The 254,005-nt window shown below is 48.2% G+C and overlaps 5 protein-coding genes, 1 long non-coding RNA gene and 2 pseudogenes across 13 annotated transcripts; 3 read left to right on the top strand and 5 right to left on the bottom strand.

The window, feature by feature from the left end:
• Nucleotides 1-8,974: 8,974 nt before the first annotated feature.
• Nucleotides 8,975-81,802, top strand: EP300 (EP300 lysine acetyltransferase). 2 transcript variants are annotated; one of them, XM_082420557.1, is made up of 31 exons: nt 8,975-9,212; nt 30,288-30,925; nt 36,473-36,649; nt 37,889-38,150; nt 39,498-39,611; nt 40,536-40,781; nt 45,535-45,628; nt 46,196-46,333; nt 47,980-48,097; nt 48,760-48,934; nt 51,338-51,415; nt 51,878-51,987; nt 53,413-53,550; nt 54,180-54,617; nt 56,046-56,225; nt 56,447-56,591; nt 58,489-58,607; nt 59,809-60,048; nt 60,470-60,558; nt 62,421-62,501; nt 64,438-64,494; nt 65,140-65,217; nt 69,129-69,196; nt 70,350-70,500; nt 70,621-70,767; nt 71,440-71,553; nt 72,523-72,688; nt 73,478-73,642; nt 75,221-75,382; nt 77,879-78,160; nt 78,428-81,802. In XM_082420557.1, the coding sequence occupies exons 1-31, from the start codon at nt 9,119-9,121 to the stop codon at nt 80,645-80,647; spliced, it is 7,284 nt and encodes a 2,427-aa protein (XP_082276683.1). In that variant the 5' UTR covers nt 8,975-9,118; the 3' UTR covers nt 80,648-81,802. The 2 variants fall into 2 exon arrangements, with proteins under 2 accessions (XP_082276683.1, XP_082276684.1); XM_082420558.1 differs by lacking the exon at nt 75,221-75,382.
• Nucleotides 20,184-30,280, bottom strand: LOC309641081. The gene is made up of 2 exons (XR_014252511.1): nt 26,634-30,280; nt 20,184-23,788 (listed from the first exon to the last, which is right to left on the bottom strand). It is a non-coding gene; the product is annotated as an uncharacterized lncRNA (long non-coding RNA).
• A 16,104-nt stretch (nt 81,803-97,906) lies between the features above and the next one.
• On the bottom strand, nt 97,907-120,000 carry LOC309641048 (glycine cleavage system H protein, mitochondrial-like; annotated as a pseudogene). The gene is made up of 4 exons (XR_014268579.1): nt 119,388-120,000; nt 118,782-118,821; nt 110,778-110,989; nt 97,907-99,250 (listed from the first exon to the last, which is right to left on the bottom strand). The product of XR_014268579.1 is annotated as a glycine cleavage system H protein, mitochondrial-like (transcript).
• Nucleotides 120,001-126,820: 6,820 nt separating this feature from the next.
• On the top strand, nt 126,821-144,906 carry L3MBTL2 (L3MBTL histone methyl-lysine binding protein 2). Of its 2 annotated transcripts, none has more exons than XM_082420607.1 (17): nt 126,821-126,963; nt 129,218-129,452; nt 130,745-130,878; nt 132,171-132,294; nt 133,079-133,158; nt 134,714-134,831; nt 135,229-135,363; nt 135,648-135,736; nt 138,469-138,700; nt 139,066-139,142; nt 139,330-139,434; nt 140,069-140,216; nt 140,619-140,701; nt 140,946-141,180; nt 141,675-141,740; nt 142,598-142,714; nt 143,166-144,906. In XM_082420607.1, exons 1-17 carry the CDS (start codon nt 126,940-126,942, stop codon nt 143,276-143,278), a joined length of 2,115 nt encoding a protein of 704 aa, XP_082276733.1. In that variant the 5' UTR covers nt 126,821-126,939; the 3' UTR covers nt 143,279-144,906. The 2 variants fall into 2 exon arrangements, with proteins under 2 accessions (XP_082276733.1, XP_082276732.1); XM_082420606.1 differs by having other exon boundaries at nt 135,229-135,486.
• On the bottom strand, nt 141,757-157,401 carry CHADL (chondroadherin like). 4 transcript variants are annotated; one of them, XM_082420604.1, is made up of 6 exons: nt 152,838-157,401; nt 151,138-151,306; nt 148,884-150,578; nt 148,214-148,380; nt 147,375-147,573; nt 141,757-142,208 (listed from the first exon to the last, which is right to left on the bottom strand). In XM_082420604.1, exons 1-6 carry the CDS (start codon nt 152,978-152,980, stop codon nt 142,188-142,190), a joined length of 2,394 nt encoding a protein of 797 aa, XP_082276730.1. In that variant the 5' UTR covers nt 152,981-157,401; the 3' UTR covers nt 141,757-142,187. The 4 variants fall into 4 exon arrangements, with proteins under 4 accessions (XP_082276730.1, XP_082276729.1, XP_082276727.1 ...); XM_082420603.1 differs by lacking the exon at nt 141,757-142,208 and adding an exon at nt 142,679-142,787; XM_082420601.1 differs by lacking the exon at nt 141,757-142,208 and having other exon boundaries at nt 143,950-147,573.
• Nucleotides 157,402-157,518: 117 nt separating this feature from the next.
• On the bottom strand, nt 157,519-184,124 carry RANGAP1 (Ran GTPase activating protein 1). Its single transcript, XM_082420609.1, has 16 exons — nt 183,859-184,124; nt 181,649-181,798; nt 177,372-177,499; nt 173,959-174,018; nt 172,368-172,547; nt 170,022-170,156; nt 167,886-168,044; nt 166,744-166,857; nt 166,283-166,382; nt 166,114-166,198; nt 164,866-165,043; nt 163,728-163,847; nt 162,019-162,121; nt 161,003-161,091; nt 160,611-160,732; nt 157,519-158,541 (listed from the first exon to the last, which is right to left on the bottom strand). Exons 2-16 carry the CDS (start codon nt 181,758-181,760, stop codon nt 158,472-158,474), a joined length of 1,755 nt encoding a protein of 584 aa, XP_082276735.1. The 5' UTR covers nt 181,761-181,798; nt 183,859-184,124; the 3' UTR covers nt 157,519-158,471.
• Nucleotides 184,125-196,477: 12,353 nt separating this feature from the next.
• On the top strand, nt 196,478-253,562 carry ZC3H7B (zinc finger CCCH-type containing 7B). Its single transcript, XM_082420599.1, has 23 exons — nt 196,478-196,758; nt 220,451-220,509; nt 223,651-223,684; nt 223,818-224,015; nt 224,910-225,068; nt 227,508-227,588; nt 228,416-228,472; nt 234,105-234,147; nt 234,753-234,946; nt 235,294-235,615; nt 236,471-236,529; nt 237,351-237,450; nt 239,268-239,429; nt 241,050-241,255; nt 242,262-242,362; nt 243,351-243,532; nt 245,640-245,725; nt 249,061-249,194; nt 249,304-249,409; nt 249,549-249,657; nt 249,890-250,023; nt 250,157-250,320; nt 250,669-253,562. The coding sequence occupies exons 2-23, from the start codon at nt 220,457-220,459 to the stop codon at nt 250,913-250,915; spliced, it is 2,931 nt and encodes a 976-aa protein (XP_082276725.1). The 5' UTR covers nt 196,478-196,758; nt 220,451-220,456; the 3' UTR covers nt 250,916-253,562.
• On the bottom strand, nt 211,742-219,580 carry LOC309641054 (large ribosomal subunit protein eL31 pseudogene; annotated as a pseudogene). Its single transcript has one exon. The product of its transcript is annotated as a large ribosomal subunit protein eL31 pseudogene (transcript).
• Nucleotides 253,563-254,005: the final 443 nt, after the last annotated feature.

Here is a 254,005-nt window from a genome sequence, read left to right as displayed (position 1 = left end):
GTCTCATGGAGATGTACCTGAAGTCCTACAGAATGAGATGTCTGTAGGTTGGCAGAGTGGGGGACACTGGGTTTGCTGCCTTGTCTGCCTCTAATGACCTCAACACCCCAAAACATCTTATGTCACCAGGTGATACATTCAGCTCCCCAGTAAGCCACATTACCAGTGGCCATTGTCCAGCTTCTAAGCTTTATGTTTGCTGTGCCAGCTCTGGGCACTCTCCTCTTACCTGTGCCTAGACTACAGAGCCAAAGAGGAGTTGCTCAATTATTTCCCATAGGCCTCTCCTTTTTTTTTTTTTTTTTTTTAACAAGGATAACCACTCTGAATCATTCAAGACTCAGCTCCTCCTAGGCTGTCTCCTAGAGGGACATCACAACTTCCAGGCCAAGGTAGTCACACCATCAACTTTGCGAACCCCTGTGTTAGCCTTCACTACAGAGTATTGTAACTGATCTATTATATTCACATTTCTGTTTCTTTCACTCCATAGCAAGACCCTCCAGGGCAAGGACCGAGTTTGATTTCCCTAAAGACCTGTACATCCAGCTGTCCATGGGAGATCTCCATATGGGTTCCCACAAGCACATCACCATGTCCAAAGCTGACCTCACCTGAAGCACCCCCTCTGAGTGTCTGTACAGCATCCAAGCCTCTTTCATTGCATCTTGTATGTTAGATTGTAGTTTCCTGTTTACAAAACTCTCTCTCCCATTAGATAGTGAGCAACTGAGGGCAAAACCATGTGAATTTTATTTATCTTTCTATCCCTGGAGCCCAGCACAGTGCCTCCCATATAGGAGTTATTCAATAAATGGTCACTGAACTGAACTGGATATCTGTATCTTCAGGGCCAGGGACCGTGCGGGAATCTTGAAAATGCTCAGGACACGTTTGTTACATTAGATTCTGGGAAAGATGCTTCTCTCAGAGCCCTCTGCCCGCCCTCCTTCTCTAGCAGGCTTGGATTAACACTGAGAGCCAATAGTTTGTCACATAGCAACAATAGTAAAGAATGAGCTACTGCCGAATAGAGCAGAACCTTGTCTGCCGCAGACAGCAGAGCAGAGCTATTTTGAGATCCTTTAGGTAGCGTCACAGTCTGATAAGCCCACACGTTTTGGTGATAGTTACACTCAACTTAGGAGTACAAGGCATTGAAAACATCTTATTTGTATATCTGTCTCTTTTGCCATCCTTTGGAGCTCCCTTTTAGAATACAAAGTACCAGATTTTAGGTCATCGTTTTTCTTATTTTGCAGTCAATCAAATTTTTATTTGCAATACTACTAACATTTTAATATTCCACTGACTTACTGTACAGATGTGCTAATTTATAGATCAAATGACCACAAAACCCAAACAAAAAAGCAGGACTTAGGTCTCAGCCCAAACTTCCCAGCATGGCACACAGGGTCCTTTGTGGCCTGGCCAAGCCCACTTTTTTGGTATCCTCTCCTTCCTGGCTGTTCTCATTAGCATAGGCTCCAGCTTTGGTGAGCAATGTCGAGGCACCAATGTGACAAGTGCTTTCGCTCATGAATTAACCATCCTTGTTTGCCTTGAGAGAGCCTCTATCACTCTGTCCAGGAACTTTACCTCTATGAGTTTCTTTCCAACCAGATAGTGTGCCCAGAGGAGAGGAATAGTGTTTTTCCCGTGTTGGAATCCACAATATCAAGCAAAGTGCTGGGCACAGAGAAGATGCTCAGTAAAGGTTGCTTCAGGGTATAAGGAATGCAAGTTCCTCAGTTACCTTAGCCTATGCTAGCCCACTTCAGTCTTAATGGTGGGACACTGTGCCTAATGACATGGACAATTACAAGTTCTGTGCCTGCTTTTGTGGCTTTGGCACTCTGTGCTCTGATTTTATAGAAGAGATACTATGAGTGTGTGTTTATGTATAGAACTTTCTTCTTCCTTTATTCATTCATTCATTCATTCAACAAACACTCATTGGCTATGAATTCTGTGGCAGTTCCTGTATGAGGTGCCAGAGATATGAGGAAGCTGCTTCCCACCCTAAGTGTTCAGTGCTAAGAGGCCTGTATGTCATGCTGGAAGACCTGAGCTCAAGCCTTCCCTTTGCCTCAGTTTGGGGTCTCATGAGGGACATTTTATTTGCTTTAGAGCCCCAGTTTCCCAGATCATTAATGAATACAAACATTCTCCTTCTGTTGTAATTATAAACAATCCAGGTCAAGACATTCAAGACTTCAGGAGAGCGGAAGATTGGCTGGCACCCTGATGGACAGAGAAAAAAGACCATCTCTTTTTCAGGGCCAGAAAATCCTTGTCGCTGCAGAAGAACAGATGAGGATGGGCAGGGAGACCCACCCACCCAGACCAGATTCACAAGTCAATGGTATCCATTAGTTTGTTCAAGAAATTTGTGTTGAGTTCTAACTATGCATCAGGTCCTAAATTAGGAGCTGGGGAGAGAGAGATGGACGACATGGTCACCCTTCCTGCTGCCACAGGAAAGGCCAACAAGGACTGTAACAGTGTGAAACGGGGGGCAGTTTAGAAGCGTAGGATGGGAGGGCGTGGGAGGACTCGGTAACCTGGACTCGGGGGGACTGGGGAGGACTTTCCAGGAAAAGGGATGTGTGAGCTGAGACCTGAAGGGTGATTGGGAATTAAGTGGGGAAAAGGGATGAGGGCGGTGAGTGTTTCAGACAGAAAGAATGTACGTGTGACTGTCCCAGGGACAGAGAAAGCATGGCACAACAGAATAGAAATAATTCCACTTGGCTGCAAGGAAGGAAGTTGAGAGGAATGAGACAGGTAGGCAAGGGCCACTTCTTGAACATGAAACTTTACGCTAACGGCAAAGAGGAACTATTGAAGGTTTTTGAAAAAACACTTTTTGGTTCTGATTTCACACACCACAAAATTCATAATGTAGAATGAAATCTCCCCAGATCACTGCTCTCACCCCGACACTGGTAACAGTTGGGTGCATATTCACTCTGTTTCTAACCCATTATTATTATTAATTACATCTGTAAAAATAGAGCCATTCTTTACTTGCTGTCCTATAATTTTCTCTTTGTCCTTAGCAATATATGGATATCTTTCTATGGTACTGCATATCTACCTACTAGTTTTTTTTTTGTTTTTTTTGTTTTGTTTATTTATTTATTTATGGCTGTGTTGGGTCTTCGTTTCTGCGCGAGGGCTTTCTCTAGTTGCGGCAAGTGGGGGCCACTCTTCATCGCGGTGCGCGGGCCTCTCACTGTCACGGCCTCTCTTGTTGCGGAGCATAGGCTCCAGGCGCGCAGGCTCAGTAGTTGTGGCTCACGGGCCTAGTTGCTCTGCAGCATGTGGGATCTTCCCAGACCAGGGCTCGAACCCGTGTCCCCTGCATTGGCAGGTAGATTCTCAACCACTGCGCCACCAGGGAAGCCCTACCTACTAGTTTTTAAATGACTGCATAATACCCCATCATTGTAAGGCTGTTTGTTTTTTACTGTGATAAAATATATATATACACATCTATATTTAAAACAAAATGTATATATGAAACAAAATTTATCATTTTAACCATTTAAAAATTTTTAAATAAACGTTGGTAAAATACACATAACATAAAAACATTTACATAATAACATTTACATTTACTATTGTAAATTTTATGTGTACAGTTAGTGGCATTAAGTACATTCACACCATTGTGCAACCAACACCACCATCCATCTCCAGAAGTTTTTCATTTTCCCAAACTGAAACTCTATACCTTTTAAACACTAACTCTCCATCCCTCCCAGCCCCTGGCAACCACCATTCTACTGTCTGTCTCTATGAATTTGACTCCTCCCAGTACTTTATATAAGCGGTATCATATCCATAGTTTTTTTTTTTTTTTTTTTTTTAACCATTCATGTAGAGATGGGCTGTTGGTTTGTCTCCCCTTTTTTGGGTGGGGTAGGGGCTGTCACAAGGCTGTGGGGACATTCTCATCTCTGTGTACTTGTAGAATACATCCTAGAGATACTGGGATTTTCAAAGTCTGTAAACATTCAGTATGAACCTAAATGTTTGTACCATACTCTATGCCCACTAACAGTGTATGAAAGCACCAATTCTCCACATCCTTGCCAATATCGGCTATTAAAAAATTTTTTTTAAGAACAGATCTTATTAAATGTGTGATATAAAAAAAATGTGGAGACTTCCCTGGCGGTTCAGTGGTTAAGACTCTGTGCTCCCACTGTAGGGGTACGGGGTTCAATCCCTGGTCAGGGTAAGATCCTGCATGCCGTGCAGCGTGGCCACAAACAACAAAAAAAGTGTTCTTGCAAATGTCGACAACACTTTACATGAGTATCTAATATATAAATCAATAATTCCTTGTGAAGGATGTGCAGCCACTTTCACAATCCCGTCCGCGTTCACATCTGCAGGAGCAACCCAAGTTCATGAACCACTTTTCTCTTGATGACAGTGCTTTGGAAAAACTTTGCTGAGGCCACACCTATAAGAGGGTTTTTTTTGTTTTGTTGTGTTTTAAAGATTCATTTATTTATTTATTTAATTTATTTATTTTTGGCTGCATTGGGTCTTCGTTGCTGCACGCGGGCTTTCTCTAGTTGTGGCGAGCGGGGGCTACTCTTCATCGTGGTGTGCGTGCTTCTCATTGCAGTGGCTTCTCTTGTCGCAGAGCACGGGCTCTAGGAGCACGGACTTCAGTAGTTGCAGCACGTGGGCTCAGTAGTTGTGGCTCGTGGGCTCTAGAGTGCAGGCTCAGTAGTTGTGGCGCACGGGCTTAGTTGCTCTGTGGCATGTGGGATCTTCCCGGACCAGGGCTCGAACCTGTGTCCCCTGCATTGGCAGGCAGATTCTTAACCACTGTGCCACCAGGGAAGAGCAAGAGTATTTTTTTTTTTTAATTTTTGTGAATAGGCAATACTTGCACGTGGTTCAACATCCTTGATTTGGAAGATAATTCAGGAAGTAGAATCCACAGGACTTGACTGGGTGTGAGGAAGAAGGAATCGGGAGGACTATGTGGATTCATGGATGGTCCCCAGATATCCAGCTGGACAAATAGAGGGACAGTGGGGACAAATACAGGGACATAGGAATAAGAAACACAAAACAAAAGGTATAGATCCTGGGGAAAGAGGGCAGAGATGAACTAAGGCTATCGTGCCAGTGGGTCATATGGGTAGCATCTCGACCAGACGCAACTGAAGGATTCACCCTGGGGTAATAACATTCTTCTCCTATTCTTGTGCCACTATCTAGGGGTCTCCTTTTGGCAATCAGGGCACCTGGGAAGCTGGATTAGTGATCAGATGTTTCGAGGTGAACAGAGAATGTCTTAAAGGAGTTGGACGACCCTGTGAGACATTTCCTTCTGACTATGGAGAGGCCAGTGTGGTAGCCCAGGAGCAATCGCCAGGCTCTGGGCACTGCTAATCACTTTACATGCAGTGATCTCATTTTCATTCTCCTAGCAACTCTCTGAGTTAGGTAAGACATTTTCCCTGTTAGAAGGAATGACCAGAAACAACTAAGGTGTATTGTGTACTTACTGTATGCCAGGCACTGTGTTAAGCATTATTCATGAATTATCCTGTTTAGTCTTCACAGCAGTAAAGTAGGTCTAATCAAGAAATCCATTTTCCCAATGAGGAGCCAAGTCACACAGCTGCCAAGTGACAGAGCCAGAATTTAAACCCAGCCCTGGCTGACTTCTTACCTGCCAGAATCTACTGTCTGGTGTGTCTCCCTTCCCCACTCTTTCCCACCACCCAGCCACCGACAAGCAATTTCTTCTTCAGGAACGCTCTCTTCACCTACACGTAGCACTCCACAATTGGCTAAATTTTCATTTGATTAAGCTAGATATAATCCAAGCTGAAGATTCAATTCTGTGTTTTTGAAAACATCTGCAGTTTCACCTTGATTGCCTTTTGTGTTGATAACATTCCTCCAGCTACTCCCAACAGGACTGACTTCAGTGTCAGACTCAGGGTAAAGACCCAGAGGAGCCAATCCCAGGCAGGAGTGCCACGCTTCAGAATTCCCCATTCACAGCAGGCAGAGCCTTCCCTTCGGGGCAGGTCCATGGCCCCTGACTCCTCTCTGCAGAATTTTCTCATGAGATGTTCCTCAGATCTTCCTTGATAAGTTTCCTGTACCTAGTCCCACAGTATTTGGGGCTAGATGCGCCAGGGCTGTTTGAATGCTGTTTAGCCTCAAGCTGCATCCTCTGCAAAACTAGGCAAATCTTTTCCCAAAGGTCAGGAACTCTTCAAAAAATCGGATGAGCCACCTCCCACGAGGAAATTACAGGCAAAATTTCCAGGTGTTGTCCACATTTCTTTCCTCTGTCCTCTTTACTGTGAATGTGGGTATGAACTATTAAAGATAATTGAATCATTCCTGAAGGCCAGTTCTGACCTTAGCCCAACATGGTGAATCCATCCTGTAACAACTTTGAGGTAAGTCGGTACTGTCCTTTTCAATTTGCCTGGTTTTCCACTGCAGTTTGGGGTAAATTAGGCCTGAAATCGCAGGACAGAATTCATCCTTGCTGGCAACCTGAGTTGCTTCATTAAGATTTTCACTCCTAGGTTTTTATTTATTCTCCTACTCATTCACTTAAAAGGCAATAAACAGCATCAACAAAAACCAAAGTACACTGGACAATAAGCATACATCACCTAAGGAGCATGAGATTTGAAATATGTTTAAAAGCTTTTAACTATCTCCATAGATACTGGTTTGGGGGTTTCCTTGGGGAGATCTTGCCACCAATTTACCCAAGGCCAAACACAGAGGAATCCTGTAACCTGTAGGAAGGTGAAAGAATGCTGGCAAGGCCCTCCTCTGCAAAACAGTTATCACACACACCACATTTTATTTATATTCAAGCATTTTCCTTCATTGTTACATTTTTGCTTTTTTCCATCCTTACATTACCTTTAGCACAGTATGTTTTTGCTTTTTTCCCCTAATTACGTTATCTTTAAGGCACTGCTTAAACATGGTCTTTTTTTAAGCTGGTTTGAGAGTGGGTTAAAAGAAACACCCTAAAATGTCATCAGGTCCTGGACGTGGTTCAGAAAAATAATTCAAGGCTCCTTTGGTGAGAGTGCTAACTGGTAGGGGTAATGTGGATACACGGTGGGTAAGAAATGAATTTAGATCTGGTATTAAAACATCTTCCCACTGCTGTGATTTTTGTTTCCTGGTTATCAAAATAATATATGTTCATTTTCAAAAAACTGTAAAATTAAGAGAAAAAGGAAACAACTCGTAATTGGTGTGATTTTTGGATGTGAGCCCTTCCCTTTGGGAAAGCGATGGAGAGGAACGCACTGTCTCTGGCCTGGAATACCGGGCGGCGGGGTTCCCCCTGCCTAGTAAATTCAACGGGCTTCGGAAGTCCGGCCGCCCAAGGGCCCGGGGCGCAGGGCCATCCCCATGGCGTTCCCACTCGGCCACCTGTGCGGCGACTTGGCGCCCTCCCCGAGTAGCTGCCAACCCCGTCACCCCCCAGTTCTCACCGATCTCCTACGCAGAGACCCAACCCAGACACAGTCCCCCGTAACTGTCCACCGACTGAAAATAGATCCCGAGCCCGCCCCTGACCCCCCCTTCAAATCCTCCCCTTTAAAGGGAGCCACCGGGTGACGCCGGGGGAGTTTGCGGAAGCGCCAACCGCGTTGGGGCCTTGGGCGGATCCCGTGATTGGAGCCGGCCCCGCCCCCAGGTCCTCTTCCCCCATTGTGTGAGCAGCTCGGGCCCAGGCCCCGCCCACTGCCACCTCCCTCCGGAGGCCCAACCCCTCCCCTTTTTTTCACCCCCCCCACCCTTGGCTCATTTCCGGCCGCCGCTGCTACCGCTAGCCTGTAAGGAGGATTCGGCAGAGGGAAGAAACAACAGCCGCCATCTTGTTTGTGTGCTAGGCTCGGGGGGAGAGAGGGCGAGAGGGAGCGGGCGAGAGTGGGCAAGCGGGGCGTCGGGCTGAGTGCGAGCTGCGGGAGCGAGAGTTCGAAGGGAAGTCGGGCCGGAGAGAGGCGGCAGGGGCCGAGACAGTGGCAGGGGGCCCGGGGCGCACGGGTTGAGGCGACCCCCAGCCCCCTCCCGCCTGCACACACCCCCATCGCGGCCCGGGAGCCGGGCCGGCGTCGACGCCTAGGGGGGACCATTACATAACCCCGCGCCCCGCGGCGCCTTCGCCCGCCGCCGAGGGCGGCCCCGAGCGGAGCCCCGGGGGGCGGGCGCTCCCGGCATCTGGCCGCCGGGGGTGGGGGCCGTAGCGGCGGCCGTATTTATTTATTTTCCGCGGGAGGGAGGGCGAAGGAGGAGAGCGCGGCGCGAGAGGAAGCCGCCTGCACCGCCCGCCAGAGCGGGGCCTCCTCGGTGGCCTCGGCGTCGGCGCGGGCTGGCGGCGCTGCTCTGCCCGGCCCCCTCGGCCCTCTGCGCCGGCGAGCTCCGCGCCCGGCGTCCTCGCCGCGCCTCCGCCGCCCGCCGCGCGATGTGAGGCGGCGGCGCCAGCCTGGCTCTCGGCTCGGGCGAGCTCTCTGCGGCCATTAGGGGCCGGTGCGGCGGCGGCGCGGAGCGCGGCGGCAAGAGGAGGGTTCGGAGGGTGGGGGCTCAGGTCCGGGAGGGGGCACCGGGAGGAGGTGAGTGTCTCTCGTCGCCTCCTCCTCTCCCCCCTTTTCGCCCCCGCCTCCTTGTGGCGATGAGAAGGAGGAGGACAGCGCCGAGGAGGAAGAAGCTGATGGCGGCGGCGGAGCTCCGAGAGACCTCGGCTGGGCAGGGGCCGGCCGTGGCGGGCCGGGGACTGCGCGTCTAGAGCCGCGAGTTCTCGGGGATTCGCCGCAGCGGACGCGCTCGGCGCATTTGTGTGCCTGTGCCCTCCTCCGGGCCTGGGCTCAGGCCCGGCCCCTCGCACTTGCCCCTACCTTTTCTATCGAGCCCGCATCCCTCTTCAGCCACCGCGATCCGGCGAAGAGAAAAAGGAACTTCCCCCACCCCCTTCGGGGGCCGGCGGAGACCCCCAAGCCCACCCCAGGGATCCGGGCGGGGACCCAGGCCTGAAGAAGAGATTTCCCGGGGATTCTCCTTTTCCTCGCCCGTATCTCCGAAAGAATTAAAAATGGCCGAGAATGTGGTGGAACCGGGGCCGCCTTCAGCCAAGCGGCCTAAACTCTCATCTCCGGCCCTCTCGGCGTCCGCCAGCGATGGCACAGGTTAGTCTTGGGAACCCTGGCCTTCCACCTCCTCCTTAATCTTTTCTCCTCGCAGCCTTATTCGTCCATATTTTCTTTCTCTCTCTTCCTAGTTCTCTGCCTCTTGATTGATTTTAAAGGTGTTTGAATGAGCTGGTCGAAGGCGTCCAGTAGCCCAACCATTTTCTTTGCTTCCTAATACATTTATTGCAATACTATGTCATATCGCTATGTGTTCTGGAATTAGAGCTCTTGAGTGGTGCTGCAGAAATGGCCTTTATTGTTTTTCCCATGCAGTTTAATTTTGGAAATGCCAGTGCATTTGAGTGTAAGGGCCTTTTTTGCAATTTTACTTTTTCTGTTGTTGATAAATGAGGAATCGTGAATCCTTTCTTCCTGATCGCACTTGTCCCGTTTCCTCTGCTTTCTACTCTTAAAGAATTTCTCTTTACATAAGATTTTCTGTTGAGGATGAGGGTGTAAAAAAAATCTTGGTTTTATTTATTTGTGTGTGTGTGATCCAGGATTTCAGGTTTGACGTGAAGTTGAACGTCAAACCCGAAATTTGGTATGAATTATTTTACCTACCATTCCCAGCTTTTTTGCCCCCCCCCCCCCCATTTGCTTTAAAAGTCAATATGGAGCGCTGTTCATTTTTCATTTCATTTCTTTGGTGCCAGACCAAAACGTCTGAAACTCTGGGGTTTTTAGGTTGGGAGAGAGCAGAAGCATTTTCTTTGCAGTTTGCAGTTACTTTCTCTTTGGGGAGGGCTGGATGGGGGGGCTAACTGATTTTATGGAGTTATGTACTTGGAAATCAAGATTAAAAGTTGAAAGAGTCCCAATCATGAACTGCAAACATGAACTGATAATACGAGAATTTTAAATGTGCAGTAGGTTTTGTATTTGTGTGTTTTGTCTTTTTTACACTTTAAACATGTGGAGATCCAGATTTCAGTTTAAAAAAGCTGTTTAAATTTTTTACTTCACTCATTTGTGGACTAGCCCTTTTATTAAGAGAAATTCAGGGAGACTTCTTTCCATCATTTCCTTCTTACAGTTAGTTTGATGCTATCCTGATGGCCACCGACCTTCTCTTTTGCTGTCTTAGTTGTTTGAGGTGCCAGGGTAATGAAGACGAAGAATGGCTGGCCATCTGACAGTCTACAAGATGTTCCCCCTTACTACGGAGCATCTCTTTAACTCCCTGAGAAAACAGGCTCAACGTCATTCCTCCATCTGCCAGTGAGAGTGCATAATGGAGTTAAATGTACCCTTGGAGTTTGTAGAGAACTTCTAAAGAAGAATGGTTCTAAGTAGGCTTCGTTTCTGTGGGTGAAAAACGTAAGGATATGGCAAATGCTTTGGATTCTTTGCTTTTATAAGAAAGACGTATCGTGAGTTTAAGGTAACCTGCAAAGATTGAGGATTTTTGCAGAGTTCCTCTGCTTCAGGCTTGTAACGTTGGCAGTACATGAACTTTGATCTGTCCTCATTCCTTGAAGTTTCTGTAGTCTTCAGGGATTTTTTTTTTTAAACCTGAGTTTTTTCCTCAGAATTCATACACATATGGAGTATTGTATTCCTTTTTACTTACTAAAATGTCACTCGGTAGGACTTTTAGATCACCTTTAGACACATTTTTCACCTGTAGATTTTTGTTTTGTTTCTTTAGTTTTTGTGTATTGTGGAGGTTTTTGCTCTTTAGTTCTTGTGTAATATGGTAATGGATTTTACATTTGAGTTAGCCAGTGACTGGGAATATTGTAGAGAAAACTTTTTACTTGTACTGTTTTGATGACTCCTGATTTGAGCAGTTTAGTCTTAGAGTAACGCAAGGTCTGGAAGGGAGGCTGTCCTCTCTTGTTCAGATATCTCTGTTCAGGTGCACTGCTACAGTCTCCATATTTGATCTGTGTATTTGGTAACTTTAACTCATTTTGATAGTGTCGCACCTGACTAATGCACAGAAACTGTTTTGCTACTTGAAACATCTTTGAATAATTGTAAGAGTGCTAAATGTATCAAGTGGGTTTTTATAATAAAAAACCCTCAGCACTGAGATTAATTCAGTCTTAGTCCTAAGAGTTTATCTTTCTCTAAATTTTGTAGTATAGGTTGATTTTTGTGCACCCCCCCCCCTTAAGATTCTACTCCAGGAATTCTTTGGTATCCAATTTTTAATCCTAACCAGTTTCGATTTTTTAATGGGGGAAGGGGAGAAATGAGTATTAAGAATATACTGTCCCCCTGTGAACTTCAAGTTGGACACCATTACGTTTTGATTTTTATTTGCATCCAGCACTGTGTAGTATAAGTTTGCAGTCAACTTTTAACAGAGACACTTCACTTTTTAAAACATTACATTTTAAACTTGTAATTTCTACATTTTTACTTCTGAGTTGCTGTGTATTTTATAAATGTGAATGTAAATTATTCCTTCGTATTTGATGATTAATTTTATTTAGAACTGTTCAAAATTATCCCAAAATTCTAGATTCCAGAAACTTTTTTTAAATGATTGAGGGCTTGCAGTTTTAGTAGTGTAAGTGTACCTGCCAAGAGTGTTTGCATGTGCCAGTTTTATAGGAAAGAAAATTGGAACCCAGTTGGGTTGACATGCTAAACTAAAGTGTCACAAAACAAATTAGTGCTTAAATCCCAAAATTTGATTTTCTAAGGTTATCCACTGATGCAGAATAAAAATGACTTATTTTAATTTTCAAAGATTCTTCTAAAAAATTTCTAGGTTGATTAAAATAATTTGAATTACATTTAAGTTTTACATGTTAGAATGGGGAGAAAGACTTACCACTTTTGCTTTTTTATGTTCCTGTTTCAATCTTTGCACTTGATCCATTGAAAATATTATTTAACTTGGCATGGTTAGATCAAAACTATTTGAGAAATGACTTTCTGTCCTACCACCTCCACTACCACCCCATCATAAAAGCCATTTGCAAAAATTTTTTGGTAAAATTATTGACCAGAATAGTTAATACATTGTCCTTCAAATATTTCTTGAACCTGTTTCTGATAATAACCTGAGTGATGGAATGATGAGGGTGATATGTTGCCTTCATTGCTCACAGAACATGTTCTGTCACTGCTTTGTAAACACTTGATGCTGTTGTATGGGCTGAAAGAACAGACTCTGGAAAGAGGTGTGACAGCATTAGGATCTGGCATATTTAGTAGGGTAAAAGATTCTTCTGGTCTTGGTATGATTTTGTGGCCCTGCTGTGTACCCATGTGTCAAAATTGGCTTGGATTTTATGCCCGTTTTCATTTTGAAGGCACAGGGCAGATATATCTGCATTTTGACCATTAGATTAGTGTACACAATAGATTTTTTGTGACGAGAATTTTTTTTTAACGTCTTTATTGGAGTATAATTGCTTTACAATGTTGTGTTAGTGTCTGCTGTATAACAGAGTGAATCAGCTATATGTATACATATATCCCCATATCTCCTCCCTCTTGCCTCTCCCTCCCACCCTCCCTATCCCACCCCTCTAGGTGGTCACAGAGCACTGAGCTGATCTCCCTGTGCAATGCAGCTGCTTCCCACTAGCTATCTGTTTTACACTTGGTAGTGTATATATGTCGGTGCTACTCTCTCACTTCTTCCCAACTTACCCTTCCCCCTCCCTGTGTCCTCAAGTCCATTCTCTACGTCTGTGTTTTTATTTCTGTCCTGCTCCTAGGTTCGTCAGAACCTTTTTTTTTTAGATGCCATGTATATGTGTTAGCATACAGTATTTTTTCTCTTTCTGACTTACTTCACTCTGTATGACAGACTCTAGGTCCATCCACCTCACTACAAATAACTCAATTTCATTTATTTTTATGGCTGAGTGATATTCCATTGGCAAGGATTTTTTAAATGTCAGTTTTACTTTCTCAGAACACCATTGTGTCTCAGTGGTTTGTCATCTAACTAGAATATTTTTATTGGAGATCATTTCTTTGTTAGCTCTTAAACCTGTGATACTGTGTTTTAATTTTATTTTTCGGGCATCAGCGTTTACTTGAGAGTTCTGCTTCTGAAGTTTTTGAGTTACCGCTCTTTGGTCCAGCGAGGTATTGCCGACCTCTCTGTTAAATTGCAAAACGTTTTACTAAGTGTCTTGAACTCTGTCAATTGCTTACTCTCAAGGCTTTGTAAGTTCATTTATAGGGCTTCAGGAAAGCTATCTGTGGTTGATAGTGAGTTAAGGTGACTTGTTACGTTGTAAATCTTGTATGTGTTACAACAAGGGTTCCCTTTTTCAGCTGGAGTTCATATTCTGTTACAGAGGTAAGAAATGTATTCGCATGTCCAGTGATTGGATGATGGGGAGGGAGGAAAAGGTTTCTGCCTTGGTTGCTTTTTGGCATTGTTTTCTCTGTTTTACTTTGCTTTCTCCCTTTTCCTTAGTCTATTCTATAAAGTTGGGGGGGGGATTAAAACAAGAAGTTGAAAATTAGTGCCTAGTGGTGTTTGTAAGGACATTAAGTGGTAAATAGGAAAGAAAAAAAGAGTAGGAAGAATGTTGCAGATACAAGTGGGAGTGTAAAGTTCTTCTTCCTGGTATATTTACGAAAACAATTCAAGAGTTATTCTGCCAATTCTTACACCCAACAATTAATGGAAAAATAAGACAACTTGTTTTGTGTGTTTCTGAAATTTTAGGGTTTCTCTTTAGAGAATTTCTGAAGTTGAATTTTTTTTAGTGTGGCAAGCATTAGAGAAATTAATGGGCAAGTTGAAACTTAAATTATGCCACGTGTAAAATATTTAAAACATTGTCTTTTGCAGATGATTTTTTTTCATGAAATGGATGGTAATTTTCTTCTGAAATTTTAATGGTAAAATATTTTATTGCTCAGGTCTCAAAAAATGTTTAAGAGAATAAACATTGAGGTTTTAAGCCTCTTCTGAACAATTTGGATATCATTTGTTTTTAGATGTAGATCTTTTTTTTAAGATTATTTTGATGTGGACCATTTTTATTTTTTAATTTTATTTATTTATTTTTGGCTGCGTTGTATCTCTGTTGTTGCGCGCAGGCTTTCTCTAGTTGCGGCGAGTGGGGGCTGCTCTTCATGGCGGTGCGTGGGCTTCTCATTGCGGTGGCTTCTCTTGTCACAGAGCACGGGCTGTAGGCGCACAGGCTTCAGTAGTTGTGGCGCACAGGCTTAGTTGCTCTGTGGCATGTGGGATCTTCCCGGACCAGGAATCGAACCCTTGTCCCCTGCATTGGCAGGCAGATTCTTATCCACTGCACCACCAGGGAAGCCCGTGGACCATTTTTTAAGTCTTTATTGAATTTGTTACAGCATTGCTTCTGTTTTATGTTTTGGCTCTTTGGCCGCGAGGCATGTGGGATCCTAACTCCCTGACCAGGGATCAAAACCGCACCCACTGCATTGGAAGGCGAAGCCTCAACCACTGGACCGCCAGGGAAGTCCCTAGATGTAGATCTTTTTAAATAAATGCCCCAAAAGGCAATTAGGAGTAATTTAGTTGAGAGAGAGTATAAAATTTAAACTACTGGAAAAAAGTGAGTGGTGAGAGAATTTGTTTTGGAGTCAGACTAGTAGAGTTAAAATTCCAGACCTGCCTTTATTACCTGTGAACCTTGGGCCAGTTACTTAATCTCTCTGTCTCAGCTTCCTCACCTGTAGTACCCACCTTGTAGGATTGTGGTAAGGAATAGTAAATGAGAATTGTCTTTGTCAAATATTTAGGATAGTGCTTGCTGCAGTATAGTATGTTTTCATTAAGTGTTAACTGTTTTTAACTTTACTGCTAAATATATCCCAGAAAAGCAGTGCTAGATTTTTTAATGGGTATACAGATAGATTGGGTAAAGAGAAAACCAAGTGTGTGAAGTTGAGAGTGGTCTTAAAAGTAAGGCTTACAGAGCCTTACTTTTAAGGTGCAGAGTTAGCATATCCATCATCTACTCAAAGATTAAGTTTTTTGAGAGTATAAGAATATGGCAGCAGAGGTTAAATAAAAGTATATATATTGTCACATAGGGGAGTCTTGTATATGTAATTGAAATGAACATAAATATTTAAGGCATAATGAGAAATAAGAAAGTAGATTGTTCTTATTGGAAATGCTCAAGATAAGAATGGCTTTTTTCTAAAGAATCATGTGGTTGAGCATTATTTTTTATTTGTTTATCTGGGTCTTTTTTTTTTTAATCATTTTATTTTTGGCTGTGTTGGGTCTTCGTTGCTGTGCGCGGGCTTTCTCTAGTTGTGGCGAGTGCGGGCTACTCTTCGTTGTGGTGTGCAGGCTTTTCATTGCAGTGGCTTCTCTTGTTGCAGAGCTCGGGCTCTAGGCGCGCGGGCTTCAGTAGTTGTGGCATGTGGGCTCAGTAGTTGTGGGTTGCGGGCTCTAGAGTGCAGGCTCAGCCCAGGCTTAGTTGCTCCGCGGCATGTGGGATCTTCCCGGGCCAGGGCTTGAACCCGTGTCCCCTGCATTGGCAGGCGGATTCTTAACCACTGTGCCACCAGGGAAGTGCATTATCTGGGTCTTAAAAGAAGACTTTCTTAAAGAAGGAGGAAGAAAAGTAGAAGGGGCAATGCAGAGCTTTTCAATATTTTTTGACCACACCCAAGTAAGAACTGTATTTTACATGGAGAACCAGAGACCCTGTCTCAGCAAGTGAGCAAACAATATTTATCCTACCTAGCCTTACTACTTATAATATACTCTGATATTTTCTATGGCATTTCATTTTTTAAAAAGTGGTGGTTGTGACTCACTATATTGATTTCATGACCTACTATGGCTTGTGACTCACAATTTGAAAAATACTAGTTTAAAAGAGTTGACAAGCTGCCGGTTGTCCTGTATTGGACCAACATCCTGTATTGGACCAGCGTTTTCTGTATGCCCGGCATTTCATCTCAAAACAGGGAATACTCTGGTGATCCAGAGAGACATGGGCCCTTCTTTCCTGGGGTTTGTAGATAAGGGGACAGAACGACGTTCAAGTCTGATGTGACCAGTGTTGTATATGTACAGTGTACAGTGTTGTATTTGCACAGTGTACAGTGGGAGAAACGGGTACTTAACCTGTAGCTACTGTTGCTCTGGTGGCTTTTTTTGAGGAAATTGGTGTCTGATCTTGGGATTTGAAGGATATAGGGTTTCTAAGAGTGAGCCCAGGTTGAAAACAAGAGATGGTCTGTCATGGAATCTGTAAATTTCATCTGGCTGGGGTATAGCAAGAAATATAATTGTAGAGGTGAGCAAGGGGCCAATCTTGCAGGACTTATTGGAGTTACTGCTTATTGGAGTTTAGATTTTTTTAGCTCTTTTAAATGGATGGACAGAATTGTACCTTAGATGACTGACTAAAGCGAGGAATGGTTTGGAAAGAAACAGGGGAAAATAGGCAGGGAGACCAGTGAGATGACTGTTTCAGAATTCCAGCTCTGATGAGGGTGGCCTGGATTAGTACATGGAAAGAAGTGAAAAGGTTTGAGAGAACATGGGTGGCCAGCAGAACTTGGTGATTAATTAGTGTCAGGATATTGCCGTAGAGGAGTCAAGGGTAATTCCCAAGTTTCAAGCTTGGGTAGCAGGATTGGTGAGGATGTCATTTATTCAGTACTTAGAGAAGTGTTTGTGTATGGATATGGATGAGGGGAGGGGTTGTGATGAGTTAAATTTGCATATTTTGAAGTTGTGTGATTCTCCTGAATTGGGTAGTCACTATTTTCATTTGGAGCACCTTTCATTCAAGCCAAGAAACATTGACTACCCACCAAGTTTTAGGTATTTGGAATGTAAAGATGAATCAAGGTGCAGTTTCTGCTCTCAAAGCCTTTAGGATCTGGTGGAGTTGGTAGTACACATATCCACACAGTTTTCCCATAAGTTATACTCTGATAAGTTTTAAATGTTTTAGATAAAGGCAGAGGATAGGGATTATTTCTGACAGGATGGGTTTGGAGTATTGGGCGGAAACCTCATATAGAAAATGTGTATTTGAAAGGGGGTAGGAGAGCATGACCTACCTTTTCTTAGAAGTTGGGAATTAACCTGGTGGTCCAGTGGTTAGAACTTTCACTACCGAGGGCCCGGGTTCAATCCCTCCTTGGGAACCAAGATCCCGCAAGCTATGCGGTGCGGCCAAAAAAAAAGGGAAAGTTGGAGTGGTATTTCAGGTGGAACAAATACAAGTGGTTTTTATGTGACTGGAACAGACTATACGGTGGAATGTTTTCATGGGAGACAGATGGAAAAGGATGTGAGGGTCCTAATATGGAAAGACAGAAATATGCTAAGGAATTTGACATTCATCTCACCATCTGGATAAAAATTTTATGAGAAGAGTGACATGGTCAGGGAAAGAGTAGTGCTAGTGACACTGCAGAGGATCAGTAGCAGGGAGGGAACCTAATGGCAGGAAGACCTAGGGTTTGTCTTTTATCTCTTGAAATGCACTTATCATTTGTCTTTGTAGTTTTTGGTAAATTGTAGTTAACAAAGTGAATTGTTTATTTTCTTAAGATCCAAGTTTTGTTTACCAGTTGTCATACATGTAGAAAATGTAGCAGATTTTTTTTAAAAGTCACGCTCCCCTTTCTCTTTACAGATAGGCAATTTCTAGGAGACTTTTTTTTTTTTTAAGAGATAGTACGATAGTTTCACCATCTAGGATCCCCTGTAGGCATTCCCTTGGAGCAAACCCCAATTAGGCAAACAAATCCAACCCTCACTGCAAAGCTTCTCTCAAAATGTTACTGTACTCGGGTTTTGCTGGTGGCGCAGTGGATAAGAATCCGCCTGCCAATGCAGGGGACACGGGTTCGAGCCTGGCCCGGGAAGATCTCACATGCCGCGGAGCAACTAAGCCCGTGCGCCACAACTTCTGAGCCTGCTCTCTAGAGCCCACGAGTCACAACTGCTGAAGCCCACTCGCCTAGAGCCTATGTTCCGCAACAAAGAGAAGCCACTGCAGTCAGAAGCCCGCACACCGCAACGAAGAGTAGCACCCACTGCCGCAACTAGAGAAAGCCCGCGTGCAGCAACGAAGAGCCAACACAACCAAAAATCAACCAATTAATTAATTAATTAATTAATTTTAAAAATGCATATTTTGAAAATTAACCTGTACTTTTGCCCTTTGGCTCTATTAGCTTTCACAGTTCACCAGTTGCCAACATGCAAAGCTATGTGATCCTGTGAAACTTAATATTGATTATCATCTTTGATCAAATTTGTATATAACCCACAGGTTGTTACCAGTTGTTTTTTGGTTTTGTTTTTTTTGGCTGCGTTGGGTCTTCGTTGCTGCAAGCAGGCTTTTCTCTAGTTGCGGCGAGCGGGAGCTACTCTTCGTTGCAGTGCGCGGGCTTCTCATTGCGGTGGCTTCTCTTGTTGCGGAGCACGGGCTCTAGGTGCACGGGCTTCAGTAGCTGTGGCTCGTGGGCTCTAGAGTGCAGGCTCAGTAGTTGTGGCACATGGGCTTAGTTGCTCCGTGGCATGTGGGATCTTCCCGGACCAGGGCTTGAACCCGTGTCCCTTGCATTGGCAGGCGGATTCTTAACCGCTGTGCCACCAGGGAAGCCCTCGTTACATTTTCGTAGTGTCCTTCAAATTCAGTATTGTAGTTTTAAGTGTTTATGTACCTTTTCTTCCTTGATAGGTGGGTTTTTTATGATTAGGTTAATTCTGCTTCATCTACAGAGTATTAAATACCATTTCTGAAATAAAGTACTGGATGAAAGTTAGGATGGTTATTTTAACCTGAGAAATTCATGAAATTTAGAAAATCGCCTCATTTTAAAGGCCACGGTGTTTTAAAACGTCATACTTTGTTAAGCACCCAAAACAGCTGAGTTAATGTAAGAGTAGAAGTGCCCTAAACCAATAAGGAGAGATCGTTGTGAGATTGATAGTTTTCATGTCTAGCCAAACTGTTTTCAGAATTATTAAAGTTCTGTACGTTTGACTTTCATCTCTAATCCTTATTTTTTTAAATCTCAGATCTCTGCCCACCTCATCACTCACCTGGCTCCCCGTCCTTTGAATTCCTTCAATTGCTGTGGCTCAGCTTGAGTTGTTCACCTGTCCTCCTTTTCTCCACTCTTCACTTGTCTAGTTCCTACTCGTCCTCTGGTCTCACCACTGGGATGAAAGAAAGGTTTTGAGATCCGTAATGTTCATTTTTTAAAAAGCATTTTTAATGCCACAGAGAAAACTAACTGAAAGGAGGAGAGTTGATGGATGAATTCTGTCTTTTAAGTGGATACTTGAGAATTGACTAGTTTTAGAATAATTCTTATGGGTATTTTGCTTAATGTACACAGTTTAAAACCCAACTGAGTTTTTATTTGAATTCAGCTTACCTGAAGTACAAAAATAAGCCTGTTTATTCAGCAAATAATGTTTGAGCCTTCTGAATGGGAAAAAAATTTGTAACTGGAAGAGGTACTGTTATGCAGTAGAATTAGATTTTGAGCCAAAATTATTTGTTTTGCATCCTAGTTTGTAACTTTTAAAAATCTTTTTTTTATACTCAGTGCAGTATTTGGGATTATATTGTTAGTAATCCTAATTTTGAATGTTATACTTCACTTATACATTTCATGGTGGGAAATATTTGTCTAATTTCTCATGTATCGTGGAATTGTCTTGATCTTTTGATTTTTTTGGAAAGGCTAAGTGAGTTGAGTATTTATTTTACAAGAGATGATATAGCTAAATCTGCTGTGAGGACCACAGAACTAAGAAGACACCAAGGGTGACCTACAGAATCAATATGTAATAATGAAAGGATGTTTTGACTCAATACTAGTTTCCCACATGCTCAATCCAAATTCATTTTTGTTTAAATTATCACATTTCTAATACACAGTTCATTGGATAAACCTAATGTATTATGCTAAACTTTCCAAATCAGATTTAATTCTGTCCTGTCAGTCACATTTTGTGTCACCGTGTTTGGACTGAATGTACACTCAGATGAAGAAACTTTCTTTCTTTGGCCTCTCAGCACGGCACGCAGGATCTTAGTTTCCTGACCACGGATCAAACCTGCACTCCCCTGCAGTAGGAGTAGTCTTAACCACTGGACTGCCAGGGAAGTCCCAAAGCAACATTTTACTCAAAGTCATTTTGTAATTGAGCATCTGGGAACCATATATGGGAATTTGTCAATAAACTATTTGGTAGAAGTAGCCTGCGGATGATGTTATTAATTAGTTGATATTTTAGAAAGTAAGCAGGAAATGTCTTACTGGAGATAGTGTGAGTTTGTTCATTTCAAGTTGTTTGTGATACTGTCTTGAAATGTTTGTCATAGGATAGTTGAAAGGTAATGGGATAAATTTCAGATTTGTAAATGTCTAATCAAAGAGAAAGGGGGGGGTCAGCAAATCAAATATGTAAGAACTCACCTTAGTATCTAGAAGAAGTACTCGCTGTCATTTATTTTCTACTTCCTACTTCTCAGTCCATTGCAGCCTGGCTTTTGTTGTTACTAAATATCTCCTATTATCTATTTTTAGTGAATTTTCTGTTGAGCATGGAACACCGCTAACATTTCCTTCTTGGAAACTGATTTCCGGGATTCCTGGTGGATGGGCTGGGGAATGTTGAATTTTAGCATCCTTTGCAGGTTAAGATCATGTCCCTTAAATACTGGCATTTCTAGTGGTCCCCTTAATGTCTGATGGTGACTTAAGCTCCACATTTCTCTCTCACATTGCCATGTATTCCTCTGATTGCCCATATGGATAACTGCACTCTTAGGTTATCCAAGCCAGAAGCTTAGGAGTCATTCTTTTTTTCTCTCCTTAACTCCCTAACTATAGTCAGAGAGTCTTTTGATTGGCCTCTTTGATGCCCCTTTAGCAGCAGCCTCCTCACCAGTCTCCCTGACTCTAGACTTGTCTGTCCAATTTATTCTTCATCTTGTTTGTTTCAGTGGACCCTAATAAATGCAGATTTGTTCATATCATATTTCTGCTTAAAATTGTTTAGTAGATCAATTTTCTCTCTACAGTAAAAATCCCAAGCTATTATGTGTAGGACCCTCTAGGTTGCTTCTTTTATTTGTTGAACATGTAAATTTTATTCAACTGATCTGAACTAATCCCTATGAAGAGCAAGCTGAGATGGGGGCCTGAGAAGGGGATTTATTTGAACCTTTATTTTTTCCCCTTTCCTTGAACAAAAAGGAAGAACCTGAGGAGCTTTAGTAAGAGGGGTGGATTGAGGCTGGTCAGTACTAAAACCCACTGTTCAGTAGGATTTGTTTAAATTATGGCCTTTAAATTTCTAATTATTTTTCCCTTGCATCTTCATACATATTGCTTTTAATTTGAGACTTGCTTTTCTACTAGTTTTAGACCATTGGGTTTTATTTGCTATTTATGACAAACTGGTTAAATACATAGTCTCTTATTTTTAGTAGCCTTTTTCCAATATGCTGCTCGTGAGCTTGCGGCCAGGTTTTTTTCTGGGAAGCCCCTTGCAGAAGGACCTAATGGGGAAAGATTGGAAATTTGATGGCTAAAATAAAATCCACATATTAGGTTTTTGAGCTTTAGTACTCTTAATCCTACCAGTATAGAATTGATTATTTACAGTTCGAGTAGTTTTTCTTAGTCTGGAAATACTTAAATTTCGTTTAAAAAATTGTTTTCTCAGTTTAAGAATGTTTAGAAAAGTTATAGTTCTCATAATGTTGAATAATCTAAAACAGCTGCTAAAAATGAAGTCTGTTTGCTTACTTACATAGAAAGAATATTCGACTGGGATCCAGGGACTTTATAATAGAGTCCATATTCAATAACAAAATAGTACAGTCTTAGGGAAGCCAGTGATGCATCAGTTACTGCATCTATAATATGAGAGAATCAGTAATTTTCAAACTTGGGCCCTCCCTGGGAGGGGCAGTGTTCTAAGAGGCCTGAGGAAAATCCATCTTCCTTCTCCCAATTCCTCCTCACCCAGTATGGTTCTGCTTTTTATTCTGTCTGTGTTTCCAAATAAACACTACTAGATGATCCTAAAGGATCCTTTGCTCTGTCCCACCTGGTGTGTATAACTTTTAAAAAGGGGGTTAATAAATTTACACATTTTTTATAGACGCATAATTTATATGCTTTAGAATCTATTAAAATATTTAAGACCCATCTCATTTGTTCTTAAAACAACTCTATGAAGGAGGTAGAATAAGTTTTACTGCCTTTTGATAGAAGAAGTAGCATGAGCTCACAGTTGGAAAGTAACTGGTAAATGAAGTCAGCTTGTAGAATTGGGTTTAAATCCAGGTACTTGGACCCTTTGAGCTGTGCCAGGTTAGATACCAGTGATGGCTGATGGCATTTAGGAATCGTAAATGTCCAGAACTTTGAGGCACAATCAAAACAGCTTAGGAGTAATAATGACAGTCAGTGATATCAAATGAAATAATAAGGTCTGCTTAATCATGGGTCAAAGTATATATGACTTTTTTACATAATCTTCCAAATCTAATTAATATAGTCATTGAAAATTACAAGTTTTAAGGAAAGGTTAAGAGAACTTTTATAAACCACCAATCAGATATAAATAATTATAATATTACAATTGTAGAATTGCTGGAAATGTTTATTATCAAATTTACTCCTTGAGCATGTGCTAGGTGCTATGGGAAATGTAAATGTCTGTTAAATGAGACCCTTATCTTTCAAATACTTATGATTTGGTAAAGAAGTAAGATGCACACAAATACTTAGCTATAACAAAAGATAGAAGATATAAAGTGCATAGCTGAGGTTGTAGCAAAGTGAGCCATCTTAGGAAATAGTATTTGAATCTGTCTTTGAGTTGAAACCTGAGTGGATCTTTTGTAGTGGACACTACAGTTAAGTCTGTTGAAAATACAGAATTGCCATTAAAAAACAACCCTATAACCTTTATTGTCAAGGTCTACCAATGCCAGCCTTCCTGTCTGCTTCATAATGGAGCCTAACTTTATAATGAGATGTTAAATGTTTTGCATAATAAACATGAAACAGCAACCAAGTGCAGCAGATTTGGCTATAGTACAGGTTAAATTAAAGTCCTCAAGACTAGGGCCTGGAGTAAGACTTTGGTATTACTGAAGTTGATTTCTCCTCAATGGACTCTATATATGTGGCTATTAACTACTTCTGAGGTTGTTAGAGGATTAATGAGAATAATACAGTTATTGAGGAGCCACAGAGACAATGCCTGACACACTGAAAGTGCCTGATAAAAATTTGTTCTCATTATTATGAACTAGTCTTATCTCTTCATAGAGTGATGATTCCACTAAATAATAATAGAGGTAACATTTTCGTAGTGCTTAATATATGCCAGGCACTGTTCCAAATACTTATATTAACTCATTGAATTCTCACAAATAACCTATGAAGTGGGTACTTCCCTGTTACACAGAGGTGGAAACTAGGTTCTTCTGTGTATACTTTAGAATCATCTTGTCTGGTTCTTTGAAAAACTGTTAGAATTTATTGATTGATTGATTGCCATGTTGGGTTTTCGTTGCTGTGCACGGGCTTTCTCTAGTTGCGGCAAGCGGGGGCGACTCTTCGTTGCGGTGCACAGGCTTCTCATTTCAGTGGCTTCTCTTGTTGCGGAGCACGGGCTTTAGACACGCAGGCTCAGTAGTTGTGGCTGGCGGGCTCTAGAACGCAGGCTCAGTAGTTTTGGTGCACAGGCTTAGTTGCTCTACAGCATGTGGGATCTTCCCGAACCAGGGATCGAACCCTTGTCGCCTGCATTGGCAGGGGGATGAATAACCACTGCACCACCAGGGAAGTCCAAACTGTTAGAATTTTGATTGGCATTGCATTGAATCTAGATCAATATTGGGGAAGCATTGATGTCCTTATATAACATTGAGGATTTGTACCCAGACACTTGTGATTTTGTGATGTTATTTTATTTATTTAGGTGGTCTTTTTTTGGCTGTGTTGGGTCTTCATTGCTGCACGCAGGCTTTCTCTAGTTGTGGTGAACAGGGGCTGCTCTTTGTTTTGGTACGTGGGTTTGTCATTGCGGTGGTTTCTTTTGTTGCAAAGCATGGGCTTTAGGCACACGGGCTTAGTTGCTCCGCGGCATGTGGGATCTTCCTGGACCAGGGCTCGAACCCCTGTCCCCTGCATTGGCAGGCGGATTCTTAACCATTGCGCCACCAGGGAGGTCCTGTTTAGGTGGTCTTTAGTTTCACAGTTTACACATATTTTCTAATAACGTTGTCAGATCGTTTTTCCCCCTATTTTTAAAATTATTTCTAATCATTTTTTGCTCATGTATAGAAGTACAATTTAATTTGTCTGTATTTGTGGTATGTTCAGTCACCTTGCTACCCTCTCACTATTTCTACTTCTTTGCCTTGGATTTTCCATGTTGACAGTTATATCATTTGCATACAATAAGTTTTGTTTCTTCCTTTTCAGTCTTGACTCATGAGTGTTTCTTATATTATTTCTTTGGCTAGAGACTTCAGTTCATACTGAATATAAGTGGTTGTTATGGGTATCTTTGTCTTGTTTTGATGCTAAAGAGGCTACTTTTAATGTTGGTCCATTATCCATATTTGCTGTCAGTTTTTAGGTTTTGGAAGAGACCTTTTTATCAGTTTAAAGAAGTTCCCATCAGTTTTTTTTGTTTGTTTTAATTTTTATTTTATATTGGAGTATAGTTGATTTACACTGTTGTGTTAGTTTCAGGTGTACAGCAAAGTGATTCAGTTATACATATATATATATCCTTTTTCCCATCAGTTTTTTTTTATTAATTAATTTTTGGCTGCGTTGGGTCTTCGTTGCTGTGTGCGGGCTCTCTCTAGTTGTGGCAAGCGGGGGCTACTCTTCATTGCGGTGCACAGGCTTCTCATCATGGTGGCTTCTCTTGTTGTGGAGCACGGGCTCTGGGCACGTGGGCTTCAGTAGTTGTGGCACACGGGCTCAGTAGTTGCGGCTCTCGGGCTCGAGAGCGCAGGCTCAGTAGTTGCAGCCACGGAGCAACTAAGCCCGTGGCCGCAACTACTGAAGCCCCCCTGTTCTGAGGACTGTGCGCCACAACTACTGAAGCCCATGTGCCTAGAGCCTGTGCTCCACAACAAGAAGAAGCCACCACAATGAGAAACCTGTGCACCACAAGGAAGAGTAGCCCCCAGTCACCGCAACTAGAGAAAGTCCATGCACAGCAACGAAGACCCAATGCAGCCAAAAAAAAAAAAAAAAAAAAAAAATTGTGATTGGGTATTGACTTTTATCCAGTGCTTTTATTATAGTCATTGAGATAGATCTAATGTTTTCTTTCTCCTTTGTTACTGCGGTGAATATGCAAACCCCCTCCTTCTGGATTCCTGAGAAGATCCCAACTCGATCATGATATGACATCTATAAAACACTGATAAACTTGATTTGCTCTTCTTTTTTTTTTTTCTTTCTTTCTTTTTTTTTTTTTTTTAAAGGATTCTTGCTTCTGTGTTCATGACTTCCTTTTCTTTTACTGGCCATGTGTGGTTTTTAGAGTATTTCTATTTTCTAGAAGTGTTTGTATAAGGTTGAATTGTCTTTTCCTTGAAAGTTCAGTAGGACATGCCTGTAAAGATATTTAGATCTGGTCTTAATGGGAAAAATTAACCAATGAGTCTTTAATAGTAATAGGATTATTCGGCTTTGTCTGTCTCCTTTTAAAGTTTTTTAAATGGGATAATTCAATTTAGTAGAATAGTAGAAAGAACTCCCATGTGCCTGTTACTTCAAGTTACTGATCATTTTGTCCACCCCCCCACCCTTGTTTTTTTCTGCTGGAGTTTTTAAAAGCAAATCCCAGACTTGTCATTTCACTAGAAATACTTAAATATATGTCTCTTAGGACTTATTTTAACTTAACTATGCTATTGTCATACCCAACAAAATTAATAATTTCTTAATATTACTCACTCTTCAGTCTATATTATCCTGATTCTCTTCAAATGTATTTCCAGTTAGTTTGAATCAGGGTCCAAATGAGGTATGTTTGGTTGTTGAATGATAACAGCTTCTCTCGTTCTCTTTTTTTTTCCTTCCCCCTTTTATGCCATTGATTTGTTGGAGAAGCTAGGACACTTACCCTATGTAATTTCTTTTTGATTGAGGTTTATTGAGTATTTTATGAGGAATTTATTCATTTTTCTCTCTTCAGGTTTTTTGTGTGAAATTGATTAGTAGGTCCACTTTCTCTTTTTATTTTCTTTTTTCCTTAACTTTCCCAGAAGTTTATCTTTTATTCCTCTCTTCAAAGAACCAAATTCTGATTTTGTTAAAAGCCTCTCAGTTCTATCTCCATTTTTCTATTTTGTTTAATTGCTTTTATATTTGATCATCTTTTTCTTACTGTTCTTTTTTTAACATAATAACTTGGATACTTGTTAATTTCAAGCTTTATTTTCTAACATAAACCTTTAAGTTTTGTTTTTTATTTATTTATTTATTTATTTATTTATTTATTTATTTATTTATTTATTTATTTATGGTTGTGTTGGGTCTTCGTTTCTGTGCGAGGGCTTTCTCCAGTTGCGGCAAGCGGGGGCCACTCTTCATCGCGGTGCGCGGGCCTCTCACTATCGCGGCCTCTCTTGTTGCGGAGCACAGGCTCCAGACGCGCAGGCTCAGTAGTTGTGGATCACGGGCCTAGTTGCTCCACGGCATGTGGGATCTTCCCAGACCAGGGCTCAAACCCGTGTCCCCTGCATTGGCAGGCAGACTCTCAACCACTGCGCCACCAGGGAAGCCCAACCTTTAAGTTTTGAAATGTAGTATTTTTACTATTTCTCAGTTTGTGATTTCTCCTTTATCACTTACGTATGTGTGTAGTTTTATTTTTTATTTTTTATTAATTTTTAAAATATTTATTTATTTATTTGGTTGCACCAGGTCTTAGTTGTGGCAGGCAAGCTTCTATAGTTGCAGCTCGCCGGCTCCTTGGTTGCGGCATGTGGGCTCCTTAGTTGTGGCATGTGAACTCTTAGTTGTGGCATGCATGTGGGATCTAGTTCCCTGACCAGGAATTGGACCCGGGCCTCCTGCGTTGGGAGCACAGAGTCTTAACCACTATGCCACCAGGGAAGTCCCTGTGTATTTTTGATTTTTAAAAATTTTTTTTTCTTTGGCTGTGCTGTACGGCTTGTGGGATTTTAGTTACCTGACCAGGGATTGAACCCAGGCTCTCAGCAGTGAAAGCACAGAGTCCTAACCAGTGGGCTGCCAGGGAATACCCCATGTGTATTTTTTAAGTTTCTAAATAGGTAGAGATTATTTTTATTTTTTCCTAAATGTTAAATACTAAAAAGATGCTGACGATGGAATGTTTCCTTGTATACTCCAGGGGGAAAGTAGAATGCAAAATCGCTTAAAAGTATATATGGGGACTTCCCTGGTGGCACAGTGGTTAAGAATCCGCCTGCCAATGCAGGGGACACAGATTCGAGCCCTGGTCTGGGAAGATCCCACATGCTGCGGAGCAACTAAGCCTGTGTGCCACAACTACTGAGGCACGTGCCACAACTACTGAAGCCTGCGCGCCTAGAGCCCGTGCTCAGTGATGAGAAGCCACTGCAATGAGAAGCCCATGCACCGCAACTAAGAGTAGCCCCCATTTGCCGCAACTAGAGAAATCCCGTGCGCAGCAATGAAGACCCAACACAGCCAAAAATAAATAAATAAATAATTTTTTTTAAAAAAAGTATATATGATTCCAGTATTGTGAATTATGTAAATAGAAGGAAATGATGAAGGAAATATATCATTATATTGATATTAAGCAGTTGCCTTTTGAGTAGTGATGTCAGGTAAATTTTATTTGAAACCTTGTTCATATTCCACAACTATTCATAAGACATTTTATTTTTATGATGGAGGGGCACATGATTTTTCCAAAGGAAAGAGAATTAATTCTGTAAAAATCTGGACTCTAAATCATGTCCTGAGATCCTGGGATATAATTCAGTTCAACTAAAATATGACCAGTTGCTTATCTCTGTTGGGCATTAGGCAAGGAGTTGGTATGTAAGTGGTAAGACATGTTATTCCCGGAGTTACAGTCTGGGTGCATAGGTGGGGTGAGGGGTGGTGATGGGGAAGAGATGGCAGGAGAGGAGGAAAGATAGACACACGTGTTCATTTCAGTGCCATGATAGAATGCAAAAGAACAGGAAGGACACATAGAGGAAGAATTGTACTTATGGACCAACACGATCATATTAAAGTGGTATCTTGTCTTTGATGGATGGGTTATTTTTTTTTTTTTTTTAAATCTGTTTCACTGCCTAATAATTAACACTGACAATCCAAGGAATTGAGCAAGTGCTGGGAGAAAATGCCCAAGTGGGTTTTCTTCCCTAGATGAGAGAGACTAGAGATTTCTTATTTTTTTTTTTTTAATTTTATTTATTTATTTATTTATGGCTGTGTTGGGTCTTCATTTCTGTGCGAGGGCTTTCTCTAGTTGCGGCAAGCGGGGGCCACTCTTCATCGCGGTGCGCGGGCCTCTCACTATCGTGGCCTCTCTTGTTGTGGAGCACAGGCTCCAGACGCGCAGGCTCAGCAATTGTGGCTCACAGGCCTAGTCGCTCCGCGGCATGTGGGATCTTCCCAGACCAGGGCTTGAACCCGTGTCGTCTGCATTGGCAGGCAGGTTCTCAACCACTGCGCCACCAGGGAAGCCAGATGGGTTATTTTTTAATAGGATTATCAGTTGTGGATTCAAGTATATTTAATTTTTAAATACCCAGAAGTGCCTTTTTAATGTTAAAACTACTTGGAGAATTAAAACTCAAAACACCTCAATCTATATAATGAGTTAGTACTGTCAACAGGTCAACCAGGGACAATTTTGCACCTCCAGGGAACATTTGGTGATACATGGAGACATTTTTTATGTCACAAATGGGTTAGAGCTACTACTGGTATTAAGAGGAGAGACCAGGGATTTGCTGAGTATCTTAAAATGCATAGGACAATCTCCCCTTCCCCCCAAAGAATTATCCAGCCTAGAATGTTTAATAGTGCCAAGGATGAGAAACCTAGGTTAATCCATAATTTCTGCATCCTCTTTCTCAGGGATGGGGCAGAGGTAGAATGGTAGTGGTTTGTCGGTTGTTGAAGAAACTAGAGGCATGATTTTGTATCCTGTTCAGCTAGATTTTGGTTAAGGAAAACTAATCTGTAGTCTGAAGTCAGGTCAAAGCAAATTCATTCAGCTTTGTGGCAGGCACTGTGTGATGGGAATTTGGTAAAGAGTGGTAAGCAGCTCCTGTCTTCCTGGAGCTTACACTGAATGGTTTACAAAGGGGAGATCTTTTTTATCAGTTGTCTTTGTTTATTATTATATTTTAAATCTTTTGTTCTGAATTTATTTTGTGTATAGATAAGTTATTTTAAGCTCTTCTAAGTAATTCTGGAATAGTATACAACTTTTTAAAATTTTAATCTATTTATTTTTTATTGCTTTGGGTCTTCGTTGCTGTGCGCGGGCTTTCTCTAGTTGCGTCGAGCAGGGGCTACTCTTTGTTGCGGGTGCAGGCTTCTCATTGCGGTGGCTTCTCTTGTTGCGGAGCACGGGCTCTAGGCACATGGGCTCAGTAGTTGTGGCTCGCGGGCTTAGTTGCTCTGCACACATGTGGGATCTTCCCGGACCAGGGATCGAACCCGTGTTCCCAGCATTGGCAGGGGGATTCTTAACCACTGTGCCACCAGGGAAGTCCGGTATACAACTTAATTGTGTTTCTTTTTCATGACTGTCAGTGCAAACTTTTGGCAACTCATGTAATGGGGGTTGTACTAAGATGTATTCCTCTTTTCTCTGGTCTTATTTTAGGTACAGTTTATAAGTGTTCAAACTTGTTGGCATGACAATAATTTTTATATATATATATACATATATATATATATATATATAACCTTTTTTTTAGTATAATATGAAAAACTAATACAAATAGTATTCCATGAAGTGAGGTTTAGAAATGATATTTAGTGCTTATCAAGAACAAAGTATAGAGAACTTTGTAATTTTGACTCTGTCATACTTTAACCTTTATCTTTCCTCTTTGTTTTTAGATTTTGGTTCTCTGTTTGACTTGGAGCACGACTTACCAGATGAATTAATCAACTCTACAGAACTGGGACTAACCAATGGTGGTGATATTAGTCAGCTTCAGACGAGCCTTGGCATGGTACAAGATGCAGCCTCTAAACATAAACAACTGTCAGAATTGCTGCGTTCTGGTAGTTCCCCTAACCTCAACATGGGGGTTAGTGGCCCAGGCCAAGGCATGGCCAGCCAGGCCCAACAGAACAGTCCTGGATTAGGTTTGATAAATAGCATGGTCAAAAGCCCAATGGCACAGGCAGGCTTGACTTCTCCCAACATGGGGATGGGCACTAGTGGACCAAATCAGGGTCCCACACCATCTGCAACAGGTATGATGAACAGTCCCGTAAATCAGCCTGCCATGGGAATGAACACAGGGATGAGTGCTGGCATGAATCCTGGAATGTTGACTGCAGGCAATGGACAAGGGATGATGCCTAATCAAGTCATGAACGGTTCAATTGGAGCAGGCCGGGGGCGACCTAATATGCAGTACCCAAACCCAGGCATGGGAAATGCTGGCAACTTAATGACTGAGCCACTGCAGCAAGGCTCTCCCCAGATGGGAGGACAAACAGGATTGAGAGGGCCCCAGCCTCTTAAGGTAAGTGCAGTTCTGGTTTCTGTGTACCATCAGTATGTTTTTCAGTGCTCCAGTGATGGAGGAGGAGGGCTTGAGGTCAGTTATTCATTTATTCTTTACTGTTCATGTTTAATCTTCTTACATCATGTAGCATTTCCCACATATTATATGCCAGGGATCTACTGTGTTGTCACAAGTTTTATGAAGCTCTTATATTAAATGTAAGTAATTCCTTTTTTTATTTTTTTACAAATGATTGCCAGCTAATTCCTGTTCCCTGTGGCACAAGTATTAGAATATTTTCATTTCATTTCTAATTCATATCATTTTAACCTTCATAGCCTTCCTTAAAAAAAACAACAACACAGTTTTGAGATAGCCAGCATTATACTATCTTCAGGTAGACTTTATTTGTTCCCATTGCTTGGAATGTCCCTGGTTTTTAAGAGATGTGTTATTTTTCTTCTTAATGGTTGATGGAAGTTAAGGTGCATTAGTTTACTATAAAGCCTCAACCAACATTCCAGGTCTTCCAATTATCCTGATTTTGGCTGTTATTTGAAAGGTTTAGAGAAAAACAGGTTTTGTGTTTCATAGAGGGGCCATGCAGTGTGAATTGTTCTCTTGGCCTTCCCCATCCCCGGGCCTGTCCTGAGTGCTGTGTTGGCTCTCTCGCTCCATCTTCTGTTCCCTGACCAGGGATCGAACCCATGCCCCCTGCAGTGGAAGCACGGAGTCCTAACCAGTGGACTGCCAGGGAAGTCCGAAAGGCTTTTCTTTTTTAAAAAGCCTACTTCTTAGCCTTATTAAGTAGAGAATGCTAAATATATTTTTAAAAACCTTTTAAATGTGTACTCTATGTATAATTAAGATGTTATAAGCATATATTGGATGTTTATTCCTCCATATTTTTCCTACACATTTTATTCCTTTTTCTTAAAATGGTATCACACTATGTTTGCCAGTGCCTGGCATGTAGTTAGTAAATACTTGTTGAATGAAGGAGATGGCTTTGCTTGGAAGGTGATACTAGAGATGGGAGAGATTTTCACAAGGAGTCAGGAGCAAGCTTGCTCTGTAAGAGGAATAATTTGAGCAGGCATTGGGACTTCTATATTCCTGAGAAGAATGATGGTGAGAGTTCAAGGATGAAATGAAGACATACGGATGAATTGGGAGTGGGGGCACTGAGGTCACATGTAGATAAATGAAAGCCCTTAAATATTTTTTTTTGCTACAGGATAAAGAATATTGACATCTTGACTTAGGAAAAAATTCTGTTTGGCATCACTATCTACTCTATAGGTTCTCCCTTCCTGGCACTTTTATGTTGCTGTTTTGATGTGGTTTACTTAGAACACTTGGAGTGAGAACCTGAAACAAGAAGGTAGAATATTTATTAGGTACCTCTTCTAGATTTCTAGGAACCTGCCTGTGAAGAATCCCTGCCCTCCTGATGTTTATATGGGGGGTGGGGGGGCAGGGATGACAGACGTTAAACCTTCACGGATTGAACAAATATTTACCGAGTCCTAGCGTTGATGCTGAAGATAGAGCAGTGAATAAACTCACTTCATGGAACTTTCTTTTTTTTTCTTTTTTTTTTTAATATAAATTTATTTTATTTATTTATTTTTGGCTGCGTTGGTCTTCGTTTCTGCGCGTGGGCTTTCTCTAGTTGCGGCAAGCGGGGGCTTCTCATTGCAGTGGCTTCTCTCGTTGCAGAGCACGGGCTCTAGGCGCATGGGCTTCAGTAGTTGCGGCACGCGGGCTTCAGTAGTTGTGGCTCGTGGGCTCTAGAGCGCAGGCTCAGTAGTTGTGGCGCACGGGCTTAGTTGCTCCGTGGCATTTGGGATCTTCCCGGACCAGGGTTCGAACCCGTGTCCCCTGCTTTGGCAGGCGGATTCTTAACCACTGCTCCACCAGGGAAGCCCGGAACTTACTTTCTAGTGTACACGTAAGATATAAATTCATAGTATTCCAGGTAAGTGCTGTGAAGAAAAATGAAGTAAGGAAAGGCGCATTGGGAGAAGGCCTAGGTTGAGAGTGGGGCACTGTCCTATTTCTAATCTAAATCACAAATTTCTGCATCAACATTGTTTCAGGGACTGGATATATAGCAGTAAATTAATCAGACAAAAATTCCTGTCCCTGTGGAGCTTATATTTTCATGGAAAGGGGCAATTCAAATATAAAAACTTAATTATTAAAATATTTCCTTGTTTTAAATGAGTCCCACATATATTTTATATTTGAAAGTTGATGTAAATTGTTACTTTTGGAGCTCTTCTCTTAAAATTAACATCAGTTTGTGATGCACTTTGGCATGTGATGTTAAAGAGTGTTTAACCTATAAAGTTTTAAAGTAAGAGCAATGATTGATTTGTTGCATCTTTGTCTTTCTTGGGTGTTCTTGGATAGGCAAGGAGTGAAGCAGGTAGGAAGAACCAGTTAGGAGGGTATTAAGTATAAGGCAGGGAGGAAGAATCCATGTTGAGAGAGAGAAAGACAGATCTTAATGCCATATCCTGATGGGTTCTAAAGAGGAAGATCTTATTCCCAAATTTACAATTTAGATGGGTGTGGTTTTAGGTGTACAATATCAGTTTGAAAAATAGTCCCTATGGGGTGATGACGCCCACCTAAACTAAGGCAGTGGTATAAGAGTAATAGGACTGAGTCTAGAAAACGTTTAGGATTGGTTGTCGGTTCTGTTCTGAGAGATCCCTAGTCTTCCTTGTTTATCATTGTACATGCTGCCCTGCCCCCGCCATGGTTAACATAGTGCCTGGCGAATGACTTGGATATAAATGTATTTATCAAATCTGATAGGCTGGAGGACGTGTCAGGATGTAGTTTAATTTGTTATTATTTGGTGAATCACGGAGTCACATTTTCACATTTAGTATCGGTGTGCACTACTGTTGATGCCTGCAAGTCTTATTAAGGGATTTTTGTACCTATGGTAAATGTTCCTAAACTGTTACATTTGTTGTATATTGGGCACTACTTTTTTATTTGTCAGTGTTTGATACCATGGTGTGTCTTATATGTTCCTGTGTTCCCTTTTAATGTATTGAACACTAAGAAACAACCTGTAGTGTCAGATTTATTTTTAAAGAAAGATAAAATAGTCCCCTGTAGGTCCTTTGGTTTTAGTTGCCTGGAACTGTTTGTGGCTTCCTGGTCCTCTGCCTTTTCAGTTTAGGTAGAGATCTGTATCGCTGCTGTTCAGGTAGGTGGTAGTTAATTGGACATCTGGCTCACATTAGCTATAGAGAAGGGAACAAGATCAAATAACTAACTACAGTGTAGCAGAAATTAAGTACAGTATATTCCCTTCCTATTCTATTTCGTGGGGGAGTAGTGGGGGGTAGGTAAATAGAAAGGGTAGCGGTGGGGTGTTGGTTGCATTTCATTTTCTAACACTGGCAGCAGAACTCTGAGGGAGATAGGTAAACAAAAACCCCGAGAGTCTTTGTTGGTCAGAGTGACCAGAAGTGTCAGGAATGAATTACTGCCAGCTGACCAGCAGTTAGTACAATCTGTATATTTGAGACCGTAGTCTGCTACAGAGTGAACTTGGAGTTTCTAGGTAATGCATTGTGATTGAGGGAACAAGCAATGTCAGGAATTGGTTGAAACTCGGTTGGTGTAGGCAGTCAAGGCAATATCTATGTGAACAAATGTGTGAAGGACCAGATTCTACTAGGATGTGTTTGATAAAGGCATTACGCTTATTAACAGGAGACATCAAGGCATCTTCCAAATCCCAGCATTTTATCTATATAAATTATGGACTCTTAAATGGCTTTTGTTTTATGTCTACCATAAATTTCCATGCTAATAAGAAATACAAGTAAAATATAACTCCTCCAGGTGTAGGCGAGCATACTATTGGAACTATATTAGTATAAATATTAGTACTTTAAAAGCAATATGTGGCAGTAGCACTCCCAGCCACATTGGAAACTACCAAAAGAAACCTGAACTTTGTGTTTAAGCCTGTTTTTGTATTTGATTGTCCCTACAATCTTGCTGGCCAGATTCACGTAGGAAATTCCAGTTATTGGAGACTGAATAAATTTTTTACTCTGGATGCTTCCCATTCATGCTTGCCTCATTTTTTTATGCTTTCACCTACACTGTGCCACTTCCCTCAGTCTCATTCCCTATCATCATCCCTGTCTCTTTGCGAATTTAATATTTTATTTCCTTTACAGGTTAGCATTCAGGAGTAAAAAATGGGAAAGGAGGGTGTGCCACTCACTGCCTAGTTGTAGGGAAAGGGAAAAGCTTAAGCAAATGCTGGCGATTCAAGAAGCATGATGCTCTCAGGTTTGCAAGTTAATGGGTATAGGAGATAGGATACCATGCAGAAGTAGTCAGTTCTCATGAAGATCATGAAAGATCTGGTATACCATAGTTTTCCCCCCTTGTGAGTAGAAAAAAGTGAGGACAGAAGGCAAGAAAACCTGTTAGTCACAGTCTACAAAAGCTGTGATGAAGAGCTTTGTATTGACAGTGACAGTGGGCATGGATACATGGGAATGATGGGGATTGGGTGGCTAGAGGCAGAATTTGAAGGACCCTTTGGTAGAATTGGATCTGTCTGAGAAGGATATAGAAATCTAGTATGACTCCTTTTAATTGGACAGTAGCTGTAGTGTCTTTAGTTTCCATTGAGTGCTTGCTAGTAGGTGATGATTGACTTACAGTGGGGTCTTATGTGGAAGGATAGAATTGTAAGTTGCATCATTGTTATCAGTAAAACATTTGGTTTTTGAATAATTAATACTCTGTTCTTTAAGTTAATCATTATACAGTATGATGGTTCCACGTGGACTTACATAAACACAGGAAAAAACTTACTTTTTTTTTCTTTTTTCTTTTTTTTTTTGGCCATACCGCACAGCATGTGGGATCTTAGTTCCACGACCAAGGATCGAACGTGTGCCCCCTTGGATTGGGAACGTGGAGTCCTAATCACTGGACTGCCAGGGAATTCCCAAAACTTACTTTTTAAAGTACATAGGGATTGCAAATACACTCAGATTACTTTAAGAGCCAAGGAGGCAATTTAATAAAGCAGCTAGGTGTAAGACAGCAAGAAATGGTGCAGACTTTGAAGTTTGCATGCTATATCTAAAGTCTTCTACCTTTTATATAAACAAAATGCTGGAATAAGCATTTTGATATATCAAGTTCTCTAATATATTTAAGGATTAGATGGTTTATTGAGTTGAGTTGAATTTATTAAGTTATAGTTTGCACATTAAATGAAAGTTATTTAGTGCATTAAAAGTGGAGATGAATGGCAGAGCCTGCTTAGTAGATGTAGCTAAATAAGATGCTTATACATTTTTCTAAAATGTTTATCTTATATTTACAGCGAACAGCTCTAAATTTACTGTACCTCAGGCCCCTAGATTATAGTCTGTTTATGTATACAGAGAGTTTCTTTTAAAATTGTCTTTGTAAATTAGGAAGTGGAAAAGGAAAGGAAATAGTAATGTCCTATTAGTGTGGGGAATGAGATTTAATTTCTCTTCTGTTTCTTGTTCTTAGATGGGAATGATGAACAACCCTAATCCTTACGGTTCACCATACACTCAGAATTCTGGACAGCAGATTGGAGCCAGTGGCCTTGGTCTCCAGATTCCGACAAAGTCTGTACTACCAAATAGCTTATCTCCATTTGCAATGGACAAAAAGGCAGTTCCTGGTGGAGGAATGCCCAGCATGGTGGGTAGTAATCTGTTTACAGATTTGTCTTCCATCTGACACTTTAACAGAAGAATTGTGTTAAATCTTTTATGTCTTCTATTATACTATACACACTAGGATGTAATGGATGGCCCCTGTGATCGAGGAAGCTTGTGCCTTCCTTCCATTTCACATGGTGTTTTTTTACTTGCAGTATTGACCAGTAAGGATGTTGTCCAAATAGGAGCAAGTGGGGCTGCTACAATGAAAGTTTTGGGGTCCTGCCATATGCGGCTTCTCCTTGTGAGCAATTCTTTCTGTAGGATAAAAAAGTGGAACCTTTTTCCTCTTGGGAAGGACTCTCTGAGAAAGGATTCCAACTCTTGATCACCATATCTACTGATTTGTATCTGATACTATTACACAGAAGTAATTTCCCTTTCAAAGTTACAAATTGTTTTTAACAGTGATTTTTGTTATGGTAAAATCTCCAAAGCTTCTAACATTGCTATTTTTCTAAAGTTAAACTATCTCTATTTGTAAATGTGTCAAGTAGTCCATGTTTATCTTTGGAAAAAATTGTCCTGTAGGAATTTTATTTCCTTTTCAGATGTTTTAGGTTTTTTGCTTTGTGTCCCATAGTCATTGAATGCCTATATTTCAGATACTCCGCTAAGTACTGGAGACAGAAAGATGAATAAAACATGGCATTTCTGCCTCCAGAAATGTTTACTTTTTTATTAGGAAAAACCAAATTTCTTCCAGGGTTTACAGAAACTAATTTTTCACCCACCTGAAAGACCCCTGCCAGCTCTGCCAAGAAGCTCTTCACTATCCTTCAAAACCTAACTTGAACACGCTCTTCACAACAGATCCCTTCCTTTCCCCCCTCGCACTGGAGTTTACCATGTCCTTCTCTTTCTGTTTTCAGAAGAGTTGCTTCAGAGCAACCAAATTCAAATAATACATTTTTAAAAAATTTTTATTGGAGTATAGTTGTTTTACAATTGTCCTTCTCTTTCTTTTGCTCTCTGTATGTTATACATATTTTGATTATATTGCTTGCTAATGTAGCAATTTGTTTTCTTGTTAAATTGAGCTTCTTGTTGGTAGAAGTCATCATTTATCGTAGAATCCCCTGTGTCAAAAAATTGGGTCTGGTACATGGTAGACTGTCCTTAAAGGTTTTCATCGAAAATCTCCAAGTCCGTATTTATTAAGGAGGTAACACACTATGACACCTAACATCAAATGTATCTTTATTGTTTTATCCCTTAGGGCCAGCAGCAGACCCCGCAGGTCCAGCAGCCAGGCCTGGTGACTCCGGTGGCCCAAGGGATGGGTTCTGGAGCCCACACAGCTGATCCAGAGAAGCGCAAGCTCATCCAGCAGCAGCTTGTTCTCCTTTTGCACGCTCACAAGTGCCAGCGGCGAGAGCAGGCCAATGGGGAAGTGAGGCAGTGCAACCTTCCCCACTGTCGTACAATGAAGAACGTCCTTAACCACATGACACACTGCCAGTCAGGCAAGTCCTGCCAAGGTGAGTGGACTCAAAGGGTTTTTGTGCTCAGCAATTAATTTTTTTTTTTTTACAGTTAGAGCTGATCACATTTTCTCTCTTCTATTTTGAGACTCCTTACTGATAATGCATTACTCTGTATTAAGTTATGATAAAATTCAGTATCATGTTGTGAATGAGTATCTAGAGATGTAGTAGGAGAGGAAGTTTTAGATTCTTCCCTTTTGGGGTGATACTTACTGACTTTCATTTGCCCCAGCATAGCTTTAAATATTATTGAGGGTTTGCTAACTATCATGTAGGCCAATACTAAAAGAATGTTACCTAATTAATACAGTTTGTATATTTATAGAGTCATTAGAAATCTGTGTGTTGGTTTTTTTTTTTAATTTTTATTGGAGTATAGTTGATTTACAATGTTGTGTTAGTTTCTGCTGTACAGCAAAGTGAATCAGTTAAACATATACATATATCCACTCTTCTTTAGATTCTTTTCCCATATAGGTCATTACAGAGTATTGAGTAGAGTACCCTGTGCTATACAGTAGGTCCTTATTAGTTATCTGTTTATATATAGTAGTGTGTATATTGTCGATCCCAATCTCCCAGTTTATCCCCCCCTCCCTTTCCCCCCTGGGAACCATAAGTTTGTTTTTTACACCTGTGACTATTTCTGTTTTGTAAATAAGTTCATTTGTACCATTTTTTTTTTTTAAGAGAAATCTGTTTTTATTGGTTTGTTTTTTTTTTAATTTATTTATTTTTGGCTGCATCGGGTCTTTGTTGCTGCACGGGGGCTTTCTCTAGTTGTGGCAGGTGGGGGCTACTCTGTTGTGGCGTGCGGGCTGCTCATTGCAGTGGCTTCTCTTGTTGCGGAGCACGGGTTCTAGGCGCGTGGGCTTCAGTAGTTGTGGCTCACGGGCTCTAGAGCACAGGCTCAGTAGTTGTGGCACACGGGCTTAGTTGCTCTGCAGCATGTGGGGTCTTCCCGGACCAGGGATCGAACCCATGACCCCTGTATGGCAGGCGGATTCTTAACCACTGCGCCACCAGGGAAGTCCCCAGGTTTTTATAATGTAAAGTAGATTTCACAGCTTTGTGGTGAAAAATAGGGGCTCTGGAAGCCAGACCGCTTGAGTTTGAATCGCACTTTGGGTGCTCTGTGACTTTGTACACATTACTTAACCAGTTTTTGCCTGTTTTCTCAACTATAAAATGGGAGGATTAATAACTACCCTATAGAGGTGTTATGAAGATACAATGAGTTAATAACATTTGTAGCCCTCATTATGTGATCGATAAGTTAGCTAATAGTAATGTAAAAATATAACCTGCATTTGAAAAAAGAATCATTTTTTTTCTTTTTAGTGGCACACTGTGCATCTTCTCGACAAATCATTTCACACTGGAAGAATTGTACAAGGCATGATTGTCCTGTGTGTCTACCCCTTAAAAATGCTGGAGATAAGAGAAATCAACAGTGTAAGTGACTAAATCTTTTGAAGCTTTTATATCAAAAGTATTCTTAGACTCACCAGTGCAACTTGGTGAGATGTAGAGTACCTCTTGATTGTGTGAAGTTCCTGTGACTGCCTAGTGCTATCATACTAGATTATTTCCACTTACCACTAACTTCATATTAATAAGGTTAGAATGGAAGTACTTATTACCTAAAATAAGATCCAGAAAGATCATTGCTTTGACATTGGGCAAGTTACTCTTTTATACCTGTGATCTAAATATTTAGATAATTTGAAATTAATGTAAAAAGAAAGAAGAGAGTTTGAGATTATTTTTAGAAGCCTGGGGTGATGAGCTTTTCTTAGAGGAAAGACAAGTCAAAAGTAGAAAGTGCAGCCACCACACCTCCTTTAGAAACAAAATATTTAGCATTTAGGATTGAAAGATAAATTTGGAACTATATATATAGCATGTTTTTAAAAAGTAATTAAATTCCATAAGTTAATGAAGAAATCATAAATAGCCCAGTAGAGAATTGGGATTAGGAAATAGTTCACTAGAGGGAGGAAATACTAAAAAGTTCCCTATTAAATTAAGGAATGAAGTAAAGTACCATTTCTCTCCTGTCACATTGATAGAAATGATGCTTCCTGGTGTTGGCTTTTGTGTGGCTCTGAGGCATTTCATACACCCTGATGGGAATATTGATACACCCTGTGGGAACGCTTTTGGGTATTTTGCATCAACAGCTTTTCATGCCAATGATCCCCTTTGACCAATCAGTTCTGCGTCTAGAAGTTTTTTCAAGGAAATAATGGGAAACAAGATGTGTGTATTTCATAATCACATAACAATAATTTTGTGTTTAAAATTCACTCAGACATCGTAGTGTTTTCTTTCTCACCATCTTTAATGTTGTAATACTGTTTCTTCTGTTTTCTCTAGCAATTCTGACTGGAGCACCAGTTGGACTTGGAAATACTAGCTCTCTAGGGGTGGGTCAACAGTCTGCTCCCAGCCTAAGCACTGTTAGTCAGATTGATCCCAGCTCTATAGAAAGGGCTTATGCAGCCCTTGGACTACCCTATCAAGTAAATCAGATGCCAACACAGCCCCAGGTGCAAGCAAAGAACCAGCAGAACCAGCAGTCTGGACAGTCTCCCCAGGGGATGCGGCCCATGAGCAACATGAGTAAGTCTGTGTCCTCCTAGTGACAGATGTGATACCAGTTGTGTGTGTAAATACCATGTAATATGCAAGGTTAACTTCTTAGTTTATTTTAGTCTCTGTGTGTGTCTGTCTGTCTCTTTTTTTGTCTCTCTTTCTCTCCCTGTCTCCCTCTCTTACTTTTTTTGTTACATGATTAATTTTTTGAAGTAACTTTTAAAAGATTATAGTGTAGAAATCCCCTTGTAATCCACATACCAGAGGCAACTGCTTTTGGTTTATATCCTTCTTAATCCTGTTATGCATATATTAGTTCATATTTCTAGAAATGGGATCCCATGTGTTATAACAGACTATTTCTTTACACAATGTGGACATCTTTCAGTTTCCATGTCTAATGTATCCTTTTTAATACTTGTATAGTATTTTGTTGCATAGAACGGTGTTACAGGTGGACATTTAAGTTTCCAAATTTTTTGATATTTTAAACGGCACAAAGAAACCGTTTTGGCTTGGCACAAAGAAACTGTTTTGGCTCGAAGTATTCTTTTGGTAGTATTCTTTTGATTTGAAATGTTTGGTTGTTGTTAATATAGATTTCTACATATCTGGCAGCAGTAGTCATTTGCCTTTGAAATAGTTTATCAAATACACTTGTTCTCCTAACCTCTTCCTATGATAAAACTGAGAGGGAAGGGGAAGTGTGAGCAGTGTTCTAATATCCTAAGTTGGGAGTGGTTTTTATTCTCTAATTGTATGGTAAAATAAAGGAGATTTGCCCTATGACTGTCCCTTTACTGTCAGGCAGTTGAACATCTAAGCAATTTTGTATAAATAGTTAAATACCCAGCACAGGTAAGCTCATAAGTTTTAATTATTTGCCTCTTATTCTAAAATTGTTCTTGATGATGACGTTCTTCTGTAATTAGACAACTGTCTAATTTGGAATAATCTACCATGCTTTTTCTTTTGAAACCCATTTTCATCCCTCTATTAATAAGTGCAGTAGGCTTTAGTTTCTGCACATTGTTTGATTCTAAATGAGAAAATTGGGCACGCTACTCTTGTAAGAATGTAAATCTTACTGATTTTTATTTTTTATTTTTAAATTTTTAAAAATTTATTTATTTATGGCTGTGTTGGGTCTTCGTTTCTGTGCGAGGGCTTTCTCTAGTTGTGGCAAGCGAGGGCCACCCTTCATCGCGGTGCGCGGGCCTCTCACTATCGCGGCCTCTCTTGTTGCAGAGCACAGGCTCCAGACGCGCAGGCTCAGTAGTTGTGGCTCACGGGCCCAGTTGCTCCGCGGCATGTGAGATCTTCCCAGACCAGGGCTTGAACCCGTGTCCCCTGCATTGGCAGGCAGATTCTCAACCACTGCGCCACCAGGGAAGCCCCTGATTTTTATTTTTAACTTAAGGAAATGTACACTATTTCATAACAAGCGATGCTAACTTGTTAAACAGTTATAGAGAAAGGAGTTTTAAAAACTGGACTAGAAACTGGAATGAAGAGCATTCCTGCCTTTCAGGCTTGTTTTCACGCTCTTGTTTATTAAGAGATCTGAGGACTTCCTTTCCCCCCTCTTCCACCTCCCTCCCTCCCTCTCTCTCTCTCTCTCTCTCTCTCTCTCCCTCTCTCCCTCTCCCTCCCTCCCCCCCCCCCCCCCCCCCCGACTTATGATTGCTTTTTTCCTCTCTCTTTCCAAGTTATGTAGAGTGCATCTTCCTTGAGCATTAGGATCTTGACCCAATGCAGTTGTCTACTCCTGACCTAGATTTTCTTTTTCTTTTTTTTTTTAATAAATTTATTTATTTATTTTTTGGCTGCATTGGGTCTTCGTTGCTGTGCGCGGGCTTTCTCTAGTTGCATTGAGCGGGGGTTACTCTTTGTTGTGGTGCACTGGCTTCTCATTGCAGTGGCTTCTCTTGTTGTGGAGCACAGGCTCTAGGCGTGCGGGCTTCAGTAGTCGTGGCTCGCAGGCTCTAGAGCACAGGCTCAGTAGTTGTGGCACACGGGCTTAGTTGCTCCGCGGCACGTGGGATCTTCCCGGACTAGGGCTCGAACCCATGTCCCCTGCATTGGCAGGCGGATTCTTAACCACTGCGCCACCAGGGAAATCCCCTACATTTTCATTTTTGTAATTGGTTGTTTCCCATTACTTTTTCAAGTTTCTGTGTATAATTACCAGTTTAGTTCTTGTCATCTTCTTCTATCATCTGTGTATTTATATGTACATTTATATGTACCCACAGAATTATTTGAAAGTTAACTAGCTTCTTGGATTTCTTTTTCCCCCTTTCTCAGTGTCTTTTTAAAAAATTTTTTAGGATTAAGATTAATCAGGTTTTTCCATTTCTTGTTATTGAGTTAATGGTGCCTTTTTGGTAATAACCATCATTGTGAGCCAGTACTTTTAGAATACCTCAGATATTTCTTTGCTGTGTTAGAGCCCATCTTGAAAACTGGTGTAAAACAAACGTAAAATGTCATCATGGTTTCTTTTCTTCAGGCACAAGCCAGATAGTCAAAGGCCTCCTTTGAAGTAATTTTTCCTTTTATACCAAAGTCCTGTAATGCTGGGACATTCTCAGAGTTATAAATTTTAGGTACCTGTGATTGACAAGGGCATTTGAATAAAAACAGCATTCACTTAGATGTACTGTGTGCTGAAAAAAACATACTAAAGGGGGCATGATCCCTACTTTTGAAACATCTCTAGTTTGGATGGGCAGATAAGTGACTAAATAGACAAAATAGCAAGATCTCTACTACGTGTATCAGGTTATAGAGATTCTGTAGCAGGGAGGGGAAGAGGGAATCCACTCCAGAACTCCAAATTAGAGCTTTTTACTGTAAGCCTTCCATGACCATATTTGACCACATTCTTAATCTTCTGGTTCCTATTGAATTCACTTATTCTGTAAAGATTTTGTTAGGGCTTAGAAAAAATATGTATTCTCCTAGGGCTTAGGATTTCCCCTAGGGCTTTAAATATATATATATATGTATGTATGTATGTATGTACTCACTGAATATTAGGTGTCTTGAATTCTTTTTTTGTTCATTTTCTTTCTGACTTATTCTCTGTCAGTGCCAGTAGTGTCTTTCTTCCTACATTTTTGTATTCTCAAGTGAATGCTCACTCTTAGGGTCTTGAATGCGAACCTGTGTAAGGGTATCCTTCTCAAGTTATGATGGAGCCATTACTTGCAGTAATGGACCTGGATACTTCAGAGGGAATGTTTGGCTGTGTTTTCATGTACCATCAGAAGGCAGTAAGATAAGCAAATTGATACATAGTGTAATCACTTTTTCTTTTACCTTCATATTGTTGTGACCAGTAAAACAAATCTGTGTTAAGGGTACGTAATTTTTCTGAAAATGAGTATTCACACGTGGAGTGTTCATAGTGACAAGTAGACCACTACCAGCAACTACATTTTAGAGCCTGCCTTGATGATGTCAGAAACAGAGTTCTGCCTAAGCATTTGGGAAGCATGATGAAAGAAGGCAACAGGATTTTTATTAGACATTGTCTAGAAATCTAGTCAATTATTTTCATTTTAGGGAAGTTTTTGTTTTCTTTTTTTTTAAATATCTTGGAGGGTATATTAATAAAATTGTATATCAAAATTTTTTAACCACACGAAAATCTAGTTTAGTGTAAATATTGTTTGTTTTTTTGTTTTTAAAGAAATAATTAAAATCATTAATCGAAAAAGTTAATATATGTACATAGAGCTATTCAAGCCAATTTGAAGGAGTATTCAATTTAAAATGTTTAACTCAAACACTGTTTTTCATTCCCCTCCCTAGGGGTCATCATACATGTCCTTACATAGATTGTGCTTATGAAAGCACCTGCATATATTAATTCAGTTCCCTGAACAATTTTGGTTCTAGTTTTTAGCTCCTTTTAGCGTCATTACTCTTATGGCTGTCCATACATACATGAGTGTAACTGTAAGACAGAATATCAAGTGGAAATCCTAAGTCAGTGCATGTATGCATGCATTTTTTCATTTGTTTAGCAGTTACCAAATAGCTCTCCCAAGAGTGGGTCAGTTTACACATCTATGAATTTTTATTGAAAATGCTTCTTTTCCCAAACCTTTCTCAACACTTGCTGTTCTCAAACTTTATAAAAAAGTTTTCATAGGAATTCCCTGGCGGTCCAGCGGTTATGACTCCACGCTTCCACTGCAGGGGGCACAGTTTCGAGCCCTGGTTGGGGAACTAAGATCCCATAAGCCACTAAGATTCCTCAAGCCGCACGGTCAAAAGAAAAAAAAAGTTTTCACATTTTCATACATAAAAAATATATTACTTTAAGTTTTACTTTAAATGCAGTTGAGCATATTTGCATACTTTTAAAGCTGTTGTATTTCTTTTTTATGTAAATTGCCTTTTCCTTTCCTCTTGGATTCTTCATCTTTTTTTCACTGGGTTGTAAAGGTACTTTGTGTATTAGCCTTTATATATGTGTTGCTAATTATATCACAAATGATTATTTATTATATACAATGCTAGCATTTTTTTCCCCCTGATTTGTCTTCTGTCTCTTGACTTTGTCTATGGTGGTTATTTTACTTATTACTCAAATTTCTCAATGTCCTTAAGACTTCTGTTTTGGGTCTTACTTTGAAAGGATAAAAATTTCTGTGATATTTTCTTCTAGTACTTTCATAGCTTTTGCTTTCTCTTCATCCGTTTTTGTTGTTTTTATTGTCGTTGTTGGTATTTAAAACACTCTGTCTTGCTTTTTGTTTTGACCTAGGTGCTAGTCCTATGGGAGTAAATGGAGGTGTAGGGGTTCAAACGTCGAATCTTCTTTCTGACTCGATGTTGCATTCAGCCATAAATTCTCAAAAGTAAGTTTTATCTTGGGTTGTGCCATTTGTCAGATTTCAGACACTTGTTAGAATTCCTTGAGTTTTTTTAATTTGCTTGATTTGAAGATATCCTTGATGAATGAAGACAAATAATATGAGTTTATTCTTTAGGCTCTCTATAACCTCTTTAGAACTTGTATCAATTATTTGGGGTAACTGACACCTTCCCAAATACAGTAGAAAGTTCCATGCAGCTGCTTAAAAAACGAGTTTGCTCTATCCCAGTGTTAACAATTAGTCCATTGCCCAGTGGATTCCCTGGGATAAGCTGTGTCAGAGTGACAGCTTAGTCTTATAACACAAGACTTAGTCTTTTAAACAGAAGACATCATCTACCCCTCCACACAAAGAAACGTTGTGGGTTTAACTCTTTTCCCTCACACAAGTACAAATACATACACACCATTTCCCCCAGACTTCTTTATGTGTAAATAGACTTGTCATAAGTGTATCGGCCCTATTGCAGTCATCACTGTCAGCTCTGCTTAAATGAGATCCTCTTTCTCCTACCCTTCTTCACTAAAACTATTTCACTCCTTTTTAAAGCCCAATGATGAGTGAAAATGCCAGTGTGGCCTCCCTGGGTCCTATGCCAACAGCAGCTCAACCATCCAGTACTGGAATTCGGAAACAATGGCATGAAGATATTACTCAGGATCTTCGAAATCATCTTGTTCACAAACTGTAAGATTGTTGGCTTGTCTTATTCATAAGGAGTTACCAGGTCAACATGCTACCAATCTGCCAGGCACTTAAACACAAGAGAAATATTACTGATTTTTCTATAGCCTGGCTGCTGCTGCTGATACTTCTGTGGCTTTCCTGCTTCCTATTCTCTGCTTCTCAACTTTTTCACCATCATTTGTTAGGAGTCTTTCAACCTTTAATGGTGTGTGAATGATTCTGCCTAGCGACAGTAATCAATATATATTAGTTAAAAATTATTCATTTAATACTGTCTTTACAAAACTCATATTTTAAAAGAAAAACTAGGTCTTAGATCATTAGAATGGTAGAGGCAACACTGTCTTCTGTTGTTATCCTTGGTAAAGCTTTTATTATCTTGACAAATTGAATCTGTTTGGGTGGTCTCTCTGTGGTCTTCTGGTCCTCCAAATGTGCACATAGTAGTAGTAGTTTGTGAAATACCCCTGCACTGTTTGGTGTGAAGTTTATGTATGCCAGGCACACTGCCTCACAAGCACTGTCTTGTTGGATGAAAGAGGGGGAAGGCATATAGAGTGGTAAAATGTAATGTGCCCAGTATCCTAAAGATAGAGCTCTGCCCTCACTGATTAGAGAGCTTATACTTCAAACAAAATGCAGCATTTTTTTTTTTCTTGGAAGAATCGGTCTTTTTTCATTTCCCTTACACTTAATAGAGGGATCTCCTTCAATTCATCCAATTTTTTATTGGCTTAGAACCATGTGGTCTGTCTTTTATCTTCTTATTTTTATGTTACATTGGCCTACTAATTCAACTTGAGCTTCATTTAGGAACTCTCAAATGATAGCATCAGAAATGGAATTTGACACAAGGAGAAAACTCTGAGATTTTAATACTGAATTAATAAGGAATAACCAAAACAAACTTATCTTGTGATCATAATAGATTATTTGGGATTGATCATCTGGCTTGATGCTAAATGTTTATTATGTGCTTGCAAATTTTTTACTAATTCGGGTTTCCATTTATTTCTTCTCCGCTTGGTTATTTCAGGTACAATACACAACTGAACATGAGATGTCCAGATGATAAAATTAGTAGCTGACATCACATTTTGTCAACCTTCAGGAAAGTTAGTGACAGGCGTTTTGCAGGGAATTGCTAGAGAGCAAAAGACATTGAATTTAGCAGAATTATTATGCATTTTTGTTCCTTTCACTTTAAGTTTTTGATCATTTAAGATTTTGTAGAGATTATTAGGTTTTATTTTACTAAGCTGAATAAAGAGAGTAGAAGGATCTTAAGGCTGTTGTTACTTGGTACTTTGGCAAAGGTCAGGTTTTCTCACTTCCTTTATGCAAATAGCATAGTATAATTTTTTTGCTCTACGTTAGAGTGACTGGGACCAGAGAGTATTTTTATGGAGTCATTTCTTAATTTTGATCAGGAAAACCCTTTCATTACCACAGAGAGACACTTTCATTTTGGTCAGTAATTTATATTTGAAGACATCTCATACCTCATTTTAAAATTTTACCTAAAGTGTTCATTGTATAAAAATGAGAAAATATTAATCAGGAAGACATTTAAAATACTGTGTACTTATATGGTGAGGAAAAAAATGCTGACATGATATAACAGTGGTAGGATTTTCTATTCCTAGTGTTCAAGCCATATTTCCTACTCCGGATCCTGCTGCTTTAAAAGACAGACGGATGGAAAACCTGGTTGCATATGCCCGGAAAGTGGAAGGGGACATGTATGAATCTGCGAACAACCGAGTGAGCATCTGTTTTTTCTACTCAAGGCAAAAGTGGATCTCTTCTGGCTGTTTAGTTTATTCCTCTTTGTTGCACGTACACGGAATACTATACTTGAGAGGACACCCTTTAGCCAGCCTGTCTTATTCTCACTGTGGAGTCACGATAACAAAGCAGTTTTCTTAAAGTGTGCGTCAAGAATCTTACATTTTTCCTCTTAATAATACAGTACACTCATGTGACACTTTATCTGGGTTGTCCTTCTGTCAGCTAAAAAGTGGTTGAGCTGTTACCAGCTCTGTGCTATTTTCACTATAATATGGTGAATCAGCTGCTTAGTATTTTCATCTCAAGTAGTAGTTCTGTATCAGTTGAAATTTCCTCCCTAAATTGGCACTTTTCCAAAATGTAGCATATTCTTCCCACATGCTGTAAATTGTAAACCTACTTTGAGAAGTCATGCTTTACTATGTAGGTTCATTATAATAGCAGCTTTTCATATGATCATTCCAAACATGAGCTCATATTTGGAATGTTGTAGGAAAGTAGATTAGATTTATTCTTCTCCGTTTTCGTTTCTGCCTACCTTTTTAAATGAAGCTAATGTCTGTTCTTAGTTCATTTTTTGTTACCTGATGGTAGTCCCTCTTTTTTCCTCATCTCTATTTTCAAAATTCAAAAAGGCGGAATACTACCACCTGCTAGCTGAGAAGATCTATAAGATCCAGAAAGAACTAGAAGAAAAACGAAGGACTAGACTACAAAAACAGAACATGCTACCAAGTGCTGCAAGCATGGTGCCAGTTTCCATGAACCCAGGGCCTAACATGGGGCAGCCACAACCAGGAATGACTTCTAGTAAGTGCTTTTTATTATATGTATTTTGGGGAGAAACTGAAATAAAACGGTTCCTAACCAGGTTCACTAATTTGCATTAGCTTGTGTAACTATTCTAGAGCTTTCAAATGACTCTTTTTTGCCTTTTCAAAGAAAATAATTCATTTTCTAGTAAAAACAGTAAGCTGAACAGTATATTGAAGATTTCTGGACATGGCTTGACAATATGGCATCATTTTTAGTGCCAAAGATATTATTCTGTCATAGTGACACCTAGGAAGTGATAGTCGACAGGTTTTCACTGATTTGCATATGGTAGGCAGCCAGCCAATAGATGTAGACTGAGCAGGTTCAAATACCTTACTGGCTTTGATACATCCTAAACAATCAATATCATGTTACTTACATTGTCACACTTCCTTCTTGACCCAATATGTTCAAAGGCTAAGAACTGTTTATTTTTTAGAAGCATCATTTGAAATTCATCTTGACAGTTTCAGCCTTCTTGACCTAATGAATTAACTGGATAGCCAAGATGATCGTGCATTCCATTATTCATTTATTGACTCATTACTAGGTTCCAAGCAGTGAAATATGGTGTGGGTACACAACGGTGAGGGAAAATACAGGCTATTTAAATGATGTGTGAAAGGCTGTGATAGGGAAAACCTGTGTTTCTTGAGTCAGGGAAAGCTGGCTACCTATATAGATAGTGCCAAATGAGCCAGCAGGTACCAGCTCTTAGGCCATTAGTGGTTTATAAGTGGGCTGAGAAATTTACCCCCCACAGGCCTTGAAGTAGTCAACTGGAGAACTTTTAGCAGCCTCATTTGTTAACTGCAGTGTTGTGCTAGATGTATTTTCTCATTGAGCCATGATGTGAAAAGAATTGAGAACAGCATTTCTGGCAGAGGGAACAGCATACACAGAGGCCCCACTAGCAAGGGAAAATGCAGGTATTTTTTGAGTAGGTAGGAGAACAACTGTTCAGAAACAAAGTCAAGACTAGAGTTGTGGACACTGCCTCAGTGCTAATGGTTTGAACTAGGGCAGTAACTAAGATACAGAGACAAGTAGACAAATTTGAGATACTTGGGTGTGGTAGAATTTACTTGAATTCTTCAGAAATTTGAGCCAAGTTAAAAGTTTATCAGATGTTAAACTGCAGTCTTATGTTAAAATAAAAACAGGATGGTACTGGTGCAGTAAGGTAGGGACAAATATTAGTGGAACTGAGTAGCCCTAAGTATATGTTTATAGACTGAGATTCCTGTCTTACCCCATACACAGGAATTAATTGTAGAAGAATCCAAATTTTTTAAACTTTAAACAAAAAGATCAAAAGTACTACACAGAATATTGAAGAAAATATAAAATGAAATGAGAAAGGTCTCTAAAGTAAATACTACCTGGAAGCTTTTTTTTTTTAATAAATTTATTTATTTTATTATTTTATTTTATTTATTTATTGTTTCTGGCTGCGTTGGGTCTTTGTTGCTGCTTCGTTGCTTTTCTCTAGGTGCAGCGAGCGGGGGCCACTCCTCGTTGCAGTGTGCAGGCTTCTCACTGCGGTGGCTTCTCTTGTTGTGGAGCATGGGCTCTAGGCACACGGGCTCCAGTAGTTGCAGCACGCGGGCTCAGTAGTTGTGGCTCGAGGGCGCTAGAGCGCAGACTCAGTAGTTGTGGCACTCGGGCTCAGTTGCTCCGCGGCATGTGGGATCTTCCCGGGCCAGGGCTCGAACCCATGTCGCCTGCATTGGCAGGCGGATTCCCAGCCACTGCGCCACCAGGGAAGCACTACCTGGAAGCTTTAAAGAAAGAAGAAAAAAACGGAAGATACCATAAACATAATTAGTGAGCAAACCAAGGAAACTATTTTCATATTAAAGGTGCTAGTTTCTTTAATATACATTTAGAGTATATACATATGTATATTTTCATCATTCTTAGTTATTTCTATTTTTGTATTTAAGAGGTGCGTGAGATATAGTGCAGTATGATATGTGTATTATTTAAAGTCTGTTCACAGTGGGCTTGTATGCATAAAAACACATTATTGGGGTACACAGTCAAACTTGGTCACTGGACAAAATCTGTGGCTATTGTCTATAGAGGTATTCTTCATACCAATGAAATAATCAGGCTTGATCAAATAACAGCATATTGAATGCTGTATTAGTCTTTTTAAATATGAGCTTTTATATTATTGTCCTGTCAGTGCTGAAAGCACCCTGGTTCATAAAGAAATGTACTAAAACCATTTGGATGCATCTTCTTGTGTTCCAGAAATAACATTTTCTTCAGGTTCCTGTCTAGTTCATAACTTTATTTTTTTGATACTCAGACTGAATTCTGTAAGTTACACTTTATTTTTTAAAGGGGAATGGCTGCCTGAAAGAGAACCATTTCTCTATTCCATTCTAGATGGCCCTCTACCTGATCCATCTATGATCCGTGGCAGTGTGCCAAACCAGATGATGCCTCGGATAACTCCACAGCCTGGTAAGTTATGAAAGAAATCAGTGTACTTAACCATGGCTTTTTTTTAACAGAGTTCCTAGTGTATTACAAGAGGACATCTGCCGCAGGCCAGCAGCAGGTATCATAATTACCTGCCTGAGAAATCAGAAAGCCTTTTATTAGAGTAGGAGCCCAGGGAGGAAGGAAGGGTGAAGAGCAGATTGGCTGACAGGTCAAGGGGCAAAAGACATTAAATGATCAAGCATCCATTTAAAAACAACTAGCCAAGATGAAATTTATTCCAGATTGTAAAATTTGGTTCAGAGACCATACATTAATTAACAGTGCCCTTCTGTGGCTGCTGTGAATGAAACAAGAGATTCACAGTTGGAAGCAGGTGCCTTTATTTGTCCTGATACAGTGTCATAGAATCATAAATAAGAACTCTTTTATTCTCCAATTACATGAAGGTGTTCAGATCTAATATTTTACACTTATTCACAGGTTTGAATCAATTTGGCCAGATGAGCATGCCCCAGCCCCCTATTGGACCCCGGCAAACCTCTCCTCTTCAGCACCATGGACAGTTAGCCCAACCTGGAACTCTCAACCCGGTAAGTTTGACCTCTGGGTAATCTTTTTGGCCTTTACTTGACATTTTTAAAATCCTTTTTCTTTGAGAGAAAAAATTCTCACGCTTGCTTAAACAGCTAACTATACATAATTAATTCTTAACGTTGATTTTTTTTCTATAATTCTGTTGTATTTGCCCTTAGTATAGACATGATTAAATAATTAAAACTAAACTATATACCACAATTAGGCAGAGAATACTAAAGTCCTTAATTTTCACCTACCTCTTTTACCTGTATGTGTTATTTTTAGAAATTTATCCTACAGAAATAATTCCTGAGATACTAAAAGGATATAATTTGAAGAAAATTCATATTAAGGATGCTACATTATGTACTGTGTTTTAGGAAAAGGCCATAGCCTGAATGTACTGTAAGGGATTCATTATGTTTAAATTACGGTACATCTGTAAATTGGAATGCTTCATAAGCAATAATTTCAGAACTTACATGATGGCATGAAAGGTGTTTACAGCTTTAAGTGGGAAAAGCAGGTGTCTAAAGTATATTTATTATAGGATCCTGTATCGTTAAGAACTTTCTTGATTATAATTTATATAAAATAAACACTAAAAGAAAGATTTCCTTCCAAATACTGTTCATACATAGTCACAGTACTAGAAAGCTTAAAAGAGCAGCCAGTTGCCGCTGCCTGGAGTCTCAGTGTTGAGTAGTCTGCATACTTTGACACAGTCATCTCTCTTCAGTAATGCCTCTCTTCCCCAAACACAGAACCTACCCAGGCAGGAAACTGTCAAGCGTGATGGAGGGGCAGTTGCCTGATTTTAGAGAGTGGAGAAGATGGCCTCTGAGCATCTCACTGCTCCTTATGCAAATTCTAAACCTGTCATCCAGCTTTCCATATTGGCCTCAACCCTTACCCTGCCTCTCAGAGTTAGTTAGTGCTATCAGTTGTTAAGCCTTTTTGGAGTTGTCTAGCACCAGTCTGCTGTGTTTAATGAGGGGTCTTATTCTTCATTTTAACCTATGAAACAAATACCTTTCTTAGACTATGAAGTTCTTGGCCTTTGGTATCCATAGTTAGTCATTATGGAGTCTTATAGTTTGTGCTTTAACAATACCACCTACGTAAGCAAAGACCTCACGAAATTGTGATTCGCTCTCCTCACTTATAAAACAAACGGAGTGTGTAGACAGTTACCTCTGTGCCTCATTCTAGATGCATTTGTGTAATTTCTTTACGGTGGGCTTAGGTAAGCTGTGAGGCTGTTCTCCACTATCTTGGCATGAGCGTCAGCTGTTGTAGCACCACTTTCTTCCTTTCCTACCCCACCCTCCCCATAGCAGGGCCAGAGCAATTGGTAATTCCAGCTGTAGTAGAATAACTGAAAAAAAACAATTTGGTGCTCTGTGTTTTTTTGTTTTTGTTTTTGTATGTGTGTACAGCCTATGGGCTATGGACCTCGCATGCAGCAGCCTTCCAGCCAGAGCCAGTTCCTTCCTCAGACTCAGTTCTCAACACAGGGAATGAATGTAACAAATATGCCTTTGGCTCCGTCTGGCAGTCAAGCACCAGTGTCTCAAGTATGTCTCACAAATGGGTTTTTGTTTTTGTTTTTTTTAAAACTTGTTTCCGTGATTCCTGACACTTCTCTTAATTTGGGTTTTTACAGAGAAGGGTGACAGCATATAATGGGTGGAAATAAATGATTAAGCTTTTAATAAGAACAGTTATGGACATGGTATTCTGAACATGAAAGGATTACTCTGTGACACAGAAGTGGTATTGATTGCTAATAAGTAAGAAAGATTAGATTTTAAATAAAATAAAATAGTTTTAACCATTTTTTAAAATAGTGAACTCTCTTTAAAATGACGTCTTACTGAGCACTGCAATGCAGAAAGAAGAAACCTGGCTGAAGAGAGCATAGTACAGCCAGAAAACACTGCATGCTCACCTGTCCCGTGCCTCTGCGGTGGCTGAGGCCATTCTGCTGATTTTTTTTAAGTCTACTTAATTAAATACTGTATTGGTTGGATTTTCCAAAAATATGACCCCAATAATAGGGTTTTTGACACATTTTGAAATGGAGGCATACATTGCTGGTTTCTGTTTAATCAGTTTGTGTCCTTAAATGTATATAGCCTGCCTATGTAAATATTTCTTTAATTCTGTTCTGAATTGCGTCTTGTTATGTTTTTCATTTTAACAGGCACAAATGTCCAGTTCTTCCTGCCCTGTGAACTCTCCTATAATGCCTCCTGGGTCTCAAGGGAGCCACATTCACTGTCCCCCTCTCTCTCAACCAGCTCTGCATCAGAACTCACCCTCACCTGTACCTAGTCGTACCCCAACCCCTCACCACACTCCCCCAAGCATAGGGGCTCAGCAGCCACCAGCATCAGCAATTCCAGCCCCTGTTCCTACACCTCCAGCCATGCCACCTGGGCCACAGTCCCAGGCTCTACATCCTCCTCCAAGACAAACGCCTACACCGCCACCAACGCAGCTTCCTCCCCAAGTGCAGCCTTCACTTCCTGCTGCTCCTTCAGTTGACCAGGCGCAGCAGCAGCCTCTGTCCCAGCAGAGTACAGCAGCCTCTGTGCCCACCCCGACGGCGCCACTGCTGCCTCCGCAGCCGGCAACTCCAGTAAGCAGAGGCGGGGCTTTAAGCAGGATCATGTCAGCTGTGCTGTAGTTTTACACTGCTTCTGTGCTGTTGCTTTATTCTTTTCTTCCTTTTTTTTTTTTTTTTGGGCCACATTACACGGCTTGTGGGATCTTAGTTCCCCGACCAGGGATCCAGGCCCGGGCCCATGGCAGTGAAAGTGCCGAGTCCTAATCACTGGACTGCCAGGGAATTCCCTGTGCTGTTTCTCTTCTGTGTTGTTTCTTCTCTTATTGTTGTCTCCCCAATTAGACTAGGATCTGTTTATAGTTACAGACCTTCTTTCTCTTTTTTCTTGCTGTCGTACCTAACGTAGGAGGAGCTCAAAAGATTTTGTTTAGATCGTATGTTGACCATGGTCATGTTGTATTCCGAGGCTCGAAGGCATGTAAGGAGAGGTGACAAGGGGAGAGCATCGACAGTACATTTAATACCCCACATGAACTTTACAAATATTTAAAGAATCTTTTCATACAGTCTGAACTGATGTACTCAAGAGCAAATGAACAAAATCATCGATTTATGAGTGTCTGTGGTACTAGCCAAAGTTGGAAAATTCATCATGTAAGAGATTAGAAAACTATGGGCCTGAAACAAACCGGTAGCTTCCTTGTGAAATGAAAGCCTTGTTATCTATGTAGTAGAGATCCAAATGCACATCTAATACTTGCATCCTTACTAATAGAACTCTATGTGTCACAATCTAAAACTTTCTACTTGATCACTGATACTAATATTTCAGTTCTCTGTCATACTGGCAAACTGAGGATCCCCATGAGTTACAGCTACTTCATAAAACGTTGCTTATCCATGACTGGTTCATCTTAGCTTCTGATATGTAAGGAAAGGCAGGATGCACAAAGGAAACTTAATTCTATGTAGGATAGTTTCTGAAAATACTAATTTCTCATTATGAGATATCTTATTGGAAGACTTAGGGAAAAAACAGAGATTGCTAGTTATCCCATTAGAATGTGATGATTCAAAACAGCTGCTTATTGTGGGAGTTCATTATATTCTCTCTACTTTTCTGTACATTTGAAACCTTTTCTAATGAGAAGTTTAAAAGAAAAGATTGCCAGTCATCCTTATTTTCCTTCCATTTTTCTATAAACATGAACTCCTCTGAAGTAGTCATTTCTGAAACCCCCCTCCCGGGCACACTGCCACAGAATGAGTTACTGAAGAAACAGTTGCCTACTCTTTTATCTGCAGCCAACCAACCGATATTTGCAAGTCCTCAGTCTCCTATTCTTGAGCGTAATTTACTTCAAGGGGGCGAAATAGGTCTAGTAAGTGAAAGCACCATCAGTGGGTGTAATGACACTAGCCTAAAAATAGGTAGTTAATCATGCCATCTTGTTGTGTGTAATAGGCAAACTTTTTGTTTTTCCCTCTCTTTCTACCCAGCTTTCCCAGCCAGCTGTAAGCATCGAAGGTCAGGCATCAAACCCTCCATCTACTAGTAGCACGGAAGTGAATTCTCAGGCCATTCCTGAGAAGCAGCCTTCACAGGAAGTGAAAATGGAGACTAAAATGGAAGTGGATGCACCAGAACCAGCAGATACTCAGCCAGAGGATATTCCAGAGGTGAGAGTAGGGCAGTTACTGCTATTTTTTGGTTAGGACCTCTGTCTAGGAACTCACACATGTTCCAGGAAAGTATTCTATAATTAGGTCTCATTTTATTGATTTCCATGTGAAAAAGGGTCTTCAGCTACATCCACAGGGGAGAGTAAATAAGATAATGATGTTATTGCTTCTCAGTTACATGTCTTTGGAAAACCAAAAATTCCTACCTTGCCTTTTAGACTAAAGCAGAAGACTGTAAAGCGGAACCTACAGAAACAGAAGAGAGAGGCGCTGAATTAAAAACTGAAACAAAAGAGGAGGAAGACCAGCCAAGTACTTCCGCAACCCAGTCATCTCCAGCCCCAGGACAGTCAAAAAAGAAGAGTGAGTCTCTTAGGCTCTGTGTTTGTGGAGGCAGAGAAAAAACCAAAGACCTTAGTAGAGTGAGATTGGGTTTCTTGGGCCTTGGAATTGAATTTTAATGTGATTTCATTAAGCTTGGAGCCCTTGGCCTGGTCTCTTCATTAGTGCTAATGTTGGAGAAGAAATTTTCTTTCCTTTAGGTATATGTGCTTCCTACAGTCACTGGGTGGCTAACAATTCCTCAAAATTATCTTTGTCAGAGGACAGAAATTATTAAATAATATCCTTGACTAAAATGCAGGAAATAATAGCAATAATAATATTTTTTGTTAACCTGCTGTGCACCAGGCACTGTGCCACAACCTGCCGTGTCTCATCTAAGAACTTCACAGCCCCTCTGTGAGGTTACTGATCCCTGTTTTGCAGGCAGGAAAACTGAGGCTCAGCAATGTCAAGTAACACTTCCCAGCTCACTCAGCCCAGGCAGGCTGATTCAGAGTCTCTGCTCTGAACTACGCTACTGAATATAATGAGTCAAGCCAAGCAAGCAGCAATGCTTAGCAGAGAGTGTTAAACAATTCCCACAGAAATTAGTTTACTAACTAGTTTAGGACTAGAACTTCTCGTGGCTCTAGTGACCCCTTCAGTGGCACAGGTAGGACTTACTCAAAGAGGAATCTGCTGGCTCCTGAAGATGATGTGTACAAAAGTGCTCCATGAATACAATATACTTTAAAATGATGGGGTTAAAAAATTATTTTCATTTAAAAATAAGGTTGTTGGGACTTCCCTGGCGGTCCTGTGGTTAAGACTCCACGCTTCCGCTGCAGGGGCATGGGTTTGATCCCCCGCGGGTCGGGGAAGTAAGATCCTGCATGTGCATGGCATGGCCAATGAATGAATGAATAAATGTTTGTTATATATGGAGATGTTATTTTGATCTAAGCTGCAACAAACCCAATCTTAATATTAGGCATCTGCTTTTAAAACAGCTAATCTCACAAATTTGCTCAAATTCTGTTTATTTTGAGCACAACAAAGTATGAGACAAAGAAGATTCTCCCGTCTATTTGTCTGATTTTTTTCATGTCAGCCCCCACCATGTGGTGAAAAAATACTCAAGGTACTGACAGATATACCCCCTTGAAGATAAAATTAATTTGTAAATAGAAGAAATAATAAAGCCTCTCTGCTCAGAGTGATTCAGAGCTCAAACTGGACCCTTAATGGCCAGCTTCTTAAATGGTAGTTTAAATTAATTCCATTTGGGACATGCCAGCAAATCTTTCCTGACTTTTGGGAGACATACTGAGAACACATTTGAGCATAATTTGATCAACTGAGTCCATCATTCTGGCAATAACAATTTAGTTCTTTCTTTAGGCTGAAACCTAACATTTTCCATTAAAATAGTAAATACGTCTTCTGCTGAAGCTCTAAAACATCAAGCATTTCAATGAAGGACTCTTGGCCTTCAGTGGCTCTGATTCCTTTGGCGATAAGACAGCACCAGGTCTAATTTCTGACTTGTTACATGCTGATACCAGGAAGGGGGGCTTCTGCCGTTCTTGCTTCACAGCATCCCCCACCTGTCGTATCTTTTGGAACATTCTGACAAGTCTTTTCATAAACTTTTGGAAGGCTTAGCATTCTGCTTCTACTCGGTCAAGACTATCTTAAGTGGGTTTCTGACTGAGAAATTATCTGAGCCATGAAGGGTATTTAAAGGTGACTAGACAAGGTGTTTTAAAGGATCTATCTGAACCAGGAAATAGAAACACCCTTAGTGATATTTCATGGGGACAATGTAGGGAATTTTGTGTTTTCTGAGTCTTGAGATATATTTTACAGTTTCAACTTGAACTTTTTTTCCTCTTTTGCTTAATTGGTAACTAATTTCAAATATACTCTTCTTAAGTTTTCAAACCTGAAGAGTTACGACAGGCACTGATGCCGACATTGGAGGCACTTTACCGACAGGATCCAGAATCCCTTCCCTTTCGTCAACCTGTGGACCCCCAACTTCTAGGAATCCCTGTAAGTATGTGGTGGTACTTCTCTTTTCTTTTAAAATTCGTTAACAGCTTTATTCGGATACAATTCACATATTGTACAAATCACCCATTTAAAGTGCACAATTTAATGGTTTTTGTGTATTAACAGAATTGTGCAGTTATCACCACAGTCAGTTTTGGATGATTTTCATCACCCCAAAAAAGAAACCCCATTTCCATAAGCAGTCACTCCCCATTTCCACCCACAGCCCCTACTACCAACCAACTGCTGGTCTGCCTTCTGCCTCTGTGGATTTGTCTCTTCTGGACATTTCATCAAAGAGAGTCTTACAGTATGTGGTTCTTTGTGACTGGGTTCTTTCACTTAGCATAATGTTTTCAAAGTTTGTCCATATTGTAGCACAAATCAATACTTCATTCCTTCTTACGGCCCAGCAATATTTCATCATATGGTTGTGCATACATTCTCTTTACCCATTTATTAGTTGATAGACATGTGGGTTGTTTATACTTTTTGGCTGTTGAGGATAGCACACCTGTGAATGTTTACATACAAATTTGTGTATCTTTTTATTTCTCTTGGGTATATATCGAAGAGTGAGATTGCTGGATCATATGGTTTATTTATTTTTATCACTTGAGTAGCAGTAGTTCGTGATAGAAAAGATAGATCCAAATTAGCTTCATCTGCTTTTAAAGTTGCCTTTATACACCAGGCTGCCGGGAGGTTTCATTTGAGTATTTTAAGTGGTATTGGATAAGTCACTGGAGTGCTTTGAGGGGCAAAAATCTGTTAGAATCTTTTTTTTTTTTTTTCCTATATTTTTCTGTGGCCGTAGATGGATCACCAATATTTTCTGGGCTTAGTTTCATCTGTGGGCCCCATCTAGTGCTGAAGTGTGAAGGGTCTTTGATTTCTTGGTCTTTTAAGTTGATCACAGGTGTACTATGGTAAAGTATCTGGAATCGCTCCTGTAGACAATCAGCTTGCTCCTACAAAGTCTAGAGTAGTTGTTATTCTCTCTGCCCCTGGCTGCTTCATATCTCTGTAGACTAGTGATTTAAAGAAGTGATGGGTATCGATCATTTCTTTGGAAATACAGACACATCAAAGACTCAACATTATCCAGAAAATGTATAATGATTATAGCAGGATATGCTGTGGACCTTGAATACACTGAGACTTTTGGATAATGTTGTTTTGGTGTCATTTGTCCTTCTAGGATTACTTTGATATTGTGAAGAGCCCCATGGATCTTTCTACTATCAAAAGGAAGTTAGACACTGGACAGTATCAGGAGCCCTGGCAGTATGTGGATGACATTTGGCTTATGTTCAACAATGCTTGGTTATATAATCGGAAAACATCACGGGTGTACAAATACTGCTCCAAGCTGTCTGAGGTCTTTGAACAAGAAATTGACCCAGTCATGCAAAGCCTTGGATACTGCTGTGGCAGAAAGGTAAGAAATGTTTGCACAGATAAGAACTGCATGGAAAACTTGCCAGTTAGAATCCTGAGTCATCAGATTGTAAGTTCATCTTGGGTAGGGACTTGGTCGTATTTACCTGTGGTGCACGGGGCGTGGCATGTACTAGTTTTCCTGTACATGGCAATTCACATTGAGTTCCTCTTGTCCTCTTCAGTTCTTTGGTAATTGGTGGAAGGATATGACTGTTAAGCTTACCTCAGAGTGGTGGAATAAAACAGTAGCAAACTAGATTAGTTTTAGTTCAGTGAACTGTCTTGGAAACTGAAATAACCCATTATAAGAGACATAATGAGAAGTAAGGCTTCACTAACTTCTGTTTCTGACTTACTTGCCAGTGTAAATATTTTAGCTTGCCCTTCAAACCATATTTAACAAATGGTTTCTTTTGCAGTTGGAGTTCTCTCCACAGACACTCTGTTGCTATGGCAAACAGTTATGCACAATCCCTCGTGATGCCACTTACTACAGTTACCAGAACAGGTAAGCTCGACCTGTGTGGCCCATGGTCAGAGTGTCCGCGTGTCCAGGGAGTGCATGCGGATGGACCAGCACACATACAGTCGTGGTTCATGTGTAACTTGCTTGAAAACAGCTGTACAGCACAAGTTCTGGTCTTTGCCTTCTGCCTTTGTTTGCAGAAGTAAACGGTTTTCTAGTAGAAAGTAGCTTTGTATCAGTTGTCTGGGCCCTTATTTTTATAAGGCAGGAACCCAAGGCATTAAGAAGTTAAGCAACTTTATGAGTCGGTGGCATACCTGGGATTATGTCCCAGGCCCCGTATTTTTTTCCCACTGTCCTTTTATAGCTCACCACAGCCTCAGGCAAAACAAAAAAATTTCAAACTAATTGGTCTACTTCTCTGTGAAATTGCTGCCATCTATTGCCATTCCCAAAACCACCCAGAAAACTTTAACCAAAGGTTTGTTAGCCAGCTGTATCTTCTAGGAAATGTTTCCTAAGTTTTTCTTGGAATATGTAAAAACAAAGGATCCCAGAGTATTTGCTTTGCCTCTGTTGAGCACATTAAAAAGAGCTCTGTACCAGACTGTTCCTTACAAAGATTTGCATACGACCACGGACGGTAGGCTTCTAATAAATTAGACACTTCTGCCTTATTTTCTCCTGCTCAAATAAGGGCTGTAATCACACAAATTGGATTCGCTAATCTATCTTAATCATGATTTGTCTCTTATTTTGTGTAATCAGTCAACAGTATAGCTGGCATGGGGTGTAAATAAAAAAGCAAGGCTGGACAGTCAATACTTTGATGACCCAAACCCATGGTGGTCGTTTTTGCTGAACTTGTGTGCTACAGATGTATTTCTAGCTTTGAAAAAGTCACTTAAACTTTTTGTTTTATTTACAAAAAGTTAGGTGCACTCCCCTAATGCTTTGTAGTCATAAGAATCTATAGTGTTTTACTCCTTAAAACCTAGGAAAAGTGGGGCTCAAGTTGTTATTGGCACCTTATGTTCAAAAAAGCAAGTGACAGCTGGCATGCTATAATCTCATGCTATAATCTTGGCATTTATGTACCTTTTTCGGATTTTAAGCACCAATCTACAGCACCCAGGAATATATAATCATGTATCTGCATACACCACTGCCTTTTCCCTCTTGAACTATGTCAGTTGGTGGCTACAATCAGTATTTAACTGCTTGTGCAGACTTTTTATTGTACGTATGTGGCTTCCTTGGGATCAAGAGGAAATTTGGGGTGTTTTTTCAGACCACAGTTGTTTCTAGATGATTATTTCCTGGTACTGTATCCATAGTGGATTTTTTCTTTGGAAGTGGGGAGGTTTTTTTCTTTGCTATGTTTAGGTAATAGAGTAGTAGTTCTTCTCTCCACAGTATATTTATCCTACTTTCGATTATTTGCATCAAGTAGCATTAATTACTAAAATGAAAGGGTGTAGGTCTGTGTGAGACTTGTTTGTTTTATTTGCTGTAATCATTTGCTACTTGTGATCCCATTGAGATATTTAATGCTAATCTGTGCTTTGCCTTGGCTTTCTGCTTTGTGTTGTCTTGTCTTGCTTTTATGTTTTTTGTTGTCCTGCAATCCCTCATTTCTTCGTTTGTTTTGTGTTTTTTTTTTTCCTCCCTCATGCTTGTCGTTGTCTGCACTTGGCTTTGATTGCAAAACACAAAAACCAAAAACAAAACCCAAACTGTGGTGCCCATAAATCTGCATCATTGAATGTCCTTGTCGCCGTTGATGACCTGCTCTCTGCTCCCGCCCCCCTCTTGGCCTGCTGTGATTGGTGGCTTCGTTGCTTGGCTTGGGCTGTGTTGTGTGAACGGAACAGTTCACCCCAGTATGGCCTTCTTGCCGACAGGTATCATTTCTGTGAGAAGTGTTTCAATGAAATCCAAGGGGAGAGCGTTTCTTTGGGGGATGACCCTTCCCAGCCTCAAACGTAAGTAACTATATTATTTTGGAAAGTACGCTCTTATTTCTCAGTTTGTTGTTAGGTGATCATGCTCAGGCTTCTAAGTGGTCTTGGGTTATGCTGTCCAGTATCATGTAGCCACAGGTAGCTATTTAAATTCAAATTAATTCAAAGTAAATAAAATTTAAAATTCCCAATTTCAGTTACTCAGTAGACAGTCTGTGGCTAGTGGCTGCCATATTGGTCAGCACAGACAGAGAACATTTCCATCATAGCAGTAAGTTGTGTCGGTACTGATCTAGGGAATACATCAATATTGGATGGTCATTTTAGATATATTTCTTCTATAGGGAAATAATCAGCTTCTCCTAAAAAGTGAAAGGCTGCAGTGCAAGGGAACTTCATTGTTAACTGTTTTGAGTTTGAGGGGAATTGAACAAATATAACCACCTGACAGCCTTCTCATAAAGGTTAACGATACCAAAGTCATTATAATCGTCAGTATCATTTAACATCATTAGGGGTTTAGGAGTTTGTGAGAGTGATTTATTAGAAAGAGACTTGGTTGGACTTTGACAATCTCACATGCTCCTGTGGTTTGGTAAATTCCAAGAAAAATTTTCAAACATAGCCTAAACTGCCTCATAGTACTTCTAATCTCTAAGATTTAGTTTACACACTCAAATTTGGACTGTTTTAGAAAGAAAGAACTATTTGGTGTCCTTCTAATATTCTTCAGCTTCTTCTCTTCCGGTTTAACCTATAATAAACAGTCAATTCAGAACATTTCCCCAAAAAGTATGGAATTGTTATGTTCCTAGTAGAAACAGGGCTTCTGAGAAAAACTGGTTAGTGTTTCCAAATTGGGTTTTCAAGTTGTACTTTTTCTTCAGTCACCATTGACATATAATGTAGTGGGGTCTGGTACTGGTCTTGGGGTAGATACTGGGTCCCCTTGAACCTTAAGAGATGTTTCTGACCTTGGCTAAACCAGGGAAGTCAGGACTGATGCAGTAAAGGGAGGCAGCCTTACCATGGGTACTACTGAGTAGCTTACCACATGTTCTGTACCTTAGGACAGCACCACTCTGACTGTGAAGAGTGTAGAAACCCCTCTTGCAGTTCCTGAGGTCGGCAGTGAGCCTGGGAGTATGTGGTACTAACAAGTTCCCAGGTCCTTCTAGGCTGCTGGTCTTTAGAACACACTTTGGGTAGCAAGACCTTAGGCCAGGTAGCGATGAATCTCTAGCCTGTAACTAGTAGAAAACAGTTTAAATGTGGAAATGTCCTCATTCCTCACTTTTGTGAGGTAGAGTCACAGTAGTCAAAGTTGGGCCCCCTGCAGTTTGTTCTCGGTAGAGAATAAGACTGTTAGCTCCTGTATTTGTGAGGCTATGAGCAGTGAGGTAGGCTAGATTTCAGGGTAGGAGGCCACGTGAAAATTTTTAAATGAATACCCTTTTTTTGGCTAACTCTTAAGTAACCTGAAATATGTATTCTTAATATTGAAATTTTTTATTAATATAAAAAGTTTGACTAGACTGTCCTGAAAATTTAGTATTTTTTACAAATAGTGGTTTAGCTCCCTCTATACACAGTATCTTTCATACGTAGCTCAGTCTAGGCACATTAAAGTATTAGAAGGTGTAAATACCTAACACTAAGAGTAGTAGGCAAGATTTTAAAAGGAAAAGAAGAACAAATTCATGTTTTTAGTTCTTACTGGGTTCTCCTCTTCCTGTAAATGGGAACAGATTTACTATGAAGTCCTTTCCAAAAACATAGGCATGTAAATGTGCATTTTGTGGGAGCCAAGAATGTACTGTTGTATCCTTGGTATATTCTTAGATTTAAATAATCCACTTACAGGGTGGGGGTTTTGTCCTTTGGTTATTAGAACGGTAGTCAGACTGCTAATCTTTCTATGTTGCTTGTTCTCATTGTGTCCCTCTTCTTTCCTTAGTACAATAAATAAAGAACAATTTTCGAAGAGAAAAAATGACACTCTGGATCCTGAACTGTAAGTAGTTCCCCTTGAGTAGTCAGTACACTTTGATATTCCTTCTTTCTTTCATTCTCTTGGTTTGCACAGCCAGTGAGATGATTCTGTATTCTTGGGACTAAATCTATAACATACATCTAACAGAGATGGTAGAAGTGCTAAAATTTACATATGGTTAGTATTCATTTACATTTCACTAAATCTACCTAATATTTTGGTGTTTTGTAGGCTTGAGTGAAGCACAAAGCTACCTCTGGTCAGTGCCATTATTCCAGCCCTGTTGTCCTCTGTATTTTCAAACCAGTTCATAATCCCCTCCTTTATAGTGAGGCCTTTCAGAGGTACTCAGCGGTATAGAGATGTACTGGTATTCTAGGAGTTCCTGGAATGGATATGATGGTGTCCGACTCACTTGGAAGTTGAAGCAGCAGTCATCTTGATCTTTCACTTTTTATTTCATAGTCACAGTTCATATCTAATGACTAAACTGCTTTTTGAGTTTTGCTCTACCTGTTACACTAAAGAGCTTTTAAAAACTATTCTTCAATTCTTTGGACGTGATTTTGGCTATCTTTTGAATTGTCAGAAATTGGGAAATATTGGAAGTTTTGATTTGGTTAAATTTTTGGATTTAATCTTGACATTTTGACTTTTCCTTTCCAGGTTTGTTGAATGTACGGAGTGTGGAAGAAAGATGCATCAGATCTGTGTCCTTCATCATGAGATCATCTGGCCATCTGGGTGAGACATAAGTATTTTCCCTAGACTTTTTCTTTGTTGTGAATTATAGGAAGTTTGTCTTCTCTGCAATGATTATATTTTATCTTCAAAGTTACTATCTCTTGGAATTATTCTTTTTGTTCGTTTGTTTATTTTTGGCTGCATCGGGTATTAGTAGCAGTGGGCGGGCTCTTCGCTGTGGCGTGCAGGCTTCTCTCTAGTTGTGGCACGGGCTCAGTAGTTGCAGCACACAAGCTCTCTAGTTGTGGCGCACTGGCTTAGTTGCCCCGCAGCACATGGGATCTTAGTTCCCCAACCAGGGATCAAGCCCACGTCCCCTGCATTGGAAGGCAGATTCTTTTTTTTTTTTTTAATATTTATTTATTTAATTTATTTATTTATGGCCATGTTGGGTCTTTGTTGCTGCGTGCGGGCTTTCTCTAGTTGCAGTGAGCAGGGGCTACTCTTGGTTGCGGGGTTCTCATTGCGGTGGCTTCTCTTGTTGCAGAGCATGGGCTCTAGGTGCACGGGCTCAGTAGTTGTGGCTCACGGGCTCTAGGTGCGCGGGCTCAGTAGTTGTGGTGCACAGGCTTAGTTGCTCCGCGGCATGTGGGATCTTCCCGGACCAGGGCTCGAACTCATGTCCCCTGCATTGGCAGGCGGATTCTTAACCACTACGTCACCAGGGAAGTCCCTAGAATTATTATTCTGGATTGGGAAAAGATCATTCTGGATTGGGAAAAGATCATTAAAATCCAGTTTTAGGGCTTCCCTGGTGTTGCAGTGGTTGAGAATCTGCCTAATGCAGGGGACACGGGTTCGAGCCCTGTTCTGGGAAGATCCCACATGCCGCAGAGCAACTAGGCCCGTGAGCCACAACTACTGAGCCTGCACGTCTGGAGCCTGTGCTACGCAACAAGAGAGGCCGCGACAGTGAGAGGCCCGCGCACCGTGATGAAGAGTGGCCCCCGCTTGCCGCAACTAAAGAAAGCCCTCGCACAGAAACAAAGACCCAACACAGCCATAAATAAATAAATAGATAGATAGATAAATAAATAAGTAAGTGGTACTGACATTGAGATGGATGTGGAAAAAAAAGAAAAGAAAAATAAAATCCAGTTTTAAAATATTAAATAACCTAGAATCCAAAAACATAGATATCTCTCTTATTTGCATTGTTTTAATCCATATACAAATACTTTATTTTGCTTTAAATTCTTTGGTGGTCATTGTGCATCAAAAGTAAATACAAAAGATTTATCAATAGAGGGTAACAGGAAATCTGTAGCACCTGGAAACCAGCAAGGAGATGTTAGACATAATTAAACCTGCTAGGTTTTGAACATTACTTACATTGCAGTAGAAAAACTAGACGGTATGGATAATGCAGGTTTCCAAGGAGCCACCTCTGTTTCTGCCTCTGAGAGAACATCGCACTGAACGGCATACTGAATGGTGACCGTGGTTAGGATTTTTTTTTTTTTGGCTGCGTTGGGTCTTTGTTGCTGCACGCGGGCTTCCTCTAGTTGCAGTGAGCGGGGGCTTCTCTTGTTGCAGAGCACAGACTCTAGGTACGTGGGCTTCAGTAGTTGTGGCATGTGGGCTCAGTCGTGGCTTGCGGGCTCTAGAGCGCAGGCTCAGTAGTCGTGTTGCACGGGCTTAGTTGCTCTGAGGCCTATGGGATCTTCCCAGACCAGGGATCGAAGCTGTGTCCCCTGCGTTGGCAGACAGATTCTTAACCACTGTGCCACCAGGGGAGTCCCCCAAAAGATTTTAAATCACATCCTAACCAGGGGACTTCCCTGGTGGCGCAGTGGTTAAGAATCCGCCTGCCAGTGCAGGGGACACGGGTTCAAGCCCTGGTCCTGAAAGATCCCACATGCAGTGGAGCAACTAAGCCCGTGCACCACAACTACTGAGCCCACACGCCACAACTACTGAAGCCCGCATGCCTAGAGCCCATGCTCCGCAACAAGAGAAGCCACCGCAGTGAGAAGCCCGTGTACCACAACGAAGAGCAGCCCCCGCTCGCCACAACTAGAGAAAGTCCGCACGCAGCAATGAAGACCCAACGCAGCCATAAATAAATAAACAAACAAAATAAAATCTTCTGGGGAGTTGGATAATAGTTAACTAGGTGTTATCCAGTGAAAGGCAAAGTTGCATGAAAATGACTAGATACAGACTTCTAGGTATTCTTGGGCCTCATGTTCTGTTTCTGAATATTCTCCACATATTTACCCAGGGTGCACATCATCAGTGCCTTTCATGGGCAGTGAGTGGATTTTTGTCCATTGTGACACTTATGTGTTTACTGCTATGGGTTACCTCTCTTTCTCCAGGAATGGGGCTGATCCCAGCTCTGTTCCAAGGGAAGGGTTGGGGGAGTATCTGTGTATTAAGTGACTCTCATTAGAATGGATATCTACTCTCTGCTCTTTTCCTGGACTGTTGTTGTTGTTTTAAGAGCTTTATTTTCTAGGTTGCTTTCCCTCCAGTGACTTGTTTTTTTTAATATTCATTCATTCATTCATCTATTTATTTATTTGGCTACGCCGGGTCTTAGTTGTGGCACGTGGGATCTTCGTAGCGGCATGCAAGAACTTTGGCTGCGGGATCTTTAGTTTCGGCATGTGGGATCTAATTCCCTGACTAGGGATTGAACATGGGCCCCCTGCATTGGGATCGTGGAGTCTCAGCCACTGGACCACCAGGAAAGTTCCCTGGACTGACTGTTGATGCTAGTTCGGAGGTCACAGGAAAGAAGAGGCTAATTAACAAATTTCCAGAAAAAAAACACTAAGGAAAAGCGCAGTAGTTGATGTTTATATGGCTTGTCTTTAGATAGGCCTTTTTAGTGCTTTCCTTAATTACAGAGTGGGTAAGGATAATTGAGGGAGTTGCAGCGATCTTTGCAACTGAAGATCAGCCAGCTGGTTGATGAGTACTTATGTGGTTTCCAGTTTTTCTAAGAATTTCTACTTATGCACGCATCCTTATGTAATTGCAAGAACAAAGAGAATGTACATTTAAAATCTGTTAGTGCTGGACTTCCCTGGCAGTCCAGTGATTAAGACTCTGGGCTTCCAGTGCAGGGGGCGCAGGTTCAATCCCTGGTCAGGGAACTAAAATCCCACAGCACAGTCAAAAAATATTTTTTAAAAAACATATTAGTGCTGCTTTCAAAACGTACTTACTTACATTCCCACTGGTAGCATAAAGACTTTTGCCAATGTGATTGGCCATAACAAATTTTCTGCTTTAATCTGTGATTCTTCAACATCTTTGAGCATGCAAAATTTGCATGTGCCAATTTATATGCCCTTCACATTTCTTCATGTCTTTTGTCTATTTCTCAGTTAGGTTTTGTTTTGTTTCTAATATTTTTATTTATTTTTGGCTGTGTTGGGTCTTCATTGCTGCGCGCGAGCTTTCTCTAGTTGTGGCAAGTGGGGGACTACTCTGCATTGCGTTGCGCAGGGTTCTCATTGCCGTGGCTTCTCTTGTTGCAGAGCATGGGTTCTAGGCACGTGGGCTTCAGTAGTTGTGGCACGCGGGCTTCAGTAGTTGTGGCTCGTGGGCTCTAGAGCGCAGGCTCAGTAGTTGTGGCGCATGGGCTTAGTTGCTCCGCGGCATGTGGGATCTTCCCAGACCAGGGCTCGAACCTGTGTCCCCTGCATTGGCAGGCAGATTCTTAACCATTGCACCACCAGGGAAGCCCTCAATTAGGTTTTTTATCCTTTTTCTCTTAATGTTTTCTAAAAGCTCTTTGTATATTGGTTATATTAACTCTTTGTTGTGTATTTAGAAATACTGCTCCCAGGTTGTCTTTTAAATTTCAACCTTACACATACATAAGATAGATTTTATAGCATACGTTACTTTAAATGTTTCTCTAAGTTGTTTAAGCAAAGTCTTGGTTTACATTTTAGATTTGTCTGTGATGGCTGTTTAAAGAAGACTGCACGAACTAGAAAAGAAAATAAGTTTTCTGCTAAAAGTAAGTTTCATTCTTACAGGTAAAATTTGGCAAAGCTTCACTGAAGCATAGTTAAAAATAAACATCCAGAATGAATTATTTTGTTTCAACATTATTTGAAATTTTAAAAAAATGTTTTTATTTATTTATTTTTTGGCTGCGTTGGGTCTTCGCTTCTGAGTGGGGGCCATTCTTCATTGTGGTGCGCGGGCTTCTCATTGCAGTGGTCTCTCCCATTGCGGAGCGCGGGCTCCAGGTGCACGGGCTCTAGAGCACAGGCTCAGTAGTTGTGGCACATGGGCTTAGTTGCTCCACGGCATGTGGGATCTTCCCGACCAGGGATCGAACCCGTGTCCCCTCCATTGGCAGGCAGATTCCTATCCACTGCGCCACCAGGGAAGCCCCTATTTGAAATATTCAACCAAAGTTAAAACCAAATAATTTTTCCATGATGTACTTAAAGTTGAACTGTGATGTGCTTTTTGGTGTGAAAATCATTAGACCTAGTTATTTATAAGAAGGAGGTTATGTGTTTTTCTTGTTCCTACACATATCCTAATGGAGGCCAGATGTGGAAATACTTGCCCAGAATTGCCATCTCATGAATGATTCCCTCAGTTTTGTGTATACCCTTAGTTGGGACTGCATTTAGACCTGTGTGATCTTTACAGTTGGGTGGGGATGGCAGTCAGTTTTAGTTTTGTAGAACGATGCCTTTGCAGTTTTTTGCTGATCTACAGGTTGCTTTTAATCCTCTGTAAAGCTTATCAAAGCACCCGACAGTTGTTAAATATTACTGCAGTTGAGGCAAAGTGCATATGAGTGTTCTGTTTTTTGACTCTTCTGAAAAGGAAAATTTTTCAAAATAAAAAGTTGGGGAAAATAACATTTATAAAGTATTAACTACCCTGCTTGCTTTAACTGCACATAAACTGAAATCGGAATGATATAGAGATGATTAGCATGGCGCTCTGTAAGGATGATAGACTCGTGAAGTGTTCCACATTAAATTTTTTTTTTTAAGTATTGACTAGATCGCTAACTTAACAAAATGTAGCAAGTAATCTTGTTAGTATTGAAAAAGCAGAAATGAGATTTGGTATTGAAACTTAAGACTGATAGTAATAAATTTGTACCTTAGTTACTACTGAACTTTTAACTTTTAAATTCTTAGGGTTGCCATCTACCAGGCTTGGCACCTTTCTGGAGAATCGTGTGAATGACTTTCTGAGGCGACAAAATCACCCTGAGTCAGGAGAGGTCACTGTTAGAGTAGTTCATGCTTCTGACAAAACTGTGGAAGTCAAACCAGGCATGAAAGCAAGGTACCTAATAATTTCCCCTTTTCTTCTCTGTGGATCCACAATTGCTCATACACAGTTACTGTTGATGAATCTAATCTGAATGAAATGTTGTGGTCTTTCCCTCCAACATGAATTGTATAGGTTTGTAGATAGTGGAGAGATGGCAGAATCCTTTCCATATCGAACCAAAGCCCTCTTTGCCTTTGAGGAGATTGATGGTGTTGACTTGTGTTTCTTTGGCATGCACGTTCAAGAGTATGGTTCTGACTGCCCCCCGCCCAACCAGAGGTAAGACTTTACTGTGGCTACTTTCTAATTTGCGTGGGAGTTTGAAGTTATAGTAAGGTAAACAAGCATAATGGACAAGAAAATATTTGATGTGCTTGTTTTGGAAATGCAAGTTTTCCGGTGTGTAGTATTGAAGTGAAACAAAAAACAAAAACAAAACTAGAAAATACTGCTCAGTACTGCTCTTGTGTGGTCATAGTAATAGGGAAAGGGATGTGAACAGCAGCCTAAAATACAAAATGGGAAACAAACTGACGACTTTTCAGAAAATGTAATTAAGTCTAGGTTGTTTCAAGTACCTTGCTGAGATGTATGTGAAAGAATGTCATACAAATGAGGTAGAATATGGTTTAGAATTCTCCATTTCCAAAATAGTATAAAGGCCAGAATAAGAGTGCTGCCAGAATATGTTTGGATTGCTCAATACTGACTGATTATACAGTGTCTCAGCCCCTGCTAGGTGCTGAGACTGTAATAGAGCCACAGGCCCACAAAACCCCCCAACAGGTTCACAATCTAGTCATTTACCTAAATAACTGTAATATTGTGTGATAAGCATTAAAAATGACAAGGTGAGCAAAGGGCACAGAAAAGAGAGAAGGTGTTTTTAGCCACATCAGTAGGAACTCGTTGCGTGACTTGACCAGGCTTCTTTCTCCCCATTTGGTATAGGAGAGTATACATATCGTACCTGGATAGTGTTCATTTCTTCCGTCCTAAATGCTTGAGGACTGCAGTCTATCATGAAATTCTAATTGGATATTTGGAATACGTCAAGAAATTAGGGTAAGCATAAAAACAAATGCTAGTTTTAAAAACAACTTGTTTAATTAGTTTTAAACTAATCACCACTGTGATATTATGGTGAGATATAATACATGCAAATATGTGACTTTTGGTCTTTTTTCCTCAACTTTGGCTTTCATCTAGTGGAACTATAATTTGGAGACCCTTGGTTAATTTTGCCAATGGGAAAGAAATGGATATTTTGACCATAGTTGCACCCATCCCAGATTTTTATTTTGTTCAGTTAAGCTATTAGGTACAGTTTGATTTGAGGGGCCAGAACCTTAACCTGCACTTGGTCCTTTTGCACCTGAGTATCAAAACCAAAATCACACTAAGGTCTGGAGATAAAAAAATTCATCAGACTGGTTCCTTACCTTCAAGGTATATATGTACTTGCACCTCACCACCTCACCTTGCAGGTTATTCCTTTTAACAGTTTGCATTTCATTTAGCCCTCCTGCTGACATGGATTCATTTTCCTTTGCATTGTAGCTTTTGTTTGGTCTTTAAATGCAAATTTGGGATTTTTTTGATCCAGGGTTATGCCTAGTTCTGGCCTAGAAGACTTTTTTTTTTTTTTTTTGGCTGCGTTGGGTCTTCGTTGCTGCGACCGGGGGCTACTCTTGTGTTGCGGTGTGCAGGCTTCTCATTACGGTGGCTTCTCTTGTTGCTGCGTGCAGGCTCAGTAGTTGTGGCTCATGGGCTTAGTGGCTCCACGGCATGTGGGATCTTTTAGGACCAGGGTTCGAACCCGCGTCCCCTGCATTTGCAGGCGGATTCTTAACCACTCTGCCACCAGGGAAGTCCCTGGCCTAAGACTTTTGATCTGATGTGGATTGCACACTTCGTGTTATCTTGGGGAAATCATTGGTTTCTGTACTGACTCCACTTTGTGGTTTAAAGTATAACATTCTTTCTAGAATGTGTGATCTTTCTCTTGAATGTTCCTTCTCTTTGTGTTGTTAGATATACAACAGGGCATATTTGGGCATGCCCCCCAAGTGAGGGAGACGACTACATCTTCCATTGCCACCCCCCTGACCAGAAGATACCCAAGCCCAAGCGACTGCAGGAGTGGTACAAAAAGATGCTCGACAAGGCTGTATCCGAGCGAATTGTCCACGACTACAAGGTCAGGAGTGGGGGGGTGATAGAACTGTGGCTTGACTAATCCTGCTGCTCTGTATTCTGCTCTTCTTACTATCTTAACAAAAATCTTCTGTTTTTTCTCCCTCTTCCATGTAATTTGTAAAATTAAGCTAATTTGATAGCGGGTGTTTTCTTTCCTGAATTACTAAGATGAGTGGATCTGGCAAAATATTTAATAGCCATTAGTGATTGTAGGGTATCTCATGATAAGAAACTTGAACTACTAAATATCTTATCTGTTTTTACTCATGGGGAGGAAAACATGAAATGGGTGTTTTCCTAAGCAGCCCAGCAAATCATTCTTTAACCATGTGGTTTCCAGTAATTGTAATTGGGGTTGTTTTGAACATATTTCTCAGTAAGAACTGCTGATACTTCAAGGGTGTGTGCAAGGCGGGCGTGCCTCCCGTCGCACTGCGTTCTGTCTCAAGAGTGGTAGAAGCCACAGTGTGAATGATGCTGCCTTTGCCATTGTTCCTGACAGGATAGTTTGCCACTTGGTTATGTAAAGGCGGATAATTTCCCTGTCCTCGTGGGTAGAGGAAAGAGGAACCAGAAATACTGATTTCAGACCAGACCTTTCACTGTTTGTGACACTAAATGTCTCCCCAGACATCAGACTTGGGTATAAAATCTCTGCCATCTTCCAGAAGACACATCTGATTCTTCATGTTTCCTGCATCCGTTAGCTATGACTGCTTCTGTATAATAAATGTGGTTTTTTTTAAATATATATATATAAATTCCTATTTGTACACGGATATTTTCACAGGATATTTTTAAACAAGCTACTGAAGATCGATTAACAAGTGCGAAGGAATTGCCTTACTTTGAAGGTGATTTCTGGCCCAATGTACTGGAAGAGAGCATTAAGGAACTGGAACAGGAGGAGGAAGAGAGAAAGCGAGAGGAGAACACCAGCAACGAAAGCACAGATGTGAGGGCTTTGCATTTCCCTTTCCAGCCTCTACCTATTCTCATGTATAACCTGGAAGTGAGCTTAAGTTTTCAACATGGTCTTAAAGCTCTCAGCTCTTCAAGTTGGGCAAGAAATATTGGCGTAGATAAGTTACTGTGGTTCTAGTTGAGTGGTTTTAAGCCTTTTTTAGCATCAGGCCTTTTTTTTTTAATATATAAATCGATTGATTGATTGGCTGATTTTGGGTGTTCATTGCTGTGTGCGGGCTTTCTCTAGTTGCGGCGAGTGGGGGCTACTCTTTGTTACGGTGCGTGGGCTTCTCATTGCGGTGGCTTCTCTTTGTTGCAGAGCACAGGCTCTAGGCACGCGGGTTGCAGTAGTTGTGGCTTGCAGGCTCAGTAATTGTGGCTCGCAGGCTCAGTAGTTGTGGCGTACGGGCTTAGTTGCTCTGCGGCATGTGGGATCTTCCCGGACCAGGGCTCGAACCTGTGTCCCCTGCATTGGCAGGCGGATTCGTAACCACTGTGCCACCAGGGAAGTCCCAGACCTCACTTTTAAAAAAAATTTATTTATTTTATTTATTTGGTTCCGCAGAGTCTTAGTTACGGCATGCGGGACCTACTTCCCTGACCAGGGATCGAACCCGGGCCCCCTGCATTGGGAGCACGGAGTCTTAGCCATTGGACCACCAGGGAAGTACCAGACCTCACTTTTAAATGGAATCTTGGATTTCTAGTAATGGAAGACAGAAAATTACCCATCTAGAGCATGGGGTTGGTAAACTTTTTCTGCAAAGGTCTGGATTATGAATATTTTGGGCCTTGCAGATCATATATTGTCTCCAGCACATTCTTTTTTTCTGTTTTTTTTTTTTTTTCTTTAAACAACACTTTATAGCTATAAAAACCATCATTCTTTAGCCATACAAAAACAGGTCTGGGCCAGAGTTTGCCAGTCCCCAAACAGAACCTACGTTGTAGACGGATCATCTGAGGAGCTTTTCCTTGTCGTTTATTTCCCCGTAGTTTATCTAGATTGCCCTTGCTGAGTCTGAACTACTAAAGTCACCCTTAAATAGTCTCTAATAAGAACCCTTTACAGTCTGCAGTTTAAACTCGTTGATTGAATGTTTTTCAAGGTTTTTTTTGAATAGTAGGCCCATAAAATTCTAGAAAGTGAGTGGAAGGAAGTATAGCCAAGGACTTTGGCTCCCTACTCCTATGCACACTTCACTACCCCACACTGCCACTCACTCCTTGTTCTTGTCCTCAAATCTGGGATAGCCTGGGTCCACCTGAGGTGTCTCCTTAGTCTGCAGGGTTCTTCTGGCCAAAAAGCTAAGGCTGCCATTGTCTTAATGAAGAGACATTAGTGGAGACATTCTTCACTGGGAGAAAATAAGTGCAAAAACGTTAGTAAACTTTAGTTTACTGTAAATAATAGCTTTAAAAAAGAGAGGATGAATGAAGAGAGCAGATGGTGTAAGGTGGAAGGTTATGATCTCTAGTTTCAAAAATGGAGTCTTTTTACCATTATTTTTTCTTAAATCTCTTATACATAGTTAACATTTTATCGTCCTCTTGTGCTAACCTGCAGGTGACAAAGGGAGACAGCAAAAATGCTAAAAAGAAGAATAATAAGAAAACTAGCAAAAACAAGAGCAGCCTGAGTAGGGGCAATAAGAAGAAGCCAGGCATGCCCAATGTATCCAATGACCTCTCGCAAAAACTGTATGCCACCATGGAGAAGCATAAAGAGGTAAGATATAGCCACCAAGAGTGGAAAAAAACAGGGCAGGATTTCTCAAAAACTGCCCACCGTGGTTGGTATTTATGACTTGAGCACCAGACCATTTGAAATTCAGAAGGAAGAAAATCATTTGAGGGGAAAGAAGGCAAAAAGAGGATAGCTAGAGTGGGTGGTGAGAATAGGAAATGGTAAGCTGTCTTTGAGTTTGTAGCTGTTATCAAGCTAGATGGTGTTGGGAAAGTATAAGCATAGTTTGTCTGACCCTGTTGTTTGTAATCCTTTTATGTTTGTATTTCTGTCCGTTGTTCAGGAGATTGGCTTGTTGGGTATCTTTATTGTTTTGTTTTAGACCAAGCTCCTTAGAACTTCATTTGGCCATTCCAGTTTGTCTGTAATGGAACTTTGGCAAAACGAATGAATATTTGCCTTCCTGAAAGGGAACTGGGAAGTGTAGAGAATTGAAGAAAAGTTAAACTTTCATATATGTACCTGTAATACCTTCTCAGCAAAGTTAAAACTGAATTATTTCATTATTTAAATTGCTTATTTATTGTTGTAGGTAGTTTGGGAGTGTAACTGGGTGTGTTGGACTTTTTTCCCCCAACGTCATCATTGCTAAGATGAGGAGTCTTGAAGGGTAATTCATGTCAGTTTAGTTTTTGATTTTTTTTAAACACCTGTTTGACTCTGTGTTCAGACATCATAGTCAAGTTCTTATAGGAAGAGGCCATTATGAGGAGAGGGAACTTGAAGGCTTGGTTCAAGCTGTGGATGCCTCACTTAGATAATGATTGTCAGCTGTCTTGGGCAATATATAGTGTCACAGCATTCTGTCATAACAGCAATTGGGAAAAGCCCTTAGAGTATGTCATAATAGGTGTGACTTAAGTTGTGGATACATCATCTGAAGAAGATGTGGGTAGTAGTCACCTGTTAGGAGTTAGAATCTAAGGTCGTCAATTTAGGTTAAATTCAAGTATTGTCTTAGCTCTAGGGTGACATACAGTGGAATCAATCGTAATGGTTGTTATTGGATGGTTGGCCATAGTGAAGATTTCCTAGGGAGTCACCAGATGGTTTTATCTGCCCCTCTTTTGAATGGGTTGCTGCAGACATTCCCTACTTGTTAGATCCAGTACTTTCCTGTGTGTGATCACATTTTCAAAATGCTCTTCCTTGCTTTATGAGCGCTTTCTTTGAGCCACAGTATCAAACCCAGTACTACAAGGTCAGACACACATCACAGTCCTCCCTTGATGTTTTTAACTTTTGGCATCTGTTTTGATATGTCTTTACTCAGTGTGTGCACTCTTGTCCTGTGTTTTTTCTTTTTTTGTTTTTTTCAAGTTTTTGTTTTTGGCCACACTGTGTGGCATGCAGGGTCTTAATAGCTCCCCGACGAGGGATCGAACCCACGCCCCCTGCAGTGGAAGCACGGAGTCTTAAGCACTGGACTGCCAGGGAAGTCCCTGTGTTCTTTTTCTAGACTCTTGTTTTATGCCAACATTGCTGCCCAAGTATATAACAAATGTTACTGCCAGTTTGCACAGATTTTCAGCCTCTGAAAAACTGGTAGAATACAGTGGGCAATACAGCAGTTACTCACAAGTTCTTGATCTCTTGAAGGTTCCATTTTACATTTTATTATTACATATATAATCCCAGCTTCTTCTTGCAGCCTTTACACCAGTGGTTATGGGAATTAATGGTGGTTGTGTGTCTTTAAACTTCAATGAACAAACTTCAACTTTTGCTGTTTCTGTAGCAAGGACGAAGGAGGTTTTGCATTTTTAATTTTCCCACCAACTTTTTTTTTCCTCCAAACTTACAGGAAAGTTATATAGAAGATGTCCTCCGGTAGCCTTCACTTAGATTCACCAACTGTTAACATTCGGCTACATTTTCTGTATCCTTATTTCAGCAAGTACCTTCTGAGAAGGAGGACGCTTTCTGCATAAGCGTGCGATGGCTGCACTCGGGAAGCCTCACCCGCTGCCACCAGCTCACGGCCGCTCCCCCTGCTCCATGCGGAGTTGCCGTGTCTCAGCTCCTGGCCTTATTTTCTTAACATGACATGGGCATTTTGTGGAAGACTCCAGGCCCATTGTTGTATAGAATGTCCCTCAATTTGGATTTTTCTGTTTCCTTATGATTAGAGTCAGGTTAAACCATAGATTGCGTCTTAAAGTAGACCACTTTGAGGCAAAATGTCCACTGTACGGTGCTGTACCCGACCATTCTTCTTTCGAAGAAATTATTGAATGTGGTAGAAAACATAAGATGTAGATTGTTTAGGCCCATCGTAGACAGTCCCAGAGAAGAGCACAGAGGTAGTGAAGCAGGAGAAAGAGGGCTATGTCGTGTAACCTTGCGAGGTGGTCATAAAACTAAGCCAGGCGTCCCAGCCCCCCAGGGGCACAGCCTGGCCCACCCGTCCGCGGCAACTGGTCCAGTGCCCCGTGGTGCTCTAGTGCCAGAGTCAGGATGAGACTGTCTGTTTTGCAGGTCTTCTTTGTGATCCGTCTCATCGCCGGCCCCGCCGCCAACTCCCTGCCTCCCATCGTTGATCCCGACCCCCTCATCCCCTGCGACCTGATGGACGGGCGAGATGCCTTTCTCACCCTCGCAAGGGACAAGCACCTGGAGTTCTCCTCACTCCGAAGAGCCCAGTGGTCCACCATGTGCATGCTGGTGGAGCTGCACACCCAGAGCCAGGACCGCTTCGTCTACACCTGCAACGAGTGCAAGCACCACGTGGAGACGCGCTGGCACTGCACCGTGTGCGAGGTAGGCCCCTGGCGGGGGAGGGGCGGGGGGCTTCCGGGTGCCTGAGATGTGATTCAGACAGAGGTTATGCAGGCCCGGGGGGGCCTTCCTAGGCTCCAGGGCCACTGGTGAGTAACAGGACAGGGTGGGCGGGGCCTGGTCTCAAATCCGAGTGGTTGGTTAGAGGCTTTCTCTAGAACGGGGCTTTTTAGCCCAAGCAGAGTATGTAAATACTTTTGAATGACTTTAATCCTGGAGAGTTGACCTGCACCTGTGTTCTTCCCCCAGGATTATGATTTGTGTATCACCTGCTATAACACTAAAAACCATGACCACAAAATGGAGAAGCTGGGTCTCGGGTTAGATGACGAGAGCAACAACCAGCAGGCCGCGGCCACCCAGAGCCCGGGGGACTCCCGCCGCCTGAGCATCCAGCGCTGCATCCAGTCCCTGGTGCACGCCTGCCAGTGCCGCAACGCCAACTGCTCCCTGCCCTCCTGCCAGAAGATGAAGCGGGTGGTGCAGCACACCAAGGGCTGCAAGCGCAAGACCAACGGAGGGTGCCCCATCTGCAAGCAGCTCATCGCCCTCTGCTGCTACCACGCCAAGCACTGCCAGGAGAACAAGTGCCCCGTGCCCTTCTGCCTCAACATCAAGCAGAAGCTCCGGCAGCAGCAGCTGCAGCACCGGCTCCAGCAAGCCCAGATGCTCCGCAGGAGGATGGCCAGCATGCAGCGGGCGGGCGTGGTGGGGCAGCAGCAGGGCCTGCCCTCCCCGACGCCTGCGACCCCGACCACGCCCACGGGCCAGCAGCCGACCACCCCGCAGACGCCCCAGCCCCCCTCCCAGCCCCAGCCCACCCCTCCCACCAGCATGCCGCCCTACTTGCCCAGGACTCAGGCTGCTGGCCCGGTGTCCCAGGGCAAGGCGGCCGGCCAGGTCACCCCCCCGACCCCTCCGCAGACCGCTCAGCCACCCCTTCCAGGACCCCCGCCTGCAGCAGTGGAAATGGCGATGCAGATTCAGAGGGCAGCCGAGACGCAGCGCCAGATGGCCCAGCAAATTTTTCAAAGGCCGATCCAGCACCAGATGCCCCAAATGACTCCGATGGCCCCCATGGGTATGAACGCACCCCCCATGGCCAGAGGTCCCGGCGGGCATTTGGAGCCAGGGGTGGGGCCTACAGGGATGCAGCAGCCTCCACCGTGGGCCCAAGGAGGCTTGCCTCAGCCCCAGCACCTGCAGCCCGGGATGCCCAGGCCAGCCATGATGTCAGTGTCACAGCACGGTCAGCCCCTGAACATGGCTCCCCAACCGGGATTGGGCCAGGTAGGTGTGAGCCCTCTCAAACCGGGCACTGTGTCTCAACAAGCCTTACAAAACCTTCTGCGGACTCTCAGGTCTCCCAGCTCCCCCCTGCAGCAGCAACAGGTGCTTAGTATCCTTCACGCCAACCCCCAGCTGTTGGCTGCCTTCATCAAGCAGCGGGCTGCCAAGTACGCCAACGCCAATCCGCAGCCCCTCCCCGGGCAGCCCGGCGTGCCCCAGGGCCAGCCAGGGCTGCAGCCCCCCGCCATGCCGGGCCAGCAGGGGGTCCACTCCAGCCCCGCCATGCCGAACTTGAATCCCATGCAGGCGGGCGTCCAGAGGGCCGGCCTGCCCCAGCAGCAAGCGCCGCAGCAGCAGCTCCCGCCGCCCATGGGGGGTATGAGCCCCCAGGCTCAGCAGATGAGCATGAATCACAGCACCATGCCGGCGCAGTTCCGAGACATTCTGAGGCGGCAGCAGATGATGCAGCAGCAGCAGCAGCAGCAACAGCAGCAGCAACAGCAGCAGCAGCAGGGAGCGGGGCCCGGAGTCGGCCCTGGGCTGGCCAGCCACAGCCAGTTCCAGCCGCCCCAGGGCCTGGGCTACCCTGCGCCCCAGCCGCCGCCGCCGCCTCGGATGCAGCAGCACATGCAGCACCTGCAGCAAGGGAGCGGGGGCCAGCTGGGCCAGCTCCCCCAGGCCCTGGGGGCAGAGGCAGGAGCCGGTCTGCAGGCCTATCAGCAGCGACTCCTTCAGCAACAGATGGGGTCACCCGCTCAGCCCAACCCCATGAGCCCCCAGCAGCATATGCTCCCGAGTCAGGCTCAGTCCCCGCACCTTCCAGGCCAGCAGATCCCGTCTCTCTCCAATCAAGTGCGGTCTCCCCAGCCTGTTCCTTCTCCGCGGCCACAGTCCCAACCTCCCCACTCCAGCCCTTCCCCACGGATGCAGCCTCAGCCTTCTCCACACCACGTTTCCCCACAGACCAGTTCTCCACATCCCGGACTGGTCACTGCCCAGGGCAACCCCATGGAACAAGGGCATTTTGCCAGCCCGGACCAGAATTCGATGCTCTCTCAGCTGACTAGCAATCCAGGCATGGCAAACCTCCATGGTGCCAGCGCCACGGACCTGGGACTCAGCACCGACAACGCAGACTTGAACTCAGACCTCTCACAGAGCGCACTAGACATACACTAGAGACACCTTGTAGTGTTTGGGAGCAAAAAAGTTATTTTCTCTTAAGACTTTTTGTACTGAAAACAATTTTTTTGAATCTTTCTTAGCCTAAAAGACAATTTTCCTTGGAACACACAAGAACTGCGCGGTAGCTGGCTGTTTGTTTGTGGTTTAAAGCAAACATGCGAAATGAACCTGAGGGGTGACGATTGATAGAACACAAAGAATCTATTTTTGTTATGGCTGGTCCCCACCAGCCTGGTTTTTTTTCCCTTGTGTGTTTGGTTCAAGTGTGCACTGGGAGGAGGCTGAGGTCTGTGAAGCCAACCACATGCTCCTGCCTTGCACCTCCAATAGGTTTTATTATTTTTTTTAAATTAATGAAAATATGTAATATTAATAGTTATTATTTACTGGTGCAGATGGTTGACATTCTTCCCTATTTTCCTCACTTTATGGAAGAGTTAAAAAAGAACATTTCTAAAACCAGAGGACAAAAGGGGTTAATGTTACTTTAAAATTACATTCTATATATATATAAATATATATAAATATATATTAAAATACCAATTTTTTTCTCTGGGTGCAAAGATGTTCATTCTTTTAAAAATGTTTAAAAAAAAAAAAAAAAAAAGGAAAAAAAAGCCCCCTTTCCTCCCCTCAAGTCAACTTTTGTGCTCCAGAAAATTTTCTATTCCGTAAGTCTGATCGTAAAAACTTCAAGTATTAAAGTAATTTGTACATGTAGAGAGAAAAATGACTTTTTCAAAATATACAGGGGCAGCTGCCAAATTGATGTATTATATATTGTGGTTCTGTTTCTTGAAAGAATTTTTTTCGTTATTTTTACATCTAACAAAGGAAAAAATTAAAAAGAGGGTAAGAAACGATTCCAGTGGGATGATTTTAACATGCAAAATGTCCCTGGGGTTTCTTCTTTGCTTGCTTTCTTCCTCCTTACCCTGTCCACCCCCAAAACACACACACACATACACACACACACACACACACACACTTTCTGTAAAACTTGAAAATAGAAAGCAAAAACCCTCAACTTGTAAATCATGAGATTAAAGTTGATTACTTATAAATATGAACTTTGGATCACTGTATAGACTGTTAAATTTGATTTCTTATTACCTATTGTTAAATAAACTGTGTGAGACAGACACCTGACTTTGTTTCACTTCTTGCATCTTTATCTTAGAATGCCTCAGTTTAAATGCCTGCTGTGTAGGATTCAGGTTGGTGAGGGGGAGTGCAGGCACTGGCTTACAGCCCTCCCTAACTATCACGTGAAGTGATTTTGTGATAAAATAATAGATTTAAAAAAACAGATTTTGGTAAATTTGTCCAAAGTTCAGGGGAAAACACATATACCAGCTAAACGTTAATTTTATCAATTTGAATTGATACTAATTAGCCTTGATACAGGTCCTTCTGTGGTCCCCTGTGGATAACCTCATGGTCTTCCAATCACCCTCATCTTACAGGGATAAGAATGAGCACCTAAGAGAGGTTGTATCTGCCTAAGTCACAAGTAACTCCTTGAAAAAGCAGCACTTGGAGCTGGGCTGACAATGCATCCCTAGTCTCTGTTACACACACTTTGTTTTTGCCACCTGCCAGTCAGGAAGCCATCAGGGGAATGAGGCTGTAGGAAAGGAAGCTGTGTGGAAATAAACCCAGGAGGCTGAGAGAGATGACAACACGGAGTCTGATACTGTGCTAGGCGTTGAAGAATGGAGAGGTTACCAGTCCTCCCTCTGGATATTACATCGGCTTTGAACAAGTTTGAAAACTCAGAAGAATACCGTGAGTGAGCTGCTTTGGCATCATTTGGCAGGTCTGCTTGTTACTGTCACGGAGCTTTTACACTGACTATGTTCGATCATCTGCTGAGGGCTAAAGAAAAACGACTCTTCAAGTACAGTAATTCAAACTCCTGTTTGTCCTTTCCACTAGTTTACATTGTCTCAGGAAAAATAACCAGTATCTCCATATGAGGTGAACCCGCACACTCCGCATTAATCGGCGCCCACCCCGGAAAATGTTAACAGGTGTCCACCTGCCTCAGTCAGTGGTCCAGCAGACAAACACGCAGCACCTGTGTCCTGTGCCAGGCCAGGCAACACGCGTGGACAGGTTGCAGCCCTTCCCTCAGGCTGGCCAGCTCGAGATCTAGAAGAAAAGACAGAATGATGCTTAAACAAGATAAAATAGGAAAGTGTTAAGTGGTATACGCAGGGAACACAAGGAGCAGGGGTGAAAGCTTCTGGCGGGTGGGAATTGGGAAAATTTCTGGGAAGGGTAGCATGAAACTGGACCTTGTGGGGGAGATGAATGGGAAGAGGTGGAGAGGGGTGAGGAGGGACCCTGCCCAGAGGAGTGAAGAATCAGATCCTATTGGGAAAACCAGCTTCAGGTCCACTTGACTGAGACCAGAGAGAAGATGCTGAGTACCTGTTACAGAAAGGGCCCCATAATGGTCCCCACAACTAGGGGCCCAGGGTTGATCTGAGCCCTCAAAAGGGAAATATTTAGAATTCTAACCCATTTCCAAGCAGTAAATTCCCAGCGTTCATAGTCCTAGGCTCTTTGGCTAAAGACAGCTGGACTGAAGTGTTAACGTTTTCACCCCAGTGTGGCAAGGAGGAAGTGGGGGCAGAAATAATTAAATGGGTAGGAGAAACAGGCTGTCCTCGCCAGGCCAGAGGCAGTGCTAGGGAGGGGGAAGATGTGAATTAATCCACAGTCAGGAATACAGGAAGGTGATTTCAATGTTTATGTGTATTTGAAAATTATCACAATGAAAAGTTCAGAAGTGCTAGAAGGAGCCCCAAGTTTCCAGTTGGGCTGTTTCTGAGACATCAGTCTAGGAAATGAGCCCAATGGGGGCCAAGCAGCAGCCAGGTGCTTTTTCATTTACTTAGTTCACTGAATCCTCAAAAACAGCTCCAAAGACTGACAAATGCGAAAACGGCAGCTCAGATGTGTACGCAAGGTCACACAGCCAGAGAAAGCCAAAGGTCTGCTGGATTCCAAAGCCTGCCTTCCCCGCATCCTTGCTCTCTCTCACTGTAGAGAAGCCCTTGTGACACAGGGCCCTATTCCAAGCAAATTCAAAATACAGACTAAAAACTGAAAGGGGGAAATAACAGGAATCATAAAGGTAAGTTCCAGGCTTCTTTTCCAGCCAAAGAACCTAATCTGTAGAGAGATGGTTTCCCTAAATGTTATGTTCATGATGAAGTCACCCTGTTTAAAGAGCACACAGGCCAGCATCAAAAAGAATAAAATGTTTAGGAATAAATTTAACAAAAGAAGTGCAAGACTTGTACACTGAAAACTATAGAACATAATTGAAAAAAATTAAAGACCTAAATAAATAAAAAGACATCCTTGTTCACGGATCAGAAGACTGGGAAGGGACTACCCTGGTGGTGCAGTGGTTAAGAATCCGCCTGCCAATGCAGGGGACACGGGTTCGATCCCTGGTCTGGGAAGATCCCACATGCCGTGGAGCAACTAAGCCCGTGTGCCACAATTACTGAGCCTGCATGCCAGAACTACTGAAGCCCACGCGCCTAGAGCCCGTGCTCCACAACAAAAGAAGCCACTGCAATGAGAAGCCCGCGCACCGCAAGGAAGAGTAGCCCCCACTCACCACAACTAGAGAAAGCCCGCGTGCAGCAACGAAGACCCAACACAGCCAAAAATAAATAAATTTATTTTTTAAAAAAAAGAAAAAAAGAAAAAAAAAAAAAAGAAGAAGACTGGGAAGACCTAACATTGTTAAGAAAGTACAGGCATGCTTTGTTTTTTGGTATTTCTTTCTTTTTTTTTTTTTGGCTGCACCACATGGCACATGGGATCTTAGTTCCCTGACCAGCGATCGGACCTGAGTCCCTGGCATTGGAAACACGGAGTCTTAACCGCTGGACCGCCAGGGGAGTCCCCTGCCTTGTTTTATTGTGCTTCACTTTATTGCACTTTGCAAATATTGGCAGTTTTGGGGGGCTTGGGGGTTTTTTTTTGCCACACCGACATGGGGTCTTAGTGTGGCACGTGGGATCAAACCCAGGCCCGCTGCATTGGAAGCACTGAGTCTGAACCACTGGACAACCAGGGAAGTCCCTGATGTTTTTTTACAAACTGAAGGTTTGTGGCAACCCTGCATCAAGCAAGTCTACCAGCACCATTTTTCCAACAGCATTTGCTTACTTAATTTCTGTGTGTCACATATTGGTAATTCTCCCAATATTTCAAACTTTTTCAGTATTACTATTAGTTTTTCTATGGTGATCTGTGATCAGTGATCTCTGATGTTACTATTGTAACTGTCTTGGGAAACCACGAACTGCGCCCATCTAAGACGACAAACTTAATCAATAAATGTATGTGATCTGACTGCTCCACCGACTGGCCGTTCCCCCGTCTCTCCCCCTCTCCTCAGGCCTCCCTATTGCTTGAGACACAACAATATTGAAATCAGGCCAATTAATAACCCTACGATGGCCTCTTAAGTGTTCAAGTGAAAGGAAGAGTCGCACATCTGTCACTTTAAATCAAAAGCTAGAAATGATTAAGCTTAGTGAGGAAGACATGCCAAAAACTAAGATTAGGCTGAAAGCTGGCCTCTTGCACCAAACAGACAAGTTGTGAATGCAAAGGAAAAATACTTGAAGGAAATTAAAAAGTGCTACTCCAAGGACTTCCCTGGTGGTCCAGTGGATAAGACTCTGCACTCCCAATGCAGGGGGCCCGGATTCAAACCCCAGTCAGGGAGCTAGATCCCGCATGCATGCCGCAGCTAAGACCTGACGCAGCCAAATAAATAAATTTTTAAAAAAAATTTTTTAAGTGCTACTCCAGTGAACACACAACTGATAAGAAAGCGAAACAGCCTTATTACTGGTGTGAAAAAAAAAGTTTCCGTGATCTGGAAAGAAGATCAAACCAGCCACAACATTCCCTCAAGCCAAAGTCTAATCCAGAGCAAGATCCTAACGCTATTTAATTCTAGGAAGGATAAGAGAGGTGTGAAAGCTGCAGAAGAAAAGTCCGAAGCTAGCAGACGTTGGTTCATGAGATTTAATGAAAAGAAACCACCTCCATGACATAAAAGTACAAGGTGAAACACCAAGTGCTGATGTAGAAGCTGCAGCAAGTTGTCCAGAAGACCTAGCTAAGACAATTAATGAAAATGGCTACACCAAACATTTTCAATGCAGATAAAAAACAGTCTTATACTGGATGAAGACACCATCTAGGATTTTCATAACTAAAGAGGAGAAGTCAGTGCAATGCCTGGCTTCACATCTTCAAAGGTCAAGCTGACTCCCTTGTCAGGGAATAACACAGCTGACGACTTGAAGTTGAAGCCAATGCTCATTTACCATTCTGAATATTCTAGGGCCCTTAAGAATTAGGCTAAATCTACTCTGCCTGTGCTCTATAAATGGAAAAACAAAGCCTAGATGATAGCACATCTGTATACAACATAGTTTACTGAATATTTTAGGCCCACAGTTGAGACATACCGCTCAGAAAAAAGATCCCTTTCAAAATATACTGCTCATTGACAATGCACCTGGTCACCCAGGAGCGCTGTTGGAGATGTAATGAGATTAATGTCCTCATGCCTCCTAACACCCATTCTGCAGCCTGTGGATCACGAAGTAATTTCTACTTTCAAGTCTTATTTTTAGGAGCTACATTTCATAAGGTTGTAGCTTCCATAGACAGTGATTCCTCTGATGGATCCAGGCAAGGTGAACTGAAAACCTTCTGGAAAGGATTCACCACTCTAGCTGCCAATAAGATTCATGGCAAAAGGTCAAAATATCAACATTAACAGGAGTTTGGAAGAAACTGATTCCAACCCTCGTGGATGACTTTGAGGGTTCAAGACTTCAGTGGAGGAAGGAACTGCAGATGTGGTGGAAATAGCAAGAGAATTAGAATTAGAAGTGGAGCCTGAAGATGTGAATGAATTGCTGCAATCTCATGATAAAATTTGAATGGGTGAGGAGTTGCTTCTTATGGATGAGCAAAGAAAGTGGTTTCTTTTTTTTTTTTTTTGGCTGCGTTGGGTCTTCATTGTTGCGCGACAGGCTTTCTCTAGTCCTGGTGAGCAGGGGCTACTCTTCGTTGTGGTGCACTGGCTTCTCATTGCGGTGGCTTCTCTTGTTGCGGAGCACGGGCTCTAGGCGCGCGGGCTTCAGTAGTTGTGGCTCGCGGGCTCTGGAGCGCAGGCTCAGTAGTTGTGGCGCATGGGCTTAGTTGCTCCGCGGCATGGGGGATCTTCCTGGACCAGGGTTCAAACCCTTGTCCCCTGCATTGGCAGGAGGATTCTTAACCTCTGCGCCACCAAGGAAGTCCGCAATATATTATTTTTAAATTAAGATATGTACATTGTTTTTTAGACATAATGCTATTGCACACTTAACAGACTACAGTGCAGTGTAAACATAACTCTTATATGCACTAGGAAACAAAACAATTCATGACACTTGCTTAATGGCAATATTTACTTTATTGCAGTGGTCTGAAACCAAACCCTCAATATCTCTGAGGTATGCCTGTACTACTCCCCAACTGATCTAGAGATTCAGTGCAATCCCTATCAAAAATATCTATTGGCTTTTTTATGGCAGAAATTGACATGCTGATCCTAAAATGCATATGAAAATGCAAAGGAGCCAAAATAACCAAAACAATCTTAAAAAAGAAGTATAAATTTGGAGGACTAACACTTCCCAATTTCAAAACTTAAACTATAAAGCTTCAGTAATCAAGACTATAGTCGTAGTATAAGGACAGACATTTAGATCAGTGGAATAGAGAGTCCAGAAATAAACCCATATATTTCAGGTCAACTTATTTTCAATAAGGATACCAAGACAACTCAATGGAGAAAGAATAGGCTTTTCGACAAATAGTGCTGGGACAACTAGATATCCACATTCAAAAGAATGAAGTTAGGGGACTTCCCTTGTGGTCCAGTGGCTAAGACTCCACGCTCCCAATGCAGGGGGCCCAGGTTCAATCCCTGGTCAGGGAACTAGATTCCACATGCATGCTGCAACTAAGAGTTCGCATGCCACAACTAAAGAGCCTGCATGCCGCAACAAAGATCCCACATGCTGCAACTAAGACCCAGCGCAGCCAAATAAGTTTTTTTTTAAAACCTAAAAAAAGGGCTTCCCTGGTGGCGCAGTGGTTGAGAATCTGCCTACCAATGCAGGGGACCCGGGTTCGAGCCCTGGTCTGGGAAGATCCCACATGCTGTGGAGCAACTGGGCCCGTGAGCCACAATTGCTGAGCCTGCGCGTCTGGAGCCTGTGCTCCGCAACGGGAGAGGCCGCAGTGGTGAGAGGCCCGCGCACCGCGATGTAGAGTGGCCACCGCTTGCCACAACTGGCGAAAGCCCTCGCACAGAAACGAAGACCCAACAGAGCCATAAATAAATAAATAAACAAATACTTTAAAAAAAAAAAAAAAACCTAAAAAAAAAAAAGCGTGAAGTTAGACCTCTAACTCACACCAAATACAAAAATTAACTCAAAATAGATCACAGACCTAAATGTAAGAGCTAAAGCTATAAAAATCATAGAAGAAAACATAGGAATAAATCCCCATGACCTTGGATTAGGTTACTCAGATATGACACCTAAAGCACAAGCAACCCCCCCCCAAAAAACAAATTGGACTTCATCAAAATTTAACTTTTGTGCGTCAAAGGACACTAGCAGGGCTTCCCTGGTGGCGCAGTGGTTGAGAATCTGCCTGCTAATGCAGGGGACACGGGTTCGAGCCCTGGTCTGGGAAGATCCCACATGCCGCGGAGCAACTAGGACCGTGAGCCACAACTACTGAGCCTGCGCGTCTGGAGCCTGTGCTCCGCAACGGGAGAGGCCGTGATAGTGAGAGGCCCGCGCACCGCGATGAAGAGTGGCCCCCACTTGCCGCAGCTAGAGAAAGCCCTCGCACAGAAACGAAGACCCAACACAGCCAAATAAATAAATAAATAATAATTAAAGGTGCTAATAATTTAAAAAAAAAAAAAAGGACACTAGCAAGAAAGTGAAAAGACAACCCACAGAATAGGATAACATGTTTTACAAATCATATTCTGATAAGAGTCTGTGCATCCAGATCATATAAAAACTCTGACACTCAACAATAAAAAGACAAATAATCCAATGAAAAAATAGGCAAAGGATTTGAATAGATATTTATTCATAGATGATATAATATGGCCAATAAGCATATGAAAAGATGCTCAACAGCACTAGTCATTAGGGAAATGCAAATCAAAACTACAATGAGATATCCCTTCACACCCACTAGGATGGCTATAATCAAAAAGACAGACAACAACTAGTGCTGGCTAGGGTGCAGAGGAACTGGAAGCTTCATACACTGTTGGTGGCTATGTACAACGATGCAGTCACTTTGGAAAACTACAGCAGTTTCTCTAAAAAGTTGAACATTTGTATTTATAAGAATGATTTGCACACTGCAGAAAATTTATCCCAGTAAATATTTATCCATAACATTTTTTTAAAGTTATACATAGAGTTACCATATGACCTAGCAATTCCACTCCTTGGTATATCCCAAGAGAATTGAAAACACATACTCAGGAACTTGTACACAAATGTTCAGAGCAGCATTATTAGTAATAGTTGAAATAATAAGTAACTCAGATGTCCATCAACTGATGGATAGCCATACAATGGACTGTTATTCAGCCAGTAAAAGGAATGAAGTACTGATTTATGTGACAACATGGATGAACTTTGAAAACATGATGCTAAGTGAGAAAAGCCAGACACAAAAGGCCACATTTGTATGATTCTATTCATATGAAATGTCCAGAATAGGCACATCCAGAGAGACAGAAAGTAGACTAGTGGTTGCCAGGGGCTGGGTGAAGGGAAGAATGGGGAGTGAGTGCTAACAGGTAGGGGTTTCTTTTTAGGGTGATGAAAACTAAATACTGGTGATGGTTGCACAAATCTGTGACTATACTAAAAACTACTTAATTGTAAGCTTTAAAAAGGTGAATTTTATGGTATGTGAATTATATATCACAATGAAACAAAACAGAGCCCACAGACCAGCTGGAGGGCCAGCTAGGATGATGTTGTGTTGAGGGCCACCTCCCAAGAGCCCCGCCTGAAGGTCTAGGGAAGCTTGGCCTGCAGATGGGAAGCCTGGGAAGTCAAAAGGATGGGTCTGAAGGACCAGTAAGAAGAGGAAGACGTGTTCTTAGTTGTAGGCTCGAGCAAACTTTGTCCCAGGATAAGTAGGGCTGCCTCAGGATGTGGTGAGTTTCTACTGAGAGCGGAAGAAACTGAGAGACCTCTAAGATCAACTTCAATCTTTTTTTTTTTTTTTTTTTTTTTTTTGCCACACTGCAAGGCTTGTGGGATCTTAGTTCCCCAACAAGGGACTGAAACTGGGCCCTTGGCAGTGAAAGCGCAGAGTCCTAACCCCTGGACCACCAGGGAGTTCCCACACCTTCAATCTTTTGATAAAGACATAGAAAGAAAAAAAACTGGATAATTCACTTTATAAATGAATGTTCAGTAGTGATACAATGATCTCACCGAAGCCTGACATTTTTGAGGGGGAAGTTTATCACCCTTCTTACTCTCTATACAGAAATTAACCCAAAAGTGAGAATAAGCAGCAAATAACATCTCTCAACTCATAACCTTAACCGTGACATTGGTCATATCCCACTTATGAAGCACTGGAGGCCTACTGAGACAGAAAGAGGGCGAACTACGAAAGACAAAATGAAGTGATAGTCAGAATAAACTATAAAATCAAAAGATTCAGGAAACAATCTAAGTGTCTGCCAGCAGATGAGTGGATAAAGAAGTTGTGGTGTACGCATATGATGGAATAATACTGAGCCATCAGAAAGAAGGAAATCCTGCCATTTGTGACAACATGGATGGACCTTGAGGATCCATCTTATTTATGCTTACTTATGCTTAGTAAGATTAGTCAGACAGAGAAAGACAAGTACCGTATGAAATCACTTATCTGAAATCTACGGATGCAACTTGAGATCATCATACTAAGTGAAGTAAGTCAGAAAGAGAAAGACAAATACCGTATGATATCACTTATATGTGGAATCTAAAATATGACACAAATGAACCTATCTATGAAACAGAATCAGAATCAAGGACATAGAGTACAGACTGCTGGTTGCCAAGGGGAAGGGGGCTGGGGGAGGGATGGAGTGGGAGGTTGGGTTAGCAGATGTAAGCTTTTATATACAGGATGGATAAACAACAAGGTCCTACTGTACAGCACAGAGAACTATATTCAATATCCTATGATAAACCATAATGGAAAAGAATATAGGGGAATTCCCTGGCAGTCCAGTGGTTAGGACTCTGCACTTCCACTGCAGGCGGCATAGGTTCGATCCCTGGTCAGGGAACTAAGATCCCCAAGCTGCGTGGTGCAGCCAAAAAAAAAGAATATTAAAAAAAAGAATGTATATATCTTTATAACTGAATCACTTTGCTGTACAGCAGTAATTAATACAACAATGTAAATCAACTATATGAAGGGAGGGAGGAAGAAAATCTAAAAAAATTGAACTTGAAGAGCAGAAAGTAGAATGGTAGTTACCAGAAGCTTGGGGGTAGGGGAACTGGGGAGATGTAGTTTAAGGGTAGAAACTTGGAACCAGTAGATAAACAGGTCCTGGAGATCTAATACACAGCTAGTGATTACAGTCAACAACACTGTATTATAAACTCCAAAGGTACTAAGAGACAAGCTCTTAATTGTTTCCACCACAGAAAAGAAATGATGGGACTTCCCTAGTGGCGCAGTGGTTAGGAATCCACCTGACAATGCAGGGGACATGGCTTCGGGCCCTGGTCCAGGAAGATCCCACATGCTGCGGACCAATTAAGCCCGTGTGCCACAACTACTGAGCCCACGTGCCACAACTACTGAAGCCCATGCTTGTAGAGCCCGTGCTCTGCAACAAGAGAAGCCACCGCAATGAGAAGCCCACGCACCGCAACAAAGAGTAGCCCCTGCTCACCGCAACTACAGAAAGCCCGTGCTCAGCAACGAGACCCAACACAGCCAAAAATAAATAAATAAATAAATTTATTTTTTTTTAAAAAAGTATATGTAGAAAGACAAAGGAACTAGAGAAACCAACAATTTTGAAAAAGAACAAAATTGGAGGAGTCATACTACCTGATGTTAAGACTTACACGAAAACTACAGTAATCAAGACAGTGTGGTTTTGGACAAAGAATAGACACATAGATCACGGTCAAGTGATTTTTCACAAAGGGTTATTCAGTGGAGAAAGTATAAATTGTGCTGGAACATCAGAACACCCATATGCAAAAACAACAACCACCACCTCAACCTATACCTCACACTGAATACAAAAATTAACACAAAATGGATCACAGATTTGACTGTAAAACATAAAGCTATAAGACTCATAGAGGAAAATATAGGAGAAAATCTTCATGACTTTGGGTTAAGCGAAGAATTCTTAGATACAGCTCTATAAGTAGGATTTTAAAAATGATAAATTGGACTTTATCAAGATTTAAAACTTGCTTTGCAAAAAGAATGAAATAACAAGCTGTAGATTTGAAGAAAATATCTGTAAATCACATATACGACAAAAACCAGCATTCAAAAACCAAACAAACACAGCAAAAATAAACAAGTAGGACTACATCAAACTAAAAAGCTTCAACACAGCAAAGGAAACCATCAACAAAATGAAAAGGCAACTTACCAAATGGGAAAAAATATTCGCAAATCATATATTTGATAAGGGTCAAAAATATTCGCAAATCATATATTTGATCATATATTTGATCTAAAATATATAAAGAACTCATACAACTCAACAGCAAAACAAAAACAAAAAGCCAACAATCCAATTTAAAAATGGGCAGAGGACCTGAATAGACATTTTTCCAAAGAAGACATACAGATGGCCAAGAGGCACATGAAAAGGTATTCAACATCATGAATCACCAGGGAAATGAAAACCAAAACCACGAGATATCACCTCACACCTGTTAGAATGACTGTTAGCAAAAAGACAAGAGATAACAAGTGTCGGCGAGGATGTGGAGAAAAGGGAGCCCTTGTGCACCACTGATGGGGATGTAAATTTGGTGCAGTCACTATGGAAAACAGTACAGAGGTTCCTAAAAAATATAAAAATAGAACTACTGTATGAACCAGTAATTCCACTTCTTGGTATTTATCTGAAGCAATGAACCCTAACTCAAAAAGATATCTGCACCCCCATGTTCACTGCAGCATTATTAACAACAGTGAAGATACATTAACAACCTAGGTGTCCATTCACTGATGGATGAATGAATAAGGAAAATGTGTTATATGTATACAGTTGAATATTATTTAGCCATTAAAAAAGAAGAAAATCCTGCCATTTGCGACAATATGGATGGACCTTGAGGGTATTATGCTAAATGAAATAGACAGAGGAAGACAATTACTTTATGACCTCACTTATATGCGGAATCTAAAACAAACAAACAAGCAAAACACCCATAAATACAAATAACAGATTAGTGGATGCCAGAGATGGGGGTGGGGGGAATGGGCAAGGTGGGTGAAGGTGGTCAAAAGGTACAAACTTCCTGTTATAAAATAAGTAAGTCCTGGGGATGTAATGTAGTGTGGTGACTATAGTTAATAATACTGTATTGTATATTTGAAAGTTGCTAAGAGAATAGATCTTAAAAGTTCTCATCACAATAAAAAATGTATAACTATGTGTGGTGATGGATGTTAACTAGAATTACTGTGGTGATTATTTCACAATATATACATTATATCAAATTCTTATGTGTCTAAAACTAATATAATGTTATATGTCAATTATATCACAATAAAAACTGGTATCCAGTATATAAAGGACTTGTATCTCAAAACTCAATGAAACAAGGCAAACAACTCAATTTTTCAAAGTGAGTAAAAGATCTGGACCCTTCACCAAAAAGCACATACAAATGGCAACTAAGCATAGGAAAAGAGATGCAACATCACTAGACATTAAGAAATGCAAATTAAAACCACAATGAGATCATCACTACACACCCATTAGAACGGAGCGGAAAAAACGGCAATACTAAGTGCTGGTGACAATGTGGAACAATTGGAACTTTCACACATTAGTGTGACAAAATGTACAACCACTACAAAAAACAGTTCGGCAAGTTTCTTATAAGGTTAAACATACACTTACCTTATGACTCAGCAATACTACTTCTAGATACTTACCCTAGAGAGAGGAAAACTTATGTTCACACAAAAACCTGTATGAGAATGTCTGCAGCAGCAGCATTATTCATAATCACCAAAAACTGGAAATTGGAATTAGTGTACTTTTTTCTCTCTCAAATAATTTTTAAATGTGGTAAAATATGCATAACATAAAATTAAACATCTTAACCATTTTTATGTGTTATCGTTCAGTAGTGTTAGATACATTCACACGGTTGGGCACCCAACGTCCAGAACACATTTCAATTCGCAAATCTGAAACTTTTAGGGTTTTCGTTTTTGGGTTTTTTTTGCCACAGCACGCAGCATGTGGAATCTTAGTTCCCCGACTAGGGATCGAACCCGAGCCCCCGCATTGGAAGCGCAGAGTCCTAACCACTGGACCACCAGGGAAGTCCCCTGAAACCTTTAGTTTTTCGAAATACTGCCATACTGTTTTCCACAGTGGCTGTTCCCCCATTTCACATTCCTAGTAGCAGCGCAAAAGAGTTCGAATTTCTCCATACTCTCGCCAACACTTGTTATTTTCCTTTTTTTTCTTTTTACTATTTTTATTTTGCACTATAAAAGACACCACCAACCAGTAACATACTGCTTTTCTTCACATTCAAAACACTTGTTATTTTCTCTTGCGGTTCTGATTTGCATTTCCCCTAAGGATGGTGTTGAGCACTCTTTCATGTGCTTGTGGCCATTTGTATATCTTCTTTGGAGAAATATCTATTCAAGTCTTTTGCCCATTTTTTTTTTTTTAACTTTTTAAAATTTTTTTATTTTTTGGCCGCACCATGCAGCTTGCTAGGGATCTTAGTTCCCCGACCAGGGATCGTAACCGTGCCCCCTGCAGTGGAGGTGTGTGTGGAGTCTTAACTACTGTACCACCAGGGAAGTAAGTCCCTCCTTTGCCCATTTTTTAATCAGGCTAATAGGGGGTTTTTTGTTGAGTTGTAGGAGTTCTTTACATATTCTGAAATATTAGTCCCTTATCAGATACATGATTTGAAAATATTTTCTCCCATTCCACAGGCTGCCTTTTCACCCTGTTGATTGTGTCCTTTGATGAAAAGAAGTTTTTAATTTTGATGTAGTCCAATTAATGGATTTTTACTTTTGTTGCCTGTGCTTTGGTGTTATATCCAAGAAATCATTGCTAAATCAATGTCATGAAGTTTTCTCCTGTTTTTTTCTAAGAGTTTTATAGTTTTAGTTGTTAGGTCTTTATAATTAGATCACTTAGGTATTTATAGTTACATCTCTGAGGTTTCTTAGTTCTTTAGTCCATTTTGAGTTAAATTTTGTATATGATGTAAAGGTAAGGGTCCAACTTCATTTTATTTTTTTTTGTATGTAGAGATCCAGTTTTCCCAGCACTATTTGTTTTTTCTTTTAATTTTATTTATTTAAATTAGTTTTTATTGGAGTATAGTTGATTTACAATGCTGTGTTCCAGCACTATTTGTTGAAAAAACTTCTTTTCCCATAAAATGGTCTTAGCATCCTTGTTGAAACTCATGTGATCATATTCAATACATGCATGGGTTTATTTCTGGGCTCTAGTCTGCTCTCTATTCTATTGGGGAGTGTCTAATGAGGATGGAGTTTCAGTTTGGGAAGATGAAAAAGTTCTGGAGATAGATGGTGGTGATGGTTGCACAACAATATGAACGTACTTAATGGCACAGAACTGTACACTTTAAAATGGTAATTCTGGGGCTTCCCTGGTGGCGCAGTGGTTAAGAATCCACCTGCCAATGCAGGGGACATGGGTTCAAGCCCTGGACTGGGAAGATCCCACATGCCGCAGAGCAGCCAAGCCTGTGCGCCACAGCTACTGAGCCTGCGCTCTAGAGCCCGCGAGCCACAACTACTGAACCCACGTGCCACAACTACTAAAGCCTGCATGGCTAGAGCCCGTGCTCCACAACAAGAGAAGCCACTGCAATGGGAAGCCCGTGCACCACAAGGAAGAGTAGCCCCCGCTTGCCGCAACTAGAGAAAGCCCACGCACAGCAATGAAGACCCAATGCAGCCAAAAAATAAATTAATTAATTTAAAAAAATAAACTAAATAAAACGGAAATTTTTTTAAATGGTAAATTTTATGTGTATTTTTGCCACAATTTTCAAAAATTTTTAATGAAACAAAGACATTTTCAGAAAAGCAAAAGCCAGGATAATTTGTGGCCAACAGACCTTTACTCCAAGAAATGCTACAGAAAATTCTTCAGGCTGGAGGGAGAGATAACAATTCAGATCTACAAAAAGGAAAGAAGCACATTGAAAATGGCAAATATGTGGGTAAATAAAAATACTACGGTTCTTTTCTTAAATTTTTCAAAAAAATCAATTGCCGGGCTTCCCTGGTGGTGCAGTGGTTAAGAATCCGCCTGCCAATGCAGGGGACACGGGTTCGAGCCCTGGTCCGGGAAGATCCCACATGCCTCGGAGCAACGAAGCCCGTGTGCCACAACTACTGAGACTGCACTCTAAAGCCCGCGAGCCACAACTACTGAGCCCGCGTGCCACAACTACTGAAGCCCGCACACCTCGAGCCTGTGCTCTGCACACAAGAGAAGCCACCGCAATGAGAAGCCCGCGCAACGCAACGAAGAGTAGCCCCCGCTCACTGCAATTAGAAAAAGCCCCGTGCACAGCAACGAAGACCCAATGCAGCCAAAATAAATTAATTAATTAATTTTTTTAAAAAAAGTTAAAAAAAAAAAGCAATTGCCTTTTTAAAGTAAAAATAGCAGTGGATCACGAAGTTTATATCATTTATAGAAGTAAAATAAATGACAACAGTACAAAGGACAATAAAGGTGTAAATACAACGATACTGTTGTAAAGGTTGCATTAAACGTGAATCAGCTGTGATAAATTAAGGATGGACACTGTAATCACTAAAGTAACCACTTAAAAAATGATCAAAGAACTGGCTAAGGGCTTCCCTGGTGGCGCAGTAGTTGAGAATCCGCCTGCCAATGCAGGGGACACAGGTTCGATCCCTGGTCCAGGAAGATCCCACAGGCCACGGAGCAACTAAGCTCGTGTGCCACAACTACTGAGCCTGTGCTCTAGAGCCCGTGAGCCACAACTACTGAGCGCACATGCCACAACTACTGAAGCCCACGCGCCTTGAGCCCATGCTCCACAATGAGAGAAGCCACTGCAATGAGAAGCCCGCACACCGCAACAAAGAGTAGCCCCCGCTTGCCGCAACTAGAGAGAGCCCGCGTGCAGCAACAAAGACCCAACACAGCCAAAAATAAATAAAATAAAATAAATAAATAAAATTAAAAAAAAAAAGAACTGGCTAAAAAGTCAATAGAAGAAAAAGAATGAATTACTTAAAAATAACTAACCCAAACAATCCAGGAACGGAGAAATAAAAGAACAAAAAACAGAGGGGACAAAAAAAACCAAATATCAAGATGGCAGACTGGAATCCAATCATATGAGTAATTACACTAAAGGTAAATGGAATACGCATCCAATAAAACTGATGAATCTCTTGATTCATTAAAGAGAGAAAACATAAATCACCAACAACAGTAATGAAAGACAGGACATCTCTACAAAACCTACAGAACAATAAGATAAAGTTATGAATAACCTTATGCCAATATGTTTAACAACTTAAATGTAATGGGGGGCTTCCCTGGTGGTGCAGTGGTTGGGAGTCTGCCTGCTGATGCGGGGGACACAGGTTCGAACCCTGGTCTAGGAGGATCCCACATGCCCCGGAGCAGCTGGGCCCGTGAGCCACAATTACTGAGCCTGCGCATCTGGAGCCTGTTCTCCGCAACAAGAGAGGCCGCGATAGTGAGAGGCCCACGCACCGCGATGAAGAGTGGCCCCCACTTGCTGCAGCTGGAGAGGGCCCTCGCACAGAAACGAAGACCCAACACAGCCAAAAATAAATAAATAAATAAATATTTAAAAAAAAAAACACTACAATAAGTATAATACAGTGTCCCAAAAGTCTGAAAACATAGGGAAAATCATGTATTTATTGTAAATTAAAAAAAAAAAATGTAATGGATAAATTTCTTGAAAAATATAATTTACCAAAACATACAAAAACATAAAATATATGAATAGTTCAAGATCTATAATAAAGAAATTGAATTCATAATTAACAACCTTCCCACTAGAAAACTCCAGGCCCAGATGCTTCATTGGTGATTACACCAAATTTTTTTTTTTTTTTAAGAAGTTGAATATTTTATTATTAAACTGTTTCTTATTTTCCTGCAAGGTTGTTGCTTCACTGTATAAAAATAGCACCAGCAAACACAGTATATTGCAAAATTAAGATAGTAATGTTCTTCACTGGACACTATACAACTAACAAACTTTACTCCGCTGTCATTTATTTCCAGTGGCAAGTTCATTGAGTATTTTGACCCAAATCCAGGGATGGCTGTAAGCAAGTTACAATATTACATAAGGTTAAGATATTACATAATTTTTATAACTAGTTTTACCACAGATAATTTCAGGAATTCTGAGCATTATAACTGGAGACTAGCCTAAAAATCACAGGGTGTTGTGAAAAAGATGCATAGTGTTTATCTGAAATCATTAGGAAGTTAAGGGGTATTTTTTTCAGGCAACGTTGTTGCAAGTAGTTTCTTTTGCTAAAAGTTGCTTTTTAAAAATCTATCCACCACTAATTTAAGACAACTATGCTAGTTTAAGTTGTTTCAAACTAGTTTATTTAGGGGTTCCATTTTCACTCCTCAATAGATTTTATGTATTTCTCATATGCTTCTTCACTCATTAGTTCATCTAGTTCTGAAGGGTTGCTGAGTGTCATCTTGATCAGCCAACCATCTTCATAACAAGATTTGTTGACAAGTCCTGGATTTTCTGCTAGAGCTTCATTAATTTCAGTTACTTCTCCTGATAGAGGAGAATAGAGTTCACTAGCAGCTTTCACACTTTCCAAAGCACCAAATTCCTCTTGTTCAATTTTGTCCCAACTTCAGGCAGACTACAGTAAACAACATCTCCCAAAGCTTCCTGTGCAAAATTGCTGATTCCCACTGTTCCAACACCGTTTTCTGTTGTTACCCATTCATGTTTGTCTGTGAATTTACGACCCGACAGCAGAGCGGGGCCAGTGCGCAGCGCCCGGACGGCGCCCACCCGCAGTCCCCAGGGCCGCGGTGGGCAGGGCGCGTTGGGCGCAGAGATGGCGCGCAGGCTGCAGACCGCGGCCCGCACGCTCCGCGCCACTCGCAGCGCCATGTTCGCAGGGGTGCAGAGGGTCTCCGCGCAGCATCTAGAGCCACACCAAATATTTAAGGAAGATAAAACACCAATCTTACATAAACTCCTTCAAAAGTAGAAGAGAAGGGAACACTTCCCCACCTGTTTTATGAGGCCAGCATAACTCTGATACCAAAAACTGACATTATATAAAAAGAAAATTGCAGATAATATCATTCATGAACATAGACAAAAAATTAGCAAATTAAAAAATATTACTACTGAGTTGTAAAACAAAGTATTAGCAAATTGAATCCAGCAATATATAAAAATGATAATCATATCCATATGAAGTTTATACCAGTTATACAAAGTTGGTTCAACTTTGCAAACTTAGCATAGGCAAAAATGTCTTAAAACACAGAAAGCACTAATCATAAAAGAAAAACTTGATAAGCTGGACTTCATCTAAATTAAAATTTTATACCCTTCAAAAAAAAAAAAGAAAAGGTAAATCTTAGATTGGGAAAAAATATTCACAACACATATATATGACAAAGGACTTATATTCAGATTACATTTTTTAAAATTCCTACAACTCAGTAATAAAAAAAAAAGACAACAACTCAAGTTATAAAAATGGGCAAAAGACTTGGACACTTCACAAATGAAGGTATACAAATGGCCAATAAGCACATTAAAAGATACTCAACATTGTTAGTAATTCCGGAAATGCAAATTAAAACCACTATGAGATTTCACTACACACCCAGCAGAATAGCCAACATTAAAAGGACTGAAAAAAAAAAAAAAAAAAAAGGACTGACAAGGGAATTCCCTGGTAGTCCAGTGGTTAGGACTCTGTACTTTCACTGCTGAGTGTAGGGGTTCAGGCCCTGGACAGGGAACTAAGATCCCACAAACTGGGGCTTCCCTGGTGGAGCAGTGGTTGAGAATCTGCCTGCCAATGCAGGGACACGGGTTCGAGCCCTGGTCTGGGAAGATCCCACATGCTGCGGAGCGACTAAGCCCGTGAGCCACAACTACCGAGCCTGCGCTTCTGGAGCCTGTGCTCCACAACGGGAGAGGCCGCGACAGTGAGAGGCCCGCGCACCGCGATGAAGAGTGGCCCCTGCTCGCCGCAACTAGAGAAAGCCCTCGCACAGAAACAAAGACCCAACACAGCCATAAATAAATAAATAAATAAATAAATAAATTTATTAAAAAAAAAAACTGGACAGTCCTGGCTACTGTCACTTTAAAAGAGTTTCTTTTAAAAAAAAAAAGATCCCACAAACTGCACGGGCGCAGCCAAAAATTTTTTTTTTTAATTTTTTAATAAAAATAAAAGGACTGAGAAGATCAAGTATTGTCAAGGACATGGAGCAACAGGAACGCTCACACACGGCTGGTGGGAATGTAAAATGCTATAAACACTTTGGCAGTTTCTTTCTTTCTAAAAGACACTTACCACACCCCTCAGGACTCCCACTTCTAGATGTTTACCCAAGAGACAGAAAAACCTATGTCCACACAAAGACCTTCATGTGAATGTTGGGGTTTTTTGGTTTGTTTGTTTTTTCATTTCTTGGCTGTGCTGCACGTTTGTGGGATCTTAGTTCTCTGACCAGGGATCGAACCCAGGCCCTCAGCAGTGAAAGCGCGAAGTCCTAACTATTGGACTGCCAGGGGATTCCCTTTTATTTATTTTTTTAAATTTATTTTTTATTTTTAGACCTTCATGTGAACGTTGATAGCTTTATTCATAATAGCCAAACCATGGAAACAACCCAAACAAATGGTGAGTATATAACCAATCTGAGATCCATCCATTCAGTGCATCACTACTCAGCAATCAAAGGGAGCAAACTATGATAAATATGACATGGCTGAATCTCAAAAGTGTTATGCTGAGTGAAAGAAGCCCAGGTTCAATCCCTGGTTGGGGAACTGAGATCTCGCAAGCCATGCGGCGTGGCCAAAATTTAAAAAGAAAAAAAAAAAAAAAAAACCATTACAGTAACATACAGAGTATTTTCACTGCCCTAAAAATCCTCTGTGCTCTGTCTACTCATCCCTCGCTCCCCCCAACCCCTGGCAACCACTGACCTTTTTATTGTCTCCATAGTTTTACCTTTTCCAGAATGTCATATAGGTGGAATCACGCAGTATGCAGACTTTTCAGATTGGTTTCTTTCACTAGGTAAAAAGCACTTAAGATTCCTCCATGTCTTTTCATGGCTTGATAGCTCATTTATTTTTAGCACTGAATACTACTCCGTTGTCTGGATGGACCACAGTTTGTTTATTCATTCACCTACTGAAGGAATCTTGGTTGCTTCTAAATTTAGGCAATTATGAATAAAGCTGCTATAAACATCGTATGCAGGTTCTTGTGTGAACATAAGTTTTCAACTCCTTTGTATAAATACCAAGGAGTGAAATTGCTGGATCATATGGTGAGATTATGCTTAGTTTTATGAGAAACCGCCAATCTCTCTTCCAAAGTGGCTGTACCATATTGCATTCCCATCAGCAAAGTTCCTGTTGCTCTACAGCTTTGTCAGCATTTGGTGTTGTCAGTGTTCCAGATTTTAGCCATTCCAATAGGTGTGCAGTGGTATCTCATTGTTTTAATTTGTATTTTCCTGGTGACACAAGCTGTGGAACATCTTTTCATATGCTTATTTGCTATCTGTATATGTTCTTCGGAGAGATGTCTGTTAAGATCTTTGGCTCATTTTATAATCAGGTTATTTCCTTATTATTGCATTTTAAGAGTCCTTTGTATAATTTGGATAACAGTCCTTTATCAAATATGTCTTCTGCAAATATTTTCTCCCAGCCTGTGGCTTATCTTTTCATTCTCCTGACAGCGCAGAAGTTTTTAATTTTAAGGAAGCCCAGCTTACTAGTTATTTCTTTCAAGGATCATGCTTTTGGTGTTATATCTTAGAAGTCATTGCCAAACCCAAGATCATCTAGATTTTCTCCTATGTTATCTTCTAGGAGTTTTTTTTTGTTTTTATTTACTTTTGGCTGCGTCGGGTCTTAGTTGTGGCACGTGGGATCTTTCGTTGCAGCACACGGGCTCTTCGTTGCGGCGCATGGGCTCCTCTCTAGTTGTGGCACATGGGCTTCTCTCTAGCTGTGGTGCGCGAGCTTAGTTGCCCCGTGGCACACGGGATCTTAGTTCCCTGACCAGGGATAGAACCCACGTCCCCTGCATTGGAAGGCGGATTCTTAACCACTGGATCACCAGGGAAGTCCCTTCCAGGAGCTTTATAGTTTTCTGTTTTACATTTAGGCCTATGATCCATTTTGAGCTAATCTTTCCAAACTGTGTATGGTCTGTCTAGATTCATTTTTTTTTGCATGTGATGTCCAGATGTTCCAGTATCATTTGTTGAAAAGACTATCCATTGTATTGCCTTTGCTCCTTGGGCCAAGTATCATTTGACTATTTTTATATGGGTCTATTTCTGGGCTCTCCATTCTGTTTCATTGATCTGTCTATTCTTTAACCAATACTATGCTGTCTCGATTTACTGTAGCTTTATAGGAAGTCTTGAAGTTGGGTAGTGTCAGTCCTCCAACTTTGTTCTTTAATTTTGAGTTGGCTAATTCTGGATCTTTTGCCTCTCCCTACAAACTTTAGACTGAGCTTGTCAATATCCACAAAATAACTTGGTGGGATTTTGATTGGGATTGATTTGAATCTATAGATCACGTTGGGAAGAACTGATATCATGATGTGATATCGTGAGTCTTCCTATCCATAAACAGGGAATAACTATTTAATCCTTCTTTGGTATCTTTCACCAGAGTTTTGTAGTTTTCCTCATGTAGGTCTTGTATGATATAAATTTTTAATACGCATACTGATGTATTCAGTATGGAGTTTGTCCATGTAATTGCCATCTGTCTTTGAGGTCAGGGCCATGTCTGCTTAAGTAGCAGATGGTGTGACAACATTTGTAGGTATGGACATCAGAAATGCTGATGAAGGGGAGGAGAATCTGACAGATTCCATTAGAATCTGGATTCTAATCCCAGCTCGACCACTAACTTGCTGTATGACCTCTGGCAAGAGATTTCCCCTTCTGGGCCTTAATGAAGGGATTAGGCTAAACCAGTGGATCCTGGGCTCAACTCCCAAATGTTTTTTCAGTAGGTTTGGGGTAGCACCTGGAGAAGTCTGTATAATTAAAAACTTAGGGTTGTTTAGAGACATTAGTTTGCCATTTTCTCAGTCTGCTGGCTTTCCTGAATAAAGTCATATTCCTTGCCTCAACACCTCGTCTCTGATTTATTGGCCTGTCGTGTGGTGAGCAGAGGGAGCTTGGACTTGGTAACAAATGTGGCTTAGCCAGCCAGGAGCCTTGCTGTTTGTGGCTAGCTGGCCCCGGTCAGGCAACACTGGGGCAAGTCCCTGGCAGCTGCCAGGACCATTTGTCCTAAGGATCTTCCCTTCAAAGTTCCCTGAAGTGGCACCAGCTACCCCAGCGCTCCACAGTTGAAGCAAGGAACCGACCGGCTCTGCGAGTCCATGGACTCGACTTTGTCGGCTGTGTGGATGAAAGGCTCTTGGTGCTCCAGCCAGGCATCAGGGCTGTGCCTCTGAGATGGGAGAGCCAACTTCAGGACACTGGTCCACAAGAGACCTCCCAGCTCCATGTAATACCAAACGGCGAAAATCTCTCAGAGATCTCCATCTCAACATCAAGACCCAGCTTCACTCAACGACCAGCAAGCTACAGTGCTGGACACCCTATGCCAAACAACTAGCAAGACAGGAACACAGCCCCATCCATTAGCAGAGAGGCTGCCTAAAATCATAAGGCCACAGACACCCCAAAACACACCACCAGACGTGGACGTGCCCACCAGAAAGACAAGATCCAGCCTCATCCACCAGAACACAGGCACTAGTGCCCTCCACCAGGAAGCCTACACAACCCACTGAACCAACCTTAGCCACTGGGGACAGATACCAAAAACAACGGGAACTACGAACCTGCAGCCAGTGAAAAGGAGACCCCAAACACAGTAAGATAGGCAAAATGAGATGACAGAAAAACACACAGCAGATGAAGGAGCAGGGTCAAAACACACCAGACCTAACAAATGAAGAGGAAATAGGTAGCCTACCTGAAAAAGAATTCAGAATAATGACAGTAAGGATGATCCAAAATCTTGGAAATAGAATAGACAAAATGCAAGAAACATTTAACAAGGACGTAGAAGAACTAAAGAGGAACCAAGCAACGATGAAAAACACAATAAATGAAATTAAAAATACTCTAGATGGGATCAATAGCAGAATAACTGAGGCAGAAGAACGGATAAGTGACCTGGAAGATAAAATGGTGGAAATAACTACTGCAGAGCAGAATAAAGAAAAAAGAATGAAAAGAACTGAGGACAGTCTCAGAGACCTCTGGGACAACATTAAACGCACCAACATTCGAATTATAGGGGTCCCAGAAGAAGAAGAGAAAAAGAAAGGGACTGAGAAAATATTTGAAGAGATTATAGTTGAAAACTTCCCTAATATGGGAAAGGAAATAGTTAATCAAGTCCTGGAAGCACAGAGAGTCCCATACAGGATAAATCCAAGGAGAAACACGCCAAGACACATATTAATCAAACTGTCAAAAATTAAATATAAAGAAAACATATTAAAAGCAGCAAGGGAAAAACAACAAATAACACACAAGGGAATCCCCATAAGGTTAACAGCTGATCTTTCAGCAGAAACTCTGCAAGCCAGAAGGGAGTGGCAGGATATACTTAAAGTCATGAAGGAGAAAAACCTACAACCAAGGTTACTCTACCCAGCAAGGATCTCATTCAGATTTGATGGAGAAATTAAAACCTTTACAGACAAGCAAAAGCTGAGAGAGTTCAGCACCACCAAACCAGCTTTACAACAAATGCTAAAGGAACTTCTCTAGGCAAGAAACACAAGAGAAGGAAAACACCTACAATAACAAACACAAAATATTTAAGAAAATGGGAATAGGAACATACATATCGATAATTACCTTAAATGTAAATGGATTAAATGCTCCCACCAAAAGACACAGACTGGCTGAATGGATACAAAAACAAGACCCATATATATGCTGTCTACAAGAGACCCACTTCAGACCTAGAGACACATACAGACTGAAAGTGAGGGGATGGAAAAAGATATTCCATGCAAATGGAAATCAAAAGAAAGCTGGAGTAGCAATTCTCATATCAGACAAAATAGACTTTAAAATAAAGACTATTACAAGAGACAAAGAAGGACACTATATAATGATCAAGGGATCGATCCAAGAGGAAAGTATAACAATTGTAAATATTTATGCACCCAACATAGGAGCACCTCAATACATAAGGCAAATACTAACAGCCATAAAAGGGGAAATCGACAGTAACACAATCATAGTAGGGGACTTTAACACCCCACTTTCACCAATGGACAGATCATCCAAAATGAAAATAAATAAGGAAACGCAAGCTTTAAATGATACATTAAACAAGATGGACTTAATTGATATTTATAGGACATTCCACCCAAAAACAACAGAATACACATTTTTCTCAAGTGCTCATGGAACATTCTCCAGGATAGATCATATCTTGGGTCACAAATCAAGCCTTGGTAAATTTAAGAAAATTGAAATCGTATCGAGTATATTTTCCGACCACAACGCTATGAGACTAGATATCAATTACAGGAAAAGATCTGTAAAAAATACAAACACATGGAGGCTACACAATACACTACTTAATAACGAAGTGATCACTGAAGAAATCAAAGGGGAAATCAAAAAATACCTAGAAACAAATGACAATGGAGATACGACGACCCAAAACCTATGGGATGCAGCAAAAGCAGTTCTAAGAGGGAAGTTTATAGCAATACAAGCCTACATCAAGAAACAGGAAACATCTCAAATAAACAACCTAACCTTGCACCTAAAGCAATTAGAGAAAGAAGAGCAAAAAAACCCCAAAGCTAGCAGAAGGAAAGAAATCATAAAGATCAGATCAGAAATAAATGAAAAAGAAATGAAGGAAACAATAGCAAAAATCAATGAAACTAAAAGCTGGTTCTTTGACAAGATAAACAAAATTGATAAACCATTAGCCAGACTCATCAAGAGAAAAAGGGAGAAGACTCAAATCAATAGAATTAGAAATGAAAAAGGAGAAGTAACCACTGACACTGCAGAAATACAAACGATCATGAGAGATTACTACAAGCAACTCTATGCCAATAAAATGGACAACCTGGAAGAAATGGACAGATTCTTAGAAATGCACAACCTACCGAGACTGAACCAGAAAGAAATAGAAAATATGAACAGACCAATCACAAGCACTGAAATTGAAACTGTGATTAAAAACCTTCCAACAAACAAAAAGCCCAGGACCAGATGGCTTCACAGGCGAATTCTATCAAACATTTAGAGAAGAGCTAACACCTATCCTTCTCAAAGTCTTCCAAAATATTGCAGAGGGAGGAACACTCCCCAACTCATTCTACGAGGCCACCATCACCCTGATACCAAAACCAGACAAAGATGTCACAAAGAAAGAAAACTACAGGCCAATATCACTGATGAACATAGATGCAAAAATCCTCAACAAAATACTAGCAAACAGAATCCAACAGCACATTAAAAGGATTATACACCATGATCAAGTGGGGTTTATTCCAGGAATGCAAGGATTCTTCAATATACGCAAATCAATCAACGTGATACATCATATTAACAAATTGAAGGAGAAAAACCATATGATCATCTCAATAGATGCAGAGAAAGCTTTCGACAAAATTCAACACCCATTTATGATAAAAGCCCTGCAGAAAGTAGGCATAGAGGGAACTTTCCTCAACATAATAAAGGCCATATATGACAAACCCACAGCCAACATTGTCCTCAATGGTGAAAAACTGAAACCATTTCCACTAAGATCAGGAACAAGACAAGGTTGCCCACTCTCACCACTATTATTCAACATAGTTTTGGAACTGTTAGCCACAGCAATCAGAGAAGAAAAAGAAATAAAAGGAATCCAAATCGGAAAAGAAGAAGTAAAGCTGTCACTGTTTGCAGATGACATGATACTATACATAGAGAATCCTAAAACTGCCACCAGAAAACTACTAGAGCTAATCAATGAATTTGGTAAAGTAGCAGGATACAAAATTAATGCACAGAAATCTCTTGCATTCCTATATACTAATGATGAAAAATCTGAAAGTGAAATTAAGAAAACACTCCCGTTTACCATTGCAACAAAAAGAATAAAATATCTAGGAATTAACCTACCTAAGGAGACAAAAGACCTGTATGCAGAAAATTATAAGACACTAATGAAAGAAATTAAAGATGATACAAATAGATGGAGAGATATACCATGTTCTTGGATTGGAAGAATCAACATTGTGAAAATGACTCTACTACCCAAAGCAATCTACAGATTCAATGCAATCCCTATCAAACTACCACTGGCATTTTTCACAGAACTAGAACAAAAAATTTCACAATTTGTATGGAGACACAAAAGACCCCGAATAGCCAGAGCAATCTTGAGAACGAAAAATGGAGCTGGAGGAATCAGGCTCCCTGACTTCAGACTATATTACAAAGCTACAGTAATCAAGACAGTTTGGTACTGGCACAAAAACAGAAATATAGATCAATGGAACAGGATAGAAAGCCCAGAGATAAACCTACGCACATATGGTTACCTTACCTTTGATAAAGGAGGCAAGCATATACAGTGGAGAAAAGACAGCCTCTTCAATAAGTGGTGCTGGGAAAATTGGACAGGTACATGTAAAAGTATGAAATTAGAACACTCCCTGACACCATGCACAAAAATAAACTCAAAATGGATTAAAGATCTAAATGTAAAGCCAGACACTATCAAACTCTTAGAGGAAAACATAGGCAGAACACTCTATGACATAAATCACAGCAAGATCCTTTTTGACCCAGCTCCTAGAGAAATGGAAATAAAAACACAAATAAACAAATGGGACCTAATGAAACTTAAAAGCTTTTGCACAGCAAAGGAAACCATAAACAAGACCAAAAGACAACCCTCAGAATGGGAGAAAATATTTGCAATGAAGCAACTGACAAAGGATTAATCTCCAAGATTTACAAGCAGCTCATGCAGCTCAATAACAAAAAAACAAACAACCCAATCCAAAAATGGGCAGAAGACCTAAATAGACATTTCTCCAAAGAAGATATACAGATGGCCAACAGACACATGAAAGAATGCTCAACATCATTAATCATTAGAGAAATGCAAATCAAAACTACAATGAGGTATCATCTCACACCAGTCAGAATGGCCATCATCAAAAAATCTAGAAACAATAAATGCTGGAGAGGGTGTGGAGAAAAGGGAACACTCTTGCACTGTTGGTGGGAATGTAAATTGATACAGCCACTATGGAGAACAGTATGGAGGTTCCTTAAAAAACTAAAAATAGAACTACCATACGACCCAGCAATCCCACTACTGGGCATATACCCTGAGAAAACCATAATTCAAAAAGAGTCATGTACCAAAATGTTCATTGCAGCTCTATTTACAATAGCCAGGACATGGAAGCAACCTAAGTGTCCATCATCGGATGAATGGATAAAGAAGATGTGGCACATATATACAATGGAATATTACTCAGCCATAAAAAGAAATGAAATGGAGGTATTTGTAATGAGGTGGATGGAGTTAGAGTCTGTCATACAGAGTGAAGTAAGTCAGAAACAGAAAAACAAATACAGTATGCTAACACATATATATGGTATCTAAGGAAAAAAAAAAAAAAAAGGTCATGAAGAACCTAGTGGCAAGATGGGAATAAAGACACAAACCTACTAAAGAATGGACTTGAGGATATGGGGAGGGGGAGGGGTGAGATGTGACAGGGTGAGAGAGTGTCATGGACATATATACACTACCAAATGTAAAATAGATAGCTAGTGGGAAGCAGCCGCATAGCACAGGGAGATCAGCTCAGTGCTTTGTGACCACCTAGAGGGGTGGGATAGGGAGGGTGGGAGGGAGGGAGATGCAAGAGGGAAGAGATATGGGAACATATGTATATGTATAACTGATTCACTTTGTTATAAAGCAGAAACTAACACACCATTGTAAAGCAATTATACTTCAATAAAGATGTTTAAAAAAAAAAAAAAACTTAACGCTGGCGTTTTTGATCTCTGGGATCCACTGACTTATTTGGAGTAAAGGTTCCCAAATTTCCTCCACTCATGTGCCTTTAGTGATTCAATAATTGTTTCATGATGCCCCAGGCCTAAAGAAATACCTAATAGTTCTGTCATTAAGTAGATAAGCCCAAACTCAGTAAGTTGTTTTTTTTTTAATAAATTTATTTATTTATTTATTTATTTATTTTTGGCTGTGTTGGGTCTTCGTTGCTGTGCACGAGCTTCCTTTAGTTGTGGTGAGTGGGGGCTACTCTTCGTTGCGGTGCGCGGGCTTCTCATTGTCATGGCTTCTCTTGTTGTGGAGCACGGGCTCTAGGCGTGCGGGCTTCAGTAGTTGTGGCACGCGGGCTCAGTAGTTGTGGCTTGCGGGCTCTAGAGCTCAGGCTCAGTAGTTGTGGCGCACGGGCTTAGTTGCTCCGCGGCATGTGGGATCTTTCTGGACCAGGGCTCGAACCTGTGTCCCTTGCATTGGCAGGCAGATTCTTAACCACTGCGCCACCAGGGAAGCCCCAAACTCAGTAAGTATTTATGTCCTAACAATTTAGTGCCTTTTGGGCACCACACACTGTCTCAAACCTCGGAATCAGACTGGACACCCCACTCTCTTTTCCTCTTCCACATTGATTTACACACAGTACTTGCTTTTTATCACAACAACCTCCAAAACCTCGGTTTGGCAAAGATATGACATTATCAGAAGGAATGCAGTGTGAGCCAGCGCTGAAACTGCCTCAAGCTAGCAGTCTGTGCAGAATCAGGCGGCACTGCGTTATAGGCTGAATGGTGCCCCCTCTTCAAATTCATTCATGTTCAAGTCCTAACCCCCAGGACCTCCGACTATGACTGAATTTGGAGACAGGGCTATTAAGGAGGTAATTAAGGTAAAATGAGGTCATATGGGTGGGCCCTAATCCAATATGACTGGTGACCTTATAAGAGGAGATTAGAACACGGATATGCCCACACAAAAGAAAGACCACGTGAGACACAGCAAGAAGACAGCCATCTGCAAGCCAAAGAGAGAGGCTTTGGAAGAAATGAAACTTGCTGACACCTTGATCTTGGACTTCTAGCCTCCAGGACTGTGTTGTTTAAGCCACCCAGTCTGTGGTAATTTGTTAGGAGAGCCCGGCAAACCAACACACCAGGTTTCCTCTAAGATTTTAAAATATCCCTCAGCACCCCTGAGAGGTCCCTGCCATGCCTCAGAGCACCTCAACACACAGTTGCAGAACCACACACAGAGGGTCTTAAATATTCCCCACTCAAATCAGTAATTGCTAGGGTATAAGTCAGCTAGCAAAATTTCACTCAGCATATATAAACATTTCTGCCCTAATCACACACCTGGCTCTTTGCTTCAGCAGACATCCATCACTTGGTAGAAAAGTCACCCTAGGCCAGTGATTTAGGTAGCCAGTTAGGAGGTCTTTGGAGTAGTTTGGGAGAAAGCCAGTCGTGAACCGGACCGGGATGGTAGCAGTGGGAATGCAGAAAAGTGGACATATCGGGATATGTTTTGTGGTGAGAAGTAGTTCAGTCAGAACTTGTAGATGGATCTGTGAGTGGGAGAGAGCAGAATCAAGGATAATTCCTAGGTTTTTGTTTATAATTAATTATATTTCTACTGTGACTACAATCTTTCATTCCACAATTTTTAGTGAGAGCCTGCTAAATGCCATACTATGTCCAAGGTGTTGGGATACAGAAGTGGGAAAGACAACGTCCCTGCTTTCACTTGATTAGGAGTGTGGATGCTAAAGCTAGACTGCCTGGGTTCAAATTCCAGCTCTGTCACTTAGTAGCTGTGTGACTTTGGGCAAGTTACTTACCCTACCTAAGACTCAGTTTCCTTATCTGCACAATGGGGATAATAAAGGTATCCACCTCCTAGAACTGCTATAAGGATTTTAAAAGTTAATACATTACAGCACTTATAACAGTGCCTAACAAGAGTAAGCAGTCTATAAGTTTTAGCTATTACAACTCAGGGAACTTTTATCCTAGTGGAAGGAGACAGAAAATAAACAAACACTGAATATTATATTGTGATAAGTTCAATGAAGAAAATCAAAAAGGGGGATGTGATAGAGAGCTTCATGAACTACTTTACACTGGGGGCTCAGGAAAGGCCTTTCTGAGGAGATAACATTTAAACTGAGACCTAAGGGAATTCCCTGGTGATCCAGTGGTTAGGACTGTGCACTCTCACTGCCAGGGGCCCAGGTTCAATCCCTGGTCAGAGAACTAAGATCCCACAAGCCGTGCGGTGTAGCCAAAATTAATTAATTAATTAATTAAATAAAATAAAAAATAAACAAGCCAGTAGTGAAAATAAATTTGCTTTAAGAAATAAAATAAAATAAGACCTAAATGGTAAGAAGGAGCCAGACATGAGAATACCCAGGAAAAGAACATTCTAGAAAGAAACAACAAAAGCAAATTCCCCAAGGAACAAATCTGGCATGTTCCAGCGACAGAAAGAAGGTCAGTAGGGCTGGAATTCCGTGAGAGAGGGAGAGAATGATGCAGAATGAAGCTGGCAAGGCAGGCAGTTGACAGATCACATAGGCCCTTATAGGTCAGCAGGGTAAGGAATCAGCTTTTATTTCAGAGTAATGAGAGGGACTTCTCTTGTGGTCCAGTGGTTAAGACACCACGCTCCCAATGCAGGGGGCCCTGGTTCCATCCCAGGTCAGGGAACTAGATCCCGCGTGCATACCGCAACTAAGAGTTTGCATGCCGCAACCAAGACGTCTGCGTGCCACAACAAAGATCCCTCATGCCACAACTAAGACCCAGCACAGCCAAAATGCATAAATAAATGAATATTAAAAAAAAAAAAAAAGACTGATGAGGAGTAGGGAGTGATTAAATGAGGAAGGCGACGTGGTTTGACTTACTTTTTAAAGAGATCTGTCTGGCAGTTGTATGAATAGGTTTTAGGGACAAGAGTCTACTATAGGACTTCAGGCAAGACATGAGGGTGACTTCATCTGGGGGGAGGGACAGAGGTAAGAGGACAGATCTGAGATGTGTCTTAGATATAGAATCAACTAGACTTGTACTTCATACAAAGGTCCTGCTGTACAAAGCTCAGGACAGTCTGCCTCATACTAGTCACAGGTGTTGACATTTGCAGCTTAGATTCAGATTTGCAGCCTTAGGGCTTTAGATTCTGACAGTCGTGGATCTGAATTCTGGCTCCATCACTCAGCCACTGTGTGACCTTATACAAGCCGTCTTCACAGCTTCCTCCCCTGTAAAAGGGCGATGGAAAACAACACTTGGCTTAAGCGTAGCTGTGGAAGTTAAATGAGAGAACCCAGTCAGAGCACTTCGCACAGAATCTGACCACACAGGAAGAGCTCAGTGAATGTCGGTGGTTATCACTGCACTCAGTTACTGGACATCTCCACACTCATTCCGATGAACCAACTGCAACTGTTCTTTTCCTGGCCTCCCTGCCTCCAGCTCCACCTGCTCCAATCCATCCTCAACTCTGCTGTAAGACATTACCTCGGACATAAACCAGTCATGTCACTCCCCTTTCAGAATCACTGCAACGGCTCCCCTGCCTACAGACAAAACCCCAAAGTCTTAGAACAACACCCAAAGGCCCTGAGCACTCGGCACCCTGCCTGCCTCCCCACCAGCCCCTTCCCACGTCCTAGCCTACAGCCATGCTACATTATTTCAGTTCCCCAAATAAACCACTGCTCCAACTTACCATGCTTTTGTCTATGCGGAAGTATTCTTACCCCCATGTACCTGTTAAACAGTAACTCATCTGTCGAGACACAGCTTAAGTATCACTTACCCTGACACCTCCCTTCCCATCCACCGAGAACTGCTCTCTCCTCTCTATTATCACTGTAAATTGCACATAATTCCAATACTTCACTGATCGATCTATAATCTTCACCTGTGAAGTCGCAGAGGGCAGGCACCGAGAGCACCTCTGAAACCCCTGCACAGCACCATTCAGGAAACATCTAATGAATGGAGAACAACGCAGAAGGAGGAGACTTTTATGAATACACTTCTCCAGGGCAGTATGTTTAGCTCCTAGTTGGTGGTCTTCTTAGGGAGGCTTCGCCCTGAGATGGTTAGGAGAAAGGGCTCTGGAATCGGAAAGAAATGTGTTGGAGCACACGCAGTGAGGATGTTCCACTGCGTCCTCACTGTGCAACCCTGAATACGTTACTTAACCTAAGACTCATCTTAGGTCTTCCTCTGTGTCTTCATCTGTAAAATGGAATGATAATAACCTCATAGGGTTGTTGCAAAGAGCAAAAGAGACGTACGTAATGAGCTCAGTCAAGTGCCTGGCATCTATCGAGCACTCAGTGAAGAGTAGCTTTTAAAAAGTGCAAAAGATATATACAATGGAATATTACTCAGCCATAAAAAGAAACGAAACTGAGTTATTTGTAGTGAGGTGGATGAAGTTAGAGTCTGTCATACAGAGTGAAGTAAGTCAGAAACAGAAAAACAAATACAGTATGCTAACACATATATATGGAATCTAAGGGGAAAAAAAAAAAAGGTCATGAAGAACCTAGTGGCAAGATGGGAATAAAGACACAGACCTACTAGAGAATGGACTTGAGGATACGGGGAGGGGGAAGGGTAAGCTGTGACAAAGTGAGAGAGTGGCGTGGACATATATACACTACCAAACATAAAATAGATAGCTGGTGGGAAGCAACCGCATAGCACAGGGAGATCAGCTCGGTGCTTTGTGACCACCTAGAGGGGTGGGATAGGGAGGGTGGGAGGGAGGGAGATGCAAGAGGGAAGAGATATGGGAACATATGTATAACTGATTCACTTTGTTATAACGCAGAGACTAACACAACACTGTAAAGCAATTATACTCCAATAAAAATGTTAAAAAAAAAAAAAGTGCAAAAAATACAGCAGACTGCTAATAGTGATTATGGGGTGTGGGGGGATAGATTTCCATTTTACGTATTTTATGTATTGTTTGAAAATCAGAAAAATAAAGATATAGCAAAATTAATAATAAAAATTTAAAACAGGGGGATTTCCCTGGTGATCCAGTGGTTAAGACTCCAATGCTTCCACTGCAGGGGGCTCAGGTTCAATCCCTGGTCGGGGAACTAAGATCCCGCATGCCATGCTGGCACGGGAGAAGAATTTTAAAAATTTTTTAAATTAGGGACTTCCCTGGTGGCACTGTGGTTGAGAACCCGCCTGCCAATGCAGGGGACACAGGTTTGATCCCTGGTCCGGGAAGATCCCACATGCCTCAGAGCAACTAAGCTCGTGCGCCACAACGACTAAGCCTGCGATCTAGAGCCGGTGAGCCACAACTACTGAGCCCGCGTGCTATGGCTACTGAAGCCCACGCGCCTAGAGCTTCTTGTGCTCCGCAACAAGAGAAGCCACCGCAATGAGAAGCCCGCTCACCGCAACGAAGAGTAGCCCCCGCTCGCCACAGCTAGAGAAAGCCCGCATGCAGCAACGAAGACCCAACTCAGCCATAAATAAATAAATTTTTTAAAAAACCAAACAAAAAAACAGATCCAAGCCTTCTACTCCATATCCATTGTTTTTTACATGCTCCCAAACCCTGGAGAGATGGGTCATGTTTAAGAATAAGTATGGCCTAACACAACATTGAAAATCAACTATAGTCCAATAAAAAAATAAATAAATAAAACAAAACGTGAGCAAAAAAAAAAAAAAAAAGGCACCACCAAAATCAGTAAGTTTGTCTGAAGTGCTTAGCAATAAAGCAAAGGTGGTTAAAAAAAAAAAAAAAAAAGAAGAAGTATGGCCTTGGTCAGCAGGGGGCTGGCACTGGGAGAAGAAAATGGTTTCTTAGGAATCCTTTGCCCTAGACTGTCCATTCTAAACCACAAAGTAAGGAGACAGGTATCCGGGGCAGTAGCTCTGTTCAGTGATGAACACTATATAGATAACAAGAGTTTCTTCCAAGCCAGCAGTCACAGACTTACATGCTTTCAGTGGTCAGATGCCGGCACAGATGCATGCATGTTGTAAACAGTGGGGACTGGCAAGCTGGAGAGGACAAATGCCGTCTAAAGGAAACAGAGCTAGCAGCCCCAGCCAAGTGCTGCCTACCGTGTAGGCACCAGTGTCCCCACATATTCTAATTTTTTAAAAAAGAAAAGCTTAAAATCCAGATTATTTTTTGTAAAATTTAAATATTACTTCAAAAAATTTTATAACCACAGTACCAGCCAAACAAAACACTTTTGCAGGCTGAATTCAGCACATAAGTTCCAGTTTGCACCACACTTTTCTACAGGATTTCTTAGGAAATTGAGGCTGGGGCAAACCATGAAAATGGTACCTCCACCAAGGTCAGAGTCCTTCATCTTTGCCTGTGTGTGTACAAGTGAGTTAAGCCTGTCTGTCCCCATGTCCTTCCCAGTCAACAGTAAAGCTGATAGTCTTTTTTTTTTTTTTTTTTAACAAAGCATCTAAAACTTCACTCAACATGCTTCAGGGTAAAGAGAAAAAAGTAATTTCTACTTATTCTTCACAACCCAGCTGAGGTGATACCTTCCCCGGGAATCTGTCCCCTGATCCCTTAGCCCACCACGCTCTGTAGGACTAGCTAACATTCCCTGAGCACTTACTGTGCCAGGTCCTGCCTGAAGATCTTTACCAGTAAAAACCCATCTAATCCTCTCAACATACCTGTGATGCAGGTACTACTCCACACCCATTTTACATAAGATGAAGTAACCTGCCAGAGACCACTCCGTTTAGACAGAGCAGGGTCAGGACTTGGATGGGGAACTCCTTGAGGACTAGTGTCTCATCTTAATCATTTTTGAATCCAGAGGGATAAGTACTTTGGCACTAAATATTCACGAATGAACAGACAAATGGATCACTCCCCATCTGTATATGTGGATACGGTAGGCTCTAAAGGGTGATCTTGACAACACAGGTATTTCTTCAACAATCTTTCTATGCGTCACACCTATTGGGCTCTAGACATGAACAGATCATGGTTAGAGGGCTCAGTTTGGTGAGGGTACCAGGTGTGTAAATTTTAAATTTAAAATAATAGCAATGTCACTTGGTTTGGCTTGCAAAAATCAGGGAAAGCTTCCTGGCAGAGGAAATGCTCAAGCTGAGTCTTGAAGGAAGAGAGTAAAGTGCTTCTCAGGCAGATAAGGACAGAAGGGAGAGTCCAGCTGAGGGGCAGCATGTGCAAAGGCCTCTAGATGACCAAATCTTTATCCAAAGACCTGCAATCAGCCCTGAATGGCTCACACGCAAGGAACATGGTGGGCACATTGAGAGAGGCTGGAGGGTGGACAACTTCCAAGCATTCAGGGCCTTGACTGGCTAAGAGATGGGGAACAAAAAAGGGGTTTTATTTTTTTAACAGTTTTATTGAGGTATGATTTGCATGCTATAAAAATTCATCTCTTTTATGTGTACAATTCAATGATTTTTAGTAAATTTAAAGAGTTGCATAACCATCCCCAAAATCCAGTTTTAGATCTCAATTACCCCAAAAGACCCCTCCTGTCTGTTTGCAGTCAATGCCTGTTCCCACTTCTACCCCAGGCAACCACTGATCTACTTCTTGATTGTACAAATGTCCAATAAACAACAAGGTCCTACTGTATAGCACAGGGAACTATACTCAATATCTTATAATAATCCATAATGGAAAAGAATCTAAAAAAGAATAGATATACATGTGTATAACTGAATCACTGCTGTACACCTGAAACTAGCACAACATTGTAAATCAATTATATTTCAATAAAAAATTTTTTTAAAAGTCTGGGATGAATAAAAACAAAACAACAACAACAAAAAATGTGCCTTTCCACTAAAGGCAGAAAAAAAATGACCTGATCAGATTTATATTTTTAAAACAACCTCTGAGTTGTGGAGGTTGGTTCGAGGGGGATTAAGACTGAAGGCTGGGACTTCCCTGGTGGTGCAGTGGTTAAGAATCCGCCTGCCAGTGCAGGGGACACGGGTTCGAGCCCTGGGCCGGGAAGATCCCACATGCCGCAGAGCAACTAAGCCCGTGTGCCACAACTACTGAGCCTGTGCTCTAGAGCCCACATGCCACAACTACTGAAGCCCACATGCCACAACTACTGAAGCCCACACGCCTAGAGCCTGTGCTCTGCAACAAAAGAAGCCACCGCAATGAGAAGCCCACACACCACAACGAAGAGTAGCCCCTGCTCGCCACAACTAGAGAAAGCCTGCGCACAGCAACGAAGACCCAACGCAGCCAAAAATAAAAAAGACTGAAGGCTGCCTCTGTCACTATTTCCCTCAATGCTCAGATTTAAGCACCTGAAGGCAAAGGCCTTTTAACAAACTACCAATCACCTTTCTTACTGGACATGCTGGAATCTCCACCAGATGTTTTTTCATAAGTAACACCTCATTGGTCCAGTGTCAGATGAGTGGTTAGTCCCACTAATCAATATTGAGTGCACTTATCACAGGAAACCAGCGACATTTTCAGATTTAATTGTTGTCAGTGGAAGAATGTGCTCTTGCAATTCACTTTCTGTTTTGCACCACCCCTCTTGAGATGTCAGGATTGTATTAAAGGAATTACTGCTGTTGGTGTCTCCAGAGCACCACATTATATTTAGAAAGAGGGGCTACAACATCACCATGGATTTATAAATGCTTATCTCATGCCCTGTAGGAGTGGTTGGGCTATTTTTTTTTTTTTTTTTAAGGCTTCCTAGTTGATTTTAAGGTGATCAGCTGAAATGAGCAAAAAGCATGGTGGGTTGTCATGAGGATTCAATAAAATACTCAAAGGCACCTGGCAAAAGTAGCTTTTCATTAAATATTCACAGACTCTGAACTGGATCGATCAACAATGGGAAAAGTGTGGTTTAGTGAAAAGTTTTTTCGGCACCAAGAGGGCTGGTTTACTTAACTTTCCTAAGCTTCACTCTCATTTCTAAAAGGATAAAAAAAACCGTCCTGCCTTTTAAGTTTGCTGTGAGGAAAAACAAGGTTACATGATAGGTGATAAGACATAGCCCAGAAAACACCTGACACACATCACAGACAGTAGAAAACACTTGGCCCCTCTTCCCTTTCACAGGCCAATGGGGACTGGACAAAAATAGCATCTCTCAGGGTACCTGTCAGTGTCCGTGGTGACAGACTGCCACCTGCCTAGACCTCGCTGCATGTATTAGTAAATACACCCCTCAAAAATGGGCATCTGATAAGCACCTGCCAATTAACTGTACACCTAGAAATGGTATCACCAAATTAACTGCCATTATTCTACAAATAAACAATTTCGGTTCCTTTAAGTGAGATTTCAAAATCCCTACTTACATTTCTCATGTTCCTTCCAGTAATTTGCTAGAAGGTGAACCTGTCAATAGGAAGGACAAAAATTATTATTTATCACCAATGCCCTCAAAATAATTGTTGCTCAGAAAACCCAAAACATTCATTTGGAATTTTCAGAATTCAGGCAACCCCCTATCCAACTACTTCCCAGTTTTGACTTCGCCTAAAGGACTCCTCATAGTTGGTCCAGCCCAAACCAGGAAACATTTAAAAAATAATAAGAGTTAAAACTGCTGTGGCCTGGTGATCTGGGTTGCTGGGACACCGTTGTTGGGAGTTGGGAAGGGGCAAGCAGATCCAGCAAAAGTATTGTTTTAAACTAACAGCTAGGAGCTCACATGAGGTCACAGGATGTTTCAGTTTCAGAGCTTTATGCTCGTCCAAGGCAGTTATCCTACAAGCCTTTGATTTATTCAACATTAATGCTCTGCCCCTGCTCCTTGATCTTATAAACTTTCCTAGAACACAATTTCTCCACCTATTTATAAAGGGAGGCTAATAAAAACACTTCCTTGGTGGGTTAATTGTGAGGCGTAATCTATGACAACGTATCTGAAAGTGCTTTACACTTTGCAAAGCACTACTCACATATTAGTTCTTAGTCTTCCTAAGTCCAGCCATTTTCACGTCGGAGGAAAGTATGGCCCTCAAACATCAAACGCCTTCCCAAGGTCTTTCAGCGAACTAGGGCAGAGCTCGCTCAGTTATCTCCACCCATCAAACCTTCTCAATCTTCAAAGCCTGGTTCAAGAACGCGTTTTCCTCAGCCTAGCGCAGTCGGCAAGACCCAAACGGCCCGGGTTCGCATCCCAGCTCTGCCTCTTTCACAATCCTAGGACACACGTGCGCCCTGTGTGCCAAGACTGCCACCGCGGGAAGGAAAGGGTGGTGACGGCGCCTGGCCAGCCTGGGCGCTTAATAATGGCACTTAGCCGCTGTCAGCCCAGTTATCACTCCCTTTCCTGTTTTCTCCCCGCGCTGCGGCTGCAATCAAGGTCGGGATACTTCGAGAGCTCGCTGCGCGCCAGGCACTGCGCTAATTGCTCTGGCCGAGCGCAGCCCCTCTCCTCAGCCCAAGACAAAGGGGGGGGGGGGAGGGGGGGAGTCGCGCCGCCCCCTTCCCTCACGCTGGGCGCAGCCCCGGGGCGGGCATCCCAGCTCTGTGGCCCCCAACTCAGTAGTTCTCCCGTCGACCCCAGCGCCCCCACGCTACACGGCGGTCACTGACGCCCCCAGACTGGACCCCGCTGTCCAGCAGTCCCAGCGAGCCCGCGCCGCTGCTCCCCGCTCCGGCCGGGCTTGCACGGGTACGGGCTGCAGGCTCCCAGCCGACGGGCGCGGGGGCGGGCATGACGGAGGCTGGGGCCGCGCGCCGGGCGGGGGGGCGTGCCCCGGGGCGGGGCGGGGTGGCCAGCGGTTGGCGCTGGGAACCGGCGAGCGCCGCCCGCCCACGTGACCCACTGGCCCGCCCTGCCCCTCCGGGGATGGAGGCGGGGCAGTTATTGCGATCGCCTTTCGCCTAGGCGGCATCCCCACCCCCTACCACTGGGGGAGAACCAGGGTCAGGAGCTAGCCGTTATCATCCCATTTTGCAGATGAAGCGAAGAACTGAGGCCTTCCCAGAGTCACAGGTGGCCGACCGGGTGTCAAAGCGGTTAGCACCATGCCCCCCCCTTGTCGGGGCCGCAAAGCGTTGGTCTCCTTTCCTTTGGATTATGTTGGAATGGAAGCTCCAAGAGGGCAGGAACTGTGCCGTCCTCCCGTTCGCTGTTGTGTCCAGAGCACAGTAGGCACGCAGTAAATCATTTGAACAAATAACTCTTACTCTGGGGGCTTCCCTGGTGCCAATGCAGGGGACTCGGGTTCGAGCCCTGGTCAGGGAAGAGCCTACATGCCCGGAGTAACTAAGCCCGTGCGCCACAACTACTGAGCCTGCGCTCTAGAGCCCGCGTGCCACAACTACTGAGCCCGCGAGCCACAACTACTGAAGCCCACGCGCCTAGAGCTCGTGCTCGGCAACAAGAGAAGCCACTGCAATGAGAAACCCGCGCACCGCAACGAAGAGTAGCCCCCGCTCGCCGCAACTAGAGAAAGCCCACGCGCAGCAACGAAGACCCAACGCAGCCAAAAATAAATTATTTTTTTTAAAAAAAAAGGAAGAAAAAAGAAAAAATTTTTCTCTATTAAAAAAAGATAAATAACTCTTACTCTGGCCCTTCGCTATCTCTCTAACCTCAACATGAGTCGTCCTGCCCTCTCCCCAAAGATCTTATGAAATAACTGGGGGAAGGCCAGACAGGTGTGATATGATATGGAAACGAGCACCCAGCCTGCACAGCACTGGTGCAGAGGAGTTAATCCAATTTACAGGATAGGTTAAGAGAGACCAGCTAGGAGGCTTCAGTGAAACCCAGAGCAGGGATGATAGTGGTCTGGGTTTAAGGGGTGGCAGTAGGGATAGAAAGAAGAGGAAATATCTGAGATAAGTTTTGGAGAATTAAAGGGATTTGCTGACGGATTGAAAGTAAGCGATAAAGAGGGAGGAATCAAGAGGAAGTTCCTGAGTGGCTGATGGTGCTGGGTACTGAAATGGGGAAAACTAGAAGAGAAATAGGTTTGGAGTAAGGTAATAAAGTGTTCTGTTTTGCAGTTTATGATGTAAGCTATCTCTACAGATGGATATATGAGTCTGCAACTCAGAGGACAAACACACAGGCTGAAGATTGGAATCTGTGGCATATAAATGGCATTTACAGCATTAAGAATGAAAGACATCAGGCTTCCCTGGTGGCTCAGTGGTTAAGAATCCGCCTGCCAATGCAGGGGACACGGGTTCGAGCCCTGGTCCTGGCAGATCCCACATGCCGCAGAACAACTAAGCCCATGAGCCACAACTACTGAGCCTGCGCTCTAGAACCCACGAGCCACAGCTACTGAGCTCGTGTGCCACGACTACTGAAGCCCACGCGCCTAGAGCCCATGCTCCACAACAAGAGAAGCCACCGCAATGAGAGGCCCAGGCACTACAACGAAGAGTGGCCCCCGCTCTCCGCAGCTAGAGAAAACCCGTGCGCAGCAAGGAAGACCCAATGCAGCCAAAAATAAATTAAATAAATTAAAAAAGGAATGAAAGACATCACCTTCAGTGAGAAGTAAAGAGAAAAGAAGCAGGTCCAGGACAGAGCCCTGGAGATCACCATTACTTAGGGTTGAGGTAGAAGAGGAAGGCCCTGCAAAGGAGAGAGTATTGGCCAGAGGGGCAGGAGGAAAACCAAGAGGGACCCAGAAAGGACAGTGTTTCGGGAAGGATGGAGCCATCGGTTATGTCCGATGCCACTGAGAGAAGAAAGATGTGGCTCTACATCAGAGAAGCTGTACTTGAACTTGACAGAGTGCTTTTGGTGGAGTGTGGGGACAGGTGGAGAAGTGAGGAGAAGCCGAAGTGGAGGTAGTGTGTGCAGACAATTCTTTCAAGACATTGGGGAGTGGAATAGCACCATGGCCGGGGACAGAGGAGGTGATTTCAAGGGATTTATTTGTATAGGATGGGTGACACATGAGCACATTTGTGCTGTTACTGGGATCTGACAGAGGGCGAGAGATTAATGATCCCAGAGAGGCAGGAACAGTGAATCACAGAGGGAAGCCCCCCAAAAGAAGGGAGTATATGAGGTTGTGTGTAAAGGCATGGCTCAGACCAGCCAAAAAGCAAGCAAGGCCCAGGAGCTCCACTGCAGAAGGAACAGCCACACTGTTCCAGGGTGGCCACTGTTGCTTAGCAACCTGTGTTTAATAAGATGTTTCAACTGAATTCCTAATTAACCGCCATTTCAACTTATGCTAACAGTTTCTGTCACTGTGGGGTCCTGCCTCAGCTTCCTTCCCTCCCCCAAAGCCTGGTACTTTTGTTTCTTTTGTTGAAATGCGTGAAACTGGAAAGCTCGGGTTTCCGCTTTCCTCTACTGTTAATGATATATGCATTAAGATGTGAAAAATAATACATCACAGAGAAGATGGATTTAGGGACTCTCATTCGGTCTTAAAGGGAGGTTGTCAAAAATTGCAGGATTTACATCTCCAGGTCAGGGCTCTCTGGTGAGCTCCAGCTGCCTTCTTGCCCTCTTGGAGGCATGCCAGACCAAGCAGAATTCTTAATTCCCTCTATTCAGCCACCCAAACTCACTTATTCCTTGTACAGTTTTTAACCACTACAGAACATGGTCCCACCATCTACCCATTTGACATGTTTACCCAGAGTCATTCTGGATTCCTCCTCTTCCAAACCTACTCCATACAATTAATTACTGCCTCCAACATATTTCTCAAATTCTTCTACTTTTCTGTATGCCTTCTAAGTCTGCCCTGGCCCAAGCCACCATCGTCCTTCCCCTGGATCAGTCCAGGAGCCTTCTAACTGGTCTCCCTGCTGCTTCTCTTGACCCACCTCCAATCCATTCTCCACACAGCACCCAGAGCGTGAGCTCTTAAAACATAACCTGAACAATTTACTCCCCTCCTTAAAACCTTTAAAGTTTTCCCATTATATTCTCCCGCCAACTGGAGCTGTTTACCTCCCTCTCTAAATTCTGTGTCTGTGCCTGGAATGACCTTTCCCCAGCAACTCTCTTCTCCTAACTGGCTCCTCATCCTGCAAGTCAAGGCCTTCTCCCCACACCCCCTCTGCAGGTGCTCCCTTCCCTATTCTCCATCACAGTGCCCTGCTAATTTCCTTCTCAGTTGGAACTAGATGTTTGTTCAGTTTCCACTATCGCCCTGCAGGAGGCAGTAAACTCCATGAGGACAGAGCTGTTCACCTGTGTCTCCTCAGTGTCCAGTGTGGTCCCAGGCACAGAGTAGGCACTAAATAATATGATGAATAAGTTGATTTGTTTGCTAGGAGCAGATTCTCTGTCTGTGAGATTCATGGCTGTGCATTTATAAAATTAATAAAAGTTTAAGCAACTCAAAAAAGTTATTCTTCTAGGTAGGTTTACTCTTCTAGTTGCTGCCACCTAGCATCTAATAGGATGATAATAACTACCATTTACTCTGCCCAGTATGTGGCAGGCACTGCACATTTATTATTTCTAATTCTTACAAAAACCCAATGAGGTGGTCTTACTCCTATTTTACAAATTAAAACTCTGGGGTGTATATCCGAAAAAAAACGAAAACACTAATTCAAGAAGGTACATGCACCCCAACGTTCATCACAGCATTATTTACAATAGCCAAGAAATGGAAGCAGCCTAAGTATCCAGCAACAGATAAATGGATAAAGAAGATGGGGTATATGTATACAATGGAATATGACTCAGGCATAAAAAAGAATGAAATTTTGCCATTTGCAATAATATGGATGGACTTGGAAGGTATTATGCTAAGTGAAATAAGTCAAACAGAGAAAAACAAATACTGTATGATATCACTTATATATGGAATCTAAAAAATAAACTAGTGAATACAACAAAAAAGAAAGAGACTCGGGGGACTTCACTGGTGGTGCAGTGGTTAAGAATCCGCCTGCCAATGAAGGGGACACGGGTTCGAGCCCTGGTCCAGGAAGATCCCACATGCCGCGGAGCAACTAAGCCCATGCGCCACAACTACTGAGCCTGTGCTCTGGAACCCGCGAGCCACAACTACTGAGCCCGTGTGCCACAACTACTGAAGCCCATGCTCTAGGGCCTGTGCTTCTCAACAAGAGAAGCCACCACAATGAGAAGCACACACACCGCAACGAAGAGTAGCCCCCGCTCGCCACAACTAGAGGAAGCCCGCGTACAGCAACGAAGACCCAACACAGCCAAAAATAAATAAATTTATAAAAAAAAAAAAAGAAAGAGACAGATATAGAGAACAAACTAGTGGTTACAAGTGGGGAGAGGAAAGGGGGAGAGGCAAAGTACTATGTACAGATAAGTAAGCTACAAGGATATATTGTATAATATAGGAAATATAGCCAATATTTTGTAATAACTATAAATGAAATATAACCTTTGAAAATTGTGAATTACTATGTCGTACATCTGAAAATTATATAATATTGTACATCAACTATACCTCAATTTTAAAAACCTTTGTTGAAGAAACAGGGAGAAAAAAGCAGCAGCCTGTTGTAGTCCTTGAAGTCTCATTAACTAGCTCTTTAGTCTTTGAGCACTTAGTGTATGCTAGGCTCTGTTTTTGGCTCTGGAAATACAGCAGAGAACAAGACAGACTTAAGTCCCAGCCCTCATGAGGCTTACATTCCAGTGGCAGGAGATAGGCAATAAACAAGTAAACTAATGAATGAGAACATTTCAGAGAGAAACAAGTGCTACAAAGGACTGTAAAATGGGGGAAGAGATACAGAGTGAGGGGAGGGAACAACTACTTTAAATAAGGTCCCGGACGAGGTGACTTTGAGCTGAAATCTAAAAAGATGAAGATCCATCCATGAGAAGAGCCATGGAAAGAATACTGCATACAAGTAGGACAGCAAGTGCAAAGGCCCGGAGGCCAACGCAAGCTTGGCAGTCAAAAACAGAAAGAAGAGGTGAGTGGATGGATGCAGCGAAAGGTAGAAAGGATGGTACAAGAGGAGGTTGAAAAGAAAGCTGGGGCCAGGTTATTGTCGATTGTTTGGATTTCATTCAAAGTGCAAGGGGAAGCTATTAGGGGTTTTAAGCAAGAGAATGAACATGGTCTGGTTTGTGATTTTAAAAGATCACCTGCCTGGATTAAAGAAGATGAAGATTCAAACCAAGAAACTAGTTGGAGGGCTGCTGCAGTGGACCAGTGGCTTGTATTAGGGTGGTAGAGGTGGAGAAATAGAGGATACATTTTGGAGGTAGAAGAACCAACAGGGACTTCCCTGGTGATCCAGTGGTTAAGACTCCACGTTCCCAATTCAGGGGGCCCGGGTTCTATCCCTGGTCAGGGAACTAGATCCCACATGCCACAACTAAAGATCCACATGCCATAATGAAGATCCAGCATGCCGCAACTAAGACCCGGTGCAGCCAAATAAATAAATATTTTTAAAAAAGAACCAACAGTTTTTGTGGATAGCACAGATATGGGGTTGGAGGTAGAAAGGGTTGAAGAAAAGAAAGAAATCAGAAAGACTTTCACATATAACTGGTGGACCTCAAATTTAGAAATATATTTAACATATGGTGAGCCCCACTTATTACAGTTAGATTCTCAGTTAATTAGAGTACAGCATAGCATAGGGAAAGAATTTGGACTAAATCTTAAAGTCCAATCCTGTGTGATGTTAGAAAGTGTCTAAACCCAGAGCCACGGTTTCCTCATCGTCCTCATTTTTTTTTTTTTTTTTTTTTCCTTTTTGGCCGCACTGCAGGATGTGGAACTTCCCGGACCAGGGATTAAACCCGTACCCCTGCAGTGGAAGCGCAGAGTCTTAGCCACTGGCCACCAGGGAAGTCCATCCTCATCTTTAAAAGGGTGATTGATTGTCCCTGATTTGAGATGTTTGTAAAGCTCTACGACAGCACCTAGAACTCCGAGTGTGTAAGGAGGTTGTGGGAAATACAAGAGGAAACAGGCAGAGAGCCACGTATCTGAGTTTTTTTTCAGGAGATGGTGATGTAAGAGGGAGTTCTGCAGGATTTTGAGCATGCGGGACATTTACAGCATTGGGCATAAGAGTATTCCAGTTTCTGCCTGAACCGGAAAAGAGTCTCTCTGCTAGCATCCCCGCCCTAGCGCACCTTAAATTTCTGATCAGGGAGAGTGCGAGGTTATTCCTGGCGCCTGGACAGTACCTATCTTAGGTATTCAATAACTGTTTAATGAAGAATGGAGTTGGAGTGATAGCAAGAGGTTGGCGTGGAGAAACGAGAACAGTCCGCGCGAGCCGCCGCAACTCTAGGGCCAGGGGATTTTCACGTCGCTATAGCAACGCCTCTCACTTCACGCGCACCCAGGGGAACTACAAGTCCCGTAAGCGTCCGCGGCTTCCCCCTCTCCCGGGGAGGAGGGGCACAGGGGAGCGCCGAACCGGCTTTACCTCTTTCCTGCAGCGTGATTGGCCCGCGGCTCTGGGAGGCGGCCAATGAGTGCTCTCGGAGAGAGCAGCGAGGCCAATATGGCTTCCCGCACCTGGTGACGGTTGAAGAAACTGTGTTGTCTCATGGAGAAGCCCCGGGGCGTCGAGGTGAGAGGGAGAGGACTTCTCGTGACTGGGAAAGGGAACCCCGAGAGCCCCGCTCGGTGGGCCCTTCTTTAGGCCTTTGAGCGACGCCTGGAGGGTGGAGGGTGGAAGGATGGATAAACAGGTAGTTAGGCTGAGCAGGGCCGGAGGCGATTGGCGTTTCTTTTTGCTCCGGTTCTGCTGGGGCCGAGTAGTTGAGGGAGGAACAGCCTCCCTGGCCTGGGGAAGGGGAATCGGGTTCAGAATCTGAGAGCTCCTGAATCTTCCTTCTCCTCCTTGTCTTATGGTGGTGTTCTTTAGGGACTATGAGGCCTGTCACATCCTGGTGGGAAGTAAGGGATGATTAAAGTTTAATAAACTCTCCGTGTCCGGAGCGTTCACGTGCGTTATCTCCCAATATACTCAACAGCCCAGTGTCTCGTTTTCGTGGTTCAGGTAGCTGAGGCTTGGAGGGGTGGTGCGACTCCCCAGGAGGGTCACAGGGCTGTAAAGTGAAGGAGATGGGCACTAAGTCCGTCAAGTTCCAAAACTCTACCAGGTTTGCTTTTTCCACTCTACCACCACCTATAACCCACGCATCCTTTAATCATTTGGCTTCTGGTCACCTTATATTTGAATTTCCTTTCTAGCACATTTGCATGTGTAGTTGTAAATATAAAGTGGAATCGCTCAAAAACTCTATAAGGGTAAAGGAAAATAATCATACAGTGGAGAGTAAGAATGACAGCTCGCAGTTTTAGAGCTGTCACTAACTGCTGGAAATGGAACTAGGCTTTGCATGTCATAGCAGCATTCACAGCAGTCCTCTAAAGAGGGCTTGTTATTATCTCCATTGTACTGATGGAGAAACCAGGAGCAGTAAGGTTAAATATCTTGCACAAAATCACACAGGTAATAAGTGGAAGATCCTGGATTCAAGCTCAGGCGTACCTGGTTTGAGAGCCCATGCTTTTAACCAGTAATAATCGCCAACATTTATCGAGCACATGCTGTGTGCAGGTCACTGTTCTGAGTGCCTTGCCCGTATTAACCCTTACTCCTCCCCCAAAGCCTATGAAATAGGTGGAATTGTCCTCATTTACAGGTGCGGAAATTGAGGCATTGAGATTGACCTGCTGCAGGTCATACGGTAGGGATGGTAGTAACTAGTAAGCAGTAGGGATGGTATTGGAGCCCTGGCCTAGAGCCCAAATTCTTCACACCTTTTCTACAACATGCCAGGTAGATTTATATACAGTATCTCATTTACATTCCACATCCTGGAGCCAAATATTTTTCTTATTTTATAGATGAGAAAATTGAGACCCAGAGAGGTTAAATGACCTGCCCAAGGACCCACAGCTAGTTAGGATCAGAGCTGAGTCCAAAGCTATTGTATATACCACAGTGCTATAGCTAGCATGACATTTGCCTCCGAAATCCTCTTTAGGGCAGTCTGGGCCCCAAATTAACTTTTGTCTGACTTAAGTTGTTTTTGAGTTGAAATTACTTTGGTGTACATATGCTGAAGGGGGAAGAATGAGTTTCTAAAATACATCTTCCCCAGAAAGTCTTCATGAGGCACTTTGCTTAGGATATTTGCACATCAGTGTATTCTGTTTGAATTATGGTAAAATGTCATCACTTATAAATTCCACAGAGGGACCTTGGTGAATTCCTAATACATGTTTTCTGTCTTGCTAAGGTATTCTTATTCTTTTTTTTTTTTTTTTTTTTTTTTTTTTGGCTTCATTGGGTCTTCACTGCTGCGCGCTGGCTTTCTCTAGTTGCGGCGAGCGGGAGCTACTCTTTGTTGTGGTGCCCAGTCTTCTCATTGTGGTGGCTTCTCTTGTTGTGGAGCATGGGCTCTAGGCACAAGGGCTTCAGTAGTTGTGGCACGTGGGTTCAGTAGTTGTGGCTTGCGGGCTGTAGAGCGCAGGCTCAGTAGTTGTGGTGCACGGGGTTAGTTGCTCTGCGGCATGTGGGATCTTCCTGGACTAGGGCTCGAACCCCTGTCCCCTGCATTGGCAGGCGGATTCTTAACCACTGCGCCACCAGGGAAGTCCCTTAGGTATTCTTCTGATTTGCAGTTGATAAATGTATAAACAAGAGTAATGATCCTGGTGTTTGCAAAAGGGGTATTTGATTCTGCCTGCCACTTGGCCCAAAAGTGTTGACTTGACCAAGAACTGGAAAGGGAGTTGACAACAGATCTGCAGCTTCCCTTCCCATACACTAAGCCAACCATAATTCCTTCTGCCTACTTTTGTGTCACTAGGAGACTTCAGAACCAATGGAGGAGGAAGAGGAAGATGATGATTTGGAGCTCTTTGGTGGCTACGACAGTTTCCGGAGTTATAACAGCAGTGTGGGCAGTGAGAGCAGCTCCTATCTCGAGGAGTCAAGTGAAGCAGAAAATGAGGATCGGGAAGCGGGGGAGCTGCCCACCTCCCCCTTGCATTTGCTTAGCCCTGGGACTCCCCGCTCCTTGGATGGCAGTGGTTCTGAGCCAGGTGCCTTCAAAGTGTCCCCTGAAGAGGGGGAGGTTTCAGAGGCTGTGGAGGAAGAGGGGGATATAGGCCAGGTGGGCAGAGCTGTCCAGGTGTGAAGGGCTCTTTGATCTGATGTCTAAGGGGTCAGATGTCTAAGGCCCTGGGAGAGAGCAGAGGCACCCCAAGTATCCCCAAGGGTCATTTCCTCTGCTGCAGTCTGATTTCAAATTGTGATTTCATTCTTTCTTACAATTAATATTTATTCAGCACATATTAGATGCCAGTCATTAACATGGTGCTTCTTTTGCGTTTGTCCTGTTCTCTACATATTGAGACTATAGGACACCTAAAGTCATCTGGTTACTATCTGGGAAGGGACAAGAAATAGCTTGTGGGTTGGAAGTGAGAGGGGGGAAAATACAGAATAAAGTGACCTCCGGGTTAGAGGGTTAGGGTAGGGGTAGGCAGATGAGAATTCCTCTGAATCATCTGGAAGCCAGTTGGCTTCAGAGATGTGATGCTTACACAGCTCCTGGACCCCTGTGTCAGGGCCTCCAGTGTGGGGACTGCCTGTGAAAATGGGGAGGCTAGATGGTCTGTGATGACATTTCTGTCCCCTGGTCCCTTTACTCTTTAGAACAGGAGAATCTAATACTCTTTGCCACTTGTCTCCTTTCCATTCATCCTGTCTTCTCTTCCTTTCTCCCCTTTCTTTTATCTTTCTCCCTTCTATCTTCTTCCAGCCATTCTCTTAGAATCTTAGAACTTTAGAACTGGAACGAGCTATTAGAGACCATCCAGCCCAGGGGTGCTATCACCTGCCTGCACATTAGAATCACCTGGGGAGCTTTTAACGAACCACAGATGCCTGTGTCCCACCACAGACCAGTTAATTAGAATCAGGCTTGGGCATTTTTAAACGCTCCTCAAGTGACTGATGTGATATCAGGGATGAAACATTGATCTAGTTCAGTCTCTTTATAGATGAGAAAAAAATAGGCCCACAGAAGTTAAATGATATGGGTACGTTTTTTCCTTCTCATTTTCCTCTTTGCAAACTTTCCAACACTCACCTGCTTCCCCAGTCATCCGCGTGGGTTTTCCTTAGCCCCACCGTTGACACATACAGCCAAGGGGTGCTGAGGAGCTTCAGGGGTACACGCCAAAACCGCCTCCTTCTATTCCAGTTCTGTCAGCCTTAGGGGGCCTGGGACTCACCTGATGAATGCAGTGCCCCAGGTTTTGAAGGGCCCATCATTTTGTTTGATTTGGGGTGATGATCAAGGGAGTCATGTGCTAAGTTCTCTTCCCAGCTGTCTGTGAGATGTGTGGTATCGTGGGTACAAGGGAAGCCTTCTTCTCCAAGACCAAGAGATTCTGCAGCGTCTCCTGTTCTAGGAGCTACTCCTCCAACTCCAAGAAAGCCAGTATCTTGGCTAGATTACAGGTGAGAGGCCATCAGTTGGAAGACCCTTCCTGGGGCCCTGGGTGCTGAGACAGGAACAGTCAGCAGACTGGCCTTGTGTTTTCACAGCACCGGTTCTCAAACTTGACTGCACGTTGGGGTCACCTGCAAACCTTAAAAAATATTGATGCTTGGGTCTTACTCCCAAAGATTCTGATTTAATTGGGGCCGAGTGTAGCCTGGACACAGGGCCTTTAACGAGCTCCCCAGGTGATTGTCCTGTGAAGCCTGATGTTTATGGGGGTCGCAGTGCCAGCTCTTCTGCTTAGTGCCTCATACACTTTGTCTCTCGCTTTGTGAGATAGTTACTGTTATTTCCCTCATTTTGCAGATTTTAGTCAAGGCATAGAAAAGTCCTTCTCAGTGAGCTAATAATGGTATTGTTTATAACTATAGTTTGGGGATACTTGCTATGGGCTTGGCACTCTCAGTCCAACCAGTGACCCCTAAAAAATGAATTTTTAAAGATTCCAATTTTAAAGGCTCAAAAATTTTTACTAACTTGCTCAGAGGTACACAAATAAAATTGAAGAGCCAGGGTTTGGCCCCAGGTCTGTGTGGAATTTAAACCCAAATTAAAAAAAAAAATTTTGGCCTCGCCTCACAGCTTGCAAGATCTCAGTTCCCCGACCAGAGACTGAACCAGTGAAAGCGCCAAATCCTAACCACTAGACTGCCAGGGAACTCCCTCAACCCACATTTCTATTTCACTGATCTCTTTAATAAATTCTCTGGGCCTTTCTGATCAGTACTTAAGTTACAAATTACAGACCAGATCAGTGGCCTTTCACTTTGGGGGAGGATGCCTTTGAGCACCCGACAAGCTATGGACTCTCTCTAGAACATTCATGTATGTTCTAGAGAGAGTCCATGGTTCAGTTCACAAGCCCCTTGAAGCCCATTCTCTGCCATAAATTTGTAGGAGCACCAAAGGAAGGAGATGGCTGAGAGTTGACGACACCAAGAAGAGGTTCCTGGCAGAAGCGGGGCTTAAAAGATAGAAAATGTGCCCCTCCCTGCCTGTGGCTCTGCCAATCCCCCGCCCCTCTCCAGCTGAACAATAGCTAAGTGCTTACTGAGTGTGGGCACAATACGGCAACCCCCATCCTTGCAACTCCCCTCTGAGCTAAGCATTATCATTGTTATCATCTTGATTTACAAATGAAGAAACTGAAGTGCCAAAGAGGTTAACTGGACCGATGCCTGATTTAAACCTGTCCAAATCCAGAGCCTTGTTCTTAGCCTTTAGGCTACACACTGTCTCCTCCCTCCAGGGAAAACCACCTACCAAGAAGGCCAAAGTCCTGCACAAAGCTGCCTGGTCTGCCAAAATTGGAGCCTTCCTCCATTCCCAAGGGACAGGACAACTCGCAGATGGGACACCAACAGGGCAGGACGGTAAGACTGCAGGGACTGGTGCTCAGGAAGCAGGTTGGGTGCAGTGCCAGGACTGGGGTGGCCCCCCAAGGAGCGAGGATTGGAAAAGGTGGCCAGCTAGAAAGTGCCGGCCCAGGCTTGCTTTGGATTGTATCTTCCTCACCTGGTAATTGTGAAATTACCCCCAGAAGATCCCTCAATCACTCTTAAATTGCCAGGACCCCTACTCTTGATAATTTAAAAGCCGAGGATTAGCTTCTTTTGTTTTGCATTGCCTTTAGCTCTCTGGCTTCTGTTTCCCTGGGGCAGTGGAGACCCAGATCTTGTTTGAAGAAGGGTGATGGGATAAGGGAGGAACCTTTCTCTCTTTCTGAGCTCGTGTAGCTATTTCTGAGCAAATGTAGGCATGAAGCGACTGCGCTACATGGTCTGAGTTTCTGACCGATACTGAGCTCCCAGCCTCAAGGGTTGGAGGGGCCTAGGTGTGTGCACCTCCCACCCATTTAGATTGGCTGTGGCCAATGAGAGGTTGGGGGCGGTCTGAGGAATTTAAGCCCAAGGGTCTTTGAATTTCCGTCTTTCTCTGGGGAAGGAAGACGAGACATTTTCCTCTGAGTTTCCTCTACTCCTGAGACTCTGGCAGCCTTTGGATAAGGCCCTCCGCCGTCCTGATGGCCGCTGCTGGGGCAGGTATGGGGTGGGGAAGGGACCTGCTGCCCCTGCCCCTCAGGCCCAGGGTCCTGGAATGGCTGCTGCCGGAGCGCCCAGCTTCGACCCTTTAACCCTCTCCCTCTTTGCCCCGCAGCACTGGTCTTGGGTTTCGACTGGGGCAAGTTCCTGAAGGATCACAGTTACAAGGCTGCTCCTGTCAGCTGCTTTAAACACGTGAGTGCCCTGGGGATGAGGGGAGGGAGGGCAGGGGTCCTGAGTGCTGCCACCGTCTCACCCACCTGCCTCACAGCGTCAGCACCGGGAGAGAACAGGGTGAGGTCTGGGTGCTCGAAGCCCAGCTTTGCCGCTCCCTCCAGCTTACCTTTCTGTCCACTTCTTTTTCAGAAAGTCCTCCCACAGACCCTCAATGAGAGCTTCTAGCCCCTCTGAGGTTCCCCACTTCGCTTATTTACATAATGGCACTTTGTGCTTTGATATCCAAAAGCAAACTTTGAGAATCTCTTTCTCCTTTTCTCCCATTTTTAGTGCTTTCCCGTTGAAAGCTTGGTGCTGTGAACTGCCCTGGGCCCCTTGGTTCCCGGGAGGCCAATGTGGATGCCTCCTGGAGCCCCTTCTAAAGGCTCCCCGACTCCCTGTCACTGAGAAACAGCAAAGGCTGAGACCTGGAGGGCTGGGCTTGGAGCGGAAGAACTTGGCAGGCAGGCCTGAGCGGTGGTCTCCTGCAGGTGCAGAGAGAAACCGAGGGAGCGCTCTTGTCTTTCAAGCCAATTTCCTAAACCCAGGAAATCCGGGAGGAGGCCTCTTTAAACCCACTTCCTAGCCTCTAATTTCTGAGCTGCTACTGAACTCTGGGGAGGGCGCTGATCAGGGAAAGGTTGGCCCTCCATGCAGCTTAACTCCTCCTCTCCTGTCTGGTTGCTAGTGAAGGTGCGCATCTTTCCCAGTGGGGGGAGCTCTTTGTTGCCCTGAATTCTCTAGCAGTTCAGGCATTTCATTGCGGGGAGTTGCATCATACTTGCACTAATATATCTGCCTCGATATGCTCTGTAAAAAGCCCACCTGAACGTGCCTGAGCAGTATAACTGCTTCTGGGTTCTGTGATGAACCCAATCCCTCCAGCCAGGGAGATGGAATGGGATACACTGATGGGCTGAAACCAGGGCTGAGAAGGAAAAAAGGAGAATCTCCCCAAAGGAGACCCAAAGTGCCACTGGCAGCAAAGTAAGGATTAGACACTGGGGAGGCAGGCGCAAGCAGTCCAGTGCTGTCGGGGGCGTGTTACCAGGAGGAGGAGAGGTGGAGAAAGGACGGGCCAGAGCAGCGGGGGGGGGGCAGCCGGCTCTGTGACAGCCAGCCTGGCGACAGCTGCGATACCAGGGGTCGTGCTCCTAACGGCCCAGGTTGAGTGACGACTGAAAGGGGTGCTACTTGTGCTGGGAATGGCGCCTGGCACGTGGTGAGGGGGAGGAACTGCTAGGTGGCGTGACTGTCACGCAGGCTGGCACAGCCATGGTGTGCCCGAGAGGGTAACAGCCAGGAGCGGCCCTGTAGAGCTGAGCACCCAGGACCGTCTGACTCTGGGTCTCTGCCCAGCCCCACCCCCACGTCTTGCCCGTCTCTTCATCCCTGGTCCCCGGCCTGGCCTTCCACACACAGGGAGTGAGGGGCGGCGCTGAGGGGCGGAGGAGGAAGGACGCAGACTCTCGCGAGGCCCCTCAGCCAGCCGCGCTCCTCTGCCAGCCCCCGTGGCTCACTGTCCCCCTTACAGGTCCCACTCTATGACCAGTGGGAGGATGTGATGAAGGGGATGAAGGTGGAGGTGCTCAACAGCGATGCTGTGCTCCCCAGCCGCGTGTACTGGATCGCCTCGGTCATCCAGGCGGCAGGTGGGTGTTCCTCCGGCCGAGGCGGGGTCGGGCTGGGCAGTGGCATCTCCCGATGGACAGGCAGTGGTGGAGCAGAAATCGGCTTCATAAAACAAACACAAAAACCCGCCTGCTGGAGCTTCTGCCTCCCTTCTTGCTGTTCTTCTATCTTGCCTACCTTAGCGGGGACCACAGAGCTTGGCGAGTTTGGAAACTCCCATTTTTTAAGTTCATTCCAGGGTTGATCAGGCTATAGAAAATTCTCCCTACTGTGCTGTACTGCTTTCCGAGTACGTGGCATGGGTTTCTTTTTACTCTGGCTGTTGTGGAAGGAGTTCTTGAAATAGGCAGCAAAAGTCCTGTTTAGGCTGGAGAAGAGCGAAGGCCTAAGAGCACACCTCTCCCTCCTTCTTCTCAGGGTACCGGGTGCTGCTCCGGTATGAAGGCTTCGAAAATGACGCCAGCCACGACTTCTGGTGCAACCTGGGGACTGTGGATGTCCACCCCATCGGCTGGTGTGCCATCAACAGCAAGATCCTGGTGCCCCCGCGGAGTGAGTTGACGAGAACGTTCCCTGTCCTGGTTCCTGCGGGGCCCTTGGGAGCAGTTAGACCAGAACAGAGCCCACCTGCCTCCTTGCTTCCTGTCCTGCCTTGTCCCAGAGGCCCCCTGGCAGGTCCGGGTTGGGGGAGTCCGGTTTTATAAGATGGTGATTGCTGGCCTGAAAAGGCAGAAATAAGTTATTTAGGCCCCTCTGCTGCTCTCTGGGGCAGCTCTGGTGCCCCATCAGTGGGAGTGTTGTCAGTCTGTACTCAGGGCTCTGCTCTGTCTCTGCAGCCATCCATGCCAAGTTCACCGATTGGAAGGGCTACCTCATGAAACGGTTGGTGGGCTCCAGGACGCTTCCCGTGGACTTCCATATCAAGGTCTGGCGGTGAGCCCTGTGGGTCTCCTAACTGATCTCCTTCCTGCCCCTCTCCCGTTTGATCTGTCCTTTGTGCTATTCACTGGAGTATTTTTTCTAAGACTCCCTTGCTTAGCAATCTTAGCGGCTCCAGATTTCCGAAGGATGGAGGGTGGGTGTCGTCTGCCTTCCCGGCCTAACAGCCTCCTCCCTGCTCAGGCTCTGGTCCAGCCACGTCGATCATGTTGCTTTGTCTGCCATTTCTTCTTCTAGATCCTTACCTTTGCTCATAGCATTTTCAGGAGCGTTCATTCAATAGATTTTATTAAGTACTTGTTGTATACAAGGCACTGGAAATATGGAGAATGTGGACCCTGCCATCTGGGACTGTCCAGTCTGGCAGAGGAAATGAAGTCACACCCATGAAAAGTTATAAAATAGCCTTGATTTTGAACCAGAGATGTGCCTCAGAATCATCTGTGTGGCATTTCATTTTAATTTTAAAAAATTATTTAGTTTTTTAACATAAAAAATCATACACATGGTAAAAATTCAAAGGGATCACAAGGATATGCAGTGAAGACTTAGTCTCTTCCCCCTTTGTATGCCAGGCCTGCTGTTGTGCGGCTTGCTCACATAGGTGCCTGGGCCACATCTAGGGTCTCTGGGGCCCCTGACCCGGATGCCCACACGTGTTGTTCTCATGTTGCTTGGGTAAGCATCAGAGCAGCGAGCCAGGGGGATGCAGGGCAGGTACCACCGTGACATGTGGCTGAACTGGTCTTGTGGCCTCAGGACGAGCAGGTATTGAGGGAGGCTTTGTGGAGAAGACGGCATTTGAATTCTACCTTGATGGGTAGGATGTGGGCGGGCATGGAAGCCAGCAGTGGAAAATCAGATGGGAGGGTAGTTGGGGCCATCTCACCCAAGGCCCCGGATGCCTGGTGAGAACATTGGCGCTGTGGGCCTTAGCTGGTCTTCAATGAGTAATGGTTCCAAGCACCTCAAAAACAGTTTTTCCCTTATTTGAACGTACTGGGTAGTACTCATTTGCTATTCATCTCTCTATATTTTGTTAACTGTCATAGTCTTTTCCACAAAACTGCAAGCTTTTTCTCCTATATTTCCCATAGTACCTTGCACAGTGGACAGGGTTGGCGACTGAAGATGAGCTGGCCCTAGTGTTAGGATGAGGCAGATGGCTGTGTGCAGGCCACCACGAGTGTCAAGGTGGCCTCATCTCTGCTTAAATTAAAAAGAGCTTGATTCTGGGTGGCAGAGCAGGGCTCTGCGTGAACAGTCAGCAAGCACACACTAGCTGTCACGTGCCCAGTCCCTGCAGGGCATGCGTACAAAAGCAGCTGCCTCTGAAGATTGGGGGGTGGAGAGGATAGAAGGGGTGGGTCTGTGGAGGGAGCTCAAATCCAAATCCAATCCCTATATGGTAATCCAATTCCGCAGTATGGTAAGTGCTTCGTAAATGTTTCGACTGAATGCCCATCAGCCAAGGTCAGGTGTGTGTGTGTGTGTGTGTGTATGTGTATGTGTATGTGTGTGTGTACGTTGTCGAGAAAAAACATCAACTGAACACTACCTCCGTGCCTAGTCTGTGCTTGGAGCTGAGAATGTACAATAGAAATGACTCAAACCTAGCTTCTGCCTTTACAGACCTTGAGTTCCAGTGCGTGACCTTAAACAAACGAGGGCAATAAAATGTTGTCGGGTCGTGGGCTGCACCGGTGGGCACAGAGGAAAGGAGCTTGTCAGGAAAGGCCAGCGGCGGGGAGGCGGCCCAGAGGGACCCCAGCCCAGGCCTCACCCTGTGTCTCTCCCTCTGCTTAATGGGCCTGGTATATTCCAGCCCATGAGCTGAGGGTGAAGGATCTGTGTCCTGGTGGCTGCTTTGTGACCCTTGAGCCGCTCCCCCTCCTGGTGGGATTTGGAATAGCACTGCTCAGCCCCCATCACGTGGAGACTGGGATGCTTCTCCCTGAGCCCGCAGTGCCCTGGTGCTGGAAAAGCCCTCCAGAGCTTACGTAACCATCCTCTACCCCCGGCAGGACAGCACCAAAGTCACAGCAGACAAAGAATCTCCTGTCTCCTCACCCAGGCCTTACCACCAGGGCTTTAGAGCAGCTTGTGGACATCTTGGTCACTGTCCTTTGCTGCGTCAGAGGGGCAGGCGTCACTACTGAGGTGCTATGAGAGCCGTTCAGAGCTGCAGCCCAGAGGGGCTGGAGCTGAAATTAGATGTATCGAGGCAAGGGGCACTCAGTTCCCTAAATGCGAGGCTTGTGTGTGCCATCAGTAGGGGCCAGAAGGTAGAGGGGAGTGTGGTACCCGTGTGATCAGAGTGCAGATCCCTGAAAGAGCACAAAGCTGGACACCACAACCAGATTTGCGGCCCAGCTCTGGCACTAACGAGCCCGTGTGACTCTGGGTAAGTCATGTGACCACTCTGGGGCACCTGTTTCCTTAGTCTGAAAAGCGATCTGTAATTCCCATCATAATGACTTACTGGCATTTTGGTGCACACGTTGTAAAAATCATGTCATCAGTATCACCCTAGGGACTTGGGAGCCAGGGTTGAACCTGGCGGGACAGGAGGGCTCATCTCCCTGCTTCCTGGCGCAGTGTTTGCGGGGCTTTCCCTCCACCTTCCCCATCCTCTGGTTACTCTTAAGGGACAGAACAGCAAGGTGGGTGGGAGGGTCCACATGACCCCAGCAGGCCTGTGTTCTGATGTCATTGCAGATGGTGGAGAGCATGAAGTACCCCTTTCGTCAGGGCATGCGGCTGGAGGTGGTGGACAAGTCCCAGGTGTCACGGACACGCATGGCCGTGGTGGACACGGTAATTGGGGGTCGCCTACGGCTCCTCTACGAGGATGGCGACAGCGATGATGACTTCTGGTGCCACATGTGGAGCCCCCTGATCCACCCAGTGGGTTGGTCCAGGCGTGTCGGCCATGGCATCAAGCTGTCAGGTTAGCAGAAGTCCCTGGCCAGCGTGGGCCTGGGGGGGCACATCTCTACACCCCACAACCATGCTGCACGGTAGAGGCGATCATCTCTACCCTGTGGATGGCAGGACTTGACCAAGTATCCCGAGAGGTTGAGTGCCTTGACCGAGGATACTCAGGTTGAAGTGTTAAAAATTGGTTTGGAACTAGAGGCTACAGGCCACATCCTTTCCATGTGATGTGGGAAGAGTCTGGGTCCTAAGGGCTGAATAGTTCCTACAGAGAGCTTCTGGTCTAGGGGGCACATTTCTGGGGGAGGCGTGGAGATGGCCCTGTTAGCAGCTTCAACTTCCTTTTCTCCCTTCCTCCCTCTGCCATTTCCCTAAAAGAGAGGCGCAGCGACATGGCCCACCATCCCACTTTCCGGAAGATCTACTGTGATGCTGTTCCTTATCTGTTCAAGAAGGTGAGGCACAGCCCTTGGGCACTGTCCCCTTGGCCACAGGTCCACTCCAGGCCTGCGGACCCCAGCTCTTCCCTGGGATGTCCCTTTCCCTCCCCGCTTCCTTCCCAGGCCGATGGCAGATGAGGCCTGCTTTCCCATCTTCCCCTGGGCCAGCCCGGAGATTCCCCAAGTGCCCCGTTCCTTTAAGGTTCGAGCTGTCTACACGGAAGGCGGTTGGTTTGAGGAAGGGATGAAACTGGAAGCCATTGACCCCCTGAATCTGGGCAACATCTGCGTGGCAACCATCTGCAAGGTGAGCCTGGGGGAGCCCTCCAGCCTCCAGTATGGCTTTCTGCAGGCATGGAGGTGGCAGAGCTTCCCAATTCTGGCTGTTCCTGGGCTACCTGCTTTCGTGTCAGGGTCAGAATCTGCTTTTGTGTCAGGGTCAGAGGTGCGTTGGACAGGTGCTTACTGAACACCTGGCCTGAGCCTGTCCTGGGTCAGGTGTAGGCCTTCCTGCTGCCACATGCCATCTCCTTTGAGTGCTGGCCTAGCCAAGCCATAGCCAGGCTGACTTCACTGAAAACCTCTGTTATTGCTGTAGCCTGAAGAGCAAACAGCCACCCTTTGGCACTCCAGGGGGTTATGCTGATTTATCCACCCGGCAGATCTCCAGGCTGGGCCCATGTGTTCACTGAGAACACACTGACAAGAAGACAGATGCAGTTCCTGCTGGCACAGCATTTGCTATCTAGTGAGGAGGCTAAATGATCTCACGAGTGTGGATTACACCAGTGCTGAGTGCTCTGAAGCAGCTCGGGGAAGGCTGAGAACCGGCTCTGGTCGGATCCATCCACCTTGCATCCCCATCGTATCACCTCACCCTGGGATGGGGGTGCAGTTCAGGATACCATATTCTGTCTGCCCTCCTCCCCTCCACCTGCTAGGTCCTCCTGGATGGCTACCTGATGATCTGTGTGGACGGGGGGCCCTCCACAGATGGCTCAGACTGGTTCTGTTATCATGCCTCTTCCCACGCCATCTTCCCAGCCACCTTCTGCCAGAAGAATGACATTGAGCTCACACCCCCAAAAGGCAAGACTAGCCTTACAGTTGGAAGGAGCAGGGTGAGGCCACTGGCCCAAGTTCCTGGCCAAGCCAGACCCCTGGAGTTTGAAGTCTGTGAGTGGATTGGAGAGGTGACAGAGCTACCCAGGGTCACCCACTAGCCCTTACTCTGGGCTGGCTCGGCCCCATGGCCGGTATGTAGCTCGGTGAGCAGAGCTCCCACTTGTCCCTTTGGTCAGTGAACAACTTGTGCAACAGGACCATGGTCCTAGAGCAGGTACCAGCCTGGGGAGGAGGGAAGAAGGCTGCTGGGGAGACTCCGGGGGGGTCCTGACCGAGCTGCAGGCGCCCCTTTGGCGCTGGGAGACCTTCCGGAACTCCCTCCCGCTTCCCTTCCCCCCTCCTCATCTACACTTGCCACTCCTGCAGGGTATGAGGCTCACACTTTCAACTGGGAGACCTACTTGGAGAAGACCAAGGCGAAAGCAGCTCCATCAAGACTCTTTAACATGGTGAGGAGACCAACCCTGCCCACTGCCAGCGGTGGCAATCCCAACCCCTTCTCTTTTCTTGAGTCTTTGCTACTAAGGTCCGCCACTTCAGGGGAGAAGTCCCAAACTCTGGCATGGGCGCTGTGCTGAACGGTTCAGCTGGTCCCTTTCCCAAAAGGGCCAGTGCCTGGGAACAAAATGCAGTGGGATCACTGGTCAGAGGAACCTCCCCCGCAGGCATGCTCAGCCCTGCTCCCTCCCCCAGGACTGCCCCAACCATGGTTTCAAGGTGGGCATGAAGCTGGAGGCCGTGGACCTCATGGAGCCCCGGCTCATCTGTGTGGCCACGGTGAAGCGGGTGGTGCACCGCCTCCTCAGCATCCACTTCGATGGCTGGGACAGCGAGTACGACCAGTGGGTGGACTGCGAGTCCCCGGACATCTACCCCGTCGGCTGGTGCGAGCTCACCGGCTACCAGCTGCAGCCGCCCGTCGCCACAGGTCTGGGCTCTCGCGGCCCTACGGGGCTCTCGACTTCCCTTTTCTTCTTCCTTCCTGCCAGCCATGCCCCTGCCCCACGCCCACCTTGTTCTTTGGCATGAGATCGAGAATCTCTTGGACCACTTCTAAGAAAAGAGTGGCCCTTGTCTCCCCTCCCTGTCCTGACTGCTCTGTCTCCCTCTCCCTCTGGCCTGCAGAGCTCCTTCCTTGACCTTGCCCACTCTGTCATATGCGCGTGCCCTTGTGCACCCAGGTAAACTCCCTAGGTCCCTCCGAGAGCCCTGGTGATGAGGGTGGGAAGAAGGGACAGCTGTTGTCCAGTCCCTCTCTGCAGCCCCCTCCCCGTTCTCATTGCCCAGCTCTGGCTTTCCTTCTGGGGGCGTCCCCCGTGTCAGGGAGGCCGGTGAGGGGCGGACAGGCGTCTTGGGGTGTGCCTACAGCCTGTGTCCTCTCAGAACTCTCTCCTCACCTCTTGTCCATACTTTCAACAACAGAGCCCACCACGCCTCTGAAAGCCAAAGAGGCCACAAAGAAGAAAAAGAAACAGTTTGGGAAGAAAAGTAAGTGATGCTCTAAAGCTGCCTGGGGTCAGCTGAGCCTGTGTCCCTGGGAGCGGAGGTGGGGCGTCGCCACCTAAGTCGCGCTCTTCATGGTCCCGCCCTCTCCACCCCTTGCCCCTCGGGCCCATCCATCACCCTGTGTCTTCAGGGACCCGGAGCATAAGTCTTCCATGTCTGGCAATGGTCAGGATACCGAGGAAAAGAGACAAGAGACTGTATTTGGGGTGGAGGGAGGCCATGTGTAGAGGCCATGTTTGAAAGTAAAAGGTACGAAAGGAGACGGATGGAAGCTGCTCCCTGAGGCTGTCGTAGTTGCCTCATGACCCCCAGGGAGTGGGAGCAAGGGCGGCCACCGAGCTTGGGGACCTCTCCACCGACAGGCCGTTCTCAGCAGGCCGCAAGCTGAGCTGCAGGCCAGCGCGGTGAGGTGGGCTCCCTGACGTGGTATCACACAGAGAAGAGGATGTCCTGAAGGGGACAAAGAGGAAACAGATGTGGTCCCCAGGCAGGATTAAGATGCTGTGAGGGTGTGGAGGTGACCAAGCGGCAGGACCCTGTGCCGTTCGAAGTGTAGGGCTGGGAATCACACTTTAGACATGAAGAAAGCGAGGATCAGAAAAGGGAAGCTTAACAACCACGGCGGCGAGTGGGGGGAGGTGGGTATTAATCCCTTACTGGAGACAGCCTCTGAGCCTCAGGCACACAGCCCCGAGGGCTGAGGTCAGAGTTTGGGCCTCTTTCCTCCCAAACTGGCACTTTCCCCTCTACTGCACTGCCTGACCACTGGGCAAGACCCAGCCTTCGTGCGTCACGTGGATGCATCCCTATCCCGGATTTAATTCTGTGTTTATTCAAAGGAAAAAGAATACCACCAACCAAGACCCGGCCCCTCAGACAGGGGTCCAAGAAGCCCCTGCTGGAGGACGACCTGCAGGCGGCAGAGAAGATCTCGTCGGAGCCCGTTCCTGATGAGAGTAAGAGCCTCCCACGCGGGGTCGAGGTTGGGGGCGGCTCCGGTGCTCAGAGGCCGACCCCCTCCTTCCCCACCTGGGCACAGAAGAGTAGAGTCAAGTTTGAAGGGAAGTTTCTGGGCACCAAGCAACCCTTCTCAGACCACTGGGCCTGGAGGGCTTCCCAGACACCCACCCCCAGCTCTGAATGGAGCCAAGCGTCTCGCATGGCCCTCTCCACCTCCGCCCCCAGCTCATGTGCTTGGCAGGGTGGGCAGCCTGCCCGGCTGGGGTGACGGGACCCTAGGCCTTCTGTGCTGCCTGCCCCCGCAGAGGGGGACGGGGCTCCCCTTGCCATGTCCTGAGGGCCCATCCGTAGGAAGCCTGATTTCTTCCCCAGACCCTGAGCCCGCGCCCTTCCCGGAGTTACATGCACACTCTCTTCTCCCTGCCCCCCACCTCTCTTCCTCCTCAGTCATTACCGTTCGGGTAAAGGAAGAGCATCTCGACGTGGCTACGCCTGACAAGGCCGCGAGTCCAGAGCTGCCCGTTCCCATCGAGAACATCAAACAGGAGACAGACGACTGAGACTTCCTCGCTGCCCGCCCGGCCGCCCAGCTGGCAGCCAGCCCAGGGTGCCTCGACTGCCAGCACCCCTCCACCCCACTTGACTCTGGAGACTGAGCCTTTCTGCGTGAATGCCGCCGCCTGGTGCTGTGGGCGCTGGGCAGCGAACGAACACCCAGGGTCTCCCAGACCCGCCCTGTCGCCTCTGCCCCGTCCTGGGCACGGCCGGCGCGACTAGGGCTGCTGAGACCTGCAGACTCCCCTGTGAGCAGCTCCCTCTCCAGCTGGAGTTACCGAAGTTCTTACCAGCCTCCATCCACACCCAGCACGTCCCTCAACTGCCAGGGGTGAGGGGCCGCACACTGGAGGACAAGTTGGTTGGTGGGGGGATGAGCTCAGCGTGTGTGTGTGTGTGTGTGTGTGTGTGTTTGTACGAGCACACACATCCCCTGAGAGGGAGGCTGCCACCAGCATTGAACTTAACCTGCTCTGGAGCCCAGCGGGGCTAGGACCTGTCCTTTTCATTCCCGTTAACCAGGGACGGGTCTGGCCTTGCCGGAAAGTCACAGGGCCGCGACAGAGTGGGGCGGTCAGCCCTGCTGGCTGAGGTGGCCCTGGAGGAGCTCCTGGAGGAAGGGACACTCTTCCTGGCTCGTTTTCCTCACTGTTCATTTCCTTAACTCCGTAACATGTTTTGAATCCCCTTCTCTATAGAGTACCTTCTAGAAGTTCATCTAGCATCTGCCCAAATTTCAGCTTTTTTTTTTTTTCCCAGTTAGTCTCCTTTGAAACTGTCTCCTCCCTCTGATCCATCCTCTCTTCAAGAGACCCTCTTCCTGGAACCTAAGGTGATGGCCAGCGCTGTCCTCAGCCCTTTTCTTTCCTTCTACATGTTTGGGTAGAGACAGCACGGCAGGGTGGGTCCCTGTGTCGCCCCTTTAAGGGCTGCAGCTGTGCCGGATGGGAATCCGGCTCCCTGGACTGTCGGGTGCTTGCCAGATGGGGTGCTGACCATGGGTGTGCTCAGGACCCAGCTATTGGGTGTCATCCCAGAGATGGGGTGACCAGCCCAAGGGGAGCTGACTTCCTGTCAGTTCAAAGAGAACTTGATCCTTTCTCTCTTTCTAAAGGCCCTCTGCAGGCCCACACGGTATAGAAACCAGGCCCAGAAAGCACCCTCTTGCAGCCTGAATTCCCCAAAACATGACTAGATGTGGAACACAGTGACGACCAAGGACGGGGCAGGTCCCAGGACAGAGGGGCCGTACCTGACCCCACCCCCATCTCACACACACCAGACTTGAGTGGTGACGGGTCAGTCAGTGGCATCAGCCCCCAGGGGAGGAAGGTGGCATGTGTGTGCACTTCAGCTCTGCCTTTGTTGAGGGTAAACTGCGCAGCTGAGAATAGTTCATCATCCCCGATGCCCTTGCCGTTATGGATCCAGTTCTGACTGAAGAGCTTCTAGGACAACAGGACTTGCATGGCATTTTGGCCTTCAGCTGCTTCTTCCTGAATGGAGAAGTGAAGCCTACAGGTGCCATGAGCACGACAGGCAGAGCTGGAGGGCAAGATTAGCTGCCGGTCCGGCCTGGACTGGCCTCCCATACTTAACTTGCATGAGACAATTGAATCCCTTTCTTGCTTAAGTCCAATTTGTCAGCGTCCTGTTCCTTAAGCGAGAGTGCATTCTGATACGCCACCCAACGGTGTCAGTTACGAAAACTGGGTGAGTTCACACATGAAGAGTGCAGAACAGTGAGTGTCATCTGTCATCTCCGGAGCTCCCCGTCTCCACAGCAACAACGTGCTATATTCTCCTTATTTATGTTTCAGCCATTCTCCTCCCAAAACCACAGGTTCCAGAAAGCCCAAGCCCAAGTCTCGTGTGCCCCTCGTGCCCGGCACAAAGGTGCCCTCAGCAAGTATGTGACAAAGTGTACATACATAGCGTGTTGCTGGGACCTAGAGGTTAATTTGTCACAGATGGAAGTGTTGACCTCTGGGACATAATAGCTCAAGGCACAGAATGAACCTTGTTCCTCAATTGCCCTTGGATGGAACTAAAGGTCTCGAAGTCTCACAGCAGCGGGGCCACATGATGGCTGGGAAATATCCTAAAGAACAGAACCACTTCCACTCCCTGCTCTCACTGCTTGACAGCCTGCAGCAGCTCCCTGGTGCAGATTAGGCCACGTGCAAACATCGGAGGAAGCCCCCTGCACCTTCCTTTACTGTCACCCCATCTGGACCCTCAGCTCTGCTTGAGGGCTGGGAAGCAAGGGAACTACCATTTGTGATAGCCTCATATGCCAGGCACTAGTTTACAGGCGTTCACACAGCTTGCTTCATCTTCACAGTAATCCTGTGAGGACACGCTGACTTCATTTTACACATAAGAGAAAGAGGACTCGTTAAAGTTCAGTAACTTGGTGGCTTGACAACTGTTAAATGACAGCAGTGGGAGTAAACCCAGGCTCGTCTGCCAAGTGCCTTCGGCCAGGCAAGCCCCCCAGCCCAGAACACCCTGCCAGGGCTCAGGACCCTTATCCTTCTTCGATGCCTTGGTATTCCTGGGAGGAAGCTGCCACCTTCAACAAAGTAAAAAGAAAAAGCCCGTTTGGTGGCATATCTCCATGTCAGAAAGGGTGGTTGGATAGGGTGGCCCGCGAGGTCCCATTCCTGTCGCAGCTACACAATGTGGGATTGGCGTGGGGGTCTTTTAATGAGAGTCCTGACCTGGAGGTGAACCCGGCAGGGCTGCTGCTCCCGAGTCAAGCTCAGCATCCACGCCGGTGCTGTTCATCAGCACAACTCTCGGCAGAAAGTGCCGCCCAAGCGTTCGCTGAGTACGGCCGCCGCCATTGACCCTGGTTCCAGGTCTCGCTTCTAAGGCCGAATGCTCACCTTCAGCCTGGGGTCTTTTTAGGGGTTCTTCCTCACTCCCAGCCAACCTCCACAACGAACACTGTTTCGGGTTGAATTAAGTCCCCACAAGGAAGATACACCTCAGAATGAGGCCTTATTTTGAAATAGGGTCTTCACAGAGGTGATCCAGCTAAAATGGGGTCATTAGGGTGGGCCCTGATCTAATGACTCGTGTCCTCATAAAAAGGGGTAATTTGGACACATGCATCAGGAAGACGATGTGGGGAGACACGGGAAGACATCACGCGATGGTGGAGGCAGGGACGGGGGTTGTGCTGCCACAGCCAAGGAACATCTGGGGCCCGCGGAGGCTGGACGGGGCACGGAAGGACCCTCCCCTCGAGGCCTCAGAGGAAGCACAGCCCCGCCAGCACTTTGATTCCAGGCTTCTAACCTCCACATCAGTGAGACAATACATTTCTGTGGTTCTGAGCCACCCAGCTTGTGGTAGTTTGTGGTACTGCACCCCTAGGGAACTAATACAAACACCATCTGATGGTCCCCAAGTGCCCCAACTCTTCAAGCTGCAGGTCCAGAGGCAGGCAGAGCCCTCTCCCCTCCTTCCCAGAGCACCCCTTGTTCTGGTCACGGCTTCCCTCTAAGGTCTGCCTCCCCTACGTCCCCTCACCACCCAGCACGGGTCCCCACGTGGAGGGATGCCCATGTCCTGCCCACTCTTCTCTGAAGCTGCGAGATTTTGCTACAACTGAGCGTTCCAGTGTGAATGGGTTTGTCCGGACAGCAAACGTCAACGTCAAGGGGGTGATGGAGTCCGACCCGGGGCACCAACCACACACCTGCGCTCCTGCTCTTCCCGCCCCAGGGATGAGCGAGCCCCCAAGATCGGGGGGAACGGGCTGAATCAACAGCGATCCAGCAGTAACAGTCACTGTGGGGTTCTTCTCATGGATACCTAGGGTCCTGGGATGCTGCAGCTCAATCGGAAAGGCCATTGTCCCGTGGGATGAAATAGCGGGCAGTCATTTCCTTACAAACCCACTCGGCTTAGCCCAGAGGTGGAGGAGGTAAGGAGAGGGGGATAGACATTTTTGAACGGAAGCAACAGGGTCATTGTCCAGATCTAGAACCTCATGAAATTGGGACCAAGACAAGTCAGACCCCTCCTACCCCAGGGGCTTTAAAACCTGACCCACCCAGCGAGGCCTCCCTGCACCTGCCCCCGGCCAACCTTGTTCGCTCCCTGTCGTCTTCCCCTCATGGGGGTCCTCCGGGCACTAGGCCTGGGGGCCGGCGTCCGCTTGGCCTTCCTGGCAGCCCAGCCCGGGCAGGCTTCAAAGACAGCAGCTGCAGCCTTCACCCTCTGGCCACGGGCACTGGGAGGGGCGGCACAGGTGGCCCCCACGCGCAGGTTCAGCCCAGTGAGCCACCTGAGGAGAAGAGGGGGTTCGGGGAAGCTGCTGTGCTGAGCTTTCCTGAGGAGAGCGCAGAGGTCCTCAATGATTTGGGGGCAGTGGGACTCGGCCACTCACCAATTATGTGACCCTGAGCAAGTCACTTCAACCTTCAATCCCCTCCCTGTAACAGGGGGCCAGTAATAAACAGTCTTCAGCGGGCTGAAGACCCAGACGCTGTTCAAAGCAATCTAGATAAGCTATCTAATTTAATGTAATTCTTACCACCACCACCAGGTGGATGCAATCGCTATCATCCCCTTTCCAGATGAGGAACCGGCACAGAGAGGCCACATGGCTCAAAGGTAGATGGTCAGTCACAGAGGTGGATCGGAGTCCAGGTCACCAGACTCCACGGTTCTTGTTGCTTTCTTAGGCAATGACGTAAAGTGCTCACACACATTTACTAGGTCCCACCCCACTAGGCTGGGCAGATTTCATTCCCACTTTATAGATGAGGGAACAGAGGCTCAGAGAAGCCCACCCAAGCCCCGTGGATGTTTGGCTCCCCCAGGAAGGGTAGCTGGCCCTGGCAGGATCCTCCCCCACCAAAGGTGCTCAGATGGCACCAGGGCTTGACTGAGAGCAGCTGGGGGGTTCAGTTGGGGGTGCTTACCTGTGAAGTGGGAGCAGCTGGCAGTCACAGTGGAAGGGATTGCCGCTGAGGTCGATGAGCTCAAGCTGGCTGAGACCAGGCAGGGAGGGCAGGGCCTGCAGCTGATTCTTTTGCAGATGTAGGCTCTGGAGCCGGGGCCCCAGGCCCGAGAAGGCCCCGGGAGAAATCTGAAAGAAGGCGCCAGGCCCTGGTGTGAGCTCCTGCCAGACCTGTCCCACCCCCAAGCCTGGGAGGGAGCCTCACGCTCCCAAGATGGGCAGGGAGGGCAGTGCTGGGGTGGAAACCCAGGTTGATGCCAAAGCACGTGCCCTTTGCAAGTCACGTAGACCCCCAGTCCATGGTTCTTTCTGCTGTGCCTGGACCCCCACATAATGGCAAAGCTCTGCCCACAAAGTGTGCAACAGTAGGTGACCCCACGGATCCACGTTCCTCCCTCCTCCAGGCCTCGGCAATGCCCTCCCTGTCAAGCCCCTCCGTGTGGCACAGCATTCCTCCTGGTCTGTGGCCCACACCTGAGCTCCCTGGGGCAGGCGCAGGGTCGGGCTCATCTCAGGGACCCCACGCCCGGCCTCGGGCCTGGCACTGCAGGGGCGGCAGTGTTTGTTGAGTGAACGCAAGCTGCGTAGAGCCTCGTGCTGCCTCCCCTCACCCCTGGTCCCCCTGTGCCCACCTGCTCCAGGCCACTGCTGTTCAGGAAAAGGTGTTGCAGCGAGCGGCCCACGGGCCAGAAGGCCCCATCTCGCAGTGCCCTGAGCGGGTTCCCCGAGAGCTGCAGCTCCAGGAGGGCAGGCAGCCCCTCCAGGGCCGCCGTGGGCACCTCTCGCAGCTCATTCCTGTCCAGGTGCAGCTTCTCCAGCTCCTGAGCGGGGCCCAGTGCCCCGGGGGACACTTCAGTGATGCGGTTCCCGCTCAGGTAGAGCCAGCGCAAGGCCCGCACGCCTGCCAGGTCCCCCAGTGCCAGGCGGTCCAGAGCGTTGTCCTGCAAGTGCAGGGAGAAGAGGCTGGGCAGGGCGCGCAGGGCGGCCCCTGGCACCTGCAGGAAGCGGTTGCGCTCCAGGTACAGGTAGCCCAGGCAGGGCGCCCCTTCGAGGGAGGCGGCGCTGAGGCTGGAGAGCATGTTGTCCGAGAGGTAGAGGTAGAGCAGGCTGCCCAGCCCCGCCAGGGCGCCTGCCTCCAGCTCCGTGATGCCGCAGTGCTGCAGGTGCAGCGACACCAGCTGGCCCAGGCCCGGGAAGGCCTCTCGGGGCACCAAGGGGAAGTGGTTCTGCCTCAGGTCCAGGAGCTGGGTGTCGTTGGGGAAGCCGCGGGGCACGAACTGCAGGCCGCGGCCCTCACAGCTGCTGTGCCGGGACTCAGGGGCGCACACGCAGGCGCGCGGGCAGGGCCCGGCCTCCCCAGCCTTCTCCTTGGAGGCGCCGGCAGGGGCACGGGGCCGCGCGGCCGCCACCTCCTCCTCTTCCTCCTCCGCCCCGGCTCGGGGGCAGCGCAGGTCCGAGGGCCGCAGGGCGTCCAGGGCCTCGCCGCGCAGGCGCCGTGGCCCCCCGCACGCGCCGTCCGAGCGCACGCGCGCCCGCGCCAGCCACTGGAGCAGGGGCCGAGCCCGGCAGTCGCACCGCAGCGGGTTCCCCTGCAGCCGCAGCCGGCGCAGCTGCCCCGGGCCCTGCAGCGGCTGCAGGGCATCCAGCTGGTTCCCACGGAGGTCCAGGGTGTGCAGGCGGGGGCAGTGGGCAAAGGCCCTGGGGTCCAGGGCCTGCAGGGCCCCGTGGTCCAGCCTCAGCTCCCGCAGGCCGGGCAGCACCAGCCCGTCCTCCTCGCTCGTGTAGGTGAAGGGGTTGTGGCCCAGCTCGAGGCGGGCCAGGCCGCGGGCCTGGGACAAGGTCGCCCCGGGCAGGGACTGCAGCTCATTGTGGTGCAGGCTGAGCCGGCGCAGGGCGGGCAGGCCGGCCAGGGCGTCGGGGGCCAGCACGCTGAGCGCGTTGTGGGACAGCTGCAGCCAGCGGGCGCGCACCAGCCCCTGGAAGGCCATGGCAGGCAGGTAGACGAGGGCGTTGTGGGCCAGATTCAGCGTGGCCAGCGCGCCCAGCGCCCCGAACGTCCCCGGCCGCAGCTCCTCCAGCAGGTTCCCCTCCAGCTCCAGCCGCCGCAGCGAGCCTAGCCCGTCCAGCGCCTCCTGGGGCAGCGCGTTCAGGCGGTTGGAGGCCAGGTTGAGGAGGAGCAGGCGACCCAGGCCTCGGAAGGCACCCTCGGCCACCAGCTCCACCTGGCAGTGCCGCAGGTCCAGGTGTGTCAGGTAAGGCAGGTCCCGGAAGGCAGCTGGGGGGATCAGCTTCAGCATGTTGCCCTGGAGGTCCAGCCTCTGGGTCAGCTGAGCAGGGAGAGGTAGGGGAGGCTGAGCGGCACCAGGACCACGGCCTGTGCCCCTTGCTAACCCTGGCCTTTGCACGTGCTGTTCCCTCACCTGGAACACTCTCTTCCCCCTCACGTTTCCTTCATTCTCTTCATCCTGCTCCCTGACACCTCCTCCTGGAAGCCTTCCTCCCCAGCTGCCTGGGTATCCGCTACTCTAGCACTTTTCACATTGAATTGTCACTGCCCCTTTACTTTCACTCTTCTCCTCTAGGTCTTGACTCCATAGGACAGAGACCATACTTTAGTCCAGTATATCCCCAGTTCTCTGCCACAAGGCCTGTAATTAACTCAATGCTGTATCTATATAGGTTACCTAACTTGTTCCAGTTGCATAGCATTTTAAATAGATGTCTCCCTGTTGTTGGTTATTATCATTCCCATTTTACAGATGTGAAGACTGAGGCTCAGAGAGGAAAAGTGACTTGCCAAGGCCTCCCGGCCTGGCAATGGCAGATCCACTGGTGCCAGCCCAGGCTCCTCCTGCTGTCCTCCCCACCCCATCTTGCCCTGCTGACCTCAGGGATGGCATTCGGCACCTCGGTGAGGTTCTGGTGCCGGCAGGCAACATGCCGCCTGGAATTGTCGCAGATGCAGGTCTGTGGGCAGCGCTGGGCAGCTGCATGCCAGGTTGGCCCCAGTGGCAGCAGCAGAGGAAGCAGCAGCACCACGGAGACACTCTGGGGCCTGGCAGAGAGAAGAAGGGTCAGGTGTTCACAGGAGCAAGGGTCCCACACTGTCCACTCACTGAGCCCCAGCTCTTGTCCCAGAGCCCCTCAGATGTCTTCCTCCTTTGGCCCCCGGGGAAGCTGTCATTACCCTGAGCCTCCAACCCCTCCACAGAGCAGAGATTGCATTGTTATCCCTGTTTTACACCAGAGGAAACAGGCTCAGAAAGGCGACCTGGCAAGTCCCTTTGATTGTCTGCCCAGTGGCTCAGTGAGGCCTTGCCGAATGCAGTTCAGCGGTGTGCCCAGGCTGTGCAGAGGCCCCCGGGTCCAGGGGGAGGTGTGTCCTCCCAGGGTGAGGTTGGCGGTGGAGAGAGAATCAGCCGTTCCTCAGACAGAGGTGGCATCAGCACCACGGTGGCAGGGAGCATGACGGCACCCACCTCGAGAAGACAGCCTGGCAGCCGGAGGGGAGGACCCAGGGCTAGCCCAAGTTGTGAGGCACGACTTGGGGGACCAGGTGTCGTGGGATCCGAGAGCCCTGAGGAGCCTTAATGGCTGGTCAGAGCCACTCTGACAGGCAAGCAGGTGGCTCCGACTTCTCTCCTGTTTATTCGTCTGTTGTCCTCTCTTCATCTTAGTGCCACCCCGCCGGCCTGGACTGGAATGGGGGGAACTGCGGGTATGGCCTTGGGGCTGTGCTTTGGGCAAGGTCTGTCCACTTTCCTGTCTGTCCATCCACTCCCCGTCTACCCAATACCCAGCTGGACCCCTTTACCTCACAACTACCGCCTGCCTCTCCACAGGGACGACCGTGCCACGGTGGCACTCCTGGCTTCCCGACTTCCGCTCACCACCAACAACCAAAGGGAACTTTCCAAGATACAGACGGGCCCTGACACCCCCGGCTGAAAACCCTCCAGCCTCTCCTCACTGCCTTTGCTGGGAAATCCTGACTCCTGATTCCCCAACTGGTACCTGCTCAGATCCTTCAGTGTCACCCTGGGCTCCCCCACCATCAGCACGCAAAGCAGCTCCCTCCTCTCTGCCTCACCAGCTTTTCCCTCTGTCCTCAGCTCTCTGAGCAATCCTTCCTGATCCCTGGGCTGACTCCCACCCTGAGCCTCCCCTATTTCCACTCACTGGATTGGCTGTCACCATGCGGTTTTCAGTTTCCTTGGGGTCCCAGGGTCCAGCCCGGCCTTGGGGCTGGTGGCATCCTGTAGAGCTGTAGTGAGGCTGAGGCTCAGGGCAGGTCGGGGGGTGTGGGGTGTGGGGACAGATCCCTGAAGGACAAGCATCCAGGCCTCAGGCCTGCCTAGCGCTCAGACAGGCTCCTGGAGGACTAGCCCAGGGGAGCTCCTGGGAGCGGCCACATTCACCGTCTTCCTCGGAACCCATTTCGGAGACACCCTTGGAGAATCTCTGCCCCGGGAGATCCCAGAGCCCCTGTCCTGCAGCCCCTGAGAGGCCCAGAGAGGGGCAGGGGCTTGCCTGTAGCCACTCAGCTTCTTTAATCCCCCTTGCCACCGCAGGGCCCAAAGACTCACCCCGCCATGCTGATCGCACGGCCAGTCCAGCCTGGAAATGCAGCACAGGGGAAGGCTGGCAACGGTCCCTGCCTGGACGCCAGCAGGAGCCCCCCTCCCAGCCCGCAGACCTGGCAGCGGGGACAGGGCTGAATGGGAGGCATTGTGAGGTGAGGGAGGGGCAGGCATGGCGGGAGCAGCGGCTGAAGTTGCAGGGCCTCTTGCTCAGAATCCTGGCCCAGGCCTGAGACCCGAGTCCCTGGACCGGCCAAGCAGGGAGGGGCCTCAAGGGGCTGGCCAGTGGGTCCCAGACCTAGGCTTCCTCCGGCTGTGTCCCTGGGCAGGGCTGCACCTCACCGAGCCTCAGTTTCCTACTCTGTGAAAAGACAGAGTATTAGTAACTAGCTCATAGGGTTGCTCTGGGGGTTAAGGTAGGCACTTGGCACATCGTAGGTGCTCAAGAACAGTTAACTCTGCCCTGTTTGTGCTTATAATACATTTACGTACATTGTTTAACGCTGTACCTAAATTATTCTGCAAATTTGTTTTTTTTTCACTCAACATCAGGGAACTATCTAAGTTGATTCTTCTTAGTTATACTCATTCATTTTGACTTGTATAGTATTTCACTGTATAAGTGTATCGACTTATTCATTAATCTTGGACGTTTAGGTTGCCTCCAATTTTTTGTTATTACAGTGTTGCAAACAATACCTAAATACTTATCTTCCTGGGGATGTGCATTTTTTTAAAAAATGAAATAGTTTGTCTAGACTATAGCAAATATTTAAAACCTTTATGTATGCTATGATTTTTCAGATCCTATGATATTTTAGATCTGTGTTTCTGGTGGAAATGCAGCTTTCATTACTGTTTTTTGGCTTTTTAAAAAAAAAAAAAACAAGAAATAGTGTCACACCACACACAGACTTTTTATTAACATTTATTTGGCTGCGCCGGGTCCTAGTTGTGGCATGTGGGATCTAGTTCCCTGACCAGGGATCAAACCCAGGCCCCCTGTATTGGGAATGCAGAGTCTTAACCACTGGACCACCAGGGAAGTCCTCGCACACAGACTTCTGCATGTGCTTTATTTCACTCAGCAAATTCTATCAACAGTATTGCACAGTGTGCATCCTTTCTTTCCCCCCCCCCCATATTTGTTTATTTATTTGGCTGTGTCGGGTCTTAGTTGCAGCACACGGGATCTTTGTTGCAGCACGTGGTCTTCTGTCTAGTTGCGGCACGCGGGCTCCAGAGCGTGCGTGCTCAGTAGTTGCGGCATGCGGGCTTAGTTGCCCCGAGGCATGTGGGATCTTAGTTCCCTGACCAGGGATCAAACCCTGCGTCCCCGGCATTGGAAGGTGGATTCTTAACCACTGGACCACCAGGGAAGTCCCCAGTGTGTATCCTTTTATGTCTGGCTTTTTTTAATCAGTATTATTTCAGTGAGATTCACCTGTGGTGCATATTGTAAAAATTCATTCATTTTTATATAGCATTCCAGCATTCCCTTCTATAAATATTCCACAACAGCGGCATGGGACACAGGCAGGAGCGCAATCTGCCCCAGACGCAGGTAATAAGGAGGTGTACTGTCTCATTCTCTCTCCTCCCTTTCTACCCAGAGGCAACTGCTTTCATGAAGTAGTATAATTTTACGATATAAGGCATTAAATGTTTTAAATGTATTAAACAGTGCATATTGTTTTGCAAACTTGTTTCTTTCACTCAGCAGTGTTTTTTGAAGATTTACTCAGTGGATACAGGTAGCTTCTGCATCCGGTTTATTCATTTTAACTGCTACATATGATCTCACTGCATGCATGTGCCATAATCTAACTATTCCACTTAGGGACACTTGGTTATTTCTTAATTTTCTGGTATCCGTCATCAGGCTGCCGTTGTACGTTTTACTCGTCTCCTTGTGCACACATATAAGTTTCTCTCAAGTAGATCCTTAGAAATGGAATTTGGGGTCATGGGCTACATGCATTTTCAGCTTTCTCAGTATCTGCCAAATTGCTGTCTAAAGTGGCTTTTATTAGTTTGACATCCCTCCAGCAATATGTAAGACGTGCCAGATTCACCTCTTTCCTGGTGTCACCTCTTTTAATCGTATTTGCCAGTCTGGTCTGAAATGGTATTATCTGTGGTTGTATTTCACATTTCCTTATTTTCCAGTAAAGTTGAACATAATTTTTTTTTTAATTTATTTATTTTTGGCTGTGTTGGGTCTTCGTTGCTGTGCACGGGTTATCTCTAGTTGTGGTGAGCGGGCGCTACTCTTCGTTGCGGTGTGGTGCGCGAGCTTCTCTTTGCGGTGGCTTCTCTTGTTGCGGAGCACGGGCTCTAGGCGCACAGGCTTCAGTAGTTGTGGCACATAGGCTCAGTAGCTGTGGCTTGCGGGCTCTAGAGCTCAGGCTCAGTAGTTGTGGCGCATGGGCTTAGTTGCTCTGCGGCATGTGGGATCTTCCCGGGCCAGGGCTCGAACCCGTGTCCCTTGTATTGGCAGGCAGATTCTTAACCATTGTGCCACCAGGGAAGCCCAAACATAATTTCCTTTTGCTCTTCAGGTCTCCTCTTCTGTGAACTGCCTGTTTATACCCTTTGCCCAATTTTCAACTGGATGTATATTCTCAACATGAATCCTTGTTATATATGTTGCAATGTCTTTCTATTCTCTCACCTTGTCTGTTAACTTTTATGGTATTTTTGGTCATTGTTTTTCACTTTTTATTTTGAAATAGGCAAATTTTCTTATGGCTTCTGCTTTTTGTGTCAAAAAAATGCTCTCCTGTGTTTAATTTTCCTTTAAAAAATACGGCTCCTTAGGCAAATGGATTTGGATCACTTCGAATCTTGGGGCACGACAGAGGCCTAACTGTGCTTCCACCCCGTCCTGTCCCCTGCCCTCCCCAGACTAACTCCTATCCTGAAAGCTGGGTTTGTCACACGCATACACATGCCCAAACACATGTTCCGTTTACTGGCTTTTGAACTAAGGGCGTTAGATTTTCTTGGCTCGACGTCGCTACTGGTCCATCCATGGCGTGCCCGGTGCATGCCGAGCCGCAGTGGATGCGTTTTCACTGCTGTGTAACATTACGTTGTGCGGCTTTGCTCCTGATCCATTCTCCTGACGTGCTTGTGAGTCACTTCTAGGCTCCTGCCATTAAACAGTGCTGCTAGGAGTGCCTTCGGCCATGCTTCCTGGGGGTTTTCCAGCCTGAGCTTTTAGAATGGAATTGATAGTTTGTGAGCTCCTGGCCCATAGCTGAGCTCCTTTTAGTGGGAACAGCCTGGTGCTGAGCAGGCCCTTCGTATGTGGGGGTCACAGGCTGCCCAGGCAAAGGCATCTGTGATCTTGCAGACCCCGAATCACGGTGCTCAGGGACCTGGAGCCTGTGTAATCTTAGGGTTGGCGTTTGAGTCTGGGGGGAAATTCCCTTTCTCAGTAAGCAGCAAGTAGAGGCCCCCAGGCCCTTCCCTGCACCTGGAGCTGCTCTGAAGGGCTGAGCAGGGGCGGGGCACCCTCCTCAGTCCCTGGGTCCCAGGAGTCAGGCACTGCCGACCTGTTGCGAGGTTAAGTAAACGAGATCTGTGCTGCTCCTCTCAGTCTGATCTGAAGCTTGGACCCGCATTATCTAGGAAGGAACAAGGGCCAGCCCTGGGTGGCCTGGAGGGAAGGAACACCCAGGCCAGAAAACCTTGGACAGACCCCTATTCGGCTCCAAGCTGCAGTTTCTCCGTCTCTCAGATATCACCTGTGAAAAGTCCTGTTTGAACCTCAAGACTCAGCTCTTGCACCCCTAACTCTTGAAGGCTTCTCTGACCTCACTGCCCACAGTCCCCACTCTGGGCCACACATGGTCTCCTGCACCAGACTGGGAGCTCCCCAAGGGCTGCACCTGCAGCCCCAGAGCTCAAAACAGGGCCAGGCAAGGAGATGGGGGTGGAGTTGGTCGGACCTCCACCTGCCTTATCACCTGGGAGGAGGGGAGGGCAAGGGCCTGGGCATCGCTTCTGCCACCCAGCCTAGAAAGATGTTGCTTGAGTAGTCCGTGGCCAGTAAAGACACCCTGCCCCCTAAAAAACGTCAGAGAGACCTCTCTGTTCCTGTGCCTGCTGTCTAGGAGGAGCAGTAAGAAGTGCTGGGCTATCCTCACACCGCTGTGGCAGCCGGAGGGGAGGTGCCCTCCACTCTGGGCCCCGTGGCGGCTTCCCAGGCAGGCCCAAGGGCCCCTGCCTGTGCAGCCAGCAGGGCCTGTGGCAAACTCTGGACACCGTCCAGCTCAGCCAGGCCCACCAATGGAGCAATAAAGGGGCCAGTGGAGCGGTAGGTAGCCCAGAGGTCGGGTAAAGGGTGAAGTAGGGCCAGGCAGGTAAGACAGGCCCCAACTCAGATCCTCCCCTGCCCGGAGCAGGAGTCCCGCCACCCTCCCCGACCCCTATGAGTCGCTGCCCCTCCTGGGTACCACCTGCCCAGCTGTCCGAGGGGAGCCGGCATGCCCACAACAGAGGAAGCATCCGGGTCTGCCCCAGGTCATGACACAGGGCTGGCCCGGCAGCTCTTCTGCAAGATGGACTGCCCCCTACTACAGACCAAGATGGGGTCACAGTGGCCATGCTGAGGTGGGACCCCAGGCACCAAGGCCTTGAGAACAGCCCACTTTAGGTGAAAAGCTTCTCAAGTCTCCGCTGCTGCTACACATGACTTTATTTGTGAAGCCCCGGGCACAGCCCAGACACACACAAACAACACGAGGGGAAGCACAGGTGTCACAGGGCATGCCCAGCCCCCAACCGGCCCCTGCCCCAGGTCCTTAACGGTGCCCAAGATGCAGCTCAGGCATCAGTGGGCCCTGGCCCTGCCCACCCAGGCTGGAGAACAGGTTTGGGCCTGTCCAGATGCCCCCTCCAGCTCGGCCCGCAGGCCTGTCCCAGACACCTCCGCAGCCAGAGAAGGGCCCACTGGGCAGGGAGCCAGCACCGTCCAGGCAAGTCCAGCTCCTAGACCCTAGTGTCTGCCCACTGGCTTCTCCTCCTGTCCACACGGTGTGGGTGCCAGGGTCTTGCCCTCTGCTCACGGCCCCACGCACAGCAGTCTCTGGCCCTCGGGCTGAGGGCTCGGCACAGCGTGGGTGGATGGCAGGAAGAGTGGTGGCTGCAGGGCCAGGACTTGGCGACAGGAAGCAGAGGCAGCCATCGAGTGAGCAGCCCCAGGCAGGGCAGGAAACACCCACAACCCGGAGGGAACAGCGCATGGACAGCAACGCCCCAGGCTCTGGTGCAGCCCCAGAGGATAAGGAAGGCGAGGTGGGTGGGGACAGCCACCAGGGCCTGGCGCCTGCGGCACAGATCAGCAGAGCGTCCTCAGATGGCGGTGAGTTTAATGGCAGAGCAGCCTGCAGCCCTTCCGCCTGGGGGCCAGCTCCCCTCCAGCGGGACCAGGGCCAGTCCAGCAGGGAGACATTAAAAGTCCGAACCCCGACACGAAGCACACACCTGCACATACGCCGCACCAACACGCATACTCAGGAGACACGACACACGCGACACAGACCCTCCCTGCTGCTGGCCAGAGCCCTTCCTCTGAGTCCCTTCCCAAGGCACCGGTCCAGGCCGAGGGATGCGGAGAGACCAGATTTGCGTCTAGACCTTGTAGAGCGTCTGCAGTAGGTTGTGGCGGGCAAAGGAGCAGGATTCCAGGGCGCCGTTGGGCCTGTGGGGAAAGAAGGGTCAGCAGGTGGGGCGGGCACCTCTGGGGGCCAGGAAGCTCAGGCTACAGCAGGGCCAGTTTCCCAACTGTGAAGATGGAGTGGGGGCCGTTTTTGAGGTCAAAATATACGCCAGACTCCATTGTTCTCATTTTCACAGTGACTTTGCAAGGGAGATGTTAGCTCCCACCTTCTGCAGGTGGGGGTAGGTGGGGCCAAGAGGGGCGGGAGATACACCCGAGGCCACACGGCCTACAGCTGGCCAGGATACAGGCCCGCCGAGCCGTGAGGGAACCTGGGCCTCTGCTCTCCACCAGACAGGCTCTCCGAGGCCTCTCCAGTGCGCACAGGGCCAGGGAGCCCTCAGCAGCCACTAGCGCACGTGTAAGAGGGGACCACAGGAGTCCCACCTGGGCCCCTACGAGTAACAGGTTACCATCAAGATCATTAGTCTCACTGCAGAGAAAGAAACTGGTGAAAGATGCTCAGGGGGATGGGTGAGCCTGTGGTGCAGCCAGGAGCGAAGCCCACAGACACCTTACCTGGTCCAGACCGGGCTTGGATCCCAGACCATTGGGCTGGGACTTGAGGGAAGGGGGCATGCGGATCACTCCACCGTCGCTCAGTCACCCCCAAGGCCTGGGGGCAGCTCTTACCAAGCCCCCCTCTTTTAAAGTGGAATAGACTGAGGCCTGCACTGGAAGGCAGGCAACAAGCCGGGAGGAGCAGCCTGTCAACTGACCACCAAGGGCGAGGGTGTCTTCTGGGGGTCCATGCCCAGCCCAAGGGCCACACAGGGGATGATGGGAATGCAGAGGGAACAGTCCCAACCAGGGGTTGGAAGAAGACAGAGGGAGCCGGGCTTCGTCAGGGGTTGGCAGGCGGGGGCTAGGGCCACCACATGGGGACACCCCAGACAGCCCGAGCGAAGGCCCACGGGTTGAGGGAACACCTCCTGCAGAGGGAACAGGTGTGGGGAGAGTGCACCTCGCTGCGGGGAGGCCAGGCCGCAGCCAGCACGAGATCCAGGACCAGGGTTTGGACTTGCCCTGGACTCCGGCATAGGAGCAGCTGCAGTGCAAGGGGCGGTTTGGGTGGGGGGAGTGTGGTGGCAGAGAGGGGGGCAGACACGGTGAGGGAGTCAGGCCCGACTAAGGAGGCGCTGCTATGCACACGGAACTAAGGGATGTCAGGTGGCAAAGAGGCCGAGGTGCCAACTAGGTCCTGGGGGACCGGCGCATGCTCCTCACCCCCCACCCCACGCGGGCTGCCCCACAACACTTCGTCACACGCGCTAAGCACCCCGACTGATGGTCTGGACCCATCGATGTTACATGTCCCCCAGGGTGCGGGCACCTCCTTTCTCCTACACCCCCTCCCACTTTCCCCCAAGGCGCTGGACTCACCGCAAGTGTGGCTGGTCAGAGCTCTAGGAGACAACCTCACCCACCCCTTGGTTGGGCAAATGGGGAGACTGAGGCCTGGGGATGGCCGGAGGTCAGCTGCGGGCCACACAGGGCCTCAGTGAGGATGGGGACAAGCCTCCCAACCCGCCCCTGATGGGCCCTGAGGTCTGGAGGCTCCTTTTTACTCGACTGTGGCCAGCGCCCCACCATTCCCAGGACGCTCCAGGACGAGGCCAAGGCTTCGTGTGCCTGGGCACTTGGCATCCCCAGGGGAGAGGCCTGCGGCTGTGGAAGGCCAAGTGGGCAGGCCCCTTTGGCCTAGTAGCTGAGGGAATGAACACACAACTGCTCCCAGAGACACTGCCGGGTACAGGACCTGGCTCAGCAGCACGACCGTGGGCAAACACCTCCTTTGACCCGGTGCTCGCTTCCTCGTCTGCAAGATGGGGCCAGTGCACGTCCCCTGTCTCTCTCAGGGAAAGACACTGTCCCCGAGCCCTGTGTCCTCAGCTGGGCACAGGGGTGGTGAGACTCAAACACAGATGCTGAGAGCCCAAGAGGTGTGAGGGCCTCTGAGAGGCCCCAGTCACCAGGCCAGGGAAGCCTCAGCTGACCAGAGGCCTGCACGCGTGGTCACCGGCCGCGTGAGCTGATGAGGGCACACTCACTTGGTCACGAATGCCAGCAGCAGAGGGGCAAGGGCCTTGGGGAAGTACTCCTGCTGCACCATGTGATTCAGTGCCATCAGGGGGCCGTACAGGTTGGCAATGGCCTTGATCTTGTCTTCACTCTGCAAGGGGAACACACAGCAGAAGGCAGGGTGAGCTTCAAAAGGTCACCTGGGGGACCCCAGGTCTCCACCACCCAGCCCCTGCTGACAGCCCCACGGCCAGGGTCAAGCTGAATCCTAAATCCTGTCACGAAGGCCGAGGCTGCTGAAGCAGACCCAGGCCGGGGGACACTGCGGGTGACAGGCCCCGGCAGCACTCGAGGCGCGGGATGATGCAGCCTCTGGCGCACCCCCGCCCAGCCCCCGGGGCCCGCGCTCCTTCCAGCGCACCTTGAGCAGCCCCATGTGGATGAGGAGCCTGGTGAGGAAGGCACTGGAGTTGAAGGAGGATGAGCTGAAGGCCTTCTTCATCAAGGCATCTGCAAGGCAGAAGCAGCCAAGAGGCCTCAGGGCACGCAGCCCCTGAGCACACAGGCTGGGCCCTGTCTCCTGCGCTCATCAGGAGGTGAACACGGGGGTGGGATGTGGACACAGGTGGCAGACTGAGGGGACAGCTAGCACCAGGGGAAGGGCTCAACCTGCCAGCTGTGATACCCTGGCCCTTCTCTGTCCTGGCCTCACAGATAAAACGGGCTTGGGCAGAGATTAAGTGAGGCAGGGCACCGCTGGGGGAGATTTCAGCCATTCTGGGGGTGGGGGAGGGGGAATGGATGAGAGGGGATGGGGGAGGCATGGCCAAGGGCCCGCAGGGACCACCTGGGCCCCCGCTTCCGTGCGAGGCTGTTCTGGGAAACCGAATTCAGGTAACCCGTTCCCACAAACGCCCACGGTGGGGCTGGGCTCTCAGGGAGCAGACACGGAGACTCCCACCAGGCCCTCCCCTCCCCACCCAGCCTCCCCTCCCACTAACCCTCCCACCTCAGTGTCACCCACGGTGCGCCAACCCTGGAGAAAGCCTCCAGGCTTTTTGCCTGGCCCAACCTGGCCACACTAGAGATCCTGGGAAGCCTTGGGAAAGATGCGGGGAAAGCAGGGGGACCTCCAGGTGGAGGGGACTGTGTGTGCACAGGCTCAGAGGTGGGGACAAGGGCTCGGCTCTCATCAACCCTCCTCCGAGAGGTCCGACCTTCCTGCGGCGGGCGCCACCCGGCCCGAGTTCTCACCGTATAGAACTGTATGGCTTTGGGAAAGGCCTCAGTTTCCCCATCTGCGAAAAACAGAGAGGCGAGCACCCGGCCGGCTCTACGGCAAGAACCCAGCGGAAGAGCAGGTGAGAGAAGAATGTTCCGACGAGCCCCGGGGCAGCGAAAGGCAGCAGCCATCCGGGCCCCACCCACCCCACGTACCTACTGCATCCTGCACCGCCGACCTCACTGTGGCTTCGTCCTTGAACACAGAGGACACCTTCAGGAAGGCAGAGACCACCTTCTCCGGATCAGATGTGTCAGTCTGAGGACACAGGAGACAATGGCTGGTCACCAGGGGTGAGAGCCCCAGGGCCTTGGCACACAGTGGGGATGTGCCTGGGGCTGGAGGAGGCCTTGGCAAGAAATGGGCCTTCAGTAGGCAAGGACAGGTCCTGCCTCGCCCCACGCTGTCCCCTGAGAGCCTGGCATGGGCCCGGCCACAGCAGGTGTGCACACACACCGAGAGAATTCACGTTAAAAATCATTATCCCTGTGACCCAGCGATCCCCTTCCTGCAATCTAACCTGATGAAATAATCCAGAATGCAAACGATACTTACATGCAAGGAAACTTACCTCAATTTCACTGACAACAGAGAAAAGCGGAAATAATGTGAATCCACAGAAACAGTGGATGGCTTAAGTGTTACATCCACTCACTGAGATAAAGGGCACGAGAAGAGTTTTACTGACACAGGAAAATGATGAATGGTATTAAGTGAAAAGGTGGGCCACACGGAGGTTTGCATCATATAATCTCATTTATCATGGGGGAAAAAAATAAGAGTACAGAAAAATATAAACGGGAGATAAAAAGCAAAAATATCAAGCCAGCCCTGCGAGTGGCCCCTTTTATTTCTCTGTACAGACATACCTCAGAGATACTGCGGGTTTGGTTCCAGACCACAGCAATAAAGCAAATACCGCACTAAAGCGAGTCGTGTGAATTTTCTGGTTTCCTAGTGCATTATTTAAGTCTGTTAAGTGTGCAACAGCATCAAGTCTAAAAAAGCCACATACATGATTTAAAAACACTGTATTACTAAAACATGCTAACTGTCATCTGAGCCTTCAGCAAGTCATAATCTTTTTGCTGGTGGAAGGTATGAAATACCGTGAGAATTACCAAAATGTGACGTTATCTAGAGACATAAAATGAGCAAATGCTGTTGGAACAATGGCCCCAATAGACGTGCTCGACACAGGGTAGCCACAAACCTTCAATGTGCAAAAAACGCAGTAACTGTGAAGCACGATAAAACAAGACGTGCCTGTTTTCATCATTTAACCTCTTTAAGCCTCAGTTTTCTCGTCTGTAAAATAAGAGTGGAAGGGTCTACATTCCGGGTTGCCAAGGAGGTTAGATAAAATCATGCCCAAGTATTCAGAGCAGCAGCCAGCAGACAGGAGGTGCTCGATAACTGTCTCAGAATGAATGAAGTAACGACCCACCAACGAACAAGTGAGGCTGGAGCAAGAACACAAGTATGCTGGGACCTGCACAGGGGCCTGGGGTGGGACCGCTGTTCTAGAAGCAGCTGGTCCTACAGAACACACAGAGGGAAGCCTAGGTGTGTGTGCTCACAGGACAGTCCTGGGAAGAGTCCCGAATTCCAGTCATCACTGAGGTGCCACAGGCCTACCCTTCCTCGCAGCCCAAGTGTGTTCGCAGTGGACGCAGACATCTGCAACCACTGGTCACACCCATTTACACGTGTGTGTGTGTTACAAAAAAACAACACTTGGCAGTCCCCGCCCCCCACGTCGACAGTGCCCCGCCCCCCCAAATCCCGTGCTCTGCCTGAACCTCTGCTCTGGCAGCTCCGGAAGCCAAGGCCCGAGCAGGTTTGGCGTCGGAAGCGCTGTTACCTGTTGGGCTATCAGCACGGAACTCTTAGGCCCGAGGCGCAGCAGCTTCTCCGGTGAGGGGAAGGCCAGGAAGGTGGAGACGTCTGCAGGAGGCGGGGAGGACAGGACAGGAGCTGGTTCCTGGGGGACAGGTGGCACAGGTGGCTCTGTAGAGGTCCAGATCCAGACCCCTTACCCAGAACATACGCCCCTCATGCAGGCCAGTCAAGGCTCAGAGTCCAGAATTCCCCAAAGCTCCCCAAGGGTGGGGTGCCCACAGATGCTGGCTCTGGTCAGCTCCTTGTGTAGGAGCCTCTGGGGTCGGGGCAAGCCACCTCCCTCAGACTCCAAGAGCCTGGTGCAGCCAAGTGGATCCTTGCCATGACGTGTGATGCTGCAGAAATGACTCCAGGGCTAAAGTGGCCTCACCAGGAACTAGTCTCAGCCCGGGTAAGCACTGCTGGCGAGCACCAGAGGTGCCCAAAGAACTAAAGACGCCCAGCCATTTATGGAACTGCTTCCATAAAACTGGACAATAAGCCAAATTCAACAGCTGTTGAATCTGTCCAACCCAAAGTCCTCCCGAAGCTTTATTTGGGAACCTCTGAGGGAACAGACGTGGCAGCCCTGAGTCCACCAGCCTCCCGGCCAGGAAAGGAACACCAAGTGTCCAAGCTGAGTCACCGAGCCAGCCAACCTCTGGAATGGGGGCCATCCTTATGGGTCACCAAGATGGGTAGGAAAAAAACTTCTAGTTATGCTTGTTTTTTACCCTATTCTTTTAGAAATACTTGTACACCCCCAGCACAGTGGAAAATCCACGTATAACTTTACAGTTGGTCCTCTGTATCCGCGGTTCTGCACCCGCGGACTCAACCAGCCGCGGATCGTGCAGCACTGCAGTACACAGTTACTGACTGCATGTAATGTAGCAGCGGCATGTGTGTTATAATTTATAAATGAATAAACACATCCAGACTGAGGTTAATACAAATACAACTACGTTGGGATGATTTCCTCTTTCCACAAGGAGTGTGCAGTCCAAACTAGTTTGCAGTCACTGCCTAAGAGGATCCCACACCCATGACCCCCGTGAAAAATGTCTCAAGATTTCACGCTCAGGGGACCAGGGCTCTGATGTGGCAAACATGGAACTCACCCCACTGTTAGGATCCAGAATCTTCCTGGGCGGTGTGGTCGACTCCTCTCTTTGCTCTCCCTGCTGTGGCTCCTCCTCTTCCTCCTCCTCTTCTTCCTCCTCCTCCTCCCCTTCCTCTTCCTCCTCTTCTCCTTCCTCCTCCTCGTCCTCATCCTCGTCATCCTCACCCTCATCATCACTGCAGAGGAGAGGGTTGGCTAAAGCAGACCCTCCCTGCCCAGTGGCCCACGATGGCTCCGAGAACCCAAAGGCCCCAGCTGGGCAGGAGCCTGCACAGGGCAAGGGGAGCAGCTGCCCCCAGGGTGGGGACACGTCGAGTCACCAGGGAGCCCATCCCTCCTTGCTCATCACCCAGGGAAGCCCACGCTGCGGACAAGGAAGAGCTCGATCTCGTCCCTGTCCCAGAGGAACCCACAGTCCCACTGGGGAGACAGAGAAAAGGAAGAACACCGCCTGTCACAGCTGGGGCCCAGGGCCTGGCAGGAACACTGCCCAGGCTGAGACGCCCGGGACTGTGCCACCCACATCTCGCTGACCACAGGAAGCTACGGTTAAGGGCGAGGGACGGGGCTGCCCTGCCCCTGAGGAAGGCTGTTCCATGTCCCCTGGACTGGGAGCCCCTTGAGCCCACCTTGGGCTATAGCTCCTAGCAGCGGCACTGGGCCTGGCCCTGAGGGACACAACTGAGGACCTGACAAGTGAATGAAGCCAACGCAGAGATTGGAGAGGCAGGCGGAGATGGGTGCTGACGGCTGAACCAACTCCCGTCCCGATGGCAGAGGCAGCCCCCCGCCACCCCACCCCCGGCCTCCGCGAACCCAGGAAGCCCCGCTCGCCTGCGTCAATCTCCTCCTACAGTCAAGCTCTAAGGCTGGTTTCAGGAACAATGCCCAGCCCACCCCACCACTACCACGCGTCACTACATCACTGCTGCCCCACCTTGCCCGTCACATCACCTTGATGATCAAAGGTCATCCCTTCAGAGGCCTCCCCAACTCACCCAATCCAAAGGGTGACCGATCTCAGCCCCCATTTGTCCCTTTGCTAAACACGTGATAACCTGATTATTCTGTCTCATTCCTTGATCCCTCGCCCACGGCAGCGAGGTCTCATGAGTCAGAAACCTTAACTGTCTTACTGTCATATCCCTAATGCCCAACACAGTGCCTGGCACATCACAGGGACTCAACCAACGTTTTCTGAATGAATAAAATAGTAACAAAGAAGCCGCTGATCCAGATTCCCTACCTGAGGGACGCCAGCACCCTGGCCATGTTGAAGCCGTCCAGCACTTCCTGGAGCTGCTCACAGCCTTCTTCTCCCAGGGTGTTGCCTGCTCGCAGGGGAGGGAACAGAGGGTCAGGATGGGGGCCGGGGCCCGCCGGCAGGCCTGTGCCGAGGCCACCACCCCTATTACCATTGAGGTCCAGTTTCTCCAGCTCCACCTTGTCAGCCACGGCCTCAGCAACAGACAGAGCAGCATCTCTCCTGATTTCACAGAATGACAAGTTCAGCTCCTAAAAAATAATGGGAAGGGGTAGAGGCGGATGACAGAAACACGGGCCGGGAGGCCTGCCACTACTCTGAAGCCTCCGTTTCCCCCTAGTGAGGGTGCGGGACACTTCCGCTATACTGCAATGACCCGCACCACTCTCCTCCTCCTCTTTGAAAAATGAGAGACGGCAGCTCAGAGGGGCGAAGAGACTTGCACAGAGTCACAGGCGGAGGGTGTGCAAGCGGGCTACCAACCCAGGCCACCTGCCTTTGAAGGCTACCACCCGGCCAGCTCCCCCCACAGCTGCTCTGCCCGCGCAGCTGTCACCCCGAGCGCGGGGGAGCCTGGACCCCGGAGGGAGGAGGCAGCCAGCCAGCCAGCACCTTCAGCTTCGGCAGGCCCCCGTGGACGGCGTCTGCGATGGCGACGGCGCCCTTGGAGCGCACCAGGCAGTCCCCGAAGTTGATCACCTCCACCTGCCGCAAGGTCTTCAGCGTCTGCGGGAAGCGAGGACCAGGGTGAGGGCCCTCCTCGAGCTGGTGCCGCGCCCCATATTGGTCATCACGCCCTGTCCCTTCTGTATCCAGTCTGGGGGCCTCATCAGCTCTTCTTGTTGCCCCCAGGTGGCCTCCTGGCCTCCGGCTAAGCCCCCTTGGTGGCTCCCTGTTACTCATGGGAGCACGTCTCAAGGCGTCAGCAAGGCCACAAGGTCTTGCCTCCCCCCTCCAGCTCCTCCAGCCCTCCAACACACCTTGAACCCTGGCCTGTTCACACCAGGACCAATGGAGCAGGGCTCCTCCCGTCTCTGGGCCTCCCCATGTGCTGCCAACCCCTCTGCCTGAAACACCCCTCCCGCCCTCCTTGTCCAGACAAAGTCCACTTGTCCTGGAGAACTTGGCCAAAATGTGACCTCGTCCAGGAAGCCTGCCCTGCGTCTGACTGGAACTTCCTGTGTGCTCCCCAACCCTTGCACGTGTCTCTGCTAACACCCCAGGGCAGGCCTACTAGACGCCTGCGGGGTCACGGAGCCCTGTGAGGTGGATGGGACACCCAGCCAGCCACTGTGCTCACGGCCCTGTGCTGCTGCTGATTAGCTACTTCCTCCCCTCCTCGAATTAGGGGTTCCTTGAAGGCAGAGTCTTTGACTCAACTCTGCGTGGCCTGCACTTGGTACAGGGCTGGGCGCTAGACAGGGGCTCAATAAACAGCTGAGGAAAGAATCAGTGAGGAAACAGGCTGAAGCAGCCTCCAAGTGGCCTCTGAGAACAAAACAAGTGCCAACAGCCAGGGGTGCACGAAGGCAGCTTAGGATGTGGTAGTATGGACACGCAGAGCTGCCCAAAAGGGCACAGGCTAGCTTGTGACATACGCCTCGCTCTGGAGATGTTCACATGGCTGAACCCACGGGATACACACCAGGTGGGCGGGTAGGGGGGAGAGGAGCCACCTGCTGACGGGTCCACCACAAAGGCAGCAGCCAGACCCAGTCTCCGGGTCCCGCTCTGGCCCGGCCGCACCCCCTCACCTTGGCCATGGCCACGGCACCCTTCTCGGTGAAGGTGTTGTCGTTCAGGTTGATGACTCGCAGCAGGGGGTTGATGGCGAAAGCCTGGGCCAGGGCAGTGACACCGGGGTGATTGATCCCGTTCTGTGGCATGTGGACCTCCTCCAGAGTCCCGATGATCTGAGAGGGGCAGGAGGGAGACAGGTGGGCCCCCGAGGAAGGGGGACATCCCCAGGCAGGAGGGCAGCGCTACACATCAGACACCAGAGGGACTTGCCCGTTTGGGGCACGTTTGGGGCATGACGGCAAAGCACGCTTCGGGGCATGACCGCTTCTGATCCTCTCCACAACTTCACAAGGGAGACCTACCTGGGATTAGGATCACCACTAGATAAGAGATGACTAGGCATCAGAGGGGCTAGTAACCTGCCCAGGGTCACACAGCTCTGAGCACAGGTGTCTTAGTCTGGTACCTTCTGCACTGTGGGGACCCTGGGCTCTGGCCTGACAGTCAGCCCTGGCTCTGCTCTATATAACGTAGCTCTGCTTGGCCTTTCTCTCTTGGCGCCCTACTGCCTTATTTACACAATATGACTGGCATCCCATACACCATGTCCTTTTCTGGGGGTGAGGAGGGTCTTTTCTCTCTCACTCTGGCTTTTGACATCTCCTTTTCTCTGCCTGGAACACTCTGTCTCTTTATTTTGTTGGCATTTTCTTGATAGGCTGACTCCTTATGCATTCAACAGCTCTCATTTTGGATGCCTCCTCCCCCAGGAAGACTTCCTGGATCAACCCCCAAGCACAATCCAGGGCTCTTCCTCTCTGCCCCCAGAGCACCTCATCCTTCCTCTGTCATGGCATTCATCACTCTGGAGTGGCGAAGCCACCTTCTCGTCTGCACCCCAACAGCCCCCAAGAGCTCAAGGAGAGGCCCACGTCCCAATCTCCACTGCTACCCGGAACTGAGGACAGGCGGGCATAACTCTGTACCCAGGCACCTTCTGTTGTCTCTGGGCACCCAGCACAGCATGGGGGTTCACAAATAAATACAGGCAGCCCAACTGAGGCACATTCCAAGTCAGGGCCTCCTAATATTTTCTGTGCCATGGACCCATCGGGCAATCTGGGAAAGCCCCAGGGCTCCCCTCCTCAGGATGTTTTTACATTTTAAGTTAAATTATATAGGATAACAAATTCATTCGGAAGACAATTATCAAAATATTAAGAGAAGCTGCCCAAATATGTGCCGTAGTAATATATGTACCTCTTAAGGCAATGAATAACAAGACCTAGGTGTACCATCACTGTGACCTCAATGTATGAGAAACAAAATTTCTATCTATCTGTAGCAACTATCACTTGACCGGAAAGTATGTGTGATTTCTCCTGGTAACAAAGTTACAGGAATTTCTAAAGCTGCTGAGGTTTACTGTCTATATTCACAGTGGAAGGTAATACTGTATTTAACTCTGGCAGTGATAACCATCATGCAATTTCCCCCAGCCATGTTCAAAGACTCCCTGAATCCTACCCACAGGCCAGTGGGATCCCACGGACCCAAGTTAAGTGCCCCCCGCTTCTAAGAGCACTGAGGACGCCTGCTGAAGGCCTGGCACGACGACGATGCACCCCGTCCCAGCACATGGAGGACAGCGACCAAGGGAAGAGGTGCAGAGAGGGCGTAAGCTTTAATGTCACCGCGTCTATGAGGTAACCAGGCTACTCCAGCTCCAGAGGAAGAGGCAGAAGCCCCTTGCAGCCAGGGGTCCAGTAAGACACACAAGGCCCTTCTCCCCTGCAACGTCCACTCTCTTGAGGCAGGCGGAGTGCCGGAAGCAGCAGGACCGTGGGGGACGCTGCTCTGGCCTGAGCACGGCTAATGCTGCTAGAATGCCGTCTGCCAAAGGAAATGTTTAAATTAAGAGAAGCGGGAGACAGACCCCAAATTTCCTAGCCCATGGGGCAGGTGCGGCCCTCTCACTAGCAGAGACTCAGCAGTGTCCTGGGCCCGCTGCGAGGAGAGACGGGAGAGCAGAGGCAGCACAGGGGACAAGGACACCCAAGGGCGCCTCCTCCCGGCCACTGCTCCTGCCCCTGCCCTCCTCCCTGGCTCAAGGGCAAGTCTGATGGGCTCCACGGGCAGAAACCACTCACCCCAAAAGCCTCTGCTAAGGCAGTGGCTCCGTCGTTCTCCAGACGGTTTCTGCCAGCCACGAAGACCTTCAGGGCCAGCGGCTTGCCTTGGGCACTGGATTTCCGATGACACTCAGTCAGAGCTGCTGCCAGGATCTGGGGGGGAAAGGCAAGGGGCCCAGGCCTAAGGCAGGAGGCCCTGGTCTTCAACATGCCACGCCACCCAAGGGTGGTGGACACGGGGACGAAGAACTGCTCAGCAGCACAGCGGTCATACCTCACCCGCGCCCAGCACCTTTCAGGGACAAGGGCTTTGACATCCACCACTGTGTTTGCATGTCCCGTCACCCCATGGGGTTTAGCCCCACAGCAGAGATGGGGAGCCCGAACCCGGGAGAAGGGAGACACCAACACTGAGTGGCCAACCTTAAGACAGGTCCTGGGGAAGGGGCCTCACAGCTCGCTTTACTGTCAGAAGCCCTCTGTCAGGTGGGGACCATCGCGATTCCCACTCTCCAGCTGAAGCTCAGGCTCAGAGAGCGACAGAAACTCTCCTACAGTCACTAAACAAGTGGCAGACTCTGCACAGAACCCAAATCTTCCAGATCTTCCAGCATCTCTTCCACGCTCCACAATGCCCAAGGGGAGCCGGCCGAGGAGAGCAGGGCCCCGCCGCACCCATCTGACACACGCCCGTGCTCAGGCCAGCCACATGGCAGGGGCTCAGCTGCTGGGGGTGAAACCCTAAAATCTGGTTTGCCCTGACCTTGGGGTGGTGCCAGGAGGTAGCCTCTCTCCCGTGACACCAACAGAGCAGGAGTTTAAAAATGCTGTCAGTTGCTGGGTTGGAACTGGAGAGACCAGGGTAAATAAGACATCGAAGATTCAGGGGAAGTGCAGCAGAAGAGAAGTAACGTTTACAGTGCACCTACTAGGTCTGGAGCGCTCTCGGCAAAGGTACTTTCATGCCTTGTTTCAACCTGAAAACGGGCCTGGGAGGCAGGTGGAACTGGCCTTACTCTATGACAAGGAAGCCGAGGCTCAGGGGGAGGCATATGAACCGGCCGAGGTCCCAGAGCAAATACACGGAGGAGCTGCGACCGGCAGCTGGGTCAGTTTGCCTGCACGCAGCTCTGTTCTTGGGGCACATACAGGACACGGGACACCACCAGCCTGACTCCGTGATGGTGGTGGGTCACGCGTGTGCTCAGGGCAGAGACCGCCAACTTCTGCTGTAGAGCAGCCTCAAGGAATCTTTGCAGAGGTGGCTCTCCCAGCACATCCCACTCTGGGCTGGGCTGGACCTGTCTTCGGTGCTGATGCAAACATTTTTATGTCTTAACACATACAGCCTATTGCCCCCTAGACCGGAGGAGCGCTGGCGGAGATGGGTGCACGAGTGTGACCTGAGGGCAGGAGGGGACAGGTCGTCTGCAGGGGAGGCCCCTCTGGCTCCTCAGCCTGGGCCACCACGAGCTTCACGTAGGTGGCTCCTCTTGCTGCTCTGACCAGCCACGTGGATGCAGGTTCAAACCCCACATCCGTCCCACGCTAGGTACATCATCTGGGGTGCTCAACCCAATATCTCTAAGCTCAAGTGTAGTGATCTGAAGACACGGGGACAGCGTCACCCACCTTTCAGTAAGGGTGAGAGAATTAAGGTAACACATCTTCAAAGAGAAGATGTCCCCGTTCGCTGTCTGCTCCTATGTCCTGGCCCTTTGCTCCTTTTGGTCAGAACGTGAGGGAAGGAGGATGGGAATGCAGATTGGTGCTCAGCCTTTCTAGAATCTGGGCCTAAAGCAGCCAGAATGGACCAAGAAGAGACTAAACAGGGCTGGCCTCCCTAGGTGCCTTTCTACATGGACCAGCCTGACTTGCTGGCAGGATGGGGGAGGCACCCTGGGCAAGGCCCTGGCCAGGAACAAAGGTGAGCTGTGCCCAGGCCTCCCAGAGTGGTTTCTCTTTCTGGGCTCCCTCTCCCACGTGCACACGCCAGGCCTTACACGGCTCTGCCAGCTGTTCTGAGGGCACAGCAGGTCTAGTGATGCCCAAGCCCTGCATTCTGCAGAGCCAGCAGGTCAGAGCACGTATGCAATACTGCCTATGTGTTGCCAAGGCAACACAAGAACTGAGGATGGTTGCTTGGCAACCCCACACTCACAGACTCTATCTCCTCTCCCCACTGGCCACAGGCTGCTGCCTTTGAGGCCCTTTTCCTTTGAAGAGAAAAACAACAGGCCAACCATCCCAGACGGTGGGTGGCCAAGGGCACATACTTCAGATGGACACAAATGTAGCAGGGGACTGGGCAGGGAGGGAGGTGGAGGACAACGGGGAGGCGGGGAAAGGGGCTGCCGCACCCACCTTGCCGCCACCGATGCCCATGCCACAGTTGTTGAGCTTGAGTTCGTGCAGGGTGAAGCAGGTGGAGCTCTTGAGCAGGGCCTCGAAGCCTCGCACGCCGTCGGGCCCGAACGCGTTGTCACTCAGGTCCAGCTCCACCAGCTGGGCCCCGGCTGTGATGAGTCCCTCCCCGAGTGAGATCTGGGCACAGAGGGAGCTCGTGTCCATTTCACAGACACGGACCAGGTGCTGCGTCTATGCCAGGCCCCCCCTGCCCTCAGGGGGCACCCAGGCTGGTGGGGAACTGGCAGAGACACAGACCATTTCGTTACAGAGCTGACCATGTTATATCAGACTGAAAACCCTGCAGAGGGCTCTTAAATCACCCAAATCAATTTATTTAACCTGCCCTCTAACCCCAGCCTCCCCTGGTTCTCATCCACCCTTTGAGGCTGGTATCTAACTGGAGCAGCTCTCCAGGGGCTTCCTAAATCCCCCACCCAGGGAGCCCGCCCTCCAGGGCCTCCATGGGGACACCTGTCACACCCTGGATGACCCTTAATTGTCTGCCGGACTGAACTGCTTTGGAAATGAGGTTGGTGCCCAGGCATCTCAGGAGCACCAGTGCCAGCTAGATAAACAGAGGCCTGAGAAGGCAGCGCCGGCACATGGACAATCGTGCCAACAACTGACCATGAACCTCACCCCGAGGACACTCTGTGCTAGGAGGATACACTGAGAGGCTGCCCGCTGCCAGCCCCGCCCCCTTCCCTTGAGCCATGTTCTGTCCTGTGAGCCCTCCCATCCCTCCCACAAGTGCGCCTGTGCACACACAGGCTGGGAGCTCCACCCAAGAGGAGCTGAGCCCCAGGAATGGGGAAATGGAAAACAGGCAGAGGGAAGCCACCCACGATGAGAACCAAAGCAAAAAGAGTGGTATCAAATGTGAAATAGCTAGCTAGTGGGAAACAGCCGCATAGCACAGGGAGATCAGCTCGGTGCTTTGTGACCGCCTAGAGGGGTGGGATAGGGAGGGTGGGATAGGGAGGGAGACGTAAGAGGGAAGAGATATGGGGATATATGTATGTGTATAACTGACTCACTTTGTTATAAAGCAGAAACTAACACACCATTGTAAAGCAATTATACTCCAATAAAGATGTTAAAAAAAAAAAAAAAGAGTGGTATCGGAGAAAGGGAGGGGCCGGAGGGAGACAGGGCAGCCAAGGCAGCCTGTGTGCAGAATGAGGTCGCGAGGGACCACAGGGTGCGGGGGAGGGAGGGGCCAGGACGAGAGGGGTAACCACGTAGGGAGTAAGATCCACGCTGCTCGCGGGCGAGACCACTAAGCTCAAGAGTGAGCCCTGGGCAGCCTCTGCTGTGCTTCCTGCCACTGGGCCGCCCAGTCTCACAGGGACTCCGAGTCCTCACTTCCTGGCTCCTGCTCGTCAGGACACAGGCGGAGGCTGTGCTCGCCTGGCTGCCATTTCAGCATCTCAGGCACCCACAGGGCACTCAGCCTCCGGAGAGAAGAGGCCGTGAGAAAAAGTCCTGGGAAGTGCTACAGGGGTCCCTGCAGCCGGCGGCATGAGCAGAGGCCCCATTCACTCACCAGGGCAGGTGGGATCTCACACCGCAGCCTCCCCGTGAACATGTCGCTCCAGTGGCATCGCTTTGGAAAGAGGAAGAAAAGAGTTAGCTGAAACCCTTGGAGGTGGCCTTCGGGCAGCCCCTTGTCTCCACAGACTTGGATTGCTGAGCACAACAAGACTGCTGAATTTGGGTGAAAAGTGGGACCAGCTCTGACCGAAGCTGATAGGACCTGGCAGCCCCTAAGGACCATGGGGGAATCAGCAGAAGTGTCAGGAAAACGTGCCATCTGTCCAACCCTCTGGTTCTCCAAGAGGGAAATCAGGCTGAGAGGGAAGGGAGTGGCCCCAGGCCCCGTGGCAGGGCAGTGGCAGGACCAGGACCAAGACACCAGACTCCTGGCCCAGTGCTCCTCCCCAGTGCTAGGTTCCCACACTGTGTGGGCCACAGCGACATGATTTTGGGCGGTGGAGGAACAGGAAAGGAAACAATACAGGATCCAGCAGTGAGGAAGTTACTCTCTTTTTCTTTTTTTTTTAAATTTATTTATGTTTTTTTTTTTTTTGGCTGCATTGGGTCTTTGTTGCTGCGCACGGGCTTTTCTTGTGTTGCGATGCGTGGGCTTCTCAACGTGGTGGCTTCTCTTGTTGCGGTGTGCAGGCTTCAGTAGTTGTGGCACATGGGCTTAGTTGCTTCGCAGCATGTGGGGTCTTCCTGGACCAGGGATCGAACCCGTGTCCCCTGCATTTGCAGGCGGATTCTTAATGACTGCGCCACCAGGGAAGTCCCGGAAGTTACTCTCTTTTCAAGTCTCTTTTCAACCCTCCTGACCACCTCTAGAAGGAAGGCTCGGTTTGGGGCTGGTGGGTCTCACCCACCTCCCCACTTCCAGCTCATCTGCCTTTCGAACAAAGGGAGAGCAGGCTTCAGGCTCAGAGTCTTTGGATGGCAATGGCCTCAAACTAGAATTTAATAACACTCTTTTATTTCCTTTATGGTAAGGGATGCCATTTTCCAGTTATAGAAGGGATCATGTTTGCTTTTAAATTACTTCAAAGTGAGCTGATTTAAAGGAAATATTAGGTAAATGTCACAAAGGTAGTGGCCACGTGACTGGGTCATGTATCATGCTGGCCAGCAGAGTTGAGGCTCCAAGCACACAGCCCTACCCTCTAAGTCTGGTTGCTGTGTCCACCAAAATACCAACTCTGGCAGCTCTAGCCTTTCCTGGGCCAAACCTGGAAATGATGGGACACAGGACAAGCAACTTTCCCCTGAAACCCAGTCCTTAAAATGTATGAACTAAACCCAACCTTAAGTACTAGAGAAGTTGATTTTTGCAGTAGAATTCTCACATCCTCCAATAATGCAAATCACTAACATACCTAGAGGCATTCTATATGGGTCTGCTCAGTGAGTTACACCTGCACACAGGTGCGCAGGGTCAGAACAGGTAGCCACAGCGTGAGCCCCTCCCAACAGACAGTGGCATCTCATCCTGAAGCTTCCCCAACCCAACCCTGATGGGCTGAGGTCAGCATGGGGCTCTGGGGCACAAGGCTGGCTTCTCGTCCTGACTTAGCTGATGCAGGCCTGCCACTCCCCATCTCTGACCCCTTGTATCTCATCTTTGAAATAGGCTTTAGGCCTCAATGATCTCCAAGTGGGCAGCAGAGCAGTCAAGAGACTGGGCTGGTATCTGGGCTGCAATCCTGAGATGTGTGACCCTGGGCCACACTTTCCTCATCTGTCAAGACCTAACTTGTGCACGTGCTGCAAGAGTGGAAATAGCATCTTATCTCGCATCAGTACTGTGGCCAGAACAGCACCGGTGTCAAGGGCAGCTCTGGCCCTGCCGCTGCTCCCACCCTGGGCTCCTTCCAGCACTGAAGCAGGCTTGAGACACAACATGGGGCGATTCAAGGCCCTGGGTCTACACAGGGTGACAAGATGTATGCGGTATTCCCGCGGCTCAAGCTCTCTCACTACATGAGCCTGCATGTGGCCACCATGGCAACCTCTCAGGGAGGAAAAACTTCTTTGCATAAAGGAGCCCAGTCTCAGAGCTGAGTCCAATGCAAGGCCTCGTAATGCAGCAAATAAGGTGGTGGCGCTGGCGCTTGAACCCAGGTCCTTGGATGCCAAAGCTCAGCTGCTGCGGCCTCCATGCCCGGGCCACCTCTCCTCCGTTCCTGTCCTTCACAGGTCACTGAGGAGAGCTGAGTTCTTTCATAGGAAATGTCCCAGCTTATGCTCAGGACAGGAGGCCCTGGGCAGGAGAGCAGAGACAGTCCTGCCTTGGCTGTCTGTTAACCTGACCGTGATCTTCCCGAGGGAAACAAACATCAAGGGTCACTCTGACAATGAGCTCGGGGCCCTCCCTGGACAAATCTGCTCCGTTTCCTCTCATGGCCCCGGCCCTGTACGCCTCCCCTTTCAGAAAGCACAGCTGTGCCACGGAAGGCGCATCGGACTTGGAAACGGGAATACGGCTCAGCCACTGACCAGTGGCAAGATCCTGGGCTGTTTCCTCAGCCCCCCTGAGCCTCAGTTCCCTTAACTCACACAATGGACCCGAGTCGCCTCGAGGGTTAATGACACATGTAGAAGAGCCCAGCACCAGCCTAGCCTTGTACATACAAAGAGAGCCACTGCCAGCCTGGAAAGCAGGTCTCTCTCCCTCATGGCTCCTCAGAGGCTTTGATAAGCTGACACACACTGGGATCCCTGCGAAGGGGAGCAAGCAGCAACGGCCTCCTGACGGAGCGAACACACGACACCCCACTTTTCTCACAGAGCTTCCTGAAGGACCGGTGTTCAGAGGAACCCGCTTTGGGACACATCAGGACAGAAGAATCCTTGTGTCGGCCAAGGAGGGGCACCTTCAAGAAAGAACTCGCCATCCGGCTGTGAGGGGGGCAGTTAGCGGGCTGTTAGCGGGCTGCCTCCAGCGAGCAGCTTTCCAACCACCGCAGCATCTGACCTGAGGTCTGGCCATTTCTGCCCAACGTGAGACTCCACCACGGGGCAAGCCCTGCTCTGGAGCACCCCGCTGGGCAGGCTGAGCATCCGTCAGAACAGCTTCCGAACCCGAGGCTCCTGTCCTCCTCCCAGGCGCCAGGTCCGCATCGGCAGCTGACGGCTCTCCCTGCCCAGCTCTGAGCCTTCCTCTTTATCTTTCACACGTTACCCAATAAACCTCTTACCCGCCTAACACCATCTCAGGGTCTGTTACTGCAGGGCCCAAACAGACACGTCACACAGGCAGAGGGGCCCCGGCCAGTGCTCTGTTCTGGGGAGGCCAGAGCAAGAGTAGCTGCCCGAGGTGATCGCCCACAGGGGCCCAGGACGGTCTGCACACAGGCATCGGCCGTGGGGCTGAGAGCGGAGGCTTGTCCCCAACCAGTCTGGGCCTACTCGCCCTGCAGACCTCACCTTCAGCTCCGACTTCTTCTCCAAGGCCTTGGCGATGACCCTGGCTGCTTCCACGCCCACCGTGTTGCCCTCCAGGCGCAAGGCCTCTAAGCCGTCAAAATCTTCAATCTCCTTAATCACGTCTTTGGCTGCCCAGGACCAAAAAAACAGAACCTTAGACTTCTGGAGCCACGAACGGCAGAGGTAGGAGCTGAGGCCCAGCGACTACCTCGTCACTCACAACTCCAAGGGCTACGGTGCACCTACTGGGTGCCAGACCCTGGCTCACCAGGGAGACCTGGACAGGCTCACAGTCTAGCAGGGGACATGGCTACACGGAAAATCCCTCTCTAATGCGCGTTAAAACAAGGCAGGTATGAAAGGCTTGGGAGCCAAGGGAAAAGAGGAACTGGCTGGTCTGGGTGAAGGAGGTGCCAGGGACACCTTGCGGGTTGTGTGTGTGCAGCCTGCCAGGAAGGGGAGGACACCAGGCCAAGCAGGGAAACGGCACGAGTCAGAGGCCAGCAGGCGCGACGGCACACGTGCTGTCACGGTGAGGTGACTCACACGTGGGGTGCCCACTACCGTCCTGTTTCATTACAACGAAAAACTCCATACAACCTAAACGTCCATCAGCAGAGGACAGGTTAATTCGCTGGGATACGTGATACAAATAGTTACACTGATGTCACTATGAATGGCGACACAGCTGATTACCTGACTTGGAAAATAATCATGTTATAGTGGTGAGTGAAAAAATAGGTTATCCAGTGGTGTTTGGTCTGATCCCACTTTTAAAATGTTGTATGCACTCTCTCTCACACGCACACACTGAGGTCCAGAAACAGGTGGTGGGATTCTGAGTGAATCTGTGTTTTTCCAGCACCTGCTCAGTATATTCTCAATGCATCAGGTTAGAAAGCAGCTTTTAAAGTATCTGTAATTATGATCTCAATTATTTTAAGGAAAAAAAAAAAAAAAAGAGGAACTCAGCTATGTGTTTAGAAAAAAACAAAAGACCAGAAAAAATGCATGAAAATTAAAAGTAGTTATATCCCTGGGCTGTGTTATAATGAAGATATGGTTTTTTTCCCTTCTTTCGATGCTTCTGTATTCTATAATGAGCATGTATTAATTTTACAATCTGAAAAAAGCACGCAGGTTACACGAAAGACACATCTAGTCTGGCTGGCAGGATGGAGCGGGTGACGTGGTAGGGAAGAGACAGAGGAGTGTGAGAGAAGAGGAGAACACACAACCGGAGGGCTGTCGGAAAGCTTGTGCCTTGCAGCCCATAAGGGGCTCCCTGAGAAGCCCCCGCACGCGCCTCCCTCCCCTCGCCTCCCGTGCAGCAGCATCTCCTCAGAAACCCTTGCTACCTGCCAACAACCTGGCTTCACAGCCTCTGATGTCCCATGTGCAGCCTGCTACAATTTTACACTCATCTGAATGGTTACTTTTTTTTTTTTTTCTTAGTTCCCCCGACCAGGGGTTGAACCCACCCAGGCCCTCAGCAGTGAGAAGGAGGAGGCCAACCAGGGAACTCCCGTGACTTGATCGTTATACCATCTTCCTTACTGGGTCATGAGTTTGTGAAGAAAGGGACTCGCTTTGCCTCTGCTCACTACCACCACATCTAAAGGTAGTTACTGTTAGGTCTAGTCTACAGCTGAGTGAACTGAGACACAGAGAGGGTACGGAAATGCCTACTAAGGTCACACAGCCAGACGGCAGTGACCAGCACTCATTTCACAACAAGAAAGACTGGACAGGTAGGAGCCTCCCATTTTCTAGAAAGGAAAGCTGAGGCTCCAAGGAATGAAACCACTCTGCCCAGGAGTTCAGGGAAAACGGCAGAGCCGAGCTTCAGACTGGTTTTCCAAAACTGAACCTACGTGCTGCTCCCCAAAGTCTTGCTTCTGCACAACCAAGGACTTTATGCAGGGCCCTGGTGGAGAAGTCCCCGAACCTCTCTCCCTACTCTGGAGCTGCAATTCCAGAGCCCCAGGTGCCCAGGCCTCCCCTGCAACTGGCACTCGGGGCAAGGGTTGGAATGGCCTCTCAGCCCTTTGGAAGATTTGCTCCAAAAGGGAGTCCCTGTAGCATCCAGGGAATGGCCAGGTCACCAGGAGAAAGGATGGCTGCTCAAGGGAATGTTTATACCGTTCTTAGAAGGAAGGCAACAGAGATGCCAGGGCCCCAAGGGGAGCCGTGTAAGTGACACAGGTACAGAGATCCGAACGTACTGCGCTTGCCACAAGTTTAGCCTGGGGAGAGTCACAAGTACAGAGTGAGCGTGGAAGGAAAAGCACCAAAACGGGAAGAGCAGGGACAGGAGAGGGTGGGGGTCACAGTTGGGTTGCCTCTCACTTGATATTCAACCCATAACTGTTTAAACTCAAAAACAGGTGAGGGATGGGCCCCAACCATCCCTGAATAACCACCGACTGTCATGAGGCTGCAAGGAAGGGATCTGTCTTTTCAGCCTCTACTGCCTCACAAAGTAACAAGTTCCAGGTACTCTGCTATGTAAGGCAGCAAGGCCTTTCTTTGGTCCTTAAATGACTTACTAGGGAGAGAAAAGGTCCTTGTTGTAATCATCAGCTTCACGGCCTCCCCTCACAGGCCCCTGCCCTCCCCGGACCTCACCCGCTCACTCCCAGCCCAGATAGAGGCCCTTTCTGGGCCCAAGATTAGGCCACCAGGCACCTCAGTACAGCATTCAAGGGCCTCTGCCCTGGGCTCCCAATGAGATTCTGACTTCTCTTCTCTCAAGCCCACCCTATGTGTCTCAGCTCCTGGGCCAACTCACGTGCAGTGCCCTTTCTCCTTCAAACACCCACCTCATCCATGGAATGATTTCCTGTGCCCTCCTAAGCTAAAAGTGATCCCTTTCCTCGACCTTACTTCCCAGAGCTTTCTGTTCATGTCTCTCAGAGCATGTTTCATCTTCTCTCTCCTGTTAGTTGTCTGGGTACCTCATTGTCACTCCAGGTAAGGAGCTCCTCAGAGGCCATGGCTATAAGCTGGCCATCCCTGATGACCTCCAAAAGGGGAGGCAGCACATCCAGCCTGAGCTAGTGAAGTGGTTATGTGCATGGATTTTAGGACCAGACAAACTTGAATTTTCTTCCCAGCTCCACTACTTCTAGCTGGGCCTTAGAAATGTCACATCACCTCCCTAAGCCTCAATTTCCCAATCTGCAATATGGGATGAAACCTACCTCAAGGCCTTTTGGGGGGGGATAAATTGAGATACTCTTTGTATGGCACTTAAGACTGCCTGACATAGTGTTAATGACTAGCATTTAATAGCAAATTCATGTTTACTGAGCTGAGCTGAACATCTGCTGAGAAACACCAGAACAGGGATTCGGCTGGACCTCTGATAAAATCCCAGCTCTGCTATTTACCAGCTGTATGACCTTGGGTAAGTTACTGAAGTCTCCCAAGTCCTTTTCTCTTTATTTATAAAATGGCAACATTTTTACCTCCCTTCCTCAGGGATGATGCAAGGATCAAGAGTGACAAAGCACAGGGAGAAACTCTAAATTTTAAGGCCCTACAGAGACATTAGGAATGTGCATCACCACACTTCCAGCAACCCAAGGACTCAAGCAGTCTCTGACCTGGCAGAGGAGAGCACGCCTGCCTGCACACCATGACAACCAGGCAAGTCCAGACCAGTTTCCCTGGTTGGGCCAGAACCTCAAGAGGCCTTACAAGTACTGACGTAGGTGCCTTTACTTCCAGATGCCAGGGGATTCAGGGTTGATCAGCGTCAGCCATGCCTTGGCCGGGGATGGTAAGACAGGGTCTGCCTGCCGGTTCCTAGTTCTCTCCAGTCCTCATGCCTGTTCACCGTCAGGAGCATCCACCCCTCTCCTAGGGCCATTCAGCTGCATGGACTAGACCTCCCAAGAGGGCCTGGATGGTTGTTTTAATGCAGCTCCATGAGGGCCTCAGCTCTGGGGAAGGTAACAACTATCCCCAGACCAGCTCTGGATCATGGGGGTGAAGGTGGGGCTGGATCTGAAGTAAGAAGTCAGGGCTGTATCTTGGGACTGCCGCTAACTGTGGTCCCTCATTGCCTACCATCCCCTCCAAGAGATAAAGGGGCCCTTCCCACCTTGCCAGCCCGAGCTGTCACCAGCAGGGATGCCCACCGTGTGCTCATGGGCAAATCACCTTTGAGCCTCACTGTGCTAGGACAAATCGTGTGATAATGAAGCTAAACCGGCCTGACAAGTGGGAACAGTAAGCGCTCACTCGCTGGGCCAGTCCGCACGGGAACTCACCATCTTCTGCAGTGTTGAGTTTGAGGCTCTTGCCCTTGAAACTCAGCAGTCCCCCGGCCACCTGGGTTTTGGCTAGCGTCTCTGCCAGCTTGGCAATGTCTTCAGAGGCCATGCTGGCCACGCTGGTGGGCTCCCCTGGAAATCTGCAACCTGAGGAGGTCAAAGTTCATTAAGAGAGAGGATTCTCCGGGTGCCTCCGGGGTTGGGGAGGGCAGGGTAGGACATCAGCCTTTTCAGCTACCTGACCCCACCTCCCCCTGCTAAGGAAATCCCAAGCACTAAACCACTGGGAGAAATGAAAACAGCATTCGGGAAGGAACAGTTCTAAAAAGGTGGAGGTTTCAGCCTCTGAAGAGTTACCATCTCACTACAAGTCCTCCTCTGCCCAACTGCCCCAGCTGGGACACCAAGCAAAGCCATGTGAGTTGACTATTTCCTGGGTCCCCAGTGAATGGCAGTCAAGTCCCAGTCTGATGGCTACAAAGAGTCTACCCAAAGCACACACAGCTGCCTGACCATCTTGGCTGCTCTCTGTTTGAGAGTCCCATTCCTCAAACAGGACATAGATGGCTATGGGATCCAGGTCATCCATCCCAAAGAATGCCCCACCACCTACGGTGGCATGACTCTGGGGGTGGGGCACAAGGGTCAGCCCACTGCACGTCTGGTTTCAGCCTTGGCCAGGAGACTGGGCAGCCCATGGTGGCCAGACTTCAGGGGTTCCTAGGAGACCAGAAGTCCCTACATCACAACAGCCACCATCACAACAGACGAAGGACGGAGCTGCTGAAAAAAAGGAGCTTCCAGCCTGGAGTTCAGCAGACTGGAGTTCAGCAGACTGGCAGAAAGCATCACTACATTTCCCCAAAGAGGAATGACAGGTAATTAGGGAAGAACGAGGATATGTAGTGTCTCAGATAGTGATAAGAAAAAAATAAACAGGGAAAGGGGTAAGGAGTTTTGTTGTTTTTTTTGGAGGGGGGCTGCCATCTAAAATAGAATGGTTAGAGAAGGTATTATTAATTAAAAAAACCAAAGACTTGAAGGATATCAGGGATTGGGTCATGCAGATAACTGGGGGAAGAGCATTCTTACAAAGGAAGCAGCAAATGCAAAGGTTCTTGGGGAAGAGGGGTGATTAGAGGAAGTGCAAGGAGGCCAGCGGGGCTGGAGCACAGAGAGGGAGGGAGAAAAGAGGTAAGAGATGAGGAAAGAGAATCAACAAGAGGCCCGAGTCACAAAGGCCATTTTAAGAACTGTGGCTTTTACTCTGAGTGACAAAGAGAGCCATTGGAGGGTTTCCAGCAGAAGAGAGACCGTGATCTGACATATGTTTTGACAAGATCACTCTATCTGCTGCATGAGGCAGGGCATTTCGAAGCTGCTCCAACAATGAATGAGGGGATGAAACTGAATATAAAATAGCCTCTACCCCCAACCCCACTTGAGTTATGGAATGGAACAATTTAAGGCTAGAAAAATGGTGGTGAGGCCTCCAGATGGAATGGAGACACAAAACTTCTCAGCTGAACACACACACACACACACACACACACACACACACACACACACACACACCATCCCTATAAAGACTAGGAAATTGGAGCACAGAGTGGTGAACTGATTGGTCTAAGGTCTGCAAAGGACCAGCGGCAAAGCACAGACAAACGGTAATTACACACACTCCTCTCCCTTCCGCGATTTTCCTAGGTGCCCATCCACGGCTCCTGCCAAGCGTCAGCAGAGACTCACGCCGGTCCGGGGGCTGCGGCGCCAGCCCAGGCCCTCCGCGGGTGTGGGCCTATTGGGAGGCGGCAGCGGGGGAGCGACGCGCGAGTTCGAGCCGCAAATGACAGCCGCGCTGCACGGGAGCCCCATCCCGGATCCCAGGCAGACGCGCACCGCCCCCAGATGACACCGACGCTAACAGGAGACGCCACTGCTGGCAGCTGCGGGCTGGGCGGCCAGGGTGGGCCTGACGCCCTCTCTAAGCCTCAGTCTCCCCACTTGTGAAAAGGGCCAACGCCCCCAACTCCCTCACTCCCACCCCCATCGCGCTCTGCCATCGAGGGCACAGGGGAGAAGGCGGAGGGGGCACGCACAGAGTGCTCGGGGGCACCACACCTTCCTCGTCCAGTTCCAGGGCCGCGCCGCCCCCCCGCCCCCATCCCAGGCAGGTGACAAGGAAAGGAAAGGGACCCCGACCCTACCGTAAACAGGCGGCGCCGCCGCGTGGGGCGACCGGAACGCGCACGTCCGTCCGGCGGGGCGAGGACTGATTTAGGGTCCGGGTCCGGTCAGGTGGGGGTCGCCGCCTCCAGTCCAGCGGCCCCGATGCCCAGCCCACTTGTCCGTCGGCTCTCCGAGCAGTTCTCGCCGCTCGAGCCTCCACCACCACCTGCTCCCCGCACGGCGGCAGATGATGGCGGAGGAGGAGGATTTTGAAAGCCGGCAGTTTCTTTCCTTCGATTTGATTTGTTGGAGGCCAAGGCCGGCTTCCCCTTCCCTCGCGCGCGTGGCCTATCGGGTATGACAGTCCAGTTCTCCGGCGCCGGGCGCGGCAGGACGCCGAAGGACCGCGCGCTTGAACTACCACTCCCGTGACGCACCGCGTCCTAGAGCGCCTCCGCTCGTCCCTCGTTGCCCTCCCTTTTCGGCTTCTGGTTCTTTCTCTGGGAGGCCACTGGGCGGTGTTTAGCCGCGAGCGCTTAGGGCGACTACAGTTCCCTAAATGCCTTGCGTCCCGACCGCCTTAGCCCTTCCGGAAAGGTTCACGTTCACGTAACTTTATTGACAAAGGGTGGTACTGCCGAAGGCTCGCTGCTGGATCTATTCGGCAAGAACTAGGTGTCCATTTCCTAAAGGGAAAGCCTCGCCTATTTTGTCCCATGAAATTGGAAGGACGTTCGAGGATTTCACATAAATAGCCACAAATTACTTGAGAATTAAAAAGGGGGGAAAGGGGGGAAGTAGTAACTCTATAGTAAAACTGCCACACCACCTTAACTAAGTGGTCCACATTAACGTCAATAACAGGACAAACTGACATCCATCGCACACCTCCCGCAGTGATGTGCTGAGAAGGACACAGCATCACCATCCATTCAGCAACGCATAAAATTAATCGTGAGGAAACATCAGACATACCCAGCTGAGGGACATGCTACAGAATAACGTGTCTGTGCTCTTCCAAAAATGTTTGTGTCATGAGAGACAAAGAAAAGCTAAGGAACTGGCAGATTAAAGGAGACTAAAAAGACACGATGATTAAATGCAATACGTGGTCCTGGATAGGATCTTGGGGGTGGGGATGGGGGGAATTACTATAAAGGGCAATATTGAGGCAGCAAAATTTGTGTGTTAGATCATAGCATTGTATCCACGTTAGACTTGTTGTTTTTTTTTTTTTTTTTTTTGGCTGTGTTGGGTCTTCGTTGCTGCGCGCAGGCTTTCTCTAGTTGTGGCGAGTGGGGTCTACTCTTCCTTGTGGTGTGCAGGCTTCTCATTGCGGTGGCTTCTCTTGTTGTGGAGCACGGGCTCTAGGCGCACAGGCTTCAGTAGTTGCAGCACGTGGGCTCAGTAGTTGTGGCACACGGGCTTAGTTGCTCCACGGCATGTGGGATCTTCCCGGACCAGAGCTTGAACCCGTGTACCCTGAATCGTCAGGCGGATTCTTGATCACTGCGCCACCGGGGAAGTCCCTGTTTTTTTTTTTTTTGTACTGGGTTATGTAAGAGACTGCCCTTGTTCTTGGGAAATATATGCTGAAATAATTCGGGGCATGATGTCTGCAACCTACTCTCAAATGGCTCCAAAAAATGTGTATATACATATATATACACACATACATATATGGCAAGAGACTGCAAATGTGGCAAAATGTTAACAATAAGTAAATCTGGGGACTTCCCTGGTGGTCCAGTGGTAAAGAATCCTCCTTCCAATGCAGGGGACGCGGGTTCGATCCCTGGTTGGGGATCTAAGGTCACACATGCCATGGGGCAACTAAGCCCGTGTGCCACAACTACGGAGCCTGCGCACCTCAACTAGAAAGCCCACGTGCCGCAAACTAGAGTCCACGCGCTCTGGAGCCCGCGCGCCACAAGTAGGGAGAGAAAACCCACACGCCACAACTAGAGAGAAGACCCTGAGCCACAAGGAAGAGCCCACACGCTGCAACAAAAGATCCCACATTCCGCAATGAAGATCCCGCATACTGCAACTAAGACCCAACGCAGCCAAAAATTTAAAAATAAATGAATAAAATAAGTAAGTCTGGGCGAAGGGTCTCTGGAAGTTCTTTGAACATTTTTGCCACTTTTCTCTAGGTTCAAATTTTTTAAAGTAACAGAACACAAATAGCTTTTCTTTTTTTCTTTTCACAAAGAACTTTTTAACCATTATGTAAATAACATGTGTTCATTATAAACACTTCAAGCAACACAGAACAGGCTAAAGAGAAAGGTAAACATTACCCAAGAAACTCTAGCTCCCAGACATAATCACCCTCAACATATGCAGCTTTCTTTTCCAAAGTTACCTCTCACAACTCAGCCCACACACATGCTTTTGCTTTACCTGCAATTCAGGGTTAAATATATTATGTGCCAGATCCTTCCACATACAACTAATTTAATCTTTACAAAGGAAGTGGGCCTCATTGCCACCCTTCCCAGCAGAGGTGAGAAAACTGAAGCTCCAGACCCTGGTTCACACAACTACTGAGATGTGGATCCTCTTTCCACCCTCCCTCTCCTTCTCTGCCTGCAAGGCCCGCATCAAATGCCACCTCCTCCAGGAGGATTTCCTGCTCAACTCCAGCCAGAATGAGTCACCTTCCTCTGGGGCCCATAGCAAGCTGCAAGCCCCCAGAGCAGAGCAGTCGGTCTGAGAGCTTTCTCACAGTTTACAGTCCTCTTGGCAGCTCCCTGGAGAGCCTCTGGGCAGGTACTGTTTCTATGTGAGCAGCCTCCTCTTGGGGCCTGGCCTATCCTAGATGCTTCAGGTTTCCTCATTTGAACTGGATTCCAGTCAGGGTCACGGGATGTTTCCTTAAAATGAATCATCATCTGAGAAGGCTGAAAAGCTTCCACTTAGGCCTGATGCTATTCCTGCGCTGATTCCAGCTAGGACTGATCAAATCAGTCTGAATTTTCCTCGGGGTGATCCTAAGCCCCTCCCTTTTCCAGTTTTACCCTCTGAGACGTTTCTCTGATGGAGACCTCCCAAAGGGAAGAGAGAGGTGGGCAGCAGAACATCTTAGGCGAGCGTCCCTTCCTCCTCCTCCGGGTGATGGATCATAAGGTTTTCACAACTGCAAGGGAATTCTTAGCAGAAACTCAATGGCTTTCAAAGCCCCGGGAAGTAATAGGAGGTAACAGGGGTCCAGTGGGGCTTGTGGAGAACCGGCGTGTAGGTGTTCTGCCTGCAGGTGTTCACATTCAAAGCTAAAAATCACAAACCCAGGCCCTTAGCAAAGAGATTCTGTTTGTTACTCCTGAATCTAGATTCTCTCTCAAACCCCTTTAAAATGGGGAGACTAGGGTTTAAAAAAGGAGAAGGGGGTTTGCACAGCTAGTCTGAAGAGTCCAGAACCATCAGTGTTTCCAATCAACACGTTTGTCGTCATCTTTCTCTCTCTCCTTCCCTTTCTCCAACTCTCTCTCAAGTTACCACCTGAGAGCTAGTCTGTTTGCCTGGCCTCGAGAAATGAAATCAAAGCTTTTGACAGACAGATAGAACCATCTTAGGCCATCCCTCTCCTCTTTTCAACAGATGGAGAACTGAAGCCCAGAGAGGTCAAGTAACCTGTCCGAATTACACAGTAATTTAGACAAGAGATAGCAGAACCAGATCTCTGGGGTTCTTTTCAATACACATGCAAAACAAGTCAGTTTGTGAGTGTGACGTGAGAATAAGGGGAGAGTGGATATTCCAGACCTCTTTCTCTCTCTATTGTGCAGCGGTTTTTATTGTTTTCTTTCTTTCTTCCTTCCTTCCTTTCTTCTTTCTTTCTTTTAACGTTTTGAAGAGAAAAGCAGACTGCATCTGATTAGTTTGGTTTACTTTAACTGAGTGTTTTAAATTCCATTCTTGTGCCTGAAAACAAACTTAATTGCCAATTGTAAATGGAATAAACGATATTTATTCTGGTTTCCTGTAGAGCTACCAAGGCTGCAGACTTGCCATTTAGTCAGATCAAAAACAAATGCCCGAACTATGTCAGACACGTGAAGAATGTAGAGAGAAAGTCCCAAGATCCAACTGGATGCTGGCCTTGGGCCCCGGGGGAGAGGCAGGTGGGCCTGGCCTACCCGTATTGCTGGAGAGCCTGCCGCCTCCCCTGGTGGGAGGGGGTTGCTACATCATCTGTTAAAGATAACTCAAACCACATTCCCCCCTGCATTCAAGCCCAGGGCTCCCTTAACTATTTTTTTTAACCTCGATAAACAACCATACTTAAAAGAATTCATTCACTCCACAGTTATCTACTATGTACAAGGCACTGTTCCAGAATCCAGTGTTGAATAAGATGGAAAAGGATGGTGTATGGGGAGGAGCTTAAATTTGGGTCTAACGTGTATGAAGGGTTTCCTGGTACCAAATCCTTTTGGTAGATTATATTTCCTTTTAATAATTCTTTTGTTCCAAAATGGAAATTATTTCAGTTTTTAAATGAAAACTGACAGCAATTTTAAAAATTAGTACAAATGCAAAAGAGCATAAAGAAGAAAGTTAAAAATTACCTGTTTCGTTTTTAACAAAAATGTTATGTAGATTGATGAGTGGATGGATGGATGGAAGGATAAATATATGATAAAGCAAATGCAGCAAAATCTTAACAAATGTAGCATAATATAGGGCTATACAGTTCTTTCAATTTTCTGTATGCTTGAGGGACTTCCTGTGGTGCTCCAAGGACAATGGTGCTTCAGGGACATAGGATGACCCTGCCTGAAAAAGTGTCAGCGTTACACCCCCTACCGGACTCTTAATCGCCATCCCCACCACCATGTTGCGATGGTTATGAAATTCCTGAGCCCACCTGGGCAACGGGACCTGTCCCAAATAAGGAAAGGCATCTGCCCTGTCCCACTCTTACCCTATAGAAGGAAGGTATAGGTGCCTCGACCAATCAGTAAATGAAATTTTCACCTCGGACCATTCCTTTGTTTTCTGGCTATAAAAACTGATCAATAGCACATTTTCAGGCTCCACTCTCCCAGACTACTAGGAAGTCGTCGGCCCGCTGTTCTGGCAGTGACCCTTCCCACTAATAAATTCTATCTTCTTTACATTCTGCCTTGTGTCTGGAAATTCTTTTCCAACCCACGTGTGGACCACGACATTTTGGTGGCCTGTACGGGGACATCTCCGGGGGGATCTCCTCCCCCACCTCCTCTCCTCATTCCTTGGGACTCTCTGTGAACAGGCAAGCTGCCGTGAAAGCAACAGAGGAACTCTGGCCAGGGCCACATCCTGGTGTGTTCCGAAGGCTCCACGGCTCACTTCACCCCAGTAACTGCCGCCCAGACTGGTGAGGGTCCCTCTGTCTTCCTTCCGACTGAGGGCTAGGCCGATTGGAATCGTGCGGGCACGGGTCAGGCATTTAAAAGCCATTAGGGCACCTGCCGCTTGAAGACGCCCGTGAAAGGATAAGGGGTTCACGGAACAGACCAGGCTATTAGAGCGTCCGCCCCCATCAAGACGACTTCCGTGCAATGCGAGGCACACCGTGGACGAAGCAAAGCACAAAGCCCACAGTCCCTTGGCCACCGCCTCCTCGGTAGGGTTAGAAGGCGGAATCCTCAGTCCTCTTTTCTGTCTCTTCTGCTTCTTTCTCCTCAGCTCGGACTGACTCCAAAGGACCTCACTGCCTCTAGATTGTCCTGGGAGAGCTCCTTCCCATCCTTGAGAATATTCTATCAGTGAGTCAATTCCCAGCTGGTTTCCGGGAATTCCCCTCTCTGGTCATTGGTGCCTTAGTCGCACTGAGGCTAAGAATGGGTTCAGGGATGTCTATTCCCTTAGACTCACCTCTTGGTTGTATTCTCAGGAATTGGAAGGAATTTGACCCAGACAATCTCAAGAAGAAGAGGCTCATTTCCCTTTGTAACACGGCTTGGCCCCGGTACAAACTGAGGGACCAAGAACAATGGCCTCTTAATGGGACCCTAAATTACAACACAGTCCTCCAACTTGATCTCTACTGTTGGAAACTAGGAGAGGATTCCGAGGTTCCGTACGTGCTGGCCTTCACGGCCCGCGGTCAGAATCCGAGCCTGAGGGACTCCTGTTGCACGTGTCTCTCCATTGCATGTGTCTCTCCATTGCACGTGTCTCTCCATTGCATGTGTCTCTCCGTTGCCGCTTTAATGCCTCATCCTCCCGCCCTCCTCCTTCAGCTTCACTACCTCGTCCCTCCCCACCTCCCCCTCCACCAGGTATCCAGGATGGGCCTTCTTGTCCCTGGTCTCACCCGCCTCCTCCTCAACCTTCTCCCCAACCCCTACCTCCGTACCCAGAAGCAGACCTTCCCTCCGCTCCCCACACTTAGTCACGAGCAGCCCAAAGCTCAGCATCGAGTCCCAATATGCTTCCCCTACGAGAGGTCGCTAACGGAGACCTAGGTACTATCAGGGTTCATGTCCCCTTCCCCATGTCTGATCTCTCTCATATCCACGGGAAACTGGGCTCCTTCAGCCAGGACCCCTCCACCTACATCAGGGAATTCCAGGCCCTAACTATAGCCTTTGACTTAACCTGGCCAGATATTCATGTGGTCCTAACTACCTGCTGCATCATGAAGAAAAGGCCAGGATCAAGGCCGTGGCTCAGGCCTGGGCAGATAAGGCACACGCCCGAAATCCTAATGAGAACCGAGCAGGGGCAGAGGCAGTCCCAAGGGCAGACCCAGGATGGAGACACCAGGCAAATGAAATGGGCCAGCAGGAGGGCTCACTAGGAGAAATTACATGATTACCTGTCTACTAGAAGGTATGAAAAAGGCGATCATCAAACCTGTCAATTATAATAAACTCAGAGAAGTTACACAGGAACGCCCTGAGAATCCGGCCCTTTTTCAGGCCCGATGAGCAGAGGCTATGAGGAAATACACCAACCAAGACCCTGAGACGCCTAAGGGTCAGGCTATACTTGCCGTTCACTTTATAAGCCAGGCATCCCCAAGCATAAGACAGAAATTACAGAAACTAGAGCAAGGACCACAGACCCCATTTCCTGTTCTACTTGACGAGGCCTTTAAGGTCTTTAACAATAGGGAGGAGGCTTCTGGGAACAGACGAGAACTGAGAGGAAGAAAAGTTAAAACGACATGCTCAGTATATGGCTCTTGCCATTGCTCAGTCCCTCCCAAAACAGACCCACGGGAGCCCCCCTCCCGTCTCAGAAACCACCTCTGAGCTGCTACCAGTGGGGTCAGCAGGGGCACAGTGTCAGGAACGACCGCACTCCACCACCCGATCCCCCGTGCCCTTACTGTCACCTAAAGGGCCATTGGAAGACGAGTTGTCCCTGCCGCCCTCAAGCGGGGAGGCCAACGCCACAACCACCCAACACTCGGGGCATTTCGGGTCCCAGCTCCCTGGGCCAAGGTCAAGGCCAATTGCCCCTGTCGGTGGTAATTGACTATCAGGAGCAAGAACCGGATTGTGCTCTAGATCTGGGGCTCCTGGATGCGGATGACTGAAGGTGCGCGCGGCTCAATCTATAGGCGCCTATGTTCCCCATAAAACCGGAGGAGCCCCGGGTAACCCTGGATGTGGCAGGGGCTACTATAACCTGTCTAACTGACACAGGGGCTACTTGGCCCTGACCTCCTTCTCTGGTCCCACTTGCTGTTCCTCAATCCTCTTAATGGGAGTAGACGGAAAGCCCTCATATGGCCATTTTACACCTCCCTTATCCTGTTCCCTTGAGAATACTCTATTCACCCATTCTTTCCTAGCTCTCCTGGCCTGTCCAATACCCCTGTTAGGCCGGGACCTTTTAACAAAACTTAAAGCTACTTTATCATTTACGCCGGTAAATGTGGCTTTAATAGCCACTGCGAAGCCTACGCTAGCTAAAATCCCACCCCATATCCTCCACCAAGTTCCCCTGGAGGTACCTCCATTGCCCGACAGCTCTCTCTTGAACTCACACAACAGATTGCCTACCTAGCAGCTCAAATTGACACTCTACAAGAACAAAAAAATTCTCTAGCAGGAGTGGTTTTACAAAATAGAAGAGCTCTGGACCTCCTAACAGCTAATCAAGGAGGGACCTGTGCAATGTTAAAGGAGGATTGCTGTTTTTTGTCAACCGATCGGGCAAGGTCCAGACCAATCTTCGAGCCATTATTGAAAGAGCTAATGGATTCTACAGGGAAGGAGTCTCAGGGGAACTCGACTGGTGGGACTTCAAGACTAATATCTGGTCCTGGTTCTCTTGGCTAACCCCTTTCCTAGGTCCTATAGTAGCCTTTCTACTTCTACTAATCTTCGGGCCATGTATTTTTAACCTCCTTGTTAAGTTTGTCTCTTCCAGAATACAACAAATAAACCTCCAAATGGTGATGCAACAAGAATACCGGCCAGACAACACTTGTACAACTCTTGAACAAGCTGCCATCTCTTTCCATGGGGCCCGCACTCCTCCCTAGATACACCCTGACAGAGAGCAGGCAACGGGAACCCAGGGCCCCACGATGCCCCCGGTCAGCAGGAAGCAGCCAGAGAGAGTTTGTCGCCCCTTTTCCTCACAAAGGGGTTCCCGAATGCCTGAGAGGGAATTAGGCAGTTAGGTAGACATGAACAGGGTATCCATTAGGGCCAAGGAATTGGCACTATACATAAAGAGAGGGGGAATGTGGTGCTCCAAGGACAATGGTGCTTCAAGGACAAAGGACGACCCTGCCTGAAAAAGTGTCAGCGTTACACTCCCTACCGGATTCTTAATCAATCGCCCTCCCCACCACCATGTTGCGAGGGTTATGAAATTCCCGAGCCCACCTGGGCAACGGGACCTGTCCCAAATAAGGAAAGGCATCTGCCCTGTCCCACTCTTACCCTATAGAAGGAAGGTGTATGTGCCTCGACCAATCAGTAAACAAAATTACACCTCGGACCATTCCTTTGTTTTCTGGCTATAAAAACTGATCAATAGCATGTGTTCGGGCTCCACTCTCCCAGACTACTAGGAAGTCGGCCCGCTGTTCTGGCAGAGACCCTCCCCGCTAATAAATTCTGTCTTCTTTACATTCTGCCTTGTGTCTGGAAATTCTTTTCCAACTCGCGTTCGGACCACCACACTTCCCTGGTGGTCCAGTGGTAAAGAATCCACCTTTCAATTCAGGGGACACGGGTTCAATCCCTGGTCAGGGAACTAAGATCCCACATGCCGAGGGGCAACTAAGCCCGCGCACCTCAACGAGAGAGCCCGTGTGCCACAAACTACAGAGCCCACATGCCTGGAGTCCGCGCGCCACAACTAGAGGAGAGAGAACCTACGTGCCACAACTAGAGAGAAGCCCGTGCACCGCAGTGAAGATCCACTGCAGCCAAAAATAAATAAATAAATAAATAAATAAATAAATAAATAAATGTGCTTTCCTCTAAAAAAAAATCTTCTGTATGCTTGAACATTTTCAAGCATATTGGGGACAAATGTGACTGTGTTTTATCACCTGCATTTCAACCACTGTATTATAACCTATCTCAGCTTCTAGGCTTATGGGTCCACCCCTCTCTTTTTTAAAAAATCACCTTCACCTTTGAGAATCTGAATTCTATGGACTGTTTCCCAGAAGAATGCATTATTTATTTATTATTTATTTAATCACACATTTATCAATGCTTTGCATGCAGGAACTCACTTAATCCTCTTAGTAACCCTATGGGGAAAGTACTCATTATCCCCAACCTGAGCCTAAAGTGGTGCATTTTATCTTCAAGATCTTTCCCTAAACCCCAAGACGCCTTGCTGGAGGGCTGGGACCTGGGACTGTGCTGGAGCTGTGGGGAAAGGGGTTTATTTGCAGTCCCAGGACCTAGCGTGGGGCCTGGCAATGAATGTTTTTGAATGAGTGAATGAACATTATACATGGTTGCAGTTAAGACTGCCATGCACTCAGGCTCTTCCCAGGTGATAAGAAGGCGTCTCTGGGGTTCAAGACACGGCAGGCCTAAGCTTGGAGCAGGAGGTGCTCGCTGGAGAAGGGATAACTGAATGATGTACCTGTCAGTTCCTCAAAGGTCAGAGCATGAGTGTCCACCTCCCATTCTCCAGCGACCCGCTCCTGTGACAGGCTCTTGGGGGTAACCAGTGACGCATCCAGATTTAAGATATCCACATCACGATGCGGTGGTCTTACAGCTGGATGGGCCTGGGACTGAATTCTTTCTCTACCTCTTTCTTAGTCAGTTAACTGCTTTGTGTCTGTTTCTTCACCCTGAAACAGGTAAAAACAATCCCTACCTTACAGGGTTTTGGGGAGGGTAAGAGAATCAACATGTGCAAAGTGCTTGACTCATAAGTAAATAAAAAGTGGTGGCTGTTACTGCTATTTCAGCTTTAATGTGGGGACACAGGGCAACCTGTTGGTGCCACCTTTGGGGCCTTTCTCTCCAAAGTACCACCACCTCTGGTTGGGGTCTTGTAAGGGCCCATTTACCATCTCAGGCAGCTCAGATAGTTTAACTAGTTGATACCAAATTCAAGAGATGAAGGCGGCAGAGGGGAGGGCTGGTGTCCAGCTGAATCCACCTTAAATGATGGACAGTCCTCATTTCTATTTTTTTTTTTTTTTTTTTAGTTTCAGCATGTGGGATCTGGTTCCCTGACCAGGGATTGAACCCAGGCCCCCTGCACTGGGAGCGTGAAGCCTTAGCCACTGGACCACCAGGGAAGTCCCTCCAGTCCTTTTTTAAGGATATGTGTTATTCCACTGGCAGCCTGGGATGGTGGCATCACCACACCATTTACCAGCTAGTTCATCTGAGGCAAGATGCAGTAGTCCAACTGGCCTCAACAGCTTCACCCATAAAATGGGAGTGATAATAACAATGGAACCTAATCTGATAAATTGTCATGAGTGTTTCACTATAAATTGTACAGGAGGTATGGAAACGAACATTTATTCATCCCCGTGGGCTAGGCACTATACTATATGCTTTACAGCTATTATTTAATTGTAGCCCTTGAAACAAAATTTATGTTGATTAGGTTTTCTTATCCTTATTTTACCAATGAGGAGACTAATGCTGCAAGATTGCCTGGGGTCACACAGCTAGCAAGTGGCAGAGCTGGGACTCCAACAGACCTTGGTCTTTCTCATGCTGCCTCAGTGACAGCCCCACCGTACCACCCAGTCTCCCTAAATTGCCAGGCTCATCCTGCGTATGTCTTTAGCCCACGATCTTGGGACTATTACAGGTGACCTAGCCGTGCTTGTCAGAAATACTAAATCAGAATCTCTGGGAGTTCCCTGGTGGCTTAGTGGCTAGGATTCTGGGCTTTCACTGCCGTGGCCTGGGTTCAATCCCTGGTTGGGGAACTGAGAGCCTGCAAACCACAGGGTGGCAAAAAAAAAAAAAAAAAAAAAAATCTCTGAGGTGGTGGGAGGGGTTAAAGGTTTTCATTTTAAACAAGGCCCTCCTCGCAGTGAGTCGGAGGGCCACTGGACTCTGTTTTTCGTTTCTGGACATAAATGTCCACCATCTTTATGCCAGAGGCTGCCTTTTTGTTTATTAATCTTAGAGTAGTGAGGGGAGAGATGGCACCCACAGAAGGAAGAGTTTGAGAAATTCCAGCGGTGCAGGTGCTTTTTATCCCTCTTTCAAGGCTCCCTTATGGTAGATAGTGAAAAGTGTGAGAGGCCATGTAAAGCATACAAGCTCTGGAGTCAGAACTGCCACCTTGGACAAGTCGCTTAATCTCCGAACCTCAGTTTTCCATTTGTAAAGCAGGCATGCTAAAACCAATCTCCCAGGATTACTGTGAGAATTAAATAGGCAAACTGTGCCAGTTTCTGGTCCCTCCTAGCATTTACCACAGCGTGTTTAAAATTTATCTCAGCGATGCATCTCCAGTCCCTAAGATTTTCTGGCACAAATGTGGAAACGATAACATTTGTAAAGATAAAATCTTTACAAATCTCACAGCTAATCTTCAATAAATAAATTAATATATATATACATACACATATATATGTACCTACATACACATATACATACATATGTGTGTGTGTGCGTGTAAAATGAAGAGGGTAGAGAACTCTCAGGAATCCACGGGGCAGGTGGTGGTAGGGTGGGATGACACCGTATTTGGAATCCGAAGCTCTGGATTCAAATCCAACCTGAACCTGGCCAGCTCTGTGTCAGTGCCAGGGATGCTGACAGCCGGTTTCTCCTTTGGTGATCTCCCCTTACCTTCTGGGTCTTCTAAGCAGCCTCTCAAATCCCTTCGGGAAAGATCCCATACATACAACAACAGTCGAGGGAGGTCCTGATTCCTCTCTGAGCCTTTGGTCCTCATCCTTGAAAAGGGCACAAGGCATCTAGGGTTTTGGGGAGCCTTCACTGAAAGCATCTGGAAACCCCGGGGGCTCTTTACACACATGAGGAAGGGCGGAGGCGCTGAGTTAGAACAGCATCAGCCCAGAAATGCAGAATTGCCAAAAGAAAAGCCCAAAGAGGGAAGGACACTTTCAAAGAAGATAAAGGTGAATTCCAGGCATGAGCTTTCCAAGGGGAAGGGGGACTTCCCCGCCCCCTCCGCCCCCAGGTGCTCAGCCCGCGCCGCCCACCCCCGGCGCCCGGCGAGGGAGCCGCGCTCTAGGACCCGAGGAGGAAGAACTGCAGGGAGACCGTGCCTCCAGCGGGTGCTGCCGCGAGCGGCCGGCCGAGGGGGCTGGAAATGAAAGTAAAGCTCTCCGGAGCCACATGGACGGAGCTGCCGGGGCGGCGGCGCCGGGAGCAGGATGCTGCCGCCCGTAATAAATAGCATTTACTCTTATTATTACTAATAATAATAACGTAATCATACCTCTAGTCATAGCATACCATTTATCGGGCTCGGCGCAGGCCCGCGGGGAGCGCAGCCCGGCAGAGGTGAGTGAGTGCTGCGCGCGGCCCGAGCCCCGCGGGGCAGAGGCCGGGGCCCGACCGCGAACCGGCGGCCGGCGCTGGAAGGCTCGGGGCGCCCGGGGGCCGCGCCGAGCTGGGAGGAGGTGCGGAAAGCCCTGGCCAGGCCGGAGCTGTGCGGGGACACCCGGAGAGTGCATTTTGCAAAAATAAATAATCCCCCAACCCCCCTTTCCTTCTTTTTGGGGCTCCCCCTCCCGGCCCCCGTGCCCTGCCCCAAAGTTTCAAAGTTATTGTGCGGTCGGGGGCACCTGCCGCTGGGAGATTTGGCTGCCTCTGCAACCCCCCGAGGGGTGTCTTGGAATTTCTTGCGTGGGGGGCTCTCTCCTGGGCGTCCGGAGCTTTGGGGTACGCGGATGCTTTGCCGGTTCCCGCGATGGGGTTCGAGGCGATTGGCGGGGACGTCGCTGGCAGCGCGCCCCTTCCTTTTGTGTGCGCCTTGGCCCCGCAGCGCCGAGAGTTGGAGGGACCGCAGCGCGGGCCGAGGACCGCGGCCGCCAACGGGCCGCCCCTGCCGGCTGCGGCGGCCACGCGAGCCCGGGGATCCGGGGCCTGCGGCCCGGCCCGGGGGAGAGGGCGGCAGGAAAGGGGGCGCGGTCTGGGGGGGCATTTCCGGTCGCGGGATCAGTCCCTGGGCTCAGGCCTGCGGGGGGTCCGTCGTCCTACCAGGGGCTCACAGGGGCTGCGGGGGACAGCTCCAGCGCCTGGGGGACGCCCCCGGGAAATGAGTGCACGGGAGCCACCCACCCCGGCCTCGGACCCCGCTACTGCCCTCGGCGAGCCTCAGGGACTCCTCCCGGCCTGCTCCTTCCTTTCCCCGATTTCCTCTTAAAATCTGTCTGGTTCGGATATTTATAAGGTGCCCGGTTTGGGGGTCTTTAACAGAGACAAAGCAGTATTCCCAGGGGAAAAAAATCAGGATTCACTCTGATAGACTAGGATGGGTGTGATGCCTACATGGCATTAATGGGTAAGAATAGGGGCTGGAGAAGAAATGGAGGGGCTGGAGAAGGGGCCTGGGCCCAGAGTGAGGGACTGGGGTGTCCACATCAGCTTTGTCAGGGATTTCATTTCTCTGGGATTGCTTACTGGGACTTTTGATTCCTGGGTACAAGACTTTGAACTCCAACTTCTTAGCATTTTCCTCAGTGCCTGCAATTCATCCAGTCCCATGAAAACAGCAGAATGCAGATCCTTGGATTTTCACACAAATGTGATAATTATAGTACATTTAGCAACTATTGGACACAAAATTCCAGCAGAATCTTTAATTCTACTACCAAGACTTCTCCCCCTCTCCCCCCACATACCACCATACCCACCTTGGTCGTCTTTCCCCATTTTCACTTCCCATGGAAATTGGACTGCAAGCTAGAAATGATGCCCAGCCAATTGCAGTTGGAATAGGTTTGTGGTGTGGGCTTCCTTGAGCTGGGAAGGAGAAACCTGTGTCCAGGAGGGCTGAGATCTGAAGATAGAAGAGATTTTGTAAGCCCTGAGCTGGGACGAGGTTCCATGGATGCTGTGAATTCTAGGCTGTTGGCTTTTTGTTTAGGATGAACGGTTAAGAATGTGGGTTTTGGTGGATTATTTGGGGCTAAGAGCTGGGCTCTTGAGTCTTAGGTATAGGAAAGTTGAGGCATCAGTAGGTTTGGATTTGAAAATCTGAAAATAATAATCCCTTAAATAGCACTTTTTAGTTTATAACAAAAGGGCTTTCACGTATGCTGGCTCATCTGTCCTCCGTAGCAACCATGTCAGCTCGACATTTTTCAGTCCTCATTTTCCAGATGAGAAACCTGAGGCTTAGAGAGTTGAAGGTTCTCCCTGGAAAGTCACATAACAGAGCTAGGATTCCCACCTGGTTTTCTGCCTCCAAATCTTCACCTTTTCCCAGAGTCCTGGCTACCTTAGCAAGTTACTTTTCAAGCGCTTCTTGTGAGCATAGTGCGATGCTGTGGGGCAGGCTTGGGTTGAGTTTGCCACTTAGAGGCTGGCTGAGAAGAGAAAGTTAACTCTAGCGAACCAATGAGAGAACAAGGAAATGGTCAATACTAGGGTCAATGCGGTGGGAGTGGAGAGAAGAGAGAGCTCTCAGGGTAACCTGGAAAAGTTAGGAAAGGCTTCCTTTCCAGCAGGTGGGTCTTGAACTTGAAAGAATGGGTATGCTTGGCTGGGGTGGAGAAGAGGTAGGGGATTCTGGGCTCACCACAATTGCTTCCACTCTGGGAGGTTGACGTACGTTCTAATTCTTACAGCGGCTCCTTGAGGGGTGGGCATTATTATCTCCATCTCACAGCTGAAGACACTGAGGAACACATGATTTATGTGGCTGGCCCAAGATCACCTGGCTGGATTTGAAGCCAGTCCTGTGTGACTGTTAAGTGTGCTACATGGCGTCAGAATTGGACCACCTCCATCCCAAATATGTAGACAAGAACAGAGACCAAGACAGTTTGAACTGGCAAATGTTCTGGGGGTGGGGGCTTAAGCTAAAATGTCAGCAGGCTCCCCAAGGCCAGGGAGTTTTAATGAACCAGCCCTGTGCCCCATGGCCTCACGGGGCTGGCCCAGTGCAGGTACTCTCAGGAGGTTTCTGGAAGCCTGACTGCAGAAGGCAGAATGGTGGTGGAAGGAAGACTGGGCCCTGAGTGTGGAGATCCGAGTTCAGTTCCTAGTGCCTGCCAGTACCTGGCTTGACGCCACGGAGGAGCCTGTGGCTTGGAAAGGAGAAAGATATGTATGATTAACCTGAGCTTCCCAAGGACAGGAACTGGGTCTGATTCACCCTCTGTGTCCCAGGCCCCCGTGGAGGTGCCAGGAGGACGCATTCAGCCATTTTGTTGTCAAATTAAATTATGTCCCAGTGTAGAGGAAGAAGATTTATTTTGCCCTGGGGGGTGGAAGGTCTTCCGAGAAGAAGTGCCATTTAAACATTTGAAAGATGGGTTGAGGGCTTCCCTGGTGGCGCAGTGGTTAAGAATCTGCCTGCCAATGCAGGGGACACGGGTTCAATCCCTGGTTGGGAAGATCCCACGTGCCGCGGAGCAACTAAGCCCATGCGCCACAACTACTGAGCCTGTGCTCTAAAGCCTGCGAGCCACAACTACTGAAGCCTGCATGCCTGGAGCCCGTGCTCCGCAACAAGAGAAGCCACCGCAATGAGAAGCCTGTGCACCGCAACGGAGAGTAGCCCCCGCTCACCGCAACTAGAGAAAGCCCGTGTGCAGCAACGAAGACCCAACACTGCCAAAAGTAAATAAATAAAATTTTTAAAAAATTAAAAAAAAGAAAGATGGGTTGAGAAAGGCCAGAGAAAGGGCATTCTAAGGAGCGGCACTGAGCTGGACAAAGGCAGGGCAGTGTGAAGTAGGAACAGGCAGATCATCTGGTACAGCCACGGTGCAGGTGGCAGGTGTGAGTTCAGGTTCAAGTCAGGCTCTGCCACTGTGGTCCCTTGGGTTCTCCAGGCCCAAGTTTCCATTTCCGAAAATGAGCCCTGAGGTTTGATGATGTTTGGTGGTAAGCTCTGGGAGGAGCCCAGTGCCCGGGGATCGGGACAGGAGACTCAGATGAGAGGAACTAGAGGGGTTTAAAAATTTTTAGTAACTTAACAAACACCAATCCAGCAATTAGCTAGTGGCCAGCTGTCATGAGTGGTTTCTCCTAGATGAGCTTAGTCAATCTTTATGATAGCCCTATAGGTGGGCGCTATAATTGTCCCCATTTTACAGATGAAGAAACTGTGGCACAGAGAGGTTAAGTGACATCGTGTAAGTGACAGAGCTAGAGGGCAAACCCGGGCAGTTTGGCTCTTGAGCTGGCCCAGTGGGGGACTAGGTAAGGCTGGGAGGGAGGGAAGCAGGAGGCTGACGGGGCTGGTGGTGGTAAGGTGAGACAGCAGAAGGTGGAGGTATCCTCTGAGGAAGTCTGGCTGCAGCCTCAGCTGGGGTTGATGAAGTGACTGCTACGTGTCAGCTCCCAGGAGCCTCCACAGAAGCCAGCTCCTTTCATCACATTTAATGGCCCATAGAAAACAGGCTCGTTTTCCTTTCTCTGTCATCACCAGCTAGGGGGCTCCTTCCCACCTTATTTATTTCTCCTAGTAAGTCTGTTTCTTTGCAGGCGCCCTGATGGCTTCTGCAGGTGTGTTAGCGCTGTTTCCCCATCAGGCTGTGGAGGCCCAGAGGGAAGGGGCGGCAGCATTTCTGCATCCAGGAGACATCTCTAGTTGACTTCAGTTCCGCAGCAATTCCCGAGCCCCGAATCAGAGGCTGAGACCCAGGCTTGGTGGTGACAGTGACAGTAGCGACAGCAGCCACCATGTCTGGATGGCGTCTGTGTGCCGGCCCTGTGCTTGTGCTTTCTGCGCTTTCTCTTACTGAATCCGCTTAACGACTCTTTGAGGCAGGAACGACTATTAACAGCCCCATTTTGCAGATGGGGAGACTGAGGTTCCAAGATCACACAGCTGAGGTAGAGCAGGGGGTCAGAGGGAGCCAGGCCTGCTGGACTCCCGAGTCCGAGGTCTTAGCCGTCCTGCAGGAGAGATGCTGTCAAGGTGTTTCAGTCTCCACGGAGCTCTTTTCCTATCTGTCTGGAAACCCTAATGATCTAACATTTGTATCGTGCTTTTGCCCACAGTCTCTCATTAATCCTCATGATAATCTTTCAAGATGAAAGAGGTCTCTGTTTTTCAGAAGAAACCCGAGGAGCCACCCACCCCGCAGTTCTTCCTGTCTTGTCCACACCATGACTCAGAGAGGGAAGCGGGTGTCAGATTCCCTGACACTGAGAGCTGGGTCAGCCAGCGAGAATCCATCGAGCACTTCCTTGAGGGCTGCAGGCAAGGTCGAGGCTCTGACCCTTCTGGGGTTTTCAGAGGCTCATCTAAGCTCTTGTTCTCTGGAGCATTCCATGTCATACCCTGTCCCTTTGCAGGCAGAGGAACACAGGGCAGGGAGTCCAAAGTCCTGCCTTTCGTTCAGTCCCAGCACACACTTGCTGCATGAGCTGGGACACTGTCATCCCGTCAGTCTTGGCCTCAGTCTCCTGTTCTGAGAAATGGCCTTGCTGATTCAGTCCCGTCTGCCTCAGGTTTGCTCTGAAACTTAAATGAAGGAACTTTGAAAGCTATAAAGACCACCCGGTGTGAAGGCATGGTTGTGATTGCCATGAACATTTAATAACGTCCAGAGTGTTCGTGAATCTTCTCCACTGCTCACCTTGATCCAGGCCTGGACCACTGCAGTAGCCTCCTAACTAATCTCACACCTTCCCCTCTTGTCATCCATCCTCAACACAGCAGCCAAGCGGATCTTCTCAAGAATGAGACCCTGTCACTCCTCTGCTGAAAACCTTCCAGTGGTTTCCTGGCACACATAGAGCACAGTGCTGGCTCCCCAGCTTGGCCCGTGTGTAGCTCTCTGACCAGCCTCAGCCTGTCCCTTGCCCCTTCCTTCCTGCTTGGCCTGCCCTCACTTCAGTACTGCAGCCTCATTGGCCTTCTGTCTTTTCCTTGAATATTCTAAGCTTGTTCCCACCTCAGGGCCATTGTCTTCGCCGTACCCTGTGCCAGGTGTGCCCTTACCCCCCTCCCATGTTCCCGTGACTGGCTCCTAATTGTCCCTCTTAAATGCCACCTCCTTGGAAGGGCCTTCGCTAAGCTCCCAGCCCACCCCCCTCTCCATCATTCCCTGCCATGTTACCTATTTTAGTTTCTTTGTAACTCTTATCTGTATCATTACTTGTGCATTTAACACTGGCCTTTTTATTTGTCTTTCTATGCATGGACCACAAGCTGTCCAAGGCCAGGGACTTCATTAACCTTGTTCCCCCAGCATCTGGTAGAGCCCATTGCACACAAAGGTGTCCTGTGGTTATTTGTTGAGTAAATGAATAATAGTAGCAAGGTGGTCCAGAACAGCCCTTGCCAAAAAAGAGTGGCCTAGAAAGAAACTGCAAAGAAATTGGGGTTGACTGATTGAAAAGTACTTACAGGATAATTTTGAAAGTTGCCAAGTATTCTCTGATGGTGCCCAGTTCAGCAGAAACACAAATTTCTGACCTCCTCTGGGTGTGTGTGTGTGTGTGTGTGTGTGTGTGTGTGTGTGTGTGTGTAGGGGGAGGGGACTATGTAAATCTACAAAATAGTCTTGGAAGGTGGGTATCATTAGCTCCATCTCGTAAACGACAAAAAAGAGGCTCAGACTTATTCCCTGAAAGCTAGCATGGGACAGGGCTGGGACTGGAACCGGCTCAGGGCCCTTTGCAGAGCAGCCCATGAAACTCTTGGTGCCCAGGTGGTAGGACCACAAGGATTTCTCCTCCCGTGAACAGGAGCAGTGACTTCAAATTGCTCAAAAAAAAAAAAAGAATGGTAACCAGTCACTCTGAGCTCTGGACTCTGGGCAAGCTCTGTTGTTTTTTTGTTTTTTTTTTTTTACAGTGAGCTTCTGTTATTTTCCATTATATATATATATAAAAGAGTTACTGTTTAAATGTCTCAGTTTAGCAGCCTAGCAGGAGGGTCTTGGAGGTGGAGAAGCAGGAGTAGAGCTTGGGCCCCTGGAGAAAGATGTGGGTTTGAACCCTTCTGTGCAGTTGGGCCCTCAGGTTGTTGCGAACAAGAAAGACAAGATGAAGAAAGTAAAAGCCTCTTTGGGGGACTTCCCTGGTGGCACTGGGGTTAAGAATCCACCTGCCAATGCAGCGGACACGGGTTCGAGCCCTGGTCCGGGAAAATCCTGCATGCCGCGGAGCAACTAAGCCCGTGCGCCACAACTACTGAGCCTGCGTTCTAGAGCCCGCGAGCCACAACTACCGAGCCCGTGTGCCACAACGACTGAAGCCCGTGCGCCTAGAGCCTGTGTTCCGCAACAAGAGCAGCCACTGCAATGAGGAGCCCGCGCACCGCAACGAAGAGTAGCCCCTGCTCGCTGCAACCAGAGAAAGCCCACATGCAGCAACAAAGACCCAACACAGCCAAAAATAAATAACAAAAAAAAAAAGCCCTTTGGAACCAGAATGCTGTGGGAGGGTGGGGATTACTCTTTGCAGCTGACTCTTAGTTTGGCTTATGGTGGGGCCGTGGAGGGGGCCTGGGGGAAGTTTCTTGGACTTTGGTTTCTATGCAAGGTGGCCAGTTAAAAGAAACAAACTGCAGGTTGCTGAGGCCTGCGGGTATCCATTGCGTGTTCATTCCTGGACAGATGTTCCTGGCGGAGCCTGGAGGTGCCAGTACCTGCAGCCTGCTTCCCATGCAGTAGTGTGGCCTTGGGCAAGTCACAGATCCCTCCAAGCCTCATTTAAAAAAAAAAAAAAAAGACTTTATTTTTGCAAGTCTTGCTTTTTGGTGGAAAGTGGGGGTAATAGCACCTACTTTTGAGATTACTGTAGGGATACATAACCTGATTCCTGAGAGCAGGGCTTCTTAAGCACCTCTGTACCGCAGACCTATCAGGCAGCCTGGGGAAGCCCATGCATGCCTTCTCAGAATACTCTTTTTAAACGTGTAAAGTAAAATACACAGGATTACAAAGGAAACTAATTCTCTTGAACTACAGCTGGGCTTTTTCATCAATGCACTAAAAAATAAGATCTGCAGTGAATCTAATGTAACTACCGTAATTTTGAAGTTGTGGTGAGCGTGAACGATATTTTGTTGTGTCTGCAGTAGCTGAAATTTGACAGGGAAAAAGCTGTGATTTCTTGTGCTGACACTACGGAGTGTATTGCCTACATTCATAATCGAGGGGAATGTTAAATATCAGGTAGGAGTTAGTGAAAAAAGTTGCAAATGTTTTCCCAGACCCCTGAAGAAAGGTCACATTCCCCTGAATTCTCTCCCTGGGCCCCAGGTTCAAAACCCCTGCCATAGAAGGTGCTTCACGCCCAGCAGGTAACCTCCAGAAATGAGCTGAGACCCCTCCCTGACCTCCTTGGAGCAGAGGGTCCTCGGGCTCAATGCAGACCCAGAAAGCTGATGAGTGAGGTCGGGAACTGCGAAATTAAAGCCTTCCTGGTCTCTCTGGGTAAGCCATTGAGGGCCTGGTAAGTCAGGAGAAGTACCAGGCATGCAGATGACGTAACCTCAGGTGGTGTTCATGTTGCACGTGGCCTGTCTGCAGGCTGCACTGGGGCAGGTGAGTGCTCGGGGTGGGGTGGCGGGGTGCAGGGTGGGTCTAGGCTGAAGGCGGCCTGTGGGAGTGAGGGAGCACTTTTGAGTCAGGAGGTGACACTGCGTGGGCTCCAGAGTCCAACTGCCAGAGTTCAAATCCCAGCTCCGTCACTTAGTAACTAACCCTGGCAGGTCACTTCACCTCTTTGTGCCTTGGTTTCCTCATCTGTAAAATGAGGATGATAGTAGTACTTCTTAAGGGGTGTTATGAGGATTAAGTATTATACTTAAAGCTCTTAGAATAATATCTGGTAAGAGAAAGTGCTTAATAAATGATGACTGAGGGATTTCCCTGGCGGTCCAGTGGTTAGGACTCCATGCTGTCACTGCCCAAGGGCCCGGGTTCCATCCCTGGTTGGGGAACTAAGATCCCACAGGCCACGCAGTGTGCCCAAAAAAAAAAAAAAAAAAAAAAGATTACTGAAATCCACATCTTCACTGTTATTCTAGGATTTATGAGACTCCACTTACTCAGAATATGTTTCTCTGTGCTGCTGAGAGATGAATCAGACGCAGCTTCTGGCTTCAAGGAGCTCCTAGTTTAGGGAGAGAATGGGAACATGAGCACATACTTTGAGTTAACTAGGATCGGTGCAGTGCTTGTGAGCCTGGGGTACAGCAAAGGTGGGGTTTGGGGAAGGAAGGCTTCCTGGTAGAGGAGCCACCTCAGCTGAGCTTTTTTTTTTTTTTTTAACTTATGTCAATCCTCTTATTTATTTATTTTTTGGCTGCATTGGGTCTTCGTTGCTGCGCGCGGTCTTTCTCTAGCTGTGGCAAGCAGGGTCTACTCTTTGTTGCTGCGCGCGGGCTTCTCATTGCGGTGGCTTTTCTTGTTGTGGAGCACGGGCTCTAGGCACGCGGGCTTCAGTAGTTGTGGCTCGTGGGCTCAGTAGTTATGGCTTGCGGGCTCCAGAGCGCAGGCTCAGTAGTTGTGGTGCTCAGGCTTTGTTGCTCCGCGGCATGTGGGATCTTCCCGGACCAGGGCTCGAACCCGTGTCCCCTGCGTTGGCAGGTGGATTCTTAACTACTGCGCCACCAGGGAAGCCCTCAGCTGAGCTTTCAAGAAGCACTGGGCATTAGGGTTGTTCCAGAAAGAGCGGGCAGCTTGAACGGGAAGCTGGATGCTCCGAAGTTGCTGGAGTGTCACATTCCAGGCCTGGCCGTGGGTGGGTGCTGTGTGACCTGGATGCGCAGCTTGGCCTTTGTCCTCCTGGTAGTGGGTGTCATGCAAGGTTTTGTTTGTTTTCTAACTTTCTTCACAGGAAGTTGCAAAAATGGTAACAAAGAGTTCCCTTCACCCAGCTTCCCTTGATGGTGATATACAGCCAGTATACATGATCAAAACCAGAAAACTGGCATTGGTACATTAGTGGACTATAGAGCTTATTCACTTTCCACCTTTTCTTAAACCTGCATTCATGTGTGTGTGTGCACGCACCTGGAAGGGTTTTGATGTCACACGGGGGAGTGACGTTGACATGTATGTCGGATACCCCTGACCACCAAATGGCAGCAGATTGGAAGGAGCTCGATGGAGGCTGTTGGCCAGAGATGATGAGGGCCTGCTAGTGGAGGTGATGGGCGAAGAGTGAAGAAGTGTTTGGGAGGTAAAGGTGGAAGGAATTGGAGATTGACTGAGAACAGGATGATGGTTGGATCTAGGACTAGAGTTGGGGAATAATGGGGGAGGAGCAGGATTAGGGGAGAAGCTGCTGAGTGAAGTTTGGGATGTGTTGAGTTAGAAGAACACCCAGCCCAACTGGGACGGGCGCCAGGGAGGACTTTCTGGACACGGAGGCATCCCAGCTGGGTCTTAAAGGATGAGTAGGAGTTGGCTGGGGGTGGGGTGGGGAGGAGGAGGGCATTCCAGGTAGAGGGTTCAGGATTAGGAAAGACACAGAGGTCATAAACAGTCTGGGTATTGGACATCTGGGTAGCACTTCCCAGAAGGTAAGAGATGTGAATCTGAAATATTGGGGAGGGGGTGAGCCTGGTGGGAGGAATAGATTTGTGAGTCACTGACATGACTCATGAGATCATGAAATGCAAGAGCTCATCTGGGAAGAGCATGTCAAGTGAGGAGAGCAGGAACACCATCCCTTAAATGGAAGACCTGGGCAGAGGAGGAGGAGGACCAGCGGACGCAGGCAAGGGTCCTAGAAAAGGCCAGTAAAAAACTGTCCCCCACTGGACTCAGCAGCTAGGAGGTCCCTGGGATGGGGAGGACCTTGGCAGGCACCCTCAGTGGAGTGGGCGTGGGCTTGCTGTGAGTAGGAAGTGAGGATGTGGGAACAGCGTAGACAACCCTTTCACGAAACGTGACCAAGAGGCGGAAGGGATAAATTGGGAGATTGGGACTGACATATACACACTACTGTATATAAAATAGGTAACTAATAAGAACCTGCTGTATAGCACAGGGAAGTCCACTCAGTACTCTGTAATGGCCTATATGGGAAAAGAATCTAAAAAAAAAGAGTGGATATATGTGTATGTACAACTGATTCATTTTGCTATACACCTGAAACTAACACAACATTGTAAACTATACTCCAATAAAAATTTTTTTTAAATGTGACCAAGAAAGGGAATCAAGGTTGTGCTAGCCAGAAGGGGATTCAGGAGCAGAGGAGGGAATTATTTTGGGGGTGGGGGAGTCTTGAGCATGATGACACACTCAGGGTCCTGGGGCTGGGTCTGATTACTTAATGGGCGACAACAAGGGTAATTATGGTGATGTGTTTGGGCCCTGGGGCCAGGCTGCTAGGGTTTGAATCCCAGCTCTACCTTGTTTCAGCTGTGTGACCTTGGGCAAGTCACTTAACTTCTCTGTGCCTCTGTTTCCTCCTCCACAAAATGAGAATGATAGCAGTCCCTATCTCATAGGATTGTGCGATCCTTAAGGAAGGTATTATGCGTATAGGGATCATGACAGCCCCTGGAACATGGTAGCCACTCAGGAAGTGTTAATATTATTACCTGATTGTGAATTTATCTCAGTCTCAGTTTTTCTCATTTATTTATTCAACACTCATTCATTCTTATCTAGGTAATGCTTGGATTGGATGAGTTGATACTCATTCATCCATTTTTTTTTTTTTTTAAAGAATTTCACTTTTATTTATTTATTTATTTATTTATTTTTGGCTGTGTTGGGTCTTCGTTTCTGTGCGAGGGCTTTCTCTAGTTGCGGCAAGCAGGGGCCACTCTTCATCGCGGTGCGTGGGCCTCTCACTATTGCGGCCTCTCTTGTTGCAGAGCACAGGCTCCAGACGTGCAGGCTCAGTAGTTGTGGCACACGGGCTTAGTTGCTCCGCGGCATGTGGGATCTTCCCAGACCAGGGCTCGAACCCGTGTCCCCTGCATTGGCAGGCAGATTCTCAACCACTGCGCCACCAGGGAAGCCCCATCCATTTCTTTTTCATCCAAACCACCATTTCCTGAGCACTTCCTCTGTGCCAAGCATGGGCCAGACGTTGAGATTTTGGAGAGGCTAGCGCAGTCCCTGCCTGGTCAGATGAAGATCTGAGTCTTTAAAATTCTGTCATTTTCAAACCCTTCTCCAAAATGGAAAAAACAATGTGTTTCTTTCATGGTTCTCAGGTCAACGGTTTGGTCTTTTTCTTGGGAAGAACAGTCCATGGACATTTTGGCAGTCCTGGAGCACTGGGCTTAAAATCAGGCTACTGGTTCCCATTTGGCCCCTGTCCTACTGTTGGCCTGATGTCAGTCATCTCATTTTGTATTTTAAATTACAAGGCTAATACTTTTTTTTTTTTTTTTTTTTGTAGTATCTTTGTCTGGTTTTGGTATCAGGGTGATGGTGACTTCATAGAATGAGTTTGGGAGTGTTCCTTCCTCTGCAATTTTTTGGAAGAGTTTGAGAAGGATGGGTGTTACTCCTTCTCTAAATGTTTGATAGAATTCACCTGTGAAGCCATCTGGTCCTGGACTTTTGTTTGTTGGAAGATTTTTAATCACAGTTTCAATTTCATTCCTTGTGAATGGTCTGTTCATATTTTCTGTTTCTTCCTGGTTCAGTCTTGGAAGGTTATACCTTTCTAAGAATTTGTCCATTTCTTCCAGGTTGTCCATTTTATTGGCATAGAGTTGCTTGTAGTAGTCTCTTAGGATGCCTTGTATTTCTGCGGTGTCTGTTGTAACTTCTCCTTTTTCATTTTAAATTTTATTGATTTGAGTCCTCTCCCTCTTTTTCTTGATGAGTCTGGCTAATGGTTTATCAATTTTGTTTATCTTCTGAAAGAACCAGCTTTTAGTTTTATTGATCTTTGCTATTGTTTTCTTTGTTTCTATTTCACTTATTTCTGCTCTGATCTTTATGATTTCTTTCCTTCTGCTAACTTTGGGTTTTGTTTGTTCTTCTTTCTCTAGTTCCTTTAGGTGTAAGGTTAGATTGTTTACTTGAGATTTTTCTTGTTTCTTTAGGTAGGCTTGTATAGCTATAAACTTCCCTCTTAGAACTGCTTTGCTGCATCCCGTAGGTTTTGGATCGTCGTGTTTTCATTGTCATTTGTCTCTAGGTATTTTTTGATTTCCTCTTTGATTTCTTCAGTGATCTCTTGGTTATTTAGTAACGTACTGTTTAGCCTCCATGTGTTTCTGCTTTTTACGTTTTTTTCCCTGTAATTCATTTCTGATCTCATGGCGTTGTGGTCAGAAAAGATGCTTGATATGATTTCAATTTTCTTAAATTTATTGAGGCTTGATTTGTGACCCAAGATGTGATCTATCCTGGAGAATGTTCCGTGCGCACTTGAGAAGAAAGTGTAGTGTGCTGTTTTTGGATGGAATGTCCTATAAATATCAATTAAATCTATCTGGTCTATTGTGTGATTTAAAGCTTCTGTTTCCTTATTTATTTTCCTTTTGGATGATCTGTCCATTGGTGTGAGGTGTTAAAGTCCCCCACTATTATTGTGTTACTGTTGATTTCCTCTTTTATAGCTGTTAGCAGTTGCCTTATGTATTGAGGTGCTCCTATGTTGGGTGCATATATATTTATAATTGTTATATCTTTTTCTTGGATTGATCCCTTGATCATTATGTAGTGTCCTTCCTTGTCTCTTGTAACATTCTTTATTTTAAAGTCTATTTTATCTGATATGAGTATAGCTACTCCAGCTTTCTTTTGATTTCCATTTGCATGGAATATCTTTTTCCATCCCCTCACTTTCAGTCTGTATGTGTCCCTAGGTCTGAAGTGGGTCTCTTGTAGACAGCATATATATGGGTCTTGTTTTTGTATCCATTCAGCAAGCCTGTGTCTTTTGGTTGGAGCATTTAATCCATTCACGTTTAAGGTAATTATCGATATGTATGTTCCTATGACCATTTTCTTAATTGTTTTGGGTTTGTTTTTGTAGGTCCTTTTCTTCTCTTGTGTTTCCCACTTAGAGAAGTTCCTTTAGCATTTATTGTAGAGCTGGTTTGGTGGTGCTGAATTCTCTTAGCTTTTGCTTGTCTGTAAAGCTTTTGATTTCTCCATCAAATCTAAATGAGATCCTTGCCAGGTAGAGTAATCTTGGTTGTAGGTTCTTCCCTTTCATCACTTTAAGTATATCATGCCACTCCCTTCTGGCTTGTAGAGTTTCTGCTGAGAAATCAGCTGTTAACCTTATGGGAGTTCCCTTGTATGTTATTTGTCGTTTTTCTCTTGCTGCTTTCAATAATTTTTCTTTGTCTTTAATTTTTGCCAACTTGATTGCTATGTGTCTCGGCTTGTTTCTCCTTGGGTTTATCCTGTATGGGACTCGCTGCGCTTCCTGGACTTGGGTGGCTATTTCCTTTCCCATGTTAGGGAAGTTTTCGACTATAGTCTCTTCAAATATTTTCTCTGGTCCTTTCTCTCTCTCTTCTCCTTCTGGGACCCCTATAATGTGAATGTTGTTGCGTTTAATGTTGTCCCAGAGGTCTCTTAGGCTGTCTTCATTTCTTTTCATTCTTTTTTCTTTAGTCTGTTCTGCAGCAGTGAATTCCACCATTCTGTCTTCCAGGTCACTTGTCCGTTCTTCTGCCTCAGTTATTCTGCTATTGATTCCTACTAGTGTAGTTTTCATTTCAGTTATTGTATTGGTCATCTCTGTTTGTTTGTTCTTTAATTCTTCTAGGTCTTTGTTAAACATTTCTTGCATCTTCTCGATCTTTGCCTCCATTCTTATCCCAAGGTCCTGGATCATCTTCACTATCATTATTCTGAATTCTTTTTCTGGAAGGTTGACTATCTCCACTTCATTTAGTTGTTTTTCTGGGGTTTTATCTTGTTCCTTCATCTGGTATATAGCCCTCTGCCATTTCATCTTGTCTATCTTTCTGTGAACGTGGTTTTTGTTCCACAGGCTGCAGGATTATAGTTTTTCTTGCTTCTGCTGTCTGCCCTCTGGTGGTTGAGGCTATCTAAGAGGCTTGATGGGAGGCTCTACAAGGCTAATACTTGCTCTCTGCAAAAAGTCCAAACCATGCTGAGGCATATAAGGCAGAAAGGAAAGTAGTCTGTGTGCTGTTGCCTCTTGGCAGATCCCAATTCCCGGAGAGAACCAGTTAAATTGGAGAATATTCTCTCACACAGATGTAATCATACAACCCAAAATGTCCTGACATCTGCTTTTTTCCTTTCTCAACCATGTACAGAGACATCTCCATGACAATACATATAGATTCAATAGCTGCATTGTATTCCAAAATGCAAGTGATTGATTAAGCTAATTCTTTTCTGGTGGACATTAAGGTTGCTTCTAGTTTTTCATTCCTTAAAAAAAAAAAAAAGAATCCCTGGGGACTTCCCTGGTGGTCCAGGGGTTAAGACTCCGTGCTCCCAATGCAGCGGGCCCGGGTTTGATCGCTGGTCAGGGAACTAGATCCGCATGCCTGCAACTAAGAGCCTGCATGCCGTAACTAAAAATTCCGCATGCTTAAACTAAAAGATCCTGCACGGTTCAGCGAAGATCCCACACGCAGCAGTGAAGATCCTGAGTGCCACAGCTAAGACCCAGTGCAGCCAAATAAATAAATAAATATATTTTTTAAACCCCTGTACAAATATAATTTGAGGGCTTGTACAAGGATTTTGGTAGGTTAAATTCTTGGAAGAGAAATTTCTGGGTCAAAGAGAAAGGGCATTTTATCATTTGGAAGGCTTTTGGCTGCAAGTAACAGAATTCCTTCCTCAAAATGGAGTTTATTAAAATCTCAAGTGATAAATGAGGCAGAGCAGTTCAAGGGTGAGTTTATTGAGTCAGTTTATTAAACACCTTTGGGCAGTTTTTCTTCTCTGCCATCTTCTTACTACACTCTGCCATACAGCAGCAGGACAAGGAATTATTTCTCCTGTCCCATTTTAAGTGTGAAGGAACTCTTTCCCAGAAGCCCCTTAGCTGATTTCCTCTCCTTCCTATTGGCCAGGGTGATGTCACATGCCCTCGTCCAAGCCAGTCCTGGCGAGGAAAAGGACCCTTACGATTGGTTTAGCCCAGTGCAGCTTCACCGGTGTACCTGGGAAAGCAACAGTATCAGGGCAGTGCCAGGGAGGAGGAAGGGAAGCTGGCTGCTGGGTCGGCAGCTTGCTCATTTTGGCAGCCATTACTTCACAGACACCATCAGTTCACCCACTCAGTGTATTGGCAGTGTTGGAGAGTGCCCATTCCTCTGCCTCATCGACCTGGCTCTCTTCTCTCATTAGACTCATGAGTGAAAAGTGTCGTCTTGTTGTTTTAACATGTGGTTCTGTCATCAGTGAGTTTCTTTTCCTTTTTTTTTTTTTTTTTTGTCTGTGCCACGCAGCTTGTGGGATCTTAGTTCCCCAACCAGGGATTGAACACAGGCCCCTAGCCGTGAAAGCACTGAGTCCTAACCACTGGACCACTGGACTGCCAGGGAATTCCCTGAGGATCATTTCTTTTTTTTTAATAAATTTATTTATTTATTTTTATTTATTTTTGGCTGTATTCGGTCTTTGTTGCTGTGCACAGGCTTTCTCTAGCTGTGGCGAGCGGGGGCTACTCTTCATTGCAGTGCACGGGCTTCTCATAGCGGTGGCTTCTCTTGTTGCAGAGCACAGGCTCTAGGCACGCGGGCTTCAGTAGTTGTGGCACGTGGACTCAGTAGTTGTGGCTCGCGGGCTCTAGAGCACAGGCTCAGTAGTTGTGGCACACAGGCTTTGTTGCTCTGTGGCATGTGGGATCTTCCTGGACCAGGGATCGAACCCCTGGCCCCTGCATTGGCAGGCGGATTCTTAACCACTGTGCCACCAGGGAAGTCTCCCTGAGTAACTTTTCTTAATGGATTATATTTCTTGTGAGTTTCCTGTTCATGTTCTTTGCCCATTTTTTAAAGTAATCATAATGATTATAAAATAAAAATAGTTGATATTAAATGTTTATCTTGTGTCAGACATCTCATTGAACCTTCACATCAACACTTTACAGTAGATATTACTTTTCCTGTTTTAGAGGCGAGGGAAGTGAGACACCGAGAAATTAAGCAGCTTGTATGCAGCTAATAGGGAACAGATCTTGGAGTTGAACCCAGGTGTGCACCTGGGTGTGAGGTCAGGTACTATGCTGATACAGTGAGGGAATCATTTTCTGTTGGCTCTAATTTCACAGCTGTATTTCTGAGAAGAGCCCATTTGAGGCAGATCCATCTTGAAATTCCTAAATTATAAGAACCTGGACCCAGAGTTGGGGGACTGCCCAGCTTGGCGGTGGGAATCTTTTTTTCTTTAAAAAGGAATGAGATTTGTTTGGCTTACATGCTCCTTGCTCCTCCACCAAGTGCCCTATCCGAGTCGTGCCTGACCCTCACCCTCGAGGAACTCGCCTCCCTCTTTAGCTGAGAACACATGATCTTTTAACCACTGTCTTAGTCTGCTCTGGCTGCTTAACAAAGTCTCATAGACTGGGTGTCTTAAACAACAGAAATTTATTTTCTCGCAGTTTTGGAGGGTGGACGACCCAGATCAAGGTGCTGGCGGATTTGGTTTCTAGTGAGAGCTCTCTTGTGCTTGCAGACAGCTGGCTGCCTTCTCACTGTGGCCTCATCTGGCCTTTGCTTGGTGATGCCTGCCTTCAGGGAGAGGGAGGGAGAACTCTCTGGTGTCTCTTCTAATAAAGACACTAATCCTGGGCTTCCCTGGTGGCTCAGTGGTTAAGAATCCACCTGCCAATGCAGGGGACACGGGTTCGAGCCCTGGTCCTGGAAGATCCCACATGCCTCAGAGCAGCTAAGCCCGTGCGCCACGGCTGCTGAGCCTGCACTCTAGAGCCCGTGAGCCACAACTGCTGACCCCGTGTGCCACAACTACTGAAGCCCACGCGCCTAGAGCCCGTGCTCTGTGACAAGAGAGGCCACCGCAATGGGAGGCCTGCGCACTGCAGCGAAGAGTGGCCCCCGTTCACCGCAACTAGAGAAAGCCCGCGTGCAGCAACGAAGACCCAACGCAGCCAAAAATAAATAAATAAAATAAATAAATTAAAAAAAAAAAAAAGGACACTAATCCTATCAGATCAGGACCCTACCCTTATAACCCCATTTAACCTTAATTACCGCCTTTGAGGCCCTATTTCCAAACAGTCACATTGGGGGTTAAGGCTTCCAATATAAGGTTTTCAGGGGACACAAACATTCAATCTATCAATTCTGCCCTTGCCCCACCCCCCAAATTCATGTTCTCATCACATGCAAAATGGATTCATTCCATCCCGATAGCCCCCGAATTCTTAACTAATTCCAGCATCAAGTCTCAAGTTCAGAGTCTCATCTGAATCAGATATGGTTAAGACTGGAGGTGTGATTCATCCTGAAGCAAAATTCCTCTCCAGCTGTGAACTTATGAAACCAGACAAGTTATAAGGTTTCAAAATACAATGGTGGGACAGGCATGGGATAGACATTTCCATTCCAAAAAGGATTCATCGGAAAGAAGAAAGAGGTCACAGGTTCCAGGCAAGTCCAAAGCCCAATGGGTCAAATTCCATTCGATTTTCAGGCTTGAGAAGCATCTTTGGCTTGATGTTCCCCCTTCCCGGCCCACTGGGGCACAGCATCACCCCCACAGCTCTTCCAGCACTTTGCCCCCAAAGGCTCTGGGCCTGTTGAATAGGAGGCAGTGGCCCCACCCTTTGAAACCAAGGAGGCAGCCCTGATGATCTCTGAATTATCTTTGGGGTTATATTTCCCTTTTCTTAAAGGATAGAGCATGTTTGCAGCCAAATCGCTCTATGATCGTGTCCTGTAGAATTCCAGAAGTCCTGCAGCCTTCTTTCATTCCGTCATCCAGCCTTCTCTGTCCCCTTTAGTTCAAACTGGCATTATTTCTGCTGGTATAATTCCATCTCTATTTCTGACTTCTGCTGATGGCTGATTTGATCCATACTAATCTTACCAAACGGCTGTTCAGCCACACCCTAGGTGTTCTCTTCAGGACACTCCGTCTCGTTTTTTGCAATATGGATAAGTTGAGAATGTTCTAATTCTTCAAGTTCTGGTTCCTTTTGTTAAACGATTCCTTCTTCAATTCATCTCTTTTCTCTCGTATTTTACCATAAGCGGTAAGGAGGAGTCATGCCACAACTTCCATACCTGGATTAGAAAGCTCCTCTGCTAAATATTGTTTCATCGCTTGCAAAGTCTACCTTCCACCAAACACTAGAACGCTATTCAGCCAAGTCCTTTGCCACTTTCCAACAAGGATCACCTTTCCTCCGGTTTCCAATAACCTGTCCTTCATTTTCATCTGAGATCTCACCAGAATTGCCTTAGTGTCCATATTTTTACCAACAGTCCTTTCATGGCAGTCTGGGGGTTTTTCTAGAATGTACCACAAAACTCTTTCAGCCTCTACTCATCGTCCAGCTCCAAAGCCACTTTTGTATTTTTAGTGTTTGTTATAGCAGCACCCCACTTCTTGGTACCAAAATCTCTATTCGTCTAGCCAGGCTACCAGAAGAAAATACTGGATCAGAGCCCTACCCTCATGACCATGTTTAACCTGAATTACTTCCTCAGAGGCCCCTTCTCCAAGTACAGTCACACTGGGGGTTAGGGCTTCAACATATTAATTTGGGTGGGGACACAAACATTTAATTCATAACAACCACCTATAAAAATGTTCTTCCCAGGGAGGGAAACTGAGGAAAAGGGAGGCGTGTGGGGCATTAGATGACTGGCAGTTTTGCTAATGAGATAAAATCTATTTGCCAGCCCTGGCCTGGGAACTTTACACTCAATAAAATGAATCTAGAGTGGTCGATATATAGATCCTGGGACAGGAAATTGAGAGAAACATATTTTTGTGTGGGAGCCTTCCCCCCAGTCACTCCACAGACACATCTGCCTTCTCTGGGACACAAGCGCTCACGGACACCAAGCACAGGCTCAGGTGCCTGGGAAGGTTGCTGAGCGGTTCCGCCTCTACTGTGCCTTTGAGGGGGGAGGGCAGCAGTGTCTTTACCAGCCTAAAGTCAGCAGTTGTAGGCCTTGTGAGCCGTCTGAGCCTCACTCTCCCCATCTCTCAAATGTGGGTCCCAGCATGGTCCAGCCCACAGTCAGGATCAGATAAAATGTGGGAGATGACAGTGATTTCATAAACCATCACATGCAGCCTGCCAGAAGGCCTGCCCTCCCTGACACCAAGGAGCCAACTCCTACTCAACCTTCAAAACCCAATTCAGACGTTGCCCCTTTTGAGGAACTTCCACTTTCTTTGTGCCTCATCCCAGCCTGTTTACCACAGGAGTCTGGTTTGGGGTACAGCTGCTGGGATATCTTTGCATGCCTCTAACTAAGTTGTAAGGCCTGGGTAAGGTAGGCACCCTGGCCTTCTCATCTGCATATAATGGGCATATGGCAAATGTTGACTTGAATGTCCAGCACAGGAATTCTGATCTAATAGCCACCATTTATTAAGTGTCTGCGGTATACCAGGCCCTGAAATGAGCACCTTCTATGTATTAATCCTGTTGGTGGGTGCTAGTTGTAATCTCCAATTTACCCAGCAGGAAACTGCCACTCAGGGGATCTGAACCCCTCTCCATGGCCCACGTGCATGGCCGAACTGCTCCTTTGGGATTTTGGTGGTCAGAGAAGTGGATTCACACCCACCTGGTGAGGAGCCTTCTTCATACTGCCTGGGGCAGAGAATGTTTATTCCCTGGCATGGGCTTCAGACTTATCAGGAATTACCACTGGGACGGTTACAGGCAGCATTTGTTTCTGTTTGCTCAGACCTCAGGGCCTAGAGAACTGACTCAGAGATGCGTCTCTGACCACTGAGGTTTTCTGAGAGGACTGCGGGCTGAACGGGGCCGGGGGTTGGGGGTGAGGGAGCGTAGTAGGGCAGGCGTTCCCACAAGGCATGGGCTGGTATGGGGAATTCTGTGTGTGTGTGTGTGGTTCTATAACTTTATTGGACAATCACCAGTTAGTTCTCATCCACATTAACTGTAGATTTTTTAAAGTGGTGACAGGTACATAGGTAACCAACTTATAGAGTTTGTTTGGTGACTCTTCATCTTCATTATGTTTTCTGGACAACCACACACGGATGCGGTATGGGACATTCCTTATTCCTTTGGCCTAGACAGTTTTGTCGAGCCTGGTGTCAATGCATCCATCTGGAGTTCCCATCTCCTTTGTGGCAGATTTCTGGATTTTTTGAGTGCCCGAGGGGGCGTGCTTCTTGAAACCCACCCCATGGATGCGCCTGTGAATGTTGACAGTGTATTCTCTGGTCACTATCTCGTTGAAGGTGGACCAGCCCTTCTTCTTCTCGCCACCCTTCTTTGCGGGAGCCGTCCTGCCAGGCCGGGGTTGGAAAAGATGGTGTGGGGAACTGGGCCAGCAAAGGTAAAGAGAGGCTCTAGGCTGGGTAGGACAGAGTCTGATTTGTGGTTTGAAAGACCCCTGTGATGACCTTGAGGAGATGGGGGCAGTGAGGAGGCTGGTCCTTGTCTGGGGCAGGTGGTGTGGAGGGATGGGCATGGCAGCTGTGGCCACGCCCTGTGCCGCTGGCCATCAGGCCTGCAGCACCTTCCCCCATCCCACAGCTCCCCTGCCAATGCTGGGCCTCCCTGTGTGGTGATGGGTGCACCCTTGTCTTCCCCACCCGAAGACCCTCTCTTCCAGGGCAAGGATTGGGCCTGACCCCAGGCCCCCAGGAAATAGGGTGAATGAGTGTGTGATGGTCGTGTTGACGGGACCAGGAGCGGCTCCATGGAGGAGCCAGGCTTTGAAGGATGGATGGAATTTCGTTCACATGCTGGAGAGGAGCATGGCTGCACAGGTGGAAGGACCTGCAGAGGCGCAGGCTAGGAGACAGGAAACCCCAGCAGCCTGTTCCGGCTGGAGGCCTGCGTGGGGCGTGGGTGTGAGGATGATGAGAGCTTGTGTCACAGAAAGGGACACTGAGGACAGAGAGACTGTCCAAGAGACCTGCTCAGCGACGCACAGGCGGCCCAGGGCCACCGCAGCCTGCCTCCTGCAGGAGAACAGGATCTTTGTGTCCATCCCAGGGACACTTGCAGAGGTTTTGGCAGGAGGGAGGAGCAGTGCTGGAGGACACACACTTCCGCGGTTGTTGGACTGTTGCTCTGAGCCAGGCGCTCTGCACGTGTCTAACCCCTCACGACAGCCAGTGTGGTGGGAGTGCCATCAGCCCCACTTTCCCCATCAGGAAAATGACTGAGGTCCAAAGTCATATTGTGTGCACATGCTGGCCTTCACACCCAGGTCTGAGTCCAGAGCGCTGGCCCAAGGCCCTGGCAGGGTGAGCAGGCGTGTAGTGAGCACTTGCCAGTGGCCCTGGCCCTGCCTGGGGTGGGGAGCTGCTGTGTGTGACAGTGTTCTGGGAGCCTGAAGACGCGGTGTGGCTCTACCCATCCTGGGAAGGACAAGCGGCAGGAGGGAGGTTCCGGTGGCCTGAGCTCTTTGCTCCCATACTCTCGTCTCCTTGGAGCCTCACAGACACCCTGCCGGCCCCAGGCCACACGGCGTCTCACAGCTCAGAGTGTGGGGCAGGATGTGGCCCTTGACAAGCTGGGTTCCAGCCCTGTTTGCCCGCTCACTGGTCGAGTGACCTTGGGAAAGAGACTTCACGTCTTCGTGCCCCCACTTTCCTCATCTGTAAAATGGGCTTAGTGACCCCTGCCTGCTTACCTTATGTGAGGACAACGTGGTAGAACCCAGGTGGAAATAAAGGACAAGGAAGTAGAGAATTTTTAGAAGGTGTCAATTTGATACACTTGCTGCCTCTCCAGAGTAGCTGGGTGTTTTTTACACCTTTTTACACCTCTTTGCCAGTGAGGCAGTGAGGATCCACTCCCCGTGTCCGCATACCGGCCCTCTGTGGATGCTGTGCGGGGGCCGAGGTACAAAGCGGAGGCCCGTCCCCCAGTCCCGGGCTGGGCAGTCCCACCTCCCGGCCTTGCCCGTATCCTCTTGCAGTACCGGTTTGATGGGGCAGAGCATGGAAAGGGCCCATGAATGGCTGGGACAGAAAGTGCTGGCCAGCTGGGCCGTGGGCACCCCAGCCTCAGAATCTGACCCGGGGAAGGCCCAGCCCCCTCCTGGCTGTCACTGCGTGGGACCAGCTGACCTCCATGGTTGCAGGGAAGGGGAGCCAGGCGGGCTGTCTGGATCTGGCCACGAGCTCCCAGCTCCCGGGGGCTCACCCTGGAGGTACCAGACCCCTAGCTGCTCTGTCTGAGCCTCCCTTCTCCTTAAGCACCCCCGCCTTCAGTTTTCATTCCCTTCATCTCTGGAGCACATCCCTGCACGAGTTCAGTCCTTTCACTTGCTGTGCAACTTCGGGCCATCCCTCAGCCTCGCTGAGCCTCGGTCTCCCTCATCCGTAACGTGGGGAATTCCCTCCACCTCGCCGAGATGGTGCAAGTACCGGGCCACCCTGGCCTGGTGCAGTGGGGGCCAGGCAGCTCATGAAGGGGTCTCCCTGAGCTTTGGTTTCCTCCTTGGTAAAATAGGGACAAAATGACACCCGCCTCATGGCAGATTCAGTGAGACCCTCATACAGAGTGCCTGGCCCACGTGTGGTGCTACATTGTAGCTGTGATCATCGGCATTGTTTTTCTGTGTCTCTTCCCCCCAAACTGTGCTTAGTGGTAAAACAAGGTTTCTCCCTTGAACTTGAGGGTATCCTGTGCAGTATTGCAGCCCCAGCCACGCATGGGAAAGGGCAGGTGGCCTCCAAGCAGCCCGGGCCCATCAAAGTCACTGTGCAAACTCAGGGTCCAGTGGGACGTGCGTGTGGAGGGCAGAGCTGTGTACCTGGTTCAGACACTCTGTGTAGACGTCGAGACAGGTCACTGCCCTCAGGGACACTCCCGCCACCCGCCCCGGCACCTGTGAGGTGGGGTGAGCACGGGAGTGAGGGAGCACACGTTGGGGGCTTGGGGGTTGGACGGTGACTGGCCCCCGCTGACTGCCTGATGGATTGTGTTCTCTCCCCAGAGACTGATGGAGAGGCAGAGACGGAAAGCGGACATCGAGAAGGGGCTGCAGTTCATTCAGTGAGTGTGCGGTGGGCCCGGCTGGGCAGGGTCCCCTGAGGCATCCCCGGAGCACGCGCTCTCCACCTCTCCCTTTTCTTGCTCGCTGAGCCTTTGCTGCTCAGGCTGCCTGTGTGTTGAGGAGTGAGGAGGTGGGACAGGCTGGGAAGGGGCTGGCATGGCAGGGGCCGGAGTTACCCCTAACCCTGAGCCATGAACCCGCCCCACACATGTGTGCTCCCTGACCCTGGTTACCCTTTGGTCTCATCCGGCATATCATTTTACCCTCCCCCTCCATGCCTGCTCCTACGCTCCCTGTTAATTCTCTTGCTTGTCTGTGCACATCTTATAATAAATCCCTAGTTCTTGCTTACTGAGCATGTCTTTCTGGCTCCATGCTGGGCTCTTCACATCCATCATCTCTCTAATCTTCACAGCAGCCCAGTAAAGCAGGTGGTCTTGTCTCCATTTTGCAGATGAGAAAACTGAGGCTCAGAGAGGTTAAGAAACGTGTTTACAGTCACACAGCTATCAAGTGACGGAAACCTGGGTCTCGCTGACTGCAAGCCCACATCTCTTTGCATTATTTGCCCCCTGTACCCACATGCCATGTTTGTTTTTTCATCTTTTTCTTTACACGTAAAATATTTTTACTAACTCCTTTCTTTTATCTCTCTGAAACCTCTCTGAAATGGACCCTCAGAGGCATGTTTATCATGATGCTAATGAAGCATAAGCTCCTGGCCCCTCGCTTGCACGGGTCCTTTCTGAGGCCCTGAAAGGCTCCCTAAGCAATTCTTTGTTTCTAATTTTGTGTTCTTTTTCTTAAATACGACTCCCCACAGAACTGGGATTTGCATCTACACATCTTTATATACTCCCCAATTTTGTTCTCTCACAGAGACCTGCAAAACATGACCTGCCTTTTCACCACAAGCTGGGTCCCTTTTCACACACACACACACACACACAGGATCTGTTCCTGTTTATATTCACACACCACGCTCTCCTTCCTCAACTTGCAACACAGCCACTTTTCCTGGCTCCGGCCCGCTCAGAGCTGCCCTTCACTTCTTCCATGTGGGGGAGGGCTTTGATTTTGGGAAAGTACCTGAGTTTTATTCAGAGGCCAGTCTGGTGAACAAGGCAAGCCTTGGGAAGTCTGTCTTTTTTTTAGATTTTTATTTCACATTGGAGTATAGTTGATTAACAATGTTGTGTTAGTTTCAGATGTACAGCAAAGTGATTCAGTTATACATATACAAGTATCTATTCTTTTTCAACTTCCTATTTAGGTTATTACAGAGCAGAGTTCCCTGTCCTATACAGTAGGTCCTTGTTGGTTATCTATTTTAAGAATTCTGTTTTTTTTTAAAATAAATTTATTTATTTTTATTTATTTGTTTTTGGCTGCATTGGGTCTTTGTTGCTGCGTGTGGGCTTTCTCTAGTTGCGGTGAGCGGGGGCTACTCTTTGTTGCAGAGCACGGGCTCTAGGCACGCAGGCTTCAGTAGTTGTGGCACGTGGGTTCAGTAGTTGTGGCGCACGGGCTTAGTTGCTCCACGGCCTGTGGGATTTTCCTGGACCAGGGATCGAACCTGTGTCCCCTGCATTGGCAGGCAGATTCTTAACCACTGCGCCACCAGGGAAGTCCCAAGAATTCTGTTTTTAAGTCACTGATTTTTGCGGAGCTGGAACTCTGAGCCCCAGACCTAGATCCACATCCCGGTGTCCCTGCTTCCTGGTGGTCTCAGTGCCTGCGAAATGGAGATAATGCCACTTCCCTCCCAGGGTCGTTGTGCTTGGGATAAATGTTAGCCTTGTGTCCTCCTTCCCCTTCCCAAAGGGGAGTTCTGAGAAGGTTTAGCAACAGGCTTCTTGGGAACCCATGTGTTGGTCTCCTGAGGGACTGCTTTGCAGCATACATAGAAGGACCTGCTCCTTTAAAAATGACTGTTTCCTCACGTACTGACTTCGTGTGCTTAGCAAATGTTTATTAGGCATTTCTGGGCACAGAGCACCGTAGGAGCCATAAAGTGGTCTGGACAGGTGGGTGCATGGCTCGTGTAGAGCCTTAAACACCAGAATGAGGCGATCTTGAGGACAGGGTATGACCTACTGAAGACGAAGCTGATGCTGGAAGAGGAGAGGCTGGAGGTGGGAGACCAGTTAGGAGGAGAGTGGTGGGGCCAGTGCTGGGGCAGGAGGGACGGGCCCTGGTCTCTGACGGTGGGAGGCAAGTGAGAGGGCGGGTGACCGGCCCCGCTGTCGTAATCAGGGACACCTCCTCCCACACACACAGGGGACCTCCGGCATCTCCTCTCACCACTTGTCACTTACTAGCTCAGGCTGCTCTTTTTCGCCCAGGTGTTCGCGGTGGCTCTGGGCAACAGAAAGAGCCCCAGCCCTGCTCTCTCGCCCTGGCTCTGACCTGCTCTGTGACCTTGGGCAAGTCACTGCCCCTCTCTGAATGTCTGTTTTCCCCTCTGTGACATGAAAAACCAGAAGACAAACCCCAGCTCCCTTCCAACCTTGCCATTTAGCCTCAGAGATGTGCCTCAAGTCTCCTGGGCTGATGCTTTCTTCTGTACTGAGCTGGCGTTTTTTTGGCCATGGGCAGGAGAGGGTGTGTAAGACCCCATCTACTCTTCTGAGTCTGGCATAAGGGGTTAGGTTCTGAGTGCCGGGCCTTGGCTGAGGTTGTGTGGGTTTTGCGGTCAGGGACAGAAGTGCAGAGACTCCCAAACTAAGGGGCCCTGAGGTGGACTTTGGGTGCCACCCAAGGGCCTGCAGTTGCAGGTTTGATCTGGGGAGACATGGTCGTTCCCAAGGGCTGGTTTCTTAGGCAGAGGACAGCCGGCTGGAGCTGGAGCTGGAGCTCTTTCTCAGCATCTGCACCTGGGAAAGCCTGGCTGCCAGGCCCTGGGGCAAATACAAGACCTTCATCCAATCTTCCATCGGAAACAGAGGGCCAGCGTGGTGTTCATTTAAGGAGAAAAAACTGCTATCCCCCGACCCCAGTCCACAAGGTGATGTCTGAGGTCCGAGCTGGGGGGCCGGCTCCAGGCACAGTCTCTAATCTGAGGCTCCGGCTCCTGGGCCTCCGGGAGGCTGGGAACTCTGGGCCCACCCAGACCTTGCGTCCTTCTCCTTTTCCTACAGGTCGACTCTACCCCTGAAGCAAGAAGAATATGAGGTGAGCATCAGGGGCTGGGCTGGGGGAAGGTGAAGGGCGGAGCGTCCATGGTGGGGGGCATGGGGCCCGGGTGCCAGGGCTGGGGCTGAGTGGAGAGGGCCCCCTGAGCCCCCCCTGCACCCTGCCCCGGCAGGCCTTTCTGCTCAAGCTGGTGCAGAACCTGTTCGCTGAGGGCAATGACCTGTTCCGGGAGAAGGAGTACAAGCAGGCCCTGGTGCAGTACGTGGAGGGGCTGAACGTGGCCGACTACGCCGCCTCTGACCAGGTGGCCCTGCCCCGGGAGCTGCTGTGCAAGCTGCACGTCAACAGGGCCGCCTGCTACTTCACCATGGTGAGCTCCTCTCCTCCACCCGCGGCCCGGACAGCCCAGCGACTGGGCCCCCGTGAGCCTCTGCAGCTCCGCCGTCCAGCTCCGCCGTCCGCTCCCGTGGCTCTCGACCCCAGCGTGCAACAGACACACCTGGAGAGCTTTTAGAGGGCTAACACATAATGAAAAAAGGTTTAAATGATATTGGTGCCCAAGCCCTTACCCCAGATGAGTTAAGTTAGACTCTCGGGGTGGCCTGGGCCCTGGCAGGAGTCTGTGGGCCATCAGGGCTGAGGGCTGCTGCCCTCGTCGTGTCCGCTGCCTCTTTCTGCAAACCTGAGCGCTCCCGCTCCTCCCCCCGGGGCTCCTCCCCTCCTCACACCCTCAGCCTTACTCCTTTCTCCAGACTCCCAGCTTCCTCCTGCTGCCCTCCTCCCTCAGTCTCCAGCCTCCTCCTCTTCCCTGTCCTCGCTCACTGACTCAGTCGTTCCCTGAGCCTGTGGGAGCCCTGCCGTGGGCTCTGCAGAGGATCCTGACCGTTCTGGATAAATGGGTCTACCCGATGCCCGTTCCCACCGTTCTGCGTGCTGAGCTGCCTTCCGGATTTCACTTCCTCTAGAGGCGCCTTTATTCCGCTCGGTCCGTGGTCTTCTGAGTGACCGGGCTCATCACTGTACAGCTTAAAGGCCTTTCCCCTCCATGTCCTGCCACTGCCCCACAGCAGACCCTTCGGCTGGACACACGCATGCCCTCGACTGAGCCTGAACGCCAGAGCTGTTTCCCAGAGCTCTCCAGCCCCTCCCTGACATCCTCCTCCTCTGCAGGGAAGGGAGGCTGGTCCTCAGTCCAGGTGGGGGCAGGAGGCTGGGGGAGGGAGGGTAACAGGCTGACCGGCCGCTGCCTGCTCCTCTCTGGCAGGGCCTGTATGAGAAGGCGCTGGAGGACAGCGAGAAGGCGCTGGGCCTGGACGGAGACAACATCCGGGCGCTGTTCCGCAAGGCGCGGGCCCTGACCGAGCTGGGGCGCCACAAGGAGGCCTACGCGTGCAGCAGCCGGTGCTCCCTGGCCCTGCCCCACGTGAGTGCGGCCCTGCAGCCTCGCCCGCAGAGGCCAGGCTCCCAGCCCTCTGCACTGGCCCTCTCTGGGGCCAGGCACCACACCTCTCTGAGCCTCGCTTTCCTCTGCTGAGACACTGATGTTAACACCTGGCATTGCTGAAAATACATTGTGTATTGACTTAATCCTTGTGACAATCCTTAGAGACAGAGATAGAGATAGATAGAGATAGACACTATTATTATCCCCATTTTAAAGATGAGGAGACTGAGGCACAGAGAGAAAGAAACTTACCCGAGATCCCGGCTAGGGGGTGGCAGAGCCGAGACTTGAACCCAGGCAGGCTGACTCTTAACTTCCACACTCTGAGAGTACAGGGTTGCAGTGAGCACCAAACGGGGTGCCACATGTGCGGGGACGTGATGTCCAGGCTGTCATCAGGTGGGGAAGGTCAATGGGAAAAAAAACAATCGAGGGTCTTGCTTGCCCCAGCCCACACACAGCTGGGCACACAGCCCCTCCGCATTCATTCGTCAACTTAACAAATGTTTACTAAGTGCCCACGGAGTGCCCAGATCTGTGCCTGTCAGGGACCCACAGTCTATTAGGAGACAAATGGAGACAAGCCTGGGGTCTAGGCCTGGCTCCACTACAGAGCCCTGGCATGATCTCAGACAAAGCACCGCCCCTCTCTGCACAGCAGTTCCACATCTATAAAGTGCCGTTCCTACTTTATCTCTGAAATAATGGGTGTGAAAGGGCTTGGAGAAGAGTAAATGCTGCCCAGGAAGGGCTGAGAGAGTTCAGGAGTGGTCAGGATCCTGGAGGGCTCCCTGGAGGAGGCAGGGCTTGAGTGGGGCTGGAAAAAGCAAGAAGGATTTGGGTGGGCAGAGCAGAGAGGAGGCTGTATGCACAGTGATCAAGGATGTCAGTGCCAGAGAATTGGCCTGCGTTTGGGTTCTAATCTTGAGTCTGCCACCTACTAGCTCTGTGACCTTGGACACGCGGTTTAGCCCCTCTGAGTCTTAGTTTGCACCCCTATAAAGCGGGGGTGGTAACATACCATGCATCATAGGGCTGTGCTAAGGATGGAATCAGAAAATCACACAGGGCAGTTGGCACAGTGGCTGGACACAGTAAGTGTTAAGAACATTCACTGGTATTATACTTTCTATTTATTATTCGTGCTTCTCCAATGCAGTTTACTTCACAATTGAGAACCTCTCTTATGACCTAGTGCCCAACCTGTACTACATTCTCCAGCATCTGAAGCAGGTCCACATCGGGTCCCATGACTACCCACTCGTGGGAGGGCAGGGTGGCTCTCACCCCACTGTGCAGGTCAGGGAGCTGGGCTCCGCGAGGGCTGGTAACTCCCCTGAGGAAAGTATCCAAACAAGGACTTTTGACCTTGAGTTGGAGAATTCCCCCATTTTCCAGTCCTTATGGGTAAACACTGACTGGGCCCTGCTCCTTGCTGGGCATCAGGACCAGAGGTGACCCAGACCCTGGACTCGAGGAGTTCGTCGGTGAGGTGAGGAGGCTGACAAAGGTACAGGATGTCACAGGATCCCCGTTGTCCCTTTGTAGCCCGGACTGCAGTCACTGTTTCTCTGTTTACTGATTGGTCTCCCCACTAGACTGGAGCCTCCGTGAGGCCTGGGCCCCGTCTGCCCTGTGACTGTGGTGTCCCCGGCCGCTAGCTTGTGGCTGGCACACAGCGCACAGAAAGTAGTACAGACTACTAGTAGTCTACTACTAGTCTGTACTACTAGACTAGTACAGTAGTACAGCACCAACCATGGACCAGGCGCGTTCTAGACTTCACACAGCCTCGCTCCTTTGGGCCTGTGCTCCATCCCTGTGACCTCACTTGCAGGGAGTTCCAAGACATTTTTTGGTGAAAGAAGCAAGTTGTAGAACAAATAATAGGTATAATATGATCTCACTTATATAAAAGGAAGAAAAAAAAAACCCCCACAAAGCAAAACTAAGCATCCTTTGTCGTCCATGTGCGCGTATGTAAATTCCCAGGTAAGATCTGTAGGGAAACACCGCAGCACTGTTGGCTGTGCTCCCCCTGGGGAGGAGCCTAGGGTGAGGGTGGGGCTGATCCAGGGAAGCAGTTGCTCTTTCTCTAACATTTCAGCCTTCTACAGTGACACTGTTGCTTGACGAATCGTGGAAACAAAAGGAAAATGTTGAAATAAACCCCCCAAATTATTCCTTTCCACTCCCCACAATAAAAGGAAAAACAGAAGCACGGGTTCCTGGCCCAGCCCTACCACGCACTGGCTGTGTGACTGGGGCAGCCCACGTCCCCTCCCAGGGTCCTGCTTCCTTATCCGTAACCTGGGGTAACAGGGACCCCCCCCCCCTTGCAGGGCTGCACAGGTGTCCAGAGCACAGCTCGTGAGTCAGGGCGGACTAATCACCCTACCCCGTGTCTTTCCTTCCCAGGATGAAAGTGTAACTCACCTTGGTCAGGAGCTGGCCCAGAAGCTTGGGCTGCGAGTTCGGAAGGCGTATAAGAGGCCCCAGGTAGGTGGGCCCTGGGCGCTGGGGCCTGGGCGGGGATGGAGATGGGGAGACCTGAAGAGGGTGACCAGGAGCCTTTGGGAGATGTGCATGAGGGGGCCGGGGCCAGGACAGGACAGAGTGGGTGATAGCAGGTGATCTTCCCTGTGTTGGCTGAAAGCCCTGGGACGACTTCCAGAAGCTTTTGGCAAAGGAAAGAACAGCCAAAGCTTCCAGCTCACCTTAGACACCAGCCGTCCAAACCCGCTCCCTCCCCTGCCCTGGCCGATTTCAACACCCTGGAGATGGCCTCAGTTGACACTGGCGTCCTTTAGCCTCGTGTTCTCAGATCACCCCTGTGTGGTGCATATTTGAAATGTTGGTACCTGTTTGGCTCGTTCAGATCCACGTGCATTCATCTGGCTCCTACATTTGGCCAGGAAGCTGCACGCCGGGGAGGGTATGGCTCTAGAATCTCTGCTGTGACCTTGCGCAAGTTAGTTCTTCTCTCTCCACCCTCTTTTCCGCATCTGAGACGTGGGGAAGATTATGCCCGCCTCAGAGGGCTCATGGGGGATCAAAGGGGGAGAGGTTTGAGGTGGTGCCTGGGCACAGTGCCGGGCTCACAGTGGGAGCATGTCCGTGGAAGTCCTCTGCCCAGGCCATGGTTGCAGTAAGAAAACGCCTGAATCTGACCCAGGTGACTCCCTGCAGGCATGGGGGCAGGGAGCTCGGAGGGCACCGCAGACCCCACCGGCCTGGCTGGGGTTCCTCTGCTGCCCTGGCTGGTGGGACCCTGAGCACGTTCTCAGAATCATCATCTCTTCCCACGTCTCTCCAATCTCTGGCAGGAATTGGAAACCTTTTCTCTGCTCAGTAACGGCACTGCGGCTGGTGTGGCAGATCAGGTAGGATGGGGACCAGGACCCCGAGCCTCCCTCCCCCCCCACAACCCGCCCCAGGACCAACCTATCTTGGTTCAACCATCATGAGAGCTTTGGGTTCATTCTCTGGGATATAAATGACCTCAAGCAGCAGGGCCAGAGGTATCCCACTGAAGGGTTGGGCTCAATCTGTCCTTGTCCCCACTGCTGCAAGGCAGGCCCCTGCCTTGGGAAGAGGGGTGACTGACAGCTTGGGCCCGGGCCAGGGTCTTGAGGGCAACCCTGGGACCCACAACACCTCCACGTCCCAAGAGGGGCCTCCTGTGACCACAGGGGCAAAGTATGGGGATGAGGTGTGGCTGCCGGTGCTGGCTGTGGTCACTGCAGGGGAACCCTCGGGGCACCCTCACTCGTGGACCCCTGAGAAAGAAAACAAATGGCAGCAGGCAGGGTGGGAGTAGGAAGGAGGGAGAAAGGCAGTTGAGACCAGACCACCAGGCCTTGTCCTGGTTGGGGGCGGGAGTGGCAGGGCCCAGCACACACATCAGACCCCACCGCCCGCCGTGCAGGAACTGCTCAGGTGGACTTGGGAAGGGACAGGCCGTAAGAGCGCGGATGGCAGCTGGCGTCCTGCCTCTTTGTTGTACGTAAGGGGAGAGTGAGGCACGAGAGTGAGGAGGGGACTTGGCCAGTGTCACACAGTAGGCCCCCGTCCCCCCAGAGCATGACAACACTTTCATTCATTCACTCAGCAGTCTCCCAGGGAACCACTTCTTTCTTGTCCCTGAGCTGCCACTGGGCCAGAGCTGAGTTAAGTGTGTCCTTGCCCTTGGGGCCTACCAGGCTGCAAGGGAGGCAGATGTGGACCTGCCTGTGTAGCAGTCATGATGGTTTGTAACCAAAAATCGTTAGGCCTGGCGCCTACTGGGTCCTCAAAAAAAATAAAATTAAGTGAATGTCTGAGTCTGTTCAGGCTGCTATAACAAGATGCCGGGAATTCCCTGGCGGTCCAGTGGTTAGGACTCGGCGCTCTCACTTCTGGGGCCTGGGTTCGATCCCTGGTCAGGGAACTAAGATCCCGCAAGCCATTAGGTGCAGCCAAAAAAAAAAAAAAAAAAAAAGCCATGTACTGGGTGACTTATAAACAAAAGAAATTTATTACTCACAGTTCTGGAGACTGGGAAGTCCAAGATCAAAGTGCTGGCAGATTCGATGTATAGAGAGGACCCACGTCCTGGTTCATAGATGGTCTTCTAGTTGTAATCTCACATGAAGGGCGGAAGGGATCTCTCTGGGGTTTCTTTTATAAGGGCCTTAATCTCATTCATGAGGGCTCCACTCTTATGACCTAATCACCTCCCAAAGGCCACACCTCCTAATACCATAATTTTGGGGGTTAGGATTTCAACATACGAATTTCTGGGGGACAAACATTCAGACCATAGCAGTGAGTGAATGAATGCATAATCGCAAATAATTTCACAATGCCTGGAGGGAGGTGCTATTTACCCAGTATTACAAAGGAGAAACTGAGACGCAGAGAAGTTAGGAGACTTGTCTGAGTTCGTCCAGTATGTGCCAGGCACCGAGCTGGGGCCTGGGTACGTACGTGCTGAATAAAACAAACATGGTCCCTGCCCTCAAAGACCTCACAGTCCAGGGCAGATGGACACTAGCCCTTTCTGGTTACAAACCATGAGGAGAGCTCTAAAGGCAGAGGGTGGGGAGCCCTGGGCCACTGGGCCTGGGAGGCCTGATTTAGACTGGGCGTCAGCAATCTGTAAGCTGAGACCCAAAGTTGAGGAGTAGGGCAGGGGCAGGGTGTGTGGGTAGAACAATTCCAGAGGGCAAGGTATGTGCAAAGGCCCTGAGGCTGGGAGGAGCTCAGAGTGTAGGAGGGACCAAGTGGAGGGGGCCCAGTGGGGCTGGAACAGTGGATAGAAGCCAGAACACCTAGTCCCTGGTGAGGTCTTCATCATAAGAGTGTTGGGAAAGCATTGAAGGCGGATAGCACTGATTTCATTCATTAATTCAGAAGATATTTATTGAGTGCTTCTGTGTGCCCATCATAGAATTGATCTAGGCACTGGGGACACAGCAGAGGGAGAAACAGCCAAAGAGCCCCACCCCATAAAACTTGTTCTAATTGGGGGAGACAAACAAAAAGTGATCAGTGCCTTGGAGAAGGGAGCTGGGGAGGCCAGCCTATTGGTGGGGGATGGGTGGGTTGCAGGGTTTTAAAATTTTATTTATTTATTTTAAACCTAACTTTTTTTTTTTAAGATTTTTTTTTGATGTGGACCATTTTTAAAGTGTTTATTGAATTCATTACAATATTGCTCCTGTTTTATGTTTTGGTTTTTTGGCCGTGAGGCATGTGGGCCCTTAGCTCCCTGACCAGGGATCGAACCCCCACCCCTGCATTAGGAGGCAAAGTCTTAACCACTGGACTGCCAGGAAAGTCCCTGGATTGCAGTTTTAAACAGTATATAGTGAGAGGGAGATACTTGAGCAAAGACCCAAAGGAGATGAGGAGTGAACTATGAGGAGGTCTGGGGGACCAGGCAGAGGGAACAGCCGGTGCAAAGGCCCTGAGGCAGGAGCGTGCCCACTGTATGCGAAGAACAGCCAGGAAGCCAGCATGGCTGGAGGGGGCTGTGCAGGGCTCCTCTTCCCTCCTGCCAGCGGTGATGGGGAGGCAGGGAGTCATCCAGGCGGATCTTATCCAGAGTTCCCAGATCTTGGGCTCCTGCCTCATTCCTGGAGCCAGAGAAACTAGGGCTCCCTTTTGTTTTCTGCTGATAGTGGCACGATTGTGCGTTATAGGGCAACTCTGGGGAGACCCTGGCTGGGTATGTTATGGGGTATCCCCGTTCCTTCCTTCTCTTCCCCCAGTGACTGCCCTGGTTCAGGTCGCATCCCACTCTTCCAGGTCGTGGCTGGCCTCCCCTTCTCGTCCCCTTGACACTGTCTGGGCTCCTCTTCCTGTCCCCCAGCACTGCTGCTGGATGAACTCCGACAGCCTGGCCTCGTGGGGCTCTCCCCAGCTTAGAAACCCTCCGTGGTTGTAAATTAAAGTATCTGAGGGACTTCCCTGCTGGTCCAGTGGTTAAGACTCTGCGCGCTTTCACTGCTGAGGGCCCGGGTTCAATCCCTGGTTGGGGAACTAAGATCCAACAAGCGGCACAGTGCAGCCGAATAAACAAACAAATAAATAATAAAGTATCTGTTTCAAAGTACTGTTATTAATCAACATCCGGATACTGTAGCCTGACATTCAGGCCACTCCACGGTCTGCTTCCAGCCTCCCTCTCTGTCCTCACCATCTTCTCCTCACGCACCAGACGATGTGTGCGCACCCATCCCCTTGGCTCCGTAGTGAGCTCACTCGAGAGCAGAGACTTGGGGGTCCTCTCACTAACGGCGTGACCTAGAGGAAATGACGTCATGTCCTAGCCTTAGGTCCCCTCTGTACAAGGGAGACGACAGTTGTGCCCAATTCCCAGGGTGGTTGTGCGGATGGAATAAGGGAGGTGGTGCCCGAGGCAAGGCCAGTGCTCGCACCCCTTCCCTCCGGCCAGCTCACAGGTCTCTTCCAGGACCAGGGGCAGGGAGCCTGCCCGCAGGTCCTCGCGGGCAGCGAGGGGGTGCATAGTGTGTCAGCTGCTCATCACAGCAAGCAGAGTGGCACTGGGCACGCACAGCAGGTGCTCGGAAGATATTTGTTGAATGACTAAATGACCGTGGCCAAAGGGCCACAGCAGATGTGGGTGGAATGCCCAGCTCCACAAGGGCCAACCCTCGGTGTCCATGGAGTCTGCAGCCAGGGGACCACAGATGGTGCCGTGCGTGGCAGTGGCCACCGCGGCCCCTGCCAAACCAGTCACCCAACCCTGCAACCTTGCTGGGGCCCCCACCACATGCACGGAGGCCAGGGCTGGTCACAGTGATGGGGGTCTGCGAGAAGCCCAGGCAGAGTGGACTCCACGGTGGAGGAGACCAGCTCAGACCCTGCCTCGGCGCACTAGCCTGGTGCCGTACATGTGTACAGGTGTGCGCTTGTGCACCCACCCCCGACATCCACCACACACTCCCACACCCACATACCACACTCCCATACATAGTGGCCTCAGGACACACTGGGACAGGGGGAGTGTCCCAGCCAGATCCCCTGACCTTCTGTAGGTTCTACATAGACACTGCGTGCGAGCCTGGCCGTGGGGATCCCCGCGGGATTCTCCAGTGTCGGGGGTGCCAGCCAGGCCGTCATTCCACACGTGTGCCTGGGCGTGGAGACTGCACGTGCTGTGCCCACAGGGAGCTTCTTACGGCCTGGGCAACAGCAAGGCCCTGTGGGCACCGTGTCTGTGCCAGAGCTGCCTCTTGGCAGCGTGGAGGAGGGCTGTGAGTTCTAGGGCCAGACAGAGCCTGAGGCAGCCTTGGCTTCAGTCTCACCTTGGATGTCACAGAGCCAGGCTGGCAGGATTGGGGCAGGTGGAGAGGAGGGAACAGCTTGCGCGAAGGCGTGCAGGCAGGTGGGGAAGTGCACGCCACAGCCCAGGGCTGGACACGAGCCAAGCGAGTCCACTCGGGCCAAATGTGGAGGCCAGTGAACGAGAACACTAGTTTACCCAGGCTGACCTCCTGGTGGCTTGGATTTAAAATTCGATGCTACGCATTTAACAAACACAGCACTTCCTGTGTGTCAGGCACAGTTCTAAGCTCTGTACAAATGTCAAGTGATCTCATCCTTTTTTTTTTTTTTTAATTTATTTATTTATTTATTTATTTATTTATTTATTTATGGCTGCGTTGAGTCTTCGTTGCTGTGTGCGGGCTTTCTCTAGTTGTGGCGAGCGGGGGCTACTCCTTGGCGCAGTGCACGGGCTTCTCATTGCGGTGGCTTCTCTTTGTTGTGGAGCACAGGCTCTAGGCATGCAGGCTTCAGTAGTTGTGGCACATGGGCTCAGTAGTTGTGGCTCGCGGGCTGTAGAGCAAAGGCTCAGTAGTTGTGGCGCACGGGCTTAGTTGCTCCGCGGCATGTGGGATCTTCCTGGACCAGGGATCGAACCCGTGTCCCCTGCATTGGCAGGCGGATTCTTAACCACTGCGCCACCAGGGAAGTCCTGATCTCATCCTTTTTACAGTGGAAGGAGGTGGATGACTGTATCATCCTCACTTTACAGATAAGGAAACGGGCCCAGAGAGGATGAGGAGCTTGGCAAGGCCACAGGGCAAGCTTGGGCCCAGCTTTCCCTCCAACAGAAGGTCCACGGGTGGCAGTGGGATCCCACCTGGGGTGGTTCAGCCTGGGGCTGTAACTGAGGGAGGGGACACTGGTGATTCAGGAGTGGCACTTGCAGCTTTGAGCTGTGAACTCTCCCTGCCTGGCACGTGCGTGGAGGGCTCTGTAAAACACCTCCCTTGACGGGTGAGGAAACGGAGCTCAGAGGTTATATCCCTTCCCCTGAGGGCATTCCGGCAAGGGGCAGATGTGAGGCTTGTCTGCCCCCACGCCCCCTGCCTCTGGCCTGTGCCCATCCAGCCCCTGGTTAATCAGCATCAGCAGTAATCACTTGGGGAGGGGCCTTGAGTGCCGGCACCGTGGCCGTCCCAGCCTGTGTCTGTCTGACCTGCCCTGTCCTCTTCTCCACAGGGAACTTCCAATGGATTGGGGTCCATAGATGACATCGAAACAGGTAGTGTCCCTGACATGAGGGGACGGGGTGGAGATGGGCCCTGGGGAGAGCTCAGCCCCTCCCTGCCAAGACCCCGGGAGGTCAGATGGGTCAAGCACCTGCCATCCCCGGCCCTGCAGACAGGGCTCCTGGGGCCTCGCTGCCCTGGGGACTACCTGAAGGGCGGGGAGAGCGTCCCTCCAGCCTGGGAGGGTGAGGGGCTGCCTCAGAGGGGTAGCAGTGGCCCTACCCCGCCGCCGGGAGTCCACCTTTCTCCGAGTCCTCCTCTCCCTTTCTCTTCCTCACTGGCTTCCAGGAGGGGTCACATTTCAAAAGTGTCCTTGAGAGAGGGCATTGCATACCCCAGAGGTGGGCTATTCAGGCACTGACCAGGCCCATCGGAGGAACACTGCAGAACGAAAGGCCCCTCTCCCACCCCACGGGGCCTCCCTTCGCTACGGCCTAGCCTCCCCCGATGGGGTCAGGACAGCAGGGCAGGCAGGGATCCTGGCGGGAGCCGGGGAAAGGGGGCAAGGTGTTGGAGGCGGACCTCAGGCCCTAGGACACCACCCCCAACTCCCACCAAGCAGGACCCCTGCAGCTACTGAGCCCACCCCCATCCACAGACTGCTACCTGGACCTGCGAGGCTCCCCGGCCCCCCTCCCCTCCCCGCCCCCCATGCCCCTCTTCCCTCACGTTCTGGACCTGCTGGCCCCCCTGGACAGCAGCAGCGGGGCCCTCCCCGGCACCGAGAGTCTGGATGACTTCTCCGATGGGGACGTCTTCGGTCCGGAGCTGGACACCCTCCTGGACTCGCTGGTGAGCCGTGCCGCCCCCTCCTCTTCCCGGAACCCTTCTCCCCCCCGGGACCCCATCACATCCATCCTCATGTCCTGTGTCGGGGGGAGGGAAGGCCCCATCTCACGTCGCAGTTGCAGAAACTGAGGCCTCGGGGGTAGAGGAGGGACTCGCTCTGGATAGAAACACAACAGTGCAGAACGTGGGTCCGGAAGGGACTGTAAAAATCCCTGACTCCACCTGTGGGGCAGGTCGGGACTGAGGCCGCGGGGGTGCGAGGCGGGGAGCCTCACCCGGGCCTGCCCAAGCCTGGGCGTGCGCGTTCTCCTCCAGCCCCTCCCTCTCCTCCCTCTGTTCCCACCTTGCAGTCTCTGGTGCAGGGTGGCCTGCCTGGCAGCGGCGTGCCCAGCGAGTTGCCCCAGCTGATACCCGTGTTCCCCGGCGGGACCCCGCTGCTGCCTCCTGTGGTGGGTGGCTCCATCCCCGTCTCCAGCCCACTGCCCCCTGCCTCCTTCGGCCTCGTCATGGACCCCTCCAAGAAGCTGGCTGCCTCGGTGCTGGATGCCCTCGACCCGCCAGGCTCGGCGCTGGACTCCCTGGACCTGCTGCCGTACTCGGAGACCCGACTGGACACCCTCGACAGCTTCGGGTCGACCCGTGGCTCCCTGGACAAGCCCAGCTCCTTCATGGGTGAGGCCTGGAGGGGCACACTCACCCCCACCCCCTGTGCAGTTGGGATTACAGCTCTTGTTCTGCCTCATGGTCTGGGGCCGCGTCTTCTGGCTTTGTGTCTCCTGTAGTGCTCAGCACAGTGCGGGGCTGAGGCCTAAGGGGCTGGGGGTCTTGTTTAAGGTCAAAGAGCAGGGCTGGGATAGTCCAGGATTCCAGACCTGCAGTGTGGTGCTCCTCCCCCACCTTCCAGGGCCCTGGCTTCACCAGATCGGTGGGCGGATGGTCCTGAGGCTGGGGGAGGGGGTGCCAGGTCGTGGGCTCCTCCAGCACCGCTCTGACCAAGGGATCCCGCCAGGAAACAGACCCGCCTGGGCCTCTGCAGGATCAGCTTTCCGACAGTCAGACCTAGCTCAGGGCGCTCACTGCCGAGGGGCATTCGTGGGGCTGCAGGGGGCACAGATGGGCTTCACAGAGACTTCCTGGAGGAGGTGATAGCTGAGCAGGGTCATGTGCTGGCAGAGGGAGCAGTGCGACACAGGCCTAGCGATAGAGGGCCTGGCGGATGAGCAGAGGAGTTGGCCGGAGGGGGAGCGGGTTGGGGGCCTTGAAGGCCTGAGGCTGGTCTCACAGGACCCGCGAGCCAAGCTGAGGAGCTCGGGCTTTCTCCCGGGGGCTATGGGGGTGCAGGAGGTGTAAGCACAGGGTGGACACGCCCAGGCTGGGACGTTTCTCTGTCCCCGGGCGGTGGCCCAAATGGGAGAGGATGTGTGGCCTGGATGGCTTCTCCAAGTTAGAAATACGGAAGAGAAAGTCCTCAGAGGGCCCTCCTGCCCTTCAGAGCAGGGCAGGTGACCCCTGTGTCTTCTTGCCCAGAGGAAGCCAACTCACAGGACCATCGTCCCCTGAGCGGTACTCAGAAACCAGCCCCCTCGGTGAGTGGCTCGGCGAGAATCGGTGCACAGGTACCTCATGCTCTCCGGCGGGTGGAGGGAAAGTGGTTGTGGTCTCCAGAGTCAGGGGTGAGCCCACAGCCTGGGATAAGGTGCTGCATCCCCCAAGGAGGCCAAGAGCGGACGGGCCAGAGATGGTCTCTTCCCAGCCCTTCCACATCCTTCCTGGCCCAGCCGTGTGCTGGGAGGGTAAGCAGAGGGCACCGCCCACCCTTGTCTGGCCAAATCGGACATCGAGGCTCAGAGGAGTTAAGTAACCTCTCCAGGGTCAGTAACATCCGTGGTCTCAGGACTCAGCCAGGTTTGAGTTCAGGAGAGCACTTGACCAGGACTTAGGTGGCCTGTACTCTGGCCTTAGCCTAGACACTAGCTGTGTGGCCCTGGGGAAGCCACCTAACCTCTCTGAGTTTTGCCTTCTTCCCCATCTGTTGATGCCTTGGTGGCTTGGGAGAGAGGATGGGAGTGGGGGAGGGCCTGTGCTTAGGCCCCAATCAGGGCCACTCCTGTTTCTCCACTTTCATGTTGGGTTTTAACTCAAGGAAACGTTCTGGGCCAAGGTCACTGTCACCCGTGCATCGTGCATCACCACTAGGCTGATCTAATCCTGCTGGATTCTTGGATCGTGTTACAAGGGGCTCCCCGGCTGGGAGGATGGAGGAAGAGGGAGGGTCCTGGGCTGCAGTTCTGCTCCTGGGTGGGATTGGGGGATGTCACAGTGCCCCCCAACCTCTGGTGCCCAGGCTGGTTCCGGTGGCACCGGCCATCGTCCAGCGCCCAAAATGGCCAACCTCCCCCTGTCACAGCCAGAGCCTTCCATGCCCAACACCGCCTTGCTCATCAAGAACCCCTTGGCTGCCACCCACGAGTTCAAGCAGGCGTGCCAGCTCTGCTACCCCAAAACAGGTAAGGTCACACCTTCATACTCCACCCCTCTGCCCAGAGGTGGCGGGAATCTCAGGAGTGTAGAATCCCAGAATGGCAGAATCCTAGTGTACCAGTCAGAGATAAGTATGGGAAGACAGAAGCCCCTCCAGTACTCCGAGCAGACAGGGATGTCATGTGGGAGGCGGGGACTTTGAAAACTGCCGGAAAGCCTAGAGGAGCGGAAGCGGAGATTCCACCGGGCCTTTGGGCTACTTCTCCACAAGCTGAAGTACAGAAGCCAGGGTCCGCCGCTCTCACACAGAGCCCAGGGGGCTGCCGGGATTGCTGGCCAGCCTCACGGCCACCCCACAGCCCAGAGGCTGAGGAAGGCAGGGTCCAGCTGGCTGCTGCAAAAACACATCTGCCGGGCTTCCCTGGTGGCGCAGTGGTTGAGAATCTGCCTGCTAATGCAGGGGACACGGGTTCGAGCCCTGGTCTGGGAAGATCCCACATGCCGCGGAGCAACTAGGCCCATGAGCCACAACTACTGAGCCTGCGCGTCTGGAGCCTGTGCTCCGCAACCAGAGAGGCCGCGATAGTGAGAGGCCCGTGCACCGCGATGAAGAGTGGCCCCCGCTTGCCACAACTAGAGAAGGCCTTCGCACAGAAACGAAGACCCAACACAGCCAAAAATAAATAAATAAATAAGTAAAAACACTATATATGTAAAAAAAAACAAAAAAAACCCACATCTGCCAATGAAAGGCGGCCTGCACCTCTGTCCACATCCACCTCTCCGTCCACCTCTTGCTGGGTGAATTCAAACCTTGCCTAGAACCCAGGGGGCAGAGGAGTCTGGGAAATGTATTTCCTCGGCTCCCAGCCCTCAAATCCAAGGGAGACTGTAGGAGCAATTCAAAGTAGATGCCCAGTGTTGGTAGACACTTTTCAGCACACCTAGAATTTCAGAATTCTAGACTCTAAGACTCGCAGTATTTCATTTGCCAGAATCCCGTAGTTCCGACGTTTTAGAATATTCTCTTGGCATCTCAGGGCTACAGATCTTACCAGTCTAGAGTTCTCCCTCTCAGAGGTGCTGACGTTGACAGGACTCAGAGGTCATCTAGTTGCTGTTTTCCACCCCCTCCCCCCTCCCCCTCACACCCATGTCACCCCTGACAGAGCCGTCCTGCCAAAGCCTGCGGCCCCGTGCGGATGGGGGGGCAGAACGCCGTCTTGCGGGATGGCTATGCCCGTGAGGAAGTTTCTTCCTTGCACAGACCACGCCAGCCTCCCCGATCCGCATGCCCACCGCTCGCTGCCCCCTGTGCTGGGGAAGCAGAGCCGCTGCACACCTGGTGCTGGCCTAGCCACGTCACATGGGTCCCCACAAGGGACCTAGGTCCTCTTGGTCTCTTTGGGGAGACCCCACCCCCACCCCATTGTTGGGGAGAGGAGGCCTTCGGTCAGAAGATTTGAGAGCACCAGGGAAGAGGCAAAGGAGCAGGGGAGGGAGGCTGAGTCTGGCAGCGCTTTTCCGGGGCAGGAAAAGAAAGGGACAAAGCCTGCTCTCTCCCAGGCACTGTGTTCATAATTTGTTCCAAGGAAACACTGAAGTGGTCAGACTCACTGTAGAGTCGGGGTGGTGGTCGAAAGGGGGCGGGTGCTGAAAAGGGGCTCCCCTCTGCCCAAGCCCCCTGTCCCCAGGGAGCATATGACAGGAGCTGGCGGGAGGCCCAGGGGAAGGAGGTGGGCTTTTAGGCAGCAGGGGGGCCAATCCCCATGGCTCGGGCCCATTGGCTGTCACCCTTCAGTTCTGCTTCCGGAACCATTCCCTGTCCTCCCTGCCCCCACAGGCCCCAGGGCGGGCGACTACACCTACCGTGAGGGCCTTGAGCACAAGTGCAAGCGGGACATCCTGCTCGGCCGCCTCCGGAGCTCCGAGGACCAGACCTGGAAGCGGATCCGGCCCCGGCCAACCAAGACCAGCTTCGTGGGCTCCTACTACCTGTGCAAAGGTGGGTGGGCTGCAGCAGGGGCAGGTGGCACGGCCCAGGCCCAGCTTCTCACGCCCGGCCGCAGCTCTGCTCCTCATCACAGGCAGACAGGTAGACAGACAGGTGTGGTCCATGAAGGAGGGATCCCATCTCAGATCGAGCATCTCCTGCCCTGACCAGCTCCACAGACAGGTGGGAGCGTTTGGGTGTTACCCTCAAGCTGGGGCCTCACCAGCAGAATGCGCTCCCAGGTGGAAGGCTCAGGTGGTTCACGGAGAGCTAGTTTCTGTTATACTGCAGGGTCCCAAAGGGCTGTTGGAAGGATATGGAGAGAGAATCCATGTAAAGCACTGGGGGCTGGCCCATAGTAAGGGCTTGATAAATATTAGCTTTTAAAATTTAGTATGTTGTTGTCAATTTCCTCACTTCTGGCTCATGTCATTTGATTGACATTTAGTGGACATTTGGCAGGTACCTCATTTGCTTTCTTCTACTCCCCAACCAAGCATCTCGGTGCAGCCTGCACAGCAAGACATGAACAGTCTTGATATTGTTAAGTGCTTTATAGCGTCGCCCTTTTGTACCCGCCATCACACATCCTCATGACAACTCTGGGTGAGGAAGGAGACTTGGGGAGTCCGCTCCAGGCTCCGCCTTTGTCCCCCGACCCAGCCCGTGGCAGTAGCGCACCCAGGCTTTCTGGATCAGCTCTTTGTTCTTCCCAGGTGGATCTTAAAGACTTGTCATTTCTGAGCTCTCAGGCCTCCGCCAGCCATGCCCTGGCCAGCGTGGATGAAGTCCCAATGCTACGAGGCCTACAAGTCCCCGTCTGCCCTAACCATTCCCCAGATACACTGAACCCTGACTCCTTTGCACATGCTGTGCCCTTTGAACTTGGTCATCCTCTGCTCCTCCTTCAAGCAGCACCTGGATCTTGAGAAGCCCTTCCCTGCAGGCCTCCCCGCTGGGTGCGGAGCTGGTCGCAGTGCAGAGCAGTCTGTGGGGTCACCGGGCCATCCGGCCTGCTCGTCCTCGTGTGCCTGCAAGCTTGGCAGGGGGCTGGAATGGGGCAGACTTAGAAAGAGTGTGAGGGAGGGAGAAAAAGAAAGAAGAACAGTTCCCACCCCCAGGAAATGGCAGGTCTCTGGATTCTAAACCTGCTGCCTTCCCTGCTCCCTGGCCCCCAGGAGTTTTATTTATTGTTTCACTTAATCCACACAACAACCGTGTTCTCCGTTTATGGACACACAGCTAAGGCTCAGGAATAACAGGATCCCAGCCCAAGTCTGCTGGACCCCAAGGCCCATGCCTTCCTGAACCAGTGGTATTTTCCTGGTGCAGAATAATAATAATGATGATAAAACGGCTTGTATATGTCTACAAAGCCCTTTTCCCACCTGTCGTCTTGCCTGACCCATACCAGGCAGCCTTGTGGGGTGGTGGAGCTGCGGCGACCGCCATGCTTTGCGCGGGAAGGTGCAGATCCGGGCCCCACACCCAAGTGTAGAACGAAGAAGCGCTCTCCCCGAGCTCCGCTTCTCCCCCCTGCCAAGTCCTCCCTCCTGCTCGGCAGGCCCCACCGGGGGTGCTGTGGGCTGCCGTCCCGCCTGGCGGAACGTGTGTCCTGTTGCCTCTTTGCAGACATGATTAACAAGCAGGACTGTAAGTACGGGGATAACTGCACCTTCGCCTACCATCAGGAGGAGATCGACGTGTGGACGGAGGAGCGGAAGGGCACCCTCAACCGCGACCTGCTCTTCGACCCGCTGGGGGGCGTCAAGCGCGGCAGCCTCACCATCGCCAAGCTCCTCAAGGAGCACCAGGGCATCTTCACTTTCCTCTGTGAGGTACCGGCCCCTCCACGGTCGATTCCCAGACGGGGCTGGGGAGGGGCTCCCGCGGGCTCCACTGTGGACTGTCGGCCCTGGGACCCGCGGGTTTTGGAGGCCCGACCTTAGAATCCACAGGTCCTGGGAGTTTCAGAAAGTTAGACCCATACGCTCCCATCGCGCTAGAGCCCAGATCCTATCCAGTCCCCTCATTTTTCGGAGCTGGAAACTGAGGCCAGAAAGAGAAGTAACCACATGTGCTCTTTGCTTCCTGCCGTCGTAGGCCAGACTCAGGTGCTCTAGGAACTCATCCCGATCCCCCCCGCCATGCCTCCTCGTCCAGCTCTGCTGGCTTCAATGCCCGCTGCACCTTCCTGCCCACTTCCCTGCCTATGTCCGGGCTGTGCCCTCCCCGTGTTTCTGCGTCTTGGACCCTCTGAGGCTCAGCTCTGATCCCAGCAGCTCCACCAAGCTGTTCCTTTCCTCCCCAAAGCTGTCACGGAAGACGCTGCTGGCCCCCTGCCTCCCCCCGCCAGGCATAGTGTGATGAGGGCAGGGACGGTGTCGGGTCCATCTCCGTGAAGTGAGGGTGCTGGGTCCAGGTTGCTGGCAGGGTTCAGTGCTGCTCGGCCAGCCCCCATCCATCACACAGCCAGCCCTTCCCTCCGACTCTTAGAGCAGGTGGGCTGCCCTCTCCCTTCAGGGGATCACGGCCCACAGCCTGGTGGCTGCATAAACTTTACAAAGGACCTGCGGTTCTATTAGATCCTTTTCCAGCTTCACAGTGAAGCCGTGGGACAGAGCAGGTATGGTTTTCCCCAGGTTACAGTTGAGGAAACTGAGGCTCAGAGATATGGAGTAACCCCTGCCCCAGGCGTTTGGAGTGGTGGGATCAGAGAGGTGGGGGCCACAGACCCTGGGATTCCCTTCCTCACTCCCCTGACTCAGGGCAGGGCTTGCAGGGACCCAGTCTGCCCCTCCTGGGTGGCCATGCTGGATCCCAGCCCACCCCCTCCCTGGGCAGATCTGCTTTGACAGTAAACCCCGGATCATCAGCAAAGGCACCAAGGACTCTCCGTCTGTCTGCTCCAACCTGGCTGCCAAGCATAGCTTCTATAACAACAAGTGAGTGGGACCCACAGCCGGACCCATGGCCAGGCCTGGGGTGGGGCGGGTGGAGAGTCCCCCTGGGGCAGCGTGGATGCCTGGGGAGCGGAGGGTGGGCCTAGGATGTCAAGGCAGGGGGTAGGAATTGGGACTCAGATCCAGCATCCACCTGGAAAGGACAGAACCACGTTTATTGAGCATCTTCTATATTCCAAGCATTCTCTTGGGTATTTTAATGATCTCGGCAGTCCCGTGGGGAGGAGTGTCTCTGATGAACAGATGAGAAAGCTGAGGCTTGGAAGCAGCTTACTCAGCCGGCAGGTGGGGGCCACATCCCTGACTCCCATCCAGCACCCTCCACTGTCCTGACATGGGCGTCGGACAGGGAGTGGGAGGGGCTGGGTGGGCTCCGGCACCCACCTGCGCTCCCTCTGACTTCTCTTGGCTGTGCCCCAGCATGGCTGATGGAGCCCAGGCCCTGGGGTCAGACAGAGTTGGGTCCGAATCCCAGCTTGGACAATGGTCTGTTTTATGTCCTCTGGCCACTGTGACCCTTGGTTTCCTCATCTGTAAAGTGAATGATGATCCCAGTCTCCTAGGGTTGCTATGAAGGTAATTAAAATTCCCAGCCCAGAGGAGATACTCGATTATTACTCCTCCGGGTGCAGGACCAGCTCTGGAGCATCGAGCTGGGGAACCTGAGAGAGATGCCCACTTCTCCCAGCCTCGCAGCAGGTGGGGTCTGGTGCCCTCCTCCTGCTGGCAGCTGCGTTTTTGAGCTGTCCCCAGGTCGAGGCCAGGAGAGGGGCACACAGCTGAGGCCCAAACCAGAACTGCCTGAGCGTAGGACCCCCACCTCTTCCCTCCTGTGCCAGCAGTTAATAGGCGGGAGGCGCCCAGGGAGGAGCCCCTCCCTTGGGTGAACGGCACTGACCCTGGGGAGGGGGCCCCGACCGGGAATGGGCGGGATGCGGACTGCATCGTGCGCCCCCATCCCGCCCGCCAGGTGCCTGGTGCACATCGTCCGCTCCACCTCCCTCAAGTACTCCAAGGTCCGCCAGTTCCAGGAGCACTTCCAGTTCGACGTGTGCCGCCACGAGGTGCGCTACGGCTGCCTGCGGGAGGACAGCTGCCACTTCGCCCACAGCTTCATAGAGCTCAAAGTCTGGCTGCTGCAGCAGTACTCAGGTGAGGGCGAGGGGCTGCACGTTCAGAGGAGGGCGGTGCCAGGCTGTGGGGCTGCAGAGGAGCCAGTGCCTCCTGGACGTCACAGGACACGCAGGCTCTGCATCAGGGAGCTTGCAGGCCCGGAAGACCCTGGGTTTCTCCCTGTGTGGCGCTGCCAGGGGGACACGCGGGGAGAAGAGCAGGGAGGCAGAGCCCCGTGGGCCACCTGGGGGTCTGGTCATCAGCGGCCCCTCACTGAGCCTCCACTGGTCCTCTGTGAGGGGGTGATGTCAGCTCGGCCTCAGGGATGAGGAGGTGGAAAGCCGCTCGCTTTCTCGCTCACCAAACGGGACCCCTTGAGCACCTGCTCTGTCAGGGGCTTGAGCAAGAACGAGTCGGGGCCCTGGTGTGTGTACGCGAGGGCAAGGCAGACAGTCTGACGGGGAGGTAATAGGCCCTACGTCCCTCTGCTCCGGGGTGCACACCGTCCCCCACCGCCTATCATCGTCTGCTTAGCAGCATTTTTGTTGTGTGTGTGGAACATAAAATAATGGCGCGTCTAACAATCATTGTCTTCTTCGAGCTGATGAAATAGGGTGATAGAATTTCAGATGTGCGTCAGTTCTGTGAGGAAAGTAAAGCAGAGCAATAAGGTGGAGAGGGACTCGGGGTGAGGGCATTTGGGATAAGATAGTCTGGGAAGGCCTCTTAGAGGTGACATTTGAGCAAGGAAGGGCAGGGAGAGCATTCCAGGCAGAGGGAACAGCAAGGTTGGAGGCCCTGAGGCAGGAGCAAGCTTGGTACAGAAGGAAGGATGTCTGTGAGGGCAGAGCAGCTTAGCACTGGGGGAGGGGGCGGAGGGGGGCATGTCAGAGATGAGGCCTAAGAGGTTGGCAGGGACCCGAGCGTGAAAAAACCTCTAGATGGTAAATAGAAATAGTTGGGATTGTTCTAAATACGATATGCAGGGTTTGGGGGTAGGCGGTTGAGTAGGTGGAGTTGTATGACCTGATCAGTGTTTTTAAGAAGTTGCTCTGGCTGCTGCGTGGAGAACTGAGGGGCCAAGGGCAGATGGAGGGAGACCTGGGAGGGTGTGGCTCAAGCCAGGGCAGCAGCGGGTGGAAGTGGTAGAAGTGATGAGATTCTGGGTGTGTTTTGATGGTGGAGCCAACAGGAGCTGATGGACCCGATAGGAAGTATGAGACGAAGGACGGCATCAGGTCGACCCCAGTGGGGTTGCCGTGTCCTGAGAGGGGGAGGCTGCAGGAGGAGCAGGTTGGGGGGATCACATCAGGGCTCGTGTGGGACGTGCGGAGTCTGAGCTGCCTGTTGGACTTCAGGTGGAGAGGTTGAGCAGGTGGCAGCCACGTGTGGGGGTCTGCAAGGTCATGGGAGAGCCCTGGGCTAGAGGTACCTCTATCAGCAAGAAGATGGATGTCAAGCACATGCCTGGCCCAGAGTAAGCCCCTGATGGCGAGTGGCCATGGGGGGAGCAGTAACCATAGGACCAGGTCGAAAACTAAGTCAGCTCTGGAAAAGGGGCTAGAAGGCCGTAAGGGGTTGGGAGGAGGGTGGGCCTCATGGAAGAGGCTGTGAGCGGCCCCTCAGAGGTGGGCTCAGTGTCCACAGTCAGATTGGGAGGGTCTGGGCCACAAGGTTTGGGTATTTGCCCTTTGCCGATTGGCAGTGAAGGGCCCTGGCCCCTCGGTGATCTGGGGAGCCGGGCTGGGCCAGGCACAGAGCCTTAAGAACCAGCACGCTAGAGGCTGCCAAGCAGGGGTCAGGCTTGAGGCCCCACTGAGGGAGGCGGAGGCCAAGGGAGGGTGCCGGGCCGAGGGCCAGGGCCACTGGCGTGGGTGCGGAGAGGCCCCTGCCACGCTGCAGAGCCCACATCGTGCTCCTGCATTTTATTCTCTGTGCGAGCCTGGAGCAGGCCTCTGTTCCCAACTGCGGATGAACCAACAGGCCCAGACAGGATGAGTGGTCTCCCTGTTCCCCTCGTCTTTCCGCGGCCTAACTGGGGAGTGGGGCTCCTCCCTGGGCCTGGGGTGGCACCAGCACCTTGCGGACCCCCTGCCTTTCTCCTCACTGAGCTCCAGGGACGCTGTGTCTGCTCCCCCCTCGCCAGGCATGACCCACGAAGACATCGTCCAGGAATCCAAGAAATACTGGCAACAGATGGAGGCGCACGCAGGGAAGGCCAGCAGCAGCTTGGTAAGAGCCCGGGCTGGCCTTGGGGGTGAGGTCAGCCCCCACGAGGGCCATCCCCCATCCCTTTCCCTGGACATAATTTATTTACCAGAAAATTGTAAGAAGAGTATGAAGAATTTGTGTATACCTTTTTCTGGATTCCCCAGATGTTAACATTTTACTACTTTCCACACTCACTTTGTCCTGTGTGTATGTGTGTGTACATACACACATACACATTTATTTACAGAAATATACACTTTTCTGAACCATGAGGGAGTAAGCTGTAGACATGATGCCCCATTACCCCTAAGTACTTAAGTGTAAAAATAAGGACTTCCCTGACCGTCCAGTGGTTAAGACTCCACGCTTCCAAGGCAGGGTACGCAGGTTCGATCCCTGGTCGGGGAACAAAGATCCCACATGCCACGTGGCCAAAAAATAAATAAATAAGTAAGTAAATATACGGACACTTTCTTACATAATAACCACAGTACAGTTATCAACATCACAAAATTCACATTGGTGCACTTGTCCAAATTGTGGTGTACTATTACTCAGATTTTGTGAGTCCTCCCCAAATCCCAGCAACACACTGCATTCATTTGTAGTGTCTTTAATCGCCTTTAATCTAGAGCAGTTCCTCAGTCTTTCTTTGTCTTTCGTGACATTGGCATTTTTGAAGAGGCAGTTGTTTTGTAAAAGGCCCGTCCCTTTGGGATTGTCTGATCGGGCAGGCACGTCATCTCCATCTGTCCCTTCGCCAGCGATACCTTGGTAACTTGATTAAAGGTGCCTCCACGGTAAAGCTTTCTCTACTATGAAGTTAGACTTTCCTCCTTTGTAATTAATGAGTATCGTCCAGGGAGGTCCTTTGAGACCATGTAAATGTCCTGGTATTCCTCAGCCTTTTCCCCCACTGCTTGTATCACCTCCCACCCCGCTGGGTCCTCACCCTGGTCCTGAGGACGTGAGCTGGGGCGCAGTAGCGTTTGCAGGCGGGGAGACTGAGGCTCAGAGCACGCTAGAGACCTGCCCGGGGCGCACGGAGCGGAGTAGGTCCCGGGTTCTCTGACAGCTTGTCTCGAGCTCGCTCAGCTCCCTCCCCACCTGCACTATCCCCATCACCCCTAGGGTTCCTCATATAAAATGGGGGTCATAATCCTGCCTGCCATCTCCTGGGGCGGGTGTGAGGCTCACAGGAGCTGGCTACAGCTCGCCGAGTCCCTGCTCTGCCCGGGGCCCCCGTCGCCCCTGAGCCTCACACCCTCCCCAGGAGGTAAGGATCATTGTAACTTTAGGTGACAGTGGGAATGGAAGGGTGGTCTCAGGGCCCAGGAGACAGTGAATGTGAGCTGAGGCCACTCGCCATCCACACACGTGGGATGACTCCCTCGCCATGCCGGGCCCACGCACTGGTCACCTTGGGAGGAGCCTGGGCCTCTGGCCCCTCCTGAGGCCTGCCTGGGCGTGGCAGTGAGCCAGGGCGCGGCGCAGGCCGGCCAGTGGGGTAGGCCTGGGCCAGGCTGGCTGACAGGGCTGCCCGGCCCCCCTTGGCCTTCCCTCTGTCTCCCCACCCCCTCGTTCCTGGTCCTTTCTCTTCCTCTCCCCTCTTCCTAGTTGCCCCCGTCCTCTGCCCCTCCCCTGTTCAGTCCTCTTCGCCAACCGCCACATGGTTTATTTTCGCTCCTGGCCAGGAGCCTGGCTGGGAAGCAGTGCGGGGCTCAGGCTGGACCTGCAGCGTCATCTGCTAGAGAGAGAACACGGAGTCTTCACCACCTCCTATCCCCCTGACCCCCCTGCATCCCGCCCACCCAAGATGCCACTCTCGGGCCTGGCTCAGGAACGGGGCTTCTGTGCCGGACCTGGCTGTGGCCCGGGCATGAGGCATCTTGCTTGCTTGCCATCAGAGGGTCGGGCCAGTGGCAGTGTGAGGCCAAGGACAGGATGCCAGGGTAGAAGCCGCTCGTGCCTGGTGCCCATGGTGCAGCTGTGCCGTCCTGCAGAAGAGCATGAGCCCCTGCCTCGCACCAGGTCCCTATCCTCGGGCCACTTACCCGTGGCGGGGTTGGTAACCTCTCTGAGCCTCTGCTTCTGCTGAGTCAAATGGGAATGACCCCTACCCCCCAGGGCTGTCGAGTCTGCAGTTGTGAAAAGGAAGCTCAGTGGACCGGCATGGCTATTCCCTAGAGCAGTGGCTAAGCCACAGCACCCACCCCGGACCCCACTTACCTCACCCGTGAAATGGGCCTTCTCACGCTTCTGTGAGAATCAGTGGAACATCTAGAAATCGATAGTGACACGGATAAACCTCCTGTCTGCTTTAGCCAGACCGTGTCCCAGTTACAGAGGCAGGATTTTACTTTGTTGTCGGGATGTGTATTATCCTGGGGCCGAGCCAGGCTGCAAGTCTCCCAGCCAGGGGTCAATCAGCACCCAACAAAGTGCGAACCCCCTGCTGCTCAGGGGAGGCCCTGGGCTAGGCAGTGCCGAGGACACAGGGTACTCCTGTGTCAGAGGAAGAAGAGCAGAGGAGTGACCCCACATCTGAGGGAGGCTCTAGCTAACAGGAGAGACAGCAGGGTGGCCGGCACAGCTGGGCGAGGGGGTTGCAGGTGGCGGGAGACAAGGCTGGGTGGGCACTTCTTCTGCCTCTCACCCCACCACCCTTTCCCAGGCAGGGGTGCAGAAGAGCAGGCCCTCCTACCTGCAAAGGAAGGGCTGAGGCAGAGGACGGGGAATGAACATGGTGGGGTCTTCGAGAGTCCAGGGCTGCCCAGAAGTCTGTCCCACCACCTGAGGCAGCCTCCTCCATCCCCACCCTCTGCAGGTGCATCCCACCTTCTAGGCCCTGCTCTCCACCAGGCCTGGCCCTCATAACTAGATGAGTCAGTCAACATGAGGTAATTCAGGTACTATGGGAGCCCATAGGATGGGCAGCTGCCACTTAAGAGAGCTTCAGGGAAAGCTTCCTGAAGGAGGTGGTGCTTGAGCTGGGTTTTGAAAGTTTTCAGAACAAGCCTAAAGAAGAATGGAGAAGCGCATTCCAGGCAGAGGGAACCGCATGTGCAAAAGCAGGGAGATGTGAGGTCGAATGCTGTGCCCAGGGACACGCCAGCAGCTCCACCCGTGGGGAATAGCCAGTTAAGGCAGAGAGCACTCCATCAGGAGTCCAAGGCCTGGCTCCCACCCTGAAAGGCCATGGGCCTGGAGTTAGGGGGTCATTTCCCACCACCAAGTGGTAATGGACCAGTCCACAAGGCTCCAGGTGGCCCTAATGCTCCAGGAGGCCACCTGTATATCAGACCCCGGGGCCTCAGCCTGGTGCCTGTGGCTTCATCAGCCCTTCTCCTCCGCAGGGTGCCCCGCGGACCCATGGGCCTAGCACCTTTGACCTGCAGATGAAGTTTGTGTGTGGCCAGTGCTGGAGGAACGGGCAGGTGGTAGAGCCTGACAAGGACCTCAAGTACTGCAGCGCCAAGGCCCGGCACTGGTGAGCCGGGTGCCGGGCGGGGGCACGGGCAGGGTGGGGACCACCTAAGCACCGCAGGTGAGGAAGCCGGGCTGTCCGTGGAGTTCACACAGCCCGCTCTATCCTGCAGCTGGACCAAGGAGCGGCGGGTCCTCCTGGTGATGTCCAAGGCCAAGAGGAAGTGGGTGTCAGTGAGGCCACTGCCATCCATTCGCAACTTCCCACAGCAATACGATGTGAGCACCGGGGTTGGGTGCAGGGTGGCAGCGGGGCCTCGCATATGGGGCCGTGGGGCCCCAGGAGGGCTTGCCCGCTGGCGGGGCAGTGACACAGTCCAGCGGGACTCAGCAGGGTCTCGCCATGCCTGCCCTGCAGCTCTGCATCCACGCACAGAACGGCCGCAAGTGCCAGTACGTGGGGAACTGCTCCTTCGCGCACAGCCCGGAGGAGAGGGACATGTGGACGTTCATGAAGGAGAACAAGAGTGAGTGGGCAGGGCTGGGCTGACCCGGACACCCCCCCTCGTCGGCAGGCCCAAGTGCACCTGCTGAACCTCGCGTGGCCGCCCGGGCCCCGCTCCGGCTGCACCGGGCTGAGCCCTCTCTGGGTCTCCAGGTGACCGGGCAGCCCAGCAGCAGGGGTCCCGTAGGTGTCGTGGGACAGAGTAGAGGGAGAATCCCCTCTCACCAGGCCCTCCATCCCCTATTGCCCACCAGTCCTGGACATGCAGCAGACCTATGACATGTGGCTGAAGAAGCACAACCCAGGGAAGCCGGGGGAAGGGACGCCCATCAGTTCTCGGGAGGGGGAGAAGCAGATCCAGATGCCCACGGACTATGCCGACATCATGGTAACACCCCATCCCCAGGGGCCCTGGTCCGAGCCTGACCCGGAGGGGCTGTGCGGAGGGGCTCAACCTCCCTGGGGGAAGTGATCCCGGCAGGGGTGTGAGGAGCGGGCGCCCACGCTGGCTGTGTCCCCAGATGGGTTACCACTGCTGGCTCTGCGGCAAGAACAGCAACAGCAAGAAGCAGTGGCAGCAGCACATCCAGTCTGAGAAGCACAAGGAGAAGGTCTTCACGTCTGACAGCGACGCTAGTGGCTGGGCCTACCGCTTCCCCATGGGCGAGTTCCGGCTCTGCGAAAGGTGCCCCCGGGAGGGCAGGGCCGGGCGGGCTGTGGGGTGGCCTGAAAAGGTGGAGGCCACGGCCAGCTCTGGCTCCACTTGGCCTGGAGGTGGCATAATGGGGGGTGGGGAGGTCCAGAAAGACAGCTGCTCCTGGGTGTGAGGACCCAGGAGTGGGGCGGGGTGGCGTTGGAGGTGGGGACCCGTCCTCTGCAGCCCCGCATCAGATCCTCGCGAAGGCCAGGCCACGCCCGCTTTCCCCGGGGCTGATGCTGCGTGGGGAGAGGCTTGTCGGGGGAGGCCCCAGGTCCGGCAGCCCGTGGAGGAAAGGGCACAGGGCGCGGGCAGTGAGCCTCCTGCCGCCCACAGGCTCCAGAAGGGCAAGGCCTGCCCGGACGGGGACAAGTGCCGCTGCGCTCACGGGCAAGAGGAGCTCAACGAGTGGCTGGACCGGCGCGAGGTGCTGAAGCAGAAGCTGGCCAAGGCCCGCAAGGACATGCTTCTGTGCCCACGGGATGACGACTTTGGCAAATACAACTTCCTGCTGCAAGAGGACGGGAATGCCACTGGTGCCGCCCCAGAAGCCCCTGCTGCTGCCACCATCACTGGGGAGTAGGCCAGCTCCTGGCCGTGGGTGAAGTCCTAGGATCGGGGGCAGGGGTGGGCACGGAGCGCCTGATAGGAGGGCCGGGGCAGGCCAGGGCTGGGGCTGGGGCCCCCGGCCATCCTCTCTGCCCCCACTGCCCCAGTGCATACCCAGGTGCACGAGCTGCAGCCCCACTCGGTCCCAGGGTCCTCATCCTGCTGAAGCCCTGGGCAGGTCCTCCCCTCCCCCACCCCAGCTCTCCTGGTTGCGGAGGGAGGGGCCTGGTTGACCCCTCCAGCTTCAGCCTACAGCTTTAACTTCCGTCTACTCCTAAAGGGGGCCCAACGCTCAGGGCTGGGGAGCCTGGGGTCCCCACTTGAATCTGCAGCAGAAGGGTCCTTCCCCCTGCCCCCCCGAACCCCCCCCACCTCCCCTGGGGGCAGATCAGGATAGAACAGAGGGCAGGAGGCCCCACCCAGCTTTAAAATGCAGCCCCAGGATGGACTGGGGATACTGTACAAGTCACTTACCCTCTGGGGCCTCAGTTTCCCCTCTGGTTGGAAGAGTGGGAGGGGCTGGGCTACATGATCTCTGGAGCCTGACCAAGGAGCGTGGCTGTCTGGTGAGGCCACCAGCCCAGCCCCTCTCCTTTGTGGGCCGCTGAATGTAGATTGTAGGTCGTCAGAGGCTTCAGAGATGACGCAGCCCAGACCCCCATTTTGCAGATAGAAAAACAGGCCTAGAAGGAAGGAGTGCTCTACCCGGCATCTCCACCCACAGCACGGTAGAGCTGGAATGCAAACTGCGGTCACAAGACTCAGGGCCAGTTATCAGCTGGAGCCTCCAGGCTCTTGGCAGGGATGTGACAGTCTCTGAATCAGCTGGGATTCCGGCAGCACCGCCCAGGGGTTGATCGTGTCAGTGCCCTGTAGGGGGACAGTCCCCTCTGAGGATGGTCGTAAGGAGTGTAGCAGCAAAGGTCACTTCCCCATGGCTGCTCCAGGAGAGGTGGTACCTGGCAGGGCACCCGTGGGCTCAGGTTCTGCACGAGGAACCTGGGGGGGATTGGGAGGGTGGGCGGTCAGGGGACATGGAGAGAAGGGAGACTTGACCGTGGGCACCATGGGCTACTCCAGGATCGGACACAGCCCCTCTTTCTTGGGGACTCAGAAGAGTCCTTTCCCTTTCTCCCCTAGACCCAGACATACAATTAGGACCATCCATCCCAGCCCCTCCCTGATCCCGACCCTGCCAGCTGCCTGGGACCCCAGTTGACCCCCAACCCCTGCCCCCCCAAGCCCTCTCCCATACCTCTCGTCTGACGTGTCTGCGTGCACCCCCTCCTCTCCATCCCACCCCTTGTGGGCAGACCCAGCCTCCCCTGGTTCCCTAGACATTCCAGAACGCCCCACACCATTGGCACAAGGGATGGGGCCCCCCGGAAGGAGCCGGGGACCGAGGCTGGAGTTGGTGGGAGGGTGAGACAGAGAGAATGGAATACCCTTTATTTCCCCTCAAACAAGCATTTCGAGTGTGCGTTGAGATGATGGCGGGCACCCTGGGCCGCAGGGAACCCTGTTCTTCTCGCTGCCACTGCCCAGCCTTTTCCTGATAATTGTGGCATGCATCCTTTCCTCTCCCTGCCCCTTCCCCCAGCAGGCCAGCACTGCAGAGCTTGGGTGCTGGTGGCGTGGCTGGAGGGGAGGAGAGACCCAAGGTGGGGCCTGTGGCCGTGAATGTTGATGACACTTGTTTTCCCTGATCCGTGCTGTTGCAGTCTGTCGTCACCAGCCTTGTTTTTAGTGTGTATATATGTCGCCCCCGTGATGCATATATACACAGGTATTAAATATATCGCTCTATATAATATTACATATGTGTGTGGTATCCAAGGAATCACTTCTAATGAGGGCTAAAGATAAAGAATTTGGCCGGAAAATGCAGCCATCCTGGCACAATGAGGAGGGACTTTCAGGGTCATCATTGCCATTTGCAAGGACTGAGGGACTGGAGCAAGGGGTCAGAGGTGATTTGGGCAGCAGGGGCAGAAGCGGCCCCTGCCTAGGCCCAGCTCCGCCTGATGGCGTCCAGACCACCCCAGCCTAGTGGGGAGAGAGCACGAGTGCTCGGGGAAAGAAGAGGATTGGTGTTTGTCTCCCACCCAAAAGAATAGGATTAGAATCCAGATTTTTCTTCTCCATCCTGTTATCCCTGCAGGGGCCTTGGGATGTGGCGCTCCCTGGCTTGGCCAGAGCTGGATCCCCGCAGGGTTGGAAGAAAGCGAGGGGCAGGCGGGGAGTAGGAGGTGGAGGTGTGGCACAGTACACTTTGAATGATGAGTGTGATTATTTCAGTTGTGACTCTGAGAGGCTCAGAGAGTTGGATCGGGCCTGTGCCCCCCGCCGGCAGGCAGGGACAAGACATCACAGCAAATATGGTGAAGGGGGGACAGGCACCCTTGATGTGAGTGTCCCTTTGGGATGGGGCAAAGAGGGATGCTGCGTTTCTCAGCTGGGCAGTGATAAATTTAATGGTCCTTTAAAAATGTCTGTGTATTAAAAAATTTAAGAATACCACACTTTAATATTAAATATTCATAAGGTCTAGTATCTTGATAATAATGTAGATGTTTTAATAACAATTTTTGTCCTTCTTAAAATAAAATGAAAGAAACTTGCTTCTTTTAGCCTTTGTTCTAGAAAATAAACGTGTGCACTTTGACCTCTGTCCCTGAGGTGTTGCTCCTGTTCCCCGCTTCCTGGCACCTGTGCCCGGGGACCTGGGCCTCTCTTTACTCATGGGGCAGAGCTGGCTGGCGCAGGGCATGCCCCAAGGCAGACATTCCGCGGGGTGAGGGGCAGAAGGTCTGTGTCCTTGTGTAAACAGGGCAGCCCAGCTGGCCCCGGCTCACGCAGTGCCTCACTGGCAGGGACAAGCTGTGCTCTGCACAGGTGGCCCCGGTGGTTCCGTGTGGGGCTTTCCACCTGTGCCCACACTTCCCTGCTTTTACTATGTGCACTGTCCTGGGTTCCAGAGGGCTGTCTCTGTGCCCTTTCTGGGTATGGCTTTTCCAGAAAGGTAGGGGGCTATGATATGCTTTGGAATGTGGTCCCAACTGCA

Source organism: Balaenoptera physalus (genome assembly GCF_965194825.1).
Source record: "Balaenoptera physalus genome assembly, chromosome: 13".
NCBI classification, from domain to species: domain Eukaryota; kingdom Metazoa; phylum Chordata; class Mammalia; order Artiodactyla; family Balaenopteridae; genus Balaenoptera; species Balaenoptera physalus.
Note: the sequence above shows the minus strand (reverse complement) of the source record. Positions and strands in the feature narration are given on the sequence as shown.

What these genes read in the sequence shown, in the direction of transcription:
- CHADL (XM_082420601.1), bottom strand. Translation starts at nt 152,980, where the DNA reads ATGCCTCCCATTCAGCCCTGTCCCCGCTGCCAGGTCTGCGGGCTGGGA. An exon ending in CGTGCGATCAGCATGGCGGG is followed by an intron (nt 151,307 to 152,837) that starts GTGAGTCTTTGG and finishes TCTCTCTGCCAG; the next exon opens with GCCCCAGAGTGTCTCCGTGG. An exon ending in ACAGCAGTGGCCTGGAGCAG is followed by an intron (nt 148,381 to 148,883) that starts GTGGGCACAGGG and finishes GCCTTCTTTCAG; the next exon opens with ATTTCTCCCGGGGCCTTCTC.
- L3MBTL2 (XM_082420606.1), top strand. Translation starts at nt 126,940, where the DNA reads ATGGAGAAGCCCCGGGGCGTCGAG. An exon ending in AGAAGCCCCGGGGCGTCGAG is followed by an intron (nt 126,964 to 129,217) that starts GTGAGAGGGAGA and finishes TTGTGTCACTAG; the next exon opens with GAGACTTCAGAACCAATGGA. An exon ending in CTGTCAGCTGCTTTAAACAC is followed by an intron (nt 133,159 to 134,713) that starts GTGAGTGCCCTG and finishes TCCCCCTTACAG; the next exon opens with GTCCCACTCTATGACCAGTG.
- EP300 (XM_082420557.1), top strand. Translation starts at nt 9,119, where the DNA reads ATGGCCGAGAATGTGGTGGAACCGGGGCCGCCTTCAGCCAAGCGGCCT. An exon ending in GACACTCTGGATCCTGAACT is followed by an intron (nt 64,495 to 65,139) that starts GTAAGTAGTTCC and finishes TTTCCTTTCCAG; the next exon opens with GTTTGTTGAATGTACGGAGT. An exon ending in GAATACGTCAAGAAATTAGG is followed by an intron (nt 71,554 to 72,522) that starts GTAAGCATAAAA and finishes TTGTGTTGTTAG; the next exon opens with ATATACAACAGGGCATATTT.
- RANGAP1 (XM_082420609.1), bottom strand. Translation starts at nt 181,760, where the DNA reads ATGGCCTCTGAAGACATTGCCAAGCTGGCAGAGACGCTAGCCAAAACC. An exon ending in CCTTAGCAGAGGCTTTTGGG is followed by an intron (nt 168,045 to 170,021) that starts GTGAGTGGTTTC and finishes TGCCCCTCTCAG; the next exon opens with ATCATCGGGACTCTGGAGGA. An exon ending in GTGCCGTGGCCATGGCCAAG is followed by an intron (nt 166,858 to 167,885) that starts GTGAGGGGGTGC and finishes CGCTTCCCGCAG; the next exon opens with ACGCTGAAGACCTTGCGGCA.
- ZC3H7B (XM_082420599.1), top strand. Translation starts at nt 220,457, where the DNA reads ATGGAGAGGCAGAGACGGAAAGCGGACATCGAGAAGGGGCTGCAGTTC. An exon ending in AAGGGGCTGCAGTTCATTCA is followed by an intron (nt 220,510 to 223,650) that starts GTGAGTGTGCGG and finishes CTTTTCCTACAG; the next exon opens with GTCGACTCTACCCCTGAAGC. An exon ending in CAAGCCCAGCTCCTTCATGG is followed by an intron (nt 235,616 to 236,470) that starts GTGAGGCCTGGA and finishes CTTCTTGCCCAG; the next exon opens with AGGAAGCCAACTCACAGGAC.